This window comes from Aedes aegypti, chromosome 1 (genome assembly GCF_002204515.2).
Source record: "Aedes aegypti strain LVP_AGWG chromosome 1, AaegL5.0 Primary Assembly, whole genome shotgun sequence".
Lineage (NCBI taxonomy): Eukaryota > Metazoa > Arthropoda > Insecta > Diptera > Culicidae > Aedes > Aedes aegypti.
In genome coordinates, this window is record NC_035107.1 from 213,346,106 (window position 1) to 213,601,332 (window position 255,227).

Sequence of the window (255,227 nt, forward strand, 5' to 3'; positions counted from 1 at the left end):
ATTTATGGTAAAATCTTCCATAGTATTTCGAAAACAATTTTCAAGAATTTCAAAGAATTTAATTTCCTGGATTTCAAAAGTAATCCTTAAGGAGATAAACGCAAAATCACATACAGAGTTCTGCAAAAAAATCCAAAAAGATGTCCAGAATAATCGCAATGGGATATCCGAAAGAATCTCAGAAGTAATACCGGAATGGTAACGTTTTATTTTGGATGAATCCCAAAGCGATATCTGGAAGAAAATTCAGAAATAATCTCAAGATTTTCAGCAGAACAATCCCAGAGAGGATTTGAAGGATTCATGAATGATTTAAGGAAGAATCCCGGGAGACGCTCCCAAAGAATTCTAGAGTACTTTCTGGAACATTTTTTTTTTCATATGATTTATATATAAAAATACTTTGATTCAAATATATTTCTTGTGTAGCATTAAGTTTAACTACAGACATAGCTCGTAACATCAATAATAAATTAAATTTATAAATCTTTTAAACACATCCAAATTAAGTAACAGTTCAAAGAGTAAAATACCATTCTCATGAGTTTTTGAGAATCATATGGTCGGTGTTTAGACAGACCAGACTAGATGAATTTTGGAGCTCTAAGGATACGTAAAGAACTCCATCAATTTTAAATCTTCCATGTTATTTTGATACAAATGTATCATCAAATAGATAAGTTCCATTATTACAGTAAATATCTATAATATTTTGATGTTTCACATGTTTGGGGTACATTTTTCTTACTCGATTGAAAAAAAAAACACTTGGTTCAGTCTGTCTGAACACCGACCATATCTATGTTTGCTATTTGATATTTAAATACTTGAATTGTGCTGTATCAATATTTACAGGTAATTATAATAAATAAGTATGTATAGAACAATAACAATTTTAATTTATCCCCATAATTGAACGACAATATTAATTAGAATGAGCCTCCCCCACATCATCCCTCTCAGGAGAATTTTGATTCCCAATATTTTTTTTGCGGTGGTTCAGAATTGAAAATATCAAAAGTCTATTGTAATCACATCCTTTTTGTTAAATTGCATGTGGTGTTATTCGATATTTAAAATAAGATTCGTTAAGTCGAACATGTTGATCCTTCCACAAGAACAAACAACAAGCATTGCTTATGTTAAGAGATTTTATCGTAATGCACAACCAGCCTAAACGTTCTTCCCCTTTTGTTCTTCTTCTTCTTTCTGGCATTACGTCCCCACTGGGATAGAGCCTGCTCCTCAGCTTAGTGTTCTTATGAGCACTTCCACAGTTATTAACTGAGAGCTTACTGTGCCAATGACCATTTTTGCATGCGTATATCGTGTGGCAGGTACGAAGGTACTCTATGCCCTGGGAAGTCGAGAAAATTTCCAACCCGAAAAGATCCTCGACCGGTGGGATTCGAACCCACGACCCTCAGCTTGGTCTTGCTGAATAGCTGCGCGTTTACCGCTACGGCTATCTGGGCCCCAACCCTTTTGTATATGTACTAATTATAATTTCAAATTATTTTAATTAAATTAGTTGTGTTGTCTACTATTGTACACGGCAATATGTTTCAAAATAAGTGGAGCTGCTTTTAAAACAAACTTTAACATCGATCAACCAAACCATAGAATATCCAATAGCGAAAAAATAATAATAATAACCGATCATTGCAAATCGAGCCGAACTGGCGCTCTATCCGTGCGCACGCGCTCTGTCCGTGCGCACGCGCTTTCTGCAGAGCTGTCAAACAGACTTTTGTGCCTTCCTTCTTTCGCTCTCCTTCAACTCAACAACTCAGCACGATCCACCTCGCGGTGGATTGGTGAGCTGTCTGGTTGTTGCAGATGAACACTTATCGTGTAGCGTGACATCATCATTGACAGTAAGCGTGCAACTCACCAGACAAACGATAGGTGTAATTAACAACTGCGCTCATGGTAACGAGTGAATTTGGCACCGGTTAAACGTCAAATTAGTGAACTCGTGCATCGGTCCCTTCACTGGTTTCCATGGCCACATAAATAACACGGCACCGCTAAAACGTCAAATAATGAACCCGTTCATAGGTCCATGGTCCTATGCACGGGTTCACTATGGACCTATGCACGGGTTCACTATTTGACGTTTTAGCGGTGCCGTGCTATATATGTTTCCATGGCAACAAGTGAATTCGGCACCGCTCAAACGTCAAATTCGTGAACTCGTGCATCGGTCCATGGACCAATGCACGAGATAACTATTTGACGTTTGAGCGGTGCCAAATTCACTTGTTACTTTGGCCACATAAATAACACGGCACCGCTCAAACGTCAGATAGTGAACTCGTGCATCGGTCTATGGATCAGTGCACGAGTTCACTATCTGACGTTTGAGCGGTGCCGTGTTATTTATGTGACCATGGCAACGAGTGAATTCGGCACCGCTCAAACGTCAAATTAGTGAACTCGTGCATTGATCCATAGGCCTTTTCATGTGACAGATCCATCTATGCATTTGTTTACATCGGTGGAGGACCGGTGCTAACACGGGCCTGTCATTTTCATAGAAGAAATGTCAAAGTGCTTCACGATCAGCTGATTTGATACGTCATTTGAATAGGCCTACACGCAGCGAACACAGTTAAATTTAAACCACTGTGATGCAGCCCAGCAGCTGCTTTGGCAGTCAGTCTCGGAAACCAAGACTGACGTGGTGTTATTATCGGACCCATACCGCATACCAGCCAACAACGGGAACTGGGTGGCGGATAGGTCTCAACAGTTAGCAGCTATAGGGACGACAGGACGATACCCAATCCAAGAAGTAGTCTCTAGCTCAAATGACGGTTTTGCGATAGCAAAAATCAACGGCGTGTTCTATTGCAGTTGTTACGCGCCCCCAAGGTGGTCGATTGAGGAATTTTCCCACATGGTCGACAGGATGATAGCCGAACTAGCTAATCGGCAGCCAGTAGTGATAGCTGGCGACTTTAATGCATGGGCAGTGGAGTGGGGTAGCCGCTGCACCAATCAAAGAGGCCAACTATTGCTGGAATCCCTGGCCGCTTTAAATGTAGAGCTGGCAAATGTGGGTACAGTGAGTACCTTCCGCAGAAATGGTGCAGAATCGATTATCGACGTGACGTTTTGTAGTCCTAACCTTTTAGGTACCATGAACTGGCGCGTTGATGACGGTTATACTCATAGCGATCATCAATCGATTCGCTATAGTATAATACCAGGCGGGCGGAAGGCAGCGCGATGTAACTCGACCCAAGCCCGAGGATGGAAAACAGCGCGCTTCGACGGCGAAGTATTCACTGAAGCCCTGAGGCGCGAACGGAACACTCTGGACCTAAACGGTGAAGAGCTAGTTGCTGTGATATCACGAGCGTGTGATGCTTCCATGCCGAGAAAAGCCCCTCCTAGAGAGAACAGGCCGCCGGTGTATTGGTGGTGCGAATCAATTGCAAATCTTCGAGCAATCTGCCTTCGGGCTAGACGAAGAATGCAACGCGCACGCACAGAAGCATAAAGAGAGGAACGCGGTGCAGCATTCAGAGAGGCAAAGTTGGCTCTCAAAAAGGAAATCAAGAGTCGGAAACGGGCATGCTTTGAAAGCCTATGCGAGAGTGCCAATTCTAGTCCATGGGGTGACGCCTACAGAGTGGTAATGGCTAAGACCAAAGGAGCCATAGCGCCCCAAGAGAAATCGCCCGAGTTGCTGCGATCGATAATCGATGTACTTTTCCCGCACCATCCCATAAGCCCATGGCCCCCAGCGCCGTATGCGGCAGATGAAGAAGAAGAAGTGGCGAGAGTGACGAACGAAGAGCTGGCAGAAGTCGTGAAATCATTCGCGTCAAACAAGGCACCGGGACCCGATGGTATCCCGAATGTTGCCTTAAAAGCGGCAGTGAACACGGATCCGGACATGTTCAGAACCACGATGCAACGCTGCATTGATCAAGGAATCTTCCCGGATGTATGGAAGCGACAGAAATTGGTGCTACTACCAAAGGCGGGGAAACCACCAGGTGACCCGTCGGCGTATAGACCTATCTGTCTACTAGATACGACGGGCAAGTTATTGGAGAGGTTGATTCTCAACAGACTAGTACCGTATACGGAGAGTGCGGACGGCCTGTCCAACAACCAGTTTGGATTCAGAAAAGGTAAATCTACTCTGGACGCCATCCAGTCGGTCGTTCAAACAGCTGAGGTGGCAATCGAGCATAAAAGGAGCGGCATCCGTTACTGCGCGGTTGTCACTCTGGATGTGAAGAATGCGTTCAACAGCGCAAGCTGGGAAGCAATAGCACACGCGCTTCACCGCCTCAAGGTACCGGTGCAGTTGTGTAAGCTTCTAGAAAGCTATTTTGATGGTAGGATTCTACTGTATGACACAGAGGAGGGGCAGAAAAGCGTTCGAATTACCGCGGGAGTACCTCAAGGTTCAATCCTGGGCCCGCTGTTATGGAATGCGATGTACGATGACGTACTGAGGCTGCCCCTTCCGACGGGTGTTAAGATTGTTGGCTTCGCCGACGATATCACCCTAGTGGTCTATGGTGAATCGATGGAGGAAGTAGAGTTGACAGCAGCGCACTCTATTTCCCTGGTTGAGGAATGGATGAAGTCTAGGAAACTAGGACTGGCCCGTCACAAGACTGAGGTGGTGGTGGTCAACAACCGCAAGTCCGAGCAACGGGCGCTTATCTCGGTAGGTGATTGCACCATAGAGTCCAAACGATCCCTTAGGCATCTTGGGGTAATGATTGATGACAAGCTGAGCTTCGCTAGCCACGTTGAATATGCCTGTAAAAGGGCATCTACGGCTATAGCGGCGCTTTCGAGGATGATGTCTAACAGCTCTGCTGTAATTGCCAGCAAACGCAAGCTGCTGGCAAGCGTGGCGCTATCCATACTAAGGTATGGAGGACCAATCTGGTCAAAAGCGCTTATAACGAGAAGAAACCTAAAGCGGTTGGAAAGCACGTACAGGATAATGTGCTTAAGAGTAGCAAGTGCATACCGGACGGTATCTAAAGGGGCCGTGTGCATCATAGCCGGGATGACGCCCATCGGGCTCATCATCAAGGAAGATGTTCAATGCTTCAACCAAAGGGGTACCAGAGGAGTCCGCGACACGTGTAAAGAGGAAACGCTCAGAAGCTGGCAGCAGGAATGGGATAACTCCACTAAGGGTAGATGGACCCATCGACTAATACCAAATGTGTCAGATTGGTATGGTAGAAGCCATGGGGAAGTGAACTTCCACCTGACGCAGTTTCTGTCAGGACATGGTTGCTATAGACAGTACCTGCATAGGTTCGGGCACTCAGAATCTCCTGCGTGCCCCAATTGTGCTGGTGTAGAGGAAACAGCGGAGCATGTCGTGTTCGATTGCCCCCGTTTCATTGTTGTGAGAGGTCGCATGCTCACTACATGCGGAGGGGACACGTCCCCCGACAATATTATAGAGAGAATGTGTGCGGATGCCGAGTGCTGGAATGCAGTAACTACGGCTGTCACTCACATTATGTTAGAATTGCAGCGTCTATGGCGCGCCGACCAAGAGTTGGCTGCAGAGGATTAGCCCTGCCGAGGCTGGTCCCTTGTAACATTGTTTAAGTCGGCTAGGAGAAGCAGTTTGCCTAGGCTACTTCTGCTACACGTGTTGTGCTATATGCACTGGTCCCTTCCCGAAGAAATACCGTAAGGTGGTTCCGGGGAGATGAGGGTCTGAGTCCAAGGGTCATGTCGATGCACTGTTCACCACTTGAGCAATTCTAAATGAATTGCTCATGCACAGTGCATAGGCTGGTTTTAGCGGGTCGTCGTTGGTGCGTCATCCCCGCATTCCCTGAGTTATCTTCTCAGGGGATCTGTTTGCAGATTTCCCCCTTGTAAAAAACAAAAAAAAAACACGCAGCGAACTGGACTATCGAATTTCAAACATTTTGCCTCATGAAAGGTGAAACGATTATTGCAATACGAACGCTTTATGTATCGTTTTAGCATCACTCCTTATCAAGGCATCGATAGGCGTGTGGTGTACACTCAGGCCTATCGATCGCAAGGTTCTTGATTCGATTCCAGGTTGCCGCGTAAACGTTTTTTGTTTTCAAATTCTGGTTTCATAAGGCAAATTTATGAATTTCAACCTGATTTCTTGTGGCGAATTTTCATAAGTGGTTCCTATGTTTTTTTTACTTAAACGTTTATTTAACAGGCTCAAGCGCAACTAGGCATAACGGAGCCGAATTCAATTGATTTTTTTTACAAATTCATAATTGCTTCTTAATAATCTATATTAGTTTTGGGGAACCGTAAAACTCGCGGTTTGGCCGAGGTTAAGGATAACAAAAAAATGAAGGAGAGGATAGGGCTAAGGTTTACATGTTGACGTTCAGCGTGGTAGTGAGTATCGTTGTTGCTGCAGGTCAACCGTAGAGTGGACATGACGACAACCTGTAACGGTACAAACAAACGTATTTCGAGGGGACAAGGTGGACAAACGAAACCAAAAAGGGGACTATGCGGACAGCGAGAATGGGAAATCAAACAATGACATCATTTTGCTTCAAAAATTTGTAAATAAGCATCATGTAATCAAAATCCAGCCTACCCAGAACATCTCTAATGTCTTCCTTATCTGGTTTCCCTTGGGCCCTGAGGGATTCACATAAATCGGATCTGGCAATGCCGTATTCGGAACAGTACCACACCACGTGATTGATGTCTCTGTATCCTGCACCACAACCGCAACGGTTACTGTCTGAGAGCCCTATTCGATAGAGGTGCGATCCCAAAGAGTAGTGGTTGGACATCAGCCGACACATTACCTTGATAAAGTCTCGACTCATGTCTAACCCTTTATACCACGGCTTCCTGGACACCCGAGGAAGAATGGAATGCAACCACCTACCCAAAAGTCACCATTGGTCATAAATATCGCCTTCCATAGCGCCCACCTTGGCGAGTGAGTCTGCTTTCTCATTGCCCGGTATCGAACAATGCAGTGTTTTCCGAATTCGCGCATCACTGAATAATTCGCATGCTTCTTTTAAGCGTGTGAGTCATCAGAAGTTGTATACTTCTGTGTCACTTGCGTATTACTACATTGAACGAATCGCGACACAAAAATAGACGAGAATGTTTCGTCTCTGCAACAGACATTGATACGTAGCGTATCACTAGTCACGTATCCATGTATCAATAGCTGTATGACAGCTACTTATTCATCTCTGAGTCTAATTTGTTATGTATTGGATCAGTATGTGTTCGTGAATCAGCAGTGTCATTCGGTGATTCCAAACAAACTGATTCATATTCTGTTAAAGTTAATGAATCTGAATGCCTAGTGTCAGAAACTGTTACATTTGGTGAATATGAAGCAGCAAATCAATGTTCCAGTATACCGATATTATGGAAATCGCCTTTCGAGTTTGTGACAAGGACAGCGAGTGTTCAACAATACTATGTTTGCATTCAAAATGTTCTCAATCAATTTTGGAGTTTAATTTATTATCTTGCACAGGTCTTATAAAAACCTTTTGCTCGGAACATCTTTTTACATTACGCCGCCACTGGGACAGAGCCTACTCTTCTGCTAGTGCTCTCTGCTAAGAGAACGTCAACAGTTATTGACTGAGGAGCTTTCTTTGCCAAAGTTTTCACATTTCTATTCCGTGTAGCAGACACGATAATAGGGGCAGAACCCCCAGTACCGAACACCATAGCCGATAATTTCATAGTACCAATATTATTGTTTTTATGCGATCTTGTTACCCATTTCTGATATCATCATTCTTCGTTCGTGCAAAATTCAATTGAAAAATATAAATATAAATTTGCAAGCACCAAATTGACCAATCTTAAAGGGTAACCCCCAATAATACATAATCTAGAAAAGTCTCGATTTTTTCAAACATGTACACCATTGCATGTTTTCACTACAGATTTAATCTATGTTCCATTTCGCCTGCAAGACGTCCATCCAAAAACCGCTCTATTAAACTATTATAAAACTATTGCTACACGTTTTCCAGTAGTTGCGCTAGTGCTTCAGTAGTAGACGTTCGGAAATGATACAAGGAATTTTAAACGAAATGGTAAATTTTTACATAGGTTTTACATTTTTCCCTCGGAACAGCAACTAATATCTTTCGAATGAAGCATAAAGATCATCTCTGTGACTTTTCTTCATTTTTATACATCCATTTTAAAAACTGCTTTCATTCGTTGATCTACTACTGGAACACGACGGCAACAACTGGTGCAAGGGAGCAATTTTTTTGCGTAAACTTATTTATTTATATGACTTTTCAATAAAATAAAAAGCTGAAATTTGGCAAATCGACTAAACTAGAGGCGATCTATCCACCAAAGATAGTACATGTCGTTCTTATTGAAAAATGTACGTTTTATTCCATAGTCTAATCTACTGGTACATTACAACCATTGGTACCGGCACCCTATATGATGAAAAATAACACTTGTTTTATAATGTTCTGAATATTCATTCTTCTCATTTCTATTGCATGATCGATAAAATCCCAGGAAAATGGGTCTATTTTGAGTCACTGGTGCAATCATTAGGGATGGTACACAAATTATGTCACGCAAAATTTTGACTTTTTGACTCCCCCCCCCCCATTTGTTACGTTTTTTGAATGAGTCTTTCGAAAATTTTGTAAGGCTTGTCACGCTTAGTCTGACCCCCCCCCCCCCCCCCCCCCCCCCCGTGGAGCGTGACGTAATTTGTGCATGGCCCCTTACTACGATATCATGTAAAAATTAAAGCTGTTCTAAACTTGGGGGCAGTATTTGCGAGACTAAAATTGTGATTTATGCACACTTCATTCAAAAGTGATGCAAAATACATTCATATTTTCAAATTATGATTGTATTCGATCATACTTGCCTGATCCAAATATTTGTTCCATATTTAGAATCATTACTTTCGCTTATTTCGTACCTCGAGATCGAGTTAGAGAACCATAGAAAGTTGGTTTTCATGGCTACCTCGATGGTCGCTTGACTTGCCTTTGCACTGGTTTTGTATTCTGTAACTCGAAACATCCCTAACTCGATGGTTCCTTCATTATCGAGGTATGGAGAGTTGACTGTATAATATAAGTTCCAATTTAAGGCGATACGTTATTTTTTATTGATTTTCAAACATTTTTACTTTCCAAAAAGGCGTGCATATTACAAGGATGTGTTATTCTGCGCAAGTATTGCTCTCTAGCATTGCTTTTCTTTTCTTCTAATATACCATTTTCGTCAAACCACGATTTCTCCATTTTTCGACGATATCCGATATTGAGTGCTAGCCGATACTGGAAGCTCTTAGCATCATTCTCTTCGAAATATAATTTATAAAATGTTTGTAAAATATTAAATTTGGCTAATATTCAGTTAAAAGTAGTTTTCACTAATTTTTCCCTGTTTCGCTAAATAAATCGTCTTTGTTTGACCATAACTTCATGAATATTTAATTTATTAAATATCAAATGAAGCAAACTTAGTTCATTTCAAACTTTGTATACAACAAATTGAATTGAAACATTGTTGAATAGTGCACATATATATCTTTTTAATTTCACAAATATTTTTGTTATAAAATTTATTAGAAATTGCTTCTAAAACTTTTCTAAAGGTTTAACAAATGAGAAAAACTAGTTTCAGCTTAAGTATTAACACATAATTGACAAAAAATTGAAAAATATAGTATTTTCCGTTGAAAATTCATGTTTTTGACCTGTTTTTGTTAACTAATTAAGCCAAAACTATTAATTGGTTGTGCCCACAATTTAAAACCAACTGAATAAGCTTCAAAAGCATGTAAAATATTTGGAGTCGGTTAAGTATTCATGAAGTTATGGTCAAACTAAGAAGATTATTTCTAGTAAAAGGAGGAAAAATGAGAGAAAACTAATTTGAACTAGGGTAAGTGTACCAGTTATAGACATAGTGGTTCCCTATTTCACCATACATAATTACTATAATGTCTTTTAATTTTAATTTTTTTTTTGTGTGTTGTAGTAGTTAGATTTAAGATATATTTTGATGGTCAAGCATTCAAAAAGCTTTGAAATGTGAAAGTTATCAAAAACTCACATATGGCCAAATAGGGAACCACTATGGCCATAACTGGTACACTTTCCCTAAGACTTGTTTTGTTCAAGACTATTTACTATTCAACATACTTTTTATGTATATAAGATCAGCAAACCGTGACTATCCATACATTTATTTTAAGGATTCCATGAAAAATCGTGATATAGGGATAGGGGAGGAAAGGTACAAATATTTACTGTTTTTGCAAAAAAAAACGAATTCATTTATTTGATTCAAAATCAAATCACAAGGATTTCAAAGGTCATCTGATGAACAAAGGGTATTTGCAATAGCTTGATCAATAATTTCATCGTTCAGCTTCACTTGCAGTACGTTTGTCAAATTTTCTTCTCCGATGTTGTAACGATGCGGTGTAAACACCATGTTGAAATGCGAATTGTCCCGTTCAACGGAAACTTGTGTTGATGCTGCCGTATACACCACTCTAGCGATATCCCATAGCCGCGGATCAACCAACTTTTTCTTGTACCAATACTCCACAATATTGAAGCTGGTATCAGAAGCCGATCTTCGTTGTTGGAATTGAATGTTTCTTAATTCTTGCTCCAAAGATGATGTTTGGTGATCTGGAGTCGAGCTTTCACCATAAATCTTCGCTATATACTGATCAACACTCATATCGCTAGACGTCCCTGGTTGCTGCTTCTGGACACCTGAGTCATTCAGTGATTTTTCTCCCTTATTCAAAGTCTTCCAGATTGACATTAGATAAGCCTTTAACGAAAAATTCAATTATAGGATTAATTAATATATTTTTAGTAACATTTTTTGTCATATTCATGAAACGAACATCGGAAGACAAATTACAATCCTCCACCACATCGAGAAACCAAATTAGGGGAGCACTAATTTTCGATATACAAGAAATCTGTACCAATTTTCGGATTTCCATACTGCCGTTAATCGCAAGTCAGTCCCATCTGCATTTTCGTCAAAATTGAGTTGAGTTCAGTTTTTAACATATCTTCCATCGGCTGCACTTATGAGATAATATGATTTGTTCGGAAAAATAAGGAAAAATCAGCATGTCAAATTGTCCCATAATGAAAAGTAATTGCATATCAGTCTAACTACAGATTTCCACACCGTGTACAACAAAAATGAATCATGTTTTGATCATCTTTATATTTTTCTTGGAAAGATATCGTAGTGAAAATCACATTGTGAAAGTTTCATTGAGATTTGAAGATGTTCCAATCTTATGGATTTTTTTTGAATATTCGTATGGAAAACGAGTTTGGAAACTTCACAGCCCATATTCTCAATGCCTACTTTTTACAGATGGGACGGAATTGCGATTCACGGCAGCATACAAAGTAGGGCAAAATCGTATGAATGGATCGAAAATTGGTGCTCTTCTCCTATACATGGTCAATTTTATGTCATGTTAACCCTTTACCGCTCATAGTGTCTGTGGAGCACCAACACTTTTCGACGACTTCAACATAAACTGATTCAGTTCGATATTGTAACGTAGGTATTAGAATAAGATATTAGAATGCTCATACATCCTACTTGTTGATTCAATAGCGTTACTATTGATGAACAATCAAATAACTAATGATTCACAATCATTTTTTTTACGATTTGATTATTTTAGATAACTTTCAACAACTTTTGTTCAAGCATGGTTTGTTTAGAGCCACGTTTCTCAACAGGGGGTCCGCGGACCCCCGACCATGAAAAAAGCACGCTGAAATGAACACCTCACAGCGAGCTGTTTTTTCGCCGTTACCAAGGTTGAGAAACAGTGTTTAGAGCATTTTTCCCATCCAAAACATTGAAAGAAGTCGAGAGGTTAAGAAAATATCAAATTTTGTTATGATTTAGCTATAGAAAATGACATTGTTTAATTTTAAAAATATTGAGTTATATATTTGTTTTAGCTAGTTTTTGTTTAATGTAGAGGAAATTTTGTTATTTAAACTACTAACCAGCTAAAATTATATAACATATAAATAATAACATATTTTGTTAGAAGATACGTTCTAACAAAATATGTTATTAATTAATACGGACACAATTCACGTTGTATATTAGGGTGGTTCAAAAAAACGTGTTTGCTCCACACCGCTCATTCGATCCCAGATCAATTTGTGAGTGTCCTCTCAAAATGTGAATTCATTTGGATGAAAACTGAGACGGCACAAGCTCTTCAAAGTTTTATGGGAATTACTATGGGAAAAGCAAGCAATTGGTAAAATTTATATAATTTTTGATAATTTTTATATACAAGTTTCTCCTGAATCGGCACTTTTCGGCAGCTATACTTATTATACTTTGATTCCTTATTAGATCAACGAAAGGTCCAAGACTATAAAATAATCTGGTCTCATAGGGCACATTAATTTCAACAATTTTTGGATAAGCATGGAATTTTGACATTTAATAGTTTTTTTTTACCTTTTGTATGATTACAGTATAATAAAAAAAAATGCTGCGATTTGTTTGTATCACATAACTTTACATTCATACAATACCTTTGTCACACTAAAAACGCAAATTTTTGCATCAAATCGGAGTAGCCAAAAACAATTCGATTTCGATCACAGTGCGTGAAAAACTTGAGAACAAGTAATAATGTGTATTCGATGAAAACAAGGTAGTAATAATAGAAAAAAATGCCTGTTGAACCCAATTGCTATCATGTTTCAAGCATTAAGATGTTGTACAATCTTCTTCTTCTTCTTTCTGGCGTTACGTCCCGACTGGGACAGAGCCTGCTTCTCAGATTAGTGTTCTTATGAGCACTTCCACAGTTATTAACTGAGAGCTTTCTTTGCCGATTGACCATTTTTGCATGTGTATATCGCGTGGCAGGTACGAAGATACTCTATGCCCTGGGAATCGAGAAAATTTCCTTTACGAAAAGATCCTCGACCTGCGGGATTCGAACCCACGACCCTCAGCATGGTCATGCTGAATAGCTGCGCGTTTACCGCTACGGCTATCTGGGCCCTGGGATGTTGTACAAAGTAAACTTAGTAAAGATGGCTTCGACACGCTTGTTTAGTTTTGTGGTATAATAAATAGCAGAATATTCCATGTTAATTGATTGCCATGTGAGCTAACAAACGGTAAAAAAACATGCTCGTTAAAAAAATTTTGAAATTGATGTGCCTTGTGAGACCCGATTATTCTATTTCCATGCCGCATTAGCTGATATAATAAGGCATGCAAGTATGACTGCCGCAATGTGCGGTAAATGGTAAAAAATATATAAATTTTACCATAAATCATATCTTTTGATGTGATGATTTCACAGCGTTGATATAAGCGGCAAAGTCGTGTATTTTTGTAATATATAAATTGTTTTCAAACATATCATGTTCATTAATTGCACTAGGGGCATGGAAATGGAAAAAAATTGATATTTAAGGTAAAATCATTTAAATTTTAAAATTAAAGCCTGATTCGCTGCTGACGAGTAATTTCTTGGCCTACCTTGATGCATGGGAAACTCCTGCAAGGAATCGCTCAGGAAAGCGCTTTTTTCTTATCGCAGTACGCAGTTGAAACAAGCAAACGGCGAGAAATTTCTTTAGCGATTCCTGTTTAGCAGCAAATCAGGCTTAATCGTGAAAATTAAACCAAAAACCTCAAGTATGTTTAGGAAAGTTATTCAAAATAAGAAGTTCAAAAATGTTGAATAGGTTATAATCGTCTAAAAAATTGTCCTTCGATTGTTTTTGGTCGGGTGCCCATTTAGTTTAATTTAAAATTTGTTTTTCATTATTACCCGGGGGTGATATTTCAAAACAATGTCTATAATAGGTTTTAACCGTCTGCTTTCCGTTTTGTCTCACAGTGCGGTAGAGGCTATTTTCAAATTGAAAATTTTTTCAATGCAAAAACGGTAAATGAAAGCTCGCAGTTAATAAGTGCACATAAGAACACGAACGTGAAAAGCAAGCTCTGGCCCAGTCGGGATGTAAAAACAAAGAATAAAAAAGAATATAAAAAAAAATCTACAAGCTCCATCTAGTAATCGCAAAAAAAATCTCAATATTTCCATGAGTGGATTGTGCCATCAATATCAATTCATGGAGGTTTGACTGTATTTTAAGAAAATAAAAGTTTTTCCAATCTAGTAATAAATATATAGATCGGACGCTTAATTCTTTTTACATTTTCACCAAGTTGTGGCTGTTTGCAAGGATTTGTGTTACCCGCGAGCTAATTTTGAATAAGTTTCAACATGGTTTTGAATAAGTGCGACGTGACCCGTATGTTGTGGTTTCATGATGATTATCCTATATTGTGATATCTTGTGTTCTTGTAATACAGTTTTTCAGAAGTGTGATAATTATCAGAAATTTAGGGAAAGTTGAATCCAAAACTTCAATGTTGAAGCTTAGATAGTCTGAGAGGCTTCAAAGCTGACGCAAAATCTTAGAACTTCAGAAGTGCTTTTGACTTCTGATATTTATTAGTTTACGTTGAAATTAGTATTGTTTATCTCAATTAATTTCAAAAATTTAACACTTGGTGAAGTGGAGTCTGGATTTTTTTTATGAATACTGTTTTTGGCTGGGGATATCCTGAAATTTCACTGCGGTCTAATGTATTCCATAACATAATGATCCTAAAAAAATCTCCAGGTTCGGTCATTCATCTACTATATCAGATAGTTAAGAATACATACGAGAATTACGAGAATCATTATACCGTTCAAATCGCTCCCCACCACTCCCTGCGGAGATATCTTGCCCAAACGCGCTTCCAAGACTAAGGAATGGATTAAAGAAGATTGTTCTTGGCTAAGAGTGAAGAAGTTGAGAGTTGAAAAATGGTCGAAGAACAGCATTTTTGTTAGTATCTGGCTCTATGAGAAGGCCATGATGTTTTCTAGGTTTGAATATTTTTTCGTTTTAATATACAGTATTTGACAAAACATTTGCATCTTTTTCGATTTTCCATACAAAATAAAAAAATAAAATGATTCGAATGAAACTGAATGAAACATCAAATATAACTTGAATTTTAACATATATTTTTGAATATTTTTTTCCAATCACGCGTGTAACTAATGTGTAATTTTCGACAAAAAAATCTAGCCCTACAAAAACTGTCTTCGGCAAACTTGTTCATCTCGTTAAAATCTACAACTTATACCATGAAGCTATTCCATCAATAGATTTAGTTATGTCAATTATAAAAAAATCGTCAAAACAATCACTTTAGTCAAACCGTTACTGCTTTTGAACTTGTGATCGGAAAAATCATTCAAAAATATATGTTAAAATTCAAGTTATTTCTGATGTTTTGCCAAAATTTCGTACAAATCGGTCCATAAATAATTTAGATATAGCTTATCAAATTTGGTCATTTTGTATGGAAAATAGAAAAAGTTGCAAATGTTTTGATGAACACTGTACATTCTACGCATTAGGGTATTATCTCGAAAAACTTGACGACCCTATTTTAAGATTTCATCAAAAGCCTTTGGAATTGCATTTTTGCGTACATTACGGACCCGAGCCATATTTTGGGAGCATTTGAGAGGCCCACATAGCTAGAAAGGCTGAGGAGCACTGTTTTAATCGGTAATTGTAATCAATATTTATTTAATATTAATTTAATTTGCAAAAAGTAAGGGCGCTGATAATGTTAATCAAAATCATTAAATATTGGAATGTTTAATTTTTTTGAACTTGGAGAAACTACTAGGTAAAAATAGCCAAAAACACTTTGAACTAATATTGATGAAAACTTAAACTGCCATTAGGCAGCGTCCATTTATCACGTATTCAATAATTCGAATATTGTATTCGGAAATATGTCACTTTTATGGCACAGACAAACAGTTGTAACAGCTAGAAACAATTATCCATTATTAACGAAATCTTCCAAACGTCAACGCCTAATGCTTAAAATACTGTGTTTTGTCAACCGGGCACTATATGGCGGTAGTACGCAAACATCAAATCCGAACAAAAGCGATTCGAGCACCGTGTTTGAGCCACCGTCCAACTACCAAATATTAGAATAAAGTGCTGTTTTGCTGTACGATGTAAATAACTCAAATGTTACGCCTGCTTGTCTATGGTTATAATATGAATCAAAATCACTTCCAATCAAAAATTGCTAAAATTTGTGTTAATAGATCGTAAATACTACTAGGTGAAACAATTGCAAATAAAACAAATAAAAAATGTGAGCTACAGCATTATTAGAGAACTTAATGTAATGTAGCGATTATATTATTTAACTTTATGCTATCTCTATATAGGGTAATTGTTCTATGGTTCAGCTCACGTTTTCCGATAAAATAATATTGAAACATTTAATTAGTGTACCATTTAGGTGACACACATAAGAAGTATAAGAAAATTATACTTTAATTTTTCGGTATACCTAAGTTAAATAAATAGGTAAGAATGCACATGGAAGAGTTTCAAGAACGAATACCCTATTATCTGATATTTGAATAAGGACATTGCAAATTAAGATAACTTTTTTTTATATTTTTTTTTTCTATAGATCGTATTGACTATGTCAAATAAAACTAGTTACTATATTCTACAATCTACGAGGAGATATTTGTGGATTCATTTGATTACTCACGATGGTATTTTCTCTTTCCTCTGGAGAAAGCAGACTTGAGCCATGGTATACCAGCCTGGGGTCCATGAACAGCGCCGCGTGGTAGGCATCGTTATCAAAAATCGTTTTTTCTCGTGTTGCCATAGAGTCCAATATCTTGCTTTTGAACCTGTTCTGGTCAGAAAGCAAGTCAACGTGCATTTTTGCCTGTAGCCATTCCAAGTAAAACTGACTCAAAGGGCAGTCCAACTTTTGCACGCGAATGGAAGCACCCCTCAATGGACTAAATGCTTGAGCATACTCTGTGATGAACTTCCAGTGGGTGCTCAGATCTAGAAAGGTTGATACTGATAACGATAAAAATTAAAAATAACTAGAGCATCCTCACCTAACTCCGGATAATTTGTAGCCAGCCGGTCGAAAAATTCTCGTCCCTTCCGCAAGACCTCCATTAGAGCCGCGTACACATTCCACCGGGTGAGGTTTGGAATTGGTGGATACCTTTGTTGATTCAGCTTGAATGCTTCTTTATACTCCACTTTCTTGTAAGCCCTGACGACTGACACAATGTCTGAAATTACCGGCAAAACATCGCGGGTAGCGTCAGTGACTACTAGGTTAATGGTGTGAGCACCACAACGAACGCAGACCAGCTCATGTTCCCCCAGTAACTCTGTGAGATCTTCCACTTCATTGACCACTTTGTCGTCTTCATAATCATCAATGAAGTCGTCCAAGTCATCTGTAGCGTCATTATTTCGAAGAAAGTCTTCAATATCGTTGTTATCTTTGGATGATTCTCGACTTTCGCGCTGTAACTCGCGTAGCTCGCGCACCGCGGCTACTACGTTTTTTGCGTTGTCTACGGTTGCAGTATATAGTTGCCAGGATTCGATGCCGAATTTTTGTAGCAGTGCATCAATGGACTCCTTTATTGTCGTCGCTGTATGCCGCTTGTGTAATTCGATCATGCCTAGAAAATATATAAGCAAAATGCAAATGATGTTTAACGTTCAACTGAAAGCAGATAAGCAAAGTTGCGAACCAATTGTTAATTTTGTAAGGTTTGCATAAATCGTCCATAAATGACGGGGGCATCAAATTTTGTGACAAACCATCATAAGGTATTGAGTTCTCGCCGAGTGGTGTCACGAACACATGCGCAAATTTGCTGGTTGAAAATACTGCCATATGATTTTGCTGGGAACAGCTGATCTTTGTTTATATTTTCAACCAGCAATTTTTAAGTAGTGTTGGTGACATGTAACGTGTATGTACACGAGCGCAGAAACCACTATAGAACAATAGGTTACTATGGCCCTGTCATTTATAGATGCGAATTTCATGTCAAATCGGTTAGCCACAGAACTCGACACTCTTCGATTTGACTTCATTTTGTACATGTTTTCGGTATGGTGGATGAGTATTAAACTTAACTAGAATGGCCTATGAGTTTTGTTGGGATTTTTTTTATATAATTTTAGCTCCGAAACTGTTGATTTTAACCTTTCAGTCGTCGCGCGGTTTGCCGCCGTCAGAACCACCGCTCTGCTGTTGTGAACGAAAAGCGAGGTTTTTTTCAGCAGTGTTGTACTAAATACAACAGCGCGACGACTGAAGTGTTAAAGGAAAACGTTCTATGGAGAAGTTGTAGTGAAACGTTTAGAGTATAAGAAAAATATATAAATCGAAAAAAATATTATGAAAGGTTTAAAAATAAAATTATAATCTTAAATTACTCAAAAACGGAGTATATATGATCTTCCAAATTTTTTCCATATAATTTTGATAGAAAATAGATTTTTGAGACAAAGAAAATTTTAAAAACTTTGTTCTTTTTTGTTAAAATTAATGTGCTTTGATAATTAAATAATGATCCTGGAATTATTTTAAACCATAACGATTATCATAATTATTTCTCTAGAACTAGCCATTTTCGAGTTATCAGATATGAAAAAAATATAATTTAAACAATGAAATAGATTATTTTTGAGAAATCGAGTGTATAACTACTGATTAACTAATTACAATGGTCTATTTCATAATCAAACCAATAAATTTTTGCCTTAACTTGGAATAGTTCGAAGATGGCTACTTCTGAAGAAGTGATCATAATTATCATTATGGATCTAATAATAATTTCCAGATTATTATTCTCAAAAAGCATTTATTTTAACAAAAAAATGAAAATCAACCAAAAGTCGACCTCATGAAACTTAATCCCAAACATCTATTTTCTATCAATGATGAAAATTTGAAGAAATAAAATACAGTCAAACCTCCATGAGTCCAATATCTGAAGGAATCATTGACTCATAGAAACATCCAGTAACAGAACAGAAACGCTTTGGAACTGTTTGAGGACACCGTCATAGCAATAATGAAACTTATTTTTCGGTATGATTCCATGATTCAATATTGGGTCATGCTATATCGATTTATGGAGGTTTTATTTTTTTTGTGTAATTCTCTACAATTTCTCTACATAAAGTTGTCCTTTAAAAATAACAGTTTCGGCAAGAATTTCAATAAATAAATTTCATGTTAAAACTTATAGGCCTTATTTAGAAGTTACACTTGAGACGAATTTCATGTCAAATCGGCCAGTCGCAAAACTCGACCATTTTCAATTTGTAGCAAATGTTGCACATGTTTTTGGTATGGTAGAATAAGTGTTTTCCATAGAAAAATCGATCATTTTGACTCGAGAATAACTTTTGAAAATGGCCCATAAATTTTTGTATGCAACTTATTTGAAAAATTCTAACTCCAAAACTGTTGATTTTAGAAAAAAAAAAGTTCTATAAAGAAATTGTAGTGAACCGTTTGGCCTACAAGTAAAAAATACACACTGAAAAAATAATTCATGTATTTTCATGAAAAATTCAAAAATTACACTTAAATTTTGAATTACACAAAAATCCCATTTTTAATAATGTTAAATTATTTTTTTTTAATGTATTTTTTAAATTTTCACCATAGATTCTTGATCGTAAACAGATGTTTGGGACAAAGTTTCATGATAGATAAATTTTTAATAAATAAGTTTTTCTAAGAGCATCTTTCCCTGGCCACGATCACAGGGTTTGACGGTGCCAAAGTAGAAGGTGCACCATAATAATACCCGTCTGTGAAACATATCACCTTCCCAATACTTTGGCACACCTCCAACGGTTCATGATTTATCATGAAACGGCTGCATTCAGGCGGAGGATCGGTTAATATGTTTCGGCATATTATCAGGTCCTCTTCGAACGGAGGGACCGCCAGGGCTCATTAGTTACTTATAAACCAGTGCTGGTTGTTGATGTTTCAGTTCGTTTACACGAGTTGTAGCATCCTTTGTACTAATCTGCAATGGTGGTTAAGTTTCGAAGCCAACGTGTGATCAATCGTTTTATAATGTAACATAAGAATGGGTGTTTGGTGGAACTGTGCGTTACACTCGTCGTTATTAAATTTAGTGATTGTGAAGATGCTAATAGTTATTTTATAATAAAATCTATGGTGTTAAAAATTTAAAAATGAAAGTGGAAGTGATTTTGATAGTTTTTTTAAAAATATAATAATAATGGTGTGAACACTACTAATTTTATAATGGCCATAATACATTGTGCAATCATTTCTCTGAATATAAACTTTATTGCCTAGTTCTTCAAACGTGCATGATAAAAGTGTTAATAATTACAGCGAGTGCAGAAGAATGGATCGAAGTGATTTTTTTACTGTAACTTTCTTGATCATAGTGCTAAATCGTAGTTCAAAAAGTAATGACTCTACGGCAACAAAAATAATGATACATTTAAATTGAATATCTTTTAATTACTTAGTAATGCTAACAGATGGTAAATGGTATTTATATGAAAATGGTGTGATGTGAAAAGTGATATAATGGAAAGTATATCTGAAGTGTATTACGAAAGTTGATGAGTGATAATCGGTGGTATACGTGATAGTGTCGAAAATAAAAGTGACGATAGTGAGTGATGAAATGAAATGGGGAATGAGGACAATTTAATAAAACTATTTCGTTCTTCACTTTAACCACTCTAGTAGCTTTTCAGGTCTTATCATAGTTTTATAGTAGTCTGGAATACTAGACTGCAAAACTACGGCAAGGGCTGATTGCTGTTAGGGTACACAGTGACCATTTGAGCAACATTGCTTAGGAACGTCTGTGTGATGAACGTAATAGAGGCTTTTAAAAGCAAATGTTGGGAAGGAGCTTAGGGCAGATTGAGAGTCCCAGTACTACCCCTATCGCTACTGACAAAAAAAAAAAAAAAAAAAAAAAAGTTTTTCTAAGAACATCTTTGGGTTATTTTCAAAATTTTGGTTTTTGTCAAAATAAATACGTTTTGATGATACAATAAGAATCTTGAAATGATTCTGAACCATAATGATTATATGAGTAATTTCTCTAGCAGAAGCCATTTTTGAATTACAGTTAAACATCCATGAGTCGATGTTCCATTACTCGATATCGACTCATGGAACCATACTAAAAATCAAATTTCATGGTTACTATGATGGTCCCCTCAAAGAGCTTTCCATAGCATTGCTGTTCCATGACTCGATATTTCCATGAGTCGATGGTTCCTTCAATATCGACTCATGGAGGGTTGACTGTATATCGAGTTTAATGCAAAAAAATATTATTTACATATTAAAATAGACCGTTTCATTTAGTTATTCGCGATTCTTTATCAATAATAATACGTTTTCGAGAGTAAAGACCATATTTCTTTCTACTTACTCGTTTTCCTTGATGAAGAATCGCGAATAACTAATGAAAATGGTCTATTTTAATATTTAAATGAATGTTTTGCATTAAACTCGATATAATTCGAAAATGGCTGCTTCTGGAGAAATTATCCTTATAATCATTATGGTTAAAAATAATTTCAAGATTCTTATTGTATCATCAGAATGTATTTATTTTGACAAAAAAAAATCAAAATTTTGAAAATCGGTTAAAAGTTGTTCTTGGAAAAACTTTTTTGTTAAAAATTTCTCCATCATGAAACTATGTCCCAAACATCTGTTTACTATCAAGATTCAATAGTGAAAATTTAAGAAATATTAAAAATGGTGTTTTTGTGTTATTTAAAATTTAGGTTTTATTATTGAATTTTTTATGAAAAATTATAAAATAGTTTTTCAGTGTATATTTTTTTCTTATATTCCAAACGGTTCACCACAACTTCTTCATAGAACATTTTTCTCTAGAATCAACAGTTTCGGATTTAGAATTTTTCAAATAAGTTGCATGCAAAAATTTATGGGCCATTTTCAAAAGTTAGTCTTGAGTCAAAATGATCATTTTTTCTATGGAAAACACTTATTCTACCATACCAAAAACATGTGCAAAATCAAAGACTATCGAGCACGATTTTTATTTTTTCCGACTCATTCTGGATGGAATTCGTCTTGAGTCAAAATAATCGATTTATCTATGTAAAACACTTATTCTACGAAACTGAAATCATGTGTAAAATGCAATCCAAATCGAAGATTATCAGGCACGATTTCTAAGAATTTCGGCTTATTCTGGATGGAATTCGTTAAATCAAGCGTTCGCTAGAATAAGGACCTAAGTATCATGATGGGTTTTTCTTCATCGATCCTCTCTTTTGTAAATAAAGGGGATCAGATGTAAGTTTTCTGCATTTTTACACCTTAGGATGCAGAATTGCATCGCTGTCAAGCTGTAAAACTAGCATCTTGTAACCTTTATTCACAAAAGAAAGCTTCGATGAAGTGAAAACTATCATGGGACTTACGCCCGTATTCTAGCACACACTGGAGATGCGCACTTTTAGGGGCCATCCATCAATTACGTAATACAATTTTGAGCAGTTTTCAACCCTCCCTCCCCCAATGGTAAGACTTTTTGTAATTAAATTAAAAATAAAACTCCCACGTAATTAATGGTAGACCTCTTACGCAGTTCTAGTTTTTTAATTAAAAATAATTTTATATTGTATACTTACCCAGTGTTCTTTTACAAAGTTCGGTATTTTTGTAAAATTGCACATTGGTTCCCAAAAAGCTCCTGTTGTGTTTGGACACAATATCAAATTTGAGGGAAACAAAGTTGCCATTCACTTCATCTCTGATAATGTCGTCAACACTGTCTCTAACGCGACCGATCAGACGTGGAATATTTTTGTTATTCAAATTGATTTTAAAGGCTGACAACTGGTGATTTAAAATGTCTTTCATTCCTTCCCAATTTAATGAATTAAATGGGAGGCCGTGTTTTGTCACTAATTTAATTGCTCCACCAACGACTCTTTGCTTTTTGATCCTGACCAATACATAGTCAGTGGGCTCTTCCATGGATTTCACATTTCTTTTCTTCTCCCCATCCTCCGGAACTGGCTCGCCTAATTCCAGCAAATTGTACACTTTTGGATGGAAGGAACCGATGTGCCGGGCAAAGTTTCGAGGGATGAATCGCGTTTGAGAATAGGTGCATCCGGGTTCTGCCGCGCATTGGTGAATTTTGTCAATGACCTTCGACACTTTTTCAATTTTCTTTTTTAACGAGATATAATTTCCTTTAATTGAGTCCATCGTTTTTTCTCTATCGTTATAAGTTCGAAAAAACAAAAGATCACACACGCAAACCGAGAATTGATTTTGGAAACTCACATAAATGGCGATTTTAATGTTTTGCTCGCGTTCGACTGGACTGGACCTGACTGGACTATGCACTATGTGGAATTCAAGCAGGGTAACCAGATATTTTTTCTTACAAATCACAACACAAAATGACACAAAGGTCATCAATGTACAGTGAACATTTGAATATTGTGCGCACTTTGAAAATGATCTCGTAGAATAACTTGAAAACTCTTTCGAATTATGGATTCCAGAACGCAGACAACACCAAAATAAATGAGAGTAACAAAATAATTCCAGCAATATTTTGTTGCGTAACGCACAATATGTGCAAACTACCAAACTGGTAACACTGATCCATTGACCAGCTCGTTTCTCCCGCGATACGTGTTGCACCCTATAAAATTTCTAGTCAGCATCAAGTTCGATTTATGAATAAAACCGGAGTTTTTGTTGTCTAATACGGAATTTTAATATATTGCTTCGCGACTAAAAATGGATGTACCAACGTGCGAAGTTCGATTTTTGACCAACTTCGCTACGTCGCGAGTCACTTCGCTATAGTGCGCATCTATGTCCTCCGCCGTGTGCATTATGCGCACTATTGAGAATCGAGTTGCGACGTGGCGAAGTTGGTCATTTTCTAACGCGAAGCAATATAACAAAAAAGGTGGTAGGAATAATTGCTCTTATTTGTAATAAAAATATGAGTAGCAAACAAAAACAAAAGTTTTTTTAAATTTACTTCGCAAAGTTTTAGTAGTTGTTTTTTTAGAGTGTGCAACTGCTACGGTATGTGACATTTTTGATTCATTATGTATCATTCAATGTTTTGCAACTCTCCGATGTACGATCGGTAAGTAATGAAGATGTGTGTGGCTCACTACTGTATACATTCATTGAACTTGTTGTTCGGTGTTGTATTTGGATATGTTGTATTACGAACAAGACCCGATCGGCACTTCGTGTATTCAGTAAGTGTTACAACAAGTGAACATTCTCATTCACTCAAGCAATCTGATACTTCGTTCAATTGTGGTTATATGTTCGTGAATGGTTAAAACTCTGACACATAGGGGATCACTGCCATACTGATCCATTTCCAAACACTGGAACAATGTGAAGGGACCCATACCAAGGTGATGGTGTGATTCAATAAAGCACTCAGTGAAGATCGTATTTCGCGAAGGAAATACGAGGAGTGCTTTACCGCCCGCATAAATATGAACCATATTTGTACTGTATCCGAAACTCTCCCCAACAATTTATAACAATATCTAAACAATTCTATATAACGCCAAAAATAACAATATGCTTACCGTATCATGAATGGTTTTAACAGTTTGGGGAATGGTTATTGGACAAAGTACAGTATGGGGAATAGGCGGTTAAGTTATGTAACCATTCAAAAACGCCGATTTTCCCGAACAATTTTTTTCTGTTACAATTTGCCAAATTGTCCATATACCATCCATTTTTTGATCAATTTACAGTAAAGGAAACAGTTTCAGAATAGTGCAACTATAAAGTTCGAATGAAACTAAATAATGTATGTGTAATAGTATGTTTACAGTGTGATATGGTATTTTTACCGCAAATGATACTGTTCCTTTATGTTTATATTATAAGCAATGAAAAATAGTATTGCAAATTTTGTTTTATTTTTTATTATTTTACTTGTGCATACACATTTTATTCATCCATGACCTGAATAACTGAGGAAGTTACATAAATTGATTTTAGGGCCTGTTCACAAATTTCATAACGCTAAAGCAGATGGATGGGTGTCCTTGAAATGTTACAGGTTCTACAAAATTCGTAGAATATTCGTACAAAATGCGTTACGAGGGGGTGGGAAGGTGTCAAAAATGACCATTTCCGACGTTATGAAATTTGTAAATGAACCCTTGTTAGATTTTCATGCGCTACTTTTAAAATCTTTTGCACTTTGTCACTATTATACTGATAACCGCTAACATGCTCCCGAATCACCATCCTCACGGATGTGGGTGTTCGAAATGAAAACTGAAGAAAACATCGGATTCGTCTAATTCCCTTCGTCAACGGAAAATGACTGCTGTGGGAGAGAATAAAAGCTTTTACAAAACAGAAAGAAATTATAAGATATAGAGGAAATATTAAAGCATGAAACACTTACCAATGGATTACGATCAAGCACAGATTTTGAAGATTCGTTCAGATCGCTGGATTAACAACGGATTCTTTTCACTCTAGTTTCTGCTAGCAAAACATAAACAGAAATAAAACACGCTAAAAACCATTTACACACATTTAAGTTTTACTTGGCTTTTAAAAATATATATATTATTCAATTCATTTGATTTAAAACATAAAAAACATAAAAGTAGATGGAGTACCGTGAACCTTTTAATTCCGCTCCTAAATGCTTATCTTTGACAGATACGCGTATTTCGACTACCACTTGCAGTCTTCTTCAGTGTCAGTTACTCGTAGAAGACTGCAAGTGGTAGTCGAAATACGCGTATCTGTCAAAGATAAGCATTTAGGAGCGGAATTAAAAGGTACACGGTACTCCATCTACTTTTAAGTTTCTCTATTTGAGATTCTGCTCAGAGGATTCGAACATTCATTAAAGAGATAAAAAACATATAAGACCACCATAAAAAAAATCTTTGTTCCACATTTTTCATCGAAATGTGTGATGCCATGAAACAACTTTTAATTAATAATTGCGTGAAAGCTAAATAGCATGTGTGTAAATTTTTAAGCGTGCCTAACAAATTGATGAAAATTTTCTCACATATATCAATGCGTTCAACAGTTTGCCAAACTGTTAAAAAATAGTAAAATATAGTTAAATGCAAGTGTGTAAGTGATGTTCGCCTCATAAACACAAAAACCATTCGACGAACATTGCATAAACGTTTCCACTATTTTCCACAAATTTACATCCCCGTACTGTTCAAAAATATCTGAGCTTTCAAACATATTGTCACTATTTGATTTGATTTAGTCAAGCTGTTCTTTACAGTATACAGCTTTGGGTTCCTTATTGTTTTACAACATAACAACTGTTCGCGATACGCTAACCATTTCAGTTGGAAGACATTTGTGGTTTTGACTATAAGACAAATTGGATTTTTCTATGCGGGCGGCCTCATTGAATGTATAGCCTCAATGGAGCTGAGGCTATCCGTAAAAATAAAAAATCAATCAGAGGGAAGAGAGGCTATTCGCTCTAATGCATAGTGTATAGCCGCTAATTCTGCGACGTATACCGAACAAGGGTTTTGAAGTTTGTGGGCGGCACTATGAAATACGTTATAAACACCAAATCCAGTGTAATCATTTGTTTTTGACCCATCAGTGTAAAACGTTCTGTCACTGCGGACATGACCGAACTTGTTTGCAAAAATTAGTGGAATATACTCCGATCGGAGATGATCTGGAATTCCATGAATTTCCTGTTTCATGGACAGATCAAAACCTACAGTAGAACTGGAGAAGTCTGGGAAGCAACTACGATTTGGAGCATTCAATGAAGGGTTAACCTCCAGACTCATGTACCAGTAGTACAGTGTCATAAATTTTGTTTGAGGATTTCGTTCGATTAGCTTTTCAAAATTTCCAATCACCAATGGATTTAACACCTCACATCGGATGAGGAAGCGTAGCGATAATTCCGCGAAACGATCTGATAAAGGCAGTATTCCTGCTAAAACCTCTAAACTCATCGTATGAGTTGAGGACATGCATCCTAGCGCGATCCGAAGACAACGATACTGGATACGCACCAGCTTCAGGATGTGTGTTTTCGCGGCGGATTAAAAACAAAAGCTACCGTATTCGAGGACCGACAAAATCGTTGTGCGATAAAGCTTTATCAGATCTTCCGGGTGGGCTCCCCACCATGTTCCAGTGAGGGTACGCATGAAGTTGATTCGTTGCTGGCATTTCTGATACAAACATTTGATGTGCTTTCCCCAGGTGCATTCAGAGTCGAACCAGACCCCTAGATACATGTGTGAAATACCCTGAGTTGAAGCTCCACCTTTGCAGGATCACGCTTCTTAGAAAAGACAACCAACTCAGTTTTCTCCAGGTTCCTATGTTTATCGATAGTCCATTTGCCTGAGTGTATTTGAATGTATTAGGCTGTGAAATGGTGAGCCGACAACTAGGAAGGAGCGTCCAACATAGCTCTGGTCCTCACAAGTTAAATAACTTAGTCTTGTGTTTAGATTTATCATTATCTTTGGAAAAAATGCTTCACTGATTGAGGTTTTTAATAATAATTTATTTAATAATAATTTATACAATACTTTTCACTTTTTCACGACGGGCTGCATTTGACGTTTCGTGACAGTGAAATCTGGGCTGCATATGACGTTGACGTTAAGTTGGAACCTTAACCCGAAAACGTCATCCAATGGATAGTCATTCCGAGGGAAGTTCCCTCCATAATTTGGGATAGAGCCAAAGATAACTAGATGCCATCACTTCTCGCGATTCTGCATCACACAGTGTTCTTCGTGTTGATAAAAATTGGGAATAATTTTATGAATTGGATGACAATAGAAATGTTAACAAAATAATTACCATATTTTATCATGAAATGTGCTTAAATGTTTTCAATCTAAGTAAATATTACATAAAATCAATTATTTTATCCATAGATCAGCCCCATAGAGCTTATTGTTTTCATTATTAATTCCCATGTATTCTGACACATAATTTAAATATACTATGAATGAACTCTGAATATTTGTCTCACACATAATCAATATGTTCGGATACAAATTGCAAAAAACTATGTGTGGCACACATATCAGCAATATGAGGATATATAACAGTGTATGTTTATCGATAGTCCATTTGCCTGAGTGTATTTGAATGAGAAATTAAATTTGACTCGATTTGTGGTTCCGTGTAGACTCATGCGAATGAACCAAAGCCATCAGGTTCATTTCGAGAGGCGGTGTTTTTTTCGAACAAAGCAACTCACCCCCCAACCAAACGCGCTTGACAGTCACTGTCGTGTGTGCTGCTTTGGACAGGTCAGGTTCGGAAGGGCAACAAAACAAAATATTCGGAAAATTGTGAAAACAAGCTGCCTAAATTTTAGTTACTAAAATTCCAGCGACATTTATCGGCATAAAATAATCGTTTAGTCCCAGATAAACAACACTCGAGCCATGGAAATGAAACAAATCGTAAGTAGCGATAGAAATATGTGGATTTTGCCTGCGAACATAATCTAACTTGGGATTGTTGTTTATTTGTATGGTGGGCCCGGATACAGATTCAAACAGAGGAAACCGACAGTGGCCCTGTAAGGTTACCGGTGGATAGCGAAAGCCACACCTTCGACGACTGGACCATTTCGTACACCAAATCCCACATCCTGAAGAGCGTCTGCATCAACGACAATAAATGTGTTCCCGGAGAGGCCGGATGCTGCGAGCTGTGCGTGTAAGTTGAACAAATTGATCACAGTTTCAAAGGGGCTTCGGGGCTGATAGCAACTGAGTTTCTCAAAAATAGAGAATACAAGGTGGCCAATAAAGCGGGGAAAATACGAGAATTCCGATCTACCGGGAAAAAATTCAAGAAACCCAGGAGGTCCAGATGGTCGCCGGGAAAACCATCTATCTATATACTATATAAATAAAAATCAAATGGTATTTGTATGTAGAAAAGTTTCCGAAATAGTCTGACGTGTAAAAACTAATCCGTCATTTTTTTTAAATGGAAGATTGTAAACCATCTTTTAACAGCCTACATGATGGCAAGACAAAGTTGCTGCTGCCAATGCTATCTTCTCTCCATCTGAGACAATTATTATGCTTATGACAAGCGTGTGCTGGAATAAGGGCGTTAGTCGCATGATCGATTTCTCTTCATCGATCCTCTCTTCTGTGAATAAAGATGACTAGATGAAAGTTTGTCAGTATTTTTTCACCTCAATACGCAAGATTGATTGCATCGCTGCCAAGCGGTATGAAGTGAAAACATGCTAACAAATTTTCATCTAGTCATCTTTATTCACAGAAGAGAGGATCGATGAAAGAGAAATCGATCAAGCGACTTACGCCCTTATTCCAGCACACGCTTACATTGTATAATTTTTCTTATTCGATTCTTGCTGGTTAATTTTAAGGACACTCCTTCAGCGTAATTAAATTTATAAATCATTGTTTTATTTCTGCAGGTACAACTTTGCCCTGGAATTGCCTCATCTACCAGATATGGTGTTCCACAAAAATATCCTAACGATAAGTCACAAAAGCGGTGCACGGCTGGAGTTCAACCCGATGGACGCGCTCAAGCTGGTTCGGAACGAGAAGCTAGACCTAAAGGTGGCCTGTTCCGAGGAGTGGAAGGAGAGCCGATCGGCGGCTGATACTCAGGAAAAGGTGAAACCATTCGATTGGTCATTTACGACGGAGTATAAAGGCACCGTCAACGAAGGCATGGTGGTGGAGACAACCGACCAAAAAATCGACATGTTCAAACTAATGAAACGGGAACCGATTCTGTTCTACCATGATCTCACTCTGTTCGAAGATGAGCTGCACGATCACGGTATATCGGTGCTCTCGGTGAAAGTGGTAAGTGCAACACTAGACGTGGCCCACGCATACTTGAAATTATTACCAAACTTAAGGCTAAGTAGCCCGTCATTCGTTTTGGCAACAATGATGACTTTTCAGCTTGCATTTCAAAGTGATAAAACTCAGTCTTGATAGTTTATATTGACTTGAAAAAGTATCACTGTACGCGCTAACATGCATAAAGTATGCTGATACTTTTTCAGCAGTGCCAGTGTAAAACCAAATGAATTTCTTTGATTTGAAATCGTGATAGGAATTAGAAACAATCATCAACGACGCTTACAAATTTCAATGACGGCCTACTTCGCCTTAAATGAACCAAACGTTTTCCTTCGAAATGTTCTAGTTTATGGCCAATCTAGGTTTTAATGTTTCAGTCAACTATGGACCGATGCACGTGTTCACTAGTTTGACGTTTGAGCGGTGCCGAATTCACTGGTTGCCATGGTCACATAAATAACACGGCACCGCTAAAATGTCAAATAGTGAACCAGTGCAAAGGTCCATCCTTTACTCGATATTTTCCCTAACTCGATGGAATGCACGGTTGATGATTTTAAACAAGTGTCACATCTTCTTCTTCTTCTTCTTGGCATTACGTCCTCATTGGGACATAACCTGCTTCTCAGCGTAGTGTTCTTATGAGCACTTCCACAGTTATTAACTGAGAGCTTTCTTTGCCAAAGTTGCCATTTTCGCATTCGTATATCGTGTGACAGGTACGATGATACTCTATGTCCGGGGAAGTCAAGGAAATTGTCATTACGAAAAGATCCTGGACCGACCGGTAATCGAACCCAGCCACCTTAAACTTGGTTTTGGTTTGTAGCCGCGGACTCTAACCACTCGGCCAAGGAAGACCTCAAAATGAAAATGTCACGTACACTAAGGTTGTTGCAACTTCGAAAATCATTCGAATATAGATATTTCAGTTTCCTATAGCTCTATATTTTCATAAAAAGTTTAAAGTCACTTCCGAATGTTGAAAAATTTAATAAATTTGACTATTTTGTTTAAGCTGATAGTCGCAATTTATAACTTCTTCTCTATTGATTCTATATTCGCTCAAATATGAGCAGCTTGAATTCCACTATCGTAGCAGCAATATAACGCGAAAAAACAGCATATATTTCTAAGAAGGAACATTTTCAGCTGACTCTTCAGATGCTCGCGGCGCCAAACATGAAAGAAAAGACGATGATTGAAGTGAATCGTTATAAATTTGAATGTGCACACGCTATTTGAAGTTTATATGGAAATTACTATGGAAAACGCCAACCTTTTGTGTTCAGCCTTCTAACTCTTCGTCATAATATTTCATGTAAAAGTGAGCAAACTCTTCTTATGTGAAATCCTGTCGGCTACAACTTTGCCGAAGACCACATTTTGATTGGAGGTCAGGATAAATTGCTATTCATAATCATAACCTGGTTTGCATTTTGCATGCTTAACCAATTGCTCGGCAGGCAACAGTGGTGCTCCTGGGGGTAGAATAGATCCAAGTAATCCAGGCTACTATGTGCTACAGCAAAAAAGCAGTGTTGCTCTGATAGTAAATGAATGATCATCTCAGCATGATTTAGACTTTGTTATCAATAATAACAAATTATTCTTACGTACCATCAAAATGTGGTCTTCGGCAAAGTTGTAGCTGGGAAGTTTTCACATAAGTGTGTTCACTTTTCCATAGATTATTATGACCAGCAGTTAGAGGACTGAACACAAAAGGTTTATCTATTCCATAGTAATTTCCATATAAACTTCAAATAGCGTGTGCACAACCAAATTTCTTACGAATCATTTCAAATTTTGGGAGGATCATTTGGGGTCATGCACAAATTACGTCACGCTCCAAGGGGGGGGAGGGGGTCAAGCCAAGCGTGACAAGCCTTACAAAATTTTCAGAGGGCTCATACAAAAAACGTGACATAGAGGGGGGGGGGTCAAAAAAGTTGAAATTTAGCGTGACATAATTTGTGTACCATCCCTTTCCATCATAATTGACATCGTTTAAGCATAGGGGAGCAAAAACTTCAAAATTTGCATCAGTCTAATGTAGCATCTAGCATAGCATAGCATAGACTGACTGTACATGTCAATGGTTGCTACTCCGTGATTGATCGGAACTGGTAAGAATTGCACTACGATCCAAATGAATAAGGGATGGGAGTTTCCGCTTACTCTCGAAGTGCAATTTTAGCAGATCTAATATTATTGATCAATAACGGCGCCGGCCAAGTCCTTACAGTCAGTTGGGATGGGGAAGGAATGTTAGAGTGTAATGATTGTTGCTTCTAGAGACCGAGAATACCTCTGCATCTCCACAATCACCACGGGAAGGGTGTTTATTAGTGGGGGAGGAAAAGATCTGGGAGTCACCTTTGGTCGGTGATGCGATCTATGGACAAGGGGGAAATATACGACTTACATTTAAAACTAGTTTTGTATTTTTGTCTCGAGAAGTTTTTAGTAGTAGATTCAAAAAAAAAACGTCAACATCTATAATATCGAACAATTCAAAAGAAGTTTTTATTAATAGCGAAAACTGAGAATTACATTATATATTTTAAATCATATGAAACAGCAATAATGCCGACACTTGTAGTGACGAACCATACATAGTTTGTTTGAAAATTACATATGAGTATTACTGTGCATTTTTGTCTCGAGATGGTAGAATTTTTAAAAAATACGTCAACATTCACAATGTCGAACATTTCAAAAGATATTTTTAATAATGTAAAAAAGAGAAAAATATATGTATATTGAAATTGTGTAAAACAAGCATAATGCCGACACTTATAGTGACGAACCAAACAAAGTTTGTTTTAATATTACACAAAAGTTACACTTTCAAGAAAAAATGTGTTATCATAAGCATGAAACGAACTCACCAGTTGGTAATCCATCCTCGACTGAACACAAATATCTCTTCGCAACACAGTGCGAACAGAAAAACTTCTTGGCGTCCCGAAAACAAACCGTTTTCACGAAGCACTATCCAGCAAGACGCGCGAAAACAGGGAAAAAAGAAGTTCTCCGACGACGAAAACACGCGCGAAACCGAGAACAAAACCTATCCGTCGACGCAACAACGATCCATCCTGCTTGGGCTTCACGAAGCACTACCCAGCAAGACGCTTGAAAACAGGGGGAAAAAAATTCTCCATCGACGAAAACACGCGCGAAACCGAGAACAAAACCTATCCGTCGACGCAACAACGATCCATCCTGCTTGGGCTTCACGGAGCACTACCCAGCAAGACGCTTGAAAACAGGGGAAAAGATTTTCTCACGGTGCGGCCATAGTAACGCGTCCGCGTCCGCGAACGCGATGCGATCAAAGGATTTCCTGTTGTTGATATTCTGCTTTGCGGGCTCGCACACGCGCACGCGTCGCTCGACGCGTTTACTATGGCAGCGCCCTCAGACGACGACGAAAACACGCGCGAAACCGAGAACAAAACCTATCCGACGACGCAACAACGATCCATCCTGCTTGGGCTTCACGAAGCACTACCCAGCAAGACGCTTGAAAACAGGGGAAAAAAAATTCTCCATCGACGAAAACACGCGCGAAACCGAGAACAAAACCTATCCGTCGACGCAACAACGATCCATCCTGCTTGGGCTTCACGGAGCACTACCCAGCAAGACGATTGAAAACAGGGGAAACAATTTTCTCCGACGACGAAAACACGCGCGAAACCGAGAACAAAACCTATCCGTCGACGCAACAACGATCCATCCTGCTTGGGCTTCACGAAGCACTACCCAGCAAGACGCTTGAAAACAGGGAAAAAAGAAGTTCTCCGACGACGAAAACACGCGCGAAACCGAGAACAAAACCTATCCGTCGACGCAACAACGATCCATCCTGCTTGGGCTTCACGAAGCACTACCCAGCAAGACGCTTGAAAACAGGGAAAAAGAAGTTCTCCGACGACGAAAACACGCGCGAAACCGAGAACAAAACCTATCCGTCGACGCAACAACGATCCATCCTGCTTGGGCTTCACGGAGCACTACCCAGCAAGACGATTGAAAACAGGGGAAACAATTTTCTCCGACGACGAAAACACGCGCGAAACCGAGAACAAAACCTATCCGACGACGCAACAACGATCCATCCTGCTTGGGCTTCACGAAGCACTACCCAGCAAGACGCTTGAAAACAGGGGAAAAAAAAATTCTCCATCGACGAAAACACGCGCGAAACCGAGAACAAAACCTATCCGACGACGCAACAACGATCCATCCTGCTTGGGCTTCACGAAGCACTCTTTGCATCAGTCTAATGTAGCATCTACTCAAAAACAAAATCCACAAAGTTTACTACACTTTTGGTATGAATAAAAAAAAACTTTCGAACATGTAGTACCTACCACTTTCGAACATGAGCAGTAACTGGCTATTACTACATTCCCGCTATACATCGCGTAATTGAGCATGAACACTTCATGTAAATTATGTAATTTTACACTATTTGAAGTATAAATTTGCTATAAATCTAGCATTCCCTTTATGTGCATGTGAATTTTATGATGATGATTACAAAGATTTTTGGAATTTTAGCTAAAAATCTATGTCATATAAAGAGATCTTGAGATTACAGCAACATAAAATTAGGAAATTGCTAGACTTTTTTGGATTCCCGTACTGAGATTCTGATGCAAAATCTGAAAATTTCAGAAATACCTTCCAAAATAATTTCATCGATATCAAAAGAACTCCGATGATGGATATGGGATTCTTAGTATTTCTTTGGTATTCTCGTTATTTCGATAAGGAAACCTATCTCTGGCCTTAGTAGTATCTTTGGAATTCTTAGTGTTGAATACGCGTCTACAGGTGGCCGTGATAACTATAACCCGAATAAAACGTACGCGGATTCAATAATTAAAACTATACTACTTTATTAAAAGGTACCTGTACATAGAATGGTGTTACTCGAGTAGGCGGAAGTCGTAATGACATTTTTATACAAAACTGACATGGCATCAGTCGCATGACAGTCCAGCTGTCAGGATAGAGCCCAGTGGTAAAGCGAGGAGTCATTCGGTATAAGACCGTGCTCCCAGCTCTGCTCCATTCGCCCCAACATCTCCCCCGTTAAAACTGACGGTACACATCGAACCGCGCAGGCATCCTTCTAATGCGCGAAGAACGTCGAGGCTGTTGTACCATAGATGTGCTTGAACTTGATGACTCGATGTTGGAGACTACGGTTGAAGCTTGCCTTGTGTGGTTCGAAACAACTGGATAATGAGTAGTGTCTTCAGGCGGAGGTGATAGCGAAGGAATACCCATAATGCCGATTGCGTTCGGCCTCGGCGTATTTGTAGAGACAGATGAGGCAGACTTGCTTGGTTCCTTAAAGTTCCATGCTGATAGCAGGACATCGAGAGGCAGAGGATTTCTAGGCTTGATTGACTCAGATGTACATTCAGAGTCTGTTGAGGTACGGCGTCTTAGTTGGTTTTCGTGTGAGCGAACCAAATTACGTTTTTCAGTCCACACGTTGTACATAACTTTTCCAATTCTTTCCAAAATCGTTCCTGGTACCCAGCTCCAGATGTTTTTGCTATACAGCTTTACGTAGACCTGATCGTTCGGTTGAAATGACCGGCGGTTTGCCGATTCTTCTCCTATTTCTTCTTGATGACGTTTTGATGGTGGCCGCAACAATTCTAAATTGGTTCGAATCTGTCTACCGAACATCGCTTCCGCTGGTGATGCACCGTTAGGTGCCGATGGGTTCGGTGTGCTCCTGTAGGTCAACAAGAACAGGTCCAAGGCTTCTTGCATTGACCCCTTTCCCTCGCGAATCTTCTTCGTTGCACGTTTGAACGTGTCTACAAACCGCTCCACCTGCCCGTTTGATTGGGGATGGAACGGTGCGGTGGTGATATGTTGAATGCCGTTAGTGCAGCAAAACTCGGCAAACTCCGCACTAGTAAACTGAGTGCCGTTATCGGACACTAGTGTTTCCGGCATTCCCAGCCGAGCGAAGAGACTGCGAAGAATCCTTATGGTAGCCGGGGCAGTGATCCGGGACGTTTGCACTACTTCAGGCCACTTGGAGTGTGAATCTACCACCAGAAGAAAATATTCACCGTCAAGAGGTCCTGCATAATCAATATGCACGCGTTGCCATGGTCGTTCTGATTTCGGCCAAGGAACAGGCGCGGCTTGCGCTGGAGACTTAGCAACCCGTGCACAGTGGGGACACGCTTTCACAAAATCTTCTATATCGTTGTCGATGGAAGGCCAATAGACATACGCCCGAGCAATGGCCTTCATCCTTTGAATTCCAGGGTGTCCTTGATGTAGTTGTTCCAGGCACCGTTTTCGCAAAGCCTTCGGAATGACGAGTCTCTCACCAAAGACTAGGCAACCCTGAACAGTTGTTAGCGAATCTTGACGATTGTACAGCTTCTGCAACTCACGATCTGCGGTTGACGGAGGCGCTGTCTTCCAACCTTCCTCGATGAATCTCAGTGCTTTTCCAAGGACAGCGTCCTTTTTGGTGCCTTGCTGGACATCGCTAAAATTGAGTGGCAGAAAGTTAAGCGAGTCAAAAGCTACTGACCTTACATCATCCTCAAGCGAAATGGCTGCTATGACGTAGTCTTCGTCCGATTTAGCGTGTTGGTTTATGAGACGAGACAAAACATCAACCTGACCAAACTTATCCGTGGCCACATATTCGATCGTGAAGTCATACATGAGCAACATCAATGCCCACCGCTGCAGCCGGTTGGCTGTATAAACGGGAATACCTTTCTTGGTCCGTTTGTAGCCGAAACTTTCGACCAAACACCATACGGTGGAATTTAGTAACAGCGAATATTATAGCCAGCCCTTCTCTATCTATTTGGCTGTAATTCCGCTCAGCTGGAGTAAGCGCTCTCGATGCATGCTGGACAACTTTAATCGATCCATCTGGAAAACGATGACTAATCGTGGCACCAAAACCTATCGATGACGCATCAGCTGCGACAATGATCTCCAAAGCAGGATTATAATGTGTCAATAGCATTGTGTGTCAATGAACTTGTCAAAAGCGGCTTGACAATCGGCGGTCCACTCGAACTTTGTTCCCGCTTTCAACAACTGGTCCAACGGATATCGAATGGATCGCATATTTGGCACAAATTTGCTGTAGAAATTTACGGCTCCCAGAAAGGCGCGCACTCCTGTTACATCCACTGGCGCAGGCATTTGCCTAATTGCTTCGACCTTCGCCGGATCTGGTCGAACTCCATGCTGATCCGTCAAATGACCCAGGTACTTAATTTGGGCCTGACAAAACGAACATTTTTCGAAACGCACCGTGAAGCCAAACTCTTGGAGGCGCCGAAATAATGCCACTAAATTCTGCCAATGTTCTTCTTCGTCTTTACCACCTACGATGACGTCGTCTAGGTAGCCGCAGGTGTGCTTCAGACCTGCTAACATGGCATCGACAACCTGCTGGAACGCCCCTGGTGCTGCTTTGACGCCGGGCGCAAGGCGGTTTACTTTGTAAATGCCCCGGTGTGTATTTATAGACAGCATCTTGCTAGGGTTCATCGACTTCCAACTGCAAATAGGATTCCGACATATCGATGATACTAAAAACTTTGCAGTTGCCGAGCTTTACAAAAATGTCCTGCGGTAGCGGAAGGGGGTACTGGTTCGGCTGCAACGCATCGTTTAGCCCAGTGGAGTAATCTCCACAGATTCGAATATTGCCGTTCGCTTTTCGGACGACCACAATAGGCCTTTTCATGTGACAGGTCCGTCTATGCATTTGTTTACATCGGTGGAGGACCGGTGCATACACGAGGCTGTCATTTACATAGAAGAACTGTCAAAAAGCTTCCCGATCAGCTGTTTTGGAACGTCATGTGAATAGGCCTATCGGAGCGGCCCATTCCGAATAGTCTACTGGGGTTATTATCTTCATCCGCTCGAGACGGTCCAACTCGTCATCCACCGCTTGATACACCGAGTACGCCACTGGGCGTTTAGGACGGAACACTGGTTGTTGATTCGGCTTCAACTCTAACTTGACGGTTGCTTTCGTGCACTTGCCAAGCGACGTACTGAATACTTCCGGAAACTCAGTCTTCAATCGTTCGACGAGGGTAGGAGAACCCGTGACCTTGTTACATAACGCACTGATCGGTACTGTATCCAACTGGAAAGCGTCTATCAAATCCAACCCCAAAATATGCAGGTCGCGATTCACTACAAAAACCGTATCGACTTGAGTTACACCGTTTACCGTAATCGAACAATCGAATTCCGACACTAACTTTAAATTGTCTCCGGAGGCGGCCTTCGCTTTAACCGACGGCGAGCGTACTGATGGTTTTCCTAGTCGCTTCCAAGTGTCCACGGAAATCACACTAATGTCCGACGCCGTATCTAACTGTAATCGGACGAACACACCATTCAACACTACGGGAACGAATCTTCTTCTACCGCGAACCATATCCACTGATACTGTCACAGTCTTCGTCTCAACCGTAATGCTTTGGGACTTCCGTTTGAAATAACGACGAGGAGCTGGTTTCTTCGCACTTGCACAATAGCCCTCTTTATGGCCATACCGACTGCAGTCCGCACACTGGTGAGTCTTGAAACTGCAATCCCGACTATAATGCATTCCACCACAGCTCCAGCATGGACCTGATGGTCTCTTTGGTGTGCTGCTTGCAAGCTGAGGCTTCGACGAACTTTCCTGTCTCGGACTAGCACGCTTCTGGAACCGCTGGTGTCGCCTGCTTTGGTTCACCGAACTTCCACTTCCTTCGATCATAGCCGTGTCATGTCGAAGGTTGAGCAATCGCTGACATTCGGTTGACAATTGCTCTAACGTAACGTTTGCGCGCTCCTCTATGCGAGAAAGAAGTCTCGTTCGCACTTCCGCATCAGCTTCGGATTTCAATCCACACACGAACATTAAACTTTTAAATTCTTCTTCGGACAGCTTTCCTAACTCGAATTCCACACAACATTTATTAACACGACATGCGTATGAAACATAATCTTCTGTCGCCCCCTTGCATATCTGCAGACAACGGTAACGCTTGCTAAGCACCGACTCCGCAGCACCGAACAAGCTCTTCAACTTGACTATTGCTTCGTCGAACGTAAAGTCCTTGGGCGCTTTTGGCATGATAAAACTGATGAAGCGTTCATGCTCAGTGGTTCCCAATTTCCGCATCAACAGTCTAACCTTCGCGGCATCGTCTAACCTAGCAGCATCACGAGCAAAGAGATCGTCGTATCGAGCGAACCAAGCAAATGCAAATGTGCTGCCGGCCTCGACGTCATACCGGAATTCTTTTATATTGCCGGCAAGCGAATCCAGAATCGCTTCTGGCCCCGTCGGCACTTGAACTTAAAGATTCCGAAGCGCATCACCTTGCTGCTGAATGAATAGCTTTTGCTGCTCCTGCGTCTCACGATGGTTGTTGAGAAGTTGGTTAGTTACGAGCTGCTGCTGCTGCAACTGTTGGAGAACCTGCAGAATTAACGCATCCGTGGGGATCGGTTGTTGCTGATGCAACGCTTGCTGCTGTTGCTGGCTCATGTTCACCGGAGAAGAGGATCGGTCCGGACTTTCATCCACTTCCAACCTTTTCCTTTTCCGCGTGGGAGGCGTGATTTTTCCGTTCACTTATTAACCGCGCGAACGAAACAAAATCGCGAATACCGAGTCGCCACTGTTGAATACGCGTCTACAGGTGGCCGTGATAATTATAACCCGAATAAAACGTACGCGGATTCAATAATTAAAACTATACTACTTTATTAAAAGGTACCGGTACATAGAATGGTGTTACTCGAGTAGGCGGAAGTCGTAATGACATTTTTATACAAAACTGACATGGCATCAGTCGCATGACAGTCCAGCTGTCAGGATAGAGCCCAGTGGTAAAGCGAGGAGTCCAGCTCTGCTCCATTCGCCCCAACACTTAGAAATAAAAATAATTTCTCACAATAGTGGTTAAATTAAGGATTTTCTTTTATATTTTTAAATTTAGACATTCAAAGGTTTATACTATAATTGAAGATTTCCTCTGAAATCCTAACGGAACTGAAAATCAAAGGGTTCCAAAGTTTACAAGATTATTATTATTATCTTTATTAACGAGACTTTCAGCCTGAGGCTGGTTCATCTCGGAAGTTTACAAGATTCCAAAGATTCGGACCAGAGTTTGCACTCACTGAAATCTCACAGATTCTTATAGAAATACCGTCTTGAAGATACCCGAATAATTTTAAAAGATTAATAGCCATATCAAATACCGGATTTACAATATTTCCGAAAGATTCCCAGAATGGCTTCCAGAATCCCAGAATTTAGTCAAATTTTAATTATTCCATTCATTTCAACAATCTCAAACCATGAGTAGCAACCTCTGAAGCTAACTACCACTAGCTTTGTAGTAAATGCTACCTTTATTCATAGCAACGTGTTGTTTGTAGTATGTTCGAAAGGTGTAGAAAGAGAAATGACACAAACATGCTCCACTTGTGTTCCACATATAGCGTTTAATACCGATAATGTAGTAAACTCAACTTTACTACATTTTATTCATGCCGATCTGGGCGGTATGAATAAGAAGCGTTCAGAGTGCAGAGTGATGCTGCACGTTAAGAAAATTCCATTCAGAGTCACACATAAAATCAATAAAATCATGCATATATGCCAAATTTGTCGCTTATTCACACGACAAATCATGTGAAAATATGAATATTACTACATTCCCGCTATGCATAGCATAATCGATCATGAACACAAATTCATGTAGGTTATGTAACTTTACACGATTTGAAGTGTAAATTTGCGATAACCATTCCCTTTATGTGCATGTGAGTTTTATAATGATTTGACAACAAGGATTTTTCTGTGAATTTTAAAATTTTAGCTAGACCTGTGATACTAGTATGTAAGATAAATTAAGTAAATTCCTGAGGTTTTTTTTGTGATAAGACTTTTTCCTCATCTACCTAATTTCATTGTTGTTGCAATCTTGTCCTTTAGTGCTGAAGATATCATAAAGTATAAAATTTCAGATGAAAGTTAAACAAAACACTGTTAAGTATAGAAATTGTAAACTGTATTACACCAACTTGCATTGAGCAACAAATAAATAAATAATAATAAAGAATAACGTAATTTGTGATTGATCTTTTCTAATAAAATCGTCGAAACATTCAATTAAGTGCTACTCTCTGAGAAAATGTTTGAAACGTGTAGCTTCTGCTTTGGTTCTGGTGTTTCACTTGTCCCGGGTATAAATATATTTTGGGGTAAGTTAGACCATAGAAATTTTCATATGAAATGAAAACATAATACCTGTTTATCGTAAGCAGCTTGAATTAATAGTTAAAACTGTAGCTTTCTGATGGTAGTTTGATTTATAACACAATTATTTTTTGCGAACTAATGCAACATGTGAAACGTGTCACAATTCATCATACAAGATGAAAATGGCGCTGAATTGACAACTGTGGCGTAGAGCACATGGTTATAAAAATAACAATATTTTTTTTGTATTGAATATATTCCTTATGATTGTACCTTGAACTTTCTAGAATGATACCACATTGTTTTTTTTTTCTTCAATAAGCTATTACGGAAGAGCCAACTAACCCCGGATTCTCACTTGCCCCGCTGTACTTTAAACAATCAATGGTTGAAAAATCTCATATTTTTTTTGTCTGTCGTAATGTTGTGAATGATCAAAAAGGTTAACAAAACAAGTTATTTCCACTTATCGCTCTTACCCACTTGTTCCGCGGTACCTTAATAAAATGTTTGATTTTTTTTCTTCATTTTTTTAGTTTTATTTTGTATTCTTAAAAAAATAAATGCTAAGGGTCACGAAAGGTATTCTCATACTCTGTCTGATAATTCTTCCACTCAGGACTTTTTCGTATTGAATAGCTATTGAAACTTGAATTTTGCAATTTTTCATCGATAGAATATTATGAGGCTCAAAATCTGAGCCAAGGATTTTATGAAAGTTTGGACCATAAACTAGAACCCTGCGAAAAAAATTTTAAGTTCATTAAAGTTCGTTAGTATCGTTGTTCTATGTATTCCATGCATGGGTGAGACTCATCGATTAATTTATGTTTTAATTTCTAGCGAGTCATGCCATCCGGCTTCTACATCCTTCTGCGCTTCTTCTTGCGTGTAGATCACGTTCTGATACGCATCAACGACACTCGATTCCACTACGAGAAAGGCAACGACTACATGCTGAGGGAGTACACGCACCGAGAGGCGAAGATAGAGCAACTGAAACGTGTTCCACCGGCGCTGTTCACAAGTCCAAACGAAATTGCCGAACATTTGCCGGTGGTTTCGAAAGTTACGGAAAAGTTGTCCCTGTCGGCAAAAGCAACCGATTCTGCTGAAACAACGGAGGACATGTCATCGTAAAAAAAAAAAAAAACAGAAAAAAGACACATCCGTTTACATCGTTAGAACGACTTAATCTTAAGTTTATTGAAGCAGTTGGTATCCCTTCGACGAAAACCTCGCCCGGGCTGCAAATCATCATGTGTGTTGTGTAGAATAGGATCGTAAAAAAAATCCGAATAATACGATTGCGATTAAAATAGTGAAACATGATTTTGACTTACGACGCCACCTGTAGAAATGAGATGATGACACGCCTATATCTATTCATCTGATTGCTCCACGTCCTGCATGTCGTTGGATTTCGGAAGCGTCAGGAAATCTTCCTGGAACTTACGATAGTCTCCGATAAGGGTCGTCAGCGTGCTGAGTGCGTTCGATGTTGCCTCGACGTAAGTGCACTCGTCGCGGTCAAACTCGGTAGCAATGGCTGTGGAGCAAAATCATAATGTTAGCTAGGGGTTACCTACGAAGGGAGCGGGTCATTTGGCATAATGGTGATTTAAGAACGAAAGACTGAAACACATAAGGCTGAAATCTATATTAATTTGGTAGTGTCGTCCATAATCATGGAAATCATTGTTTCGAAAAGTTGAAAAAGTTACATACATATAAGTAAGAAAAGCACCATTCATGCATTGAAAACATCACATCGTTGAATGTTGATTCGAATTTCTTACTAGGACAATCTGATCAAAGTTTCCCCGTTTTAAGGTAGTCTTTTTCCTTCGCCTCGATGGTCTATTTCGTACACATATTTCACATTCTAAAAGCTTCATGACTTATTGAAAACTTTTCAGCGATTTTTTTCCATCAGCCTTTTGCAATGTGTCAACAGTTTCAGTAATTTGTGTTCAGCCTTTTGTTGGAATCCCTTATGTAGGCGAACAACTACAGATATTTTTAAGGTGAAACATCTCGGAATCCAAAGATGGCCGTCACAATGGCCGACTTGTGCCCCTACTCACGTTTTCAAAAGCACTAAACTAGAGAAATAGTAGGCAAACGTTGCTGATCTTCTTATTTTAAGCTTTCTGCTAGTGCACAAAGCCAAAATAAAAAGCGCACTGTTGTTGGATGCTTCTTTCGCGAGATTAGTGCCTTTTAAGTTTTGGTGCAATCTTAGAAGTTGTATTCCAAACTGTTTCACCTTAAGGTTCATACTTACCAACTTTAACCGGCCGATAGGTTGAAAAGAGCGTTCTCTTTTGTCGTACTTCCATCGAGAACATCTTAACACATCCAAATTCTTGTAGAATCTGTTACGGAGTACAAAGTTAGCAGTCGGTGGCACTTCGGTTGATATCCAGCACTTACCTCTAGTAAATAGTACAGGTGTACAGGGGCCATCATGTTGAACCGGCAATAGAGGACAGTCAGCTGCACTCCCGGATGGGACAAGCAATAGAGAAGCACCGCGGTCAGCCATCGGTACAGTAATCTACGGTTGATTGCTCCGTCAATCTTTATCCACGGTGTCAGCGAGAGAGATAGAGTTTTCTTTGGTTTGCTGTGCGGAAGAATAAATAAAAAAAAAAAAAAACTATAAATTTAGCGACATACACATTTATTTGGGCATTATTGTGAACCTTTGGCTAAGATGACATTGTACAGTTATCATATTTGCTCTTATCGGAAAGAGTACTCTGCTAAATAGTACAAAAGAGTACACTGTGCCTTTTCTCAGTAATCGATAATTCAGTTTCTATAAACAATTTGTTCTTCGACCACGTTCTGGTTGGTGGACGACACTTCTCCGACATTATCGACGTCAGGTCCTATCGTGGCGCTAACATCGACTCTGACCACGTGATGGTTGAAATGCGCCCAAATCCATCGTTAACAACGTAGGTACCGACGACTGCCCCGGTATAACATAGAGCGGCTCAAGCAACCGGAAGTCGCAACTGCATACGCGCAGCACCTTGAGGCTGCGGTACCGGAAGAGGGTGATCTTGACGGACGAACGTAAGGTGATTGAAAAGTGGAAGCAGCACTTCGATGAACATCTGATTAACGTTGAGAGCGCAGGCAATGAAGGTCAAGACAACGGAGGAAATGCCTTCGTCAGTACTACCAGAGACGAGTACAGACGTAGTAGTCGGGTTCAGAATGGGTACCACTTGAAGTACTACATTTGGTCCCTGGGTACTGCAAGGTACCCAAGTTTGACAAGATCGCAATGCACTTTTCACGGCATTCTAGATTTTGCTCTTTTACTTTATGTGCCATAAAAAGCTGCTGGTAAGGGTGGTATCGAAGCTGAACTCATTAAGACCGGCCCGGAGAGGCTGGCTATTTGTCTGCACCGGCTGATAGGCACAATATGGGAAACAGAACAGCTATCGGAGGAGTAGATGGAAAGAGTAATATGCCCCATCTACGAAAAAGGCGACAAGTCAGATTGTGAAAACTTCTGAGCGATGACCATCCTAAACGTGGGTTACAAAGTATTATCGCAGATCATCTTCCGTCGTCTGTCATCTATAGTTCGAGTTTGTGGGAATTTATCGAGTCAGCTGAACGTAGTTTTCCGGCGAAACTAGTTAGACTGATACGTGCAACGCTGGATGGTTCAAAATCAAGTGTTTGGATTGCAAACATAGTGTCAATTAAGTTTGTGTCGTTAGACGAATTGAAGAAAGGAAGACGCACTTTCTCTGGCGTGTAGAGAAGGCATGGCCGTGGACGTTCAAAGAGGCAGTCCAAAAAGCCTTCGTTGATTTCGGAGGTGGGACGTTTCGTATAATTTTATGGGTGGATATTTAACATAATGGACGTTGTGAGCCTTCTGGATCGTTTTTGTCCGCGTCGTGGAACTTTTGGTCGTTCTTTGAACGGAAAATGTTATTTTCGGAGTTTGATAATTATGTTCAGATTGCGCATTCTGTCCGGGCGGGTGTAACGCAACTAACAATCGGTTGTGGATGCTTTTTAACCGTTCGATGACTCTGGAGGGATCGATTCTGCTTTTCGTAGAATTTTGAGCAGAAAAACCGACTGTGTTATCTTAGGGTGTTTAGTTCGAACGCGCTTCCTTTCGTTTTTCGATTATCTAAAAATACAGTAGGGAGTCGGATCCTATTCTTGGCACTTTTGATTCATTTCGGCAGTGGGGTTTTTCAAAAGCTACTGAGCACATATTTGGCCACAATATGCGTCGTATTAAACTGCTTCTTATTGCAAAGTTTCAGAAAATTCGGCCAAGAAAAACCCCCCATGCCAAAGTGAATCATGGAAGTGCCCAAGCTCTGCACCCCCACCGTTTTTTTTTCTTTTCTTTTTTCTGTTACGCGTATCGTTATTTTATACAATCCGATGACCCTGGAGGGATCGGTTTTGCTTTTTACTAACTATTGAGCAAAAATATTACTGCACAATCGTCAAGCATTTCGCGAAATTCTATTTATACTATAAATAAACTATTGTTTTCTTTTTTACCGGCATTCAAAAGATGAAATTGAAATCACTTAAACAACAAATGTTCATGGTCTATCGCCAGCTTTCTAGGCGAATCCTGACAACACGGAGAAAAATGGCATTAGTTTGAAACAACCATTTCGTTGGTTGAAATTCAAACTAAGAATTTGGTCGTTTCAAATTGTATTTTTGTTGACGCAAAGTTGAATTTTTTATTGAATCAAACATAATATTTAGTCAACATCAACCTAAAAAACAATTTTGTTTTAAATTAAAATTTGTTTGTTTTGAGCTAACACGTTATTTGTTTTAACAAACATTTACAACAAAATCTGGGTTAATTTTTCCACTACCACTAACGAAATTTGTTAATTTTCTTAGGATAGTTTGTTACATTAGTTATTGATTCTTAAATTATATATTTTTCGTTAATTATTGTCGCAGTTTGAAAGTGCAAATCAAGTATGTTGAACCGCAATGTGTTGGTTTGTGTAAATAATACAAGTAGTTTTTGATTTCAGAGTTTTTCACCACTTATTCACAGAATGAAAAACGAAACGGTCAATGTTTCTACCAACGCCATATTTCACAGAAACGACCAGAATATCCGCTTGTATTCCAAGCATAATATAGAATGGTATTTATATTGTACATTACCATCTCTCTTATCAATGATCTAATATCTATTTTTCGAACTTCAATTGCAGTTCGCCATAAATTAAAAAACTCAATTTCAGAGCGCCTAAGATGTTGTCAAAATGCTTTCCGGTTATCAGGAGCTTTGGCGGCCATGTACAGCAAAAACATAATATATTATGCATATAGCTGCGCTAGATGTTAATTATATTTTGGAAATGCGGATTAACCTTACAATTTATTAATCTAAATAAAGAAGTAAGATATTTTGCTTATTTTAATACTTGAAATCAATGAAAGAAAAACAATAAACCTAACAACAAACAACAAGTTTGTTTGTTTCAAACAAAAGATCGATTTATGACAAACTAAAAATTGGCATCTTCAAACGAGTATTTCTTGTTTAAAACAAATTAAATCGTTGGTTGTTTTCACAACTGTCAAACGAAACAATCATTTTCTTGTTTGTTTTAACTAAATTTTGGTTGAATGGATGGAATAGATGGAAAGTTGAGATAAAAACAACCAAGAAATTTGTTTGTTTCAACCACCGTTAGAGGTTGCATTAAACTAAGATTTTGTTTGTGCAAATTTGAAAATAACTAAAATTTGGTTGTGTTTACCAATTTTTTTCTCCGTGAATATACCTTCCCCAACCTCCAGCTCCGTAGCACTTATGGGGGTGTCGCTGAGTCGGTGGCCAAGTGCTACATCAACATTTCCTTCCCCTATACTCCCCTGCCTTGTTCCTGAAAGTAGTCAGGATGAGATTATTAAAAAGAAACATGAATGTTGCTAGTATCCAATCCACCACGGAGAAAAATCAGTCCAGTTTGAAACAACCAATTTTTTGGTTGAATTTCAAACTAAAATTTTGGTTGTTTTTAGATCCAAGTTTGATTGTTTCAAACTCACGAATGCATTGAAAATTAACTAAGAAAATTGTTGTTCCAATCTTAAGTTTTAGTAAAATCTAACAATGATTTTGGTAGTTTCAAACCAACTTAATCGTTTATGACAAATAAGTCATAGTTTATTTCTATCAATAATTAGGTTGTTTGTTGTTGTTTAGATATCTGAAAATCAAACTAAAACTTTAGGTAGATTTAAACAACATTCAACATCAAACTGAACTACTGTGTGGTGAATACCTCCATCTTACGTTTTCTCGTTGGAAATTTTAGTAAGGGTGAAAAATTTAAAGACAGTACTAGTAGTGATTATTTGATCTGTTACCCTTTTCATGTGGTTTTGTACGGTAAGTGATGCAAATTATTCATTTTTTTATTGAGTAACCCAGCTTTAGTTTATTGTATATTTACAGATAATGGACAATGAATGCCCGCCAGCACTACGGTTTTGTAGCAAGCTGAACTGCTTGATCTAAGTGACGTATGTCTTAAAAAGTAGATTTCAAATTATGATGAAATTCTTTATTAAACCAAGCTACATACAAAAACAATGTCTTCCACACATGTTTTGATGATTTCCACTCGTAATCATGCCTGAAATGCTATACAAAGATCGCGGCACATTTTGGACGGTCTGCAGGACGATAAAATGCATTGTAATTATGGCATATTTGAATAAAAATAAACATTTAAGGTGATTATAAAACGAAGCCAAACTTTAAATTTTCAAGTGCACAAGACGAGAGTATCTGACAACAGTTCGCGTTGAAAACCAATCAAATTGCTCGCTGGCTGGTGGTGACCAATGGGATAGATTTTGAACGCGGAGCGCTGTTTGGTTTTCAAGTCTTGTGCTCTTGAAAATTTGAGGTGTGGCTTCGTTCTATAATCACCTTAAAACTTCTCCTTCTTTGATTACTCCATTCATGAAACAAAAGAAAAGCAACCCACATTGAACAACAAAAAGATTGCTTGATTCAAACAATAAATTTCAAGCGTGTGCTAGAATAAGGGCGTAAGTCGCATGATCGATTTCTCTTCATCGATCCTCTCTTCTGTGAATAAAGGTGACAAGATGCGGATTTGTTAGCATTTTTTCACTTCAAGACGCTAGGCAGTGATGCAATCTTGCGTCCTGAAGTGAATAAAAGCTGACAAACTTGCGTCTTGTCGCTTTTATTCATAGGAGAGAGAATCGATGAAGAGAAATCGATCATGCGACTTACGCCCTTATTCTAGCACACGCTTGTTTTGATTGTTTCAATACGAGAATAGGGGCCCAGATAGCCGTAGCGGTAAACGCGCAGCTATTCAGCATGACCATGCTGAGGGTCGTGGGTTCGAATCCCGCTGGTAGAGGATCTTTTCGTAAAGGAAATTTTCTCGATTCCCAGGGCATAGAGTATCCTCGTACCTGCCACACGATATACACATGCAAAAATGGTCAATCGGCAAAGAAAGCTCTCAGTTAATAACTGTGGAAGTGCTCATAAGAACACTAATCTGAGAAGCAGGCATTGTCCCAGTTGGGACGTAACGCCAGAAAGAAGAAGAAGAAGAATACGAGAATAGTTAGATCCAAACTAAAGTTTTCAGTTTGAAACAACCTAACGCGTTGGTTGTTTCGAGAAATGTCAAATGAAACAACCAAATTTTTGATTGTTGCAAACAAAAAAATGTTTGAATTAATTGAATTCTCGCAAAAACATCAACCCAAGATTTTAGTTTGTTCCAACAAAGCGACATTGTTAAAGTAAACTAATATTTTGTTTGTGCAATATTCAACGTAAAGTTTAGGTTGAAGTTAACTAGATTTTGTTTGTTTTTAACAAACTTTTTTCTCCGTGACGAAGTATACCGTAGCTACACTGAGGCAAAAATCTCGCATGATTTTCATAAGATCACACTAATGAACGCGTTTTTTATTATTTTTTTGTTGGTTCATAAGACACTTGTGTATTTCATTCGACGAGATTGAGATTCATAAGACAAGTGTAATTTTTTCATAACAATCAATTGTCAATGTCATAAGAACGCTTATGAACCCCATTGCTCATCATTGTGAAGAACCACGTGAGGCAAATTTTCTCATTTCACTATCAGAAATTCAATATGGCTTCCGAAATGGACGTGTTTGTTGATTTGTCGTTGGCTGACTCCGTTTCTAATGCATCAAAGGGTAAATATTTTCTATTTATCATCAATTCCGCTGTAACTAACACTTTCTTTCGAACAGATTAAGGAATTGGATCCAAACAATAAGATTTGGGAATGAAAATTCAAAACAATTTGTATGACGCGTAAGAAATCACAAACCCCCCTCATCCATTAATCCGCCCCTAACGTAAACCTGCAACAATTCAGGCGTTCTTCACAACTTTTCTCAATAATGTTTCGCTGCTATGATATACTTCTTTGCGTTCAAAATAGGTTAGCCAACTAGAGAAAATCGAATTTTCATCCATTTTGTTGTATCGCAAATCGATTCTAATGCTTACAGTAAAGTGCTTTGATCGAATTGCGGCGTGACAAAATGGATGAAAATTTGATTTTCCCAAGTTGGTTAACCTATTTTTCAACGCGGATTAGTATTATTCATTCATTGAAATTTATAATCTAAAGCTCAAATTACACAAGACAGTCTTATGGAACCAAGAATGGTTCAGAACGTAATTCATAAGACTATCTATGGATTTTGTTATCAAGTCAATGATGGTTCATAAGATCATCTTACGAAATTCCTTCGAAGTGTATTATGGAAACAACATCTGCCGAAAACCATACGATGGTCTTATGAATTTCAAAGATTTTTCTTGTGTCGTAATTCCATAAGCAAATCTTATGACAGTCTTACGTTTGCTTTCCTCAGTGTACGCTAACGCTAACGTCATTATGCGAAATTGAACGTGATCTGCTGCGGACAATAGGGTAACCAATATATTTTGGACCTCTATATATTTTGGACCCCCTGGGCCATTTTCCTGCAAATTTCCCAGTTCAAATCGAAAGACCAACTCAATTCGCATGCCATTTGGAAAGATAGGACTATTCCGCACTTGCATCAACCGTTTGTACATAAAAAATGTGTTTATTTTATCCGAAATTAATTTAATTTAATCGATTCATCCATGCAACCGTTACAACACGTTACACACAGAAATTGAAGCCGTCAGAAATTTTTCAAATGTAAACAAAAACGTTTTTCAAATTTATGCACTAAAAGCGTAGAATTTCTTCGGTTTTCCATTGTAAATCGATTGGTTAGACTATGGGCAAGCATATAATACAACCAGTGTCGTAGACTTTGTCGCCAAACGGTAAAAAATGCCGGGGGTCCAAAATATATACTTTGAGGGTCCAAAATGTATCGGTGTGTCCAAAATAATGAAAAACAGTGCTTCACAATTCAACTATTTTCGACATTTTTTAGATCCTCCATGATCGTAGGGGCATTTTTATCTCGTAGGGGAAGTTTTTCTCTACATTTTGGCATGTTCTTTGACTTGGTTACGCTGTGCAATTAAATTATAGGGACAAAAAACTTAAATCACTTCCTTAGGGGGTCCAAAATACGACCGTTACCCTACTCGGTGAGAAACTAATAAATGGTTTGGAGCGCAGGATTGTGCTACTTTTCCCCGAATGTCGTTTCCCCGAATGTCGGTTCCCCGAACGCCAGTTCCCCGAATGACCCGTTTCCCCGAATGTCATTTCCCCGAATGACCCGTTTCCCCGAAAAGTGTATCAGTTCAAATAGGTGCTATCATAGTTTTCAGTAGCAGGATAGTAAATTCGAAACAACGATAAGCAATCAAAAGAAGGAGGTATTTAGTCGACTTCGGCTAGACACATGTTGCCAAAGTGCTGAGAACGGTAAAACTAGTAAGAACCGCCAATCAAATAAAGAAGGGTGCATATCAGATGACCAGTACGTTCACCCCCTGAAATGCATATAGTTATGACAAATATGGGTGCCAAAAACTTTTCGGGGAAGTGGGCTATTCGGGGAAACGGGATGTTCGGGGAACTGGCATTCGGGGAACTGGCGTTCGGGGAAACGAAATTCGGGGAAAAGTAGCACAACCGTGGCGCAGACGTATGAATCAGAGATAATGTTTTTTTTTTTTCAGGCACTCTGTGCTTGTGGCCACTATTGTGCCGGAATCAGTTCTCGAAAACTTATTCATACACTCAAAAAAAAAAAAGTATACAAACTTACTTTATCGGTCCTACGTGTTTCGCAGACGATATTCCACACGTTTCGCTCTGAACCAACTCGATTTTTCACTTTTAGAACCTTTAATTTCCGGATTTACAAAACGACGAAAGTAATATTTTCAACTTTTGCAACCTAACCACTACTTTCGTCGCACCGCTGTATGGAGAGACAAAGTGACTTAACAACACTCAAAAAATCCAAACGTCATTGCTACGTGTAAAATCACGTAGATCATTCCAAATTCATTTTACCTCCACTTCACCTGACTAAGATAAAGATCACTAAACCATTCATAACCATCAAATAGTGACTCGGTAATGTTTATTGAGGTTACCTATCGCGCTTACGTGGAATTCACGTAGGTGCCTGAGTTCATTTTGACATCTGCATACACTGATAAAAATCCACACGCTCAATCGGTTTTTTTTTTAAATTATGGATCGATTCATGAACGTCCATATCGATTTGCTATGATTTTCTTGCAAACTTCGTGTGTGTTACACATTAAATGCCTGTGTTTTGCTTCATGGATTGATTCATCAACCGACAACAGGGATTCCATATTTTTTCCACATAAGTTCCCGAAGCTTTCTCTTCAGATTCGTATGTGTCAACCTATGGACGCATAGATCATCACTCCAACACGGATTCAGTGTGTTTTGCTTATGGTTATCTTGTGTCATAATCATCATGTTCAAGTTGGTCGATTCATTGATTTGCGCAATGAGATTGTTATGATGAAATCCATGAGCTATGCTATCGATTTCCATGTTCAAAGCTTCTAAATTGTTTGTGATCAACCCATGGGATGCATAGTGAACTGAATTGCGGTTGGACCTCGTGTCGAACGACAGTCATCATCATGCTTCCAAAGAGAAGAAGCAAATTTTGAAGCTGAAAGTGTTAGATGAAAATTTGTGAATTCGATTTTTCTTTTATTAGTGAAGTTGACCGATATACGAGAATTCTACCTTTCTATAAGAAAACATTGATTATAATGTATAGTTTAGTAGAAAAATCGGATTCCACTAACAGATTTTCCTGGCTTTCAGTTTCGAAAAAAATGGAATATGCTTATCCCTGGCTTCCCAAATTATGGATTTGCGGCGCCCCGCTTGTTGCTGGCTCACGGGTTTGAAAAAAAAAATCAAGAGAGCTTGCGACAAGCAGAGGAGCCTCGGATCTATATGTTGGGGAGCAAAAGTTTTTCTACTAAATTTCTTCTTTCAGTCCCTTGACATTTATGTTCTATCACACATGACTATCTAAAACTACTACATTTCGAATTCAATAAGCAAATCAGTTGGTTTTCATGATTTAATATTTGGAAATTCATGTTTGTTTCACATGACAACCTAATGTTGATACATATGTTATTATACCGTGAAATCAATGATGAAATCCATATGGCTACCACACTCAAATCATGTGGTTTTCCTCATTGCGCAAATCTATAAGTAAAACACACGACCTTGACGTGTAGATTTTTCTCAGTGTAGTGCACGTACATTCGGTGTTGAGCTCAAATCCTAAGATGGCGCCCGCTTGATTTTAGAAGAACTTCAGAAGCTGCTGCTGCTTTAAACCCTGTGTAAGATTGATTTCAAGGTAAATATGCTTTGAATACCGAAGAATCCCTGCATTACTTCATATTTTATACCTGATTCATAACCTCTATCAATTATAGCACGCGAAGGCTACAACAAGACAGACCAAACTTACAACATTGGGGATGGTACACAAATTATGTCACGCTAAATTTTGTCTTTTTGGACCCCCCCCCTTTGTCACGTTTTTTGTATGAGTCCTTCGAAAATTTTATAAGGCTTGTCACGCTTGGCTTGACCCCCTCCCCCCCCCCCCCTTGGAGCGTGACGTAATTTGTGCATGACCCATTGCAGGGTGTCGATCGAATTTTGAAAATAAAATTCCCTGACTTTCCCTGACTTTCCAGTCGTTTTCCAGAAGAATTCCAGGCCATGTTGATTTGTTTGTTTGGTAGAGTTTATGTTTTAAGGCGAATCAATTTAAGCAGTCAGCAAAAGTGGAATAAGTGTGAACCTGAGGTGTGATCGATCGTGAGCGTTTTCTGGCATGACGAAAGAGGGGATGGAAGCGGAGTAGATGGAAGGATTACATGGCGATGACAACTCCACCGTGGCACTTGTGAAATTGTTCTGATTTTTATTATTATTTCAAGTTTTATTTACATATCAAAACAAATAGGGGAAAGTGGTCCAAAATGTCACTTAGAGGATTTGTGGCGTGTGTTCGTTGTGATTCACTTTCAATTTACATACATTGATTGCTGTTTTACGGGAGGGGGGTCAGAGTAACTTTTCTTTTCGTTTCAGAGAGCGAGTAAGGGCGCTTAAGCCCAGGCTTTAGAGCCAGGACATACGGGAGAAATGCCTGTGTCCCATCCTAGGAAAAGGAGACAAACAACAATGGAGTGCGCATTAACTTTCTTAGCAACGCCACTCCCAACAATTTTGCATATCTCCCTAAATGGAACGGTTGGTACGGTTGTCCCCGTTTCTTCCCTCACAATATTTCAACATTTTCTGTCTATCATGTTATTCATTCATGAATAATCTGACGGCCGGAAATTTTTGAATTACCTCCAAACCCCAAGTCTGCACAGTGGGCCTGGCCGTTTTAATATTTGTATCAAATCATTGATATGCTGCAAATATTAATGCTGACAAGAAAATACTGGAAGAAATTTCAGTATTTCCAGGATGCTTTTCAATATTGGCTGTGCAAGCACTTAGAATAGAATAGAATAGAATAGAATAGAATAAGGCGAATCAATTTAAGCCGTCATTGAAATTTGTACGCGTCGTTGATGATTGTTCCCAATTCACCTCACGATTTCGAATCAAAGAAAATCAGTTCGTTTTGCACTGACACAGCTGAAAAAGTATCAGCATACTTTATGCATGTTAGCGCGTACAGTGATACTTTTTCAAGTCAATATAAACTATCGAGACTGAGTTTTATCACTTTGAAATGCAAGCTGAAAAGTCATCATTGTTGCCAAAACGAATGACGGGCTACTTAGCCTTAAGTCGTATGAATAAACTAAGCAATAGTTTTAACGATAATTTTCCTCAAGTTGACATGATAAAATAGAGCACATGGGTATGCACTTTTCAAACTTGATAATTTGTATTAATAAAGCGGTAAAAGCTGAGTAGAAGCTAAACTAAATTCTGAGTCATCTATTGATCGTATTGAAATCTTCAAGCGCAAAAGTTACTTTTAAAATTGCAGAAAACGATGTATTCGGATGTTGAACTACCTCAGATATAATTTCACAAGTTTCAGGCATAAAGGACAATTTTGGACACATTCCGCAAGCTGATTATACCATTTTTCATACATAAGACGTCACTCTATTAAGATCATTACTATACTTTTTTATTGGAAGGACTTTCTTCCTGAAATTAGACTACTTCTTTTTCAGGTAAAATTACAGCCATTGTCAAAGAACTTTCTTTGAAAAATTCATCAAGGAATTCAACAAAAAAAATCTCAGAAATTCCAATTTAAATTCTTTAATGTATTTTTTTCCAAGTATTCCTCCAATACTTCTTTCTCCAGGAACTCCTCTAATATTTCTCCCAGAACCTCCTCAAATGTTTTATCCAATTGCTTTAATATCACAAAGAATTATGTTTTAGGAACTCTTACGTTACTCCTCCATAAACTAGTCCAAAGATTTTCAACTAGTTTAAGAATTTTATAATTACAAATCCAGTAGGCGAATTCCAGCGCGTATTTTCCTTGAAGAAAAAAAAAATTCTTGCTGGTGAATAATGGAAGACAGTTTTCTCTCTTTGAAGACATTGTTCACCGCAATTCACCTACAGAAATCTTCAAAAAATATTGAAGAATTTATTTCAGTCATGATTTTAAACCTAGATATTAATTTAGAATCCATAGGGATAATACAGAAATACTTCAAAAAATGTTTAGGGATCACATAGACACCTTTTATTATGTTATTATGTATTATTTTTTTTCTTAAAATTCTTCTCCATGTTTCTCTACAGGTAATTTATGTTAGTGAATTTTTAGAATTCCTTCTTCTTCTTTCTGGCATTACGTCCCCACTGGGACAGAGCCTGCTTCTCAGCTTAGTGTTCTTATGAGCACTTCCACAGTTATTAACTGAGAGCTTACTGTGCCAATGACCATTTTTGCATGCGTATATCGTGTGGCAGGTACGAAGATACTCTATGCCCTGGGAAGTCGAGAAAATTTCCAACCCGAAAAAATCCTCGACCGGTGCGATTCGAACCCACGACCCTCAGCTTGGTCTTGCTGAATAGCTGCGCGTTTACCGTTACGGCTATCTGGGCCCCACTTTCCTATGTGATTATTTAATTCAAGCAATCGTTTTCCCCGTTCAATTCCAGAATTCATTCCGTTAAAAATATTTAGATAAATTATTTTTAACCGAATGAATTCTGGAATTGAATAACGCGATAATAAGTTTTCAGATGTTCGTTTTAATGTGTCGTGCCTCCAACTGCACTAAGAATGAGTATTCAATGAGTATCTTCCAAGTACTCTTTTCGGGGGTTTATGCTAACGTAAGAACTTCATGTACGCTCACAGAACGCGACACGAGAACGGACATAACACATATTGTTCTTACAAACAATTAAAAAAGGATTTAAATTTACCTTTTTATTCGACCGGTTTCGAGCTCGATCTATCCCATCTACGGGAAAATGTGCTACTAACCATCCAAGTAATCCATCAAATTAAATTCCTGAAAGCTCTGCTTCCATGGGTTTTATGGATTCACAAATCTTAGATAATGATCTTCATAATTTTTGGAGAATTTCCTGTATAACAAAAAACAAACTAGACATATCTGTAAGTAATCTCCTGAATAAAATCCTTAAGTAAAGCTTGGAATTCACGATATTTTCATGAAATCCTAGAAAGTTGAAATTGAAAAATCATAATTGAAATAGATAGCAAAATGGACAAATATCAATATAACAGCACTTTGCGGTATTATCTTTATTGATTCCAGAAACGACATGATAAAAAAATCAAGAATTATGTCTTGCAGATTTGTGCTCTTGAAATTATGAGATACGGTTTCTATCTTCACCTAAATACGAGAATCTTCATTGGTTGTTCTCTATATTTCGTATTATCAGTTTAACTTGGATATTTTGGGCAAACTTTTGAAGATTCACATGATTTGATGAAGTGAATTCCATTTTTTCCTCAATATTTTGAAGAGAAGACAATGATTTGATCTAGCAAACTTTAGAACTAAATATTAATAAAGCAAGCTACGCCAACTTTGAAGAAATTGTTCAGAGAGCACAGTTGATGCTTTTCATTTCATAAAATTTTGGATTCTAAGAATAAGTAAAGGTAGTAAAGTACAGCTCACTCTCATATGCATAAAAGCGTCTTCTCAATCAACTTGTTTGATGTTGTAGTATTAAATATTTTTCCCTGACCTTTAGTGAAATTCCCTGACTTTCCCTGACTTTCCAGGTCAAAAATCGAATTCCATGACATTCCCTGACTTTCCAGGTTTTTCCAGGTAGTCGACACCCTGCATTGGGAAAACGAACAGGAATCAAAATGCTCAGATTGACAATAAAAATATCACAATCTTTTAAGTTTGTTTACATTTTCCAATTGGGAATTAGTTTTCTTCCGAAGCCTATTAGAAATAAGATTGGTCTTTATTACAGTTAAATTTAATGCAAAACCATCTAGGTCCTGTTGAAACGCTTCGTAAAGGCTACCGGAAAATCCACGTAGCTCTTACGTTTAGCGACGGTGGAATGGACGAAGTTCAAAAGTTCATGCGTTTATTCTGGGCTACCTATGATTAACGTAAGAGCTACGTGAAAAGTGCGATGGAAAAAAATCACGTATGTTTTCACGTAACAATGACGTTTGGATTATTTTGAGTGTAAAATTCTTGTGTGAAATAATACGAACTCCATAGTTTTTGAACGCGAGCTAATTGTATGCAAAATGTAAGCAATGTACACGTCGAAAAAATGTTAAAATGGTGATTAATTTTAAAACAGTTTTAGAAGACAGGTTGTGATTCTTCTGAATTAATTTTCTCAAAACCATATGGAAGTTATTTACGTCGATTTGAAAAAGTAATCGAGAGTTGATCTGTATTTTCTGTACCGATACAGATTTATTTTCATATTTTCAACTTATCTATATTTACCATATTTACATAGGAAATCCTTTATAAATGAGATTCGCGGAAGCTGACATTTCTGTCAAAGTGTGAGCCAATCGAGCAGCGAGAGCTGTCAAAGTGTGAACCAAACGAACATGCGTTATGTTTGTTTTGAACTTTTCTTGAGGAGTAATGTTATCCGCTTGAAATTATATCGGTAAAAGCGCAGACAGACGTTTAAGTAGGAACAAATTTATTTAAAATTCCTGTGTAAATTCTACCGTGGTGTCACCTAGGGAGCAAATTGCTGCAGTACAGTGACAGTTCGTAAAACCACGTGGCTTCATCATCTCGCTTACCACCCAGTCCACCACCCAATGAACAAAACTATCAAAACAATCACTTCAAAAATGATTCACACAATTGTAATACTTTCACGCCAATTTATTTCACATGAGTAACGATCATTCAAGGGTGTTATACTAGCATGAATCTGTGAGTAAATTAAACGCCAACTTGTGGTAAAAATTACATTACTTTTACATGAGAAATTATATCCAAAAGGGAACTTCACCCACCCAGCGCAAAAATAAGGTGCATAATTTTTAGCGTTGGGCACGTCGGCTGTGGGAGCGGTTGTGTGTCATGCTGTCAACGAAATGTGATCGGGGTGGTGGCGGGACGCATACGCCACTAACGCCATCTGTTAGCTTATTGCCACTTGGCGATTTGTGGCGGCCATGTTTCTACACAAGTGGCTGAGTCTAACTTGAACGTCTGTCTGCGGTAAAAGTAATTTTGCATGAAGCAAAAAAATTAAATATTTTTCTTTTTTAAATTTTTGTCAATGCGATTTTTAGTTGTTAATTTTTTGGGCTGTTTATTAGTTTATTTGTTTATTAGCTCTAAGATCTAAAACGAAACAAAATATTTTTTTAGCAATGAGGAAGTCATGTCCGTGTTACAATATTGTTCTCGACGCCGAGCAAAATCAGCACTGCTGGTATGTTGCCAAATCTTTCCATTTTACTTCCGCTTATCTATCTATAAAGGATCACTAATTTACATCTACTTTCACTCTCTCCTACTCTTTTACTCTCACACCGAGCAGGTAGGAGAGAGCTCTGCTGTTAGTGAGGCTAGCTGCCTGCGAAGAGGATCAGTTTGTCTCAGTCACCATCTGATACTGACGGAGGATGGATGTGCTCCCTAAAGCACGGTCCTCCGTGAGGCGTCTTCTGGTGGCTGGACGGGTTTTTTTTGTGGAGGGGCTGGGAATCGAACCCATGATCTTCCGCTTATGAAGCGAAAGCGTAACCTCCACACACTTAAAATAAATCGTAGTATCCTGTGAAATAAATCACCGAAATTGAACTGTAAACAGTAAAATTACAGATTTTCCTGTGAAATCTACTATTCTACCGACAAAATCCGTGAAATCAGCTATTTTACCGGAGAAAATCGGTGAAATCTACTATTTTACCGGAAAAAATCCGTAAAACAAACCATTTTACTGTAACCCTGTTAAATACTAACGAACAGTTCGGTAAAAGCATTATTTTCACCGAACTTCTGTGAAATCGTGTGACAGCCGCTCTGGCAGGCATGAGCTTCCTTTTGTTTCAGTTTTTGCACACCACTTACAAGCAGTATAAGCTGGCTTAGTTGTAGCAAGCCTGCTTCCTGATCGGCAGGTCAGGAGTTCGATTCCCGGTTGAACCATTTTCTTGTTTTTCTTTATGATTGTGTTCAACGATTTTACAGATTGTTCGGTGATTTTTCACCGAACCTTCAGCTGTTGAGATTACGGTGAAATTTCACCGTAATCCGTAAATTATTTTAAGTGTGAAGGCTACAGACCCCCCCTCAAATAATGATATTAATCGTAAAATACGGCAGACTTTAGTGGACTGGACACTTGTCGAATGTCAGATGAAAGACTTGCGAAAGGCAGCGTCCATTTATTACGTATCGCTAAAATTTGAAATTTGTGACCCCCTTCCTCCCCGTAACGCTTTTTGTATGATTTTTTTTTAAATTGTATGAGCCGTAACGTTTGAGCCTTCTCCCCCCCTCCCCCTAGAGCGTTACGTAAATTGTGGATGCCGCCAAATGAATATTTAGCAGGGAACAAGGGACCTGCGACTTCGTGGAAGGCCTCGAATACGCTAATTCTACGCAATAGAAGAGCACCTGGCAACCCAAAAAATTCGGGACAACTGGAGAAGTATCGTTTAGGACCAACAAAGTTGATGTTTTTCAATATGCCCGGCAATAGCGTGACGCTACGTTGTATCCATCAAAATTTAAAGGTAGACAATATTAAAAACGATCACAATACTTACAATCGATTCCTTTCCTCGATCACGGCAACCCTCCGGTTGAACTCATCGCGGCGCGTCTTCGGTGGCGGACCCATTCCCTCGTTGTGGACTTCCTCTATTGTTACGTCATCTTCCTCCTCGTCGGACGACCGGAATGCCTCGGACTCGGTGCGTTTTGGGTGCGAAGTGCCCGGTTCCTGTTTGATGCGCACTGCGGAGGCATCCGATTCGCTAGCGGGATCATTGCGCATGACACAGGTGGTGCGCAACAGCCACGGAGTCACGTGCTGCCAGTGGACGTAGGTTAAGTGCCGGATGCCGGTTCGCAGGATGAACTTGAAGTTTAGCAGCACCTGGAGATCTTGCGCCAACTCGGTGTGGTTTCGGAAGTTTGCGGCCAACTCTTGGGCGGTTGCCCCTTGCTCGGCCTTGCATTCGATGAAGTAAGATACTGACCAAAGCCGTTGGTTCTGGTGGATCAACGGAGTGGCTTCCTCCAGCAGGGGTCGAAGCTCGTCATGCGAGGGCCACAATGTGTCGTTCGACATTTTTGTGAGCATATTCTGTCGGGAAGCGAATGATGGCGGTAGAAAAACTGCCGGTATCGATCGATTATCTAAATTCAGTCTGTAGTTAAGATCACTGGGGTCCTGGTAGGAAAGTCGGATGCTGATTTTCAGATAGTTCACCACGTAGAAGTTGTGCAGTTTGTAGACCTTCTCGGTCAGCTCGTCATTGCCGGTTTTGTCGCTGTCCGGTTCCATCAGCAGGCCATTGTTCTCCTCGAGGTGTGTTATCTCGTAGCGATCCAACCAGTTGAAGTCCTGAACTTTTTGGAACTGTACGATATCGTAGGCCAGCTCTACCATGTTGATAGGAGACTGAAGGCCATCCGGCATTCGTCCAAGATCTCGCTTCTGGAAGTCTTTCTGCGTCTTGTTGAATTCTTTGATCGTTTTTATGAAGTATTGCGGAACATTATCCTCGCAGATCACCAGAAGTGGAGTCATGCAAACGCGGGAAGCTCGGATCCCTTTGATCCGTTCGATCATGTCGCGATTTCCCAGCGCAATTGAGACACACCTTTGGATAACATTTCGATCAGTGCTCTGCAGTATGCAGTCGGGCGTTGAGCAAATGTTGGATGTCCCGTCAATCTTGAACGCTCGAAGTAGGGTACCTCCTTTCAGGCTGTCAAGGATACAGAAGAAATGCAAATATTCCGTGGGAACCTTGGTGAGCTTCTCTATCGGGTGCATCACATAGTTGAAGTACACATCGCTGGACGAATCAAAGCGAACTTTGGCCGCTGATCGCGGTTCGTTCTTGATGGTTTTGGCCGGGCCCACTGTAGTGACCTGCTCCGGTTGGGCAAACTCGAAATCTCCCTGTGCCAGATCAGGTTCGGTATTTCTGTGATCCGGATGCATACTTATGAACTCGGTGGGAGATTCAAGTTCGAGGTCGATCGAGTTTGTGGTTGCAAGTTCGCCGAGGAGCAGCACCAAACCTTGACTGCCATCTTCGAACGTGAGCGGTTCATCGTAGTTCGGGCGGTCCAACAACTGGATATAGTGATTGTACACGAGAGAGAACATTTCGAATGGGATTCTCGTAGAAATCTGATTCAGATAGGTTATGGAGATGTGATAGGGATTATCCCCCGCGGTTGACGGGACCATGCTGCTCTGGATACTTATGTTCGCTTTGAGCTTACGGGACAGCGATATAAGCTTGTAATTACGAATCATTTTCATCGCCATGGACAAATGCTTCTCGGAGTAGTTTTTGTAGATGTTGAAGAGTTGTACGCTGAAGGAGGTTTTCGTTCTGGCATTCGACACAGCACCGTGGATCAATGTGGCCAACTTGTGCGTAATGATTTCCTCGTGAGTTGATGGATTTACGCTAAAGTTGAGCTTTTCCGTTTGGTCGTTCGTCTGGCGAATGTCGTAGCGTTGCTCAAATTCAGCAATCGTGTCGGGAATGAAATGACTTTGGGCGGCAGACCTAATGCTTCCCATATCGATCGGGCGAACACCGTCGTTCATCTTCAATTTGGTGAGTGTCGTTCGAAGCATGTAGACCAACTCTATGAAATGAATCTTCAGTGCCATCGCAAAGTTGTCCCCTGCAGGATAAAACGTTTTCAAGCGATTCACGAAATGCTTTCCAAACCGCGCTTCTATAGCCGGATTAAGGCGGGCTTCCTCAACGCAGAGCTTCACATTGGTCGCAACGCCATGCTTGTGCTTCACCATGTAGTTGATGCGTCGCTGACAGGATCGTGTAGTCTTGTTGGCCGAATCCGGAATCGTCCAGTGAAGGATGTCCCGGTAAAGCATGGAATTGATTATACTGTTCGCTTTGGTGTTGTCACCGTAGAGATACTTCAAAGCGATGCGACATATGAGAAGGACCGTGTCTTCATTACGACTCCAGTCCACTCTGAGCTTCTGCATCAACTTGAGCGCCCTGCGATCGACTTCGTCGTACATATTCCGGACCCGTTTGACGTTCGCAGGTGGTTTCTCAATGCGGCGAACTTTGATCGTATGTTTCTGATCGTACCGTTTGTACGTAGAGGCAAATGGTTTCACTGTGAGTTTGGCCTTGAGGCAGAGTTTCTTCTCCTTTAGAGTAGACATTTTCTTCGAGTTCGTGGCTCGAGCTGGGACAGGTTTGTGCAAGGTCGCTATCTTCCTAAGCGTCTTCAATCGTTTGATTTTGGCCATCTGGTTCTTTATGGCCGGGGCGTAGTTCATCACCTTGCTCCAGTTGGACTTCAAATGGACAAACATAGCCGTATCCATCCCTGCGGCTCCCCGATTATCGCCCGGCGGTAGCTTAAACACATCATTAACAAACGCTTGGTCTGGCGTGCGTGGTTTGCATGCTTCCACTATTTCCGGTTTGACATGCAGGTGCTGCACCATAATGTCCTTACCGAAGGCCACGCTTCGCCGATTCAGTGGAGTGTTCACAGCGATTCGGTACAGTGTCTCCCAGTAGTTTTGCACATCATCCAAATTGGCGAACGTAAAATTCTTCATCGTGTACTCCTTATCCTCGATCTCATGGTACCCAATGGCGGAGTCCCTGGTGTCCAACAGTGCCGTATGCCGGTTGAGGTAGATGAACGTTTGATCGCGATCTTTCATTCGCTGTGGTCCAAACTGAATCAACCCGGCGTAGCACAGTTTCTGACACATTTCGAAAATGTTGAAAATATACTTCCTTTGTCGGAACAGCTGCAAGCGAACCGCTTTCGGTAACTGTTTTACCAGCATGTGCTGTCTGATGGGATGGTCCAACCAGTAATCGAGATCCTTTGTGTAAAATCCAAACGTACATATCTGACAGAACACCTGTAACAAAAAAAAAATTTAACATATGAATCATATCCCACGTGTGGCGCCAATGTGACAAAGATATACATTAAAAATATAAAAAATAAATATACATTTGTAACGTTCCCTTTATCTCACCCCCCCCCCCTTTTGGATATATATTTGAATAACATATTTCCTGATCAGGTCCACAGGTGGCAAATCGTTCATCATAACAACCTACAATTTCTACTATTATTGAAGTACGATTCTTTAATTCTCTCAATAAAATTTCGCATATTTCAATTATCTTTATCATTGATCATCGCTATTTTTACCTTTCAAAATATTTGTTGTTATATTTTTGCTATTCAAATTAAATGCAAAAGCTGTTTGTTGCGGCGCGAGGTCTGTGCCTTAATTTTCCCTACGCGCTCAGTGCGATACATGCTATGCAACACTTTGTTCCACGCTACACGTTGCTGCTGTGACGATGAAACCTAACGTGTGCACTCTCATCGGGAGACGCGTTGCCTTTCGTCGTACACACAATTCTGTATATGTGGTAGAATGTTTTTTGCACTACAAATGCCAGTGTATAAGTAGCCAAAGCGTCAACTCTGGCCGGTGTACAGTCTTGCCGCATCAATCTGTGCGAGCGTGCGGTGGGGAGACAAGAGACAAATCAATCCACGAGAGAGATCAATTTTGCTTGCTCTCTTTTTTCCTTCGCGCTTTCAACATCACCACGCTTGTGGCGTGGAGTACTGGCGTGATTTTTCTAGACGGCTGACGGTAAGAAGTTTCTGTAAGTTTGAGACTCAGGGCCCGCGCGTGTTTTTTTTTGTACAGTCACCCCACGCAGTTGAATCACCCACAATTGATGAATCAGCTGACATCAAAAGACAAAATTCTCGCATACTCTGAGATAACGCCCTAAAAGCCATTGCACTATGGTCCAGGAATCAGTTTTACGTGGAAAGATGCATTTTGAGCTTTAGAATGAAACATTAGACAAAAACGGTCTTCTACAAAGTTGTTTGTATTAGTAAGGTCCTTTGTTCGGTGTTATTGAAAATTAGGGTGGACCACATTTTCATAGAAATTGTGTAACTAACTTTCTTATTTGTAGAAATTATATTATACATGCTTCAGCAGAGTTTTAGACCAAGCAACTTTGCCAAAACAAGTTTTTTTGTATCTCTTAAATTGACTGATTTAGAGCTATTTTCCTACGGTGACATAGGGTGGTCCGAACAAAACTGGTTTTCTGGCTCTAGAGTTTTCAATTCAAATTTCTCATCAAAGTAGTCTATGAAACACTTTGAGAGCTCTAAAAAATGCGTAATTTGGTGAGTGAAGGAACTCGCTATCTCTTTCCGTTTGGGAGTTATTGTTGTTTTTTCTCTCAAAAACACGCCTATTTTGATTGTGAATATCTCTGATTGGGGCAAATATAAAAAATATCTTTTGACGGCATTAAAAAGGCCAAAATGAAATTGTATATTATATCAAAAAATTACAGATGTGTTATTTTTGTAACTCTTATAAAATGTCTTTAAAAACAAATATTTTTTATCACAAAAACTTTAATAACTTTTGAACTAAAATAGATATCATCAATCTTTTTGCATGAAAATTTGCGTTTTATTAATTTACAAAAGTCGTTCATAGACGACTTTGACGAGAAACTAATATTAAAAAAAACTAGAGTTGAAAAACTTATTTTTGTTGGACAACCCTGCGATGATTAGGAAAAAATGCTCTAGATTGGACAAATTTCGAGCTACAGAAAAACTTTTTTTGGCAAAGTTGGTCAAAATTTCAAGTTCTTCCGCTTTGCCTAAGAGTATATACCAGTATTTTTGCAAATAAAAAAGTTGAATATATGATTTGTGTGATATTGTGGGCCACCCTAGTTTTAAATGACACAGTATGAAAGCTAACATTTTCAAAAACAGTTTTGTAGAAGATCATTTTTGTCTAAAATTTTATTTTCATGCTCAAAATGCAAAATTATGAAGAAATACATACCATGCAAATCTTCAAAATAGTTTTAGAGCCCTATCTTTCTTATTTCAAATTTCTCGTCAAAGCGGTCTATGAACGACTTTAAGAACTTAACAAAACGCAAATTTTCATGCAAAAATATTGATGATATCTATTTTAGTTCAAAAGTTATTAAAGTTTTTCTGCCTAAAATTCTTCGTTTTTCAGGGCATTTTATTGGAGTTACAAAAATAACACATCTGTAATTTTTTGATATAATATACAATTGCATTTTGCCTTTTTAATGCCGTCAAAAGATATTTTTTATGTTTGCCCCAATCAGAGATATTCACAATCAAAGCAGGCATGTTTTTGAGAGAAAAACAACAATAACTCCCAAACGGAAGAAGATAGCGAGTTTCTTCACTCACCAAATTACGCATTTTTTAGAGCTCTAAAAGTGTTTCATAGACTACTTTGATGAGAAATTTGAATTGAAAACTCTAGAGTCAGAAAACCAGTTTTGTTCGGACCACCCTATGTCACCGTAGGAAAATCGGTCAATTTAAGAGATACAAAAAAACTTGTTTTGGCAAAGTTGCTTAAAATTGAATGGTCTACAACTTTGCTGAAGCATGTATAATATAATTTCTACAAATAAGAAAGTTAGTTATACAATTTCTATGAAAAAGTGGTCCACCCTAATTTTCAATAACATCAAATAAACGACCTTACTAATACAAACAACTTTGTAGAAGACCGTTTTTGTCTAATGTTTCATTCTAAAGCTCAAAATGCAGCTTTCCGCGTAAAACTGATTCCTGGATCACTGTGCATTGTGACAAGTTTGATAATAATTCTCGCATAACTTCTGATCTCGCCCTAAAAGCCATTGGTAACCACGTATGTAGCTTGTTGTTTCTGAGCAAAATAAAGAATAAGCATCCAAACCAACTTCACGGGCAGGTAGATAATGATCCTTTCTTCCCCATAGCGTTGTTAAACAGCATGAAAATCCATTCAAATGCTCAGAAACAACGAGCTACACACATGGTTACCAATGGCTTTTATGGCGAGATCAGAAGTTATGCGAGAATTATTATCAAACTTGTCACAAAACATCACAGAATTATTTTTACTGATAAGAAACTATGTGTAAAAATAATTCTGTGATGTTTTGTGACAAGTTTGATAATAATTTTGTCTTTTGAAATCAGCTGATTCATAAATTGTGGGTGATTCAACTGCGTGGGGTCACTGTACAATACTGGTTACGAACCTCGCTTCCAGCATACAGTATTAGCGCGGTGGTACTTGTGATGGTCAATCAGAAGACAATCAGAAAATGAATTCAAAAGCGGCCGTGCCCTCCGTACCGTCATCGTCAGTATAACGCTTGTGGTGTGGTTTAAAAGCGAGCAATTTTCTTGATGCGTGCACCAAGTACACGAAGCGAACGATCTTGTAGGTATTAATTCTATGTAAAAATATGTGGGTTATGATCACTAACACTATATTGCAATATTAGTTAGAATCCATGAATTCCATAGTTTTCCACATAAGTTCCTGAAGCTTTTCATTTCAAATTCGTATGCGTCAACCTATGGGTGCATAGATCATCACCCAACACGGATTCAGTGTGTTTAACTTATGGTTATCTTGTGTCATGATCATCATGTTCAAGTTGGTCGATTTGAAATCGATGAGCTTGGTGTCGATTTCCGTGTTCCAAATTTCTAAATTATTAGTGATCAATCCATAGCGAACTAAATTGCGGTCGGACCTCGTGTCGAACGACAGTCATCATCATGTTCCAAAGAGAAGAAGCAAATTCTGAAGCTGAAAGTGCTAGAGGAAAATTTGAGGATTCGTTTTTCTTTCTATTAGTGAAGATGTCCGAGTGAATATGAGGAGTTCATTCTAATTTTCTATTAATAAAATGCATTACTTCCAGCGTTGGATATAATGTATGGTATTAGAAAAAAATCGGATTCCACTAACAGATTTTCCTAGCTTTCGGCTTCGAATAAAATGAAATATGCTAATCCAGGGCTTCCCAAATTATGGATTTGCGGCGCTCCGCTTGTTGCTGGCTCACTTGTTTGAAAAAAAAAACATTCAAGTGAGCTTGCGACAAGCAGAGGAGCCTCGAATCTATATTTTGGGGAGCAAGATTTCTTCTATCAAATTTCTTCTTTCAGTCTCATGACATTCATGTTCAATCACACATGACTATCTAAAGCCACTACATTTCGAATTCAATAAGCAAATCAGTTGGTTTTCATGATTTAATATTTAGACATTCATGTTTGTTTCTCATGACAACCTAATGTTGATACACATGTTATTATACCGTGAAGTCAATGACGAAATCCATATGGCTACCACACTCAAGTCATGTGGTTTTCCTCATTGCGCAAATCTATAAGTAAAACACACGACCTTGGCGTGTAGATTTTTCTCAGTGCACCTTCATCAACAGCCAAAGTCTCAAAATCACGGTATACACAACAAGGAAGGCTATTCCCACGTGTAAACAACGATTTTCCATCGAAACATGTGTCGTCATTCCTATCGTTAAGCATGAGGCCTTGAGGATAGTAAAGTAGAGCAGGCCTTGCTTTCTTTTGCGCTGCCAAATGTAATTTTTCGTGTCACTTTATCTTGCTTCTTTTTACGTGCCTCAATATTGGGCCGTATGAATAAAATGTAGTAAAGTTGAGTTTACTACATTCTCGGCAGTAGAGTAAGGTGGGGCAAAAGTTCGACCTTAGTGGTATAATCAAAGTTTCCAGGAAAACAATAGCAGTTAAAACAAAACAAATACCATACAGTGAACCTTCAACATATTGGCTATAATTTTGCTGAACAAACTTGTGTCAAAATATTTACCCATTTTTAGTAATAACAGTTTCAAAATTGATTGTCTTATTCGAACTTTTGCCCCACCGGTGGGGCAAGAGTTCGAATATAGTGTGGGGCAAAAGTTCGCTGGCTTAAACACAAAATATCTATCCTTTAATGACAGGCATATTTTACACCAGCCGTAAACTTAAGTTGGACGAAAAATACACACTAAATTGTCATTAAAAAATTGCCCAAAACTGGGTTAATTGTAATATACTCAAAAATAGCAGATTTTTGCAAAACTAAGTGGAAATGTAAAATTTTGGTGACAGTTTTCACACGATCAGACAAATTTAACTAAATTTGAAGATAATATGTGGGTTTTAGGCAATTTGCAAATTTTTCCGTGATTTTATACATGGGTCGAACTTTTGCCCCGCTGATTCGAACTTTTGCCCCACTATGGGCCAAAAATTGTTTCCAAGCATTTATGCAAAAACTAATACACCTCAAAGCAACCTTATGATAGGCCTAGAAACGCCCTTACATAAAATATTGAAAAAGATTTTATCTTCAATTGGTTCCATGCAACGAAAGTTTGATCAAAAATTACAATTTTCACGTCGAAAAACAATAAATAGCCATAACTTCTCCAAATCTCAATCGATTTTTATGATATTTGGATTGAAAGTCTCTTACTTAAATAGCTTTCGAACCACCATGATATTTATAAGATTTGTTTTGAATTGAGCTAGAAATCTTAAAAAGAAACTCTTACCCCACTCGAACTTTTGCCCCACTTTACTCTAAACGCTATATGTGGAACACGAGTGGAACATGGTTGTGTCATTTTCCTTTCTACACCTTTCGAACATACTACAAACAACGCATTGCTATGAATAAAGGTAGCATTTACTACAAAGCTACTGGTAGTTAGCTTCAGAGGTTGCTACACATGCTTTGAGTTTGCGGAATTGAATGGAATAATTTACTTTTGAGTAAAAATCATGGGAAAACGATATGAGTTTTGATATATCGGAAGGTATTTTGAGTTTTGCAAAGGAATTCTGAGGTTAAGAAAACTTTCGCACCGCCAATTCTGAGATTCCGGTAAGATTACCGGCAGTAGCAATTTTTAATATCCGTGTGAATTCTGGCATTACGATAATTATGTTATTTTCTAGGAATTTTAGGAATTTAACGTGTAAATTCTGACATCTCAGATTTCCTTTTGAATTCCGGAATTCCTGTAGGAACTTTGAGATTCCGATAGGGATGTCGGATTTTTTATGGTAATTCTGAAAATTTAAATACCATTCTAGGAATATTGCGGAAATATTAGGAATCTGGTAAAAACTCTAGAATTGGGGTGGGAATGGGATTCCGAATATTAATCTCTTGGAATTCTGTGGGTATCTTTGAGACGGTATTTCTGTAAGAATCTATGAGATTGCGGTGGGATTCCTGCGAATTATTGTGTGAATATTTGTAATTCCGAAAATCAATCTTCGTAATTATTGTAAACACCTTTAAGATTCCGTTGATCTCCAGTTCCGTTGGAATTTCAAAGTAAAGCTTTAATATAAACGTTTTGAATGTCGGTAAATATTTTATAGATTTCAATGGAATTTTTTGTGGAATCGTTAAGAATTTTAATAATTTCAAAGGGAACCCTGGTGTTTTAGGGGAGATCCTCATTGAATTCTAACGACTACCAATGGAATCACTACAATTCTCATAAAAATCTCTACATTCTAAGTTCTAGACATTCCAAGGATACTATCAGAAACCCCACCAAAATAACGAGAATATCACAGAAACACTTAGAACATCGGAATTCAACATGCTGTTAAGAAAACACACTAGTATTTAAAAAATCATCGGAGTTGGCGATGGCCGAAAACCACCCAGAAAATTCTTTGATGTACCATCATCATAAAATCATAGACATAGAGAGAATACCAGACTAATCGCAAAATTACACTACAAATCTTGTCAAATAACAGCACCTTCATGATTTGTGCAAATTGTCGCGTAATCGATTAGATTCCATGCATTTTCTTCATATGCATGATTGTATTAATTTTAAGCGTCACTCTGAATAGATTATTCTTTACGTGCAGAATCACTCTGCACTCTGAATGGAAATTTCTTAACGTGCAGCTTCAGTCACACTGAGAAAAATCCACACGTTTGATCCGTGTGTTTAAAATTATGGATCGATTCATGAACGTCTACATCGATTTGTTTAGATTTTCTTACAAACCTCGTGTGTGTTACACATTCAATTCTTTAGTTTTGCTTCATGGACCGATTAATCAACCGACAACATGAATTCCATAATTTTCCACATAAGTTCCTGAAGCTTTCCATTTCAAATTCGTGTGTGTTTACCTAAGGGTGCATAGATCATCACCCAACACGGATTCAGTGTGTTTAACTTATGGTTATCTTGTGTCATGCTCATCATGTTCAAGTTGGTCGATTTGAAATCGATGAGCTTGCTGTCGATTTCCGTGTTCCAAATTTCTAAATTGCTAGTGATCAACCCATAGTGAACTAAATTGCGGTCGGACCTCGTGTCGAACGACAGTCATCAACATGTTCCAAAGAGAAGAAGCTAATTCTGAAGCTGAAAGTGTTAGAGGAAAATTTGTGGATTCGTTTTTCTTTCAATTAGTGAAGATATCCGAGTGAAGATGATGAGTTCATTCTAATTTTCTATAAATGAAATGCATTACTTCCAGCATTGGATATAATGTATGGTGTTAGAGAATCGGATTCCACTAACAGATTTTCCTTGCTTTCAGCTTCGAATAAAATGAAATATGCTAATCCCGGGCTTCCCAAAATATGGATTTGCGGCGCCACGCTTGTTGCTGACTCACTTGCTTGAAAAAAAAAGCATTCAAGTGAGCTTGCGACAAGCAGAGAGGAGCCTCGAATCCATATTTTGGGGAGCAAGAGTTCTTCTACCAAATTTCTTCTTTCAGTCTCATGACATTCATGTTCTATCACACATAACTATCTAAAGCCACTACATTTCAAATTCAATAAGCAAATCAGTTGGTTTTCATGATTTAATATTTAGACATTCATGTTTGTTTCACATGACAACCTAATGTTGATACACATGTTATTATACCGTGAAGTCAATTACGAAATCCATATGGCTACCACACTCAAGTCATGTGGTTTTCCTCTTTGCGCAAATCTATAAGTAAAACACACGACCTTGACGTGTAGATTTTTCTCAGTGCACTGCTCATGTTCGAAAGTAGTAAGTACTACATGTTCGAAAAGTTTTTTATTCATACCAAAAGTGTAGTAAACTTTGTGGATTTTGTTTTTGAGTAGATGCTACATGTAGTAAAGTTCAAAGTTTTTTATTCATACCACCCATTGTGTGTCTGCAAGAAGTGGAAAACGACCAGCTCTTCTTATCTGGCTTCGTCGTATACGCGAATGTAGACCACACGAGAAAAGGAACAGCTGTGACTCTGAAGGAATACATTCAGGTATCTCACATTGAGAAAAGTGAATAATATCACGACTTGTGACATCTACGCTCCCTCCGGCTCTGCACATCGCGCAGTACGGAAAGACAACGGCACTCTCGCCTACTATCTCCGTCATCCCACTCAGGACGTCAAGCCCTGAGAGAGAGGAGACAGCTGGCTTCGATTGCGAGCTCCCAAAAGTCAAGGGAACCTGTCATCAACTGTCACTGGAAAACCGCACATTTGAAGGGCAGAACGTGAAAAACCGTCAAAATTTGGCCAAACTAAAACTGGATATGATTGAAAATTCAGGTTGTTTTCCTGTGATCTCGCATACAAAATCGTTAATTATTTAAATATTGTCGATTAAACTCTAATTGATATCGATTTTTTTAAATTTTATGATCTGTTCGATAACAAATGGAATATGAAAATGGTTTTGACTAATGAACTAATTTACAATGACGTCACGCTGCTTCTTCCACCGAGAAGAACACCTTTTGCTGCGGGCCGTGTTTACAAAAAATGAACGTTTTCGTTGTGCATTCATCCACTTCATGTTCATCCGGTGAACATTCGTCGTCCGGATGTTGGTCCGGATGTCATTTTATGTAAACATTGCCCGCATTTAGAGCAGAAAAGAAAAAGAAAGTCGAGGATAAAAGAAGACCGTGGATAAGTCCATTGTGCACAACCCAAACATGGGAAGAAGAAATCAAAGAAGCCAAGAAAACAAGCCAGTTGTCAGTGAGCTGTCTCCTCTCTCTCAGGTCAAGCCGTCCAGCCAAAACCCAAGCCCTGCACTCAAAACTGCCGTTCAGCATCTGCAGCTCAACGATGTGTGGGAAAAGTTGCGCCCTCGTAATGCCCTGAGAGAGAGAGAAGACAGCTGGCTTTGATTGCGAGCTCCCAAATGTCATGGCAACCTGTCACCAACTATCACTGGAAAACCGCACATTCGAAGGGCAAAGCGTAAAAAACCGTCAAAATTCAAGTAAACGTTATCAAAATTTCGAGGTGTTTTTCGATGATTTCACATTTAAAAAATTTGAATACCTAAGTATAGTTGTGTGTTGGCAAACTACTATTGTTTTTTTATATTCATATCCTTTTTCATATTGAACAAGAAGAACATGACAAAGAAGTGTAATGTCAGTTTCACTCACGTTTGCCGGAACGCACAATCTCGCCTCGACCGCATTTATGTGAGCAGCGGTTTGCGGGAGCATTTGCGTACCGCGTATCATCTTTCTGGCATAACGTCCCAACTGGGACAAAGCCCGCTTCTCAGATTAGTGTTCTTATGAGCACTTCCACAGTTATTAACTGAGAGCTTTCTTTGCCGATTGACCATTTTTGCATGTGTATATCGTGTGGCAGATACGAAGATACTCTACACTCAGAGAAGTAATCATTTTCAAGTCATTACCAAAAACATATAGCTTTTTTCCATAATGCTTTTCATATAACTCTTATTAAGAAATCGTATAGATAGAGTTCATTATGAAAATCACATACCTTTTAAGCATAAAGACGATGGATATGGAATCCAATGGAAGTTGGTATCATAGACAAAATCATATACATTTCATCCGAAACTAATACAGATAATAATTGTTTCTTAAATAAAACTGAAATGGTTTTCAAATGGAATTCACTACATGATTATTTGAAATAAAATTTCAATAATTAAAATACGTTCAAGTAGTACTTTTTAAAATTGTTTATTTGACCTAACATATTTGAATCTACGATAAAGATTTATTGGTTGATGTGGTTTGAGAAGGACTTAGAGTCTATTCCAAAATTTCATAACGCTTCAGAGAGTGGGTGTCTTAACGTTGTTACGGCTTACACAAAAAATTGTAGAATAACAGTACAAAAAGCGTCACAAGGTGATGGGAATGTCCGGAATGATCCATTAAAACGCTATGAAATATATAAACAAACCCTAAGTACTTCTTCAGTCTTCAATTTTTCTATCATCCAGGTATTCGGATCCACTACCTGTAAAGCCATTCCAAAGTTACTGCTGGAGCTTGAACAAAAAGGATTTTTGTTGTAGCATGGTCAGTACAAGATCTAAAACAATAAAACCATGTTAACAAAATGTAAACTCAAAACTAACTGCCGAATAAAACAACTCACCTCAAGAAGAACTTCATAAAGTTCTCAGTTGTATATACAACTGAAATATATACATAAAACTATATGTATTTCTATATCATTCAATAGCTGATATTTGCCAGCTTACCTTTAAAAACTTGCAAGAACTCGTCGTAAATCCATAATCTGCCAGCAAATTGTATGCAGTGGCCGCCATCGTGTCACTAAATATAAATTCAGATTTTTTTCACAATAGGAAATCATATACCATGTATCTGATTTTTCAATGACTCAATGGGTAAACGATGTCCAATAAGTTATATGTGGAATTCAATCGACTTCCATATGGTTATTATTTAAACCTCATTGGACCTTCAGATAGTCCTTATTGGGTGTTAATGAAACCTATCAAATATGAATTCTGATGCGTGTATATGATTTTCCAGATAAATATAATCGGATTAATTGGCTCAGTGTATGACCTGGGTATCGAGAAAATTTCCTTTACGAAAAGTATGGTCATGCTGAATAGTTGCGCGTTTACCGCTATGGCTATCTGGGTCCCTACCGCGTACCGCGTATACACATGTCTGTTCGTTCACGGACTACAAAGCGCTGACACTTCGTCTTTGCCTCCCTCAGCTAGGACATGAGCCCGCCCGTGGTTTTTGGTCCCTTCGACCGCATCTTCTCACCGACGAGAACGTTGCCGAGTTTCAAACACAGTGGCAATATTGCGTCATGCGAGCCCACCACGTACTGAGCGACGGGCAGAAATGCTCCAACTCGGATCGTAACATTTTTCAGGCCACTCTTGCTCAGAAAGATCGGATTGCGAGTCTCCGTCACCACCGGCATGCCGGTAAATTAATCAGTTTCGATTTAGAGAACGCGTTCGATCGGATCCGGCACTCATTCCTGTTCGGCACCATGTGTGATTTAATTCAACTATAGTTTGTATCTTTTGACAGATACGCGTATTTCAACCTCAACTGTAGGGTCGTCTTCAGTGTCGTAGACTCGACTTGAAGAAAACCATCGTAAGAACACATTATATATTTAAACTAGGTGTATTGTTTAAATATATAATGTGTGCTTACGATGGTTTTCTTCAAGTCGAGTCTATTACACGACACTGAAGACGGCATTATAGTTGAGGTCGAAATACACGTATCTGTCAAAAGATACAAACTATAGTGGAATTAAATGGTATATTACTAAATTCGATATTTCAGTGTTAATTTCCATACAAATTCTAGCTGAAAACGATTGATACGAAATAGTGCTCTTTTAAACCATTTTTACGCATCAATAAAACTCGCAGCTGTGTTAACATTTTCATCTTTTTTCACAATTAATATGATACACAAAGATGCTTGATTTACTAGTTTCGTAGTGAGAAAATAAAAGAAAGGAGATAAATCCTTCAGTATGTTGAAAACTGTGTTTTTTTTTTATTTTGTTTAATGGTTGACTGTCGTTCTACGCATATTTTTCACGCGGTCTATAAGGTTTAAATAGAACATGGGACCACGACAAGTAAGCGTAAATGGCAGTAGCTGTGCTAGTAGATGATAGAACGGGGCAAGTGGAACATATAAGTAATTCAGTAAATTGTCCAATAAATTTTCAAATTCAAATTTTCAAATAGTTTTAATATCTAATGGATCAGCCACGTTGTGATAGCATACAGGGTGCGCCATCTTTTATGTCGGTATGTGAACATTGAATAACTTTGACATTCATTAACCGATTGATTTGGTTTGACATGTTTTGGGAACGTCAATTTAGTAGAATTTTACCCATGAATAACTGTACACCGAAACAACATGCCAAAATAGTGACTCTTTGAATTGAAAATGCAGTCTTACAGTAGTGTTAACTCAACTTTTATATCCCTGACAATATCATGGTCAACAGGCACCATCTGGCTTCATAAATATGCAAAAATGCCACATTTGAGGAACAGAAAACCTATTCGAGATTCAAAAATCGCCATTCCATGACCAAGTAGTAACAGTTTGGTCCAGCGTTTGCGCCAAAAAAATCATTGAGTCATTTATTTTTTTTTCAACCAGAACGAAACAGACGATGAAATATAATATATTTGGAAGTTTGCTCATTATGTCTGCCCGCTAATTCATAAAAAGGTTGTTATCCATGTCAAACCGGTCAGTCACAGAACTCGACCATCTTCGATTTGGATTAAATTTTGCACATGTTTTTTGTATGGTAGAATAAGTGTTTCCATTGAAACATTGATCATTTAGACTCAAGTATAACTTTTGAAAATGGCCTATAAATGTTTGCATGCAACTTATTTTAAAAATTCTAACTCCGAAACTGTTGATTTTAGAGAAAAATGTTCTATGAAGAAGTTGTAGTGAACCGTTTAGACTATAAGAAAAAAATATACACTGAAAAAATATTTTATTTATTTTCATAGAAAAATCAAAAATAAACAAAATCTCCATTTTTAATATTTTTTAAATTTTCACCCTAGAATCTTAATAGTAAACAGATGTTTGGGACAAAGTTTCATGATAGAGAAATTTTTAATAAAAAAGTTTTTCTAAGAACAACTTTCGATCGATTTTCAAAATTTTAATTTTTTATCAAAATAAATACGTTTTGATGTTACAGTAAGTATCTTAAAATGATTGTAAGTCATAGTGATTATATGAATAATTTCTCTAGAAGTAGCCATTTTCGAATTATATCAAGTTTAATGCAAAAAATATTGTAATTGTAATTGTAATTGCTCAATCCACACCCTGGCAGACAATTATCCGCCCATCTAGACACGGGCTGGGTGAGGACCTACCAAGCCTCCCCCGTTAACATGTCCTATACCGTTTAGCACACCGGGATCTTCCACAAGCAGGCGCCGGAATTAAAGCGGTCCCACAAGCTTCAGATACATTAAATAGATATAGTCCCTCTGGCACTAAACCGAATGGCGCCCTCCGCTTCACCACTAGTACTGCTTCCCCACACGCCAAGCACAATATCGAAAGTAGCGCGTTGTATAGCAAATACAGTACACCACCTCCGACACTATGCCAAATGTACAGGAAAAACAGCACCAGTAAGAAAGCGGAAGGCGCACTACTCGGTTCAGTGCCAGAAGGACTATAAGTATAACGAAGAAGAAATGAAAAGATAGTAGAGTTGGTTCGGTTATTTGATTGCTGAAACGAAAAAAAACAGAAACAAAGTGTTAACATTAAAACGGGGTTTTATAATTGATAAATGTATCGATAGTTTCTCATCTGTTACGTTTCCTTATCGTAGCGCTGTCGATTTTTTCCATCTCCAGGGTGTTCGTCTCCGCTCGAGCAATGAGGACCATGATGAAATGAGAATATAAAAATGTGAGCATTAGTGTTGATCTAGTAATAGATTAATTTAAACTGCTTTTCATGTGCTAAGTAACTTGTAAACTCCTACTCAATTATGTTTTGTTGGCCTACACGTTTTATTTAGACACAATTTTTATTTAGAAAACTATTTGGATCCGACATTTCAGGTGCAGATTGAGCATGTTTGATAAAACAAGCATCCTGTTTTCAGTTAAAGAATGTTCAAGAAGTTGATGATTCTGTTATTTATACTGGCTACATACAAGAATTCACTATTGATGTAATATATGGATATTGAAAGTTCCAACGCGCGATTATAATACTTCAGTTTTCGTGCTGTTGTATTGGTGTAAGTAGTGGGAAACCAATCAGTTTGGTGATTCTAACGGTAACAAATAGCAAGACGAAAGGAAAGTTGATAATCTATCATCATTATGATTTCAGTCCTAATTTCATGATCCGTTTAATAAATTCCGCGTATGATTCGGCAATTTTAACAATTTATACATATGTATTCGAAGAAAACAGACTACGAGCATTTATTACCTGTTGCAAGGTTCCTAAGTGATCAGATATTTATCATTTTCTACAGCCTAATTTAATAATACCTACATTGGGTTGTCACAAAAATTTGATCTTGGGATGTTGATTTGCCTCCTAATCATAGTTTCGACAATAGTCACATGCTTACTATCCCTTATGGCAGTGTTGTTGATTCTATTGTCTATCGCTCATCAGTTTCGCGCCACCCGGCAGGGACTTGGTCCTATGTACCCAATACTCTGCTGTGTCTTAACTTCACGCAATACATTCTGTAGATGTGTGATACAGTTTGCGGAATATTATGATTTATCACTTCGTTCAGATGGAAAATTCTGTTATGGTACCATATTCACATATCAGATAACTCCCACCTGGAACGATGTAATACATCGGAGACATGTAGATTCAGATGTATGTATACGATCTATGCCTAGTTCGGCTCTGATCGACAGGCAATCAGTGTATTCAGTTTTTCAACTAGCTTGAAGCAATGAACGTTTCAAGACAAGCTCTCCACTATATCTGCTAGCAATCACCGGTCGTCGATAGACATTTCGGTTCTTTTCTGCTAAAGATAGATCCGATTGTATGCCAAAGACTATGGCTCATGCTTTTCAATACAGCTGGAAAAACAAGAACTACACCCAGCACCAAATAGTACGTAACTATGAGGCGGACCGGAAGGTTTGATGAGCAATCCCCACCATCAAGTTTAATGCAAAAAATATTGTTCAAATATTAAAATAGGCCATTTTCATAAGTTATTCGCGTTTCTCCATTAATAATAATACGTTTTCAAGAGTAAAGACCATATTTCTTTCCACTTACTTATTTTCTTCGATGGAGAATCGCGAATAACTAATGAAAATGGCCTATTTTAATATTTAAATAATATTTTTTGCATTAAACTCGATATAATTCGAAAATGGCTACTTCTAGAGAAATTATTTATATAATATTCATAACTTAGAATCATTTCAAGATACCTACCGTATCATCAGAACGTATTTATTTTGACAAAATATCAAAATTTTGAAAATCGACCAAAAGTTGTTCTTAAAAAAACTTTTTTATAAAAAATTTTCAATCATGAAAATTTGTCCCATCCCAAACATCTGTTTACTATCAAGATTTTATGTGGAAAATTTAAAAATATTAAAAAAGGGGTTTATTTTTTTCTTATAGTCCAAAAGGTTCACTACAACTTCTTCATAGAATTTTTTTTCTAAAATCAAAAGTTTTGGAGCTAGAATTTTTCAAATAAGTTGCATGTAAAAATTTATAGGCCATTTTCAAAAGTTAAGCTAAGTATGCTGTTTCGCTCAAGAAAAGTAAAGAAATTCCTTGACTGAAAGGGTTAAGAAATTTACTACAGAGAGCCCCCTTTGAAGTGACATTTCTTTTCAACTGCGTACAGCGATCAGAAAAAAGTGATGTTCTTGACCATTTCTTGGGAGAAATTTTCCACGCATCGAGATAGGCGATTCCTTTTCTTGTCAGTAGCAAACCGGCCTTTACACTTAAGTCAAAATGATCATTTTTCTATGGAAAACACTTATTCTACCATACCAAAAACATGTACAAAATTTAATCCAAATCGAAGACTATCGAGCACGATTTTTATTTTATTTTTTTTTTTTTTTAATAGTTCTGGATGGAATTCGTCTACTGGCTTCAATAAAACGGCGCTCTATGTCTCACTGCAAATCAAAATTTTCAGTTTCTGCAACGGAAATTCTATGGACATATGATATAAAATGGAAGGGACATATGATTTGATTTTGCAGATCCTAATTTGACTCCTCCTTACAAAGTTATTCAATTTTCACATACCGACGTGAAAGATGACACACCCTGTATCTGCTGATGTGCGCACGAATGGGAAGGTATTGCGGCGTTCATTTTGAATCCACATCCAGCGGCGGCGGTAACGCGCAGAAGATATGCGCGCAATTCAAACGCAACGTCAAAATTCAAGTAGGCTTGGAATTTTGCGTTCTTCAAGGACGCAAATGTTTCAAATTTGCTAAATCTGAAACATTTGGTGATTTTCATTATCATTGCGACGGTATATCGACATTTTCAGATAATCGCATTACGTGGATTTGTCTTGCAGAGCACAATATCTTTTAAAGATATTAAAACCCTTAAAGGAAAGTCTTAAAAATCTACTGTTAATTTCAGTTACTCTACTCTGCGGGGCAAGTAAAACACACGAAATTCAACTCGATAAACTACCTCATATAACTTACCGTTGCCATTGGGCAATCGGCACCCATCGTTAGAATTCCAATTTTATGTCACTGATCGCTACTTCTCGATAAAACTAAAGGGTGGTCCTTTCTGTTTTCTCAAATTGGTGGACCCCTCGTACGCCAGCTAGCTGAACAGTTTGCGAAAAAGCCCATTTTTCGATAAATCTTGGGTATTTCTTCACGGGATATGTCTCATATTTCGCTTGGAACACATAGCAAACTTAGTGGCATCGTATAGAGAAAGAATATAGCTTTCATTTGAACTCGAAAAAATTTTGGCGGCTATTTTGAATTTGGCCGCCATCTTGAATTTTGTTAGAAAAATCGTTTTTTCACCATTAGCGCACCGCTCGTTTTAATTTCTGAGATCACCATCAGAAAGCTGAGGAAAAATTGCGTAAGATAGGCTACAGAAACTAGGTGAGCAATGGTATTTACCCTATCAAATGAACGATTTTCTAAATCATGTTCTACGATTTTGACGTATATGGCGAGTGCAATCAATACAAAAATCTGTTTTTGTACTACAAAGAAACAAGTTTTCCTCCTTTAGTGTTTTATTTGAGTCGAGTGAAGAATAAGAATATTATTTTGAGTGAAAAAATCTGGCGGCCATCTTGGATTTGACGCCTTCTTGATTTTAGGTAGAAGAATTAATTTTTCACTTTGATAGCACTCAGCATGTTGAAATTAGAGGTTATCAATAAAAAAAGGTTACGTATACTCTTCTTCTTTTTATTCTTAATTTTCCTGACATTACGTAACTACTGGAACCGAGCCAGATACTCAGCTGTATTGGTCATAAATCCACGTTTTTAAATAGGAATTTCCTTTTTTAATGCGATTTCTGACAACAGAATCATTCTTCGACATATCTTTGAATTCAGTAATAATGAGTAAATAAATTCAATAAATGAAAACCGTCCAAAAACATTTGATTGTATTGAACAAACATTTTTTTACCATATGCATTGTTGTTCACTGAATAAAGTTTATAGATTGCGCGTCGGGACATTTGTAAGTCTTGTGGTAATATCTGTAGTTTTAACGTAAAACATTGACAAAAGTGCATTAATTCAGAATGGAAATCTTAAATTTTGAAGCAAAAACAACATCCTTGATTTTCTGAGCCACAAAGTATCGTTTTAAGTACCGCCCAACATGTATGTGAATTATAGCGAGATTGAAAGATGAGAAGCAGGTTTTGTTCTAATGTGGACGTAATGCCGAAACGCAGGTGTATTATTTCGAGGTTGTAAAATCTGGCGGCCATCTTGGATTTTGAGGCCATCTTGGTTTTTAGCAGTTGAATGATTTCTTACCATCTCAGTGCTCATCATGTTAAATTATGAGGCCTCCGTTAAAAAAAAACAATCAGATTCTATTTTTCTTATCTTATCTCAGCTGTTCAACTGATTGTTCATTTCTTTCAATGGTTTTAGACCAAATAAATGAAAGAAATAATGCTATTTTCAACTCAGAGATATGCAAAAGAAACATTCAGGTAGCAAATATGCGTTAACAATCATATTTGATAATTTGTTTTCAAAGCTAGTTAAGCTGAGGGGCTGGCTCTGTTCCAGTAGGAGCGTAACATCAGGAAAAAGAAGAATAAGTGTAACGGTAGCATTAAAATTCAACATGTTGAGTGCTATCAAGGTGAAAACTCATTCTACTACTTAGAAACAAGATGGCGTCAAAATCCAAGATGGCCGCCAGATTTTTTCACTCAAAATAATACTCCTATTCTTCATCTGTCTTAAATAATTCACCAACGATTGAAAACTTGTTTCTTTGTAGTACAGAAAAATTATGTTTGCATTGATTGCACTCGCCATATACGTCAAAATAGTAGAACATGATTTAGAAAATCGTTCATATCATAGGGTAAATACCATTGCTCACCTAGTTTTTGTAACCTATCTTACGCAATTTTTCCTCAGCTTTCTGATGGTGATATCAGAATTCAAAACTAGCGGTGCGCTAATGGTGAAAATACGATTTTTCTAACAAAATTCAAGATGGCGGCCAAATTCAAAATGGCCGCCAAAATTTTTCCGAGTTCAAATGAAAGCTACATCCTTTCTCTATACGATGCCACTAAGTTTGCTATGTGTTCCAAGCGAAATATGAGACATATCCCGTGAAGAAATACTTAAGATTTATCGAAAAATGGGCTTTTTCGCAAACTGTTCAGCTGGCTGGCATACGAGGGGTCCACCAATTTGAGAAAACAGAAAGGACCACCCTTAAGTTTTATCGGAAACTAGCGATCAGTGACATAAAATTGGAATTCTAACGATGGGTGCCGATGGCGGCCTGGTTTCAGCGAGAATTGCTCATTAATCACATAATTATTACCAATATTTCTTGTTGAAAACATATGTTATTTGAATTTAGCGTCAATCTAAAAGAAGTGTAAAATGGTAAAACTTTCTTGTTTTTAAGGTGAAACAGTTTGGAATCATACTTCTAAGATTGCACTGTAACTTCAAAAGCACTAATCTCGCGAAGAAAGCGTCCAATAACAGCGTACTTTTTATTTTGGCTTTGTGCACTACCACAAAGTTTAAAATAAGAAGATTAGGAACGTTTGCCTACTATTTCTCCAGTTTTGTGCCTTTGAAAACGCGAGTAGGGTCACAAGTCGGCCATTGTGACGGCCATCTTTGAACTCCGAGATGTTTCACCTTAAGCTGCAAACGCGTTTTAATTACTGCAGTAATTGTGAAAATCGTGTTATTGTTGTTATGCTTGTCACTTTCAAGTGAAATAATTTTTTAGGGATTGATTAAAAATTTAAATGACTCAATAATATGTTTAATGAGGATTTTTAAAGCTTTTTTGCTGAAGCTTGGGGTATAAGACGTTTAACCATATTTCGTTCCCTTTCGCAAACTGTTGTAATGTCAATCGACTCTACTGTTTATGGACCTCATAATAAATCGATACGAACAGTAATTTATGGAATTGGTTGATTGGCAACGAAAGCTCTCAATTAATAACTAAGTGCTCAACGAACTCTAAGCTGGGAAGCAGACTATGTTCCAGCAGAGGTATTATGCCAGACAGAAGAGGATGAAATTTAATTTATTCTAACCATGAAAGGAAACAATGCTCGGATCGATATACTTCCACAGTACGAATTAGTTTCCAACAGTCGAACTTCCAACATATCTAATTTTTATACATTCCCCCGACCAACCAGTCTTCATAATTCTTTATAGATCTTTGACCAACGATGGCGATCGCTAACGGTTCAAAACGAATCTATATCGATCGCTATCGAAAATCACTGACTGGTTGACCGGGCCTTGGCAAGTTCATGTAAATATAGACACATTCAACAGTTACCTAACGTTTATCGAAACAAACATAATCGTAACATACCGACAGTGGCAATCGCAGCGTAATGTCCGTCAGCAGCGCCCAACCTTGTCCATAGCTTTCGTAGACATTCAGGGGAGGAACGAACAACTTCCACCCGTCCACGCTGTAGATGGGACCGATCTCTTCCTCAATGCAGCTCAAATCCAATGCCCTCAACTCTTCGCCCAGCAAAGGTACAGCATCCGGTGACAATTGGTAGATCAAATAGAACATATACTCATGGAACAGCTTCATCCGCAAACATTTGGCCAACGTTCCCCCGTAGCTTGTGCCAACCGCAGCAGTCAAGGGCTCATCATTATTCGGTGCCTTTTTGACGCTCTGTTGCCCAATAACCGACATCATCATCCTCGCCTTCGCTGCCTCGATCTTCCCCTTCAAAATGGGACTGTTTTCATCCACGGCCAAATCACACGCATACACCACGTTCGAAACCTTATCGTCCTTGGTCAACTTAACATTGGCAATCTTCAAATACTTATCCACGGCCAACTTGCCAATCAGCCTCTGAACCGATTTTTGACACGCTTCCGCTTGGTAGCCCAGCTCCCGTTCGAAGCGGGAGATCTGCTTCAGCACTTCCCTTGGTTCGACCACCTGGAACTTCTTCACCAGCTCCAGGATCAAATTGCACCGCTTGAGAACCTTCGCACTGATGTGCTTGGAGTTCATCATGGCCGAAATGCCTCCGGGGGCCTTCAGGCCGTTGATCTCGTCACAGATGTTGATCTGAACGTCGATCGAATCTATCACCGTATTGTTGGCCGTTGCGTACAGGTTCAGGTTCATCTTGTACCGATCGTCGTCCTCGTCGTCATCCTGGTCTAGCGAAATACTGAAATTGCTAGATTCGCTGAAGTTGGATATGCCGGAAGTGGATGCCATAGAGATCGACGGAAGCTGGGGAAGCTGCTGCTGAGCGGATATCTGTGGCTTCTGGTCTTGCTCTGTCACCGAGAGTGTATGGTGGCTGCTCATCAACTGGATCCTTTCCTTGTCGAGCGTGATGGTTTGTTGGGTCATTCCCGGGAGGAAGTATCTGGAAAATTAAGAATATCAATGTTAGCACGTTCTTCATGAAAAAGCGGTAATGCTCGCATGAAAAAACATTTGATTCAAATAATTTTCCACAATTTTTAATAACTATAATAATATATAATACATGCTAGTATTTATACTCACTTTGTCGTCCGTTGGCGCCCTTCGTCCACGGCGCTTCCCTCGATGGCTTTGATGCGTATCAAATTTTTCACCAGAGCGCGCGCATTTAGTCGATCGAGCCCCATCTGTGCGGCCAGGGCCGACTGGGAGATGCCCTGTTCGCCCGAATGTGCAATCAGATTGTACGCTTGCTGCAGCACCGGCATGTCGATGTACGCTTTCTGCGAATCCAGGAACCCATCCTTCTGGTCCTCTTCGGGCTGTTCCTCCTTGTACCACAGGTCGTACACATCGGCATCCGGATCGATGAGTCGCATTATGCGAACTTGCTTCTCTTCGTGCTTCTTGTTCTTCAGCATGTACTCCCGAGGATTCGCGTCTGGATAGAGCGTGCGATAGGCAACGGTCTCGTCAGTTCTCACGTATTTCATGAACTCATTGCCACGGAACCATTTGCGGGCCTCGGCGCGTCCCAAGACCATTAACTTGATCTCATCATAATCGGCCATAAAGTTTGGGCGAGTTTTCAAAATGTTGACCACTTTTTCGGTGATCAATAGTCCTTTGGGTTTCATCTCGCAATAGTACCGGGGCAGATGGAAAACCATACCCTGAATACTGGTTTCCCCCGTCCTTTGGCAGAGAGCTTGGCGAGTGATGAGTTTGCAATCGGTCAGGAATTTTCGGTTGTAGTACAGAATGCTGGAATCCTTTGTCAGTTCCACCAGAGAATATTTTCCCTGGGAGGTTTCTCCATTGTAGCGGGATCGGGCAATCCACTCCAGCATACAGTACTGGATTATAGTCAACTCTGCGGTGCAATTCGGCTCGATGATGAACGATTCTCGCATTTTCTGCGATGCAACGATAACGAATGCGTTGGGCCATCTGAAATTATGAAAGATCGTTTAAACAATATGAGATGGGTAAATATACACATAAATTTTCAAACATTTTAAATTGGAGTGCTTGTTTGTTTAATGATGAAGAGTTTTTTTAATGATATTTAATTTTTTAACAGTTACGACCTATAACGTGGGTAGTTCACATTTTCGTGCTGCGTTATGGGGTAAAGATCTACCCGTGAATCCTAGTCCTGACTGTTTCGAACGAAGAGAACAATAAGATGATATCTGTAGTAATCAAAGGAACACTTATTAGTCCTTGTTACATTTTAAACCTTGTTAAAAGTTACAAGTCTCGGTTTTCAAGATGCTGAGAATGATCTAAACTCTTTAGACAAGAAAAATCGTTGCAATACAAAGTGTTACAGCACTTTCAAGTTTTAGCATCACTCAAAATCCAGTGATAAAAGTTTTTTTTTTCAATTATGCCAAATGGCCATTATATCGAATGACAATACGCCAAACAACCTTATGCCCAATGGCCCGCTCCATTTTTTTACTGGTGAACCGATTTTCGACAAACGCTGGCTAAATCCAATTGGTATGAATAGCTCAATTGTGCTAGGAAAAAAAGTATAAGATTATTTGCCTCTTTAAACATTGAAATAAGTGTCCTTATGGTAAAAATATTGATAAACAATCAACTAACTCATGAATTCATGCTGTTTACAATACATTTGCCAAACACTGTCGAGTGTGTTGATGTTCTTTATAATTTAACGTTCATGCAAAAATTATGCAGATGTTCGTTTTTGAGGGAATGCCATAAATGACCGTTTGATGTCGCTCGTCCATCGCTTTCCATCAGGGGGAGATACTGGCTACGACCATGCATGCAATTATTGTATTTATGAATTTTGGAGAAACGTTATAAATCGTTATAATTGTTGGTTGTTAAGAATTGCCAAAATAACGCATCGAATCGCTATAGCAATAACCCTCGAAAGAATACCTTATGTTTAAAAGAAGGGTAAATCTCTAGATAAATATCATGACTAAACAGGATAACAGAAGATGAACTAGGGTGTCAATCAGTGACGCAATATTTCTTAATTTGAAATTAAAAATTGAAAACAAGGTAATGACTTTGGAAAACAAGAGAAAAAAATGCAGCAACATTGCTACTACTATTATCTTTTAAATAACATTTCGTGTTCCAACGAACCCGATCAACCAGTACACACTGGTCCAGGAAGCTAATTTAGGCGGACATGAGGTTTTCGTCTCGATTTATTGATTTTAGAGTCATAGTTGCTTCTGATAATATGTTCAGAATTTTCGGTTCCGGGTCATTTGGCCGAATGTCATTTGGCCGAAATGGTCATTTGGCCGAACGCCATTTGTCCGAATGCCGTTCGGCCGAAATTGAAAACAAAAGTGAACTAGCATGGATTTATAATGAATTTCAAAGAACTTATTCAGCTTATTCATGAATAAGGTTACATCATCATTGATATACACATAATTAGCTTTTTAGTAGTAAATTGACGCTTATATTGAGCTGTTCGGTAATCCAATCCGCATGGTTATTAAATTAATTAACTCATTACGCGTGGTAAAGATGGACAAATTATGGGTGAAATTATGAAAAAAAATCCACGTGCTCGGCTGGGATTTGAACCCAGGACTCTTGAATGCTAGACGAGCGCTTTACCAACTAAGCTACCAAGCCACTTGGTGACCCAATAACTGAGTTGGTTACAAGTTTAGAATTCAAGTCCCTACAGACCACGCGGACCCCTTTTGTAGGGATTTGATGCAGCCCAACAAAAGCACGCTTGAAGTACACAGCAGGAGCGTGGCTGGGTGCTGTTGGCTATGGCTTGGAGCGCGACCGCTATTGAGCTAATTGCACAACAATTTTCTGGTTATGTTTAGGTACAATTCAAACATAAAATCGATGTCATGTATACGAATCGTAAAATTTACTGATTTTGGCTCTTATTATTAGTGAGATGTAAAAGTATGCTTTTGTTATTTTGTTGTTGAGTTAAATTAAATTGACCTAAATGTTGTTGAAAAAACATGAGAGGTCTGGAAGATTTCGATTGCAGGTTTTCTACCATTTAAATAAACCAAAGTAGGCATATGCAAATCCATTTTCTTTTTCAAATTTATAAATCAATAAACGATGCCATGACAAATACGCCTTTCATGACGACCAGCTTGTTGCGAGCCCGCATGAAGATGATCGAAGTGAATATTTTCCTATTCTTCGCGAAGAGCAGGCAGCGTGGATCGTACACTCTGAGAAGTAATCATGTTCAAGTCATTACTAAAAACATATAGCTTTTTTCCATAATGCTTTTCATATAACTCTTATTTAGAAATCGTATAGATAGAGTTCATTATGAAAATCACATACCTTTTAAGCATAAAGACGATGGATATAGAATCCAGTGAAAATTGGTATCATAGACAAAATCATATATTTTTCATCTGAAACTAATATAGATAATAATTGTTTCTTAAATAAAACTGAAATGGTTTTTAAATGGCATTTACTATATGATTATTTGAAATAAAATTTCAACAATAAAGATGCGTTCAAGTTGTACATTTTAAAATTATTCATTCAACATAACATATTATAATCTACGAAAAAGATTTATTCGTTGACATGATTTAAGAGGGACCAAGTACTTTTCCAGTCTTCAATTTATCCGGAAATTCGGATCCACTACCTGTAAAGCCATCTCATAGTTACTAGTGGAACTTGAACAAAAACATTTTTGTTGTACCATGGTCGGTACAAAATCTAGAACAATAAAACCATAACAAAATTTAAGCTCAAAATTAACTGCCGAATAAAACAACTCACCTAGACCAACTTCATAAAGTTCTCAGTTGTATGGAATTAGAAGCGAAATTCTTCAACAAGCAGTGAATAATGGTTCCACATTCTGAAATATATACTTAAAAACTATATAATTATTTAAAAGCTGGTATTTGTTAGCTTACCTTTAAAAACTTGCAAGAACTTGTCGTAAATCTGCCAGCAAATTGTATGAAGTGGCCGCCATCGTGTCACTTAATATAAACACAGATTTTTTCACTATAGAAAATCATATACCACGTATCTGATTTTTCAATGACTCAATGGGTAAGCTATGTCCATTGAGTTGTATGTGAAATTCAAACGACTTCCATATGGTTATTATTTAAACCTCGTTGGACCTTCATATAGCCTTTATTGGGTGTTAATAAAACCTATCAAATATGAATTCTGATGCGTGTATATGATTTTCCAGATAAATATAATCGGATTAATTGGCTCAGTGTACCGTTCACATTACCGAGCGATGGAAACCTTTAAGGCTCCCCCAGATCTAAGCGACTTTTTACGGCGACAGCGACTAACAATCGTAGCGAATTCGCTGATGTTTCGCTGCATGCACTGTTTGACGAGCGCGTCTTAGCCACAGCGACGCGATTTTGCTCCGATTCGCGTCATGTCAGTCAAGATGGCTCCATCGAAGCGTGCTTGCAGCGACACAACAACGAAATCGCGACGATTATTTGTCGCTGTCGCCGTAAAAAGTCGCGTAGATTTGGGGGAGCCTTATATAATAGCGTCGGGAGAAACAGCGATCCGAAAATGAAACACGAACGCACGGCATAAAAATTAACAAGGCAGGCTCTTTACTTATGTAAATATCGAGTTTGATTGTAAACATGTGACGTCACTCCTATCGTACCATATAGTAATCCTTTATATAAAGGATAAAGGATCACTAGTACCATATACCTGCCGGACCACTAGATCATTTTTTTCGTAAATTTGTTCGAGGTGGATAGGAATGACGTCGTCAAGTAGCTGTCAGTTTTTGGAATATATCACCTTCTTAATGTAGCACACCGTGCACGAACCAATGAAGCGCCCGAACGGTTGTTCGTGTTTATTCGCTCTATTTATTGTTGATTCTGTTTTGAAGCCTACGAAAATTCATCGTGCCTCGCGGTTCCGATCGCTGTTCAGCAACATTGGCGCCCTGTTTTCAAATTGCTCGTGAAAAAAAAAACAGCTGATCGCAGCTGTCTCATGGATTGCCTTATAAGACGTAAGGGAATCTGGGGTAATATGCACCCTTGATGCAAAACAACCCCACGGTGTCTTTTATGAGTATTTGTAAAAAATTTGAAAAAGATTCGCCAAGGACCGATAGGAGTGATCCACAACATGCGATTTTACAAATCTAACTTCCAGAAAAATGTAAAATATATGTAGAATCCCCGAATAGTCGTTTTACTCCTGGGGTGCATATTACCCCTGATATCCTTATTATAAGCTTTAACATGAATAATTATGAATAATACTATTGTATCGCAGTCTGCCTGTACAAAACAGCAAGTTTTAGGCGTTGATAGTGACAGCGAGCAACTCTGCAAACGGTTAGCTTAGGAGCCGCGATAATTGAGTATTTTTAATGAAAAATTCGTCGCTCTCAAGTGTTTTATTTTTTCGATTTATTGGCCTACTAAGTACTACAAAGTTTTAATACTTATCATTTGCTACAACTTTGCCATAGTTGTATTTCTTATAGTTTTCATGTTATTTGAGTTTTTCATCTTAAAATTTAATATTTTGTGTGCCTTGTATCTCAACTATGAGCACCTGAAGAAAATGATTCTTCCCACCTAATGATTTTGCAGTCTTTCGAGTATCTCTGAGCAAAATTAAGAGAAGATGATATTGCTGTTTGCGCTATTAACAGTAATTGTGTTGCGGTAACACAAAGTAGCCAAAGGATACTTAGCAACCATGATCCATATAACCGCCAACATAGCAAAAAAATCACTATTTGACTTCGGCTTCCTTGTTAAAAATCTTACCGCGTTTGGTGTTCCCGCATTTGATATTTGCATTTCAAACGCACACAGCAATATTTTCTGTCTCGTTCATAATAGATTTTACTAATAGACGATATGAGATAAATCCATATTTATTGAATATTCACACATGCTCAACTCACTAAAGTCATCACCTGAGCATATAAAATCAAATATAAAACGTGTATTTATATCGAAAGCAGAGGCGACTCGTACTCTCAATTTTACCTGATGGGTATTTGTCGCTTTTGTAGTGAGGAAATAGAAACCTCTGAACACCTTCTGTGTAACTCCGTAGCACTTTTTGCTGTGAGATTAAAGTATCTTAGTTTCTACAGCCCTCTGATATATGGTCCTTAGCTCCATTCAAAGTAGTTTGGTTTATACGACATACTATTCCCCATTTTGAAAATACCGAAATCATGAGTTGAGGATAACTATTCATAGTAATCTATCACCCGAATACGGTTATATAGTAAAATGGGTGGTGTATCACAATAGGTCAAACATATGGTCACAGTGAGTATACACCCAATACGAAAAAAAATGTTTATTAGACAGTAATTGTAATTGTAATTGTAATTGCTCAATCCACACCCTGGCAGACAATTATCCGCCCATCTAGACACGGGCTGGGTGAGGACCTACCTAGCCTCCCCCGTTAACATGTCCTATACCGTTTAGCACACCGGGATCTTCCACAAGCAGGCGCCGGAATTAAAGCGGTCCCACAAGCTTCAGATACATTAAATAGATTTAGTCCCTCTGGCACTAAACCGAATGGCGCCCTCCGCTTCACCACTAGTACTGCTTCCCCACACGCCAAGCACAATATCGAAAGTAGTGCGTTGTATAGCAAATACAGTACACCACCTCCGACACTATGCCAAATGTACAGGAAAAACAGCACCAGTAAGAAAGCGGAAGGCGCACCACTCGGTTCAGTGCCAGAAGGACTATAAGTATAACGAAGAAGAAACGAAAAGATAGTAGAGTTGGTTCGGTTATTTGATTGCTGAAACGAAAAAAAACAGAAAAAACAGAAACAAAGTGTTAACATTAAAACGGGGTTTTATAATTGATAAATGTATCGATAGTTTCTCATCTGTTACGTTTCCTTATCGTAGCGCTGTCGATTTTTCCATCTCCAGGGTGTTCGTCTCCGCTCGAGCAATGAGGACCATGATGAAATGAGAATATAAAAATGTGAGCATTAGTGTTGATCTAGTAATAGATTAATTTAAACTGCTTTTCATGTGCTAAGTAACTTGTAAACTCCTACTCAATTATGTTTTGTTGGCCTACACGTTTTATTTAGATACAATTTTTATTTAGAAAACTATTTGGATCCGAGATTTTAGGTGCAGATTGAGCATGTTTGATAAAACAAGCATCCTGTTTTCAGTTGAAGAATGTTCAAGAAGTTGATGATTCTGTTATTTATACTGGCTACATACAAGAATTCACTATTGATGTAATATATGGATATTGAAAGTTCCAACGCGCGATTATAATACTTCAGTTTTCGTGCTGTTGTATTGGTGTCAGTAGTGGGAAACCAATCAGTTTGGTGATTCTAACGGTAACAAATAGTAAGACGAAAGGAAAGTTGATAATCTATCATCATTATGATTTCAGTCCTAATTTCATGATCCGTTTAATAAATTCCGCGTATGATTCGGCAATTTTAACAATGTATACATGTGTATTCGAATAAAACAGACTACGGGCATTTATTACCTGTTGCAAGGTTCCTAAGTGATCAGATATTTATCATTTTCTACAGCCTAATTTAATAATACCTACATTGGGTTGTAACAAAAATTTGATCTTGGGATGTTGATTTGCCTCCTAATCATAGTTTCGACAATAGTCACATGCTTACTATCCCTTATGGCAGTGTTGTTGATTCTATTGTCTATCGCTCATCAGTTTCGCGCCACCCGGCAGGGACTTGGTCCTATGTACCCAATACTCTGCTGTGTCTTAACTTCACGCAATACATTCTGTAGATGTGTGATACAGTTTGCGGAATATTATGATTTATCACTTCGTTCAGATGGAAAATTCTGTTATGGTACCATATTCACATATCAGATAACTCCCACCTGGAACGATGTAATACATCGGAGACATGTAGATTCAGATGTATGTAGACGATCTATGCCTAGTTCGGCTCTGATCGACAGGCAATCAGTGTATTCAGTTTTTCAACTAGCTTGAAGCGATGAACGTATCAAGACAAGCTCTCCACTATATCTGCTAGCAATCACCGGTCGTCGATAGACATTTCGGTTCTTTTCTGCTAAAGAAAGACCCGATTGTATGCCAAAGACTATGGCTCATGCTTTTCAATACAGCTGGAAAAACAAGAACTACACCCAGCACCAAATAGTACGTAACTATGAGGCGGACCGGAAGGTTTGATAAGCAATCCCCACCAAAAAAATGTTTATTAGACAGTTTCACAAAAATCAAAATGTCTGGGATTCAACCAGTCACCCCCTAGTCCTAGCTGCAATACTAAAACAAACTACCAGTCAAATTTTCATCCAATTTGGAGAAGATTAGGAGGTGCTTCAAGTCGAATTTGTGTTTTTGGCTATTTTTTACATTCAAAAAAATCTAACGAGAATTTGGAAAAACGAAAATCAAAATAAATACCACTAGTTGAACGTATTATTAGTACAGTGACCCCACGCAGTTGAATCACCCACAATTTATGAATCAGCTGACTTCAAAAGACAAAATTATTATCAAACTTGTCACAAAACATCACCGAATTATTTTTACTGATAAGAAACTATGTGTAAAAATAATTCTGTGATGTTTTGTGACAAGTTTGATAATAATTTTGTCTTTTGAAGTCAGCTGATTCATAAATTGTGGGTGATTCAACTGCGTGGGGTCACTGTACTTTACAACTTCTGAGAACACTGTATGCCGATTAGAGATGGTTTTGACCTCATAAAATTGATTTCTATGCATTAAAGTACCTGTAAAACATACATTTCTCTACAGTTTTTGTTCTACGAGATTCTTAACCTCATGCCTAATCATAAAAGTTCATTCGTAGTGTCATTCCTTTGCCATTTCTGAACATTATTGTAGTACATCATTTTTGTATCCGAATTACAGATAAATTGTAAAAAATCGTCGGAAATACGACATTCCTCATTACCCTGCATTTAGAGCTGCTGCCAAATGGCGCAATTGCTGACATGCTACAAAATTGAACATAGTAGCTTTGCTTTTTCAATGATGGATGATGATTGAAGAATACAGCTATAAAATGTCATCAACGCAGTCGTGTTTCAAACAACATTCGCATTTGATGCCAAGCAATTACATATGTGATATAGCCCCGAGGTTAAGCTTCTCGACTACTGATCTTAGTGAGAATACATAAACAGTCCAAGCTAATTTTCCTTTACACGCCTAGGGTGAACGAAAAAAAAAGACGTAGTTTGTACCTTTTTTGTATGTTGGTTTAGATTTTAGAAAACTAAGTTAATTACATGTTTTGGAAATCATATACACCCCCATTCTTGTTTACGTTCGAATGCTCTTTTGATCGAAAATTTCGCAATCTCGTTTACGCTAGCAAAATCAAATGGGCCATGGATTCGATCGAAAGTTGGATCCACCGTAAACAAGAATAAGGGTGATAATGATTTCGATTATTTTGAGAGTTGCACTTAATGGCATTCATTAACAGTAATTATCATGGATTGAATTATAGATAAAATTCACTTAATGTTAGAAACATTCCACGCTCCATTAGGGACGTAATGCCGGATAAAGTAAGAAAATGAAGATTAATTCAGAGTTCAACTGCTAGTAATGCTTTTAGTAAAATACTTTAACTGTTATAAAGAATTTATCGAGTGCGCAGAGTTAGGAACCTAAATGCGCAGAATAAGGAGCATTGCAAAAATGAGTGCGCAGAGTTAGGAACACGAACACCCTTAAGAAAAAATTAAAATTTGCAATAAAAATCATTACTTATTGAAGCTTTTACATTTTTTCCTTATACATAAGATCAATAAGTATTTGCTCCCAAAATTTAAGACTATTGTGTTTAGTTTTCAATTAATTACAGCTGTTAGGTATTTGAAAAGCCTTAACTGCGCAGAGTATGGGGCCTTCACGGTACTACGGTTGAACTTTTATGATTAGGCATGAGGTTAAGAATCTTGTAGAACAAAAACTGTAGAGAAATGTATGTTTTACAGGTACTTTAATGAACAGAAATCAATTTTATGAGGTCAAAACCATCTCTAATCGGCATACAGTGTTCTCAGAAGTTGTAAAGTACTAATAATACGTTCAACTAGTGGTATTTATTTTGATTTTCGTTTTTCCAAATTCTCGTTAGAATTTTTTGAATGTAAAAAATAGCCAAAAAACACAAATTCGACTTGAGGCACCTCCTAATCTTCTCCAAATTGGATGAAAATTTGACTGGTAGTTTGTTTTAGTATTGCAACTAGGACTAGGGGGTGACTGGTTGAATCCCAGAAATTTTGATTTTTGTGAAACTGTCTAATGTTTATATTTCGGAAAATAGAAGTTTGAAAATCCACTATATTTGAATTTGAAAAACAATGTCGACTTTACTTTGGTTGTTATGCTGTAACTAGAAATTCAAGTGATCATTTTTTTATAAACGGTTGTGATCAGACTTTCCAATTTTATGTACGAGCAATGCAAAGTGGTGGATCACCTGTGCTACAATTGGAAGGAAAGAGTTAAAAGATATTCACAACGTTTGACTTATTGTCGGAAACATTAACTTTAGTAAATATGCCTTCAAAACAGATACTTAACAGTGACTGGCTTCAAAAAAGTGAATCGCAACCAACCCTGTATCATGAGTAGCAACCTCATGAAACTATATAGTTTAATACGAATAGCTTGTAATAAATTCTACTTTTATTCACTAAATAAAATAATTGTAGTATAGTAGAGCAAGTAAATTCGAACTTTACCTACTACTTTTTGTCCATACCACCCAATATTATTAAGGGACCAATTCCATACCTAGCCTCCACCGCTTGATAGGTCATCGTTGCCAGCTCCTCCCGGGTAATAACCTGCCGCGTCTCGTAATGTTCGCAAGAACCCCTGATCCCGCTTGCCTGAATCGGGTTGTACTTGAACCGGTGGCCGGGAAAGTCTTTGGGCTCCTTCAGGACACCGGTAGCCGGATCAACGTGTTCCAAGCGGTCGAAGTAAACGAAACACTTTCGCGGCTCGGGAAGGTGGTAAAACATGTACTCGCTACTCATTAGCACCAGGGACCACACATTGTGACAAAACTTCTCCGGCAGCGGAAGTTTGATCTTCAGACGGTACGCCAACCGGTTCCATAGATCTGGAAATGAAAAGAATGATGTATACAAACCCCGTTCAGAGAATTGCATTTTCCGAAGCGGAAAAATACTAACTGTCGAGAGTTGTGCCCTCCAGGCCTTCTAGGGCCACTTCCTCGTTGAGGACCACCGAAAGCGGGGCGGTTCGAAGCATTTTACGCGTACAATTTTACGTTTTTTCGCGCACTGCACTAAAAAATGGTGTTTGTTGTGACATTTGCAAATTTTTGTTTCTGACAAGCCGTCGGGACGGCCAGCTGTTTCGCACTTCGGGTTTCTTCGTGCTTGAGTATGAGTGCCACCCTGTGTTGTTTGACAACAAGCCGCCAGGAGCCGACGAAAGCCGAATTTTACCCGACGAAGCACGTGCTTGCACACACTCAACAAGTTGATCATTTTATGAGTTAAAATATCTGATTTAGGTAAATAATAGGGTGGGTCCGTCATGACGATATTTTTTTTTTTATAATTTGGCTGGAAAACATTTCCATCATCTTGCCAACATCTTGCTTGTCAATAGTGGTTTCTGCGCTCGTGTACATACACGGTACATGTCACCAACACTACCTAAAAATTGCTGGTGGAAAATATAAACAATGATCAGCTGTTCCCAGCAAAATCAAATGGCAGTATTTTCAACCAGCAAATTTGCGCATGTGTTGGTGATACCGCTCAGCGAGAGCTCAATACTGTGGGAAATTAAACACGCCTTTTTCCGCAACTGTGAATTTTGGCGAAACCAGATTAAAAAGGCGGGAATTCCAACATTGAAATTTAATGAATAACCCAAGTAACCACAAGCATTATAACATTGCACTAATTTGACCGAAAGCCAACATTGTTTGCAGTACGCATGCATCTTTGCACTTATTCAATAGCTGTCAAGCAATGATACACTTATTCGGCATCTTGAATGTTTTGAAACATTACTGTAATTCAACAATGCCCTTTGCATTTCGAGTGAATATAATATGCTAACAGAGAGAAACAGACGTAACACCTAGAACATTTATCAATTCAAAACATACACCCTCATTCTTGTCTACGGCGGACTCAAATTTCGATCGAATCCTATACTCGTTCGAATCCACGGCCCGCTTGATTTTGCTGGCGTAAACGGGAATGCAAAACGGTTTTCGATCGAAAGAGCATTCGAACGTTAACAAGAATATGGGTGATAGTCTCGCGAACATTAACGCCCAATAGTGGTTATCACGCCCAATGGTATGGGTGCCCTAGTGTAGATGTAGTTGTGAACCTTAGAGGAAAACAATATGCACTCAGTCTAGAAAAACACCCAGAAACCGGGTGTAAATTTTTCAAATTAGGTTATATTTCCATATGCATTTTGATGAGTCTGGAAAGCGTGTGCAAGTTTCTTTGAGGAAAACAAAAACAAACTGTGTATGACGAGCGTATGCTAGTCTACGTGTGTTCAAATGTCACTAAGCTCTATACCAATGCTACCTCGATTATTTTTCAAGTCATTGACGTTTTTCGTTTAAAAACATACTATTTTCAAAATATTGTTAATCTTTTCAAACAAAGTACTTCCTCACAGTTGTTTCACCACGAACAGAGCAAACGATTATATTTCTAATGGTGACAAATGGTTGACAATTCGTTTCAGAGATATCGACATATGAAAACAACCATTTTTAACGAAGTAAATCTCTGATAACTCTGCACTTATAAGAGATAGAACAGTAGTTTCTCTGGCAAAAAGGTCTAAAAGGGGTTTCTTTGCAATCAAAAAGACTAAAAGAGCTCGGAACAAAGTTTTTGCGAGAAATTATCGTATTGCGCATTTTTTTCACCACTGGACTATCGCAGAAGTTTTTACAAGTGCGGAAACGCCAATAAAAGTGCGCTATGGCATCAAATCTGGTAGGTGTCTTTGGGGGACTTATTCTTTGAAAATCAGAGAATAAGTGCTATGAAGACATCATCGTGATTCGATGCAATCCCGCACTTTTATTCACACTTTCGCACTTATGAGGCCGCACTTCGCAGTCCAGTGGTAAAAGAAATACACAATATAAAAAAATATGAAGAAAAAACTGATTTTTCAAGACCAACTTATTTGTTAAAACAAATCATAACTCGCAAACCATAAGAGATAGAAATTTGAGTTCTTCGGCAAAGTTGCTCGAAATGGATTGTTCTAAAACATTGTAGAACATTCTGTACGCGTAAATGCGTCAGCAAAAAAGTGTATGTTCTGATCTCGTTAACCATGTGGGCCACCCGAAATTCACATCACTGAAAAAAATGTCTAAAATATATGGAGAAACTTCCCGAAGACGCCATATATCTAGAGCTGACGGTTTGAGCGCAAACATTTTTGTCTTCCTAGATATGGCTTTGGGACCAATGTGCAATGGTTGTGAAACAAATTATCAAGTCTCACGATCAATATCATAAGGGCGTATCAGGAGTGATTGATTTTCTCTTTTGCGTTTGGCCGAGCGACTGTTGTTTTTAATTCAGTAGAGAGTACTCATCGTCCTTCGTCATGCTGCATTAAAAAGTAACGATAATCAATTAAATTACGTGTACTAATCCAAAGGAGAAAATCGACGAAAAGTACTGAGTATTGACGAATAAATGTGAGGTTAACCCTCTAATAACCAACCCCGCCTTTAAACGGGGTACACTTTGGAATTTTGTGTATTTTTTCGTAGCTCGGAAATCAAAATGATTTTATTTTTGGCTTAAACCATGACTCATAACACGCCTATAGAAAAGTTTTTTATGACTTTTGAAACTTTTTTGTATTTTTGAAAATTGTTTGAAAAATTGTATTCTTATATAACCTACAAATTCCCGGGGTTCATTTAACGTGCACTATAAAAAATCGTACCTTTTATATTTTTCTACGATCAACCTACACTGATCCAATTTTCTTGTTAATTGTTATATGGTAGACATATACTTTTGCACTATTCGAATTTCATATAGACTTCACCATAGAGTAAAAACTATCATTGAGAGTTATATGCAAAGCATATAATATGACTCTAGCGTACGGTAGTTAATATTATGTGAAAAGCATTTTAGTCTGCGATTTTAGTTTCAGATTTCAGCAGGCATGTGCGTTTCATCTGCTAGTATGATGAAAACAGATGTAGCTCGTTGTTTAATATTATATGTATAATGAGTTTGTTCTATATGCGCCTAATTTGAGTTTCATTTGTATCTAGGTTATTTTTATGATGTATTTTCTATACCGATATAAATAAAAACGAAAAAAAATCATTCAATTATTTATTAGCAATATTATTATACTACATAATCGTGCTCAATTGTGGGCTGATATGTATGTGGACGTTGTAGTCGTTAACCACGGCTCTACACTGCTGCAACAAGTGATTCGAGGTATCCATTTTAGTAATCTTCCGTAAGATGGTTTGTCGGTGATTTTTGAATTTGAATTTTGTCTTTGCCACATGTTGTACACGATTTGACGTCTTCTTTTCCAATCGATACATAATCACTAAAATGAAGAAGGTCACGTATAAAATCAATACAGGATAATAGTTAATGCTGGTAAATTGTTGTAATAAGTCCATTTTGGTTGTGGAACAGCATAAATTACTTTCTATCTACTTACCGTATTCGATGGAATTCCCAAACAAATTGACAATTGAGCACAGTATGAAATAAATATGCGGGACCCAATCTGCGGTTTGTCCAATTTGTATTGGGTTCCGAACAACGGAAAGCGCTGGCACACAGTTCTATAATGAAAAATTATTAACTTATCAAGTATAATCTCAGAAATGCATTACTTGCAATCTACGATATCGAACAACGTCCTCCACAATTTCTATAGACCATCTGTCTTTATTACATTGTTACTATCCATTACTAAATTGATGCAATTGATGTGGTCTAAATACATATAATGGCTACAATGAAACCGAGCTGGTCGAAGTTATATATATGCAAAGCATGTTGCGAATATATCTTGTATGTATATAATATTTCCGAGAAACGATAACTTTAAGGTTCATTTGAATGTTAGTAATACCGACCTGCTTTACTAATGTAACTTATATGGTTACATATGAAACACGTGTGTCGACTAGGGAGTAGAATGTACAGGGAATTTCTGATAAAATAAACAGACCGATTTATTTAAGTGTATCACAAAAGAACTTTCAAACCTGTTTTTCCGTTAATTGCACGGAAAATAAAAATATTTCCAGAAATATATTAAAAGTTCGAATGTAAAAATTTGAATTTTTATTATTGCCAAAAATCAGTACATAGAAGAGGCTTCAAGAAAAAAATAAAAAGGGTAGGGTTTTGTTCTACTTCGTCGTAAGCGCTACTATTCGTCGTATCAAACTTTAAATGTTCCACTACGGCGGATATTCAAACTTACCTGCAACATAGATTCATTATCCAAGTGTAATTTTGTGAAAGCTGTTATGGTTTGTACACTTGTACACCAAAAATGCAATGAAACTACTGAATTTCGGTAAATAACTTCAGTTCAATTATCCACTTTGCACTTTTTCACCGAAATCGCATGGACGAATACGATTTGAGAAAAATGCTTAGCGATCGACTGAGCCACACCACTTTCCAACACAAGTTTCTTCCCGCCCCCGTGGGTGACTTACTTCGCCGGGCACTTATTTTCACTATGGAAAACCTTCGTACTTCTTCACTGAAGGATTTCATTCCAACCACACGCCGTAAAACTTCAATAAATCACCAAATTTTACGAAATTTCCTCAACCGCCGCGTATAATTGAGAATGTAAACAAAGTTCAATCCGTCGTACTGCGAACAAAGCTTGTGCGCATCAATGTGTGCGCGACGCTCGACGTAAAAATACGGTTCCTTTGATTGTGTTGTTTTTGCTGTACTGTGAGCAAATGCCATAATTGTACGGCCAAAAGGAATTGAGTTCATATGTTTGGGCTGAATTTTGATGACGAACAATTAATTTAAAAGGAAATTAGTATATTCCATCATGCTGAAGGAATGGAGGGAGATGCCCGTAGATCTATGTATTCCAGTGAAACATTTTATTATAGCGTTGATATGTTGTGTTTTAACCATTCAATACACACAGTGAGCAGTAAGTTGTGAGACGAATCTGGAAACTGATTGCGACGGAGTTGAAAACGATACGACGGACTGAGAATACGGTAAGATGCACTTTCTTTGCATTATTCCCAAAAAGAGATCAAGATTTATCAAAATGTTATTGTACAATGCTAAAGCCGTTTTGAGAAAGAATTGTTTGGCATCGGTTTGTATCAGCATCATTCACTGCAATACTGGGAAAATTGCAGTTCTTACTGATCAATGCTTAATACGATGGATACTAGCACATCACCCTAGGGATGTTCAAAAATAAAAATTATAAAAATCAAAAACCAAAATTCATAGATTTGCGAATAAAAATAAATCATTGCCCAAAACGTGTTTAGAACGATTTTAGATAACTAAAAATGATATTTAGATCGAAAATAAAAAGTTGGGTATTACTGCGATTTTTTTCACCACTTAGACTTTAGTGATCTGAGTTTCGTCTTTTCCAGATTTCGTCCTTCGATTTCGCTGCCCCTTTTCGATCACCGCAGCCCATGTAATTATCCTGATGTTCATGACAGTTTTCTCCGGCCGGCTCAATGTTTACCCTTTTTTCTTTGTTCTCGGCTCACCAGCTGTTCTTATGTACACAACAAAACCAGCTGGTCCTCCGATATTTACAGTCATCGTCATTGTTCTCATGCTCCAGCAGATCGTGTTCTCGTGTTAAAACCAGCTGGTAGTGACTGAAATCAAGGATGAAAGGTAGATGATATTTGAAAATGTACCATCAGTACATTATTGGCAGCTTCTCAATTTCGCCATGAAAGTCTAATCATTCGTGAAAATTACAATAAGCCATTTTACGAAGCCTGGTCAAATGACAGGAGACCTGGGATTTTTCAATCATCGTCATCAGTTTTCGCGATGATGATGGTTGATGACTGTGTGCATCTCTAGCGTAGCTTTTCATCCAGGCGAAAACTTAAATGGAGAAAAATTATTAAAATTTTTCAGATCACAAAAGTGCTTTTTTATGTCCAATATGGGTAACAAAGAGGTAGCTGATACAATAACTAGGTGTAATGATGCAGTAACGAACATTTTTGGATCTCGTTTTTGTCATTTTCTCCATGCCCCCGTTTGGTAAGATGAGGCGTTGTTGAAAATCACGCTGGATTTAATCCCAGGTCTCCTGTCAATTGACGCCGTTGCGGCGATCAGCTGTTCCGAAACGTCTCGTAAAATGGCTCATAGTTAACCCTCTAATTTTTCTCCATTTAAGTTTTCGCCTGGATGAAAAGCTACGCTAGAGATGCACACAGTCATCAACCATCATCATCGCGAAAACTGATGACGATGATTGAAAAATCCCAGGTCTCCTGTCATTTGACCAGGCTTCGTAAAATGGCTTATACTACCTGACGATCTCATACCTTCCAGTCTGCGCATCTGCTACCAAAACGTCCGTGGCTTGCGTACAAAAATCGAGTCCATGTTTGAGTCGTGTGTTGTCACCTCGTTATACGAGACCGAGATATCTCACCTCATGCCACTCGTAGAATAGCCCAATTAACTGAGAGCTTTCTTTGACAATTGACCATTTTTGTATTCGTATATCATGTGGCAGGTACGAAGACATTCTATACCGTGGGAAATCAAGAGAATTTCCTTTACGGAAAGCTCCTCCACTGAGCCAACTTCCTCATTCATTGTTATATGTGAGGCATATAATTCTGCACTATTGGAATTTCTAATAGGTTTTACTATGAAGTGAAAATCTCCGACATAAAGTATATGCGATGCAAATGATATGAGTCTCTTTTTGTCATATTATAGTTATATTGAAAACATTCAGTTTTTACTTACGGATAGTGCACGATAAATTCATTGGAATTTTCTATACAAAATGATTTTGCTTGTTGAGAAAACGCAATTAAATCTATATGAAGCTCATATGCGTACGATTTGTACTGGTATTGTGAATTATGTGAAGTCTTATTGATAATTATGATAAATAGATTCCACAAATATCTGTTTATTCAAATTTTATTTGTCTTAACTCTTTACGCATATTTTGCAATAAATACATGATACTTGATTATGATCAGCTCGCATTGAGGATCTGAATATGATGTAGTTTTTTCGGGTCCGTAACGAAATCTACAAGCTAAATTCCTGGACGGTTTTTCTAAGATACCATGCAAAACACATTATTTTTCTGCTGAAAATATATAGATTTTATTACTACAAAACTTTAATCAAATCAATTTTGAATTAACTTTTTTATTTACCTGATTCAAACTGCTGCACAAAGAAGGCCCAAGTCTGAAACTTATGATTTTCACCTTCTTCCAAAATGAAAGCCATACGAGTTTTTCGACTATTTTTTCCTGGGCTACCGTTTCTTGTAGCAAACAGTATAATCTTTGGATGGCATGCTGCAAAAATGTAGATTTGATAAATAAATACTTCTCATCCGATTAAATTTCATTATACGTGTTTTCTTACCATAATAAAGTCAAATCCAGAAAGGAGCACAGGAGCTTTCGTTGTTTTCACCATTTCGCTAAGTTACTTCCACTGCTGTAGTGCTGAAATCATACTACCGATATGACGAACATGCATATAGCAAACACCACAGAGGTGGATCTATCAAAGTTATATGCAAAGTCAGTGCTGAACATATAGCATGCGCATATAATCCTAAATGGCTCTTTTATTTTGTTATTTTTATTTGGTCGCAGTTGAACCTAAACAGTTACACATATAATACATACAAGTGCAGCACGGAGTCGATCTTATATGAAATATCCAATAAAATAGCCTCATTGATTTATTTCAGTGTCGATCGGCGGGATTACGACCCTCAATTTGGGTTTGCTGAATAGTCGCGCGTTTACCGCTATGGCTATCTGGGCCCAATTACTAATACAGGGAGCCGCATCCTATTCTTGGCATTTTTGATTCACTTCGGCAGTGGGGTTTTTTGAAATCTACTCAGCTCATATTTGGTCACAATATGCATCGTATTGAAATGCTTCTTTTTGACAAGTTTCAAACATTTCGGCCAAAAAAAAAACCCATGCCAAAGTGAATCATGGAAGTGTCCAAGTAGCTCTGCACCCTATACATGAAAATCTCAAACGCTGTCCTGGAGGTGGCAAAAATAACGAAACTCTTTCTTCACTGGACATTTCGGATTTCAAAGCACAGTCAGATTTCTGTTCAATCAATTTATTAATAAGTATTACTAGTTCATAATATCCATATAAGGTTTTGTTGTATAATATTCACGTTTCCGCTACCTTTAATTGTGTGTTGTGTGTTCTGCACACCCACAGAGTTTACTTACTAACATTATATACTTACTCGGAAATTGTTTTCTCATTTGTCAGCTCTGCATTTTGCCAATTGCTTGCTCATTCTACGGTAGGTATATACGTTTCGTTTCTCTCAATTCTCATCATGCACTGGGAGAGTGTATAGCGAAAGCGTTTTTCCATCACTTCCGTTCTGTGGTCTGACTTTACCAACTAATTAAATAATCCAAAAAGCGTATCGGTTCGTAAGGGGTTCTTATACACTAGCTAACGCAAAAAAATAGGGGCAAAAGAAAGCAATCCTACCGTTTCATTTGATAGAAAATCATTTGAACTAAACAAACAATCAATTTTTATTATTAGTACGAATAATAAACCTTAAACGTTTCTTCAAATATGAGACAATTGAAATGAACCTAAACCTATTGGATTCCAATCAATAAATAAATAATCAAAATATACTTGCTTTGAATGAATAAAAAAAACTTAGTTGGAATCACCTTTCTCTCTTTCTACATTATGGCTATTTTTATTTCTTTGATTTCGGCGCGTTGATATCGATAGTTCAAAACCTGTTATCGATTCCACAGATGACGCGAGTGTTTTTCGGTCTCCTGTCTGTATAATGTTTAGTCCTGTTTTTTTTTCTTCTATGAGTCGTTCTGTTCTAGTACATGAAGGGTTTCCCTAATATGGATTTGTTCATTTCTAATCATGTTTGATTTCCGGGCTTGGTGGAGCTTAAAAATCTTTGTCCAGTGGAATTCTCTTCACCAAAAACAAACCTATAGCCTCCATCAGTGCTTGCCTCGAACTTTGTTTCAGTTTCGTAACTATAGAGAGAGACACGAGGCTTCAATGGGATTGCCTAAGATCTGAAAAACCATCGAAAAAAGGTCCATTTTTAGATTCTAACACTACACTCAAGCATACAGTTTTTTTTGTTGAAAAGAAGGCTGTTCATCTCCGCGTTGATCCATATCTTTCCAAGCACGAAGGATACGCTGGGATGACATACATTTGGACACGGGCATACATTGAGATTCACGAAGAGACGAAGCACAACTTACCACACCATCGAGAGGACAATCTCTTCAGGGGACAGATCCGGATTTTCCTCCTGCCCATCGTCCGGAATGCTGGTCCCTTTGTCGTTGCTACTGCTGCTACTGCCAGCAGCAACATCCTCTACATCAGCCTTGATGATCACTTCGTCGACAACGTTTGCGTCGTCGTCGTCCTCGTCTTCGCCCATCACGATATCACCCTGACTGGATTGCAGCAGCAGTTCACTTTCGTCGTCATCCGAAGTTAGGGGCTTTTCTGGTGACGTGGTGGCCGACGAATCTACGGCACCATTGTTCGAGCCTTCCACACCCGCACAAACCGGGACTGAGGGTGTGGTCGGAGTGATGCCCGTGATGAACGGATAGTCTCTCTCGTCTAGCCCCTCCGGTGGCTTCAATTTGGCAAATTCCTCCCGCAGCTGGCGATACTGCCGCCGGAGTACCATCGCGTTGAAGGAAATCGTTCGCCCGGTACGCTCGTTCAGCAGCGGTTTACTCAGCTCCGCTATCCAGTCTTCGATTTGTGCACAGATTTCGTTACGTTTCAACCAGAAGTGAGTGTGGATGACCTGTTGGGGGAAAAATAGTAGACATAGTATTACACAGTTCAACTGTGGGAACCAATGTTTGAAGCTTTGGAAAAACATCGTATCTCATGTAAAATTGGACAACCATAATCCCAATAAAAGCAAAAATAGTATGGAACGAGCTCACCATTGCTAACAGTAAGGTAGAGTGTGACTTATTTTCAAAAGTTCTCAAAACCAAAAAATCGTGTGTTTATTTGAATAAAAATTGCATAAAAAGAGAAACTTCAAAATTGGAGCCAAAAATATTAACATTTAGAGGTGGCGCAAGCGACTTGAAGGTAAATTTTCATGTTGTAAAAAAGGTCTTCAATGAAGAATACATAACTTTCTTGTTTTTCAACCAATTTTGAAACATCAGGTCCATCAGGGTGCTTATGCACAAACCAACTATCAAAGGTAGATAGTCGTTGGCAAATCCATAAGTTGGAAAACCGCTATTATTCCACAAAAGAGTGGTAATAAGACTCCTCCTTGGAGGCATCCGCAAACACGCAAATTCCGAAACGCAGCTTGACGCAATGTCGCAAAGATATATCGGATTTTGATCATAAATCCAATTGATAATCAGTGTAGGCAGCCCATGGCGTTGTGCACCTTCTACTACAGAGTGTCTACTCGTTTACTGGAATGAAATTCCCTGATATTTCCAGGTTTTTTCCAGGTCTTAAGAAATAATTCCAGGCTCAAGAAAAACTCTTAAGTACTAATGATTATCGAATTATTAATTTTAAATGAATTTGAATTCATTTCCAACAGTAGGTAAATGGCTTCAAAACACTTAAAAACATAGATTTCTTTAGTTCTTTAGTGAATGTTTCCAAGAAATTCCCCCTACAACTCCATTTAAGAAACCTCAAGAATACAATATGGATTTTTCGAAGGAGAACCACAGAAAACAACTCAGAGATTTCATTAGGAATTCCTCCATAGCTTCTCCAACAAAGTCTTTAGTCCTCCAGACTTTTATGCAACGATTCTTCCATTGCTTCCTTTTGGGCACTCTACAAAATATCCGTTTAGAACATCTTCTTCAGTAACTTCTTCAGAAAGCACCTCTGGGTCTTTCTTAGAACCCCCTACAACATTGTTTTTCAGGATATCTTTAACATTTCAACTTGAAATTTGTCTATGGATACTTTCTGGATGTATCCTAGAGATTCCTTCCAAGATTTCTTAAGAAATTACTCCAGTGGTTCTTTGAGATATTTCCCAATTAAGTCTTCAAATTTTTTTTTCCAGGTATTTTTAAAAGAATATCTCCAAAGAAATTTCATGAAAATGTTTCAGAAATTATTAAATAAATCTTTGATAAAACCTGGACGAGTAATATTTTAGAAGAAAAGTAAACTCTGATGAAGCTTGTGTAAGGTTTAAAGTACATAACTCTTGATGATCAAAGATCTCTGAAAGAACTCCTGGGCACTTGAGGAAGTTTTAGAAGATTTCCTAGATCGATTGTTAAGATATTGAAAAAAATTATCCCGTAAAATTCTCTGAAGTCCTTGAACAACATCGGAAGGAATTCCCAAAGAAGTTTGTATAAGAATGATCGGAGTAATTACTGGAAAATTTGCAGTGGTGTTAACTGATGTGAAACCTTGAATAAACTTTAGAAGATTTCAAGGGTGTTTTATACGAGAAATTCATTTGAAAACGTTTGGATGAAATGCTTGGAACAAATCTATAGGAGCATTATGATGAATCGACGATCGAGTTTATTGGGGAATCCTTCCTTCCTAATAGATTTCCTCAAATAACCCCTCGAGAAACTGTTGGAGCGATTCCTGGAAGTAACCATGGATGAACTCTAAAGGAATTCACATGAAAAGCGTAGGATTTCTTGTGGGGTTCCTTGGTAAAATATCTAAGCGAGTTTCTTCAAAACTATGGAATAAATCTTTGTGGGTTTTCTTGAAGAAATTTATGTATGTGATTCTTTGGAAATTTTTTTAGAGCAACAACTGGAGGAAGCGATTGAAGAATTGGTGCATAGTTTGGGAAAGAAGAAACTACGGGAGCACAATTTGGAGAAATTCCTCTAAGCATCCTTCGAAAATTAGCTGGATGAATTTCTGGGATAATTGGTAGGAGAACTCTTCTAGAGAACATCTCTTGGAATTACTGGGATATTTCTTGAAGCTTTTCCTCGAGGAATCTGAGTAAAAAATTTAGATGAACCTGTTGAATAGTCGCATTATAGTCTTTGAATGTTACTGTGTATAATTTTGCATCAGGATTAACTGCAAGCAATATAATGAATATAGTGACTTTAGAGACCATTTCGTTCAAAACAGAGGCTACAGAGATGTTCCTCCAAAAATATAAACTTTTTCAAGACTTGCGTTGAAATAGACACCAAGTATCTTAACCTTTCAGTCGTCGCGCGGTTTGCCACTGTCAGAACCACCACGCTGCTGTTGTGAACGAAAAGCGTGATTTTTTCAACAGTGTTGTACAAAATACAACAGCGCGACGACTGAAGTGTTAAAGGAGACCTGCTACCAATTCTGCAAAGGATATAACCAGAGGCGACTTGTAACCTCACTTTTTAGCTGTTCTACGAATCTAAAAATGGTTAATTCGGCAGAATTAGATTAAAAAGCAAACAGTAGATCATTGGAATCGTCCTTTCTAACAGATCTCTTCTTAATAGATGTAAATTTGTTGCTGAAATTCATAAATTACTATTCGTGGAACAGGTAGATTTGAGGTTAGGGAATCGTCACTGGACATAACATGTTTTTTTTTTGTATTTCATCTGAACAGCTCGTCTGGTCTGACGAAAAAGGTCTATTCAGAAGTTCAATTAAATAGTATTGATTTTTCTAGTGTAGGCGTCAATCTTTTACATTAATCAATTACACTGCGGAACATTTTCTTTGTTTCAAGCATCAAAATACTGCTATTTACTTAAATTAGAGTTACTAAAACAATGGCCGTCTTCAAAAATATTTTCTAGATTTTAAGTTTAACGACTACAGTCAACTTACGTGCAAGAACCAGCTTATAATACTTTCATAATACTTTCAAAGCTCAAAAGTTATTTGTTGATGTATTACAAAATTATGGTAGCTTGCCATATAATAGGAACGAATCATTTTGACACACTTGCTGGCATGTTGAAAAAATCGATTTATTCGTGCATTCAAATCAAATTGAATCCTACATAATCCTATTCTGATGATTGGGGGGTTGGTGTCATAGTTTAACTTTCAACATTAAAAAAACAGCATTTTATACTACTTTGGAGACCCGTAGCTCAAAATTGTAATATGCTGGAACATCAGCTTGAAATTCACCAACCCCAAATTTACTAGGCACATGATTTGATCTTTGAGACACACAAAAATGTTATCTTTGTTAAGCTGCGTAATATTACTGCTACCTTTGAAAATTTTATTCATGCAGATTCAAAGCCTGCAAAAAACAGACATTTTTATCCGGAACTACGAATAATCGATAATTTTAGTACTTTATGATAAATATATGGTGAATTTTTTGAAAGCATTTCACGGAAAACGTCCAAGTTTATTAATGAACTGGATCGTTCAAGTAGCATTTTTAAGAGTGCAGCCGAAATTTTTTATATTAAATGAAGTGTGCAAAAATAGTTTCGAAATAGTTAATCGTGAACATATTCAACCATATTCAACCAAAATTATTTCCCTGGGTGTGGCCAAAATTCCCTGAGAATTCCAGGTTTTTTCCAGGTTGAATAAAATTCCCTGAGAATTCCAGGTTTTCCAGGTTTTTCCAGGTAGTAGACACCCTGTACTATGGCATCGAAGCACACGTTATCAAAGGCACCCTCAATACCCAAGAAGACACCCAAGCAGGATCGCTGCCGAGCGAATGCTTTCTCGATATGGAATTCAACTTTACGTATAACGTGGCCCCGTATCATGGTATTAGTTAAAACGGTAAAATACTCACTTCTTTGAAGCATGGACAAGGATTTTTCAGCTGCTCCAGCATTGCATATCGCACACAGGCCTGATAGATGTTGCTGTTGTACTCCCGCGAACTGTGCGATCCAGTCGGCGTGCCACGGCTTCGCTCAAATCCTGGCTCGTTAAAGTATGGCTCCGGAACTAGGATGAGACTTTGAATTGAGACTAGAACCTACGGTTGAAACGTGAAAACTTGAGTTAATGAACTGAAACACGATGGCGATGATAGGGTAGCCAACCTGCAGGAAACTCGACGTATGTGCATTCCACTTCTCTTCGGGTCGACCATGCCATGTGTTCAGCACCGATAAGCACACCTTACCATCGTTGTACAAATTCGGATTGAAGCGGACCGTGTTCCTGCCGGTCGTCTCCAGGTTGATCATCATCGGCGAGTTCGGATAGTCGGGCGGGAAGTACACATCGAACTCGAAGCAACCGTTGGCGTACGGCGTCTCAGCCGGTCCGGTGATTAATACTTTCATTATATCTAACCTATCGGTATCACAGCGCACAAACACAGAACTACTGTAGGACAGTGGCAAACTAGTGGACAGGGTGACCGTCTCTTGGGCCAGCCGTTTCACCCGCCCCGGGTGGCCACGGTCGCCGGCCATACGGACGTTCGTTTCGAAATGGTGCGAAATGGTAAAGCGGTAACCGTTATCCGTTTCCGCAATCATTTCGAAGGTATCTGGAAACGAGAACCAGGCGGTTAGTAGACCAAAGTTGATACATCATCAATACATAGATGACCCGATGTTGTCAGCCCCTTTTCAAAACGTCTTTTGGCTCCCCTTCAAAATGTAAGCAATTTTTCAACGGTTTCAACTACTTTTTCGAACATAAATGGTGTTATAGTCGATGAATTTGTTTAATTATTGTTCTAAAGATTTTCCTATCAATAGCTAAATTGTCCAAATGAACACATTTGGGGAGTGTAACTTACAATTTTTGTACTTTGATAATTGTTACCCTTCCTAATCCCAATATATGCGAACTTACCAAATTGCAATGCTTTCATCAGTTCCATATACTTCTCCTCGACCGATTTGGCCATCGGTCGCGGTACGACTTCCTTCAGTTCCTCCTCCACGGTCAACGCTTCCACGTTGGTGGCATTTTGGACCAGCAGCGACGTCTCCTGGATGTCCGGAATCAACAGTGCCAAACCCTCGTCGTCTCCGTCGTCCAAGCTGACTGTTATCTTCTGCGTTTGGCCCTTCAAATTGGACTTTTTGTTAACCCTGGAAGCGAATGCAACGTGAGTGAATGTGAACGGTGATTTCGGGAAGGAATTTCCTACTTCAAACGACTCGCATAGGTGTCCACGCAAGCCTTCATGTTGGCCAGCAGCGCCGCGATCGAAATCTTGCCCTCATTGTTCTTGTTGACCAGCAACGACACAAGTTGATTCGAAAGCGAGATGGCCCTCAACAGTTGTAAGATCGCCCGGTACAGCGGAATGTGACGCGTGATGTCCAATACTGGAAGAAAAAATATATGCAATTTTAGAGCTGGTAGAGATTAAGTGTCTTGAAAATATAAACTTTAGAGACCTCATGGATGAAGAAAGCGCTAGCTTAGCTTAGCATAGACTGACTACACATATCAATTGTTGCTATCCCGTGATTGAGTGATTGGCTGAAGTCAGTGAAGATCTTTGTATATCTCATCTTGTAATCAACTAGAAGTTTGGTTGGGATTGGCCATAATCTTCTTCAGTGTGCATAATTCAGTGACTCTATTTATACAGGGTAAAAACGGCGCCAGCTACGTCCTTGCAGTCACGTAGGATTGGGGAAGGAATGTTAGTGTTTAACCTTTGCTATTTGGAGGCCGTATTTACCTCTTCATCTCCACAAAGGTTACTGGGAGAAATGTATGTTATGGGGAAGACCGTTGGGTCACAGGATTCACTTTGATAAGCGATTAGACCATGATAAGCAATTCTTTGTGAGATCAGCTGTTGCTGTTATCAAAGTATATTATTAACAAACGTTTCCCTCAGCAAATCCTTATTTACTTCAAGATATTCATTTAAAATTCTCCTATAAATTCCTTCAAAGACCGTTGCAAACATCAATGCAAGATTATTCAGAATTGTCTTCAGGAATGACTCAATAAAAATGTCGAAACATGCCTCCAGAAATTCCACCATAGAATCATTCAATAAAATCTTCATCAAACCAAAGGAAACTTTTACAGAAATTATTACTCCTTCAGAGATTCTTCCAAAAATTCTTCAAGCGTTATCTCCTTATATTATTCCAAAACTTCTTCCAAGAATTACTCTAGGAAATCTCTAGGATTTGGCAGAATTTAGCTTCTCCAGGTACACTACGACAATTTCTTGAAGGATTGCTTCAGATAATTCAGAAATTCCTCAAATAGTCCTCTCGATATTTTTCTAGGAATTATTTCTGAGATTTTCTCCAGAGACCGCTCCAGGGTTTTTTCCACCGAAAATTCATCTAAGGATTCTACAAGAAATAACTTCATTCCTATAGATATTCTTCAAGAGTTTCCTTCAGGAATCCTGCCAGGAAACTTACTACATGAATTATTCTGATGATTTTTCAAGGTAATCCTTCATAAGTTCCTGGAGGGATTCATGGAGCAATCTCTGGAGGAACCTGTTGAAACAATCTAGAGTGATCTCTAGAGGAATCCTCGGTGAAATTTCTGGAAAAATATCCTGGAGAAATTCTTGCATGAGCCTATGGCGTAATTCCCTGGAACATAGAACATGGTTTTCGGCTACGCAGTCTTTATTTTATCAAGTTTTTTTTTTATAAAAAAGACAGCGTAGACGGAAAGCATATTTTCTTAAAATATACTTTCTACATATACATACCTTGGAGGAATTCATGAAAAAAATAGAGATATCTCTACGGGAATCCCTGTAGAGATACTCCAGAAAAAAGAAACGTACAGCATCTTCAGCCATTAATAGCTGCACAGACTGTAACTTAACACTAGACAACGGACAAGCATGCTCCAGTGGCACAGCCGCGAAACATTCCTGACGAAATGTTTCAATGGCTGAAGCGGGAATCGAACCCACACCCCGTGACACGATGCGCTTAAATGCTTGACGACACTAACCGCACGGCCACTAGAGTAATCCTTTGAGGAGTCTCTGGAGAAACTCATGTAAGAAGGATAAGATAATTACTGAAGAGATTTTGCTGATGGAAGAAATTTTTCTGAAGAAATTGGATGAAATCCTGGGATATTCGTTGCAAAATTAGTCAGAGAAATTCTTGTTAAAATTACTAAAGATGATAGCATTGAACTGGTCAAGATTTTTTAATTAAAAGCTAAACATTTATTTAAAAATCGCTGGGAGAATTTCTGGACGAATTTTTAAAAAATTGGTGTAAAGGAGAGAGAAGGAATTTCGGGACGAATCTCTAAAGGAGTAACTGAACGTGATCCCGAAGAAATCTCTGGAGAAATTACTAGAAGAATTCATGAAGTTTCTCCGAAGAATTTGACAATAAATTTAGAAGAAGCAGTCGAGTAAGAATCTCTTAAGGTTTCACTGATAGCTTTAGCATGTTGCTCCAACATTGATTGAGAGCAGGAAAGAGAAAAATGTAAAGGTTGAGACCAGGACAACATACCGGAATCGTTCCTCAGGTAGGAACTCAGCGCTGGAATCATGCATGACTGCTGCAACAGATCGAGGAAGATCGGCGGCAACTCCGGTAACGTCTCACTGCATTCTCGGTAGCTGAGCACCTCGCTATCCAAGTTGGAAGGGAACTTGTCTCCTGGATTGATGTAGCTCGAGAGAACCTAGAAAAAACGATTGTTCAAGCTCTATGATTTCCAGAAGCAATGGTTCTACAACTAACCTGAAGCAACACGGTAACATGTTCCTCTTCGCTCTTCTGACGAAGCAGAGCCTGCTCAACATTCCACGACTGTTGGGTCGAACCGGTACCGAAGCCCGTTCCCTTCGCCCAATACATATGGCTTTTGTCGTCTGAGTTTAGCTGATCGTCGGTACCGTTGGCAGCGGCACCTGGCGCTCCTTTATTGCTGGCAGCGGCCTGGATCTGAAACCGAAACACATTTGTAGACAATCGTTCTTGAATTCTTACCTTCCTTTCGTCATACATTATCCGATGAGTTAGAATTGCTGCTCACGCCCGCATTGTTATGGTGCGTGAAGATGCTCAAGCAGTTCAACACCAGATGGATGGCTCCGACCTCGATGACCATCCTTCGCAGCAGCACGCCATCGTCCGTGGTCAATGGTGAACTATCCAGCAGCTGTCGGAACACTTCGAACGGTAGAGTTGGCAGTGAAGATGAGAGGGCCAGACTGTAGATCTCGTTGCCTTCACCGTCTCCGGTAACGCCCAAGATCAACCGCAGTAGACACTGGGCTCGAACCTTGTCCCGCAGGAGGACCTCGGAGTAGGCAGGCAGCTTTAGGAACAATGCAAACGCAGCCAACGAGTGCTGCGGTACGGCCGAGATGGCTTGCGCTTTGGGCGAAGCATCCGCCAGAATGTCGTCCAAATCTTCGTAGATCTCCTCGTTCTGCTCGACCTTCACCCAGTCGCCCCCGGGGGGACTCTTGTCCTTGTCGCCCAGCTGTTGCTGCGATTTGGGCGATTCCGGATATACCATCGGCAAGTAGTGCGCCAGCAGCGAAAGGCCACCGCGGCTGGAGAAGATCTGCAGCGGCGAAGACAGCGGTATGAAGTCGGCCGCCTTCAGGATTGGCGAGGAAGACGAAGAGCTGCTGGCTTCGCAGCTCAGCTCCACGTCCGGTTTGTTTTTGGCAAGGCTCTGTGGCGATGGACAACGTAAGATATTAGAGGGGGATGTTTAGAATTCAAAAGAAACACATTACCAGATTAAGATTTATACAGGGTGTGGAAAGAGATATTCCTGACGATTTCAACATGGCTAGAACTTGCGAGATGGTGGTATCACTTGTGATCACTCCATTGGGAATGGCTGTATGTCGGAGGATTATTCCGTCCGGGGCGGTTAGCTTGGGATCATCAATTTTCATTTCTGTAAAGATTCAACATTGTTGTTAGAGCAATTACTTCCCGAGATCTCCAAACTATTTGGCATAATTCTGACAAACTTTTCATTTAATCAATTTTGTTTCAGTTAAGCAAAGTGCTGACGATAAACTGCTAGTTTACATAAGCTTCCTTCTCAAATTATGCGAAACGACTATGCCAAATGACGATTATGCTAAACAACTGCATGCCAAACGAAATAGACCCTTTCGAACACTTACTGAACATGGACAGGATGTCCTTCTGCTTCATGGTGGTGGCCTGATTCTTGGCCTCCTTCAGCCGCTTATCCTTGGCAGTTACGCCAGCCGCCACACTGAGGAACTCCATACCGAGACCCATTTCCCACAGTTCCTTCCGGTTGTCGCTGCCGCCTGCAGCCGCACCGGCATTGGACGAACCGATCAGAACCTCACTCACCCGGCTGTCGGATGGCAAGTTGGGGATGATCCTGTTGTACGCCGTCACGCAATGGTCCATAATCTCCTGACATTTGGAGTTGGTGCTCAGGTAGAACAACCGGAAGTGAGTGTTCGGCCGTTTCGACGGATGGTTGCTCAGATTGTACGGATTGGGATCTTTGTTCTGAAGCGGAAGTTCGCTTTGGACAGCGACCATGATTTTCTCGCTCTCCAGTAAAATTTGTAGCACTAATCGCCTCGTGAATCCGGATATGCATGATTTGCTACCGCTGTTTGGTCGATTGTTGAGTCCAGTCTGGTTCGAGCTGCTGCCATTTGCAGCGGAAGCACCACTGCTGCTAACATTAGCGGAATCAGACTTTCGAATCACGGAAATCAGGTTAACGGTGAAAACTTCTTGATTTTTCGGGTGACACGATGTAACTTTGGACAGGAACTTGATAAGGCATTCTTCCAGATCGAGACACGCTTGGGGTGTCACCTCCGGAGAAATATTTGCTAATTTGTTGTTGCACAGCAGCAGAAGCAGAGGCTCCCAGAAGATCGAGCCCTCGAAACAACCCAGCCAGTCGCGCATATGACCTTCCGAGCAAACTTCCGAGAAAAATCCAAGGATTTCCGTTACTTTTTGAACGTTGACCATGGGATAGATGACCTCCTTGGCTCCGGAACCAGAATACTTATGATGCTCCTTGTCGGCGTCGGTCATGCATGAGCTGGACTCCTCAGCGCCATCTCCGGCAGTGGCAGCAGCAACCGCTGCTGCGGCAGCTTGTTCCTCTTCGAAGACTTCGCGGTTATCGCGCTCAACGCTGCCACTGGCCACCTCCGACTGTTTTTGGTGTTGATTGATGCTATTCAACGCCCGGTGGCAGAACTCCAAAATGACCGATGTCAACAGATTAGGCAGTCCGGAATCAATCAGCTGTTGCACGGCAAGTGGCGACTGGCAGGCCATCGAAATTGTGGACAAGTGAGCTTTGGACAAATTCAACCTGCTCAAATCTTCAATCACCAAATGGCTGTACCATTCCGCCGCGTCCGATTCTTCCTGCTTGATGTCGTCCGTGATACATTCTCCATCCTTCCGATCATCGGAGATCGATGCTGTAAGATCGGTAGACAAATTAGGAACTAGCACACCCATGCGCTTCAACAGCATCGTAAACAGTTCCGGTCGAATGCAGCACACCGAACACAACATGGCATCGATCGCCTTCTTCAACGGTTCGTCATGTTCCAATTCCTGATTCCAATCGTAGAGCGTTTCAAACAATTCCTTGGTGATCATGTTCGGCAGATCCGGTATGAGATCGGTTGCGTACGATTGCCACAGAATCGACGACAGACACCGAATGAATCCACTGTACGGATTGGTAGCGTGCAGTACAAATCTGTTGACTTGGTTCTGATGGTAGCGTTCGTACAATCGCTGAACCCACGACAACATTGCTTCCACTCGATCACCCGTGTACTCGTTGTGGGTAGTGCAGAGATGGTACAGCAAATCCGAGATCGAATCATTGCACAGTTGGAACGTTTGTGGGATACTTTCCTTCAGCAGGATGTTGATCAGATTCAAACCACACTCCCTACTGTACAGTCCTATCTTAAGCAGCACTGTCTCCAAATTGTTCAGGGCAATGTTCGGACAAAGTGGAGCAATGTTCAACAACGAACAGCATGCTTCCAAGAAACCTGGAACTTCTGTCGCTGCCATGATCACCCGGTTAGCGAGCTGTCGATCGGTATTGTACATTACCACGCTGGAACACTGAGCAAGGATCCGCAACCAACCGAGGCTGGTTTTGGCAGCTTTGTCGTCATCATTGAAGAACTCGCTCGTACCATCCGATGCAGGTTTCGCAGGTTGTGGCGGCGTTGTTCCAGTAACCCAACATGGTCCAGCCACAGAGCTACCGTTCACATCGCTAAAGGTCGTCGTTCCGAGAACCGATATCTGCGTCAGACCTATATTGGTGGCATCGCGGGGTCGGTACAGGCGGATAATCACGCTGGTGGCAATTTCCGGCTGGGCGAACTTCAACCGGATGCAGGTCATACCAACGGTGGAGATCGGCTGGGTGATCGGAATCGGCCCTAGATTACTGTCGCGCGTGATTTCTATCGCAACCGCCGAAGGACAGGAGGCAAGAGTGGACAGGTGGGGTTGTAGTTGAACTTCTTTAAGGAGCACAGCCGTAGGCAGTGTGATCGTCAGATCCACGTGCGATTCGTTGGGATAGAAGAGGTAGCTCCAGGCTGGATTCCGAGCCCGGCGGTGCGATGCGATTGGTGCTTGGATGAGGACGTCAGCCGGTTGGGCGGTTTGGTTTTCGGACGAAATGGTACAGTATGGGGCAAAGTTGATCAGGCCGTCTTCGTTCCGAGTCGCGGCCATTGAACTTTTCTTGGACGAACTGGACAGGGTGGTTTGCAGATTGGACGACTTGGACAGTCGTTGCATGATCATCGAGACCAAGCTCGGTTGGGTATTGATGAGAACCCGATTGCTTCGTACCAGGCTCTCACAGAGTACCTTAATGCCGCCCATGTCGGTGAATATGGCAATGGAGGCAGAGCTGTCCAGCACCTTCAAGATGAACCACAGGAACGGCTCGGATAGGTGCAGCTTGGGCATTGCGTGTCGCATACTAGAGGCGTTGCTAATGTAATCGAACAGCGGTTTCACCACCAGGACGGTTTGTGTTGCTGCTCGGCAAATGTATAGCAGCAGTTGGAACACGGCATCAGCAACGGTTTGCGGTTCGGTTAGGCTGCTACTTTTCGAATCGTTGATAGAGGCGCAGTACATGGACGACGCCACTAGCATTGCAAACGAAGAAGTGGAACAGTGCGAAAGGGTGCTCAACAGACGAGTCATCGTTGGCGAATGCTGAAGGACCGTATCTGCGAAGCACGGAGTCTTTGGTCTAGGTTCAATGTTCTGCTGTTCGGCTTTGATTTCGTCCGTTTGGCTTTCGTTGGAAGTGTTCAGCTCATTAAAGGTCGAGCTTTCGTACGCTGCTGCATTATCGCTCTCACCAGAGCGTGGATTCTTCGTGTTAACGAGGATCGAGGCAAGCTTCAGGAGATCGATCAACACTGTGCTGTCGGTAACGGTTTTACACTGGCGAGCATTTTCTGGACCCAGGACGGTAGCGAACAAACTGCCGAAGCGCGTCGCATACATACTGTTGGAATGGCTGTTTTCGGAAGCTCGGTAGCAGTACAGTTTCTCTACGTTGACGATGTTGTTGTACACCAAGTGAGCTGTTAATTAGAAAAAAAAAGTCAAATAAGTTATTGGTTTTTCAAAAAGAATGTTCAATAGACTGATGATAATGTTGAATTGAAGTTTTAGCATCCATTAAGGGGGTTGATACCGACTAATACTTACATACACACTCGATTATACTCATGGCCACCCCGAGGTCACTTTTATCGTACGAAAACGACAACAGCTCCTTGATCAGCTGACTTTGGGCATCGATTGGACCTTGTTGACTGGAAATTGCACCACCAAACTGCACCAGATGCAGTATAACCTTCAACAGGATCTCTTTCAACTTTTCCTTCACATTGCACTTTAGCTCGAGCCAGATGAACAATTCCAGCACCAGCTTGCACACCGTTGGGCCAGCCTGTTAAAGAAAATACATCGCAGATAATTATATTATTAGAATCAATCAAGCTTCAATCATTCTCTTTAAAACTTACATATCGATTACTATCCAACGACGAAATCGATTGATCCACGCCGGAAAAGAAGCGTAGCAGCATTTTTTCGAAGTTCTCGTCACCCACAATCAGGTTGCCCATCTTGCGGAAATGATTGTCGCTGGTGGTCGAAGTGGAGTCTATGTAGTCCGCTTCGAAGTGTGGTTTACATGCCAGGATCAAGCACTGGAATCCCAGGCACCACGCCCGCAGTTTGATGTTGGGATGCGTGGCCAGTGCCTTCAGTAAACCGTGCACGGCGCGATCCCCGAACGGTATTTTCGGAAACGAGTACGCATTCAAGCCGGGCGCATTGCTACCGGGGACCTGCTCAAGCGTTTCCCCATTGAGGGTCAACCAAAGCTGTAGGATCTTTTCCAGGTTCAACCAGGAGTCTACCAAGTGCAGGTCGCACAGAATGTTATCGAACACCTCCGTCAGCATGGTGTTGGTCTCTAGACCTTGTTGGTATTCCTCACCGGACCAAGCCTCAACGATCGATTCCGGCCACGCGGTAAGTTCGATTTGGGTCGGGTTGAGTGGATCTACTGCGGTTACTTGGGGTAGACTCGCGATTAAGTTGAACGTTGCTTTCATGGCCAGTCTTCTGAGGGTTATTTCCACATTGGTATCCAGTCCGGTTTCCAGCCGGGCATCCATCGCGGATGATACAGTTCTAGAAAAGACATTAAGTGGTTTACTATTCATTCACAGTCAGGGTCGGTAGCGACTAAGTGCCTTGAAAATAGGATCCTAGGAGACCATTCGCTTAAAGAAGAGACCGAAAAAGAATCAAAATAAACCAACACAAATACACACACAAAGAAATATAAAGTTTGCTTCAGATGTTACTTCAAAGTTTTCTTCAGGAGATCATTTACGGAGCTGATTTTTAAAGATTTCCTAAGGAATCTAACTAAGAGATGATATTGAACTATAATAATTCAACCTGAAACTTTTCTAAGAATAATCACAGAAGTAACCTCAGAGATCTCATCAGTTGTTTCCCTATTTATTATGTCAGATTTTTTTTCAACAATGTCCTAAGTCCTCTAGGAATTTAGCCAATGATTCAATTCTACCATCGATTCCGCAACACGTTTTTTCACTTCGCGGGAAACGTCGTTGTCACATGTCACAAGTGTTCCAAGGTAAACACATTCTTCAACAACTTCAAACACATCCCCATCGAACACTACCTCGTACCTACACCACCATGCCTCTATCTCTACCTGCAACCATGCACTTCGAGGTTGACACCTCGTCTGCGATCCGAACACTTGATTTCGAACCATCCAGCGTAGCACGTATCAGCTTAATGAGTTTTGCCGGAAAACCATTTTCAGACATTATCTGCCAAAGCTCATTTCTTTTCACTGAGTCGTGCGCCGCCTTGAAATCAATAAACAGATGGTGAGTCTGCAAGTTATACTCCCGGAATTTGTCTAGGATCATTCGCAAGCTAAACATATGATCAGTTGTCGAACGGCCCTCACGGTCTCAGACTGTTGAACAGGTTGCGCGACAGAATTTTGTGCGCCGAATTCAGCAGGGTAATTCCTCTGTAATTGGCACACTCCAGTCTGTGCCCTTTCTTGTATATAGGACGGATGAGGCCATCCAACCAGCCGGTGGGCAATTCTTCGTCCTCCCATACCTTCAGAAGTACTCGGTGGATCGACTGGTAAAGCTGCTCGCTTCCGTGCTTGAGAAGCCCGACCGGGATCTCGTCCTTCCCAGCAGCCTTACAGTTCTTCAGCTCGCTGATAGCCTTTTTAACCTCTCCTATGGTTGGTGGGTTCACAGCTTGATCGTCATCACCTATGTTCATCCTGTCCCTCGCTACATTTCCATTGTCACCGTTCAACAATTGCTGAAAGTGCTCCTTCCACCTGGCAGCCACCGCCGTTTTTTCGGTCAGCAAATTTCCTTCTCGATCGTTGCCCATGGCGGGCACTGGTACGGTATTGTGCCACGCACCATTGACCGTTGCATAGAATCTCCACATATCATTCCGGTCATGCTTTCTTGAGCGTCAGCTACCACACTTTCTTCGTGTTGCCTTTTCTTTCTGCGGTGGATTCGCTTTTCTTCGGCTCTCGCTGCCCTGTACCGCTCTCTGTTCTGTCGGGTACCGGCCACAAGCATGCGGCATCTGGCGACATTTTTCATGTCTGTCACTCTCCGGCACTCCTTATCGAACCAGTCGTTTCGTCTTCGTCGTTCACCAGTGCCGATCACTTCCCGCGCCGTTGTTGTCACAGCTTCGTGGATTCCTCCAACTACTCGTCTAGTTGCTGACGGTACTGCGCAGCTACCCCATCAGTAGACAAGCGTTGTATATTGAAGCGCAGCGTTCTGTTTGTTGTGGAACTCGTGACGCTGGATAACCGCGTCCGAATTTTTGCTACAACGAGATATTGGTCCGAGTCGATATTAGGGCCTCGGAAGGTCCTGACATCCATGACATCTGAGAAATGTCACCCATCTACCAGCACGTGGTCTATTTTGGAGCAGGCATCGCCACTCGGGTGTCGCCAGGTGTGTTTGCGGATATTCTTTCGGGCGAAGTAGTTACTGTTGATTGCCATCCCTCTAGCAACAGCGAAGGTTACTAGCCGCAGGCCGTTATCATTGGTAACGGAATGAAGGCTTTCCGTTCCAATGACGGGTCGGAAGAAATCTTCTTTCCCGATCTGCGCATTTGCGTCGCCAATGACTATCTTGACGTCTTGTTTTGGGCACTCTCTGTAGGCCTTATCCAGGCTCTCATATAACTCATCCTTCATGTCATCGGACTTATCATTCGTTGGCTCATATATGCTGATCAGGCTGTAGTTGATGAACTTGCCCTTCATTCTCAACACACAGATTTGGTCGCTTACCGGTCTCCACCGAATAATTCGCTTCATCTGCTTCCCAATCACTATGAAGCCAACTCCACGTTCTGCTCTGTCGCCACCGTTTGCTCTACTTTTGTCATTCTTGGTTGGTGAAGAGTCTTCGATAGGCTACCTAACCAGGGTTGCGCTACCTAAATCGTGTTAGAGGGGCTGCCTCCTCGGTGCTGACACGATAAGCATTGTCCGCTTGTTCTTTACATGATGCCCACGGTCATAACCATCACAACCATCCACCTTTATCAGGGCTTTGGACTTGTAGCTCTGGTTCTCAATAGTTTCAAGTTCTTTCGGGTATGCTACTATGGTGAGCCGTCATGCGCTAGCGGTGACTACCAGACTGAAATCTGAAAGCCGCTCAAGAATAATCCGATCGGCATAGTAGGTAGTTGTTGTGCTGCTGTGTCACGTTGTGCATCACCTTAACCGTCCGTTCCTCATGTGGCTGTTCATTGTTCGCTGGAGGGGAACGCTCACGAGGTAAGTAAGTGAGACTTGCTGATGCACGATTTGCCACGTATGTCTTCCACTTACGTGGGTGTACAGAAAGCCACTGAAGGACAATCGTGCTGTTCGTCCACTCCCAATGCTTTTCGGTAAGCTGCGATATTGCTTCCGTGATACGATCCGTAAGTTCTGTCAGCAATAACGCCGCACTAAGCTCGAGTCGTGGCAACGAAACTTGTTTGAGCGGTGCCACTTTAGTTTTCGCTGCTAATAAGTTCACGACGATGTTTCCTTCTTGGTATCTTGTTCGGGTATACATCACCGATCCTTACACCACTTCGGAGGCGTCTGCACACCCATGAAGTTCCATCTAGCCGTCGTAATTTTCTGCGAAGCGCGGAATACGGATTTATTGGAAGCGCCTCTCCATCGTTCTCAGTCGTCGCATTGCTGCAGTAAGCGACTCACCCAGAGCCGGCATTGAGTCGTCGAACGGAAGTCGAACGACAAAGCGCCCCATCTCATCTCGTGACGCGTTCAGATGAAGAAAGCTGCTGTGCCTTGCGAACCTCCACCTGCTCCCAACATTGACACAACGATCGATTGATTTTTAACTCAGTGTGTAAAAGAAGCAAAAGCAGCACGCTGCTCTAGAGTATTTCACCGAACTCTAATGATGTTGAGGAGCATTATCAAGCCTGATTTTCACCGAGTCTCTTATATGCGTTCGGTTGTGGATCGTGGTCTCTTCAGGATTTCCGGTCCCCTTGGAAAACCGACACACTGATCGTGGGAAGTTTTACGTTTAGCGATGCCCGGTTCAACAATTGTTCGTCATCACCGGCTGGCATGTTGTCTAGAATCTGCTGTTGTCTGCTCGATTGACTCAACAATAAGGCTCGCTGTGTCTCCAACAGCATCTGCATCGCTTCAGGGAGGTCAAATTTATTACGAACTTTGTTGTTACAAAAGTTGGTTTTGTTTTCATTTCCTGTGCAGAGTTGCCAAGTGCTGTTTTTATGAATACTGATAGTACGGCGCCGTTCACAAATAACGTAACGCTTTAAGAGAAGGGGGAGTATGCTCGTGCGTTACGGCTCATACAAAATTTGTCAATTCTAGCGTTACGTAATAAATGGACGCTGCCTAATGGGCAATATTTTTCAAACAGACCACAAACTTCCGCTTCCGCGAGGCACTGCCACTGGGAAAATCCTAAACCATTTGCTTCAAAAACTCTAGAATGAGCTTTCTTGGAAGAACTTCTCTAGAAATCTTTGGAAAATCTCCTGTACTAACAAATAACAAGGGAAATTGGTAAAAGAATTAGTCAAATTTATCTGATGGAAATCATATGATACTTTCTGGAAAAAAAATCACAAATACTTGTAGAAATTGCAGGAAATAGATGCCTTGGAGTGCTCAAGGATTTCACGAAGAAATTCTCCTGAGCGTCCCGTGAAACACCGCTGGAACATTTTATGAAGGCGAAGCTGACGGCCTCGTCTGGATTCTCTACTGAACATTATTTTTGCTTGTCGTTCTTCCGGCATTCTTACCAGCCCAACGCAGCCTACCGTGTTTTATGAACTTGACAATATCCACTTCTTTATATACTTGATACAACTCATGATTCATGCGACGCCGCCAGATGTCGCCGAGTATTGTTCGCAGCACTTTACGCTCAAAAACTTCAAACGATTCGAAAGCGCATCTCCTTGCTCCAATCCATCTAAGGTTACGGAGGAGGTCGAAATCTCATGCGCAACACGCACACTTGATTTCGATCCATCTAACGTTGCACGAATCAGTTCTAATCAGATTCGTCATAAATCCGTGTTCTATCATTATCTGCCATGAAACTATTACAAAAGGGCCGAAAGACAAAAGATGGAAAGGACAGAAGGTCCAAGAACAAAAATGAAGGGATAGAAGGTCAACATTTTTTTTTCAAAGGAAAAACTTCCCACTAAGCAAATCATTTTTGACCTTTTGTCCTTTCGACGTTTTGTCTTTCGACCTTTTTCCATAAGCCATCTGCCATAACTCATTTCTCTTTACTGAATCGTACGCCGCCTTGAAATCAATGAACAGATAGTGAGTCTGCAAGTTGTATTCCCAGAACTTATCAAGGATTTGTCGCAAGGTAAACATTCGCTCCGACGAAGGACTCCTCCAGCGGCCTCAATCTGTTGAACAGAACACGCAACATTATTTTGTACGCCGAATTGAGGGGCGTTATTCCTCGTCAATTGGCGCACTCTAGCCTGTGTCCCTTCTAATACCGAGGACAGATGAGGCCCTTCAGTCAGCGTCCTTTCCAGCAGCCTTACAGTTCTTCAACTCCTTGATCGCTCTTCTAACCTCATCTAGCGTCGGGGGCTCCGCAGCTTGTCCATCGTTGCTGATGGTTAATATGTTCTAAGGCGCGCTCGTGTTCTCTCCGTTACACAGATACTCAAAGTATTCTTTCCATCTGGCAGCCACCATGATTGTCTGTCAACAAGTTACCTTCACAGTCATTGCACATGACGGGATATGGCGCTGTTTTTCTCCGTTCGCCATTGACAGTCAAATCTCCGCTTATCATTTTGTTCCATGTTGTTTGGCGCCTCTCAGTAATGACATCTTTTTCATAGTGCTTTTTTCGGGTCTACCACAAAAGGCCGAATCACAAAAGGCCGAAAGCACAGAAGGCCGAAACATACAAAAGGCCGAATCACAGAAGGCCGAATCACAAAAGGTCGAATCACAAAAGGCCGAATCACAAAAAGCCGAATCACAAAAGGCCGAATCACAAAAGGCCGAATCACAGAAGGCCGAATCACAAAAGGTCGAATCACAGAAGGCCGAATCACGGAAGGCCGGAATTTTAAAATAAATTTTAGTGAAAGCCACAAACATTCAGCACATTTTTCTACAATATTATGGACATTTTTACAGTAGGGTTAGCGGGACAAGACGCACAAGTAACATTACTAGCTGAATAAGAGTGTATGGTTAGTGTTTTTTGGGTGTGTCAACTGGTCTATTCTTAGCTGACACACCCAAAATAAATTCTTTAATTGAAGCTTAAGTAGTCACGCTGTTGTATTTTGTACAACATAAGTGTAAAAACCTCGCGAAAACTGGAAGGGTATACAGTGCCTGTTCGATTTTGGCAACATGTCAAAAATTTTCATGTTGCCAAAATTGAACCGTTCCAAAATTTAATAATTGTTTTTATTAAAACTTGTATCACCGTAATAATGACCACAAATTAAATTTATTCTTCTTCTTCTTGGCATTACGTCCTCACAGGGACAAAGCCTGCTTCTCAGCTTAGTGTTCAATGAGCAATTCCACAGTTGTTAACTGAGAGCTTTCTTTGCCAAAGTTGCCATTTTCGCATTCGTATATCGTGTGGCAGGTACGATGATACTTTATGCCCGGGGAAGTCAAGGATATTTCCATTACGAAAAGATCCTGGACCGACCGGGAATCGAACCCAGACACCTTCAGCACGGCTTTGCTTTGTAGCCGTGTTGCCAAATTTCCGTGTTGCCAAATTCAAACCGAGTCAAAATCGAACGGCACTGTACGGTTAAAAGTATTCTTTTTAAACTTAGTATTCTTATGATCACTTAAACACTTGTTATACCCTATCTCAGCAATCATTCTCCTACTTGTTGCGTAAAAGACTATGTTGGCATTATACCGGGCAAACGCTTGCTGTCCGAACTCGCTGTCGCTCGTCGGACCTAAAAATGGAAAAACATCATCTGTTTGCATTATACCGGGCAAACGCCTGGATTTGCTATTTGCATGACACCGAATAGATGCTATACACAACCATCGGATATCGGAGACTTCGGCGGCCTTCTGCCGCCTCAGTTCCTCTATCTTCAATGTGGCTTCGCCGCATGTAAGTTTTGCACTGTTTACTGACATGACTGCATTTAACAAAGCACGGCCATGTGTGATTCGGCCTTTTGTGATTCGGCCTTCTGTGATTCGGCCTTCTGTGATTCGGCCTTTTGTGATTCGGCCTTCTGTGCATTCGGCCTTTTGTGGTAGGCTAGAAGGTATTCGGCCTTTTGTGATTCGGCCTTCTGTGATAATCCCCTTTTTTCTGCGGTTATTTCTTTTCTCGGCTCCTTGTACTACTCTCTATTCTGCTGGGTACCGAACCCTAACATCCGACTTCTGGTAACATTCTTCTCATCCGTCACATTCTGGCACTCCTGATCAACCATTTCTGGGTCGTCTCTGAGCAATACCTGTCACTTATTGCGCTGCTGTGCTCATCACACCGTGGAAAGACTCCCACAGATTGTTGAGGTTGTCGCCTACGTTGGTTCCCCTTATTCGCTCATCAAGCTTCTGGCGGTACTTGACTGCTAAACCTTCTGTCGATAAGCGCTGGATATTGAAACGCAACGGTCGCTGTGTTTGTGTTCGCCACGGTAGACAACCGTGCACGAATTCTACTGACAACGAGATAGTGATCAGAGCCGACCTCTGGAGATCCTCTCATCGATGATATCCGAGAATTGCCAGCCGTCTACCAAAACGTGGTCTATTTGGTTGCAGAACTCTTCATTTGAGTGCATCCGGGTGTGCTTCCGGATGTCTTTGCGTGTAAAGTAGGTGCTGCTGCAGCGAGAGTTATTAATCTTACGCCATCATTGGTGGCGGAGTGAAGGCTCTCCGTACCAATTATTGAAATTTGAGAATTTAATAATAGCTAATATCATCCTTCCTCGTGGAAGAAGTAATCGAAACATTTTTTGAAGATTTTGCCTTTTCCAAATTACAATAGGTTAAAAGATTTTAATTTTCCCAAAATGTTGACATGCAACAGCACTGCCATAGAGATAGTTTTGGTTAATATATAGAATTTTTAAAACTTTCATTAAAAAGAGACTTTTTAGGGACTTACATTGAAATAGAGACTAAGTCTCTAAAAAGACCTACTACCAGCCATGCACAGCCGAAAACTCGTGATACTTACTTGTACAGGAAGGTCATTCCATTCCGTCCGTTGCCGACGGTTGCACTGGCGTCCTTCTTGAAGACCCGCTTCTCCCGCTCCAGTATGTCGTCCAGAATCAGGATGTCCTCCATGTCGGCGTCGTCGCACTCCATCAGCGACGGGAGCTGATTTTTCACCGCGTCCGCGTAGCTGATGTCCTTGGACACTTGGACGGTGTGCTGTACGGGTTTGAAGGCCGTATCGGGCACCGGAGGCCGTGCGGAGGCGCCTGCTTCCGAAGAGGTGGTTGCTTCGTCGCCGGAAGAATTTCCGGAATCGTTCTCGTCATCCTTGTAGTTTTTATCCGCTTCCAGCACGTCCTGCAGCAGGCAAGTGATCGCATGGACAGCCCACGGCTGTTGCTGGTTCTCCCAAACGGCTATTCGCACAAGTTGCAGCAGCTGATTGGTGGTGATGATCTTGGACAACTGGACAACGGGTCTACAGGCAAGTACCAATCGTGCGATAATTTTGCAGGTGATCAAGAAAAGATCCATGTTGCAGGTAAAATCCATACTCAGGATCAACCCAATCAATCCGCGAATCACCACAATTATGTTACCGATCTTGAGCGACTTCAGACCCTTGTCAAAAGCCGTTTCATTATCATTTGTACTGCTGTCGGAGCTGGTATCTTTCGATCCGCTACCGCTACTTCCGGACTGGGAACTCCGCGAACCTCCCTCTCCACCTGGAAGTCTGACTGATTTTGCTTTGGTAATTTCGTTGAAGTAATCTCCAAACGATTGTTTGACACTGTTCTGCAGCTTTTTCAGCTGATTCTCGTGCTGCTTCAGTGCCATCTCCAGCTTGCTGGCCGGGGTTTGCAGGGGATCCGAGTTCATCATGTACATCTTCTCGGTTACGGCATTGCCATTGCCCCCGGTCAAACCGGAGCTGTAATGCTTGCTCTGCAGGAACCGTTTCTTGAACGTCCTGGTTAAGGTTCGTAGTCCACCACTTCCCATGTTTAGCCGCGCTTTAACCATGTCCGTTTCACCGGACATGAAATCCCACCGTATGTTACTTTGGTCCTTTTTGCCATCGGCCATCCCATCGTCCAGGCAAACGGAGAGGAACAGCAAGATCCACCCGAGAAGATTCAGATCCGTGTTGCACCAAATGTTGAGCCCGCTGGCACTGTTTTGCGACAAGGGGGCAAGGAGGGTCGCCAGGCTCTTTAGAATCGCGTCGATCACTATCGAACGGCAGCTTCCCATCGAGATGCTCTTGCGGCCAAGGTACGTCAGAAGGAAAAAGACCCGATCCTGCGGGAAAATGCGACTGTTTTGCGACGAGTACAGTTTAAGGAACTTATCGGCGAGGAATTCTCCCCACCACGATTGGAAGCAGCACATCCGGACCAGCATCGAGCAGGTCGCCAGCTGGATGTGGGTGTCCCCATTGATGACCAGGGTGTCGAACAGAAGGTTGCAAGTTTCCAAATCGAAGTACGGATAAATGTTGGCCACGTTCTGGACGCCGTATGTTGTGATTAGATGAAGAAGCGTTTCGATAAGGCATTCGCTTAGAACGCGCAGCTTGTCGGTGTAGATCGGTGACAGGTCAGCGGCACCAGGTTTGAGTTGCTTCGGAAGATCCGACAGGGAGGCTGGGATTTTGATCCGATCGATGACCCGTTTGATGACATTGAGTTGGTGTTGGAAGGCCATGCATTCCTCGTAGACGGCGTATACTTTGGCGTTGTCCTGGAACGCAGATGTGTTGGAGTGGCCAGGCCCGGTTTGGTCACCGTTGTTCTCTTTGATGCGGTTGAGGAATGCTTGCATGTGGGCAATATTGGAGGATTCGCTGTTGATCAGTGGTTGTAGCAAATCCATGAGCTTACTGCTAGACAGACAGTATCGGCAGTGAACGTCTTCGTACAGTGCTTTGAGAATTTTGACCTGAGCGGGCAGATTGTTTTTCTTGTTTTTCAGATACTTCATGACGGGATCGGCATATCCCTCTCGATCTAGGATGACGATATGGCCGTAGAATGATCCCATGGGAATGCGACACCGTGTTGCGGACATTCCGTACCGTCCGGTGATGGTGATTTTCAAGTAACGACATATCGGCGGAGGTTGCAGATCACTCAGAACCAGTGTCCGCGATCCAATGTCTTGGGAAACCACCAATCGCACACTGTCGGCTTCCTCCTCGAAACACCAGATATCGATGAACAGCGAAGCCAGATCCGAGCACGCAGGAATGATCAAATCAGTCAACATGATGGGCGCGCCAAAGTCTAGCGTTATGTAACGCATCGCTCCGGAGTGCATCCGTTCCACGACGATCATCTGCTTCGGGGGCGTGCTGAGCAGCTTGTGCCATGGCAGCCCATTTGCGTTTTCGTCGGCATTGCTATCTTCAAAAAATTCTTGGATTTTGTTGTTCAAGGTGATCGATGCTTGCGGCTTTTCCTCTATGATCGAGGAGGCATCAGTGACGTTACCACCGACAAAGACCATCCTTGGTTCGTTCGACGGGCCCCAGCCTCCAATTTCACTAAAGCTCTCATTTTGTGGATCGATTTCGATTTCCTCGGCCGACTTTTTCGCTTCGTTGATGAAGTCATCCTTCATCTTGTGTTTCTTCAACGCTGAATAGAAGATCTTATCCACCAGAATGTTCTTGACGTTGTTCATCATATCGTCGTCCAGATTCTCCTTCTCGTCCAACTTGATGTGGTTCTGTACCGGCTCGATGTTGTTCTGAGCTGTGTTCTCCATCAGGAAATCATCAATGATGTTGGTGGCCTGCATATTGTTGGCGTCGACGTTTTCTAGCCGTGTCGCATCCGACGTCGAACTGCACACATAGTGTAGAGGTTCTACTTCCAGCAATCCCTTGAAATGATTACCGATTCCCCTGCGCCTCAATTGCAACGGCAGGAACTTCAACTCGGACCCATCCGCGATGCACACCGATCGCAAATCGATCGATTGGTTGTTCGCACCCGTTCCGGTGGTTTTCGTTATCGAGCAAGTGTACGTTACATTCGTGTTCTTGGACGTCAACGGTTGCGAATCGAATATTTCCGACTCGAACGGTGATCCGTACAGTCCAAAGCGCGTCCGAAGCAGCGCTGTGTAGGGATTGCTCCGCTTTCGCATCTCACTGGCAACATCCTTCAGCAGCGAAATGCACTTCTCCGAAATGGGCCCGTGGGAATCGCACGTGGATGTTCCGGAAATCAACAACGTGAACCAGCGCAGCGCTCCTGCATGGTTCGAGTGGATGATCTCCGGCAGGCAAGTGATGATCGCCTGTTTCAGTGACTTTTCAAACGAGTTGCACACATCCTTGTCGATCATGTTCTGGGCTCCTCTGAAAATGAGAATTGAGAAAGATTAGTACCTAGAACTCATAGCAGGGATGGATTCATTGACACTACCCCGAATGTCACTTCCCCGAACGCCATCCCCAAACATACAACTACTCTGAAAGTCCATTACTTACTCCAAAGCCACGCTCACGAACTTGACGCACTTGTGTGCAATGCTCCGGTTGCCCCTCACCACACAATGGCGAATGATTTCCTCCAGATGGCGTTCCACAATCTGAATGCACTCCGACTGCTGTACGTTGATATCGCTGGACGCAACGTCCTTAACCTCCGTCGCGGGAACGACCTTCTTCGCAAATGGGTTCTTCGGATACCGATAGCGCACCAGCCGGATCGACACAATCCAAATCAGTATGTCGAAGATCACGCTCTGGTGCATGTGGACGGCTTCGTCTGCGCTGTAGAGCAGCTTAAGCAAATTTCGCAGCAGCAGATTGGAGTCCAGCATGGCTAGCCGTTGGGCGCGTTCGTTCTCGATTTTGTACACCTGGCGGGTCGAGCGAACGGTGATGGATATTTCGTTCAACCAATCGCAGCCTGGAAGTGATACAATGAAGGAGATTAGACAGGAACACTTTTTGATCCATTAAAAATAATTCAAAATAAGCCTTGTTAGTGGAATAGGGGTGAAAATAATTAATTTTTAGTTACATATGCATACTCAAGATTAGTTTCACTTAGTTTTGGAAGATAAATGTATCACTTGAGTAATCAATAGAGGCAAACCAAAACATGTGATTTATTACGATCGGTGCTACTCGGCTTAATCTCTGATGATGAAGCAAGCCAATTCCGGAAGAGAGTGTCCCGACGAAGGAACACCGCTCGAACCAATTTTAGCCGGAAGAATGCCAAAGTCGGTCCAGCGATTCTGGCTGGACAATAGCTTCTGGTTCATTGGCGCTCCTACGACTCTAATAGGTAATACACTATGTACTACTTGGAATGATCCCCGGTGATGGATCTGTTCTATTTCGAAAAAAAAAAACTCCCCGGCGGTGGAAGGTTTTGCGAACTGATGCTATCCTGGCAGGACCAAATCGGTCCTTCGATTCCTATGGACGGCAACTTCCAGTTTATACGTGCCCCGACGACCATTTGCCGGATATACTTCGTGAACTTCACAAGTTTCCGGCGGTGGACCTAGAACGAAAATTCTTCCGAATACGTCATCTCAATGCTGGTCGGACAGGTTTTCTGTTATTCCAGGAGGCGGATGACTTCCGATTCCCAGGTACGTTGTGGGAGGTGTGGGTCATTTGGTATATTTTTTTCAAGAACAACCATTTTTGAAAAAAGGGCAAGGATTCTGTATATGCCAAATGACCCGCTCCTTATTGACGGTGCCCGGTCTACGCGACCTATTCCCCGGCGGTGACTCTAGTCTACTCCGATCGCGGCTCTGGTCTTCAAACCATCTTCTTTGGAGAGGTGATGTAACCTGCGTTATCTTTCTGCTCATTGCATTCCATGAACTTTCCTGCACGATGTGGTCTGGCTTTATTACGCCTGCAACTCCTGGCTTCGTATATCCCTGATTCGAGGGCAGTCAAATATAACATCCCCGTTGTCTCTGCGTTATTTGAGCAGACTCGACAAAGAGGAGACTCTACGTGTTCGAATGTATGTAGATGTTCTCGGAAGTATTCATATCCTGATTTGAACTGCGTCCCTCTCCTGATGCCACTAAGCCATCGTGTTCAACCTGATAATACCTGTCTCTCCGCTAGTAGCAATCCACGTCCTCAGAGTAATGCAGATGGGGATCACCCCATTGTTAATGTATATAGCTTGCGACGATATGGGCGGTTAGCGCCCGCTACTCATGGCTATAAGCTGGAACGTTCACACCAGCTTCTCTCGGTTCTCAACACCGCAGCCCAGGGCGGTACCCCGTACGCTCACCAGAAGACCTACCATGTTAGCTGTCTGCACCGTCTTCTCGCAGGCAGTCATGGAGCTGTTGAAGTTCAACTAGTCGTCGATCATCACACCAAGGTACTTCAGAGGACGCTTTTATGAGATTCCGAGGTGACCTCGAATCTCTGAACCATTTCAAAATTGCTTGCCAGCAAACTCTTTCTCAATTTGATCTTTTTTCCGTAGAATTTTCTCGGTGCATACCCGTGTTTCTCCACCATTGATTTCGGCAACGCTCTCCAGAGCGACCCTCCGAGATAGCCTCCTTGTACCATAACGTTGTTATCAGCTGTTGCGATACGTGATATGGTTAGGGAGGCGACTCGTAACTATGGTATTCAGGTCAGCGCAGTCGGTAATGGTATAGGTGGCTGACTACTTTCATCTGCGGTGTCCGTTATAGTACTTCGAAGACCCCCATTGTTCAGGAGTATTGATAGCGGGACTTGGGTGTTTGCTGTTGCACTGCTGTTTTGCTCGCTGCCTTTAGACTCACAGTGCAATCAAATGCAGAGGGATCGTGTTAGATTCTGCTTCGATGATAGCCAAACATTATACATGACGCTGCCGATACGCTCAATCACTCTTCCAGGCTGTCAGATTGTGTGCTGAATATACTTTAGCTCAGACGAGATCGTGAGGATGGTACTCGCGAGCTTTCGCTCCGTGCTTCCGATTGAATTGTTTCTCTTGTTCATCTGTTGACTTTTTGTATGGCCGGAGTAGTTCCAAAGATGTTTGTACCGCCCTTCCGTACAGTAATTCACCAGGAGACTTTCCATCCGGAGCATTACGACAAGGATTGCATCCAGCAACGATGGAAACACATTCACGACGTAGATGAAATTGCTCGATGACTGGATCAGCTATAATTTTATTTATCCGATGGCCAACCTTCATTGACGTAACGTATGGTTCGAAGTAAGCAGTGGTCTTTTTGGGTTGCCCCTTGAAGGACATTGAACAAGAGTTTGCATAGATTCATTGATGGTGGTTGGAACGCTGTGTTCCAACTCTAGAGAGGCAATAACATGTTCTTCTGCGGGCCGAACGTGGCTATTGATTAGTCTTGACTTGATAGTACGTCCGCGTGATCGAAGCTGTCGGTGGAGACGTAACAAATTTTGAAGTCGTAGAGAAGAAGCGTAAGGGCTCTTCGCTGGAGCCTGTTGGCAGTGTAGGTGGGAAGGGATTATCACAGAAGGCCGAATCACAAAAGGCCGAATCACAGAAGGCCGAATCACAAAAGGCCGAATACCTTCTAGCCTACCACAAAAGGCCGAATGCACAGAAGGCCGAATCACAGAAGGCCGAATCACAGAAGGCCGAATCACAGAAGGCCGAATCACAAAAGGCCGAATCACAAAAGGCCGAATCACAAAAGGCCGAATCACGAAAGGCCGAATCACAAAAGGCCGAATCACAAAAGGCCGAATCACAAAAGGCCGAATCACAAAAGGCCGAATCACACAAGGCCGAATCACAAAAAGCCAAATCACAAAATAAAGCTTGGATATGAAAAGAACAAGTCCATGCTTTGTTAAATGCAGTCATGTCAGTAAACAGTGCAAAACTTACAAGCGGCGAAGCCACATTGAGGATAGAGGAACTGAGGCGGCAGAAGGCCGCCGAAGTCTCCGATATCCGATGGTTGTGTATAGCATCTATTCGGTGTCATGCAATTAGCAAATCCAGGTGTTTGCCCGGTATAATGCAAACAGAGGATGTTTTTCCATTTTTAGGTCCGACGAGCGACAGCGAGTTCGGACAGCAAGCGTTTGCCCGGTATAATGCCAACATAGTCTTTTACGCAACAAGTAGGAGAATGATTGCTGAGATAGGGTATAACAAGTGTTTAAGTGATCATAAGAATACTAAGTTTACCATATTCAAAATAGGTAAATTTAATTTGTGGGGCCTTCCTTAGCCGAGTGGTTAGAGTCCGCGGCTACAAAGCAAAGCCATGCTGAAGGTGTCTGGGTTCGATTCCCGGTCGGTCCAGGATCTTTTCGTAATGGAAATTTCCTTGACTTCCCTGGGCATAAAGTATCATCGTACCTGCCACACGATATACGAATGCGAAAATGGCAACTTTGGCAAAGAAAGCTCTGAGTTAACAACTGTGGAATTGCACATTGAAGCTGAGAAGCAGGCTTTGTCCCTGTGAGGACGTAATGCCAAGAAGAAGAAGAAGAAATTTAATTTGTGGTCATTATTACGGTAATACAAGTTTTAATAAAAACAATTATTAAATTTTGGAACGGTTCAATTTTGGCAACATGAAATTTTTTGTCATGTTGCCAAAATCGAACAGGCACTGTATACCCTTCCAGTTTTCGCGAGGTTTTTACACTTATGTTGTACAAAATACAACAGCGCGACTACTTAAGCTTCAATTATAGAATTCATTTTGGGTGTGTCAGCTAAGAATACACCAGTTGACACACCCAAAAAACACTAACCATACACTCTTATTCAGCTAGTAATGTTACTTGTGCGTCTTGTCCCGCTAACCCTACTGTAAAAATGTCCATAATATTGTAGAAAAATGTGTTGAATGTTTGTGGCTTTCACTAAAATTTATTTTAAAATTCCGGCCTTCCGTGATTCGGCCTTTTGTGATTCGGCCTTCTGTGATTCGGCCTTTTGTGCTTCGGCCTTTTGTGATTCGGCCTTTTGTGATTCGGCCTTTTGTGATTCGGCCTTCTGTGATTCGGCCTTCTGTGATTCGGCCTTTTGTATGTTTCGGCCTTCTGTGCTTTCGGCCTTATGTGATTCGGCCTTTTGTGATTCGGCCTTTTGTGGTAGACCCGGTGGGAATGCCCTTTTTCCAGGCCACAATTTGAAGTAACGGCTTGTGATCGGTTTTCAGGGTAAATTTTCTACCAAACAACATCCGGTGGAACCGAGTAATGGCAAACACTGGTGCTAGGCCTTCTTTCGCCACTTGGCAGTAATTTGTTTCAGCAGCAGTCAAGCTACGGGACACATGGTAGATGGCTTTCACAGATCCGTCGGGGAATCTATGGGCATAGCTGGCTACTTCACTTGGCGTATACTGAAGGTACTTTATTCAATGCGCACCGTGAAGCCAAATTCCTGTAAGCGAGCGAGAATTTTTGGAGATTTTGTTGATGTTCTGCTTTGGTGCGTCCTCCGACCAGAACGTCATCTAAATAATGAACAGTGAACTTCATTCCAGCGAGCATTGTGTCCATTATTTGTTGAAAGGCGACAACTATTGGGGCCGCCCAGTCGGAGAAGCTGACATTTTTCAGGATTCCCAAACTCTCGAACCGATGAAGTTCCTCCTCCACCGCGCTCTCCGTGCTGTACGCAACCGGTCGTTTGGGTCGAAACAACCAGTTTTGGAGTGTCCTTCAGCACCGACTGAACAGGAGTTTTGTTGTAAATTTTGTAGTAAAAACGTTGGGAAACTGAGCACGAAGATCGGCAACTTCTTGGGTCTCCTCAACGGTCACTTGGTTGCAGAACGATGTGATTGATTGGTTCTACAATTCAAACATATCCATGAGAATAATCCTCAAAATGTCAAGCTGAACTTTAGGAGCGGCAACGTAACACTTACCCTGTTTCGTGACTTTGTTTAGGGCAGGGAGTGAAATTATCGGTCACGGCGACAATCATAAGCCTATCGCTCAAGTCGATTTTCCGAAGGAAAGAGACGTGCGATAATATCCTACACTCAGGCAAATGGACTATCGATAAACATAGGAACCCCTTATGAAAATTCGCACAAGGAATCGGGTTGAAATTCATAAATTTGCCTTATGAAACCGAAATTTGAAAACAAAAATAGTTTTCGCGGCAACCTGGAATCGTACCAAGAACATTGCGATCGATAGGCCCGAGCGTACACCACGCGCCTATCGACCCCTTGATGTGGAATGATGCCAAAACCAGAGTTTATGAATGGAGAGTTGCGCGAAGAGTGAAACCAAATCTACCTATCGAACTGTCAAACCGTCTACCTATCGAGCAGACCAGCAAAATAGATAGGGACTATTTTCGAAGACGAAGAAGAACAACCATTCAAAGAAGTCTCTTCGCGCAACTCTCCATCCATAGACTCTGGCTAAAACGATACATAAAAAGTGTTCGCATTGCAATAATCGTTCCACCTTTCATAAGGCAAAATTTACGAAATTCTCACAAGATCTGCATCAGCAGTGAATTCATATTAGCACCAGCAACGAGAAGTTGGCTTCCTTCTTTTCTACTCTTGTTTCGTCCTTTTGAGTGACATTCGCTTCCGCATGTAGCTCTTATATACCAAATTTCTATCTCCCTTTGTTCGGCTGGCGTGGTCGAGTGGTTATGGTGCACGCGCGTTTTTTTAAACTTTTTTGCTCATGGATATGGGTTCGAACCCCGTCGGCGGCAAACATTTTTACTATTTCGCTTGTGATAATTATCGCGATAAGTTTGAAGCCGATAAAGTTGGATCAGTGCATATGATCGGATCGATCTTGGCTTTTCGTCAGTACAATGATCAACAATTATAGCAGTTCACGAAATCAGTTTCTCGCAGATGAAGGCGGCAACTAATTGTCGAGTTGCTTGAAAAATACCTATTTTCGTCTCATTTCCGCGATAATTTCATTCACTGGTTTAGGGTGATGCCACACTGCAACTCCAAAACAAGATCAAGAGAGTCTCCGGACGCTGTTCTAGCTTGCAGTTTTCGTTTGCGGTCGACCAAGCTTGATCAACGACCGGTGCGAAATGATCGACACATCGGATCCCGTGACCAGTTGCAGCCAGATGTTTCGGACTGTCACTGATTTCGTCGACTGCTTCCGTTACTTTTTCTTGTTCTTCGTACTTGTTTTTTTTTTCGAACTAGGTGCACTGGATGAGTATTTCAATGAGAAACAAGAGCAGTACCCTTCTTGGTAGCCCTGTTTCCCGCAGTTACGACACTTGTGAACCGACAATCCTTGCTGAAATGCATCCCGCCACAGGACCAGCAGGGTGTTTGAGGTTGATCTCGAGAAGGGATGTCGCTGTTAGACCGGTATGGCTTGTTTCGCTTATTGTGGGCTACAAAATTCACTGTTGACGAATTCTCCACAAGCACGGTGTCCTGTTCGAGGTTCCAGGCTGTTGCACTGTTCAACCATCTCACTCTCCAAAGATCCTTTGCTTTATTCAGTTTGTTGATAAGCCGCATTCGGATCTCCGCATATTGCTTCGATTTGAGTCCATAACAAAATGCCAAACACTTGAAATCACCTTGCATGAATAGGCGAGATAATCTTCACTGTCTGCTTTGGTTGTTTGTAGACAGTTGTAGCGCCGCCGAAAGATGGAAATGGTTGCACCGAAAAGCGCCTTCAGCTTCTCTACGGTCTTGGCGAAAGTGAAGTCCCGAATAGTTTTCGGCAACTGTTATAACGCTCGTGATTCTGTGGGCTGAGCTTACGTAGGAGTAAACGCACTTACTTTCGTGGCGTCATGCAACTTGGACGCGTTTCGATTAAAAACATCACTATAGGAAGAGAACCATGCGACGAATGTGTTAATTCCACCTTATAACTTCTCATGAAATCCGTCACTAGCTGATGGCTGTCAGCGGAAGAGTCTTGCTAATTTGTTGCGGTTGTGTCTTTTACTGGGATAGGGTTGTCCTCCCAACATCAGCATTTAGCAAGGATCCGTGTTAAACGAATTCTTCAACCACATCGATCGTATCTCTATCGTCTATCGTTACACTACTTCCTTCCTAGACGAACCATGGTATGCTCGAAACTATTAAATTGTACTTTGTGTTAGAATGATGCGTTCACAATATCCAGATGATCAGCAAAACATACAAATTGACTAGATCTGGTAAAAACTCGGCTCTCCGCATGAAACACAATGTTAAGCAGCACGCACGAAAGTCCATCACCCTGTCTTAATCCCCAACGGCATTCTAACGAACTGTAGTGTTCGCCCAAAATCTTCACACACAACTGCACAACGTCCATCGTCGCTCTAATCAGTCTTGTGGGCTTCCCGGGAAAGCTGTTCTCGCGCATGATCCTTCATAGCGCTATGCGGCAGATTCTGTATCTTTGGAGGATTCGCTGCATTGTAAAGAACTCATCGTAATAGGCTGATTTTCATCAAGCCAATCTGTCATGAAACGGCCTACTTTCCTGCTCGACATTATCGTAATAGTGTGCTATATAACAATGAAGTACTTGAACAGATTAGTAAGTTACTCCAAATTAAGCAAACCTTTTCAACACCATATCACCCTCAATCTATTGGTTCATTGGAGAGAAATCACAGATGCCTTAATGAGTATCTGCGATCGTTCACCAATGAGCATCAGTCTGATTGGGATGATTGGATCAAATATTATGAATTCTCATACAACACAACCCCGCACACAGATCATAATTTTACCCCATTTGAGTTGATATTTGGCAGAAAGGCTTCTCTCCCGCAAGACGTATTAGAAAATAGTAATGAACCCATTTATAACTTTGAATCATTCAGTAATGAATTAAAGTTTAAACTTGAAAAGTCACATGAAATAGTAAAACAAAAATTATTGGAGCATAAATACCGAAGAAAAAAAGAGTTTGATAATAACATAAATCCCATTAAAGTTGCAATTAACGACATGATTTTCTTAAAAAATGAAAATAGAAGAAAACTAGATTCCTTTTATCTTGGACCTTATAAAATAATAAAAATCAGTGAACCAAATTGCGAAATAGAACACATAATTTCAGAAAAAATCAGTAAATGTACACAAAAATAGAATAATTAAGGCGTAAATAACTTTAACTAGAGTCCCACCGAGCCTAACCTCTCACAAAAAAAATATATGAAACTTAAAAAAATAAAATAACGAGGTAGGTGAAAGTTCCAAGCTATATGCTGAGGAGTGCAAAATTCGGTTAGGGTAGAAATAAAGTTACCGTTAAGTCACCAGTCACCGTGCGGCCTCCATTCACCGTGCACATATACAAATTCCTACAAAATATTCATACAATTTTCACAAATTATTTTTTTGTCAGCAAAATAAGATAAAACTGATGAAATGAAGTAGTTTTTGTCACAAAGCATTTTGAAAAACCTAGTTTATGTAGTAAAAATCATGTGAACTCTGTTTGATAATAAGATTTTTCAACACTCTTAGTAGAAACACCAAAAATTCACATTTTTTATTTTAACGATAGAGTATGATTTTTTTTTCAAAATTTCAACAAGTTTTCATTGTGGATACTATTAGTAAGATGTTTTTCATCGTATGAGCAATGAGAGTTTATGCAAATTAGAATTTTATATTGTGTTTCAGTCGAAACCCAAATGCACGGTGAATGGATCCCTCTCAGTATGTATGGTTCCTATTACCGTGCATTAGTGTAAAAGGCATGAAATTATTCGGTAATATTAGATTTATTGTTATATCGTCATTAAACTACTTCATATTTAGTTTTTGAGTGAATATGGAATGATTTGGACAATACAGTCAAACCTCCTTTAACGATTTTAATGAAAAAATAATTATTTAGTCAATTTTAAAACTTTTTATGGATTTTATTGTAAATGAAGATTTGAACAGTCTTAAAAATGAGTTTGCTCACTATGAGCAACATAGTTGCTCCATCAACAACGTTTTTTCAAGAAACAAAATTAAATCATGGCGAAATCTATACGCACGGTGAATGGTGCACTAGTGTGCACGGTAAATGGTGACATAGAACGGTACTAGGCGACCTTAACATGAGATTTTAAAACATAATTTTTGAGTAATTTTTAGTTATGCATCACTAGTTTTAGATTTTTCTCTCAATTATTATATAATTGTACGCTACGTAGTGGTATTCTAATACGCTTCAAATTATTTGGAAAAGTTATATAATTTTTTGAAGTGCAAATTTTTCTTAAATGCACGGTGAATGGTAGCTTGACGGTATTTAGTTAAGGCAAAGTGTTAGAAACTTAAGGAAAACCAACATATTGTAAAACTCAAACAAAGACATCTGGGAAGGCAAAACGCAAGAATGATTTCATTACACTTTCTCTTTCATTACATCATTCTCTAAAAGGGGGGAGGTGTGCTATACACGCATCGACCCAAAACATCCTTCCAGCATCTATCAGCCAAGCAATAAATACAACACAGAATGTTTTGTCACAAATTGACTAGGTCAGGTCAGCATGGGTGCGATGGCCAACATGCGTAAGCAATTTGCATCAAGGCACTCGAGTGCGTTACATGTTATGCTGACTGCATATTTACTCGTTGGTTGTCGTCCGTTTGGACGATGCGCTAGGCTCATATTTCAACCCAAATTGTTATTGCCAAATATTGTCACCGCCGACCCAGGCATCTTTGCCATTAGCATAAGATTGTATGATTGTATTATTTGTGTTAATGTATTACAGAAAGCCACTAAATAAAAGGAGCTGATGTTCCAATGAAAGAACAGTCTTGTTCTGACTCTGAATCTATGCGTTTCAATGCACCTCTGGTGTATACCGAAACATCCCTCTAGCAACCCGGTAATCAGGTACTGCTAACTATTTAGGAATAGACTAAGATCAGTAACATATCGATGTGCAATACATAGTCCACGGACGGGCTATGAAAATAGCCAAATAGGGTAGATGTACCAATAGTGGAGGTACTAAGCACGATGGAACTTCATTTAACCGCCTAAATTCAAGAAGCGCAATTAATGTACATGTTAATGTTGTAATGGGAAGTAACGAACATTGACTTAATGAGAAAAATGATTTCATCGCAGTAATCCACGGCATGTCAGTGAAAAATAATACCTCCACTATTGGCACACTGTTCCTTTAGTTGCGGTATATTTTTAATTTGTGTTCCTATAGTTGTGGTATTCGTTGTTTTCTTATGGGATCCTCCACTATAGAAACACTTAACCGCAACTATTGGTACAAGCAAGAAAAGTTTTAGCAATTTTAGTGATATTTCATCAGTTTTAAAGCAATTTGAACGCTCTTTTCAACTGTTCCGTGTATCAACAAGCCAATACGTCGATTGGCAGTGACGGTTCTGTGTCTAATGTAATACAATTAGTGAAAACGGCACTACCGCAACTATAGGAACACCCACAACTAAGGGAACACTTACCCTAATTTGAGTTGCGTAATGTATGATAACAACAGTTTTCAGAAATAGCAAATCAATGGTAAACGTATCGCGATATGCTTTTTGGTTTCTACGAAATAGCAAGAAATAATGTACGCAACTTGTTGCAGAATTTGAACTTTGCAGCACTTGATCTAATTATACAACTCGGCAAGCCTAGTTGAATAAAGGTACAATTCTTGCTGTGAAAATCACCATTCTGCAACTTGTTGCGTAAACTACTATTTCCGTCTACGAAGCCGGCTTGATAACTTCTTACGAATTCATTCGCTATTGCTGGCAGACGACGGAACATGATCTGCGAAACAACTTTGTAGGTGTCATTTTGAATAGTGATATGTAGCTAGATAGTTTTCACATTCCAGCTTATCTATAGTTTTTTTTTGTGAACAGAGCATATAACCGCTTGCTTCCACTGCTCTTATAAAGTTTCTTCTACTTCTTGACATTACGTCCACACTGGGACAAAGCCTGCCTTTATCTGACATTAGTGTTCTTATGAGCACTTCCACATATGCCAGGTAACATTGGTAGCTGAATAACGGTTTATACAGGTGAAAAAAGGCTGAATAAATCGCATTTTAGCCGCAAAAGCTGTTATTCAGTTGTCATTGTTACTTGGGATGTTAACTGAGAGCTTTCTTTGCCAAAGTTGCCATTTTCGCATTCGTATATCATGTGGCTGGTACGATATTACTCTATGCCCAGGGAAGTCAAGGAAATTTCCATTATCCGAAAAGATCCTGGACCGACCGGGAATCGAACCCAGACACCTTCAGCATGGCGTTGCTTTGTACCCTAACTTTTCTGTCTGTCAGATTTATACTATCAGCGCATGTAGACAAGCGATCAACTTGTCCGGGCTCATCTTGATGAGTTCCGCTCCGATACCATCATTTTCAGCTGCTTTGTTGTTCCTGAGCTGTTGAAGGGTATCCCTAACTTCTCTCAAAGTGGGAGCTGGTTAGTACTATTGTCCAACATTTCGAAGTATACCTACACGCAGAGAACTGGACTATCGAAATTCATGCATTTTGCCTTATGAAAGATGGAACGATTATCGCAATACGAACGCTTTATGTATCGTTTTAGCATCACTCCACACCCAGGCGTCGATAGGCGCGGGGTGTACGCACGAGCCTATCGATCGCAAGGTCTTTGGTTCAATTCCAGGTTGCCGCGAAAACTATTTTTGTTTTCAAATTTCGGTTTCATAAGGCAAATTTATGAATTTCAACCCGATTCCTTGTGGCGAATTTCCATAAGGAGTTCCTATGTTTATCGATAGTCCATTTGGCTGAGTGTACGTGTTTGTGCCTTCAGCGCTATTCAGATGTTCGCTGTAGTGTTACTTTTACCTTTCAATGACCTCAGGTCATTTCGCTAAAATGCTCTCATCTTCATCCTTACACATTGCGTCCTCCAGGCACCACCTTTTATAGCCTGTTTATTTTTTTTTTAACTTTTCTTCGTTGAAAAATGGTACTTTGTTCCAATAATTGTCACCAATACTCTTCTTCACCATTAGAAAACTAAGTACAAAGTTAAGTGCAAAACAATTCATCAAGTGCCTAATGATAAAAATGTGCTATTTATAACAATACGATAGTTTATGTAAGGTTAACCAACATAACAAAGCGATGAACGAAACTGAGAAGCGCCCTTAAAGCAATCGGTTAGTAAAAATCAAGTTTGAGAAAACATTATGTCAGCTTAAAGGAACCACATGAAAGGAAACAAGGATAGTCCACACCTGGGGGGCTTGAACCGAGTGCAAATTTCTGTTCAGTTACCTATGTAAAAGTCATTTTTGCGCGTCTTGTTATTGCTGAGACCGGTGGCGGAGTCGGGAAAGAAACTGACGCCGTCCTTGCCCGTTGATCCGCCGGCCCCGGCCATCGCGTGGTTGTTGGTCGAGGCAGTATTGTGATTTGGTTGCAAAACATTTGCGAATGATGTTAGCAGGATACTGGTTATGCCCTTCTTACGCACTGGAACTAGCGATGTGTGTGTTTGTGGGATGCGGCCGTCAACCGATAGTGCGCGTCACCGAAGAGAGAGAGGATACGATGTATAAAAAGAAGAGAAGACACAAAAGGAAGTAGGCCCGAGGCGGGCCGATTAGCTTCTTCGGTGGTTCGGTTTTTGGGATGATCGGGATCGGGGCAGATGAGGAGGAATGATTATTCGATTCGGGATGAGGAGACCAGTGCGATAAAAAGGAACATTCTATGCTTAAGCGTGACAACCGCGAATGGTGAACACACATAGCCAGGGAGATGCAGTTTTGGGCGAATTAGGGAAGATGTGTGAGAGAAATGCGATTTGCAAGCACCGACTCCGTTATAGGGGATGATGTGAACAATTGTCGGTAGAAAATCAATTTAGCTTACCCCTCGTTTTCGCTTGTCCATCCTTCGACAGGTCAGTCATCGTTTTGATGTGGAGCAAATAATTTCGACCCTTGGATTTGAGCAACTTTGGACTGGTAAGTGTCACAGAACCGGCCTGCTCACTGAGATCCATACAAGCTGCCAGCTCGATCGGACCAACCAGAATCTCCGCATTCCTCGCCTGGAGGTACTCTTCGCTCAGGACAGGATTTTCGATGAAATCTGAAAAACATAACGTCTCAGTCAGAAAAAGAAACTTATCAAAATTGTGGTACTCACTTTTTCCATCGCTGGATCCGATATTGAAGTTGATTGATTCATCCACGCGATTGATGGACTGGGTTTTGCGTCGGGAGCAAAGTCCGATGGACTTTTGCTTCAGAAGCGTGACTTGAATGGCCGGTGGGTTCGTGCAGGGTTGATAAAGGGAAAACTTGAAATCGATATGCCCCAACGAAGTACACTTTGGCAAGTTCAGCTCGATGAGATGTTCGTCCCAGGTGGTGCTGTGCAAAAGGAAATTGATTGTTAGTTTGGCAAACACGCTTGCAGCGCCTAGCTAATATGCGGAGTGGCCACCGAATTCCTGTTTTTTGAAATTCCCACTTTCTTCCCGGTATAATTATGGATTGTTGTCTCGGTGCTTAACATTTTCGGGACAAAGCAGCAGAATTGTGCAGGATGTAATATTTCTACCGGTTTTACATATACTTTCTCCATAGCCAAATAGCTACGTTAACACTTCATGAATAACACATTTGGAAACCTTATATCAATCTAGAATTTTGACATGATCAGATTTGGCTATATATACTTCCAAGACTGGTAGCGACTATAGGAAACTTAAAGACTTAATGTTAGAATAAAACGAAAAGAAACCAAAAAGAAATCAGAGGATAGAGAGTATTCATAAAAAATTCTCACAGCATGCGATCAAACTTTCCGCTGTCGTATATTGAGTTCCTCCTAACATTAACTGCTCATATTGCTGTGTGTATTTTTTTCATGATTTTCTCCAAGAATTTTATTCTTGAAGGCAGTGGCGACTCGTAACCTCACTTTCTACCTGTTCTACAACCCTAAAAATGACTATTTCGGCAAATTTAGATTATAAATCAAACAGGTAATTATTGAAATCGTCCTTTCTAACAAATCACTATACTCATTACATGCAAATCTGTTGCTGAAATTCAAGAATTTCTATTCGTGGAACTGGTAGATTTGAGGTTAGGGAATCGCCACTGCTTGAAGGTATTCCTAAGGTATCAAAGATTACTCAGATATCACTAAGAAGATTAGTTCAGGAGTTCATTTAGTGTTGTTTTTAGTGTCTTCCAAGGAATTCCAAAAACCAGTCAGTGGCATCTGATAACCTCACTTTTCACCTGGTTAACGACTGCAAAAAACATTTTCAGCATATCTAGAACACAACACATTCTATAAATGATTTGAATCGTCATTCATACTACTACTTGATAGAGGCACATTTACACCAGACATCAATCATTTTTATTCGTTGACCAGGTAGATTTGAGGTTAGGGAATTGCCTACAACTATTCTTACGGAATTTTCTCAAAGTTCTGAAGTCCTCCAGGAATTCATCCAGTGATCCTTGTATTGATTTTACCAGGATTACATCCAACATTTCCGTTTAAGAACCAGGAATAACTACAGAGATTCATTTCAAGATTTATTTTTTTAATCCCTTGAAAAATTTATGCAGGAATAGTCAAGGTTTATTTATTTGGTTCTACATCAATTAACTTAATAAAACCTCGCCAACTCATTCGGTTCATGGCCGCTTCTCTCTATCCTCGACTGCGACCCACGCTCTCCAGGTCCTGGTGCACTTGGTCAATCAACCTAGCTCGACGCCACACACCGTTCTCCTGCACACCGAAGATCGTTATAAGCACCCGGCGTTCGAAAACTCCAAGAACTTGCTAGTCATCCTCGAACATCGTCCACGTTTCATGCCCGTAGAGGACTACCGGTCTTATGAGCATTTTGTACATCGTGCATTTGCTGCGGGAGAGCGTCTTTTTTGACCGCAGTTTCTTCTGGAGCCTATAATAGGCATGACTTCCACACGCATTTCAATGCTACGCATTTCTACTATCGTGTTGTCAGCCGTCAACAAGGATCCGATGTTGACGAACTTGTCCACCATCTCGAAGGTATTCCCGTCTATCGTGACACTGCTTCCTAGGCGGGCCTTGTCGTTCTCAGTTCCTCACACCATCCTGTACTTTGTTTTTGAAGCATTCACAATCATCCCGACTCCTGTTGCGTCTCGATTCAGGTGGGTGAACAAATCTGCCACCATTTCAATTTGTTTACCAATGAAAATCGTGCCTCGACTGTTAAGTTCGGCTCTCCGCAGGACAACTTCACGCGCAATATTGAACAGCTGGTACGAAAGTCCATCGCCCTGCCACTCCTCCGATAGTTGTTTCGTTTCCCAGATTCTGACTTTCAGCTTATGCAGGTAAGCGGGCAACCTCTCCGGGCCCATCTTGATGAGTTCGACTCCGATACCATCCTTGCCAGCGGCCTAGTTGTTCTTGAGCTGTTAAATGACATCCTTAACTTCACCCAACGTGGGAGTTGGTTGGTTTCTACTGTCTGCTGTGCTGACGTAGCCATCACCTTCACTGTTCTGACCTTCTGTGCCTGTGTTCTCTGCGCTATTCAGATGTTCATCGTAGTGCTGGTTTTGATCTCCTCGCGTCCGTCCAACAAGATGCTCCCATCCTTATCCCGGCACATTTCAGCTCGCGGCACGAAGCCTTTGCGGGATGCGTTGAGCTTCTGATAGAACTTTCGCGTTTTTTGAGAACGGTACAGCTGCTCCATCTCCTCCAGGCGGCGCTATTTGTCCCGGAATAGGCGGTTTTTGCTGTTTCCGCTTCAGTCTGTATCGTTAAACATTTTTTCAACGTTTTGCCGCGTAGCATGCAGCATTCTTCTTCTCTTCCAAAACATGCTGGCACTCCTTGTCGAACCAATCGTTTCATGAACTTCGTTCCACGTATCCGACAATGCTTTCGACAGCATCGTTAATGGCTGCTTTGACTGTCTTCCAACAGTCCTCAAGAGGGGCCCTATCAAGATGCTGCGCGTACGCGCATTGATGAAATCGGGTTTTTCATTTGTGCTAGATTGTACCGAGGCGGGCGTCGGTAACGTACATCGTTGATGACGGATAGTTTTGTGCGCAGTTTCACCATTACCAGGTAGTGGTCGGAATCAATGTTAGATGGAGAAGTGCCGTCCATTGATCAAAACGTCACGATCCTGTCTGCTGAGGTGATCTCCAGGTGTACCGATATGGGAGACTGTGCTGGAAATATGTGCTACGAATGGCCATATTGTTCGAGGCGGCGAAATTTATCAATCGTAGACCGTTCTCGTGTGTCAGTCGGTGGGCGCTGAACTCATCCTGGCCAACCTGAGGGCTCAAAACCTCATGATTGTTTTTTTGTTTATTAGTGACACTTTACATCAGAAGGGTGCATTCGTGTCAGAAAGACAACTTTAACTTTACTCTTTGACTTTTTACAATTTATTGCGATCACAGTTTTGCATACAAACTTGTATCGTGTAGGTAAATATGTTGTTTTGTTATTTTCATTACTGTTATCCAATACTGCTGTCAGGCTAAACGATTCGATGGCGTTTCTTTGTCTTTCCTGTTCGTGCAAAATAAGGTGTCGCACATCAGTTACGGTTCCGCAACACTCGCAGATGGGCGGGAACTCCTTCTTCAGTAAAAAAAAAGTATGAGTTAGTGGCGTGTGATCGATTCTTAGCCTCGTTAGCACTCGTTGGTCGGCCGCACTGCCGCACTTCTGCGTATCGTGTTTAAACTCTCTCAACATCGTGTCTCTCATTGCGTACTATTGAGTATCCTACCAGCGCCGTATAGTATCGTCGCTCGCAGAGCATTTTCGGCGGGGATAGGAGTAACGACGGTCGGTTGCTGTAATGTCCGGGAATCCAACAGAAACGAGCATTGTTGTTTCGTACCACCTGTTCAATCTCCTAAATCCACAGGTGCTTGGAATATCCTGCCTCTAGGGCCTGCAGGCAACTGGCCGAATCCGTAAGAATTACCATCTCGTTTCTTATGTTGGGGATTGAAACCACCTTCTTTATCGCAAATGCCTCTGCAGAGAAAACGCTGCATTCTTTTGGTAGACTTACAGTCCCGGCAAGACCAATATTGAAGAAGGCGGCCCCTACCGTGTCATCGCGCTTGGAACCGTCCGTGTAGACGGCGCTCGAGTTGTGGAAGCGTGTCGATAATAAATATTGGACGACTGGACTGAGTTTCTATGGCGGATCCCCGGATCCTCTTCACGCGCCGAATCAAAGGGAGAGTGTTGTTATGGCGGTTCTTCGAAAGAATACGGATGGCTGTCCTCGCTACGCACTGAAGCAGTTCAAATGGTAGGGTGCCCGCTTCGGCCATGATCAAATTTATCGGGCTAGTGACAAACGCTCCGGAAGCAAACCGAACCATTTTATTACATGCCGGGGCGCAAAGCTGCTGGTCCTCCTCGGCTCACCAATCCGACTCCGTACGTCAGCTTTGCAGTTACTAAAACCGATCCGACTTGCAGCAGACTTGTCCGATTGCCTCGGGGTAAATTGACTCCGTTCATCTGGAGTATTCGTAGACGTGACTCACATGCTTTCTTTGCAATCTTGCAATGGGGGGCTTGAATGTCAACGTACGATCCAGAGTGATACCCAGATACCTCAGCCGGTTGGGTTTTGGGATGGAGCATTCGGGCTGCAGTAGAAAATATGCGACTTTGCCGCAGACATTGCGAACCCAACACTCTTCGCCCATGTACAGACAGCCTTCACGGCGGTATGCAGTTTTTGATGTAATCCTTTGTCGAGAGCCCATAGAAGTTCGGCTAGGGTAATATCAACGTTGTACGCGTCGCCGGTATCAAACGAAACATCTCAGCTGCCATTTTCGCCATCTGAAACGATGGAGGGTTGCTAGACGTCGCCGATCTTTCGCCGTAATACGTCGCCAGTTCTTCCGCTTCTTATTCGGGGTTGTCCGTGCATCCATTTGGCCGGTTGAGAACAACTGAGCGTCACTGCCGATTTCCGGGTTGATCTGTTGTAGACGTCGGAGCGACCGAAGACACTTTCTTCGCCGACGAATTGCCGCTTTTACCTCGGGGCACCACCACGGTACCGCTTTTAGTCCGATTCGGCCACTAGTTCGCGGGATGGACTTTTTTTCTTTTTTTTTTTTCCTCATCTGTAGAGCCTTTTAAACCACTGCTTCCATTATTTAGGAATATTGTGGTATGACCCATATTTTATTTGGTGCTCATCAAATATCCTTTCACAATTGAGATGTGATAGACATTGGTTGATGTGTCACACTGTCCCAACTGGGCACAACTCGTTTTATAAAGTCTATTACCCTATTAGGACTACCTTGCCAAATTTCCAAGGGCTCTAATAACCCTTTTCCAAATGTTAACGTTCTTTGATTAAGCAATGCTCCGCAGTTGCAGAGTAAATGCTCAGCAGTTTCGTCTTCAGCTTGACAAAAACGACACTCAGAGGATCGTATTTTTCCTATATTTTTAAGATGATACCTACTTGGGCAGTGACCGGTCATCAGGCCAGTTATTACCCTAAGATTTCCTTTATTAAGGTGAAGATGAATCGAAGCCAAACCTCAAATTTTCAGGAGCACAAATCTGGAGAACCAAACATCCGTTTGAGCTGAAAACTTAATCGATTGGTCACAGGCTGGTGATGATCAATCGATTAAGTTTTCAGCTCAAACGGGTGTTCGGTTCTCCAGATTTGTGCTCTTGAAAATTTAAATTTTGGCCTCGATTCATCTTCACCTTAAGATTCAGTATAGCCCGGGCTTTAGCTAGACTGGGTTTTATGAATCTTTTCGCTTGCTTGGATGTATCCGTGGCGTTCCAATTGGATTCTACCATGGACATTTCCCAATTTTTCAGTTTCATCCTGAGAGAGCACTCAGGAATACCACAGAACGGTTCAGGGCCGACAAAGCTCGAAGCTGCACCCTGTCTTGCTAGATTGTCGGCGATTTCATTCCCCTCAATTCCACAATGGCCGGGCACCCAGTACAATGTAACTTCGTTCCTACAGGCCAATTGCTTCAAAGAAAGAATGCATTCCCACACTAACTTTGATCTACATGTGAATGCCTTTAGAGCATTCAAAGCTGCTTGACTGTTTGAGAAAATACAGATCTTTGCAAACCTATAGTTTCTTTTGAGACAAACATTTGTAAGTCAATGATGGCTTGTATTTCAGCTTGGAACACGGTGGGACTGCGCCCCATAGCGATTACCTTGCTGATACCAGGACCGAAAACTCCAGCTCCGGTATTGTCGCCCATCTTTGACCCGTCGGTATAAAACACAATAGAACCTGCACGTAAACTTGGCCCACCAGAATCCCAAGTATAGCGGCTTGGTTTAACCACTTTAAAGGGAACATCATAGTTGGTCTTCGTTGTCATCCAATCTTCAATTGTTTTGTTATCTGAATTCAAATTGAATTCCTTGATGATTTTCATGTGACCAATCAAATCACCATCTAGTATTTTATTATAATGAATAAACTGCAAGGCATTTTTTGCAGCTTGCAGTTTAATGAATTGATGCAAAGGCAGTATATTAAGAAGGGCATCCAAGGCAACCGATGGTGTACTTTTCATTGCCCCTGTCATTGATATACAAGCAAGTCTCTGCAACTTAGCCAGCTTCTTCTGAGCGGTTACCTCATTTGTCTTGGGCCACCATACCAGTGAAGCATAACTAATTTTTGGTCGGACTATTGCTGAATAAATCCAGTTTACTATATTAGGTCGCAGTCCCCAAGTTTTTCCTAGGGCTTTATTGCAGACCCATAGGGCATTAGTACCCTTACTTATGACCTTGCTCAGATGAGAGTTCCAGTTCAATTTCTTATCCAAAGTAACACCAAGGTGTTTAACTTCTTCCGAAAATTGAATTTGAACTCCATTCAAAGAAGGCTGTATAAGCTTTACCTTTTTCCTTCTGATAAAAGGCACGATAGTAGTTTTTGAAGGGTTTACGTTTAACCCCTCTTTCCTACACCATTTGAGAGTAATGTTTAACGCAGTTTGCAACCGATCGGAAATCGTGTTATCAAACTTTCCACGAACTAAGATGGCCACATCGTCGGCATATCCTATTACCTCAAAACCTTGATCTATTAAATTTCTAAGGAGTTCGTCTACTACAAGAGACCACAGTAAGGGCGATAACACTCCTCCTTGAGGACATCCCTTCGTAGATCTTATAGATATTTGCGCACCTCCTAGATCAGCAGAAATTGTGCGACCCTTGAGCATGGTCATAACCCATTCGATAACACTTTTATCCAAGCCCCTTGCTTCCATGGCTGAAGTCATAGAGCTATAGGATGCATTATCGAATGCTCCTTCAATATCGAGAAAAGCAACCACGGCTATTTCTTTGGCTTCAAGAGATTTCTCGATTTTATTTACCAGCGACTGCAGCGCCGTAATGGTAGATTTACCTGGTTGATACGCAAATTGGTATTTACAAAGAGGCATTTCTATTAACCCTCTAATACCCAAATTTTTGTTTTCGATCTAAATATTATTTTTCGTTATCTAAAATCGTTCTAAACACGGTTTGGGCAATGATTTATTTTTCTTCGCAAATTTATGAATTTTGGTTTTTGATTTTTATTATTTTTATTTTTGAACATCCCTATCCTTTAAATTTTTTCCTTGAAGCCTCTTCTGGATACTGATTTTTGACAATAATAAAAATTTGAGTTTTTACTATACTTTTGAAAATATGATTTTTTAAATATTTTTCTGGAACATTTTTTATTTTCCTTGTAAATAACGGAAAAACAGATTTGAAATCATTTCAATACCATCAGGCTCTTCTTCTGTGATAGGTTGATCGTAGAAAAATATAAAAGGTACGATTTTTTATAATACACGTTAAATGAATCCCAGGCATTTGTAGGTTATATAAGAATACAATTTTTCAAACAATTTTTAATAATACAAATAAGTTTCAAAAATCATAAAAAACTTTTCTTATATGCGTGTTATGAGTTAAGGTTTAAGCCAAAAATAAAATCATTTTAATTTCCGAGCTATGAAAAAATACACAAAATTCCAAAGTGTACCCCGTCTAAAGGCGGGATTGGGTATTAGAGGGTTAAACTTGTTGACTTGATGAAGTCATCAATTATTTTTTCCATTGTCTTTAAAAGAACAGAGGAAAGGCTTATAGGTCTAAAGGCTTTGGGAGTTGTTTTATCCTTTCTTCCAGCTTTTGGAATGAAGACAACTCGAACCTTTTGCCACGCTTTTGGAATATATGAAAGCGCAACACTTGCTTTGAATATTTCGGTTAAGAGCGGACAAAGCGTCTCTTTTCCTTGTTGCAGTAAGGCTGGGAAAATATCATCTTTCCCGGCAGATTTGAAAGGCTGAAAAGAACTCAATGCCCATTCGACCCTCGAAGGCGTGAAGATTTCACAAGCTTTCTGATAGGCGTTTATCGACCATACATGTCTTGCCTCATCTGAGACCTGTTCTTCATCTGAATATGGGATCGATTCAGGGAAATGAGTTCTCATCATTACTTCCAGTGTTTCAGAAGAGTCAACAGTATAACTGCCGTCTTCTTTTTTAAGGCAACCTAGACCATTTGAATGGTCTTTTGAAAGGACTTTGTGCAGCCTTGCAGCTGCAGGAGCGTTGTTGATGGTTTCACATACCCGTCTCCAGTCCTTACGTTTGGCGTGCCTTAGTTCTCTGTTGTATTCTGTTAGGGCTTTTTTGTATTCAACCCAATCTAAAGTGATCTTTGCTCTATTGAACAACCGCCTGGATTTCTTCCTCAATCCTGCCAGCTTGTCATTCCACCAAGGCACATCCCTGTTAGATGACCTTTGTTGAATAGGACAGCTAGCATGATAAGATGAGACCATTTGGTCAATGATCCCATCAGAGGCATTTTCCAGTTGTGAAACAGTCGTGAACTGTTCACCGTTATACGAATTCTTATTCGTTAAATGAAAACGATAGAGATCCCAATTGGTTTTCTTCGGGTTTCTATAGCTTTCTGTTATTTCTGATCCAGCTTTAAAATCGAACCGGATTTGTTTATGATCTGACAATGATTCTTCATCAGAAACATGCCAGTTCACAATCTTCTCCGATAACAAGTCGCTACAGATCGTGAGATCAAGAACCTCTTGTCGGATAGAGTTTACAAAAGTAGGAGAATCACCTCTATTACATATGTCTATGTTGTTAGACGACATGTAGTTTAAAAGATCTTCTCCTCTTTTATTAATATCGGTGCTGCTCCAAATTGTATGATGGGCATTTGCATCGCACCCTATTATAAATTGGGCATTAATTTTCTTACAGTAGTTGACAAAATGAACGACAGAGCATGGAGGCACATCTTCAACATCTCCAGGAAAGTAAGCAGAAGCAATACATACCTCCGTTTTCCCACGGATAGTTGGCACCTCTACTTTGATCGCAACAATGTCTCTACGGATAAATTCTGTGATTGGGACAAATTTTGTGTCCCTATTTACAAGAATAGCCGTCCGTGGTTTGGACTGAGTTTCGTCGTACAAAACTCTACAACTGCTCGAAGGGCAACCAAGTACCCTTCCATTATTTACCCAGGGCTCTTGAATTAGTCCCACATTGATATTTTCTTTGGTGAACCTTCTGCTGAGCACTGCTGATGCGCCCTTTGCATGATGAAGGTTCACCTGGATAATTTTGATTCGATTCATATTACATTAACATGCTCCCACTCGTATCAAGCCTCTGATTTGAGGCTAAATATGAGTAGCCGATTATTTCGGAGAAGTACAAGGTCAACTGCGCCATTGCTCCGGGTAGCACAGTAAGGGCATAATACTGTGGAGGGTGCCCTGGTACTCCACAGGCACCGTTCACGGTTAGGTTTCTTTTGACCCCCCTAACCATTCATTCCTAGGCACGGTATGCTTTTAGCCGCATGACACCATGAATTAGGGGCCACCTGTATGATGGACTTATACCACCGGAACAGGCAATCCGTAGTGTTATTTGGACTTAGTCGCTGCTGCAATATTTTTTTCGGTTAATCTTCCTACATCCCATTCGATCTCTGGGCGAATAGTTTCTGCTGTAATAACGGCCAGTCAGCTTGCTCGTAGAACCATTTTCGTCGCGTTGTTTGCTAACATGACCACCCGAGTATGGACACTGCAATCGGGAAGTGATCGCTGCCGTGCGTGTCTGATAAGGTCCGCCAGGTGAACCTCCAAGCCTGGCTATCTGAGCAGATGATCACATCGATCGCCGAAGTGTTGCCCGGAGTTGCTGATCTGTCATTCAGGATAACCACTTGCTTTGTCAACGTTGTTTCAGCAATGATTCGCCCAAGCGCGCTTGATTGGTGCGATCCCCATGCGATGTGGTGAGCGTTGAAATCTCCCAGCAGCAAAATAGGACCTTCTAGCTGATCGAATAGTTCATCCAGAGCAGTCTGACACTGAGTTGAACTCGACGGAATATACACAGATGATGATCTTCCCGTCGTGGCTTGGGCAACGGTCTTATTCGCGTTCGAGCTGCGCGTAAAACGCTTACTTGTCATCATCAGTGCTTCCAAAGTATGGGCTATGCACGTTGTTTGTGCTGAAGTCAAAGAATCGGCTTTTAATTCTCATCGTGCACATTCTTCCATTGATCGGCCACCACCCGATCACGCGCCTTTGCATATCATCAATCACTATAAAAGCTGTTCGCAGCTCACGTGTGTTGCCGCAGCTCTGGTAGATGGTATGGTTACCTCTAAACGTTCGAACCATTGCTCCTGTCCAACACACCTCCTGCAACGCTACAATTCAGAAACCACGGACCTTCAGTACTTCGGAGAGTATGCGTGTGCTTCCGGAGAGATCTGCAGTTCCACGTACCGAGTTTCCAATCGCTAGTCCGTTTCCGTCGCTCTGATCTTTGCCAATTGTTCGGGTTCCTATTCTCTCACTGACGTTTCTGTGTCAAGGTATTTGTTCAAAAAAATATTGGAGTAATTTTTTGAAGAAATTGCTTGAAAAAAATCAAATTACCTACGTCACTTAACAAATTTCTTAAATTACTCGAGAAATATTTGTAAGGACTGCTGAATGCAGGATGAAATACTGTAGACATTCCCAGATAATTTTTTGGAGGAGCTTCATGAGGAATCCCAAATAGGAATTCTCGGAACAGTTCGTAAAAGAAATCTTGCAATAAATCTCGGAGTAGTTTTTGAGAAAATCGATATGAAAATCACTGGATGAATTACTGGAAAAATCAGCGTAGGAACTCCTAGAGAAGTTCTTGTGGTTTTCTGGAAAAATCCTTAAATGAGTTCCTTGGAAGAACTTTTGTAGGATTTTTTGGAAGATTTCCTAGAGTAACAACTGGGGAAATCGATGAATAATAAGGTTTATCACTCTGGAGGAACTGCTAGGATAGCCTCTACGAATATATAGCGTAGACGTGCTCAAGGTTTTCCTAAAGGAAATTATAAAAAAAATAAAAATCTCATGAAAAATCGCTGGAAGGATTCCTACATCGATTTCTCCGAAAACTGGTAAAGAACCGTAAGAGGAATTTTTGGAATGACCCCTGGAGAAGTCCTTGGGAGTATGCAAGAAAAAAAAAACAATCTGGAGAAACAACTCGAAGAATTCCAGCAGCTTTTCATGGACAAATCTAAAAAAGGAATGCCGGAAGATCCCGCTTTTCCCGTTTCGATGGCCACACCACAATTAATACTTACGCATCGTTATGCAGCCGCCACGTCTTGGTCAGATGGGTGTCGTCCCCGGGTCGAAGATGTTGCGGATGCCGTCGCTGTTTCTGCGCCTGTTCCAGCTCGCTCCAACAGCCGGGAACTTCGGCCGAGTATGGAGTCAACATTTCGTTGAACAGTGTCAGCGAATATAGCACCTTTAGGGTCGGTAGGGACAGCTCTGGCTTGTAAGCCAGGAGCGCATCGGCCAGATGGTTCTCACCGGTGACACTGGCTCCCGATGCCACCGCGGATGGCATCTGCGGAGGCGAAGACGAAGTCGAGGGTGTTGCGTCGTATTTCAGTAGATTGGCAGCTGCGCTAGAGGCAGCGCCATCCACTTCAGCGTATTGTGACCGATCCGCTCCAGCAGCTGCCTTGCTACCATTACCAATCACGCACGTCACGTCGTCGTCTCGTTCGTCGCTTGAGTCCGCGTCCAAGTCGTAGAAAGAGTAGAAATGTAGACAACCTTTGGCGGTGCAACCACACAAGCGTTCCAAACTTTTACAGTAGGTCGCCGATACAAAGTGGTCGTCTTTTACACTAGCTTCCGATACTATGTTCAAAGTCTTCAGCGAAAATATTCGCAATTTTCCGTCCTCGCAAGTCATTACAAAGATGCCGTTTTCGGTGTCCGGGCCACCGAAGCTTCGTCCACTGCTGTCACATTTCGGTAGCATAACGATTTCAACCGGACTTTCTTCGTCGGATAACTGTTTTACCACTGGATCGCCAGCTTTTATCAAGCCATCTTCAGTCAGGAAGTACAACAGTAAAACAGTTTTCCAGTCTGCTTCTTCAATCTCCTCCGGGATTTCCTCTTCATGTTCCTCTTTCTCTCCCTCGTCTTTCTTTTCGACCACTTCCTTTTCATCGTCTTTGGTCGATTCTTTTTCGTCAGCAGTCGCTTTCGGTATTAGCCGCAGAACCACCAGCAGGTACTTGTTGTCACTCGAGGGAATCACTTCGGCGATGCGATAGTTATCGTGCCACTCGGCGGGAATCTCGATGTACTGCAGCGGAATACAGTTGATGTCACAATTGCCGGACGAAACGCTGCTGGTGGCCGTCGACAGGGCGGATGTTACGTTTGTGTTTGGACTGCTGCTGCTGCCCATGGTGCTGATACTGGTGACGCTATCCGGTTGCGAGGACTTTACAGAGGACAGCTGCGTTGATGAACCACTGTTGGAACCAGCGGCAGACGGGGGTGGTGGTGGAAGTGAAATGCAGGTGGGTCCTTTGACAACCTCCATGTGTCCCGTGGGCGAAGATGGGGAATCATCCGATGCCGGTTTGTCAACAGAACCCACCGAAGGGGAACCGGAAGCTTCGATCAGTTTTCGCAACGTGTCATCCAGCTTTGCACCGAACTGCTGGCACAGTGAAGGATCGTCTTTCTTCAACGTTTCTAAATGGATAAGTTTATCAATCGATTCCAACAGCTGGGACTCCGTGTTTCCGGAAAAGAACTTCATAATATCTTCTTCGTACTTTTCGTCAATGGTGCTAAGTGAGGATTTCTTCGTTGGTGGAATGACAGACACATTGGAGGCTTGGTTCAGCTGCTTATTCCCACCTTCGTCACACGACGTTGACTCTTCCACATTGTAGACAATCAACAGCAGTGTGGTTCCCGTTTCGTCCTTACCATCCACCGTTTCAGTGCTACTAACCCGAATTCCACAAACAATTTTCGATCCCAGCATTTTAGGTTTCAAAGATAGTGATGCCACTTTCGATTTGCTAACAAGTCCTGCATGTTTCATATAATACGTGGAGAGAGCCGTAAGTTCGATGCTGTTCACAACTGCGCTTCGACTGATGCTTGTAGTCGTGAGGATGTCCGGATGCAGTTTTACCTTGAAGTCGTGAACCTTGACCAGCTGACGCTCCACATTCCACACGGTCACATCGGCTGAAGGATTTCCCGTGCAGAACACATTTCCTCGATCACCCGCCGATATGATGGAGAATCCATCCGTGGCAATCGCTGGACTCGTTGCATACGTTACCGACAGCGGTACATTTTGGGTGAATTCTCCCTTCACGAAGGGACACTCCGGAGAGTGGCGTTCGTGTTCGCTCCACGGTTCGTCGGTTTTCTCCCAGCAAACCAAGCACACATTGCACGTAAAACACATCGCCCGGTCGTCGTTCCCATTGTCCCCCGGATAGTGATAGAACCCGGCCTGGGCCATTTGATCCGGCAGAACCCACTTGTAGTCCATGTGAGGCCAACCCTCAAACGTTTGCCGCCGGGTCGCTTCCGAGAACATGTAGAAACGATTCAGGGCGGATGGTTCCGTGACACGTGCGCCTTCCAGTAAATCCGTCAGCCGTTCATTGATGGCGGAGGCGATCGCTAGCGCTGGGATGTGGCGATCGAGTCGCTTCAGCTGCATCACCATTTCGCCAGCTACCATCCGGAGCGACGAATGGGACAGCTCCAAACAGATCGTTTCCCACTGGAACGAAAAAAAAACAAGCGTCATTGGTCACGGTTTTATTATAAAAAAGAGTCTTTTAAAACTAAGAACAGGGATCGATTTCTACGGTACCAATTGTTATGACAATCCCTAGGAGGAATCGCAAAAATCTTGACTTAGAGTTTTTAATTAAGGTAGCAGGATCCATCATTGATTTCGAAATTTTCAAAAGCAGTTTTTTCGTTTAAAATCAAGAAAATTTACAGGAAAATTTGTTCACTGTATTCTATTCTCGAAACGAAACACAATGAACATATTTTCATCGAATAATTTTTAGTTTTGAACATAAAAACTGCTTTTGAAGTTTCGATGATGACGATGATTACGATGACGGAGCGTTGAACGTTAAGAAAGTTCAAAATAGTCCATCTTAGAATTTTTCAAACCATCAAAAATGTCAAAGAAGTGGCGCAAGTAATTTTCAATCAGCTTGAGTTTGATTGGCCGCTCGTGGTTGCTACTCCAGTATCACCAGAACAGAAGCTCTCACATTAGGAACCAACCAGATGACTGCTCGGTACTACTAGACATCTTCAGTGTATACATGTTAGTGATTTTCTATTTTTGGGCAACAATGGGGTCTGCCACTTAGGGGCCCAGATAGCCGTAGCGGTAAACGCGCAGCTATTCAGCAAGACCAAGCTGAGGGTCGTGGGTTCGAATCCCACCGGTCGAGGATCTTTTCGGGTTGGAAATTTTCTCGACTTCCCAGGGCATAGAGTATCTTCGTACCTGCCACACGATATACACATGCAAAAATGGTCATTGGCATAGTAAGCTCTAACTGTGGAAGTGCTCATAAGAACACTAAGATGAGAAGCAGGCTCTGTCCCAGTGGGGACGTAACGCCAGAAAGAAGAAGAAGAAGAAGGGGTCTGCCACTTCAGAATGCAGATCAATGAGGGGAAGGGGAAGTAATTGATGTTGTATTTAAAATTTGAATACAGTTAACTGGATATACCCATGCATCTACACCAGTTTATGCTGGAAAGTGGTATAGGGGAAAGGTAATTCTATGGCAGAGAGGCTTGCTTGCGGTTAGCAAATTGCCATTGCCTATTAATCAGGCGTAAGGAAAGGCGTGCTATAATGATGGAAGAATGGAAGCATGAGCGAACGGTTTCCAGTCCGTCTCAGCAACTTGTAGGTTGAAGCGCCCATCTAGCGAATAGGGAGTCGTGGGTTTGATTCCCACCGGAGCACGTGGTTTCTTTTCGCAGTTTCAATTTCAATTTGTACATTTGACACGTGTTTCGTCGAAACGTCAAAATCTTATAACAGCAATATTCCTTAGGCGGGAATTGCCTACAAATTGTTCATTAATTAACTGTACAATACCATTTTTGGACAACAATCGTATTGAGGAAGAACAAAACTTTCGACATTTAAGTACCGGAAGAAATGGATATTGATGAAGAATTCTAGTTATAATTAGCACGAAGTATTCCGGCAAAACTTTAAAATTATGAGGGGTTTCTGTCGGGGATTATTCTGAACAATTATCGATATGGGAATGGCTATGGGAATTTCTTTAAAGATTCTCTCCAGAATTCTAGAATTCTCTCTTAGTGGTTTCCTCTAGTTATTCTACTTTGAAGTTTTTCCAGGAATCCATGGGCTATACTAAGGATTCTACCAGAAATTCTTCCTGTGATTCTACCAGGAATTTTATCAATAATTTCTCTAAAACTTTATCAACAGATTCAACCATATTTGGTCATGAAATCTTTACAGTGAAATCCTAACTCGTTTATGACTTTCAGGCTCGGTTCTCTGGATTGGCAAGACAATTATGCTCCCCTGAAGTGTTGCAATGCTGGTATTCTTTCGACCGGCTGTAACAATACAGGACGGACTCAATTATACTGAGACTCGATTATCCGGCGATGCGATTATCCGGCATTCGATTATCCGGAATTTTAGGCTCGATTGTCCGAAGTATGTTTTTTGATATTCTTGTTTTTCAGTTTTTATGCATAAATTTGAGACAATTTAGTATTGCAATATACAATGTGAATAGTTTACCAGTTTGGAAGGGGGGGGGGGGGGGGGGGGGGGGCTTGGAAACGAATTTTTAAAGTATGCTGATCAAAAAATTTGTTTGCTTCTCATGACCCCTAATGTTCCTAGAACTAATTTCTGGCTACGCCACTGCATCATACAAATAAAACCATAAAAAGATAATATTTAAAGTTCTTTTATCGCAGACTTGTACTATGCGTATTAAAATAGGGAAATTTACTTGAATTTTCAAGTCGATTTTTTCTATTGAAAAATACCATCTCAAATTAAAATTTGCAATTATCCAGGATTTCCTCCATTGATTCTTTTAAAAATTAATTCAAAAGAGATTGCTATAACAATTTCTTCAAAGATTCCGTCAGGAATTACCCTAGAAGTTAGTTCCAAGGATTTCATTATGCATTATTCACGAATATAATTACGAATTCTTTCAGATATTTCTCAAGAAATTCATCGCCAGAATTTTCCTCAAGGATTTCACCAGGACTTTTCTCAGGGCTTCCTTATAGGACTCCTCCTTAAAATCTACCAGGAGTTGCTACAGACATTCCAAAAGGAATTTCTTCAACGATTCTTTTATGTAGTTTATCTACAGAGTCCTCCAGGGATTTATCCAAAAAACTTCCCAATGGCTTCATTCAGTGATGAATCACAATGCTTCCTTCAAGAATTCCACCAAAAAATCCTCCAAAGATTTATTTAGGAATTCCTCCAGTGAAACTTCAGAAATTTCTAAACAGATTCTATAAGGATTCATTCTCTGCGATTCCACAAGGAATTCCTCTAGAAGTTCTTAAAGAGATTGCTCAATGAATCCCTCTCAAGAAATTAATACAGGCATTCCATCTAAAATTCCAGCAGGAATTGCTCGAAAATCTTCCAGTGATACTTCCAGTGATTTGCCTAGGTATACCGGCCGAAAAATTGGAGATTTTTTCCAGAATGTTTTGGAAGAACCTCTAGAGAATTCTTTGAATTCCCGGTAAAATCACCGGAAAAATATTTCCTGATAATTTTTCTGGCGGGACTCCTTATAAAATCCCAAGAAGAAATCTTGACGAAATTCCTTAAGCAATCCCTGATATAATATCTAGAGAATTGCAGGTGCAACCTCCGAAGCAGCTTCTGATGGAATCCCTATAGAAACTGATAGAACCCCTGTAGGAATACCAGGTGGAATCTCTGAAGAAACTCCTGATCCCTGATAAGATTCCTGATGAAACTCCTGATAGAATCCCTAGAGGAACTCTTAATGATATCCCTGGAAAAAATCCTGATGGGATTTCTCGGGGAGCTCCTGATATAATCACTGGAGGAACTGATAGAATCTCTGGAAGAATTCCAGGTGGAATATCTAAAGGAACTATTGATGGAATCCCTCGTGGAACTCCAGATGGAATCCCTGGAGGAATTTCTGGTGTAATAATTGTAGGAATTCCTAAATATATTATTTGAGGAACTCCAGATGGAATCATTGGAAGAACTCCTGATGAAATCCTAGGAGAACTACTTATGATATGCCTAGAAGAAATCCTGAAAGAATTCCTCGAGTTCCTCTCCTGATATAATCTCTGGAAGAAGTCCTAATGGAAGCTCTGGAGGAAGTCCAGGTGGAATCTCTGAAGGAATTTTTAAACGCGTCCCTGGAGGAACTCCTGATGACATCCTCAGAAGAACTATAAGAGGTACTCTTGATAGAATACCTATTGGAACTGCTGATGGAATCTCTGGAGAAACTCCTGATGGAATCTTTGTAGGAATTCCTAAAGATATTCTTGAAGGAACTCCTGATGGAATCATTAGAGGAACTTCTGATGTAATCTCTAGCAGGGAGTAAAATTATCGGTCACGGCGATAATCATAAGCCTATCGCTCAAGCCGATTTCCGGAGAAAAGAGACGTGCGATAATATCCTACCCGTCCAGCACTGCGAGAGTGTGCTCTCACGAGATCTGCAGCAGCGAATTTATATTATCACCAGCAATGAAAAGCTGGCTTCCTTCTTTTCTACTCTTGTTTCGTTGTTTTGAGTGTCCTTCGCTTCCGCATGTAGCTTTTATATACCAAATTTCTCTCTCCCTTTGTTCAACTGGCGTGGTCGAGTGGTTATGATGTACACGCGTTTAGAAAACGTTTTTGTTAATGGGCATGGGTTCGAACCCCATCGGTGGCAAACATTTTTATTATTTCCCTTGTGATAATTATCGCGATAAGTTTAGAGCCGATAAAGTTGGATCAGTGCATATGATCGGACCGATCTTGGCTTTTCGTCAGTACAATGATCAACAATTATAGCAGTTCACCTAATCTGTTTCTCGCAGATAAAGGCGGCAATTTATTGTCGAGTTGCTAGAAAAATGCCTATTTTCGTCTCATTTACGCGATAATTTCATTCACTGATCTCTAGAGGAACTCCTGAAGTAAACTCCTGATGAAATCCCTGGAGAAACTCCTGATAAGCATAAGCATAGATGACCGCATAATTCGTAGTTGCTACTCCGTGATTGACCAGAACAATCGAAGTTGCACAGAGATTTATTGAATGGATGTTGGGATTAGCTTACCATTCTCAATATGCACAAATCGAGAGCTCAAAGTCTAAAAGTCAATAACGGCGCCGGCCACGTCCTTACGGTCATCGGGGAAAGGAAGGAATGTTAGTTCGACAACCGTTGTTACTAGAGACCGAGATCACCTCTGCATCTCCACAGTTGTCATGGAAAGAATATAGGGTTAGTGGGATAAGGTACAGATCTGGGAGTCACCATGTGTGCGCGACATGTTTGATCCTGCCCTCATCGCTCACCCCGCTGGTGCAAGCAACATGGTCGAAGGATCAAACACTACTCTAATTGTCCATGATTCCTTGAACATTAATAACAATCTAGAAGAAATCCTAATTGAAATTTTTTGAGGAACTCTGAAGATTCTCTGAAGGAACTTCTGATGCAATCCCTGGAAGAACTTTTGATGAAATCTTCAGAAGAACTCTCAGAGATGCTCCTGATAGAATCCCTATAGGAACTCCTGATGGAATCCTTGGAGGAATTCTCTAGAAGATTTTCAGTTGAAATCCCTGAAGGAACTCTAGATGGAATCGCTGAAGGAATTCTAAATGGAATCCTTGAATGAGCTTCTGATGAAATCTCTAGAAGAACATCTGATGAAATCCCCAGAAGACCTAGAGAAACTATTAATGGAATCCCAAGAAGAACTTCCGAGAGAATCCCCAGAGGAACTTTCGATGCAATCACTAGAGAAACTCCTAATTGGAACCCTGATGTAATCCTCCGTGGAACTCATGATTGAATCTTTAGAAGAACTCCTGATGTGAATCATGGAGGAAATTTTGATGGAATCTCTGATGGAATTCCTGGTATAATGCTTACAATTACTTGTAATGGAAACTCTCCTGATGGAATCCCTGGAAGAACTTTAAAAGAAATCCCATTACCTGGATGAATTCCTGGTGAAATTCCTGGTACAATCCTTAGAGGAATTCCGTATTGAACAAAATTCAATCATCGGTTGAACTGCTGGTATATTTGCTAAAGAAATAGGTTAAAGATTGTGGGAAAACGCCAGGGTAATATATAGAAACAATTCAAACGAATGAACATTTGCGCACAATTTGACATGCTGACGCCTATGTTCGTGCAACATCCCTGATCATGTAATATGCAGATAAGAAAATTATGTATTTTGAAGCAATTCACATACTTATAGCTTAAGATGAAACATCTCGAAATCTAAAGATGGCCGGAACAATGGCCGACTTCTCCCCCTTCTCACGTTTTTAAAGGCACAAAGCTAGAGAAATAGTTGGCAAACGTTCCTGACCTTCTTATTTTAAGCTTTCTGCTAGTGCACAAAGCCAAAATAAAAAGTGCATTGTTGTGGGATGCTTTCTACGCGAGATTTTTGCCTTTGAAGTTTTAGTGCAATCTTAGAAGCTGATTCCAAACTGTTTCACCTTAATCCAATTAATATTTATTGTTTTGGAACTTACATTTGAAAAGGGAATGTAGTAAATCCCCTGTAAAACTCGCAAGCCGCATGTGAAGAATTGAAGAAATTGAAGAATTCAGTTATTAGTTAATTTCAATATGCATTTAGATATCTATCAATGAAATTACGGACAAACGAATACAATGTATCGAATAATACCTTGAAACGCAATTCAATTTATTAAACAATCATATGGAAAATAAGAACAAAACAATTAATTTTCAACATAAAAAATATACATTGAATTCATTAACAATATCCAATAACTCACATGTGCATTTTTCATCAAATGTTTGTGATTGATCTGATTAATCTGATAAAAAATCAGTGCGCATCGTGCTGTGCGTACACGAATTCTCTCTGCTCTTGGAAGTTTTTTAAATCTACCTAAAGCAATAAAACAGTACTTCTCAGTGCTATAAAAATAGTACTTTTCAGTAGTGTTTTTTTTTCTACTATTGATCCCTTTACGAACCTTGTTTGGACCCGTGCCTTGGATTTTTCGTTGGACCCGTTAGCGAAAGCTAGCGGTGGTAATCCTTTTTGGACACCGTATTGGAAAAAAAACTCTTAGAAGGTCACGTCTTCTTTCACTAAACATGGCTGCAACTACAAGCAAAAGGAAGGGTGAATCTCTGATCTGAAAACTTCCTTCCAAAAAAGTGAGATTTAAAACTGTCACTAAAGGTGGCAAGAATGGAAGAAAGGACGTTTCTCCGGAATGCGCGCTTTCTTACAATGGTGATCAACATTAACGATAATTGCATTAAAATGAGCAATTAGTTCGATGCTCTAGACACATTTTCCGAACACCAAATCGAAGCAAAAAGTGCCGCCTGTCGTGATCAGTTGTTTCGAATTTGGGGATTCTAGGCAGGAGATCTTGAACTCCATTAGGAGAATCGAAGTTTCCTTCCAAATAGCAAAAAAAAAAAAAATAACAGGAGACTGTCGCGTATTGCCAGAAACTCTTGAAGATCGCGAACTTCTTCCCAAACATCTTAAAGAGAAGAAGCATACATGTTTTACTTATGACGACAAAACTGAACGTTTGTTCAAAGTCGTCTTGAAAGGTCTCTCAAGTGACTATAAGTCATCTGAAGAGATCAAAAATGGAGTACATGATTTACTTGGATTTTCCCCATTATGAAAAAGAGAACCCATTCTGGCATTATTCGGTTATGGCTTTCGCAAGAATATGTTTTGGTTCTCTTTAACAAAAGTGATCTAAATAATATTAAAGCTTTAGAAAAAGCTAGACTTATGTCCGTGTGATATGGAAACATTTCCAGAAACCTGGAGGAAATTACCAGTGCCCCACTCAGTGCCGTCGGTGCCAAAAGTTGGGTCATGGTCATGGGGCATTCGGATGAAAACTGAGACTGCACAAGCCCTTTGAAGTTTATATGGGGATTACTATGAGAAAAGTAAGCAGTTCATTCAATCGATCATAGTGTTTGCCCATGTGCTCTTGGGGATTAGAACTACGTTGATACTGTGAAATACAATTGTCAGCTACAATTTTGCCGAAGACCGTTTTTAAATCGGACGCCCAAGTAATTAGTTATTGATTTTTGAATGAGTTGTAAAACTTTGTCTATAATTATTGGGCTGTTCTGCGGGCATCACTGCATATGTGCAGTAAAACATAGTAGCCATGATTTGTGCGTGCTATCTTTCGCGCCAGGTGCAGCAATGTTGCCTGTTCAGAAGTTAAATGAGCACTGCTGAAGAATTTGTGACTGGATATAAATCAATAACTAATTATTGAGGCGTCCGATTTGAAAACGGTCTTCAGCAAAGTTGTAGCTGATGAATGTATCTCACAGTATCAATGTAGCTTTAATCCCCAAGAGCACATGGGTAAAAACTATGACCGATTTAATGAATTGCTTGCTTTTCCCATAGTAATTCCCATATAAACTTCAAAGGACTTGTGCAGTCTCAGTTTTCATCCAAATGAGTTCAAATTTTGGGAGGACACTCAGTATTTGATTTAGAATCGAATGAGCGGTGTGGAGCAAAAACGATTTTTTGAATCACTCTAATTAATATATATTAATGATATTAATATTGATGTTGAGAAAATTATCAAGTATGCATGGAGTTTTGCTGTTTGCCTGTTGCCGGAGTTGTCAAGGCAAATTGATTATTTATATGAAAAAAACAAGTTGTGTTTATTGTCAGATCGTCTCAGATCCATATGGTCATGATATCATTATGAGTGAATGGATCAGAAATACCTTTTAGTCAAAATATGTTCAACAATATATTCTTAAATACAATGAGCTCCCTTTATGGGAGTTTCATGTACCTACTTGCTAAATTTAGATACCGCCGTGAGAAGCCCACAAAGATTTTCTGCTTTGTATATTGAGCAAAATAGGGTTTCAATGCTAGTAATGGACCCCTTAGTAGCTGAAATTCATTTTCGAAGCTTTTCCGCAATGATATCTCAGACGCATATACATCTTGTGGAGTCTAACAACTAGTTCAATGTTTTTACTTTATAGTACGCCTATGAAACACACAAAATCATTCCATTTTTTCAGTGAAGTATGCATTTGGAAAACTGTTCTCCGAATGCCTATTATGGACCCTCTCGGGGTTGCATTCGAAGTTCCCCCGGTGGATTTTCATAGGAATAAGCAACCTAATTCCTATGAGTGTTAATTTTATGTTTTTCTGTAGGGGGGTCCATAACCAGCTTCGACTCCCTATATGAGAAATCCGTCCGATGCAACATCGACCTCACTGTTTGATGCCAACTCGCATCTGATAGTCTGTCTAGAAGGAAACTGGCACCTTGTACGATGCATCACATTCAGTGATTTTTTTGAGATTTCTTACGTGCCATACAATTTATTTTTAATTTTCATACAAAAAATCTTACCATGGGGGGAGGGGGGGTTGAAAAACCCCGAAAATTGTCTTACGTAATTAATGGATCGCCCCTAAGGAAGATACCACCAAGTTTATATGTTCGAATTGCGGGGGCAATCATAAGTCCAATTTTTGGGCTCGCCCTTCGCGTAGGCGAGTCGTCGAGGCTCGGGCCAGGTAGATGAACGATTACGATAACGGTCGTTTCCGGAGTTTCCCTGGTAGAGTTTCGAACAATGAATTTTTTCCGTTAACAATCGCTTGATTAAGAATCATACCCATCAGGTGGATTATAATCATGCTCATTCACAAACTAATTTTGTTCCGTCGGGAAGCCGTTCGAGTCTTTTAATTTCGAATGGATTTACGCAAGGAAAATCCTATGCCGATATCGTAGCAGGTAATTTAAACTCCTCCTCTTTTCATACTACGAGTAACCGTTCTAATTATTTCAAATCAAATGAAAAAAAAAAACCCTGCCGCCACAGGAAACTTCAACTCCGCCTCTTCGTCTACCGGAAATTCTAACGGAAAATCATCAGATAATGTACCCACTTCAAGTAATTTGTCTCCCTCTAATTTTAATTTTGCAACTGACCACTATGACTGAAGCAGTCCAAGTTGGTGTAAAATTCACAAATCAAATTGTTTTTGGATTACGTTTCTCTAATGGATCCAAATAATAATTTAATTTTTTTAAATTGGAATGCTTATCTTTTAATGGTAAAGAGGACGAGCTGTTTAATTTTCTTACGGTTAATAACGTGCATATAGCAGTTATTACTGAAACTTATTTGAAACCTGGATCCAAACTCAAAAGAGATCTAAACTTTTTTGTTTATCGTAATAATCGACTCGATGGAGCATGTGGGTGAGTTGCAATCATCATTCATAGGCGTATAAAACATCAACTGTTTTTGTCATTTGAAACTAAAGTTTTTGAAACTTTAGGTGTTTCTGTTGAAACACAGCTTGGTAAATATACTTTCATAGCTGCTTATTTGCCTTTTCAGTGCTCTGGGCAGCACGTTGAATTTACTCTAAACTGACTTGCGAAAATTGACTCGCAATAAGTCATTTTTTGTCATTGGTGACTTTAATGCCAAACATCGCTCATGGAATAATTCTCAAAGTAATTCCAACGGCAGAATTTTATTTGATGGGTACTCTTCAGGATATTTCTCAATTCAATACCCTGATATCCCTACATGTTTTTGCTCTTCTAGAAACCCTTCTACGATTGATTTGGTCTTAACCGACTCTAGTCACCTCTGTAGCCAACTGGCTACTCATGCTGATACTGATTCTGATCATGTCCCTGTTACATTTCAAATATCTCATGAAGCAATTCTCAATCCTAACAGCTCCACTTTCAATTATTTTCGAGCCGACTGGAATATATATGAAACATATATCGATAGTAATCTTGATGTTAACATTTCTCTACAAACAAAACTTGATATTGACAATGCTCTTCAAACTTTAACAAATCATATTGTTGAAGCCAGGGGCATTGCAATACCAAAATGTGAATCCGTGATTATAGGGTAGGTGTTCCAGTTATGGCCATAATGGTTCCCTATTTCGCCATACGTGATTACTTTCATGTCTTCAAATTTTGAAATTTTTTGTTTGTAGTAGTAGTTAGATTTAAGATAGATCTTGATGTTTAAACATTCAAAAAGATTTAAAATGTGAAAGTTATCAAAATTTCACATATGGCCAAATAGGGAACCACTATGGCCATAACTGGTACACTTTCCCTATATAATTATATCAGAAGGCCGGCTCCAAAGGCACGTTCCCCACCAGTTGGGAGATTTGTGCCATTGCCGATGATCTTAAACTCTTGATCCCTCTTAAAAACTTGAGGAGAAGGCAATTTCAACTGACGATGATGGAATATTCTACATCTTCATCAAGAAACTACCAGAAAGTAGCTTAATATTCTTAGTTTATATATTTAACACATCTAGCGTAACATTTGAAAAGGGCCTATCTGCAAAACGTAAACATTGAGAAATTCTCAATTGAAGATTCCGTACCATATTTAAAATTCCTATTTTAAACCCATTCGCATTTTTACTAGTTTCATACCTGTGTTCGACACCCATTAAAGTCTGTTGCGTGGCCCATTATGTTTCTAATCTCAAATAACACAACAACTCGTAAAAATTGTTGAATTCAAACATCATCGGCAGATAGGCCCTATTATGAATCTTCAAACCAGTTAGGCCCTTTCAGTTAGGCCCTTTGATTGAACATGGTTTCAGTTAGGCCCTTTAATAATTTGCTAATTTTATTGATTTTTGAATTGGTTTGCATAAATCTTGAACAAAATTTAGCGATTATGTGAATAAACACTATATAATAGCTAAATATTGGAAATTTTCGGTTGAAGATTCAGTACCATATTGATTATTCCTATTTCAAACCCATTCGATTTTTACTAGTTTCATATTTGGGGAAGATCCAAAAATGACGTCCATCGTTTTTCGGGATTTCTAGAACCCTTCTACTCCCTCTGTCACGCTTTTTCTAATACCCAATCCATGCACTGTCACATTTTCGTACATCCCCCCATTGGGGGAGGCCCCAATTGATGGACGTCATTTTCGGATAACCCCTTGTGTTCGACACTTATAATGGTCTATTACGTGGCTCACAACGATTTGAATTTGAAATAGCACAACAACTTGTAAAAATAGTTCAATTCAAACATCATCCGCAGATAGGCCCCTTAACGAATTTTCAAACCAGTTAGGCCCTTCTTGAATTTGCTAATTTTATTGATTATTGAAGTGATTTACATAATTCTTCGACAACATTTGATGATTATGTGAGGAAACAACACAATATCATACAAGCTAAATATTGGAAACTATTCTATACAAAATCAGCAACATATTGATTATTGATTTTTTAAACCCATTAACTTTTTTACTAGTTTTATACTTGTGTTAGACACTCATTATGGTTTATTACGTGGCTCACAACGATTTGAATTTGAAATAGCACAACAACTTGTAAAAATAGTTCAATTCAAACATCATCCGCAGATAGGCCCCTTAACGAATTTTCAAACCAGTTAGGCCCTTTTTGAATTTGCTAATTTTATTGATTATTGAAGTGATTTGCATAATTCTTCGACAACATTTGATGATTATGTGAGGAAACAACACAATATCATACAAGCTAAATATTGGAAACTATTCTATACAAAATCAGCAACATATTGATTATTGATTTTTTAAACCCATTAACTTTTTTTACTAGTTTTATACTTGTGTTAGACACTCATTATGGTTTATTACGTGGCTCACAACGATTTGAATTTGAATTAGCACAACAACTTGTAAAAATAGTTCAATTCAAACATCATCCGCAGATAGACCCCTTAACGAATTTTCAAACCAGTTAGGCCCTTTTTGAATTTGCTAATTTTATTGATTATTGAAGTGATTTGCATAATTCTTCGACAACATTTGATGATTATGTGAGGAAACAACACAATATCATACAAGCTAAATATTGGAAACTATTCTATACAAAATCAGCAACATATTGATTATTGATTTTTTAAACCCATTAACTTTTTTAACTAGTTTTATACTTGTGTTAGACACTCATTATGGTTTATTACGTGGCCCAGAACGTTAGTAATCTCAAATAGCATAACGACTCGTGAAAATGGTTGCATTCAAATATCATCAGCAGTTAGGCCCTTCAATGAATCTTCAAACCAGTTAGGCCCTTTCAGTTAGGCCCTCCGATTGGACATGGATTCAGTTAGGCCCCTCCAGTTAGGCCCTTTTATTAAACATAGTTCCAGTTAGGCCCTTTTGGAATTTGTTGATTTTATTGCTTATTGAAGTGATTTTCATAGTTTTTAAATAAAATAAAGCGAGAGAAAAACAATGTAATAGTTAAATGTTGGATATTCTCGGTTGAAGGTTCAGTACCTTATTGATTATATCTATTTCAAACCCATTCACTTTTTTACTTGTTTTATACTTGAGGGCCTTCCTTAGCCGAGCAGTTTAAGTCCGCGGCTACAAAGCAAAGCCATTCTGAAGGTATCTGAGTTCCATTCCCGGTCGGTCCAGGTTTTTTTCGTAATGGAAATTTCCTTTACTTTCCTAAATATAGAGTACCTTCGTACTTGTCACACGATATATGAATGCGAAAATGGCAACTTGTCAAAGAAAGCTCTCAGTTTATAACTTGGAAGTACTCATTGAACACAAAGCTTAGAAGCAGGCTCTGTCCCAGTGAGGACGTAATGCCAAGAAGAAGTATAAGAAGAATTCTTGCAGGGCTGTTACAAAAACAAACGAATTTGTTTTTGTGAAAATTGCGACTTTTGGAACTCGATCCACAACTAGAGGCAACAAATAAAAATTAACAAATAAAAATTATTCAAAATTTTTAATGAAATTGATTTTTTTTTTCAAGATAAAAAATCAGTTTTTCAACTAACTTCGCATTAAGATTATGATAAAACTAGTAAAAAAGAGAATGGGCTTGAAATAGGAATCAATATAGTACTGAATCTTCAATAAAGAATTTTTAATAATCAATGTTGATTTTCTCACATACCTAATCGATTGATTTTGATCTAAAACTTTGAAAATCACTTCAATAATCAATAAAATTAATAAATTACAAAAGGGCCTAACTGGAACTAAGTTCAATAAAAAGGCCTAACTGGAGGGGCCTAACTGAAACCATGTTCAATCAAAGGGCCTAACTGAAAGGGCCTAACTGGTTTGCAGACTCGTAAAAGGGCCTATCTGCCGATGATGTTGGAATTCAACCATTTTCACGAGTTGTTTTGTTATTTAGGATTTAAAACGTTATGGGCCACCTAGTAGACTATCATGAGTGTCGAACACATGTATAGAACTAGTAAATAGAAGAAAGGGTTTGAAATATGAATAATCAATATAGTACTGAATCTTCAATAAAGAATTTTCAATATTCAATGTTGATTTTCTCACATAATCGATTGATTTTGTTCTAAAACTTTGAAAATCTATTCAATAATCAATAAAATTAACAAATTCCAAAAGGGCCTAACTGGAACTATGTTAAATAAAAGGGCCTAACTGGAGGGGCCTAACTGAAACCATGTTCAATTAAAGGACCTAATTGAAAGGGCCTAACTGGTTTGAAGACTCGTAAAAGGGCCTATCTGCCGGTGATGTTTGAATTCAACATTTTTTACTAGTTTTTATGTTATGTTAGATTTAAAACGTTACGTGGCCCAGTAATAGACTATGAGTGTCGAACAAAAGTTTAAAACTATTAGATAGCAATGAGTTTAAAATAGTAACAATTAATATGTTACAGAATCTTCAATCGAGCATTTCTCAATTTTCACGTTATGCTGATCACTATACAAGGGCTAAATATTGAAAAATATGAAGAAAAATTAAAAATGCACGGAAGGGCCAATCTGATTTTGATCGAAATTTTCAGTTAGGCCCTTTTATGACCAGTTAGGCCCTCTTAGTTTTATCATTTTCAGATAGGCCCTTTTAAATTTGAATAAAATTACCATTAATAATGCATTTTGCATGCCCGTAAGAGTATGTAGGAGTAATTTACGTAAAAAATGATACGAATAATGAATAATCAAGTTTGTTTACATTTTGCAGTTAGGCCCTTTTCAAATGTTACGCTAGACATGTTTTCAGTTGGCATATTTTCCTGACAAATGAAAAAATGCTAAGGTTGTACTAATTTTAAAACCAGACTAAACTCCTGCAAATGCTTCTAGCTATCGTCCAATCAGCTTGCTTTCCTCCATCAGTAAACTTTTTGAAAAGCTCATTTTAAACAAAATGAATATCCACATCAATGAAAATTCAATTTTTGCCAATTAACAGTTCGGATCCCGCCATGGAAATTCGACTACTCATCAAAATTTGATTCGTTCCAACAAATCTGAACGCTATACTACTGGTCTGGCTTTTCTAGACATAGAAAACGCATTCGACTGTGTTTGGCACGAAAGCTTGATTGTAAAAAAAAAAAAAATCTAACATACATTGTTAGAATAATACAAAATTAGCTGTCAAATCGTACACTTCAGATTAATTATCAGAACTCCAGGTCTGAAAGAGTTTTTGTAAGAGCTGACGTTCCTCAAGGCAGCATTTTGGGACCAATATTATACAATATTTTCACATCTGACTTACCTGAGTTACCTCAGGGATGTCAAAAATCTTTGTTTCCGGATGACACAGGACGCCAAAGGACGAAGCCTGCGTGTCATCTGTAGCAGATTGCAAAAGAGTTTGGATATTTTTCTTCATACACAGAAAAAAATCCGTTCTCGTATCCGTGAACAGCCGACGTGAACTCGTCAACAAGCAAAAATACACCGTGAACTAGATCATGTATCTGTGACCAATGATGGTAGTTCACGGTGTATTTTTGACAGTTCACGTTTTCCAGAACGCTTTTTTGAGCGTGTACTTGAAAACAGAGGCGACTCGTAACCTCACTTTTTACCTGTTCCACGAATCTAAAAATGGTTAATTCAACAGAATTAGATTACCGTGGACGTACCATATTTGACGCGGTTAAGAAAATTCTAAATTCAAACTCTTGTCAAATCGTCTAAATCTATCCGATTTTGTTGAAATTTGAACCTATGCTAGCTCAACTATTATAGAATTAGGGAAAATCAGTAAAAACATATTAAACGATTTCTTCTTTACGTTTGATTGACTTTTTGTGGAACACATTAGGTTCCTTAATTGACGTATCAATTCTTCAATGTGCCTAATTTGACGCACTATGTTCCTTATTTGACGCACTTACAAATAATTGCTAAAGTTTAAAATATACAAGTGTTCAATTAATTGAAAAAAGCGTTCTAGAGAGGACATAAAAGTTAGAACCTTTGGAAAAAGTTTTGAATGACGTCATCCGGTAGTCACTTTTGCTATGCGTTTAGTTAGTGTAGAAAATAAAACCGGCGATTGAGTTCAATCTATAGTTAAGCATTATTGTTTAGTTTAATGTGTTTTCGTCGTGATATCAAACAAGGGAAAGGTTTGAAAACTACGTTGCGCTGGAACGGGGAAGGTAGTTGCTAAATCAAGGACAAATTGGTCAAAACTAGAACGAAAACAACCGGTTCCAAAAATTACCGTTTGATAATCTTCGTTACTTATAACACGTGAACTACGCCTACTTGTCCCATGTTCTAGGTCACCCTTATGGACCGCGGGACAAATATGCGTAGAACCAACGGCAGTATGGGCCTCGAAATAGATCGAGAACCATATATGGGTCATACATTAAGTACGTCATGTAATTTTCGTTTCCCTGAACCTCCTCCTCTTCCTAAAAACGTGACGTAATCTATGGATGACCCTTTACATGTGATTAAAAAAAAGCCTTGGGTTGTTCTGCGGACGGATTTTTTGAATGCAAGCCCCATAAATATTTATTTTTCTATTTTCGATTCAACAAAACATGCTGAACAAAATAGCAAATAATTAGGAACATTGTGTGCCTAACTTGACGCACAAGATTTTCATACAAAAATATGTCTTAAAGCTTAAAAATAGAAAACTTTCGACGTCAATTCATGAATAAAAGAATATTACTGACTGTTGTTGATGATATTGCTGTAATACAGCACATAATTTCACGAAAATTGTTCAACAATAGTTAGCACATTTACAAAGGAATGAAAAAATTGACGCACTTGTCGGATGCATTTTCAAATAAACTTTATTTTTTAACTATTATCAATCAAATATAAACTTTTTTCGATTGGAATCCTTCAATAAGATGTAAATAAAGATTAAGCAATACATTTTCGAGTGCTAGTCTGATCTAGAATTAATTTATGATAACATTAATTAGAAAATGCGTCAAGTTTGGACCCGCGTCAAATATGGCACGTTCACGGTATAAAGCCAACAGTAAATTATTGGAATCGTCCTTTCTAACAGGTTCCTTCTGAATAGATGCAAATTTGTTGCTGAAATTCAAGAATTTTTATACGTGGAACAGGTAGATTTGAGGTTAGGGAATCGCCACTGCTTGAAAAGAATGCTAATGCTTCCAAAACTCAATATTCCCACATAAACCAAAAGCTCTTAATTTGAAATATTCAAGTAGACATGTTGTTACGATGAGACGGGTTCCAAAAAATCGGTCAGACGAAGTTAAGTATCTAGGGCTCATGCTAGATAAGAATTCCAAATCTCATCGAAGGCATTTAATGTATATCCAATAAAATAATTAATAATTTTAGGCAAAAATTGTTGCAACCTTCTACTGTCACGATTAATGCGTTATATATTTAGGTTAAGTAAGGTTTAGTAAATTTAAATTTTTTTTTCTTTCTTGTCAGCTGGTAAAATCAACTCATCTCTAAAAATTCTGAACTGTAATATGTTGTAAACCAAATGTTAATAAAAGCTTAATTTTAGCGCAGAGTTACCTCAGAAATCAAGCCTTGCACTTAGTTTTGATGGACATTTTTTTCAGCGGGGTACCTTATTTAAGCAACAACCCCAACTCGGTACATACCTTCTGCGCTTTGATGCCCCGCTTCGCATGCTGCTGGGATTCACCGATTTTCAGCGTCAGCTCGTTGATGACGTCGGCCGTGTTCTCGAGCCCATGCTGTTCGAGGTTCTGCAAACACTGCACGAAGAGAACCGCCTCCGATAGGAGCAACTCTATTCGGATGATGTCGTCCGCTTGTGAAACTGGCGCTTGCAGGATGGTATCGAGCAACAGGACACCATTGTAGTCGCCCCGCATCGACACGTTCCGCCCATTCCAGAACAGGATTTTGTCCTGGTCGGGAAGGTAGCGGCACTGTGCAGGGAGATTTTCTGTAATTGTGAAAAAGATGAATAGAAATTAATAAAGTATATCAAAGGATTATCAAACGAGTAAAGGTAACAGTTTATTGATTGAATTTAGAGGGTATGTCTGGAGTAATTTTACGGATTAATTATTGTATTATGTATATGTATTATACATGTGGCAAATACCGGAGGTATCAGCGTTAGACTGCTGAGGGATTTCCTCAAAAATTCCTGAAGGAGTCAACAGTCTCTGCAGGGATTACATATAACATTTTTGCAAAAATGTTTCCATGAACTTTAGCTTGGGAGTGATTTTAAAAATAATTTTTCGACTTCGCATCTACCACCCGATACATACGCATGCAAAAAATTGTCAATTGGCAAAGAAAGCTATCAGTTAATAACTGTGGAAGTGCTAATAAGAACACTAAGCTAAGTCTAATATTCTCTGGGAAGTCTAGGAATAAGAAAATGATTCGACCATTTATAAAAAGTTTCTGTTACTCCGAAGATTTCTTCAGGAAATCTATAAGAAAATTATTCGGTCATTTGTATGTGTATGTTTATTTTTGACGATAACCTATTAGTTATTAGTCATTTGCTGAAAGTTTCTTTTACTCTGAAGATTTCTTCATCCATCCAATCATCCAGAGATTCTCTCCTGAATTTCCCTAGTGTTTCCGTTCAAGATCTCATCAAAATTAAAAAGGTCTCTCAAGGATACCCCGAAAAAAATAATTTAAAGATTATTTTATAAATTCCATAAGTTTATCAAGTATGTCTGCCACGGACTTTCTAAGCATATCATTCAAAATGTTCGTTTATGAGTTCTTTCTTACTATATCTAAGTATATCTCAAGGAAATGTTCCAAAGGTTTATCTAGAACTCACTTCAGATATTCCTCCAGAAATTTATCCAGGAATTCTCCAGAAGCTCCTCCAAAGAAATGTCAATTACATTTAAAGGTTATTTGAGGAATTTCTGATGAAATCTATAAGGTATCTCTGAAAGTAATATCAGATTAAAATGCTTGTGTAAGTTCTTACTTCAGAGAAGATCTCAGAAGAAACTTCAGAGCTCTTGAACAAATCTTTGCAACGATTCTGCTGGAATAATACCTGAATGAAATTCTTGGGAAATCCCTCGAAAGAAATTTTTGGAACTTCTTTAGTGACCTTCTGGAGTATTTACTTAAGGAATCGATGAACAATTTTCTGGAAGTGTTCCTGGAGATTTTTCATCCCAGAAAAAATCTCTCAAGCAATTTCCAGAGCTATTCCTGAGAAAATCCGTGCAATCTTGGAAAAATAGGCCTCGGAATGTGGGAGGATTTCCTGTTGAAATCTCTGAAAAAAAAAATGAAAGAATTATAGAAATGAATCAGGAAAGAATCCCAAGCAGTTCCTGTGAAAACAATTGGAGGAATAAGCGCTGGGCTGAAGTGAAGGATTCCCTGAGAAAATCCTGGAGATTTTTTTTTTGAGGAATTGCGGTGAATACAAACATTTTAGTTTTCTTAGCAATTTCTACAACAGGGTGTCTACTCGTTTAGCAAAATGAAATTCCCTGATATTTCCAGGTTTTTTCCAGGTTTTATAAAAATAATTCCAGGTTCAAGAAATACTGTAAAATTACAAAAACATGTCTCAAACAAATTAATGAACAGAACTTTCAAGTGCATCAGTATGTATCTTCTTGAAAGTATTTTTTGTACAGATTATGTACCATTCATTTCAATCGGTCGTTTGGATAACTTAGACAGCTTCATGGGCGCTAAATTAAACTTTATTTGGATATGTGGCAATATATCTACAATCTAAATTAACACAAATAATTCGTAAAACTGTTGTATCCCGGATCCATTTTTTATGATAGAAACACGGATTATCAAGCCCCTGGGTAGTCGCGTTCGACCGTATAACATTTGACTGTGGTAATATGATTAAATTATAAATGTTTGCATTTCATTCGAAAAAGTTCTAAATTAGTTATGATTGTTACGAAATTTCGAATTGATTGTTGTTCAAGTTCCAGTTTACTTTTCGAATTTTTTTTTCTGATTTTAAATATTTTCCAATAATTTTAAAAATGAATGAGTTTCTTGAAAATATGAAATTTAGAAACCTCTTTCCAGGAAAAAAGAGATTAAAAAGTAACCAAAAAGAGACCGAAAAGAGACAAAACAGTAATCAAAAACCGAAACCTAAATATCAGGAACCAGGACAAAATAGTTTAATCAGACCAGACATTTCTCTGAAAATATTTTTAAAACTTTTTCTTTCAAATATTTTTTTTTTTTTTGCGACATACCAGCACATCTGGTATATGCCAGTAAAGGACAAACATTCATTGATGTATTACGACTAGAGGGTCTTGCCCGGGATTTCCCGGGACAAAAATCCCGGGATATCCCGGGATCTAAAAAATCCCGGATCCCGGGATATTTATCGGAAATCCCGGGATTTCCCGAAACTTCAAAGGAAGCATCATAATTTCATAGCAAACCGCATAATTTCTCAACATGAGACGGTTGTATAAAAGCTGCCTTCTTTCTCTAGACGGCGATTTGGAATTTCACTTTAGTCCTAAGACAAAATACGCATTTTTCAGTGGTCAAGAATTGCTTGGGCCACGTTTTGTGAAAGTTGAGACATGTGGAGATGATTACTTAGATGGTTTCTTGAGAGTCTTGTGAAAACCTTTATATCCTCTTAAATGCATTATGAAGAGTTGGATTTTGTTCGTATTAGAGTAGTGGCCATAAGATTGCAAGAGTGTCTGAGCGATGCCGTATGGTAATGTGTTATGATTCTTTTGAATTTTAAGATGAATCTCTACCATAACTCAAAAAGTATTTCTCTGATATATTTTCATACAGTAGTGTTTCTTTCTTATGAGCAGAGAAATATGAATTGCAATTTTTAAGTTCTTGTCATGGCTGAAGAATTAACATTAAAAAAATAAGTTTATAAAATTGTTTCATAACCCATGCCCATATCGTTTCTAAGCCAAGCATAATAACAAATTGGCTTAAACATCTAGCGTGTAATTGTGATATAATTGACTCAATGTTGTACACACATATCATAAAAAGTCGCATATTTCGAAAATGAACTATAATTTAACTTTAATTTGTGAATTTCATATATATCGTACAAGTAATCGAAAAAGCATATTTTGAAACTGAAACCAACGTATCGTAAATATGGTCTTTCTATGGAAAAGTGTGAAATTCAATGTAGCTTCAATGTCATACAAATTGACAACGTTCAATATATTTTCCAAAGCCTTAACACACATTCAAGCCTGTATAACCATAAAATGCATTGAAATTTGACATTTCGACAGCTTTACACTAGTTTTTTTTTTGTTGGGATTTGAACCACTGCGACCATTAATTGAATCATTGTGGTATACCCCTGTTTACTATCGCAACGTGCTCAGTACGGAGAGTTACCATTCAGGATAACTGCCGTTATCTGATGATGCGAGGTATCCCAATCCGGAATGACCTTTAAAATAAATTTAACTACTAGATTAGGGTTCTGTAACCAAATTTCAGAAGGATTTAGAATGCCCTTGTTGAAATATTTTTTCCTACTTGCAAATAATGCTGGACAGTCACTAGTTTTAAGTGCATTGTGTAAAATCCCGGGATCCCGGGAAATCCCGGGATTTTGAAAATAAAAATCCCGAATCCCGGGATTTTTTCAAGTCCGGGAAACAAGACCCTCTAATTACGACGACATTACGAAAGGGATGGATTCATATCTATATTTAAGATATTCACTCTCCAAAAATTTTCCTAAGGGATTCCTCCAAAAATTTTGTTTTTTTATATCTCAAAATAGAACCAAGATTTTTCCAAACATTATCACAAAAAATACCACAAGGCTTTCATCAGAAATTCCTTCACATATTATTTCAGATATTTTTTGTGAAAAAACCCTTAGTCCTCGAGGATTTTATCCGGTGATTCTCCAATTAGTTTTTTCTAGAACATCCTCCAAGACTCCCGTTTAAAACATGTTGTAATATTCAACTAGAAACTTCTCCAGATGCCTCCAAGAATTTCTCAGGATTTTCTACAAAATTGTTCTTTAGAATGTTTATAAGATTTTGACTACAAATTTCACTGAGGATTTCAGGATTGCTCCTAGGATTTCTTCTCGGAAATTCTTCTATTAATTCTAAGATCCTTGAGAAATTTCAAGGAAGTTTTCAAAACCTTTTTTTCAAGCATTCTTCCAGGAGTTTTCACCAAGGAAATTTGAATGTAATTTCCCAGAAAGCTGAGAAATTAAAAAAAAATCCTTGACGTAAATTTATGGGTGTCTTCTGTTACAGTTACTTATGTAATTTCTTAGGCCATCCTTGATTAAAGAAAATTTTCAGGAATACTTACTCCTGAAGAACTTTTAGAAGATTTCCAAGATTATTGCTACGATAATAAAAAAAGAAAAATCATAATATCTCGCAGGATATTGCGCAGGATCTCCTGGAACACAGGACGAAATTACTTGAAAATTGTGTAGGAATAATCATTCCTACAGTCGAAGGATTTCATAGAAAAAAATGCTGTGGTGTTAAATTGTGGTGAACCTTAGAAGAACTTTTCAATATTCTATTCTTTGGAATAACCGTAGACGAAATGGCGTTGAAATTCTTGTCAAGTTTTCTTGGGAGAAATTCTGTGGGAAACTTTGGATATCTCTTTGATTAACGACTGTAGAATTCGGTTGGATGGTTAGTGAAAAAAGCCGGACTTAACAGTCAAAGCACGATATTCACGAGATCCGGACAATTTGTTTGCTTCGCGGATCTTCTTCTTCTTATTCTTGACACAGTTATTAACTGAGAGCTTTCTTTGCCAAAGTTGCCATGTTCGCATTCGTCAAGTCAGTCAAGTAAATTTCCATTAGGCGGCATCCACAAATTACGTAACGCTTTAGGAGGAGGGGGAGTAGGCTCAAACGTTACGGCTCATACAAAAATTTGATTTTTTTTCATACAAAAAGCGTTACGGAGGGGGGCTGGGAGGTGTTCAAAAATTTCCAATTTTAGCGTTACGTAATAAATGGACGCTGCCTTACGAAAAGATCCTGAACCGACCGGGAATCGAATCCAGAGACCTTCAGCATGGCTTTGCTTTGTAGCCGCCGACTCTAACAGGAGTGGTACGGGTCATATAGCCAAATAATAGTAACTTTAGTGACCAAAATGATCAAAATACATAGCGACCAAGTGACTAAAAAGTAACTCAAAAACTATAAGTACTAGTCATAAAAAAGCTAGAAATGGAAATACGTTCTATGTGGATCTACACAATCTACATATTGCGTGTATTTCGAATGTAGTGAACTGCAGTAATTTGAAATATTTCTTAACAGTTCAAGACCAACAATTGAAAAGGCCTCAAGTCCAAAATGTAAACAAATCGGGTTTCTGCTGATTTAAGTGTATAAGAGCCTATTCTTACTGTATCATAGAATAGTCATGTAAAAATATGCATGAAAGTTGAAAAAATATCATTTTTCTAAAAGGCCCCATCTCATTTCTCGATAATTAGGATATTAATCGCAAATGCGGCCTTTTCCCAAAAAGGCCCCATTTCTATATTTACTTGAAACCGAGTTGAGGCCTATTAAACAAACATCAAAATTGCAACTAAAATTACGAAAAAATGTTTCAAATTTACTAAGCAGATACAAGTTATACTTCAGCCGCTCCGCTCCATGTATTATTTTACACAGCGATAGTCTCAACAGCGAACATAATCAAATTTTTCGTCGGGTTCCTGTGGAGGGATGTATTTTGTATCATACTACCTAATAATACCTGTGACAGCATGTCTGTACTTCACGACTTATTGATAACAACACGATTTCGTTACAATTACATGAAACATAACGTATAATTGAAATATTACTTCAATTGAACAAATATTTCCATATAATTGCTCGACGACACTCTCGCTTAGCACATCCATTGTGTTTATCGATGACGATGATTGAATAAATCACATACTTAATCGACCGCACGAATCTCCTCTTGCTGCAGACATCCCAAGTACCTTGCTTTACCACGTAACACTCTTCTACACTTCAATTATCGTATTTTATCATGAATATTGAATGATTTTTAAAAGGCCACATCTGAAGATGATGAAAAAAACAAGCCACAACTAGAAGGCCTCAACACATTTTAGAGTAAACAAAGGCGTCAACTCACAGGCCTCATCAGCGTCGGCCGGCGTCTATGGGCACAAATGAAAAGGGCTGCATAGCTTTTGGTGAAATAAAAGCCTCATTTCCTTTGACTCGTTTTTTTAGCAGGATTTTTTGCTAAAATGATAGTAATGAATATTCATAGCTATAAATCAGTTTATCCATCGACTTTCTGGACGATAAAATAACATAAAATGCTTAAATTCATAATTTAAATTTGATTTATTGTTTGACAAAACAAGATTGCATTTTTCTCATTGTTTACTTTTTGGAAATGAGGCCTTTTGAATTGTTAGTCTTGAGTTATCTGGGTCAAGTCAAGGGACATGACTTAGTTGTCATAAATGGTCAATAAGATGGCGCACTGGAGAATTCACTTCTTATTTTTTTCATATTCGAATATTAGCTTGGCAAACTATTTTAACTTTTCAACTATTGAACATTTCTGAGACTGTCAAGAAAGCTTTTAATTTATCAAATCCATGAAGTCTGGAAAATAAACTCGTGATAGAATTATTAGTGAAGTTCATGTTCATGAGGTACTTACTGGCTAAAATTTATTAAAGATTTTGAAGCAGGGGAACAAAACGAATTACTTAAAGCGTTTTTTTTTGTAAATTTGTGAAATAACTCGAGGGAAAAAAAACGGTAATGAATTTCAGAATATTCCGAAAAAATCCTTACAGAAACCAAAACTCAAAAAGTAAAAAACTCAGGCTGAGTTAATGGCCAAATTTCCGTGATATCAAACTGTTTCTTCCCCATAAACATTAACTACAGAACACTAATTATTTTTGGCTACCTCGAGACATGTCGAATTAGACGAATGTTGTGCATAAGTAATTGGAAAATGATTCCATATGTACTTACAATATCTACATTTCAACAGAATGCTTCAATAAATGAACCAATGTTCTACGAATCTAAAAATGACTAATTTTGTATACTTAGGTTATAATGCAAAGAGTAAAGACTGAAATTGTGCTCTTAAAATAATCTCTTTATATTAGATGCACATTTGTTGTTGAAATTCATGGTGGATTTGACGTAAGGGAATACCACAGTTATCACTATTGGTTAATTATTATTGTCCAACAATGTTCAAGCATTCATCATAGAAACGTATTTTTTGTATCGAAATTGTAAAACAATGTCGTGAAAACTGTATCAAGGGTTAAACAATGGAAAAATGTATAGCTGATTTTTATACATCTAATGTAATTTCTGAATTACTTTTTCCTGGACGAGTTTCTGGCAAACTCTTTGATTTTTGGTTGTTATTCCTAACCATCTCTGACGTTTCTTCCAAGGGAGTTTAGATGAGGTTCTTCCAGAACGCAAGTTTATGATTCCTTCTACAGTCGCCGATTGCTGCAGAAAGTTTACTAGTATTTTTTTCAGCAGGCCCGTCAGATATTGGTCCTGGTTTTCGCTAAAATTTATTCAAATATTTTGGGCAGAAAATTCAGTCCAAAGTCGTTTTTACCAGAATCTTCTCATTTTTTTGTTTACATTTTCATTGGAAATATCTACGAAATATTCACCTCAATTCTTTAAAAAGCATCAACACGTTAATACTTCCAGAGGACGGTCAAGTCTCCTTTGAAAGAAGCACCACACTAGACAACGGACTAGCATGCAACGCCAAATGGCACAACCGGAAAACCTTCCTCACGAAAAGTTTTTTTTTTCGGACTGAAGCGGGAATCGAACCCACACTCCTTGACACGATGCGGTCAAATGCCTGACGACACTAACCACACGGCCACGAAGCCCACACTCTTCCAGAAAGTTAACCAGGAATACCTATCTTTCTTGTTACATTGATTTTAAATTACCGTCAAACGGGGTAACTTGCAACAATTTTCAACTTCAAAGCTATATGGATGAAAAATTTAAAGATTCAGATGAAACAAAAACCATCTGGTACCCTAATCGCCAAGTAAAGATGACCACGCGGTATTAATTTTATCAATTTTTGGTTTTCTAGAATCAGGAGAGACGAAAAGTATACATTTTGAACCCTTTCTTTCCCACGGCGATTTCAAGTAAATAAAAATAGAAAACAGTCTTTTCATTCGAAGTTGTTGAACAAATATCTTTTATTTAGGTCAAAATTATTGAACAAGCAAAAAATTGTCAAAAAAAAAAATGGAGCTCCTGAGCTCCAATGGGCATACAGCGTACTTTTTGTGAAGCAAGTATTATTTTTTTCTATCTTTATTAACGGATTTTTTTCATAATGTCACCCATAATTTGTATATCTTTACCACGCGTAATGAGTTAATTAATTTATTAACGAGATTTTGAGCCCGGGGCTAGTTTATCGCGAGACCAACGGCTTTACTTCCCTTCCGAAGGAAATCGTTATTTTAAGTGACTATCTCGTGGATGGGATTCGATCCCAGGTCCTCGGCGTTTGCTCTAAGTATTAAATGACCAACAGCACAAAGGTTAAATATTATCTTCGCTTAGAAAAATTAAAAGTGATTTGAAATACTGGTAAGGAGCAAAACTCCTTAACGGGGGTGCTGACAGAGACAATGATCATGCTGGAGGATCTCGTGTGTTATCTTTTGGTGGAGTTCATCGGGAGTTGTGACGTTTTTTCGAAGATGCTGCCCGCGTTGTTACCTGCATTTTCTTTAGCTTTCTACCAGTAGATTTTTGACCCGTCTTATTTTGGGTTTAACGGATGCACAAGCGGCTTGATCACATCCACTGGTTCCATCCTGATCTTTACTATCAGATGTACCATAAAAACGGATAGGATCGGCTTTTCAGAAAAGCGTTCTAGTTCTAGTTACTATCGTTGTCTGGAATGTGAAAAAGTACAGGGTCAAAATTGAATTTCAAATCGCTTCAATGCTTTTACCAACCTGATTCAACGTCGAAAGTGTCTGGAATAAGTCGAAAAAATTCACGAACTTAATTGTTTCCGGTGTTTTTCAATGAAGAAATAACGCATTCGGTTTCATCTTCCGAGAAACCAATAAAATCACCTTCACTGTCACTCATTTCAGGGGAATTTTGTGTGATTTTTCAAAGTAAATAACTTAACTGCACGACAAGGCAAAATGGTCGGTGGCACGGGTGGAACACGATTTGACGTTTGAGCGGTGCAGTGTTTACTTAACTTCAACAAAAAAGTTTCACTTTCAATAAATACGGCATCGCTCAAACGTGAAATAAGTGATCTGACCGAACTTATGCATTGGAGTATGCGCAATGACAGTCATTCAGTTTTTGCTGTTATCTGCCCAATGGAGCTGTGGTGCTCCACAATCAAATTTAATTTTACGGAAAAAGTAAGTAAAAATTTTACGTTTTTAATCACTATGGAGGTTCTACGCATCTATATTATGATGCCGATAATTTAATTGGAACATTTTCATGGCAACATATACGCTTTTCAGCGTACTGAAAACCGCCATGATTTTTTCGTTGGAAAAATCGGTATTTGTCGAACAATTTCTAATTTTATATGGTTTTCTAGCAACTTTATACAGTTTTTTGTCGAATGTATTATTAATGGCGTAGGAACAAACCATTCTGAGAAAAAACCGTTTAAAATAATTTGATATATATAAAAATATATTCGTACAAAGTTGTGGAGCTCTGGAGCTACCATGGGAAAGAGAGGGTTAATGTTACCCCCGATGTGGGGTAACATGCAACACACAGTGCTACCTAAAGTAAATTATTAAAAACTTAACCTTTATCGTGTTATCGTGATCATTTATAAATTATTTGATGACAATAACCAGGGACAGGCTGCTCTACTCTTAGAAAACTGATTATTATTGATTCAATTATGAGTATTGAACCACATCGATTGAATACTCCATTGGCATTGCATAGGGTGTCCACTCGGGGAAATTCTTGCATATCATAAGTCTTGACAGTTATTAGAATGCCATTAAAATGTTTTAATGCAACTTTTGTACAAATACAATGGTACTTGCAGTTATACTTCACTTAACTTATTTTTTTTTTTTTTTTTTTTGTCGGTAGCGATAGGGGTAGTACTGGCACTCTTAATCTGCCCTATGCTCCTTGCCAGCATTTGCTTTTATAAGCCTCTATTGCGTTCATCACACAGACGTTCCTAAGCAATGTTGCTCAAATGGTCACTGTGTACGCTAGCAGCAATCAGCCCTTGCCGTAGTTTTGCAGTCTAGTAGTTCAGACTACTATCAAACTATGATAAAGCCTGAAATGCTACTAGAGTGGTTAAAGTGAAGAACGAAATAGTTTTATTTAAAGGTCCTCATTCCCCATTTCATTTCATCACTCACTAACGTCACTTTTATTTTCGACACTATCACGTATATCACCGATTATCACTCATCAACTTTCGTAATACACTTCAGATATACTTTCTATTATATCACTTTTCACATCACACCATTTTCATATAAATCTTTTAGCATTACCATCTGTTAGCATTACTAAGTAATTTAAAGATATTCAATTTAAATGTATCATTATTTTTGTTGCTGTAGAGTCATTACTATTCAAACTACGATTTAGAACTATGATCAAGAAAGTTACATTAAAAAAAAATCACTTCGATCCATTCTTCTGCACTCGCTGTCATTACATATTAACACTTTTATCATGCACTTTTGAAGAACTAGGCAATTAAGTTTATATTCAGAAAAATGATTGCACAATGTATTATGGTCATTATTAAATTAGTAGAGTTCACATCATTATTATTATATTTTTAACAAAACTATCAGAATCACTTCCACCTTAATTTTCAAATTTTCATCACTATAGATTTAATTATAAAATCACTATTAGCACCTTCACAATCACTAAATTTAATAACGACGAGTGTAATGCACAGTTCCACCAAACACCCATTCTTATATTGCATTATAAAACGATTGATCACACGTTGGCTTCGAAACTTAACCACCATTGCTGATTAGTACAAAGGATGCTACAGCTCGTGTAAACGAATTGAAACATCAAACAAACAGCACTGGTTTATAAGTAACTAATGAGCCCTGGCGGTCCCTCCGTTCGAAGAGGACCTGATAATATGCCGAGACATATTAACAGATCCTCCGCCTGAATGCAGCCGTTTCATGATAAATCATGAACCGTTGGAGGTGTGCCAAAGTATTGGGAAGGTGATATGTTTCACAGACGGGTATTATTATGGTGCACCTTCTACTTTGGCACCGTCAAACCCTGTGATCGTGGCCAGGGTACTTCACTTAACTTATTTTTCTTATAAATATTTAAATTAATTTGACGTGTCACATATTGATATATAGGTCTTAAAATGGTCTCTGTTGGTATTTTGACATAACTTTCATTACATTTCATGGAGAAAGTTCCCAATTGCAGATCAGCAAGTTAATTTTAGTACAGATTTTCAAAATTATTCATTTTTTTTATGAATAAATAAAACCAAATTTAATAGTAATGCGATTCGTGTAAATTATCTAATATTTAGTATCAAACGTGTATTGAATTGGTTGCGGTACATAAATTTCAATGTTACTGAACAAATAGTATGTTCAATTTAGCCTTTTCATGTGTTTTCGATGACAAACAGCAAGAAATATCAAACAATTGAGGTCAAAATTGCTGTTGCAAGTTACCCCACAAGGGTAGTCAAAAACGTTTTTGATTTTTTATAGTGTTTAAGCATCAAATTATCAAAACTTTTATATTGTCAATTTGTACACTACCAAGTACTGTAACTGATAGCATATGCCTCGAATGACATATTTCTACCGTTTGTGTGGTACGAGGAAAGTTTTTCAGCATGAATTTCAAACAACCCAACGTGTAATATGATTTTCACCTCCAGCAAACCAACCAAAAAAGAAAAAATGCCTAAACCCTTGCCAAAATCTTTTGTTGCATACCTAAGGTCAATAAATGGCGGAATAAATCATAATAATTCAACTCAGTGCTGAACGAAACGATAATTCGGTTCAATGTCGAAGTGTTGCAAGTTTCACCCCTGTTGCAAGTTACCCCGTTTGACGGTACACTATATTTGCCTTTATGATAACAAATATATGTTTCTTGTTGTTTTAGTTTGAAAAGCTGACCCAGCTTTTATTATCATCAGATCACAAAAAGTGACTTTAGTTACAATTTTTCTTAAAAAAGTGACTTCTTGTTTCAAATACATTGGGATTCCGTTTTCAGTTCCCAAAAACGATCCGTGTCAAAATCGGCATTCATTTTTTAATTACAAAAAAATGACATCGTTCCATCATCATTTTGAAACCGAATGATGACCAGACTTACTATGTTATAAATTTATAGACCCTTCATAGTATTTATGACATGCGTTCCACACACTTTTTATTGCTGAAATATCTTCAATGGTGATTTATAAGCTGTATGTACACTTTTTGTATACCTACATATGCCATGTACAAAAATCGCATAAGTGACCTTTATTCAAGAACTAGACAATGCCTCAAAATAATGTGAGAATACATAAATACAATACATTAAATTAGAAACGTAGATATTTACAAACAAAGGTTTAGATGTGTGTTACAAAATTAGGGTATCCGTCCTATTATGGAGGATTTAAGCACGGTATTGAAATTTAAATCGTATTTCAGTGACCAAAACCTAAATACTATAGTATTTTGCAGTGTGATGTGTTAAAACTATCCTTTATCTGGAGTATAGTGTAGTAAAAGAAGTAAATATTGGAATCAAACATACATTTTTTTAACATAAATCTGAAGCTTTTCCTCTGTCCTATCATTGCGGTATTTCGTCCTATTATTGCGGTAGTGCCGTCCTATTATTGCGGTATATCAAAAACCATAGATTTTATTACATTCAGTATACATTCAATGCCACACAATGTTCTAGCATCAAAATTATGCTCCCTCCATGTTAATGACACTGTACGGTGCTATCAGTTTGTGTGATTTTGGACATATCTATAAATAAAACTAATTCATTACTTTATGTAACGATTCGAAAACAAATGAACAGAATCGAAAGATTTTCTGCCGGTTCCGTCTCCTCTTCCGTCATAGCTGGACAATGTTAATGTAAATAGACAAGGTTCTTCCATCTGAGACCACTAGTTGCAATATAAGATATGAATTTTTTGACTCAAGTGTAACCACAATTTTGCTGCTTTTAAAAATATTTTTCACTAGTTTTCATCAATCCAATGCAATTTTATGAGATTGGTTCCTTGCGATCATCTTGTATATTAGTTTTTCAACGCATTAATGGTAAGCAGGGTGTCGACCCAGTTTTGAAAAGAAAATTCCCTGACTTTCCCTGACCTTCCAATCGTTTCCCAGAAAAAATTCCAGACCATGTTGATTTGTTTGTTCGGTAGAGTTCATGTATTAGATCTAATGAATGAACTGAGCAATAGTTTTGACAATAATTTCCTTCAAGTTTATATGATAAAACTGAGCCCTTGGGTATGTACTTTTCAAACATGATGATTCGTATTATTAAAGCGGTAAAAGCTGAGTAGAAGCTAAGAAAATTCTGAGCAATCTACTGATGATATTGAAATCTTCAAGCGCAAAAGTTACTTTTAAAATTGTAGAAAACAATGCATTCGGATATTGAACTACCTCAGATATAATTTCACAAGTTTCTGGCATAAAGGACAATTTTGGACACCTTCCGCAAGCTGACTATTCCATTTTTCATACATAAGACGTCACTCTATTAAGATCATGACTATGCTTTTTTTATTGGAAGGACTTACCTCCTTCTTTTTCGGGTAAAATTACAGCCATTGTCAAAGAACTTTCTTTGAAAATTCATCAAGGAATTCAACAAAAAATTCACAGAAAATTCAATTTAAATTCTTAAATGTATTCCTCCAATATTTCTTTCTCCAGGAACTCCTCTAATATTTCTCCCAGAACCTCCTCAAATGTTCTATCCAATGACTTTAAGCTTAGCTTAGCTTAGCTTAGACTGACTACACATATCAATGGTTGCTATTCCGTGATTGACCGAAGTCAGTGAAAATGCACAAAGAATCAACTAGAAGAATGGCTGGGATTGGCCATAATCTTCTTCAGTGTGCATAATTCAGTGCCTCTATTTATACATGGTCAATAACGGCGCCGGCCACGTCCTTGCAGTCAGGTGGGATTGGGGAAAGGAATGTTAGTGTGTAACCTTTGCTATTTGGAGACCGTGTTTGCCTCTGCATCTCCACAAAGGTTACTGGGAGGGATGTTTGTTAATAAGGAGGATCGTTGGGTCACAGGATTCACTTTGATAAGCGATTAGACCATGATAAATAATTATTGGTGCGATATAAATATGCTTATATGTAAATATAATATTTTCATTTGTATGTAGAGAAAAATTATGCCGACACTTGACGTGACGAACCTTCCAAAGTTTGTTGAATAAAGTGAACCTTTCGCAAGTCTACACTTGTAGTGTCGAACCATTCAAAGTTTTTTTTTTAATTACAAAAATAAAGGTAAAAGGAAAAAGCGCCTTGAAAAAAAAAATAAGACATAAATAATTTATGAATCAGAGTTTATGTCGACACTCACAGTCACGAAACTTTCATAGTTTGTTGAAAAATAATATTTACGTCTCACCGTTGTAACAATTAAAGGTGCAGTCATACATGTTTTATAGATTAGAAATAGTAGCATGAAACGAGCTCACCAATTGATCCATTATCCTTGAGCAGCAACAATCCACTTTCAGCTTTACTCGTTTGCTCTGCTATATAAAAGCACTCAGAGAATATAGGCGCGCGACCCGAGAGGGAAAACAACTGACGACTGCTCGGGCTTTCTTGACGCACTGCCCAGGAGCAAGCGTCAACGTCGAAAGATCAAAAACAACTAATCGAACGCGGCACTTTTTCACTTTACTCGACCGACGCGAGACATGTTTGATCCTGCCCTCGTCACTCGCCCCCGCAGGAGCAAGCTTCTTCTTCTTTCTGGCGTTACGTCCCCACTGGGACAAAGCCTGCTTCTCAGCTCAGTGTTCTTATGAGCACTTCCACAGTTATTAACTGAGAGCTTACTATGCCAATGACCATTTTTGCATATGTATATCGTGTGGCAGGTACGAAGATACGCTATGCCCTGGGAGGTCGAGAAAATGTCCAACCCGAAAAGATCCTCGACCGGTGGGATTCAAACCCACGACCCTCAGCTTGGTCTTGCTGAATAGCTGCGCGTTTACCGCTACGGCTATCTGGGTCCCCCGCAGGAGCAAGCGTCAAGGTCGAAAGATCAAACAGAACTAACCGATCACAACACTTTTTCACTTTACTCGACCGAAGCGCGACATGTTTGATCCTGCCCTCATCGCCGGCCCCCGCAGGAGCAAGCGTCAAGGTCAGAAGATCAAACAGAACTAACCGATCACGCCACTTTTTCACTTTACTCGACCGACGCGCGACATGTTTGATCCTGCCCTCCAATGTTCTATCCAATGACTTTAATATCACAAAGAATTATGTTTTAAGAACTATTACGTTGTTTCTCCATAAACTAGTCCAAAGATTTTTAACTAGTTAAAAAATTTTATAATTACACTACCAGTAGGCGAATTCCGGCGCGTATTTTATTTGAAGAAAAGAAAATTTTCTTGCTGGTGAATAATGGAAGAAAGTTTCTTCTCTTTGAAGAAATTGTTCACCGGAATTCACCTACAGGAATCTCTAAAAAATATTGAAGAATTTATTTCAGTCATGATTTTTTTTTCCTAGAAATTAATTTAGAATCCATAGGAATATTACAGAAATACTTCAAAAAGATGTTTAGGGATCACATAGACACTTTTTCCAAAATGTATTCATTTTTTCTTAAATTCTTCACCATGATTCTTTAAAGGTAATTTATGTTTGTTAATTTTTAGAGTTCCGATGTGATCTTTTTAATTCAAGCAATCTAATAATAAGTTTTCAGATGTTCGTTTTAATATGTCGTGCCTCCATCAATTTTCGATTTAACTAAACTTAGAATGAGTTTTCAATGAGTATCTTCCAAGTATTTTTTTCGGGGGTTTGTGGTAACTCACAAAACGCGACACGAGAACGGACATAACACATATTGTTCTTACAAACAATTAAAAAAGGATTTAAATTTACCTTTTCATTCGACCGGTTTCGAGCTCGATCTAGCCCATCTACGGGAAGATGTCCGACTAACCTTCCAAGTAATCTCACAAACTATCAAAGGATTATCGAGCAGATTCCTTCAAATTAAATTCCTGAAAGTTCTGCTTCCATGGATTTTATGGATTCACAAAAATATCTTAGATAATGATCTTCATAATTTTTGGAGAATTTCCTGTATACTTTCAGAACAAAAAACAAACTAGACATATCTGTAAGTAAGCTCCTGAATAAAATCCTGAAGTAACGCTTGGAATTCACGATATTTTCATAAAATCCTGATGAATTGAAATATCAAAATTGAAATAGGTAGACAAATATACAAATATCAATATTAGAGCACTTTGTGGTATTATCTTTATTGTTTCCAGAAACGACATGATAAAATGTTCAGGAATTATGTTTTGCAGATTTGTGCTCTTGAAATTTTGAGATACGGTTTTCATCTTCACCTAAATACGAGAATCTTCATTGGTTGTTCTCTATATTTCGTTTTATCAGTTCAACTGGGATATTTTGGGCAAACTTGGTAAAGATTGACATGATTTGATAAAGTGGATTCTATTTTTTCCTCAAGATTTTGAAGAGAAGACAATTATTTGATCTAGCAAACATTAGAACTAAATATTTGAAAGCAAGCTACGCCAACTTTGAAGAAATTGCTCAGAGCGCACTGTTGATGCTTTTCATTTCAGAAAATTTTGGATTCTGAGAATAAGTATAGGTAGTAAAGTACAGTTCACTCTCAAATGCATAAAAGCATCTTTTCAATCAACTTGTTTGATGTTGTAGTATTGAATATTTTTCCCTGACCTTTAGTGAAATTCCCTGACTTTCCCTGACTTTCCAGGTCAAAAATCGAATTCCCTGACATTCCCTGACTTTCCAGGATTTTCCAGGTAGTCGACACCCTGGTAAGTGATCCGATTTTTAATCAGTTTACGTGATTTTTCGCTAAAACATTGTGTTTATTTACGTATTTAATGATTCTAATTCCATGAACTCAACAAATTAGTTTATCTTTCAGCTGCCTTAGCAATCTTAGTTTACAATGAATCGACAGATTTCGCACAGCATCCCTAATAACTGTTATACATTCTCAGGATCTCACAAGAAACCCCTAAGGTCTGATATGAATAACAAGATTTCGTTCTTTATCTTCAAGAATCCGCTGAAAATTCTCATAAAAAACATAGTGCGGATGCGACGTTTCGTATAATTATATGAGTGGACGTTTCGCATAATGGACGTTTGGCATAAAGAGAATTATATGCCTTCTTTAAAATGCTACCAGTTCTTGTATGAAACTGCTATATGCGAAATAGGTCACCCCTGAATCCCGTAAGGATTCTCCAGTTAAGGATCGCCAGGATCTCGTAAGATACCTTCTGATAATTTCACGCGGCCCGCACCCCAGCTTGAAAATTTCATCAACCATCCAATAAACATCACAAATCGTATTTTATCTCACCGAACTGTTCAGCTGTACGGTGAAATTACGGTTTCCGATAAAATGAGCTTAGTGTGAACTCATCGAATTCCTCTTTCTCTCAATTTACCGTCCAATCACATTGAGTTTAACAAAATCGTTCTAAATGGCCCACTAAAATAATGTATTCGACCTTATTGGAAGTGTGTCCAGTAAGGTGGTCCATTTTGAGTTACACCACCAATTTCTTTTAATTAAACGCTCAGAAACTACTGTGAAAATTTGAGCGGATACCGTCAACTTTGAGGGACTAAGCTACCTTCAAGTTGTCGACCAAATATATGGGAAACACATTTGCGACCAGAGGTGACGTTATAGTCGACAAATTCCTTTAATTTTTGATTAATTTGAGAAACAACAAAGCAAAACTAAGGGAAACTGAATTTGAGTAGCATTGCAAAATAAAAGGAATCCGCTTATTTTTTTCACTGCAGCTTCTGAGAGACCAAATGAACAAATTTAGGGGGTGTACCTTAGGATTTTTTTTAGTTTCATCATTATGAGCAATCCTGGTGTCCAGTATGTGTTTTTGACATATAACTTATTTTAACTATCGGCATTCCCATGCTCTCACGTCGTTGTTATGATTTGATCACCTCACTGATAATTTTACCTCTTGAGAGTAGGTAATCCAATCAATCTATGATCCAAATAAAAAGTTAGCACTAACTTTGTCAGAGGAACAACACTGTTCTATGATTTCCGAAAATCAAATAATGCAAAACAGGAAACACATAGAATTAAACAAAACACTCTACTTAATCGCTCTTCAAACTAAAAAAATCGATTCTAGATTCATAATTAGGGGGAACACCTTATTCCAGTCACTGCCATTTCCCCGCCCTCCCATAGACACCAAACAATTAAAAGGCACTTACCGGAAACATGGTAGCTCTGCAGGATCACCCCCGAATTCACGTCCAGCACTTTCACTTCCCCCGCACGGGTAAACACCAGGATAACGTTCAGAAACGGATGATACACGATCCGCACCGATTCAGTGTCCACATTCAGGTAGCCATCCTCTTTCAGCCATTGGTCATCAGCACCGTTGGCCATTGCCGACCACTAAATATTTCCCTTCGTAGTCCACTACGAAGGTGAAACGAAAAAACTCCCCTCTTCTTCCTTGCACTTCCTCACCACTCACACGCACTAGTGTCACTAAAAGCTAGAAATAGTAGTCACTTCCTGTTTGAAATTGAAAATTTGCACTGTCGACGTATCCTCTTCCTGATTTCGTTTCGTAGATCATCACCAAGCGTTTTCGTAACATGAAAATACAGAAAGAGAAAAAAAACAAATCAGAAATTAGTGACCAATACTGGTGGTTGTGAAATCCGCACACGGAATCCCTCTCCGGCGGATGAGGAATTTTCTTTCGCTAGGGCACGGCGGCAGACAGATGTTTTTTTTTCGACATCCGCCATTCGAGTTTTCCGCGAAGAAAAATCTAACTACTGCTCTTGGAAAAATAAAGAAACCTGCTCCTGTCTGCTGGGCTGGCTGTTCTGCGGTGATGATGGGCGATGCGCTGTCAAAAAATGATTACACCATCATCGTCATCATCATCAGAAATCAAGCGTAACATGTGAAAATGGCCTTGCATTGAACTGGGAGTCACAAATCAACCCAACTTTGATTGCTTTCGACTTAGTTCGGCTCTTCCATGGACCAATGCACGAGTTCACTATTTGACGTTTGAGCGGTGCCGTGTTATTTACGTGACCATGACAACAAGTGAATTCGGCACCGCTCAAACGTCAAATTGGTGAACTCGTGCATTGGTCCATGCACGAGTTCACTATTTGACGTTTGAGCGGTGCCATGTTATTTATGTAACCATGGAAACCAGTGAATTCGGCACCGCTCAAACGTCAAATTAGTAAACTCGTGCATTGGTCTATGAACCTATGCACGAGTTCACTGATTTGACGTTTGAGCGGTGCCAAATTCACTCGTTGCCATGGTCACGTAAATAACACGGCACCGCTCAAACGTCACATAGTGAACTCGTGCATTGGTCCATAGTCTATTTTACGAGCCGTTTTTGAACAGCTGATCGCTTATTTTATGAATGAAATTCTGACAGTAGGCGGTGTCGTAATGTGTGAAAGTAACAGCAATGGACCGATGCACGAGTTCACTATCTGACGTTTGAGCGGTGCCGTGTTTTTTACGTGACCATGGCAACGAGTGAATTCGGCACTGCTCAAACGTCAAAGTAGTGAACTCGTGCATTGGTCCATAGATCAGTGCACGAGTTCACCATTTGACGTTTTAGCGGTGCCATGTTATTTATGTGGCCATGGTAACGAGTGGCAACTAACGAATTCGGCACCGCTCAAACGTCAAATTAGTTAACTCGTGCATTGATCCATATCATCAGTGTTGCCGTTTCGTCAAGGCGGGTCGATCTCCCCCTGGCTACAGAGTACAATGAACCAGCCTTGGTTTTCGTTTAGCAGCAAAAAAAATAATAACTCAGTGCAAAAAAATCTACCCAGCGTTAGCCCGCGAAGTCTCCGGAGTGGATTAGAACACTTAAAGTTAGGTAAACTCGAAAGAACTCGAAGTGGCCATTTGTCGACCTGGACCAATCTCTGGAAATGACCTATCGGATTTAGTGATTTGTCAGCGCCAATTCATTGGTTTTCAGTACCTACAATTGTGCTATAGATTTCTTTACAGAAAATTCTTAGGGAGTTTTACTCCATCAGTACCAGGAAAAAAATATTTATATAGTCCATTTTACGAGACGCTGAACAGCTTGAACAGCAGATCGCTTATTTTATGAATGAAATTTTGACAGTAGGTGGTGTCGTAAAGTGTGAAAGAAACAGCAATATCATCAGTGTGGGGCTCTGCACTGTTTTGATTTTGCAAGGAATTCTGACGTTTACTGGCCTTGTTGTTTACAAATTTTGCGAAGGGGTGAAAGGAAGAGAAAATTAATTAAGAAGAATCACAACCTGTCTTCTAAAACTGTTTTAAAATGAATCACCTCTTTAACACTTTTTCGCCGTTTACATCGCTTAAATTTTGCACACAATCGGCTTGCCTTCTAAAACTAGGTAGTTTCTGTTATTTCCACAAAAATAATTATAACAAAATCTCGCGAACATTACTAAAGGACCTATGTACAAATGAGAGGCCACGGGGCAGGACACTAGATCCTGTATTAAAATATTAATATTTATTAATGATATTAATATTGATATTGAGAAGATTATCAAGTATGCATGGAGTATTGCTGTTTACCTGTTGTCGGAGTTGCCAAGGCAAATTGATTATTTATGTGAAAAAACAAGTTGTGTTTATCGTCAGATAGCCTGAGCAAAATATATGAGAAATCCGTCCGATGCAACATAGACCACACTGTTTGATGCCAACATCCATCTGGTAGTCTGGCTAGAAGGAGACTGGCACCTTGTACGATGCATCACATTCAGTGAAGCTCCATGTCATCAATGCCCCACATCTTTCTACGATCTCCGGGCCATTCCGCAACTCGATTCCGATGCAATTTGTCTCCTATGGTATGTTAGATCGGCAAGACATACAATCCAGGGATCGTGGATTGCCTCTTGTTTATAAACCTCCACCATTGACTTAAATTCAAGATAAGGTGCCGTGGGGTAAGTGGATACAGAAAAATCAATAGTCAACTTCATTATTATGTACAGCTTACGTGGGGTAAGTGGATCACCACTAAAACAAATCTATTCTCAAAACATATATGGTGTGATTATGTATACTCAGAATGATATTGCTCTCGTTCTTGTTATTAGTGCTAGTTATGTCATGATTTGATACTTTAAAAATTAAAAAGTGTCTTAATTATATGATTAAGAATATTAATACAGTAGTTCACACTAATTCGAACAAAAAAAACATTGTAGCTAGAATTATTTGGAAAAAAATCTTCTATATATATACAAAAGTTATACTGAAGTATTGTAGGATTATTCCTAACGAAGTTTTCGAAAAACACTGGTAGTTTAAAAATATTAGTTACATTTATGTTTAAGTAACAAACTGAAATCTTCCTATTCTATTTATGAATGTATTTCTATTATCTGTCTGGAACAATTTATATGGTCAAATAAGGTACGATATTATGTTTTCAATTGGAAAAATTGTATATTTTGCTCTTTTACAACTCAGCTTTAATAAACCACGAAAAGTTTTGTTTGAATTTTGCAATATTCATTCTCTTATATTTTCTTGCGTCAGAAATATTAACATATATGTTAGGTATATTAATTCAAATTTTCTATAGTCAATTAGACAAATTCAAGCTAGTAATGAGAAAAAGTAAAAACAAAACAACATTTGCGAGTATTCAAACTTATTCAAATTATCGTAAGCAGTCTGCCAATAAATTATAATAATACTTGATCCACTTACCCCACCCCATTAAAAAGTGGGGGTAGGTGTATCATGTCCAATATATCTGTTTTTATTTATAAGAATCACATATTTTTCATTGTGATTCATTCAATAAGAACTGAAATGTTCACCATGCGTTTAAAAAACTAGTAGAATTTGATTTAAGGCAGAAATACAATGGATTTTTGATTGACGGAAAACAATTTTGAAATTAATTGATTTTTGCAGCCAATAAGTTTACTTGTGTTAGTGTACGTGTAGTACCAGTTTTGCATTAGTATCAGTGTGGACGTAAGAACATAACCTAAAACGATGCAATGGTGCAAAAACATTCAACATATTCAAGTATTTATGCTCAATATGGACAAATGATCCACTTACCCCACTGATACACTTCCCCCACTGTACCTTACTTCTGTCAGATGTCTTTAGGAAAATCGTAGGTAACTCGATGATATCATAGAAATAATATATATTAATCCGTATTAACGGATATTAATATCAATATTAATGAGTGTCTTACCCCATGGAGAGGCTCTCTTTGTTTACTTTCTCTTTGATCAATAACTGAGTCACATTAACCTCTTATGTTGCGTTTTTTTTGTATGAAACGCTAGTCAAAGAAATTGCTTTTCGATCTGCAGTGAAAAACTTCCCAAAAGCTTTAGTATTCCAATTTTGTAATCGAAAAAGAGCGAGAGAGGAGAGAATCTCTTATTTGTACATAGGTCCTTTAGTAATGTTTCGCGAGAAATGATAAGCCGTTTCATTCACTTACTTTCGACGTTTTTCTACCAATGTAAAATCGGCTCAAGTAGTGTTTTGTTTTGATTTGTGGTTAAGTCACTTTGTCTCTCCATACAACGGAGCGGTGAAAGTAGCGGTTGGGTTGCGAAAGTTGAAATTCTTACTTAAGCCGTTTTGTAATTCCGGAATTAAACATTCTAAAAGTGAAAAATCTAACTGGGTAAGAGCGGAATGTGTGGAATTTCGTCTGCGAAACACGTAAGCTCGATAAAGTAAGTTTGTTCACTTTTCTGACTTGAGACTATTTGAATAAGTTTTCGAGACTTCTCTTTCACTCTTTCACGACATTTGTAAACAACAAGGCCAGTAAACGTCAAAATCCCATACAAAATCAAAGCAGTGCAGAGGCCTATTGCGCTCTGCACAAAAATAAGCCTCTCTCTTTTACTCTCCCATGAAATTAGTAAATAACAAGGCCAACAATCATAACAGTGCAGAGCCCCATAGATTGGTATTCTTCTGACAAGAAAATTAATCGCCTTTTTTTTATGGAAAATTTCTTTCAAGCAATGGTCAAGAAAAACTCATTAAAAAAAAATTGTCGTTTTTAGAATCTCATTTCTTTGATCATAGTACGCAGTTGAGAAGAAATGTCATTTTAAATGGGGCTCTCTGTAGGAAATTACTTGACCCATTCAGCCGAGAAATAATGCCTTTATTTTTCTTGGGCAAAACTGCATACTTAGCTTATTCAGCTTTTTACGCTCGCTATAAAAACTATATGCTATAAAATATTTGTTAGAAGCTGACTATCACCACTGAACTGAACAGTTTTAGCCGGTTTGTGATACTAAAATTGAGTACATTTGTAGTTCACTACCGAAATTTCATGCCGATTGCTTATATGGAAACAAAGTTACAGCATGCCAAAGTTGAGCATTTTGAGAGCTTGAGCTTGAGCTTGATTGGCCGCCCGTGGATGCACTCCAGTTTCGCCAGATCAGCTGCACTTACACAAGGAACCAACCGAATGACTGCTTGGGACTAACAGGCATCCTCAGTGTATAAGTGCTGGTGATCTTCTATTTTTAGGCAACAATGGCACCTGCCACGTCAGAATGCAGACCAATGAGGGGAAGGGGGAGGAATTGATGATGCATTGAACTGACTCCCACGTAGACCGTATATTCCACTGCATCCACGTCAGTTCATGCGGGAGTGTATGGATTGGGGGAAAGGCATGGCAGAGAGGTTTGCTTTTGTGGTTAGCAGACTGCCTATGTATAAGGCGTAAGAAAGGCGTGCGCGTGGAAGTAGGAAGCGTTAGGGAAACCGTTTCTTGTCCGTCTCTGGTTCTAGCGTTTGCTATGAACGAATAGTTTTGAGTGTGATATATTTAGAATGGAAGATAGAAGCAAGTGATAGAAATACAATTACAAAGTACGAGGAAAGGGACGGGCCTGGGATTGAACCCATGACCTTCTGTATATGAAGCAGAAGCGGTAGCCATCAGACCACCAACCCCGTCAACGCATGCCAAAGTTGAGCATTTTGTATGAAAATCGGCTTTCACTACTATTATTCTGAACACAACTGTATATGCAGCAAGTAATATTGGGGTGTGAACCGTTCCACCAATTCGTTTAACTATTAGTTAAAATTTGACATTTCGATGGTTATTTTCCCCTCAAATGGTTAAATTGAGCGACGCAGTCGACCCATTTGAGCTTTGACTGTCGAGCAGTTATTTCAGAACAAAGTTGACAGTAGTTAGTTATTCCCAAACAGGCCTATTCACAAGACGTTTCAAATCAGCTGATCGGGAAGCTCTTTGACAGTTCTTCTATGAAAATGACAGGCCCGTGTTAGCATCGGTCCTCCACCGATTTTAACAAATGCATAGACGGACCTGTCACATGAAAAGGCCTATTCACGGGAGCAGAAAATAACTTTCGAACTGTCAAGTTTAACCATGCTCCAGAGCAGAGTTATTTTTAACCGGAAGGGAAATAACTCTCTAGCTGTCGAATTTTAACTAAAAGTTAAACGAAACGGTGAATCGCTTCACACCCTTAACCGAAATTCTACCAAGCACTTCTTCCATGGATATCTAAAATTTAAATATTTTAGCTTGGCTTTGCTTTGTAGCCGCGGATGTTACCACTAGGCTAAGGATGGCCGTATGCATTTGCTTTGATAACCATTAAATTAGTACTGAACATTTCAAGCCAAACTTTTCAATCCGACGTATCTGCAAAAATAAACAAATCGAGATTTGCTTTGCATGGGCTTGACAAACGCATAATCTACCTATTGTGTCTATAAAAGTATTCCTACATCCATTTTTTGATTTTTAGAAATAAATTAAAATTATGCCCTATGTGCACTTTACTCAGTGTTTTTAATTTGGCTACATACACCCTTCGTTTGCAAAGCGACTCAACTGTCAACATTTTTCATGCTAGCACATACACCGTACATATGCTCATAGTAAAGCGACCTATATGTAGAATCAAAACATAAAATTTCGAACACCAGATACGTCATACTGTTTCCAAATCACTAAACATGTTGGAAATCGAGAGAATTGGATTTCCACAGTTGAGCGAGCTGACGGGTCGGCAAACTGATGTGGAACATCATCAGTATTCGGTTTAAGACAATATTTCTCACCAAATTTCGCACAAGAACTGTTCTCCTCCTGCTTTTGTTATTTACGGCTCCGTCCGGTGCTCCTCTTAGTCGAGTTGAAATTGGAAACATTCGGAAACTAATATTCGTTGTCGTTGAAAGTTGAAACTGACGAATTGACTAAGTTTAATAAGTTTTATGGGAATTTGCAAACCGGTGTATGTGCAACTTCAAAACAATACTGGTGTATATGACGTGACGGATGTGAAAAACGAACTGTCAAACCGACGCATCAAGCAAGGTGTATGTATCAATCAAGGTATGGTATCGACGAATCATCCATGGTGTATGTGAGCAGCACAAAGCAAAAGGGTTTATTCTCTAATTTTACCTGTTTTTCAATAAAATTCAAAACAAATCGGATTTGTTTAATAGTGGTTAGAAACAGTGTTCTTTTTTTCAACTTATAGTAGACATCGCAATAGAAAAAATGCAAAACATTTTAAACAGGAGTTAAAATGCTTTACAATATTTTGCATCGCATTTTTCTCGAAACCATCCGAGTGTTAGATACGCCGATTTGAAAAATCATGCTTGATTTATGAAATTTGATGGGTCACATTCTAGGGTTTGTTTCAGGTTTGTAAGTGGCGGTTGAAATTTGATCAAATTAGAGTTGTAAATTTAAAGTTGTTAAAATTCTAGATTACTTTTGTTGTTTTTTTTTCTGATATTAAATATTTTCAATAATTTAAAAAAATTGTTAATAAAGCGAAGCACTTCTGGTAGCGACTGAGTATCTTAAAAATAAGAGATTTAAAAAGCTTATTCCTGAAAGGAGAGGCTAAACAGGAACCAGAAAAAGACCGAAAAAAGACCAAACAATATAAAAAAAAAAAAACTAACAGTAACCATGAGAAAAGCGTTTGATACGATCAGAGAATTTTTCGAAAACTTGTTTTGGGAATTTCTCGTGACAGTCGTAATGTTTTTTTTTAGGTTGGATGAATGGACAGATAACCTTGTTTGAGATTTTCTTTTTTCTTTAGAATTTTAATTTGGGATTATTTCCCATGAAACCATTCCCAGAATATTTCTAAGGAATTTATAAATTTTTTTTTTGGATATCTCAAAATTAAACCTGATTTTTTTCAAAAAATAACCACCAACAATACCTCAGGGATTCCAACAGGAATCCTTTTATATATTATTTCTGATATTTTTTTATTTATTTTTTTTAGAAAACCCTTAGTCCTTCATGATTTTAACCGGCGATCCTTCCATCGGTTTTTCTACAACCTCCAAGACCCTCGTTTGAAACTTGTTGGAATATTCAACCAGAAACTACTGCAGTTGTCTCCAAGGATTTCTCAGGATTTTCTACAAAATTGTCTTTTTAAATTTCCTCAATATTTTAACTACATATGTTTCTAAGGATGCCTTCAGGAATTACTCCAGAGATTACTACTAATGGCGTAGAAATTCTTAGCGAGTTTCTTGAAAAAAAAAATCCTTGAACGAATTTTACCAAAAACTCTAGAATGAACCTTTGCGGATTTTCTTGAAAAAAAAATCTGTGGAGATCGTTGGAAGATCTCTTAGAGTAACGACTTAAGAATTCGGTTGAAAAGTTCTTGAAAAATATCTGAAGGTGTCCTAGAATAGTCTTTGGAAAATTGTTTAAAGTAATCCCTGAGAAAATAACTGGAGGTAGTTACATTGAAGCGCACGAGGATTTCTCGAAGCAAATCCTTTAGACATCATTTGTAAAAAAATATTGCAAGAATTGGTAGACGAATTTCTTGAATAATTTATGGGAAGAACCCTGTATTAGTTCCTGATAGTATTTTAAATAAAATTCCTGGAGAAACCATTAGGATAATTCCTGGAGCTGTTCTTGAGAAATATAAAGACAAATTTAACAAGGAAAAATGAGACTTTAGAGACCATTTTGGTTGAAATAGAGACTTGAGAGACATTTCATGAAACATACATTCTTTTTAGAGACTTGCATAAATATAAAAACCAATTCTCTAAAAAGAAACCTGCTATCGGCCATATATATGATAATCTTTGACTGATTTAATATGAAGATATTAAAAACGTCAATCATGTTTCGGTAAGTCGATAAAATTTCATAATCGAAAGGATCCTAACTGAACAGCTCAAATGTTTTAATAGCGGCGCAGCCGAATTTTTTTTTTTTTCGTTTGAAGAGAATTTCTTGCAAAAAAATGTTTGCTCTGGGTTTTGACGAAAAAATCCCTTGTCATGAACATATTCTACAATGAATTAATTTTGTCTTCGGGTACTGGTTTAATGTTTGAATATGAAAAAAAACTGGATACCCCTGAACAACAAGCCAATTTTCTGGGTAATCATCAGTTTCTTTTTTTGTATGGTATTCAGTTGGAGTTGCCTGCCAGCTTAACTTGTCAAGGCTGAACCCTCGGTCTGCGGCTTTTGCCAAGTTTCTCCTCTACCAGGACCAATACTCAAACGGACTACGCTATAGTGCCCACATGAACACTGTTTTTTTATTCGTATTGTGACGTGGTAGTTTTTGAAAATCAGTTGTTGTTTTCAACTCGTCGCATTCAGACGTAGTAGCAGCTGTTCTTCGGAATCAATAGCATGCGGTATCTTTTGTTGCTTTTTGATTAAAGTATACCTACAAGCAGTTGTGCGTTGTATCGGTTTGCTCATTTGCTAGATTTCTTCTGTGCAAATAAAACAGAAGTAGCGATCAACTACCATGATGAGTGGAGGAATAATTGAGAATACGGTGAAATTTCGTTTCCCTGTGTCGGCCCCGCGCCCGACCTGGGCTGAAATTGCAGCATTCCTGAAGAAGTTGGAACCGAATGTAATGCACATGGAAACCGTCTACAAGATGGGAGACGACAGGAGTCTCTGTATTAAATACATGTCGACGGACGCAATGAAGCAGGCTTTACAAAGGAACGTTGACATCGTTAAATTCCAGTATTCCAATGGAAAGTCAATTGATGTCCGTATGTTACCCGCTGGCGGAAATATTCGCTACGTGAGAGTTTTCGACGTCCCGCCGGAAATTTCTGACGAAGACCTGTCGTTGGCACTCGGGAAATACGGCAAAATTGAAAGGATGATACGGGAAAAATTTCCATCTGATTTGGGACTTGACCATATGTTTACCGGTGTGAGGGGATTATACATGGAGGTGGAGAAAGAGACTCCTCCAACTGTTGAAATACTTCATTGGAAAGGAAAAATTTTTTACGAGGAATTACGGAACAAGTGCTTTTTATGCCAATCGGTTGGACATCAAAGGAGTAATTGCCCACAACGAGCTGTCCGGACCCAGCGGGAGAATGAGAAAAGAGAGGTTAACTTACCCAGAACCTATGCTGGAGTGGTTATTGAAGCTGTAACCGGTACTGAGGAGCAGGAATCAGTTGAGATTTTGGAGGAAGAGGTTATCGAAGAGGTCGATAATGAAGCTGTGTACATTGTGCCAGTTGGAAGTCAAGAAACATCGGAGGTAGCGGAGCCTGTGTATCGCAGTGAATACGAAAGGAACCTAGCAGAAAATTGGGCGAAGTTCGAGGAGGAAAAACGACGTCGTCAGGAGGAATACAGGAAAAACGAAAAATCTATGCAGCGACGTTACAAGGAAAGTTTAGAGGCAAGAGAGCGAGAGCAGAGGGATCACTGGGAAAAATGTGAAGCAGAAAGGAAAAGCCGACAAGAGAAGTACAAACGAGACCTTTCTCGACAGCGCCAAGCTCAATTGGAGAAGGAGCAAGCGCAATCGCCACCAAAGAAGAGTATTCGCAAACAATAGTTTTCACGTGTATTATTATATTTTACATATTATGTTATATTTCCTGTAAAAATAACAATTTGAACTCGGCTCTGTTATGCCTTAGTGCGCTTGAGCCTGCCAAATAAACAGTTTAAAAAAAAATAGTTTTTGAAAAATACCCATATTCCCTTGTTTCTGAGAAAAGGAAGCATTGTGAAAATCAGCAGCTCCATCAGAATTTGTTTGAAATAGTAATGTAGTAGTGTCATTACTAATACTGTCTAGTCGAAATGGTTTTGAATAATTTGTCATTTTAGTGCTGTTCTGATGACTCCTGTCTTTTACGTGAGATTAGAGTCTTAAATGTCAATTGTCGTCAAGTCTTAACGAAATTAGGCTGTTTAATATTATTTCTAGTTAATTTCATTTTGCCTTCTTAAAAGTATTTATCATTACGTTAATATATCCTTAACCCCTCTACCGGCAGCTTCATTTTTTACCATTGAAAAAATACTCAAATCGCGATAACTTTTTTGTTTCTCGATATGTTTGCACCATTTTTTTACAAGATCTAAAAAATATATTAATATATATTAATCATTGGTGATCTGGTTATCTGGATAAAAGTTATCGCGATTTGAATATTTCTTTAGCGGTACACAATGAAGCTGCCGGTAGAGGGGTTAAAGAAAAAAGTCACTTTCCTTGTCTGTTCAACAATTTCTCGAAACTAGCAAGTGTACCCTAATGATCGATCTCAGCGTCTTACTTTCCATAGTCATTTTTGTAGTGAATATTTAAGGCTCAAGAATCCATCATTCAATCATCAGCAATCATCAAAAATTAAAAACCTTAATCATAACTTAATATACAAAGCTAAACTTTTTTCATATTTTGAATGCAAAAATAGTTATTTATGCAACAAGTTGCAAAATGATGATTTTTCAGCACGAGTCGTTCATTTATCCATTTATACGACGAGTACGAAAAAATCGAGTTTTGCAATGAATTGCATACAACATCTTATGCAATAACTGAAAATGCCGTCTAAAGCTAAGTATGCTGTTCAGCTCAAGAAAAGTAAAAATTCTGCGCAAGAAATTTTCTACAGTGAGCTCCATTTGAATCGACATTTCCTTTCAACTGCGTACTGCGATCAAAGAAAAATGCTTTTCTTGAGCATTTCTTGCAAGAAATTTCCCACGCATCGAGATAGGCGATTATTTCCCATAAGTTGGACATTTGGAGATATTTCATGAAAATCCACATGGGCATCCATGCATCCATTGGATAATAACGATGAGTGCTGTAAAAAAACGAGTTCTGCAACGAGTTGCGTACAACATTTTTTGCACTTTCGTAGAAGACCACTTAAGGGAATCGGAAATTATTTTGGAAAGCATTCACCATTATTTTACAATTTCTGAAAAACTGTTGTGTAATGATTCATGACGAAACTCAAAACAGTTGCGTAATGGATAATCAAAGCACTGATTTCAGTTACGTAATGACTATTATCGCACTGTATAATTCAGTGCAGGAAAGTAGGCCAAGTTTTCAGCTCAAAATTTCAAAAACCGTGCAAAAATAAGTAACACAATTTCTCGACGTTTCATGCAAAAATAAGGTTTTGGCGGAAGAAATGTATGGACACTTTTTTGGCACGGCCGTGTAAAAAAAAAATCCGTGCAAAAACAAAATCGGGTGTATTAGGGATTGTTCAAATATTACGTAACGCAACAGGGGGAGGGAGGGAGTCTGACATAGTGTTACGGTTCATACAAAAATTTAAAAATTTCCATACAAAAGCTGTTACGTGGGGGAGGGAGGGGGTCCAAAATTGGCAAATTTTGCGATACGTAATATTTGAATAAACCCTTACGATGAGAAATTGCAAAAAAATATTTTTAATACATTTTTAATCGTGCTTTTTCATATGTCACGCTAGAAATCGAGATTTTCAGAGAACAGTTGCCAGATGAAGGAATCAAACTAATGGAACGTAGTTTAATCACTCAAAAATATTGTCCAGAATAACTATAAACGTCATGTCTTATATCACTTGCGATTATAACTGTTTCATAAATTTAAAACCCTGTGAATTATCTTTCCATTCCACCCGACATATTAAAAAAACAGAAAACATCTTCCAGAACCTTTTTGCAAAAACAAACCCTGCTGGCACCCCGGTACTCACTCGGACGAAAAGGAACACCACTTCACATCGAATCGAAATCCCGACGACCCCAGGGAGAGAAAGAAAACTTACACATTTTTTTCTCCTGCCACCACTTGACTGCGAAACAACGAAACTCGCGAAACCCCACGGATCGAAATAATCCAGCTGGCCGCACTCGAAGCCGGACGAATCGACTTTCCACCGGTGGTTCCGACTCTGGGGCACACTTTGCAACACTTTTGGGCAGCTTCGGTCACTTTTAGAACGGGAAATTTTACGCGTGAAAAATCAGTCTCTTTTCCGAAGTTCTTTTCTTGATGGCAGACGTCGCGAGAATTTTCTTTTCCTTTCTCCCTCTGCTGCTTCGTTGATGGCTGGCTGATGCAGACGTTGGCACCGGTCTAGCAGGGGATTGCACGTCATTGAAAGCAGAACCGGAAGACTGTGGGATTTTTTGATTGAAATTCGTCAAAATCTTCGAAGCATGCGTTATGGTCGCTCTAGCACTAAACTGACAAGCCTGATTCGCTGCTGACAAGAAATTTCTTGGCCTATCTTGATGCATGGAAAATTCCTACAAGGATTCGATCAAGGAAGCGCTTTTTTCAAACGGGAGTCACTGTAGAAAATTTCTGCAAGGAATCGTCGAGAAATTTCTTCAGCGATTCAGCAGCAAATTAAGGCCCAAACGCAATGATAGCGGAACGGCAACGGAAAGCGGAACCGGTTCGCCAGCATGAACTACAACAAGCTTGTCGACTCAGTGTTGATTCAATTTCATTCGTTGTCAGCTCAGTCGAGATGGTGTGATTCATGCTGGCGAACCGGTTCCGCATTCCGTTGCCGTTCCGCTATCATTGCGTTTGGGCCTTTAGGCTTTAAATGAGGCTCTCTGTAGGAAATTCCTTGACCCATTCCGTCAAGGAATTTCTCTACTTTTCTCGAGCGGAACAGCATACTTAGCTTAAGCTAAATCTCGCGTAACAGTTCTAAAGGGCCAATGATCAAATTGTAAACAAAACAGGTTTTGATACCATTTGATAGCATCTCCCAGCACCCACAAACTATGCAAACATTGTCAACATAATCATAAAACTTACCGTTATAAACTCGATTTTCAAAACGGCCAATAACCGCTTTTTTCCAAATCATTCATTGGTCCCCGCTCGAAAAGGCCAATGATCGGTTCTTGCTCCATCAAGAGGTCCTACAATCGGAAAATTTCGCAAACTGTCATTGGTTTTAGCATGGTGAGAGGCCAATGACTCTCTCTTGCTCATTCATTGAAAACCGAAAAGGCCTAGCCTTGGGCCAAGCACTCTAATAAAATTCAATTTGACCAATAAAAAAGGCCCATGCCTTGTTGAAAATCGAAAATGGGCCTAGCATTTAAACTCATCTTTTTTTCCACATTTTTGTCAGTTTTCAGAATAAAATCGATTATTAGCGGGTAGTAATAGTAAATCGTCACTCAACGTGCAAGACATTACACTGATTGACTTGAATACAGAGAAATAGGAATTGAAAATGAACATTATTCAAATCGACTTTTCTCAGAGTCAACGATCTGAGGATTGGCCCTTTGGAATTGTTACGCGAGAAATATGCTGTTCAGCTCAAGAAAAGTAAAAATTTCTGCGAAAATAATCGGTCAAGTAATCTTCTACAGTGACTCCCATTTGAATTGACATTTCTTTTCAACTGCGTACTGCGATCAAAGAAAAATGCTTTTCTTGAGCATTTCTTGCAAGAAACTTCCCGGCGATTGCTTTTCTGTTGAAGTGCATATTGTGTATTTCTTTCACCACTGGACCAAAGACAAATTAAAGACCTCCATGTACCTTGAAATTGCCCAAAATTTTATGGCTCATAAGGTAATCTAGAATGCCGTGAAAAGTGTACTGCAAACTGTCAAACTTGGGTACCAAAGACAAATTAAAGACCCCCATGTCCCTTGCATTTGCTCAAAATTTTATGGCTCATAAGGTAATCTAGAATGTCGTTCAAAGTGTACTGCGATCTGTCAAACTTGGGTACCTTTTGCATTACCGAGGGACCTAATGCAGTACTAGAAGTGGTACCCAATCTGAGCCCGAGCGGGACGGACCTGTGGGTACCTTTTGTATTACCGAGGGACCAAATGCAGTACTAGAAGTGGCACACAATCTGAGCCCGAGTGTGACCGACCTGACTGGACTGCGAAGTGCGGCCTCATAAGTGCGAAAGTGTGAATAAAAGTGCGGGATTGCATCGAACCTCGTTGGTGTCTTCAGAGCACTTATTCTCTGATTTAGCAGCAAATCAGGCTTAAAGCCAGATTTGCTACTGAAAAGGAATCGCTAAAGAAATTTCTCGCCGATTCCTTGCAGAAATTTTCTACAGTGACTCCCATTTGAACTGACAGTTCTTTTCAACTGCGTACTGCCTTCAGAAAAAAAGCGCATTCTTGATCGATTCCTTGCAGAAATTTCCCATGCATCAAGATAAGCCGAGAAATTACTTGTCAGCAGCGAATCAGGCTTAAAAAGGAATCGTTTGAAACATCCATTTTGTTGTTTGAAAAATGAGGTTGAACCATTAGGTTGTTTTAAACCAAAGACAAATTAAAGACCTCCATGTCCCTTGCAGTTGCCCAAAATTTTATGGCTCATGAGGTAATCTAGAATGCCGTGAAAAGTGTACTGCGATCTGTCAAACTTGGGTACCTTTTGCACTACCGAGGGACCAAATGCAGTACTAGAAGTGGTACTCAATCTGAGCCCGAGTGTGACAGACCTGTTTAAACTGTATTCTTGTTAGCACAAAAGCGAAGTACAGTGGGGATTCGCTCGTTGGGTGTCCGCTACATGGAATGACTCGATGGTTGGATGTTCGCTGGTTGGAAAAAAAATCCAACTAAAAAGCACTAGAATGTCAGGAGAAGATGCCAAACTAACTTTGACGTCTGACTACCGTCGCATTAAAATCTCCATATTGAACAAATGTGTATGTATATGTGCGTTTCGTGACGATTTGCGCTCCAAATGCGTTAGTCTGGAGCATTTTCACCAGCTGTCAATCGTTACAACTAACGGGTCGGATTCGTTAGATGGAAGCAGTGGTGGAAAGAATCATGCCGTTTACGCAAAATGAACCAATTTTAAACAGGATCCACGCTCACACGCTCACGAACCAACAGGGACCGATTTGGTCACAGATTCTTGCATCGCAGTTTTTGCTCAAAACTGAAACAATCTTCAAGAAAATCTATCAATGCATTGCACTAGGTACAGGTCCGTCCCACTCGGGCTCAGATTGGGTACCACTTCTAGTACTGCATTTGGTCCCTCGGTAGTGCAAAAGGTACCCAAGTTTGACAGATCGCAGTACACTTTTCACGGCATCCTAGATTACCTTATGATCCATAAAATTTTGGGCAACTGCAAGGGACATGGGGGTTTTTAATTTGTCTTTGCTAGGTATCTGTAATGCGATGATAAATTTTCATACGAATTTATTTAAATTTGAACGAAAAAACTGGTTTTTAATTTTTGATGATTGCTGATGATTGAATGATGGATTCTTGAGCCTTAAGTTAGCCCCCTAAAATGGTAGTTTATACCGCACAATTTTTTTGCGTGTATGCTTTTGCACAGTACACGGAGAAAATGCAAAATGCTAATTAGATTGCTATTTATTAGTTGTGTTTCATTTAAGGTGCTTATTATTTACAAATTATATTAATTATGCATTTCTAATATATTTTTTATACTAGACGATGCATATTTGGAAATTATTTTTTGTCATGCATTTGTGTTGCTTGTTGTTACACTTGGGACTTCGATTTTTTTTGCTTCAGTTTCGGTATACCAAGATGGCCGGAGGAACAATTTTCCTGTGTGGTTGCGAATTTTAAGTTTTTCTCCTTGATCGGGCAGTTGGAAATAAATTAAAATAGCCGTGATTGAAGTAATAAGCCATTTTACGAAGCCTGGTCAAATGACAGGAGACCTGGGATTTTTCAATCAACGGCGTCAGTTTTCGCGATGATGATGGTTGATGACTGTGCGCATTTCTAGCGTAGCTTTTCATCCAGGCGAAAACTTAAATGGAGAAAAATTATTAAAATATGTCTGATCACAAAAGTGCTTTTTTATGTGCAATATGGGTAACAAAGAGGTAGCTGATACAATAACTAGGTGTAATGTTGCAGTAACGAACACTTTTGGATCTCTTTTTTGTCATTTTCTCCATGTCCTCGTTTGGTAAGATGAGGCGTTGCTGAAAATCACGCTGGATTTAATCCCAGGTCTCCTGTCAATTGACGCCGTTGCGGCGATCAGCTGTTCCGAAACGTCTCGTAAAATGGCTCATACAGCCCTGCGGTAGTGACCAAAACGTATTAGAAACGCCGGAAACATTTTTCGCCGTCCGGAATGGAGATTTATTGACCGACCCAAAAAGTAAGATTCCTCCAGGAGGACGATGAGATTAGAAGCGATGAAAAGGCCGACGTATGGTAAGTTAGATTGTATGTTTACTCATGAATTGTGGTTGAAAGTTTTCAATCGATTACAGGAGAGTTTCCACTCAGCATCTGGCAAAATTCCCATGAGGCAGGGGATCTTAAAATGGACACCAAACAAGATGAACCATACGCTAGAACAAAGTGTCCAAGTATGAGAGTGTACATTTCAAATCAGTATTATCCAAAGTGAATAACATGTTATTTTTATGACGAACATGATGATTAAACAAATAAATGGGATATAGTTTGTTTTATTCTATTCGTATTGAATTTTCAGTTCATCTTCACGTATATTTGATTCAGATTTTTTTGTAAACAAAAGAATAACGGCGGTATAGAAATAGGAGCGTGATAAGCATTACGATTATTAAACGATTTTTATACTATGAAATCATATTCCAGAAATATGCATTCCAAGGGGTGAATAGACCGAATATGGTTTTAGAATGGTATTTATGCCAACTAGTATTTTATTTTCTTAGCGTGTACTTATGATTAGTGTACCGGCCATAAATGGCCAAATTATATATGCGTAAAGCCCCAAGCACAATGTGAACGGTAGCGCGGTACAACGGCAAAACGTCAAGCCCATCTTGATCTACACAGCAAAAAAAGTTGTTGAATATTACATCGAAACCGCTGCAACCAAGTCATTCCCTCGGTTGTGTAATATTACACAGTCCGACGTACACACGGGCTATTGGTGTAATAAATGCGACCGATGTAATTGTTCCGATGTAATAGATGCGATGTAATATGAAAACTATGTAATCTAAGCGATTCAAGCGAAAAAAGCGATCTTTAATTCTGCTCAATGGTTGATCAAATTGCTTTTTTATCATTTTTTTGCTTTTAGATAATGTTTATGATGTTAAATGGGCGTTTACCCACATATTGAGCTATTTTTGAAGCTATTGATTTTGGAAATGATAAAAGCAATTTAATCAACCATTGAACAGATTTGATGATAAAATGTTAAAATATTTTCACATAAATAATAATAATAAGGTTCATTCACAAATTTTATAACGCCAATAATGCACATTTTTGACTACCATCGTAACGCTTTTTCCATGAATATTCTTCAAATTTTTTAAGCGCTGTATCATTTTGAGGACAACCACCCACCACTTTCAGCGTTGTAAAATTTGTGAATAAACACAATATAGAGTCATTTAAAACATTAATTACATTTTTATTCATAATCATATCTCGAAAACTTATTCTAACAGACTCAAGTCAAAAAAGTATACAAACTTACTTTATCGATTCTACGTGTTTCGCAGACGAAATTCTACACGTTGCGCTCTGAACCAACTCGATTTTTCACTTTTAAAACGATTAATTTCCGGATTTACAAAACGACGAAAGTAAGATTCTCAACTTTCGCAACCTAACCACTACTTTCGCCGCCCCGCTGTATGGAGAGACAAAGTGACTTAACCACGAATCAAAACAAAACACTACTTGAGCCGATTTTACACTGGTAGAAAAACGTCGAAAGTAACTGAATAAATCGGCTTATCATTTTGTAATATTTTTTTTGTGGGAAATAACAGGAACTCCCTAGTTTTTGAACGCGAGCTTAATGTATGCAAAATTTAAGCGATGTACACGGCGAAAAAATTTAAAAAGTTGATTAATTTTAAAACAGTTTTATAAGACAGGTTGTGATTCTTCTGAATTAATTTTCTCAAAACCATATGAAAGTTACTTACGTCGATTTGAAAAAGTAATCGAGATATATTACATTTTTTGTTTGCATTAAGGTAAAGATGAATCGAAGCCAAATCTGAAATTTTAAAGAGCACAAATATGAAGAACCGAGCTTTCATTGGAGCTGGAAACTTGATCGATTTGTCACTCCCTGGTAGTGACCATTCGATCAAGTTTTCAGCTTAGTAGGAAGTTTGGTTTTCCTGATTTGTGAAAATCTGAGGTTTGGCGTCGATTTATCTCCACCTTAGCATTTATCTAACTGATGAACCATAACCATCATTGGGATGCTTCAGGTGTAAATCCGACGAACTGCAATGGAATTTTTCACATATGCTCTGCAAAGCCCGTTCAAGTTTTCGTTGTTGATCTAGAAAAAGGAAAGAAAATGTTATTGAATAAGATTTGAGTTTTCTACATTAACGGAAGTTTCATTCAAATATTATACTAAAATCAGTTTTCAAGATCTTAATTCATTCTTTATTTTTGGGGAATTCTTAGATGCAAAGATTTCAAACAAACCCGATTTAGGAAATCTTTCTGCCATAGATTCACCTGAAATTTTCGAAATTCTACAAGCAGTTCCCTCGTCTAGAAATGCAGGTATATGGCAAGTTATTTCTCTTCTAGTCATACCGTTGACAGCCCAAGCCTCTCGAGGAGGACTTCGGGAGTTCCACTACAGATGAATTGGCTTGATTTTCGGTTCCATACAATTTGTATGCAATGAACAATTGATGAAAAAACTACATTTCTATTCTATTTATTTTATCAAAACTAGGTCTATTTTATCAAATCTAAGATTTTGTCATGCCCCTTTGCTTCTAAACCCGCTCATCTATAAGTGCTAGGAATAGTCTTTGACAAATTGCATCACCTACTGAAAAATTGGATTTTTTTAAATATTTTTTTTTGATTTCATTCACCCTCGCATGTTTTTGAAATAAATAGTTTTATTGGTAATCCAATATAATTTAAAAAAAAATAAAAAAAATATGTCAAACATTCTCATAAATATTCAGCTTTCATCAGCAATTCAATGTTTTGAAATGATGCAAATGTTTGTCCAGAAAAACTCAGTCTTCTCAAATGGTTCATTGAAACTTTGAAATATATAAAAATTATCTATAACGGAAATCTTCAGTCTTAATTAACGGTTTTCAAATTATATTCTACTCTATTCTAAGTGCTTGCACAGCCAATATTGAAAAGCATCCTGGAAATACCTAAATTTATCAGCAATATGATACAAATATTAAAATGGCCAGGCCTACTGTGCAGACTTTGGGGTTGAAGAGAATTGAAAAAATCATGACCATCAGGTTATTCACGAATGTATATTATGATAGGCGAAAAAATTTAAATTTAAGGAAGGAAGAAACGGGGACAACCGTACCAACCGTTTCGATTTAGGGTTATAGGTTAAATCGTTGGGAGTGGCGTTGCTAAGAAAATAAATATACACTCCATTGTTGTAACTCTAGTTCTCCTGGAATGGGAGAAAGGCACTTCTTCCACATGTCCTGGCTTTAGAGCCTTGATTTAAGCGCCTTTGCTCGATCCAACCTTATTTAACTGTTTTCAATTATTCAAAAATTATCCAAATATTTTTTTCAGAAGCGTTACAGTGGGGATTCGCTCGTTGGGGGTCCGCTACATGGAATGACTCGATGGTTGGATGTTCGCTGGTTGGAAAATATTCCAACTAAAAAGCACTCAAATGTCAACAGAAAATGTCAAACTGACTTTGACGTCTGATTGCCGTCGCATTGAAGTTTCCATATATAGCACTAATGCGTATGTATATGTGCGTTTCGTGACGATTTGCTCTCCAGATGCGTTAGTGTGGAGCATTTTCACCAGCTGTCAGTCGTGCCAACTAACGGGTCGGATTCGCTAAATGGAAGGCAGTCGTGTTCCAACCAGCGAATCCCCACTGTATTTGGAAATGTATAGATTTACCAACATTTTTTTTTTTAATATTTAAACAATAATCAGAAACAATATTAACATATGTATCATATATTACCACTATGAATCAACGGAATAATAAACCTCCATCTTCGATTTCACTTTGAATCACTTAAAGAGCTCCTTACTAAATATGTTCTAAAAATCCTCTTGAATTTCTACAAAAAGTACCATATGATAAGTTTTTCTTGTAAATCTTCGGTAAAAAGATTTTTTTATTTCTATAAGAATTCTCTTTAATATTTCTACAATTTTCCATATTTGGCCTTCCTGGAATTCTTTCAAATGTTTTTTTTTTCTTCAAGTGTTGTCTTCGAGTTTTGAAACCCCTTCTAGAAGTTTTGCCAGGATCTTCTTTTTAATTCTTTCTTTAGGAAATCTCTGAAATTATTCGAGAATTCATTGCTTCATAAACTCCTTCATATATATTTGGCATACTTTTCAATTCAATTCTTGTAGTGATGTCTTCTGAAATCCCGCACGTGTTTTTTTTTTATTTCACTAGAGTTTTGACATGAATTTATTGAAAAGTTTTGTTATTGCTCTAGATTCTTCTTGGATTTAAATAACTGTATGTGTTCCTTCTAGGAACTTTTGAGACAAGCTTTCTGGAATTATTCCATAAGATCTTTCAAGATTTCCTCTTAGATTTTTTCAAGGAGTAAGAGTGGAGTGCAAGCGTTCTGAGAATATTTTATATTTTTGCCAGCAGGAACTTCTGGATTTTTTCCGTTTGTATTTCTAATTTTTTTTATAAAATTTATCGAAGACTAATTTAAGAACGTTCCTCAAGATTTCGTTCTGATTCTTATAATACCTAATGAAATTGCTTAACTTTTGGACAAATACATAAGAAAGATCATGTTTAAATCCTGCGAGAATTCCTTTTAGAATTCTCTGAGCAGAATCTCAATTAAGAAAATCAAAGAAGTACATTAGATTATTGTATTTTTTAATTCGATCGTAATTGCCTATCCTTATCGAGTTCAGTGGATGCGAATAGCTGATACTTAAGAAGATTATAAGAGGTAGTCGGAATACGCGACATCTACTTTTTTAACTTTCTTTATTCTTCGAAATTTCTCTGGTATTTTTTTCATGGACTTTTTAGAAGGAGTTTATTTTGAATTACTCCCTTATTTTTACATAAGTTACTCCTGGATCTTCTTGGAATCGAGATTGGATTTTCTCTAAAATTAAATTAAATTAAATTAAAACAAATTTTGTTAAACAGTTCTTTTCGGAAGTCAACCGAAAGTTTGGAGTGGATTAACTCCAGGTACCATTGATGACTTTTTTGTACAATTCCTTCACTACCGTAATCTGGCATATTGAAATAAGCGCCATTTCAATAGGGTTCTAAAGCCCTGTCCTATATATAGCGTCAAACGCTTAAGTTTAGGCCAAAAACACATGTTTACTTAATTTTCTAATGTTTTCCATTGGTTTGAAATAAAAAAAAACATTTTTTTTATGTTTTTTTAGATTTTGTCACACCACTTGGCTTAAACTTAAATTTTGGGTGTATTTTGTTTTCCGTGTCCCGTCCGAAATGTCAGATATAGGAACAACCCCAGTGTTAAAACTAAAACCCCTGTGGTGTTTTTGTCGACTAAGCGATCGTCAAACATGATCAAAAGTGTCAAGGTTCATTTATGGATCCAATTTTTAAATTAAATCTGATGCATGATATAGTCGTTCTTTGAGGGGGAAAACATTGCTAAAATAGTTGCAGTAACATGCTCTTTCGTGTTATTAAATAAAAACAAGACTTTATTAAAAATTTTAGGACTTAATTTTTAGCACTTTCTTGACTAGTAAAACCCATTGGTTAACTAACAACCATATTAATTTCATTATAATTATTCCAAAATGCGGGATTGTTTATTCAACCTTATTTTCTATATGTATAAATCATATGAAAGCTTTTATTCCTTTTTTTTTTCTTGTTGCTAAAATTAACATGATCTAATTGGGGTAATTTTCCCATATAAATTTTGGATTATAATTAAAATTTTCTCTAAAATTTGTTATGAAAAATGAATTTTTTTCTAGTTCTAGGAATCCTTAGAACATGTTCGTTTTAGCACCATATTTATGTAAGTACAAGATAAAAGCTTCAAGTTGGTGGGTATTTTAAACATAATAAATTTTCGAGCTGTTTAGTAAATGAAAACCGAATTTAGTACTAGGGTCGCGGTGTTCCCTTTGTAGACAGTTCTTTATAGCCGGCTTTTTACGATCGTTTTGCTATGAATCGTTGCAAACTATTTTTTGACATGAAGGTCAGGAGCTATTTATTTAAGTACTATTGATACACAGAACGATTTGAAAAAAATATCGAATGAATAGTTTTACATAAAATATAAGCTTCCTTGCACCTATAGTAAATTTATTGTTTCTATAGTAGCACTACTAACAGAAACTTTTTTATATGAACAAGAATTAAAAATAGGGCTTCTATAGGCACATGTGTTCCTGTAGTGGCACAGGCGATAATAAGTACAACAATATGAGTTTTCGAAGTTTTTATATTTTTAAGAAGTGTTTTAAGAAGATAGGTTGGAATGAAGAAAAAAATGAAATCGTACTTTATAAACAACAAATATTCTAAAAAAATCTCACTATGCTTTGAACTTTCTCTAAAAATCAAAAAAGAAATTCAAACAAATTAACATCAATGTATCACAATACAAACAAAGTACACACTATTTTATCTATGTTTTTTTTTATAATCAATACCAACTTTATTTTTGAGGAACAAAGCTATACTTTTGTATCTAGTCTTTATATTATCATAAATAAATAAATACATTAATAAATCTGTAAACATTTCAAAAAATATAAGCTTGTTTAAGTAACTTTTGACAACGTTTAAAGAATTTAGATGATACCAATATTTTTCCAGAAATATTTTTTTTGTCTTCGTGATATAGTAAGAAACATCCAGACTTTTTTCATTATGTGTTAATCATTCTACATTAATTTAATTTTTTAAGAGTTCCAAAATAACCAAAATGAGACCAACTAGGAACATATGAAAATACACATAGAAACTAAACAGGAACCAAGAGATAAAAAAATCTCGGATAATCGGATCGAGCACAAATATTTTCAAGGGCTTTTTTTAATTTCTCATGACATTGCGTTAAGTATTACAGCTTTTTTATCATGATGTTCTCAAGGAATTTATGGAAATTAACTCAGGTATTAGCCCACAGTTTCATTCATGTATTATTTCGCAGTTTTTCGCAGGAGTTCATTTAGTATTTATTTTACAGAGGAATTCCTCCAAGTTTTTTTCAAGATACTTTTGAGAATTTAATCTAGATTTTTTCAGAGCGTAATTCTAAAAATCACTCCAAACCTTACATCAACTATTGCTTCAGGATGTCCTCCAAAGATTATTTCAGAAATTCCTGGAGCAAGTCTCAACTCCATTGATTTCTATCAAGATTTTGTTCTAGAATACTTTTCTTCTTCAACCATAATTACTCCAGAGATGACTCTACTGTTTATCAGCTTTCCAAACAAATATTTCTCTGAGAGAATCATCAGGAATAACTACAGAGATTTGTTCAAATAATTCATCTAGGAATCATTCCTGGATTATTTCCAGCGAATTGTAAACGGAATATTTTAGAAATCACTAAAAATATTCTTGAAAAAAAATCAGAAATATTTCTGTAGAAATATTCTTAAATAATGTTTGACGAAACTTATTTTATTTTATTTTATTGATGTACAAGGGGGTCAGGGGCCAATTCTCCAGCATAAGTTTGAAAACTCATACCGTCCATAATACACCGAGGGATTTGGAGTTTTGGAAGTAGGCAACGCAACATCTTTGACCAGAAGGTTCTTTAAGTTTTGCTTTTACTCTAGACTTCCCCTACACGTATGAATGATGCAAGGTCGAAAGAACATGAATCAGTCATACATATAACGGTAGTGAAGTGTTTTGCCTAAGGATATGTGAAAGGAGGGATTTTGTGTGGTGTTTTGTAAATCGCTCTGTGGAACAAATTTGTTATTAGTTAAATAATAAGTTCATTTGATTTACCTTTCAATTAGTATTCAATGATTACAGAAACTTTATACTTAACAAAGGCGTGGAGTGCAGCAAGCTAGGTGGGCGGATCAAGTGCGCATCGATTTGGCGAGCGTGGGGCAGAACCGAGAATGGAGAGATGCGACCGCAAACCGACGTTTTCTCGGCCATTACGCTGCCATGATAAGAGATGCCTTTCCTCTTCGATGAATTATTCCTCGATGCGGGTTAGATATGAAAACAAGGATAAAGAAAGAATGAATGTTAGTGATTGTTACATGCTTGATGGCAGTATTGGCGTACATTGAAGTCATACAAAATTCGCTCTTTGGATTCCCACGATAACAATCCCTGAAACTAATGATAAACAACAAAAAAAGAATCCGAAAGAGCGAGAACCTTGATGTTTCAATGTATGACAATCCAGCTTTATTGCATGTAAGAAGTTCTTGGTGATATTCTCACAACGGCCATTCAGAATGGATCGACGGATGTAAATAAAAGATCATTAAGATAAAATTAACGCGACGACATGTTAGTAAGCTCAAAACGATTATTGTATTTGCAACTGTTAATTTAAATAGTTAAGCTAAGGGTCAGTCATTGTATATAACTTTATAGATAAGCAGAAGTAAAGCACGAACGCGAATCCATCCCATCTTCAAATGCACAGCCCAACTAACAATTCAGAGCCACAAACAAGCATGCATGTTTAATTATTGTTCAATAATGGTGATGGCAGCTGAATAAAAAATTTGCTCTATAAAGAGCTGAGAAGGTGCTTTTTTAACACAAACTTAGATCAATGTTCAGCGTTATGCATTAGAATGAACAAAAGTTGAATCGCCACTTATTAAACGTTTCCAAAGATTCTCATTCGACTAGTCAAGATTGTTCTACAAATGAGCTGAACAAGACATGTTTCCCACAATTAAAAAGCCAATATTCCACTAAACAAATGTATATGTATAAAAGGATATTCAGAAGACGAACTAACGTTTTACTTGCGTCGCACTTCAGCTATTCCCACATGTTTAACATAAGCATGAATAAGAGCTGAATAAGTATCTTATAAAATCCTAATTCAGCTTCAGTATATTATAAGAACAGTTGATCCAATAGAGGCCAAAATGACGATTAACAAACACATTGTTCAGCAATAATTAAGCCTTGTAAAAGCGATCACACTATAGCTAAATTTCATGAACTGGACAAAATATCCGAAATTCGTGTTGAGTTCCGAATGCATTTCAAAGCTCATAAATTTTGCTTTCTTAAAACTTTTGAAATAGCTGTTCAGAAAATAAACATGGCCAGTCTCCAGAAATGCAGAATTATTGTGAAAAACATAAATAAACATTTAAGCTAAGTATTCCGAGTAGGAGCAAACAAAGCGTGAAATTGACTTGATTGACATAAGAGATAAAATATCTGAAGAAAATATCAAATTTTTGTTCCTGGAACTTCTAAACCTATGAAAAATTTGATGTACGCAGATCTAATGAATAGCTCGCAGCTATTGGTAAAATCTTGCAGAATCTAAATATGACATGCCAATTTTGTTCTAGTAGTTTATTTTAGATATCATTTTCAAATATTTTATATCATATATCTATCAAGTTAATATCACTTTTAGCTATCCATATTATACTTTCTATTGCTAAGCTTTTTTCGCCTGCTCGGGATGTTTTTCCGTACAAGAAAAAAAAAAGTTTCTTTGACAGAATTGATTAAATAAATTTCTATAGCCAGCTACATTTGAAATGACATTTCTTCACAACTGAATAAATACTGCGTTCTAAGAAAAATGATTTACTTGGCCATTTCCGAAAATAAAAATCGCATCAAGATATTCGAATATTTTTCTATTCAGGTGGGTTCTGAGGACTAACCCTTCAAATGATTCAAATATATTCATACAGAGAACTTTTACTTCAATGCATATGTAATAGGTTTATGAAAAATACAAATAAAAAAATAATCAAACTATAATTTATAAAATTATTTAAGTTAATTAATCATTTTTGAACAAACTAAAGCTTATTATGAAATAAGATTAATCATTTCCGACTGTTTTTACTTTGTGTAAATAAACATTATTTTGACACACATCGACATAAATTTTCTCACTGTGCGCTAAAAATAGCCGATTAAACTCAGCTTGGATCAGCACTAAACAGCAGCTGAATAATATGCTTGTTCAGTTGTAGATTAGCGTACCATGTGTTGATTAGACGTTGTCGAATAGAAGCTCGAACATGGTCAATATTCAGCTATGAGAAGTTTATATTTTGCACTGGACGGTATAATCATCAATTCTAGGATGGCGCAGATGGCAAGGCATACCGCTGACGATTGGAAGGTCTCGAGTTCGAATCCAGTATACAGGCGGTTTTTAAATAAGATTGTTATACTATCCATAATAATAGTGCACACTACATTTATAAAGTACCTAGAAAATATTTTTTTGTTTTTATTAGTCTTTAATTATTTTTAGACCAGCCGTATAAAAGCTGAACTAAATGCTTATAAAACGTTTTTAAAGCTGAAAAATAAAGTTGATATTCAACGACATGCTTTAAAGTTTCTCCAAATTTGTGTGAACAATGCTTTAACAAAGGTTGGCCATGGAAGTTATTAAAATGTTATAAAACATGATGCTATATAAAACTGCCATAATGGTGTTTGTTAAATGAGTGAATGTTAGTTGGGAGCACTTCATTCTGGAACTTTAGAACGTCCATGTTGTAACTTGTTCACACAAGAAATCTGCCTCGACCGAGTTGGCAGAACGCGCCCATACCCCTTTCTGAACCAAAGGACAGAGAACTAATACCATGATACCTTAACTACAAATACAAAAACTACTTCTATGTTATTTCCACTACTACGCTCACAGTAATTATGTTATGATCGTTAGAATAAAAACGATAGAGGTTACTACTACATAATACTACTCAAAGAACGCTAATGTCGCCAGTGTTGGTGTGATAAATGCAAAGTAGTGCAAGAATGCTTAGAGAATTAAATTTGTTATAAATTACAGCATTTTGTTCAACAATATTATATTATATTATAAAAAGATAGTTAAAAATGAAACATTTCAGTAACAACAGTGCCATCGGTTTTCTAATTATTATACATATATCAGTAACACTACTAAACCATCTCTAATACCGCTACAACCTACCTTACTAAATAACGCAAGACCGTAAAATGCCGTAATTCAGAACATTTTGCAATATTTCTCAAAAATCGTAAATTATTGTTAATGATAATTTTGATTGGAATTATGATGCATTACCAGCATATACAAATAGCGGTATGGGTAAATTTCAATTTTTTTCTTAAATTTCAACAAATTTTGGACCAAATACGCTTACGGATTTAGGCGATGCGCTGAATTACGGCACCTTACGGTATTACTAAGGTAATAATTACTACATTGTTAGTAAACCTAACATAAATGCCTATTTTCAATGACCTGTGAGACGCAGAGACCACCCGCACCCACTCTTGCGCCTCGTGGTCTACTGAAAAAGATTTATGTATATTGAACTAATACTACTATTAGAAATAGTGCTACTGAAGAAGGTGATCGTTGGTTTCCCAGTCTTGTTAGTGATTTGAGTGTTAGTAGAGACTGGTAGTAGGCCCTGCCGGTCCCTCCAGCATTACGCGTAGTTATCTGGTGTTAGATCATGCGACAGTAACTAAACTCATGCTGAAGGTGTGATAAATCAAGTGTTAAATATATTTAAACATTGAAACACATGTCATTATTTAACTTAAAACTATTAGACTAGCTTACATTTTATAAGTTATAATTACGATAAATTTTCGCGATCAATATATTAGCATTAGAGTAATTTTTCACAATATCAACAATATGTAATCACTTGATGAATCACCGTCAATCCCATCACCTATGGACAAATAATGTTTGACAAATAATGTTTGACGAAACTTCTGTAGAAAATCCTAATACACTCCTGCAAGTCTCAAAGAAATGCTAGATTCTTGAAGAAGTCTTGAAGGATTTTCTAAATAAATAATATTATATTATTATATTATATCATAAGTGACTATCTCGGGAATGCAATTTCTAGCCACTACACTACGCCCGTCCTCTTAAAGATGTTTTGGGTTTCCTGACAAAATAATCCTGAAGAGAATATTTTAAACCTTTACTAGATTAACTGTGATTATTTTATATGAAAACTCTCCAAAACAATTTCTAATCAGTTCTTCCGAAAATGTTGTCTACAAAACTGTATTTTAAAAAAAATGTCACTAAAATACTTCAGGGCTTCCATCAGAAATTCCTTCATATATTATTTCAGAAATGTTTCAAGAAATCCCTTAGTCCTCCAGAATTTTATTCAGTGATTCTCATATCGGTTTTTCTAGGACATCCTCCAAGACTCCCGTTTAAAACATGTTGCTATTTTCATCCAGAATCTTCTCCAGATGCCTTCAAGGATTTCTCAGGATTTTATACAAGATTGTCCTTCATAATTTCTTTAAGATTTGAATTAAAAATGTTTCTAAAGATACCTCCTGGAATTACTTCAGAGATTGCTTCTAAGATTTCTTAGGGAATTCTTCCTATAATTCTAAGAGATTTCTTAAGGAAGTTTTAATTTTCTTTTCAAGCTTTCTTCCAGAAGTTTCCCATGCATTTCTCCAAAAAAATGTGAATGAAATTTTTCAGAAAGCTGAGAAATTGTTGAAAAAAATCTTGACGTATTCTTAAAGCAAATTTTAGGGTAACTTCTGTTATATATAGGGTATCTCTTAAGTCACTCTTGATTGATAAGGATTTCTAGAAGGACTCACTCTTGAAGAACTTTTAGAAAATTTTCAAGATTATTGCTAATAATCAAAAACAATATAACTCCTGGAAAAACATAGAACGAAATCCCTATAAAATTGTGTAGGAATAATTTCTTGAAAAAAAAAAACTTTTGTGTTAACTGGTGTGAAAATTTTTTTTAGAAGAACTCCAGTAAGGGGTCGTCCATAATAGCATTTTAGGGGTAAGGGGGGGGTCTTCTCGAAGTTGTGACGAAGGGGAGGGAGGGGTCCCAACTTGTGGACGTAGCATTTTGAATAATTTCGTTAAACAGAGTAGACAAATTTGACAAACTTCATTGTCTGAATTTTTTAACTTAATTTAAAAAATAAAACAATCCAAAACATCAATATTATAATATTAAAAAAAATCTAAGAACTTTATAATTTTCCTGACAATCAAATAAATTTCATGAAGCTTTAAGTAATTATGTGAATTATATATTGTATTTGTGTCCAAACTATTTTATTTATAAATTAACAATCTAAGTGTTTAATAAGTTAAGTAAAAATCAATGCTTTATTGACTTGTAAAATATTGTTTTTTTCATTTATTAAGGTGAAGATGAATCGAAGCCAAAGTTCAAATTTTCAAGAGCACGGATCTAGAGAACCAAACATCCGTTTAAACTAACAACCTAATCGATTGGTCACCACCAGCTAGTGACCGAACGATTAAGTTTTCAGCTTAAACGACTGTTCAGTCCTCTAGATTTTTGCTCTTGAAAATTTGAGGTTTGGCTTCGATGCATCTTCACCTTAACTACGAAAAATTAAAAAAAAATCCTCCAACGTAACACAATTTCTCTTTAATGTATTTTAAAATATTTTGAATCCTTACTCATTACTGTTAGATTTATCAATCCGAACTTGTTTTAGGTATTAACAATATCAAAAGTACTCGAAATAAAATTTAATCTAAAATTAACCAAATTAAATTTGCACTGCGAACCAAAATTATGTTACTTATACAGAAAATAAGTTAGATTAGTCTGTTTTCCAAATGGTTATTGAGCACAACGGTATATCAAACTATCATTCGTCAGATTATCCTGATGTTTCAGTCAGTAATTTATATCAAAATTTGAATTTCTGGATTTTATTGTTTCGTTTTAGCCCAATCGCTGATAAAAAAAATAAGGGGGGGGGGAGGGTTGGTGTAAAAAATCAGTGAAAAAATGCTACGTCATTTGTGGACGGCCCCTAAGCCTTGAATGAAATGCTGGAAGGAAAATTCTAGAGAAACTGAATAATGAGACACTGGTTGAATTTAAGGAATCATTTGAAATGTTCTTAATAGTTTCACTCGAATAATTCTAGAATTTTAGGAGCTATTCTTTGGAATAACCGAAGATCACATGGCGTAGAAATTCTTGTCGGGTTTCTTGAAAAAAATCCTTCATTGAATTTTAACAAAAACTCTGGAATTAAGCCTTGAAAGAAATTCTGTGGAAATGGATGATCTCTTAGTGTAACAGCCGGAGAATTCGGTTGAAAAGTAAGTGAAAATTTATTTGGGGGAAATCCTAGGATAGTCTTTGTATTTTTTTTTTCAAGTGCTTAACCTCTGAGAACATTACTTGATCTTTTGAAAAATTGCTAAAAGAATTGGTAGATGAATTTCTTGAAAAACTTCTGGAGAGAAACCTCTATTAGTTCCTAATAAGATGAAACCGTTACAATCTTCTATTGACACGATTAATGCGTTATATATTGAGGTTGAGTTAGGTTAAGTAAATTGAAAACGTGCTTTTTTTTCTCTTATAAGCAGGTGAAATAAACTCACCTATAAAAAATCTGAACTGCTACGGCAAATGATATGTAATATGTTGTTAACAAAATGTTAATACAATCTTAAATTTGTTTTACCAAATTAGGATGATAGTGTTGTCTAACAACACAGAACACCTAGATATAATAAATGAATGTAATATTTGGAATGGTACTAAAAAAGAAATTTAAAAAAAAATCCAGATGAAACCTCTGGAGAACCCACAAGGATAATTCCTGAAGCTGTTCTCAAAAATGTAAGAAAACATTTTTTTTTTTTTTTTTTTTTTTTTTTTTTTTTTTTTTTTTTTTTTTTTTTTTTTTTTTTGTCGGTAGCGATAGGGGTAGTACTGGCACTCTTAATCTGCCCTAAGCTCCTTCCCAGCATTTGCTTTTATAAGCCTCTATTGCGTTCATCACACAGACGTTCCTAAGCAATGTTGCTCAAATGGTCACTGTGTACGCTAGCAGCAATCAGCCCTTGCCGTAGTTTTGCAGTCTAGTAGTTCAGACTACTATCAAACTATGATAAAGCCTGAAATGCTACTAGAGTGGTTAAAGTGAAGAACGAAATAGTTTTATTTAAAGGTCCTCATTCCCCATTTCATTTCATCACTCACTAACGTCACTATTATTTTCGACACTATCACGTATATCACCGATTATCACTCATCAACTTTCGTAATACACTTCAGATATACTTTCTATTATATCACTTTTCACATCACACCATTTTCATATAAATCTTTTAGCATTACCATCTGTTAGCATTACTAAGTAATTTAAAGATATTCAATTTAAATGTATCATTATTTTTGTTGCTGTAGAGTCATTACTATTCAAACTACGATTTAGAACTATGATCAAGAAAGTTACATTAAAAAAAAATCACTTCGATCCATTCTTCTGCACTCGCTGTCATTACATATTAACACTTTTATCATGCACTTTTGAAGAACTAGGCAATTAAGTTTATATTCAGAAAAATGATTGCACAATGTATTATGGTCATTATTAAATTAGTAGAGTTCACATCATTATTATTATATTTTTAACAAAACTATCAGAATCACTTCCACCTTAATTTTCAAATTTTCATCACTATAGATTTAATTATAAAATCACTATTAGCACCTTCACAATCACTAAATTTAATAACGACGAGTGTAACGCACAGTTCCACCAAACACCCATTCTTATATTGCATTATAAAACGATTGATCACACGTTGGCTTCGAAACTTAACCACCATTGCTGATTAGTACAAAGGATGCTACAGCTCGTGTAAACGAATTGAAACATCAAACAAACAGCACTGGTTTATAAGTAACTAATGAGCCCTGGCGGTCCCTCCGTTCGAAGAGGACCTGATAATATGCCGAGACATATTAACAGATCCTCCGCCTGAATGCAGCCGTTTCATGATAAATCATGAACCGTTGGAGGTGTGCCAAAGTATTGGGAAGGTGATATGTTTCACAGACGGGTATTATTATGGTGCACCTTCTACTTTGGCACCGTCAAACCCTGTGATCGTGGCCAGGGAAAAATGTAAGAAAACATTTTGCAACATAATTATCTGCAAGCAAAATAAAGAAGAAAGAGACTTTTAGGACCATTTTGGTTAAAATACAGAATTCAGAGACTTTTTATCAAAAATATAGACTTTTTGAAGAACTGCATAAAAATGAGCTCTAAAAAGAAACCTACTACCAACCCTAGGTATGTTAATCCCTCACTGATTAAGAGATATCATATCAATATACATATCAATCATGTTTTTGTAAGTCGATAAAAATTCATACTCGAAAGGATTCTCACTGAACAGGTCAAATAGCAAAATTATTTTTAGTTTTTCGATCCCCTCCCCCCCTGTCCCGCTTTTCGTATGAGTCTTCTAAAATGTTTGTAAGGCTTGTCACGATATGCCTGACCGCTCCCCCTTGGAGCGTGACATAATTTGTGTACGACCCCTAATGGTTGCTCTATCTGGGTTTTGACGTGAACATATTCTATCTTAGGGCCATTCACAAATTTCATAACGCTAGAGGGGGTGGATGGGGGTCGAAAGGCTGCTACGGCTCATACAAAATTTGAAAAATATTCATACTAAATGCGTTACGAGGGGGTGGGTGGGTATCGAAAATGGTTATTTTCAGCGTTATGAAATTTGTGAATAAACCCTTAGCCGTGTGATTAGAGTCCACGGCTACAAAGCAAAGTCATGCTGAAGGTGTCTGGGTTTGATTCCCTGTCAGTTCATGATCTTTTCGTAATGGAAATTTCCTTCCCTGGGCATAATGTATACCTGCCACACGATATACGAATGCGATAATGACAACTTTGGCAAAGAAAGCTCTCAGTTCATAACTGTGGAAGTTCTCATAAGAACACTAAGCTGAGACGCAGGCTCTGTCCCAGTGATGACGTAATGCCAAGAAGAAGAAGATATTCTGTTATGAATTACTGCCTCAAAATAATTTCCCTGATTGTGATCGAAATTCCCCGAGAATTCGGGGTTTTTTCCAGATTGAAAAAAATTCCTGATACTTCCAGGTTTTTCCCTGTAGTAGACACCCTTGGAGACCATCATAGTAACTATTTTAGTATGGTTCCATAAGTCGATATCGAGTCATGGAACATCAAATCATGGAGGTTTCACTGTATAAGGTAATAAGCTTAGGAGTGGTTCAATGTTAACGACAGGCGGCCTACACCAACACCTGTCTTGGCGGAGGAACTTAGTACCAGTACTGCTCAATGCTCCACAATGGTACAAGGACTCAGATTCACACCTTCCAAGGGGAACCAGACCCTCCCTTTCCTGTCAGCATACGAATAAAGTTCCAACCAGGGTGGGTTACCCGATCTTCCCTGAGATTGCTTGTATCCCGGCCAGTACCGATATAGTGACAATCCCGGCTGTGACGATATAGTGATGGGAGTAACCATGTTAAAGGCTAACGACCACACTGTGGGGTCTATTTTTTCCTTCAGATACACGAAGTACTGATAGTATGCCAGCCTTTAGGATAAAGTAAAAGCTTTTCTTCCACAGCAGTTTTAGACATTCAGGCGCTACCAACTTTGATTAGTTTTCTAAGAAATGGTGCTCTCTGGGAAGTGGAATTCGGGGGAATGTTATAGAATCGTATCTTACTTACCCAATACACCGAACTAGCTGGCGTATCGCGAAATCCCATGTAGAATCACGATCACCCGTATGCCTTCGGTGGTTCGGTGCTCCTCTTTTGCCATGCCCTGTCATCCTGAGCGCTAACCAGCTCTTGTTGCAGCGGATGTTGTTCGTCGAAATCATACGACAAGATGTTCTCATGGGCCACCGGAATCTCTCGGCAAGATGGTCTCGAAGTCCCGGAATGGAACACAAATTTCTTTAAAACTGGATTCCTGATTCCCCGGGAAGGTGACGGCATACGTTGGGGCGCGTACGTATGGGGTTAACACCCGATGGAAAGATTGGCTTCTTCTGTATTTCCTTGGCCGGATCCGGAGGAGTAAAAGCAACATCACTTGTGGCCACTGCAGCGGCCGTCTTGTAGACAAATCGCGATCACTAAACTATTCAAAAATCATTTTTATTAATGTTTTCGCGACGGGATACCACCGGAGGTACGAGAGTTAAAATGGCGGACCTCACAACAACTTCGTCGACAGAAACAACATGGACAGTGTTGCGAGACTTATTATCGCACCAGTCATTGATACAAAATAGCATTTGAATCTGTGTAATATGACAACGTTCGTCGGAATGGTTTGGTTGCAGCGGTTTCTGTGTAATATTTCTATATTTTAGATGTGCATATTACACAAGTACCATGTAATAGGATATGGTGATCTTGTTTTCGTGTAATTTTAGGGTGATGTAATATAACATCAAAAAGATGCTAATATGCATCTGATTTTCGCTGTTACATCGGATTTTTATTACATCGGCTGAATTACGTCGATGCAAATTACATTATTTTTTGCTGTGTACACATTACTTATCAATCTCATGTTGACTAAATCCTTTTCAACATTGACTTGACGAGTAGAGTGTAGCTCAAGATGGGCTTGCCGTTTTGCCGTTGTACCGCGCTACCGCTCACATTGTGCTTGGGGCTTAACGGTCTGTCCAAAATACTTTGATAAACCCTACCACGGAATTGAGTTGAAACAATCCAAAATTGAGCTGAACCACGTCTCCGTGTTCGTTAATAATCTCTTCACGCCCACTGTTTCCAAACCGCTTCAGCGAACCGGTTCAATCTAGTACCTTCTGATCATGACCCGAACCACACGAATTGTAAACCAAAGAAGAATGTCAAAATATGACGTCTCTCAGCGAAAAGTGGAGCATCTTTTTATCGGTTTTTGTTGTGGTTCCGATTTGCACCAGAGTGCCGATGCGATGCAATAATTATTTTTCAAATCCCATCTGTTTCGCGTTCGGAATTCTTTCCTATTGAAAAACAATGTATCATACCTAGTTTAGAATAATCAATTAACAGTACATTTCGCACAATCTGAACGAGATTCCAACGACGCCAAGGTGGATAAACTAGTGTACGTGCTTGCGAACTGGAATTTGTTTGCCCGCATCTGGATGGCCGCCGACGATGGTGAAGCTGGACGGATTGGAGTGCTGCCACCGGAAGACCAACCATTCCCGGCGCTATCGGACGGTATTCACCTCTCGCCGCTGGTTTCGGTGGGTGCCTGCTTTGTGATTGCCGTGATCTATGTGGCCAGTTTGTACGTGTGGCAGTCCAATCATGATCGGTGAGTTTTTGACCTGAGAGCAGACGATGGCACGGTGCTCCCTAGATGGTTAATAATAAACAAAAAATCTCCGTCAAATCTGTGCTGACCAGTCGATTCACATGTCGACTGCATGTCTGAGCAGAATTTCAATTCCATCATAGGGCTTGTAGCAGGTCTCTTTTTTTTAATGGAAGGACTTTTTTAACCAAAATAGTCTCTAAAGTCTCTCCTCTTTTTATCATTTGGCCTCCTCCATTTGACTTTGCCGTGAATGGCCAAATTAAATATATACGCGTAACGGTCTGTCCAAAATACTTTGATCACCCTACTCCAAGAGGCCTTAGCCGAGTGGTTAGAGTCCGCGGCTACAAAGCAAACCTATGCTGAAGGTGTCTGGGTTCGATTCCCGGTCGGTCCAGGATCTTTTCGTAATGTAAATTTCCTTGACTTCCCTGGGCATAGAGGCATAGAAGTGCTCATACGAACACTAAGCTGAGTATCCGGCTCTGTCTCAGTGGGGACGTTAGTGCCAATAAGAAGAAGAAGAAGAAGATAAATTGATCGCTTACTTAAGAGCCAGTTCGCGAGAACCGCAACCCCCTTTCCAAGGGAAGTTGTATTGATGTTCTCCGATCAGGCTGAAATTTTCAGGGATATTTTGCAAAATATTAGATTTTTATATTAGGGGGAAGTGGGACAAAATGACCCCCAATGATTTCATGTCACTGAACATGCAAAATCACAAAAACTGATATAACTTTAGTAAAAGTGCATGGATTATGTTGAAATTTGGCATGCTTACTCTACGCTATATAAACTTTAAGATAAGCATGGTATATAAATTTTGAAAGTACTTCAAATCGAAAAAAAAACAAGTTTTTAATAAAAATTTTAGTGATTTTCAAACCGATTTTTTTTCTCACCAACCGAACTAGGTCAAAAAACTAAATATGACATTTTGTAGGGCAACTCATGGACTTTCATTTGAGGTATAAACCAGACATGCCGTTTCAACAATTTTCCAAAAAATATTTTTTTTTTCGGGGTAGTGTCTTGAACTTGTGCCATTTTGCGAGTACCGCAACCCCCTTGCCTAGAGAGGTTGTATTGATGTTCTCCGATCGAGCTGAAATTTAATGGAGTTGATTTCCTATATAACAGAAGATATTTCGCAAAATTTCAGATTTTTATTTTAAAGGGGTACAAAATAATCACTAATATTTTTTTTTAATATAAAATCAATTAAACTGCTTATAGCTATAGTAGAAATGCACGGATTTATATGAAATTTGGCATGTTTACTTTACGTTACATGAATTTGAAAATAAACATGGTGTTTGAATAAAAAAAAATGTTTTAAATCGAAAAAAAAAAAAACTGTTTTGTTTTTGTAATATTAGATTGTTTTCATTTCGGGCTGCAAATCTCTTAAATAAAGATATCTATCTAGGGTAAATGATGGCTTCGGCACCGTGAGGGTATTTTCGGCAACACCAACTTATTATCCTTCATACAATTAATCTAGGCAACACACCTTAGCTTCAATACTCTCAGCCTATTATTTGATGTATAAGGTCCCTTGTAAAAGAAATTTGATCACAAAATATCATAAAATACCGGATTTATCACCAAAAGAAAAAAATGCCTTCGATATTATCGTCATTCTTGGCCTGCCGAAGAGAACAACACAAGAACAGCTAAGAAAAAAATCACTGTTTTGAAGGGCCCATTTCTCAGCTCCAATGCAAATATTTCACAACTGTTATACACCGATCACTTAAGCAATAAAAAACACTTGCTTTGTCTTCCAAAGTACATAAAAATACCTCATTTCAACGTTTTATAATCACAAAACAAAATTATTGCACTTTGCATTCTTCGGCAACTGCTTTTTATCACTGCACCAGGTTGCCAGAAATCTGTATTCTATATTGGTGCATAAATTATTTAGATTTGAAAGGCATTGAGAAGTTCAAGTGAAACTTGTTAAGTTGTTGTGAATAAGTAACATAGCACATGTTGAGCAAAACCAAGACTTTTAATATATACTTTTATGAATTTAGCAGCGCATGAGTTCCAATAAACTAGGCAAAACATAAAACACACGTCTTTGAAATGAACACCAAATTTGGCAACACTCCAGTTGTTTTACAGGGTGATGTTTTTTTTTATGTGGTGGTGTTAAACATGGTTTTGCAAAGGGCTAATCTGATATTTTTGAAGTTCGAATTTGGTGAATTCAATGTATTATTAATATTTGTTGTGTTTTTTCAAGAAGACTTGTTATGTTTATAAACAAGAATATTGTAATACATTTCAATGATATTGCTACTCAACCAACTGTTAAACTAGGGCGATTCCAAATTTGAAAATGTTTGAAAATCCAATCTGCCATATATAACTTACCAACCTAACCATAAAAATAGTGTTGTCTGAAATTTTCTGTGGTGCCGTGCTATTTATGTGACTATGGATACCAGTGAATTCGGCACCGCTTGAACGTCAAATTTATGAACTCGTGCATCGGTCCATAAAGGGTTTGCAGTTGCAGCGTGACGTCATTGTAAATTAGCTCGACGCGCTGAAGTTTGCAAAAATCGAAAGGTTTATTCACATGTTTCATAACGCCAGAAATTACAATTTTCAACACCCATCCACCACCTCATAACGTAGTTTGTAAGAATATTTTCCGAATTTTGTATGACCTGCACGCTAAGATCAGTCTACCCAAATATGGGTAAAGTTTACTCATTATCGCGGAAAAGTGCACACACTTATTTCATGGGTAAATGAGTTTTACTCATAAGTTGGTAAAGCCTTTCAACCCATAAACGATGCGAGCGCTGCAGGTGGCGGATTGGCCACCTACCATATTTTTGAATCGACCGTTAAAAAGGTGCTCGATGCATAATTATGTCTGACGTCTGTTTGTCTGGTACAACATTAAAAACTAAATTTTAAAGCTCTATTTGATTGCTGAAGTGCTTTATTATGATGTTCAGATGTATTGAAGAACATTTATACAATTTATTAGCGGACATATATGAAATTTAAGTTAAATTATGAGAAACGCCAGTTTTCCAATGATTTTTGCTAAATAATTCAATAATTCGAACTATAGCATTCGTTTTGGTCATTGGCTCCACTCTATTAATTATATTCGTGAGCTCTGATAGAAATTTGGTTGAAATACATACAGTTTATAAAAATCATAAAAAGTTTTTATCTCTTATGAGTTCAGAAAATTGTTGTGCCATAACTTCAAAACTCTTCTAAAATGATATTTTTAATCAATGTGAACTCAAAAAAAACAAAAAAAAAAAAAAATTTCTTTCTAAACAACAGGTAAAGGTTCATTTTGAACGTGTATGTAAAAAGAATTTGAACCACGAACTTCGTTTTAAAATAAAGTGCCCTAAACTAAGCTGTACATACCTCCATATAATTGATGTTATCGCAATATTCAATTATCTTTGAATTAATATTCAAATTATATTCAAAATAGCACCCTATTTTGCCATTTATTGATTTCATAAGAAAAATACAAAATAACTTGAATGAGCAGAGAGCATTGATCTTCTTTTTCTAGAATATATCCTGTTGTTTTCATCATTAAAAAAAACATTTGTGTTGCGGTAACGGCAATAATATTTATTCCATAAATCTCTATAATCATGTTTGGTAGTAAAATGTAAATTAAAAATAATAATTACGCAATGTTTTGATACGAACATTAACTATGGATTATGTATATCCATTTAGGAGCCAAATTGATAGATATTGACTATAATTTTTGGTATTGGATTTGTTATAAATGGTCTATTACCTAAGATCCAAAAGTCGATATTCACTCCTAGCTACTCTAAAACAGATTATAATTTTTTGAAACTTGTGCAATATTCGCAGTAATCATTCTTAAGGAAATTATGTTGAAAAAAAAATTTAAGTTATTGTTCAACTTACCGAATATTTTAGCAAAAAAACATGGGAAAAGTGGTATTTTTCTTAAATTTACTTAAGTTTCAAATATGTCCGCTTATAAATTTTCCAAATGTACTCTAGTACATCTGAACAACACAACAAAGAACTTAAGCAATCATCTAGTCCATTAAAAATTAGTTTTGAATACAACATTTCTATTTTGTTAGGTGTACGAATATGGAATTGGGTCAATTATAGACACAAACCCAATACTTTTCCATTATTCCAAAGATTTTAGCAAATGACTACAGTTTGTCATTGCCAAACAATAGATGACACCTATGACCTTTGTTGTTGATAAAGTATATCGAAGTCCATGCACCATTTAATAGTTTGATATCAATTTGATATGAAAACAGTGCCCCGTACGAAAATGAAATTGAGTCACTGTAGGTAAACATATTTTACTCATAATATGAGTGAATTTCACCAAATTTCATCAGTATAATTTACCCATCTTATAGGTTATGCAACAGACACCCAAATTTGGGTGAATCAATCACCCATTTTTAGGTAAACTGAACTTAGCGTGTGTAACATCTTGAAGACACCCACGCACCCTCTGCAGCGTTATAAAATATGTGAATGGGCCCGAACTTCACGCGTTGATTAAGCCATATTTCAACGGTAAAGCATAGTATGTTATTTCGTTCAAAAGAAGTAAAAAAAATCGTGACCGAATGGGTTAAGAAATTTGATACAGTGAGTTCCATTGGAAATTACATTTGGTCTTAGCTGCGTACTCCGATCAAAGAAAATTGATTTTCTTGACCATTTCAGGGAAGTAATTTCCCACCCATCGAGATAGACGATTATTTTTCTTGTCAGCAGCAAATCAGCAGTAGGTATATATTTGATTTTATAAGTATGCATTTTTTGCATTGGCCCTTTCACCAAGTGCAGCATAACGAGTGACGTTTATTTTCAGACGATGTCAACAAACATGATTTCTAACCTATACATATACCAGTTTTTCCGCAGTTTTCGATTGACGAAATGAACATTTTTGTTGCCGACAAAAGATATTGCATTGCCGACAATAGTAAAAGTGCCTCGTGATTTTGATTACAAAATATCGATTATTTCGATAGTAATGTGTTATATTGTGAATATCGACCATTGAATAAAGTGTGCACAAGTGTGTTTCAGGTATCCCCTGCTATTTATCTTGCGTCATGCTGAATATAATTGCATTTTAAAAAGTTCACCCGCTTAGACTGCTGAGAATACGTAAGTTCCCCTATCTAGATTGTTTTCAAATCGACTTATTTTTTGTCAACCGATATAGGTCAAAAAACTAAATATGAAGTTTTGCAGGGCAACTCAGGGGCTTTCATTTGCGGTATACCGTGGTGAATAATAATCCGGACGGTATGAGCAGCGTATGGAGGCCTCTTGTCGGTAGTGGTAATACCGATTATATCATACCGTGTTGCCGCTGCCACATCTGAAAGAAATGTCACTTCCTTGTAAAAGTGATGATGAACAATAAGGCATTGTACCAATGTTTTCGTTAGCAGCCTCGGCGGTTTAGTAATAAACGTAGTTTCATCTCACGCTGTTTGGTTGGGAATCAACTACCGTATTATTTTTAGATTGGGAGGGCCACATGAGTGTTTATTTGTTTATTTGTTTATTTGGTTTCTAGCTTCATCTGCTTTTGCTTAATGAAGCGTTTGATGAGGAAAAGCCGATTTGAGTAGACCAACAACACGCGACTTGCTCAAAAAGGCGTAAAAACCTCATTTCTTTTCTACATAAACATTACAATCACTGTCAGTAACAATTATAAACAAAGTCAATAAATACAATACAATCACAATTACTTTTCTACAAACATTGTCAATCATCATAAAACCTAAAAACTATTCGTGCATCATCCATCCATCCAAACATCGTGGTCTACAGGAAACATTACGATGATCTCTGATCCAGACTCGGCGACAATAGTAATCGAGAATGAGAAAAAAAAAACATCTAGTAGCACCATTTACAACCTTTAGAGTTGTTGGAGAGGAACTCACCTGTTCAAAGTCGGTAATGAGCCTTGTAATCGGCGTTTAAACGCGGTTGTAGAGATGTTAAAGTCGAATACGTGAAATACTTCGTTAAATCTGGCAGATATGAAACGGATTGGGTCATGAAAGCCATATACTGTACGGCGTGGCTCAAGCTGTAGAAAGTTGCGCTGGCGTAGAATTCTTTCAGGAGCATAGATGTTCAATCGTCCTAAAATTTCGGTAGAGTCGACTTCTCCCTGCAATGTTTTTCCAACAAACACTGCTTGGCTAATACATCTCCTTTCTTCTAAAGTCCGCAGTCCGAGTAGTCCGCAACGATCTTCGTACGACGGCAAGTTCAGCGGGTCACGCCATGGAAGGCTTCGAAGCGCTTGCCTGACAAACTTTCTTTGTATGGCCTCTATTCTGGAGATCCAGTTCGCCTGATATGAGCACCATACAACAGCATTAGATTCCAAAATTGAGCGAACTAGTGCACAATATAATGCCCGCAAACATAGAGGATCATGGAACTCGCTGGTTAGTTTAAAGATGAAGCCAAGTTGTTTGTTGGCCTTAGATATGATGTGTTCGTAATGTAGACGGAAAGAAAATGCCTGATCGAGTATAACTCCCAGATCTCGGATATGGTCGACGCGCTCCAGATGTTGATTCAGTATTGTATAGTGGTGAACAATTGGTTGCAATTTTCTGTGAAATGTTATCACGCTGCACTTAGCTAGGCTTATTGTCAGCTTATTATTGTAGCACCATGCTACGAATGAGTTTAAAATCCGTTGGAGTGTGTAACAATCTTGAATGCTGTTAACTACAATGAAAATCTTAACGTCGTCCGCATAAAACAATCGACAGCCCGGTGGCAGCAATCTTGAAAGCTCATTCACGTAGATTGAAAACAGCAGAGGTCCCAAATTACTTCCTTGATGAACGCCAGTTAGATTAGTGAAGAATTCCGACGACTCATCGCCTGTTTTAACTAGCAGCTTGCGATTTGTGAGATAGGATTTGAACCAATCAATAAGGTCTGATGAGATTCCTAACTTATTCAGTTTGGCAAGTAATATCTTGTGATCAACTCGATCGAACGCCGACTTTAGATCAGTATATATCGCATCAATCTGTGATCCTGCATCAATATTTCTAATGCAAAACGAGGAAAAGTGCAAAAGGTTCGTTGAGGCTGACCTTCTAGGGTAAAAACCGTGTTGATCCGAAGAGATATAATTCTTACAGCTCGCAAAAAGCAACTCGTAGATGATGATTTCAAAAACTTTTGAGCATGCGCATAGTGAGGTTATTCCTCGGTAGTTCTCAACGTTTTGCTTGTCGCCCTTTTTGAACACTGGAAACATTACAGAAATTTTCCAGTTAGATGGAAACAGACGCTGTCGCAGAGATTCGTTGAACAAAAAAGCTAGCGGACGGATCAAGTTGTTTGCGCATTTTTTTCAAGAGACAGGATGGAATTCCATCCGAGCCGGCAGCGGTTGAATATTTCAATTTAGAGATGGCGGCCTTAACCTGCTGGTGATCAACCTGAACGTTGCTCAATTCACATACATTATATGGTACATCGCGGCACGTAGCTTCTGCTTCGTCATTAGATGCAACACAGCTGTTGAAAGCATGCTTAAAATGCGTGGCAAACAACTCACATTTTTCGGCGGATGTGTTAGCAGAATTGTCTTGTAGAAACATTTTTACAGGTAAGCCGTTTTCATTACGCTTGGAGTTCACAAACGACCAGAACTGTTTAGGATTTCGACGCAGGTTTTCCTGAATGCTCAAGGTATATTCTTGGTATAAAAATCTGTTATATAGCCGGTAGTTGTTGCTCGCATGATCAAATTGTTGTTTAACATGTGGGCATCTAGTTCTGCAGAACTTCCGTAAAAATTTTTACCTAATTCGTTTAAGCTTCTTCAAGCGAGCATTTGTCCAGGGAGGCTTGGGAGCAGGTCTACGAACAGGAACGTAATCGGACATTGTCCTGGTAATCAGGTGATTAAAGAGGTTCACGGCGTCGTCTAAGTTCGGGGTAGATTCTATAATGTTCCAGTCAATTTCTCCGAGGGCTTCGTTCAGACCGATGAAATCGGCCTTTCCATTGATTTGATTTAAACCGCTTAGACTGAATCCATCAAGAAGTGTGGTGCATTGAGTCGAAATGTGTGATTCTAATGGGTTGATTTGCAAGCAATTTCTTGTTGAATAGTTCCAAACAAGCGCTGATTGATTATAGTCACCGAATAAAAAAGCGTGATCCTGTATTCCGAGATTCGATTGAATTAGCTGGATTGACTCAACATGTTTGGATATACTTGGCATGTCGTTCTTGCGATCAGGAGGCAGATAAATGACACCAACGCTTATTTTCTGCTCAGGAAGACTCAACACCAACAACCATAATTGTTCAAGAGAGCTATCGACAGGAGTAGGGTCAAGATTACAGTTCAAACCAGAGGAAACAGCAATAAGTACCCCGCCACCTCTACATTTTCTGCTATTCAGCGTGCTACGATCGTTTCTAAATACGGTATAACAATCTCCAAAAAGCTCACATTTACTTTGAACATCGTTAATAGACAATTGATTCTTGCGGCAATCGAAGCAGATGTAACGAAGTGCTGGATTCTCTTTCAACGCTTTCGCTCCAGTTAAATTAATCTCAGCACATTTAGTGTGCAAAATTTTATCGCAGCCAAAAAAGCAATGCACTCGATAGCTCTCTGTTGTGATTTTATGCACACAACCACTGCAAACCACCGATGCCATGGTAGCAAGCGGTGATTTATTCTTGGCATCTTATTCGCCCCACGGGCGATAAACAAAGCTTTATCTGCTATATGCAAATCGCTTGGTTTGGATCGATCAGAACAGAATTATAAAATCAAGTATCGCACATCCAGAAAACAGAAAATTATGATAACTTCACGACTCACGTATTTAGAATGATTTTCGCTATCCAGTAATATGTCATGTCACGCGGAAAATTCACGAATTCACATTAAAATCACACGATGAAACGACACAATAAATTACACCATTGAAGCGCGCTTTGCGTGTTGTACCTTATAAGATGATATGGCTGCTAGAGATCATTTTATAAATAATTGAGTTTAGCTTAGTTTAGACAGACTGCACATATGGCTGCTATGAGACACTGTACTGTTTATATCTTGAATGGAATTTTGACTTTTACTAGCCTTGATGTTTGAAAATTTCACGAAAGAGTGAAAGAGAGAGGAAGATTGGTAAAAATTAGTACTTTTACAATAATAAACATATTTTTCAGTAAAATCCGTTTAAGCGTTACAGTAGTTCTTGTGATTTTGTGTATTTTCCGACACAAAAATATTGGGGTCATTTTGACTCACTTTTCCCTTATAAAATGTATAGTTCTGCCAAATAGGTTTCTATTTGAATACCATCAGTGCACCAGTTTCCGCTCATGTTCCAGTAGCCCGCTCACACTGAAAAAAGATAAGTTTAAACAACGAAAATTTGAAAACTTTAGCCGCTATACAATTCAAATCGACGAATAGAATCATACACTGTGGACATTTGTTTGTGTATTTACTCAAATTACCTTACTTTTTGAACTCGTGAGCGGGCTACTGGAACACGAGCGGATACTGGTACGTTGACGGTAGTTTTAAACACATCTTGCAAAACTATAGATTATTATGAGATAGTTGACAAGCTATACATCAGTGCTTCCCAAACTTTTTCAACTTTCGCCCCCTTGAGGCCAATATTTATCTGGAATCGCCCCCCTGAAACGTGATTCAAATATTTCAATTAAGCGTTGTACGCAAACAATGTCCTAGACTCGCATATCTATAGAATCATAATATAATATCTATTGTGTATATTTGAAAATATTCTCTTAAATACCAATAACCCACAGTTATTAGGAATGAATAACTGGACTGCTATTTATAATAGCAATTTTAACAATATCTTGCTTGAATTATAGGCAGCTGCATCAATTTTCGATACAAGTTCGGCTCAATTTCAACTATTCAAATGTAATGCATGCATGGGCTCCAACTTATAACGTAGCTTGAGGCGAAGCTCTTCAAAACTGATCCAAATGTAATGTTTTCCGAGCAAACGCACTTCTTTTCACATAAATGTGTCATATTTGTGTGAATTGCATTGATTTTGTTTGCAATTTTGCGTTTTTGGAGAGTCTCACCCTCCCTAGAAATATGTTACAAGTTGGTGCGTATATGTAATATGATTCAAAATATATGATTTCATATTATTTTTTCATAACCTGCTTCATATCTTCTAATTCTAAAGTTGCTGCAATAATTCTCATAAATTGTTAAAAATGAATGTTTGATGTTTTCTTTATCCGAACCAAAAACCCCGATAAAATATATTGAAGTCGAGAGTATTTTCCAACTAATTTTTCAATACAACATGTGAAAAAGGCGTTTTAACCAACACCAAAAAAATTTCAGATTTTTTTGGACGTTCTGCAGATTCAGATTCGACGTATCTCTGATATATCTTCAAATCCTTTTTTTTTTTAATAGAGTGTTTTTCGTCCTCCGCATCAAGTGGTTTTACCGTTGTATCCCGATTTTTATCCGCTAAATTTTTCAAGATTTGTTCCTCAAATGATTTGTATCACAAGAACTGATAAGAATGAGTGCAATCGAAACATAAAAATTGGTACTGTATTTTTTTCTCCGTAAAACGCTGGATGCCATTATAGGAAGGTAATATTTCCTATCCTTAAAGGTCCCGGCAAAAAACCCTCATATGATATATTGGGTATTTATCAAAAATGTGAACTAATCATTCCGATCTCGGGAAAATCTCAAATACCGACAATTTTTTGAAACTCACATGATATTTAAAAAACCTAAATGCATAGCACAAACATTTTGTGTTTGACATTCATCGAGTTTTATATATCATAATTTTAAAATTACCATGATTAGAGATATAAAGATCTAGGGATCTAAGGTTCTGGAAATAGTTAAGCTTAGAGATGTGTGTCCTTTAAAGGTTATGAGTTATTATTTCCAAATGCTCTTGGGTTAGCTTTTTCGCCCCCTTTCTGAATTTTTCGCCCCCCAAATTCTGTTAAACAAATTTTCGCCCCCTTAAGCCTGAAAATCGCCCCCAGGGGGGCGAATTCGCCCACTTTGGGAATCACTGCTATACATTTTTGTTGTTGTTGTTTGATGAGGGGGACTTTAACCCGATAGTCATTCGCCCCTAAAACTATAAATTGTGCTAATTGTAACTTGGTTACCTGATTAAGAGAAAAAAACTACTAATTGAACTTTAACACTACACTTTTTGCAAAAGAAAAAAAAAACTAAAATCACTAGTAAGGCAAGCAAACACCTTTGAACTCTAATATGTTGACAGATAGGCCTATTTCGTCTGCGACTTACAGACTTCTTCAGTGTCGTATACACTTCAGTGTTCATATACACTGTATTTACAAGTAGATGAATAACAGAATTTATTACTATACCATTTAATTCCACTATAGTTTGTTTCTTTTGACAAATACGCGTATTTCGACCTCAACTGTAAGGCCGTCTTCAGTGTCGTGTACTAGACTCGACTTATTATTATTATTTACAGCATATTTTTGCAATGTGGTGTTACTAAACTTTTGAACTATAACTTTGTATATTATTATGTTGCAATCACTGTATAAAAATCATATTTTTCATTCAATAAAGTTGTATATACGTTGTAGGTGTATTCGTCGACACTATCACTAATATATGTTCACCACGGAGAATAGAAGACCGTCTGGAGTAACTTTTTTGTTTTTGTAAATTAATTGTCAATGGTAACTGAATTCTATATGCGTATAAAATGATCAATCATGTTTATATCAAGAAAAAAAATTGAAATAAACATATTAACCTTCAATTAAGCATTTTATTGGTGAATATTATCAGAGTGTCCGTCCGAACTTTGATTCACCACGGTACACCGTGAATGAAAGCTCTTGAGTTGTGGTACAAAACTTCATACAGTAGTTTATCGATTTTATCACTGCTCATTTTAATATCGCTTCATTATATCACTCTAGATTAGCATGGTTGTCTATTCGATTTTATCACGCCACAATAATTGTATGAATTTCATACATTTTACATTGATAAATAACTACAAACAACCAACAAATATCTATTTGACCCATCTCTTACGTGCTTTTCATCTCATTCGCTCTATTTCTGCAACCTAAAGCTCAAGTTTCGATGAAAATTATATGGCAGAAACAGAGAAATCGAGAAATTGCTGTATTCAGTTTTTTAACCTAGTTCGGTTGACAAAAAATAAGTCGATTTGAATAAAAAACTAATTTTGTAAAAAACAGTTTTTCCGTTTTGAAACATTTTTTTAAATCATAATACCATGTTCATTTTGAAGTTCACTGAACGTTACTTTACGGCAAAATTTCATACAAATTCGTGCATTTTTACTATAGCTATAAGCAGTTTAATTGATATTGTATTTAAGAAAAAATCATAAGTGGTTAATTTATACCACTTACCCCTAATATAAAAATCTGAAATTTTGCGAAATATCTTCTGTTATAGGGTCGATGTACCAATAGCCGCATAGCTAAGAACAAAAATTCGTATAAAATCGAAAAATAATTATTTTTACATCATCTGAAAGCTTTTTATCTTGGTTTTGTGGGAAAAATATGAAAACTACGAAAACTCAAATGGTTGTATTTATTATCACGTGTGCCACTATAGGAATACATGTGCCTATAGTAGAACTATTTCTTATTTCTGTTCCTATAGTAGCTCTAGCATCACGGCGTTGGCAAAATACTCATCAAAACCGTATTTTAACAAAACTTTTATATTTTTCCTACAAAGTATGGATCAAAAGCTTTCGTTTGGTGTAAAAAAAGTTCTTAGTTCATCAATTATTTCGTAAGATAAAAAATAGTTTCTCTCAGTAGTGCTACTATAGGAACAATAGGTTTACTATAGGCGCAAGGGAGCTCAAATTTTAAGCAAAACTAATTATTTCGATCATTTTTTGAACAAAATCAATCTGTGTATCAATGGTACTTAGATAAATAGCTCCTGACCTTCATGTAAAAAAATGTTTTGAATAGATTTATAGCAAAACGGCCGTAAAAAGCCACTAGTGCGACTATAGGGAACTGTCCACTAAGGGAACACCGACACTATAGGAAATCAACTCCTGTAAATTTCAGCTCGATCGAAGAATATCAATACAACCTCTCAAGGCAAGGAGGTTGCGATACTCGCAAAATGGCACAAGTTCAAGACACTACCCCGAAAAAAAAAATATTTTTTGGAAAATTGTTGAAACGTATGTCTGGCTTATACCTCAAATGAAAGCCCATGAGTTGCCCTACAAAATGTCATATTTAGTTGTTTGACTTAGTTCGGTTGGTAAGAAAAAAATCGGTTTGAAAGTCACTAAAATTTTTATGAAAAACTTGTTTTTCTCGATTTGAAGTACTTTCAAAATTTATATACCATGCTTATCTTAGAGTTTATATAGCGTAGAGTAAACATGCTAAATTTATTATGTTGCACTTTTACTAAAGTTATATCAGTTTTTGTGATTTTGCATGTTCAGTGACATGAAATCATTGGAGGTCATTTTGTTCCACTTCCCCCTGATATAAAAATGTAATATTTTGCAAAACGTCTTCTTTTATATAGAATAACGAACCCTGAAAATTTCAGCTTGATCGAAGAACATCGATACAAGATGGGGTTGCGGCTCTCGCGAATTGGCTCTTAACCCTTAAAATCTCGGGACAAACCTTGAATTTACAAATAGGTAGTCACAAAACAGTAGATCAATTAATCTATATAAATAAAAATAGAATGGTATTTGTATGTCACGAAATGGCTTGAGAAAGGGCTAACAGATTTTGAAAATTCTTCAATAGTTATGTTCCTGAAGTGTTCCGACGTGTTTGTGTATATAAAAAGCAAAGGATATTTAACGGGAAAGTTGAAAAAAAAACAGGAGTGAACGGAACTTCCATTTTGCACGGGGCGTTCCATGGCATTTTTCAATAGCCTACTTGATGGCAAGACGAAGTTTGCCGGGACCACTAGTTTGAAATACATTTCGAAGTATGTTGGTCTTACAATCCTTCACTGAGCTATCCCACCTGACCATACCCCCATTTCTGGGTAATGGAAAAAAGCGTGGACACGAAGGGTCTATAACGGTCTCGGTATGAGGAATGATTGAAATTAACCATTTACGTTGTTTCAGCGATCATCCCTCAACGATCAAGAGGCGCTTCTTCAGCGTGTTCGTGGTAATGCTGATCTCCCCGGTCTTCGTTATGACCCTGTCATGCGACGCCGTGTTCCAGAAGTATTCCATGTGGGAGATTATGGGGTTCCGGTTAGAGGGACTCGTGACGGCTATCGGGTTGCCCTTGGTGCTAACGGCCATCCTGTTCCTAGGTCCCCTCAGCGGGACGTTGACCAACGGTTTGTGGCGAGTCTACTCGGAACCGATGTACTGGTTGAGTGCCGTACAGAATCTAAAGTGGCTACGGAATCATCTGGTGGCGCCACTGTCCGAGGAGTTCACCTTTCGTGCCTGCATGCTGCCTCTGCTGTTGCAGACTTTCAAGCCACACACGGCCATGCTCATCACTCCGCTGCTGTTTGGACTGGGTAAGATTCTTGAACAGTATTATTCTTACTTATTTTTATTTGAAAATGGAAAGAGGGAAAAGCCCATTCGTGTGTTTTTTAAGTCTTTATCAAAGAGGCACAAAACGACAAAACGTTATACAACAAACTTGAAACTAAAGGCTTCCAGATTTTTTAAATTATTTCTCCAGAGATTTCTTCTAGAATATTTAATATATTTCTCTAGAGATCCCTCCAGAAATTGCTCCACCTTTTCTTCCAGAAATTCCTCCAACGATTCTGCAAAGAACCATAGAGTTATTGCTTTATGGCTATTCCAAATTTAACCATTCCCCCCATTTCAGCCCATCTCCATCACATCAAGGAACGCCTGCAGGACGGGACCCCCCTCAGGATTGTGCTGACGGTGTCGTTCTTCCAGTTTTTCTACACCACCATATTCGGCATCTATTCGGCGTATCTGTTCGTGCGGACGGGTCACTTTGCGGCTCCATTCGTGGCGCATGCCTTCTGCAATCACATGGGATTCCCGGACTTCCAGGAGGTGCTTAGCCAGTCGGATCGCCGGAAAGTGATCTTTATCGGACTGTACGTGCTGGGGCTGGTCGGATGGATAGTGCTACTGCCTACGCTTACCACCCCGAGTTGGTATGCGAACAACCTGTTCTGGGCTGGAGAAGTGTGACGTGCTTCAAGGGAATATAACCCTGCATGGGAAGAATTTTGCCATTTTTGTAGCTTAAGTAAATTGCACTAGTTCAATATTTAAAAGATTTTCAGTACACACAAATGCAACTGTACGAATTTTATACCGAGCTGCGTTCTAAGATCACCGGTTTCGCTATTACGTTCTCTAGTCTAGTATAAAGCAGATTGTACGAATGTATAGGGAACAGTTTTGCGCCTCTATGCATGGCATAGAGCGAGGACACGCCGAATCAGGTCCTCAATAAAGAATGTGGGAGATTTGAAAAAGAAGGTGTATTATGCTGCCCATGTTCGCAAGGTCGACAAATACTATGATTTGATATCGATAAGGTGTTTGTTCTAATCCCCATCTAGATAGCTGCGTGCGAAAAATCTTAAAGCATTCATTATTTTCCGTTCCAATAACTAACATATGCTCAAGACGTCAGTGGCGCTAACGTTGACCTTGCAAACATGGATAGTATGAATGGCTTAGAGTTTTTTTTTGTAACACATAACGAAAATAAATTGTTTGATTATTTTAATTAAAGTGTGTTTAGCTTTTTTCAGTTATTATAATTAATCTGCAGATTCATTCATTTATTGAGTGCCGTAAAACGGGGTATCTTCGCTAATACGTGTAACTTTGATAGTACGGAAACGGGACCTACTACATATACAGTGACCCCACAGTTATGGATAGCACACAGATAGGTAGGAATTCGGGTTTGAGTGCTGATGAGCGTTCACTGAATGACAAGCCACACCACGGAATAGGCCAGGAGAAGTGGATGAACTTGTCATTCATTTTCCTGTAAATTTTCATACAAAATCTACTTTTTCTCTGCTATAAATTCGCTCTAGGTGAACTACTTCTCCTGGCCTATGATTGAGTGAGTGGAAATTCGCTCAGTCAGTTCAATGATGCATTCGGCAAATGGATGCTAAATGCGTTCACTCGTGCCTCGCAGATGCAAGTGTATTGGCATTCACTTCTCTTCGTGTTCCTTCCGATTCTCGGCGTCGTTCGGGTGAGTGAGAGAATTTTTCCATGCTTGTTGACCTCAACAGGAAACACGTGTATTGTTCGGTATATTTACCACATGATGAACCATCCCCAACGTACACGGAGAAATATTTTTACCTAATTTTTGAGTTTACTTTACCCAAAATTAAGTATATTGATTATAGTTTCAACCCAAAATCTCTCGGTTTTCTCTTTCTTCCACACGAATGTTGTCAAAAATAGAGAGAGCTGCATCTACCCAATGGGGGTACTTTGGCCCAATAAGCCAAATTTGGGTAAATGCAACTTTTCTTATGTTTAGGTCGAAATAACTCAATTTTGCGTTAAATCAACCCAAAATTGAGTATATTTTTCTAATGGAATTAAAGCCAAACTACCTAGTGGGGACCTTGGAAATTTAGCCAAAATTGAGTTATTGGGCTCAACTACGGAATTGCGTTGAAACAACCCAAAATTGAGTTGAATTCCGTCTCCGTGTATGACTTCAAACGAGTTGTCGTGCACTGAAACGAATTTTATTGTTGAAATTACTGAATCCATGTTAAAATTAAGAACTGCACCAACGATTTTCAACCGACTACATTATTCTGTCAACTCTACAAAAACATAGTCAACATCACTACAGAAGAAAATATATTCGGTTTGTTTAACCACAGTTGCAGGATTTATGACTAGAAACATGCTTGATTTGACAAGTTTCGCATTGTACTTTTGACCACACTGTGTTGTAGGGTGGGTGTCACGGATTGAAATACAATGCTTTGTAGTGGATGCTACTATGGACATGGTCACATTTACTGCACTGCTCAGTGATTTGTGCCAGATTATAGTAAACTTAACAGATTTTTGTAGTCGGTTGAAAATCGTTGGTGCAGTTCTTAATTATACCATGGAATCGGTAGATTATGCAATGAAATTTGTTTGCGTGTACACTGCGTAACAAAAGGCTTTCCGCTGATTGTGGGCAGTGATGCCAATGCTCACCACATCATCTGGGGCAGCTCAGATATCAATTTGAGAGGCTCCAGTCTGATGGAATACTTAAGTAGTACAGATCTTGGATTACTTAACATAGGCAATCGCCCAACCTTCATGGTTTCTAATAGAGAAGAAGTGTTAGACATAACGCTCTGCTCGAATAGAATCAGTAACGAGTTGACGAATTGGCATGTATCAGATGAGGAATCATTATCTGATCATCGCTACATCTTCTTTGAACATTCAAATGTAACTGCGCAGACTTTGCGTTTTAGGAATCCCCGGTCAACAAACTGGGAACTCTATATTGATTTGGTTGCGACCAAATTTCATGGATATTCTTCGTCCATTGAAAATCCAAGTGATTTGGATGATGCCGTTGATACTACAACATCCTACATTATGGAAGCTTTTGAAGAAGCATGTCCCCTGCGGTCTGTGAAGACTACAAAAGGGACCCCATGGTGGAATTCCGATCTGACTAGGCTCAGGAAACAGTGTAGAAGGAGTTGGAATAGACGCCGTTCAGCTGGATCAGAGTCGTTCAAGTCGGCTCGCAAGGCTTACAAGAAGACTCTTCGTTCTGCTGAACGATCCGGCTGGAAAAACCTTTGTACAAATGTTTTCAGTTTAAGTGAAGTTAGTCGGCTGAACAAAATCCGTTGCGTTCACTTTTTTTCGCTTACCTAATGGTGACTTTACTTCTTCTGATGAAGAAGTTTTAGAATGTTCATTCAATACACATTTCCCCGGATGTGTGGACATAGCATCTACGGATGAATCAAATGTCTTTTCAGGCAGTTACGAGTCTCTGGACTCGGCTCGCAGTATCGTAACTACTGAATCGATTCAATGGGCACTTAATAGTTTTGCTCCTTTCAAATCTCCAGGAGCGGATGGGCTTTATCCTGTTCTGGGAATTGAGTTTATCAAACATGTTTTGAAAAAGCTACTTGTAAGCAGTTTTGCTACCGGGATATTCCTAGATCCTGGCGTGATATTACTGTAAAGTTTATCCCGAAAGGAGGACGTGCGTCGTATGAAGAAGCGAAGAGTTTTAGACCAATCAGTCCGACTTTTTTTCTTCTGAAATGTCTGGAATGCATTATCAATCATCACATCCGTGATGTTTATCTGGAAAAATTTCCTCTTCATGTGAATCAACATGCTTACCAATGTCTGGAAAGTCCACAGTGACTCTTTTACACGAATTGGTGTGTCTTTTCTGTGGAGAAGTGATCAAGGAATTCTGTGTAATATTCCTAAGGCATGATTGTAACCATATCCGTATATATTGTATGGACAGCCTTATAGATGTCAAGAATCAAAAATACTAATGAAAAACATTGAAAAGTGCATTAATAGTGATTGTTTTTCATTTTTGCTGAGATCTCAGTTTGTGCGGTGCCGAGATTTTCGGTTGAACACAGTGGCTAAAATCTCTCCGGCAAACCGAGATAATCAGTTACAACTATTTAACCGAGATGAATGCCGAGCGCTCGGCTGTGCGAATCTCGGTTTCCGAAAGCCGAGATTCGGCAGATTATTCTGAGTGTGTAACAGATAACGGAACGAATTTTGTCAATACCGACTGGAGACAGTTTGCTCAAGATTGGGATTTCCAGCAATCTACATCGGCTCCACACCATCAACAAGCGAATAGTAAAGCAGAAGCAGCAGTTAAGATTGCCAAACGCCTGTTACAGAAATCAAAAGAATCCGGTGTTGACTTTTGGTATGCTCTTCTTCATTGGCGAAACGTACCGAATAAGATTGGATCGAGTCCCGTGGTTCGAATATTTTCTCGAAGTACTAGATGCGGAATACCAATGACAGCAGAAAATCTAATCCCCAAACCCCAAACTGGAGTTTCAGAAGCAATCGAAAATAACAGACGTAAAGCGAAATGTCATTATGATAAATAGTCTCGAAATCTTCCAACTTTGGAAATAGGAGATCCCGTATATGTTCAGCTTCAGCCAGAGTCATCGAAGCAGTGGACGCCAGCGAACATCAGCAGCAAGTTGAACGAGTGTTCCTACGTCGTTGATGTAGACGGCGCACGTTATCGCCGAGATCTAGTTAACATTAAGCCACGTAATGAACCATCAGTAACGCCTTCTCAGCCATTAATGAACGTTGCAAGTGCTCCGGTTGAGGTATCAGCTCCTTTGGTGCTACCGGACAAGCCAGCAGACTCATCTAGCTACTCGGCGATCGATAATTCAGCAATGAGTCAGGAAGAAATTTCGGAAACGAGTCAGGACATCGGGGTGTCGCCAACCATCAGCAAATCTCCCAAGGAAGCATCTCGTAAGCTGAATCATCTACCGACGGAAACCATAACCAGGCCGCCCGGATAAAAACGTATCATTCAGTGAATGGAATAAACCATTAATGTACAATATAACGTATTGGATACAATACAGCGTATTGTAATTGAATGTCGAAGCAATATTATTCTTGTTTGGATATACAATTCAAAAACAATATAATATATTGTAACAGAACATTGTATTGTTTTCAATTGGTTTTATACCTTACAATTTTGGTCAAATTCCTATTTTCGCGTAAAACAACTGTTGCTTTTTTCTATGTAGCTTTGCTGAAAGAAATAAACAAAACAAGTTCAGAAAGCAAGAAATGTTGGGTGAAAAAATTCAAAAAGTTAAAATAAGTAGTTTTTTAGAAGTCACTTGACATTAGTTGTAACGACGAAAGCAACCATGATACAGTTCGTTGAATTGTTTTTGTATTGTACAACAATACACGAATTGCTAATCAAGACAATACATGAACATTATATCGTATTGTATTTTCAAAATGTTTGTATGAGAAAATATCTATATTTGTATTGTTACGATACTTAACCACCCATACATTATATTGCAAAAATCTCATATACCATACAGTGAACTGTTCAAAACAATATATTGTACTGTAATTGTATTGTCATTTTACATATACTGTACTGTATTTCCAATATATTGAATGGTACTGTTACAATACGTTATATTGGTTTTGTATTGTATTTTTTATTCGGGCAAAGAGAACCATGAGATTGCCGAGCCGTTATCGTGATTATGATATGAATTAAGTTTTTAATCAAAAGGGGGAAGATTTATATTATTATGTAGTTAGTGGTTGCTCCCTCTGAGCGTAATGTTTAAATGACCCCGACGTGAAGAAAGAGTTCAGTTGTTACCTGGATGATCGACAGTTCGGATGTACAATAAAGTAGAGTTTTTAGCGAACGGATCTTTGTATTCTTGAAATAAAACAATGTCTTTTTGGCACTGAGATTAAAGTAACCGATCAAGTAAAGTATGTCGGAGTCGTTCTAGATTCCAAACTTTCTTGGACACCTCACATTGATTTCAGAGTCAAAAAAGCTTGCATGGCCTTCGGTCAATGCCGGCGAACCTTTGGTAAAACTTGGGGCCTCAAACCCAAGTATATCAAATGGATTTACACAACAGTTGTTCGACCAAAATTGGCATGTGGATGTCTTGTGTGGTGGCAAAAGGGCGAAGTGAGGCCATCTCCAAAGGATGTGCTTGATGGCGATGTCTGGTGCGTTCTCTACAACTCCCACAGCAGCGCTGGAGGCCCTTTTCGACATTGCGCCACTACACATACATCTTAAACAAGAAGCACTTTAAATCCAGTGAATCGTAGATCTACACACACTTCGTTATTTCCACTTTTGGTGAACTGGGACAAAATGGTCCTTGCTACAAGTGATCTCACAATTGCTTGTCACTTTCCTTACAGCCATGACAAAGGATTTTCACGTCGGAACGCTTAAAAAAATTCGGTTGCGCCGCTTTCAAAATGCTCCTTGAGCTGTTGAATGAGGATTTTCGGATATGAAACTTTATCGACTTTCCAAGACGAGATTTATTTTTAGGAATAATATTTGATCAATTTTCATGCACGATTTTTAAAATTGTTCTAAATTTGAAAAACACGAAAACTGATATCGGGACAGTAATTTAGAATATAAACAACTTTCAATTTAAAACGTCGAAACAATCAATTTATCAATTTTAGGGCTGATAGCAGGTCTCTTTTTAAAGACTTGGTCTCTTTTTTATCCAGCTTTTTACGCTAGCTATAAAACTGTGGAGGGTGATTTGACTAAGACATTTGCTGCCAACCGATTTTATAGTTAGGTCTTAGTAGGCCATGCTCTTCGATTGTTGATTGCAATGTCAAATATTTTTACTGGGTTTGTTTTGCAGCTGTGTTTTTCTTTTATATTGCAATATTCACCTATTTTTTAACCAGCTTCTTTCTATTTATTTTAGGCATCGACACGAGAAAAGCGTTTCTGACCTAATTATTGACGATAAAGAAATTCGAAAGGACGGCATTTTTTACATCGTTATTGGCTCTAATTCTCTGATAAACACAATCAACAAACATAATCCAAACTGGCTCGGCCATTATATTTTTTATGACCTTCCGTAACCCGAATAAAAAATACAATACAAAACCAATATAACGTATTGTAACAGTACCATTCAATATATTGGAAATACAGTACAGTATATGTAAAATGACAATACAATTACAGTACAATATATTGTTTTGAACAGTTCACTGAATGGTATATGAGATTTTTGCAATATAATGTATGGGTGGTTAAGTATCGTAACAATACAAATATAGATATTTTCTCATACAAACATTTTGAAAATACAATACGATATAATGTTCATGTATTGTCTTGATTAGCAATTCGTGTATTGTTGTACAATACAAAAACAATTCAACGAACTGTATCATGGTTGCTTTCGTCGTTACAGCTAATGTCAAGTGACTTCTAAAAAACTACTTATTTTAACTTTTTGAATTTTTTTCACCCAACATTTCTTGCTTTCTGAACTTGTTTTGTTTATTTCTTTCAGCAAAGCTACATAGAAAAAAGCAACAGTTGTTTTACGCGAAAATAGGAATTTGACCAAAATTGTAAGGTATAAAACCAATTGAAAACAATACAATGTTCTGTTACAATATATTATATTGTTTTTGAATTGTATATCCAAACAAGAATAATATTGCTTCGACATTCAATTACAATACGCTGTATTGTATCCAATACGTTATATTGTACATTAATGGTTTATTCCATTCACTGAATGATACGTTTTTATCCGGGAAACTTTACGGAAGAGGGGATAAATTAAAACTTACAAGGATGTTTTAAAGTAGTCTGAGATGTTCGAATACAGATCTTCGTCCAGGTCTATGTCATTCATACATGCTGTTACATTTGGGTTTATTCTGCGAGTGGGATGAGAAATCTCGGTCTCGTATAGCGAGGTGGCAATTCCAGACCCGAGTAAAGCGACTCGCCGTGGAGAGTCATTTCACTCGAGTCGTATATTGTCACGTCGCTACACGAGACCGAGGTTTCTCACCTCACGCCACTCGTAGAATAAATCCATATTTCTTAACTATTGTCGGGAAATTGGCATGTTTATAATAGGCCTATCATTTGTGGGGGACAGTCTATCTACCTATTTGATCACTTGGGTGTTAAAAAAATGTTTCACTCCTTCGTATTCAAAAAAAGGCCCAGTAAGCGCCAGGGGAAGGGGGTTTGGCGCCCTGTTCTTTAGACGAGAATAGCCACGAACTCCATAAATTCATTCAAAGGTCGTGTAAGGTACGTCTTACAGAACAATAAAAACAATCATTAGTATTTGATCACTGGTGCAATTTGTTTGGCACTAAATTCGTTGTAAAGTTTGTAACAATAATTCACGTTGTTCAGTTTTCAAAATAACCTATCGAGAATAACCAGGCACCAGTCCACGGCTGCTTATCATAAATCTAAAATGGTAAAAATAGTATTAAACTGTATTAAACGCAGTAAATCCGGAAAAAAAAACTTTCAGATTTTTGTTACCTGAATAAAGGATTTTTTTTCGTTTGCATAAACATGCAAATTTTTCAGCGACATAAAGCTTGCTTAGATTGAACCATAAAAATATTATAGTGTACTCAAGGAACGTCAAAAAGGGGTGATTCAATTTTTATGGCAAGCTAGCGTAAAAAGCTGGATACAAGCCTCTATTTTTGATGAAAGGTCTCTGAAGTTTTTTTTTAACCGAAACAGTTTTTGAAGTCTGTTTTTTTTCTATATCTTGCTCGCAATAAATTCTGATGCAAAATTGTGTCGGCTCCAGAGATACCTTCAGAGACTGTTACGAGACTTTTCCACTAATTATTTGGAACAATTTAGACTTCTCGAGGAAAAGCTTCGAGAATTATCCTAGTGGTTTCTCCAGAGATTTCATTTGGGATACTTCCAGGGACTCCTACTAGGATCTCTCCAGAAATTCTTCTAGAGATTCCTCTACCAATTCTCTTAGGTATTCTTCCAGCGATTTTTCAAAGAATATACTGGGTAATTTATCCAGAATTTGCTCCAGGAAATTGTTGACCACTTCAGCGTTACCATCTCCAGTAATATGTTAAGACAGGGGTTTTCAGCCTTTTAGGCTCGCGGTGCATTTTTTAAAATATAATTGTTACG

General features: G+C 38.7%; 5 protein-coding genes across 10 annotated transcripts; 3 read left to right on the forward strand and 2 right to left on the reverse strand.

Annotated features, from left to right (window-relative positions):
- The first annotated feature begins 28,298 nt into the window (after nucleotides 1-28,298).
- On the forward strand, nucleotides 28,299-42,534 carry LOC5576285 (TIP41-like protein). Its single transcript, XM_001662525.2, has 4 exons — nucleotides 28,299-28,490; nucleotides 28,580-28,749; nucleotides 29,489-29,888; nucleotides 42,046-42,534. The coding sequence occupies exons 1-4, from the start codon at nucleotides 28,473-28,475 to the stop codon at nucleotides 42,340-42,342; spliced, it is 885 nt and encodes a 294-aa protein (XP_001662575.2). The 5' UTR covers nucleotides 28,299-28,472; the 3' UTR covers nucleotides 42,343-42,534.
- On the reverse strand, nucleotides 42,371-95,848 carry LOC5576284 (general transcription factor 3C polypeptide 1). Of its 2 annotated transcripts, XM_021857494.1 has the most exons (9): nucleotides 95,686-95,848; nucleotides 95,279-95,612; nucleotides 84,522-85,388; nucleotides 83,340-84,378; nucleotides 60,040-63,386; nucleotides 43,639-43,831; nucleotides 43,490-43,580; nucleotides 42,554-42,751; nucleotides 42,371-42,449 (listed from the first exon to the last, which is right to left on the reverse strand). In XM_021857494.1, the coding sequence occupies exons 1-8, from the start codon at nucleotides 95,762-95,764 to the stop codon at nucleotides 42,585-42,587; spliced, it is 6,117 nt and encodes a 2,038-aa protein (XP_021713186.1). In that variant the 5' UTR covers nucleotides 95,765-95,848; the 3' UTR covers nucleotides 42,371-42,449; nucleotides 42,554-42,584. The 2 variants fall into 2 exon arrangements, with proteins under 2 accessions (XP_021713186.1, XP_021713185.1); XM_021857493.1 differs by having other exon boundaries at nucleotides 42,388-42,751.
- An 8,035-nt stretch (nucleotides 95,849-103,883) lies between these two features.
- Nucleotides 103,884-208,040, reverse strand: LOC5576283 (baculoviral IAP repeat-containing protein 6). Of its 5 annotated transcripts, XM_021857498.1 has the most exons (22): nucleotides 207,778-208,040; nucleotides 194,830-195,184; nucleotides 175,816-176,126; nucleotides 155,840-158,322; nucleotides 144,239-144,465; nucleotides 143,960-144,181; nucleotides 143,360-143,563; nucleotides 130,615-131,038; nucleotides 127,129-130,482; nucleotides 118,789-119,464; nucleotides 118,469-118,712; nucleotides 114,868-118,341; nucleotides 114,466-114,632; nucleotides 113,721-114,401; nucleotides 113,456-113,659; nucleotides 113,222-113,396; nucleotides 110,899-111,079; nucleotides 110,598-110,839; nucleotides 109,832-110,286; nucleotides 109,576-109,764; nucleotides 105,056-105,621; nucleotides 103,884-104,860 (listed from the first exon to the last, which is right to left on the reverse strand). In XM_021857498.1, coding segments are annotated over exons 2-22 (14,661 nt in total). In that variant the 5' UTR covers nucleotides 195,011-195,184; nucleotides 207,778-208,040; the 3' UTR covers nucleotides 103,884-104,859. The 5 variants fall into 5 exon arrangements, with proteins under 5 accessions (XP_021713190.1, XP_021713187.1, XP_021713188.1 ...); XM_021857495.1 differs by having other exon boundaries at nucleotides 103,884-105,621; XM_021857496.1 differs by lacking the exon at nucleotides 207,778-208,040 and adding an exon at nucleotides 207,706-207,772 and having other exon boundaries at nucleotides 103,884-105,621.
- LOC110674321 (vicilin-like seed storage protein At2g18540) lies at nucleotides 203,833-205,547 on the forward strand. Its single transcript, XM_021838609.1, has 2 exons — nucleotides 203,833-203,840; nucleotides 205,103-205,547. Exons 1-2 carry the CDS (start codon nucleotides 203,833-203,835, stop codon nucleotides 205,545-205,547), a joined length of 453 nt encoding a protein of 150 aa, XP_021694301.1.
- A 22,879-nt stretch (nucleotides 208,041-230,919) lies between the features above and the next one.
- On the forward strand, nucleotides 230,920-246,963 carry LOC5565703 (CAAX prenyl protease 2). The gene is made up of 3 exons (XM_001650013.2): nucleotides 230,920-231,341; nucleotides 245,597-246,009; nucleotides 246,333-246,963. Exons 1-3 carry the CDS (start codon nucleotides 231,166-231,168, stop codon nucleotides 246,671-246,673), a joined length of 930 nt encoding a protein of 309 aa, XP_001650063.2. The 5' UTR covers nucleotides 230,920-231,165; the 3' UTR covers nucleotides 246,674-246,963.
- The last annotated feature ends 8,264 nt before the right edge of the window (nucleotides 246,964-255,227 follow it).

Bases quoted from the DNA above. Each gene is read 5' to 3' on its own strand.
- LOC5576285 (XM_001662525.2), top strand. The intron at 28,750-29,488 runs GTAAGTTGAACA...TTATTTCTGCAG, and splicing joins GGATGCTGCGAGCTGTGCGT to GTACAACTTTGCCCTGGAAT. The intron at 29,889-42,045 runs GTAAGTGCAACA...TTTAATTTCTAG, and splicing joins CGGTGCTCTCGGTGAAAGTG to CGAGTCATGCCATCCGGCTT.
- LOC5565703 (XM_001650013.2), top strand. From the start codon at position 231,166: ATGGCCGCCGACGATGGTGAAGCTGGACGGATTGGAGTGCTGCCACCG. The intron at 231,342-245,596 runs GTGAGTTTTTGA...ACGTTGTTTCAG, and splicing joins TGGCAGTCCAATCATGATCG to CGATCATCCCTCAACGATCA. The intron at 246,010-246,332 runs GTAAGATTCTTG...CCCCCATTTCAG, and splicing joins TCCGCTGCTGTTTGGACTGG to CCCATCTCCATCACATCAAG.
- LOC5576284 (XM_021857494.1), bottom strand. From the start codon at position 95,764: ATGCTTCGAACCGCCCCGCTTTCGGTGGTCCTCAACGAGGAAGTGGCC. The intron at 63,387-83,339 runs GTATGTTACGAT...TTTTTGTTACAG, and splicing joins CGCTGCGATTGCCACTGTCG to GTGTTCTGTCAGATATGTAC. The intron at 43,832-60,039 runs GTAAGTATTGTG...TCTTCCGCACAG, and splicing joins ATCGAGGAAAGGAATCGATT to CAAACCAAAGAAAACTCTAT.
- LOC5576283 (XM_021857495.1), bottom strand. From the start codon at position 195,010: ATGGCCAACGGTGCTGATGACCAATGGCTGAAAGAGGATGGCTACCTG. The intron at 176,127-194,829 runs GTAAGTGCCTTT...TCACAATTACAG, and splicing joins GCAGAGCTACCATGTTTCCG to AAAATCTCCCTGCACAGTGC. The intron at 110,840-110,898 runs GTAGGAAATTCC...ATTCGCTTCCAG, and splicing joins ACCTATGCGAGTCGTTTGAA to GGTTAACAAAAAGTCCAATT.